General features: G+C 42.8%; 1 protein-coding gene across 4 annotated transcripts; it reads right to left on the reverse strand.

The window, feature by feature from the left end:
• Positions 1-8,919: 8,919 nt before the first annotated feature.
• CHRM1 (cholinergic receptor muscarinic 1) lies at positions 8,920-213,809 on the reverse strand. Of its 4 annotated transcripts, XM_069738778.1 has the most exons (5): positions 213,632-213,783; positions 107,377-107,498; positions 106,753-106,822; positions 11,729-13,370; positions 8,920-9,376 (listed from the first exon to the last, which is right to left on the reverse strand). In XM_069738778.1, exon 4 carries the CDS (start codon positions 13,296-13,298, stop codon positions 11,733-11,735), a length of 1,566 nt encoding a protein of 521 aa, XP_069594879.1. In that variant the 5' UTR covers positions 13,299-13,370; positions 106,753-106,822; positions 107,377-107,498; positions 213,632-213,783; the 3' UTR covers positions 8,920-9,376; positions 11,729-11,732. The 4 variants fall into 4 exon arrangements, with proteins under 4 accessions (XP_069594879.1, XP_069594880.1, XP_069594878.1 ...); XM_069738779.1 differs by lacking the exon at positions 106,753-106,822; XM_069738777.1 differs by lacking the exons at positions 106,753-106,822; positions 107,377-107,498 and having other exon boundaries at positions 213,632-213,809.
• Positions 213,810-240,353: the final 26,544 nt, after the last annotated feature.

Below are 240,353 nucleotides of genomic sequence, written 5' to 3' on the forward strand. Positions count from 1 at the left end.
AACCTCTCCACCATGGCCAAGAGCAAAGAGTTGTCTGAGGACACCAGGGACAAAATTGTAGACCTGCGCAAGGCTGAGATGGGTTACGGGACAATAAGCAAGCAGCTTGGTGAGAAGGCAACAACTGTTGGCACACTTATTAGAAAATGGACGAAACACAAGATGACTGTCAATCTTCCTCGGTCTGAGGCTCCATGCAAGATCTCGCCTCGTAGGGAAACGGAGGATTCTGAGAAAGGTCAGGAATCGGCACAGAACTACATGGGAGGACCTGGTCAATGACCCGAAGAGAGCTGGGTCCACAGTCTCAAACATTACCGTTAGTAACACACTATGCTGTCAGGGATTAAAATCCTGCAGGGGACCAAGGTTCCCCTCCTCACTCTAGCACATGTCCATGCCTGTTTGAAGTTCACCAATGGTCATGTGGAGAGGAGGCATGGGAAAAGGTCATGTGGTCAGATGAGACCAAAATAGAACTTTTTGGTATCAACTCCACTTGCTATGTTTGGAGGAAGAAGAAGGATGAGTACAACCCCAAGAACACCATCCCAACTGTAAAGCATGGTGGGGGAAACATCATGCTTTATGGGTGCCTTCTGCAAAGGGGACAGGACAACTGCACCGTATTGAAGGGAGGATGGATGGGGGCATGTAAATTTTTGTTAACAACCTCCTTTCCACAGTGAGAGCATTGAAGATGGGTTGTGGCTTGGTCTTCTAGCATGATAATGAACCAAAGCACACAGCCAGGGCAACTAATGAGTGGCTCCGTAAGAATAATTTCAGAATCCTGGAATGCCAGTGCACTCCAGTGTATTTGGCAGTCCCATGGAGAATGAATGGAGTTGTGGCAGTTCCATTCTCTAGGGAACTGCCGGACATATCCTAGAACTGTTCTCCAGTATCTATGGCAGTCCCATGAAGAATGAATGGAGCGGTGGCAGCTCTATTCTCTATGAGACTGTTGAATATATCCTAGTACTGCTCTTCAGTATTTTTGGCAGTCCCATGGAAAATGAATGGAATGGTGACAGTTCCCTTCTCTATGGGACTGCCGGATATATCCTAATGCTGCACTCCAGTATCTTTGGCAGTCCCATGGAGAATGAATGGAGCGGTGGCGGTTCTCAATTATTCTTCATATTTCATTGCATGGGGTCATTTTCAAAATATGGTGGTGAAGGTGAACGCACCTTTTAAGGAGCAGCGTACCAATTTGGATGTTATTAAGGTAATTCCATTTTAATGATGACCTTAGGAAGCTTACGTTCTGCACATGTTTTAGCTGCTTTTTATCATCCAATTTTGTGCAGATTTGGAGGATTATCTCTGTGGCAGGGTAATGTCGCTGTCAGTTTAATAAGCATGCGTGTATATTTAGTTAGCTATGGTGCAGCTCTCCGTCCTGTGTACATTGCCTTTTATACCTCATCTTATACTAACATCAAAGGGATCTAAAGCAAAATAGTAATTCTACTTGTCTGACAAGTACTTTAGTCCCTCTCATTCCAGCACTGATCCTTTGTTTTTGGACTCCTCGGCAACTACAGGGCCGTGATGAGAGAAGCCATTAGGGTGAATTATCCCTCGTAACGTGACTGTGTGCGCCCTTGTGGTGTTGGCTAATAGGTTTCACTACATGTTTATCGAGAAGCATTTACTTAAGTTGTTCTTTACATATTTGACGTTCAGCACAGTAATGAAGTAATCCGGAGTTTATTAGGTCTTTTGTGTGTCACAACAAACAATGCAAAATATTTACAGAACCCGATGCAATACTTCGAGCTGCTTACTCCCTTCAGGCCGCCATTACCCCCACCCTTTTTTTTTTTTTTTGCACTTTTGTTTTCTGTCCACGTCTTTCAAGAGATAGAACTTTTTTAAAAAATTTTTCCATCCATTTTGCTTTTTCAGAGATATAGTTGTAGTTTTGAATAACACCATTCATTTTATCATTTAAAGGATTGCCTAGGATTATATTAACTTCTTTTTTTTACTATGGGCCTAAAAACTAACAGAGGCAACTACTGCCTGTTCTACCCGGCTCAGAGCAGTCACCGACATCTTCTGCTGACAGTTCAGCTGCTCCACATCAACCGAGCAGCAATTCTTCCTGGTTGCTCTCTCGATGGGGCGTTACTGCGGACATAATTCTGATTGACAGTTGTCTCCCCGCAGGTAGGCAACAGGGAGCCGGATGTCAATCAGCATGACATCAACAGAGAATAGCGGAAGAGAAGCTACTGCTCTGTCGATGTGACATCAGTGGAAGCTGCCCAATCGCCAGCAGGAACAGTCTGCGATCTCTTTGTGCCGGAACAAATCGGCACCTGGCACAAAATAGTCCTAGATAGCACCTATAATATTCTGAAAAAAAGCAGGGAAACATTTCCAAGTGGGGTGGATCAAAATCGTAATTTCGCAATAGTTTTTTTTTTATTCTATTTGTATAGCGTTCAATGTATGGTAAAAATGACCTGTTAACACCATTCTTCAGGCCATTTTACTATTTTACTGGTTTAAAAAAGTTTTGCAACAAATTAACTTTTTTGTCCCCATTTTCCGAAATCTGTAAGTTTTTTACTTTTCCATTGTTGGAGCTGTGCTAGGACTAGAGATGATCGAACCTGAACTGTAATGTCATAGTGTCCGATGCTGAACCCCAAACACGAACTTCTCCTGAAAGTGCGTTGTACAATTCCGGAGTCTAAAAAGGGGGGAAAGAGAAGGAGAGAGAGAGTTTCTAGCTCCAAAATTTGGGTCCCCATTGATTTCAATGGGGTTCAGGTTCAAGGTCGGGTATAGTTCTGGCCCTGGAACCGGACTTTGAGCTAAAGTTCAGTCGAGTATCAAAGCCCAAACTTCCACGGGCCCACTCATCTCTAGTTAGGACTTGTATTTGGATGCTAAGCTGTAGTTTTTATTGGGATACATATCACATTTTGTTTGCTGTACATTTTTTGGGGAGGTGCTGTGACTGATAAATGTTAATTCTGGCACTTACAGCAAAAAAATTTTTTTACTGCAGTTAATTCATTTTTTATTTTGATAGATAAAAGTCATATAGCTGCCGTGATCCATAATAACCTTATTCTTTCATTTCTTTATTTTTAGGTATGCGAAAAGGAAGGTGATTTAAATGTTTAAACTTTAAAACAAGTGATAAAATACAGAACATTCGCAAAGCAAAGTCATTTTTACATTGCTGTGCATATGTGCATTCTTTTTGATTTTTTTTTAGCGCTTTTTCCAGGTGGATTTTACTGTTTGTATCAAAGACATAGTAATGGTTTGAAAGATATCTACCATATTTTTCAGACTATAAGACACACTTTTTTCCTCACAAAATGTGGAGGAAAATGGGGGGTGCGTCTTATAGTCTGGATGTATGGGCTCTGGCTGTGGTGGGGAGGTGGGGGAGCGATATCAGGGGAGCAGTGGGTCACAGAGGCAGAAGCTGGCGGCTCTGACTAACTCCTGTGCCCACTGCTAAAGATAAATTAATATGCACTTTATCGGCACATGTGACCGCCGGCAGCAGCAGGCGGCTGACATTGCGCGCTACTGACGAGGAATGGATACTCACCGCAATCTCCAATGAACAGTCCTGGTGAGTATTCCGGCAGCTGCGATGATGTCCCTGCCATGCGCTGCTTACAAGCATTAATCGGCTGCTGGCACCGGAGCAGGATGCTGCGACTGCGAGGGAGCGGAGGAAGGTAAGTATAATGGGTTTTTTTGTTTGTTTTTCTGATGGGGGCATGTATACCAGGAATGGGATGAGGCCAATCAACCATACCAGGAACAGGATAAGGCCAATCAACCATACCAGAAACAGGATGGGGCCAATCAATGATACCAGGAACGGGATGGAGCCAATCAATCATACCAGGAATGGGATGGAGCCAATCAATTATACCAGGAACGGGATGGAGCCAATTAATCATACCAGGAAGGAGATGGGGCCAATAAATCATACCAGGAACGGGATGAGGCCAATCAACCATACCAGGAACGGGGTGGAGCCAATCAATCATACCAGGAACGGGATGGGGCCAATCGCCCATACCAGGAACAGGATGAGGCCAATCAATCATACCAGGAATAGGATAAGGCCAATCAACCATACCAGGAACGGGATGGAGCCAATCAATCATATCAGAATAAGAATGGAACCATGCATACCAGGACTGAGATGGGGCCAATTATACCAGAATAAGGATGGCGATGAGGGCCATGCATACCAGGACTGGGATGGGGCCAATTATACCAGAATAAGGATGGCGATGAGGGCCATGCATACCAGGACTGGGATGGGGCCAATTGTACCAGAATAAGGATGGCGATGAGGGCCATGCATACCAGGACTGGGATGGGGCCAATTATACCAGAATAAGGATGGCGATGAGGGCCATGCATACCAGGACTGGGATGGGGCCAATTATACCAGAATAAGGATGGCGATGAGGGCCATGCATACCAGGACTGAGATGGGGCCAATTATACCAGAATAAGGATGGTGATGAGGGCCATGCATACCAGGACTGGGATGGGGCCAATTATACCAGAATAAGGATGGCGATGAGGGCCATGCATACCAGGACTGGGATGGGGCCAATTATACCAGAATAAAGATGGCGATGAGGGCCATGCATACCAGGACTGGGATGGGGCCAATTATACCAGAATAAGGATGGCGATGAGGGCCATGCATACCAGGACTGAGATGGAGCCAATTATACCAGAATAAGGATGGCGATGAGGGCCATGCATACCAGGACTGAGATGGGGCCAATTATACCAGAATAAGGATGGCGATGAGGGCCATGCATACCAGGACTGGGATGGGGCCAATTATACCAGAATAAGGATGGCGATGAGGGCCATGCATACCAGGACTGGGATGGGGCCAATTATACCAGAATAAGGATGGCGATGAGGGCCATGCATACCAGGACTGAGATGGAGCCAATTATACCAGAATAAGGATGGCGATGAGGGCCATGCATACCAGGACTGGGATGGGGCCAATTATACCAGAATAAGGATGGCGATGAGGGCCATGCATACCAGGACTGAGATGGAGCCAATTATACCAGAATAAGGATGGCGATGAGGGCCATGCATACCAGGACTGAGATGGAGCCAATTATACCAGAATAAGGATGGCGATGAGGGCCATGCATACCAGGACTGGGATGGGGCCAATTATACCAGAATAAGGATGGCGATGAGGGCCATGCATACCAGGACTGGGATGGGGCCAATTATACCAGAATAAGGATGGCGATGAGGGTCATGCATACCAGGATAGGGATGAGAGGACCATATTTACCAGGATAGGTGATCTTAAGTACAGAATTTACCACATTTTTTGCTTCAGTTTTTTTCCCCTAATTTCCTCCTCTAAAACCTAGGTGCGTCTTATGGTCCGGTGCATCTTATAGTATGAAAAATACGGGTATGTGTCTTTATCAATACAATAGAAAGGAAATGTATGACCTGAATCAGTCTTCTTTCTCACAGCAATAAAAGAAAATGAGCAGTAATTTCTATCTGACTGCAAAAGATGAAAAACTGTGTATAGCATCATTCTCACTGTTATACTAAATCGCAGCTTGTAACATAGTAACATAGTTAGTAAGGCCGAAAATAGACATTTGTCCATCCAGTTCAGCCTATATTCCATCATAATAAATACCCAGATCTACGTCCTTCTACAGAACCTAATAATTGTATGATACAATATTGTTCTACTCCAGGAAGACATCCAGGCCTCTCTTGAACCCCTCGACTGAGTTCGCCATCACCACCTCCTCAGGCAAGCAATTCCAGATTCTCACTGCCCTAACAGTAAAGAATCCTCTTCTATGTTGGTGGAAAAACCTTCTCTCCTCCAGACGCAAAGAATGCCCCCTTGTGCCCGTCACCTTCCTTGGTATAAACAGATCCTCAGCGAGATATTTGTATTGTCCCCTTATATACTTATACATGGTTATTAGATCGCCCCTCAGTCGTCTTTTTTCTAGACTAAATAATCCTAATTTCGCTAATCTATCTGGGTATTGTAGTTCTCCCATCCCCTTTATTAATTTTGTTGCCCTCCTTTGTACTCTCTCTAGTTCCATTATATCCTTCCTGAGCACCGGTGCCCAAAACTGGACACAGTACTCCATGTGCGGTCTAACTAGGGATTTGTACAGAGGCAGTATAATGCTCTCATCATGTGTATCCAGACCTCTTTTAATGCACCCCATGATCCTGTTTGCCTTGGCAGCTGCTGCCTGGCACTGGCTGCTCCAGGTAAGTTTATCATTAACTAGGATCCCCAAGTCCTTCTCCCTGTCAGATTTACCCAGTGGTTTCCCGTTCAGTGTGTAATGGTGATATTGATTCCCTCTTCCCATGTGTATAACCTTACATTTATCATTGTTAAACCTCATCTGCCACCTTTCAGCCCAAGTTTCCAATTTATCCAGATCCATCTGTAGCAGAATACTATCTTCTCTTGTATTAACTGCTTTACATAGTTTTGTATCATCTGCAAATATCGATATTTTACTGTGTAAACCTTCTACCAGATCATTAATGAATATGTTGAAGAGAACAGGTCCCAATACCGACCCCTGCGGTACCCCACTGGTCACAGCGACCCAGTTAGAGACTATACCATTTATAACCACCCTCTGCTTTCTATCACTAAGCCAGTTACTAACCCATTTACACACAATTTCCCCCAGACCAAGCATTCTCATTTTGTGTACCAACCTCTTGTGCGGCACGGTATCAAACGCTTTGGAAAAATCGAGATATACCACGTCCAATGACTCACCGTGGTCCAGTCTATAGCTTACCTCTTCATAAAAACTGATTAGATTGGTTTGACAGGAGCGATTTCTCATAAACCCATGCTGATATGGAGTTAAACAGTTATTCTCATTGAGATAATCCAGAATAACATCCCTCCCTTGTGTTTTTGTGCTTTTTCATGCATATTTTATCTCTAGTAACATTATAAATTACAGATGGCAACGAAAACGAAAACTTGCAACAGATGCTGATTTTTTTTTACCCAAATCCAATATATTTATATTTTTTTTGCAGTCAAACTGATCATTTGAGCAATATATAGACATCTTTAATGTTATTATTAGAATGGTTTCCCTGTAAAAAAAAATGTATTTTTTATAATATTTCCTTTGCATTTTAAGGGCTTGTTCAGAACTTTGATTTTTCCACGTATGAGAAAAACAGACCGATTATTCTGATCAGAGTTTAGAGTTGGATCCAAGTGTCATCTGTTTTTCTCGTACATATGAAATAATAAAAAAAAAAGTTTCTCCAACTTTCTCCTTTCTGACAGTCGGTGAAAATCGCACCGATTTTTTTCACGGACCCATATACTTGCATTGCCGATTTTGATTTTAAAAAATCAGCAATTTTCTGTAAAAATCCACGAACATGTGAATGGTCCCATAGTCTCACAGGTAAGTGTGCCATCCGTGAAAATCATGGATAACACTCATATGCAAAACTTGGATGTGTGAATGAGCCCTTAATGGAAGCTTCCAGTTAGTGGTGTTGATAGGAGAGTTGGCTACTGGTTACCAATTGCATGATTGCTTTTTGCACCCATAGAAGGTTCTGGGGTTTATTGGCCAATTTACCACCGCTTTATGCTATTCCTATGTACAGGGGCGGACTGGGCCGGGTGGCAGGAATGCATGTGCCCCCCGGGCCGGTGCCTGAGCAGCTATGTAGTATAGGCTATGTAGTAATAAATCCTGCACAAATCTGATCTGGGCAATCAGGGCTGTGCATCCTCGCAGCCACATAGACACATACAACTTGCTTCCAATTATAACCACATTGTAGACATTTCCACCATGTCTGATAATCTGTTTCAACAAAACACATGTAAATGCATCAGATTTTCCATCTGATTCTTTTTTTGTTTTCGTGAAATCACACTCACGTGCTGCAGAAAAAATCCACAACATAATTCAACCAGGAGGAAGCACTCATGTACGAATCTAACGCCACACTCAGACGTCCATTTTTCTAGCCCGTGCTGGTTTCCCTTTTTTGGCACCTATTATAGTCTATGTGATGGTTCACTATCTGTGTTTTTTTGTGGGACGAGTGGTCTAAAAATGATCGTTTTTGAGTCGAGTCACGGATCAAAATGACCCATACAGGTCTGCGGGTTAGTGATATTTACGGACCGCACCTAGATGGTAAATTTGATTCATTTAAATCACAGGAGTCATAATAGAAATGGTAAAAAGTGTCCATATTATGGCTAGCTGAACGAGACCTCACCCTGCAAGGAGTGGCAAAAGTTGTCACGGCATATGAAAGGTTTGGTAGCAAAACACAGAACTGAGAAGGGGTTGTCCGGTTATAATTAGGGATCAGCGGACCCGTGGAAGTTCGGGTTAGACCAAACTTTAATCCAAAGATTGGTTTGGGTACCAGAACTCTACCTGAACTTTAACCAGAACCCTATAGAAGTCAACGGGGACTCGGACTTTGGTCTCGCTCTCTGCTTCGATGGAGATCTGACCGCTAAGCCCAGCAGCGATCAGTATAATTTTTATCCCTGTTAGAAAAACGGAACGACAGGTCAGACACCCAACCACCACTTCATTCTTTCTCTATGGGGCTTCCAGAAGAAGCAGAGCACAGCGCTTGGCGGTCCCATAAGGAAAGAGGATGCACACTGCTGCGCTATTCAAACAGGAAAAAAGTGCCCCATTCTGCCGATTCCTGTGGGTCCCAACAGATGGACCCCCGCTAGTCATGAAGTTATCACCAATCATATGGAGAAATGATCACTTGGTTTCGCCGGACAACCCCTTTAGGTCACCATGAAGAACTGCAGACAGAAGAAGCGGCTGAGTCCATATCTTTTTTGTAATATCCATTTTTTATTTACTTGAGATTAGAATAAATACACGACCCCCTGCCCTTAAAACTCTGTTTGTAAACAATAGAAAACCTTACCATGTTCTTTGGCCTGTCTTTTTGTTTGGTTTGGCGCAGCAGGGATATCCCGTATGAAAAATGGAATATTATCCCCGAAACGGTAAGACTGGCCTTCCCTAAATCCCCCTCCTTCCCTTAGTTCAAAATAACATGTACAAGACGTGTTAAAGCCCAAGACAGGCAGACTTCATCTACGAAAAGTTCCAATGGATCAGTCATCCATGCCTCGTTGAAGGCTTTCCTCCATTGCATTTTTCCTTCTCTGTCCCTATTTTCATCACAGGGATAGCGTGATCTTTGTAGTCCCTCTTAGCCACACATGCAGGGGACTCCATGTCATCTGAGGTCCTTTAAGCAGAACTTGTGTCTGACAATAATTTGTGTCCTAAGGGGATAAAAAACAAACAAATAATTAGGACAAACAGTATAAAAGGACATATTGGTTTACCTTCTAGCTCCACAATATTCTACGAAGCTGCATAAGGTGACCTAAAGGTAACACTATGACAACGGGCTGGTGGACAAGATTGTTTTTCTTGTATGGGTGCGATCCATGGTTTTCACGGACAGCACTCATGCCTATGATATTCTATGGAGCTGTATACATGTCCGATATTTTCCTAGGACCGAGTGGTCTGCAGATAAAAAATGGAGACATGTTTTATTTTGATCTGAGTGTCGGATCAAAAACAGCAATGCAACTCTATGGATCCATGAAAAACATCGGACCGCACTTGGATGACATCTGAGTGTTGTCCAATTTTCATGGACTGACAGAAGTTGAAGATACTCTACCAGTACCCAGGGAAAATGGACACGGGTACAGTCACAACAGGATTGGATTTTATTGGCAAAATGACCATATAAAACAGTGGACACTGGGGAAGGTTCGAGATCTCTCTCCCCCAATGTAAAGCTGTGCTGCACAAACATCCTGCTGTGCAACTATTGGGCGAAGCTTCTCTGCACAGACTTCCTGCTCTGCAGCTATTGGCTGAACCTGTACTGCACATACTTCTTGCTCTGCACCTATTGGCTGAACCTGTACTGCACATACTTCTTGCTCTGCACCTATTGGCTGAACCTGTACTGCACATACTTCTTGCTCTGCACCTATTGGCTGAACCTGTACGAAATATACTTCTTGCTCTGCAGCTATTGGTGGAAGCTGTATTGCACAGATTTCCTGCTCTGCAGCTATTGGCTGAAGCTGTACTGCACCGATTTCCTGCTCTGCAGCTATTGGCTGAAGCTGTACTGCACAGATTTCCTGCTCTGTGGCTATTGGCTGAAGCTGAATTGCACAGATTTCCTGCTCTGTAGCTATTGGCTGAACCTGCACTGCATAGACTTCTTGCTCTGCAGCTATTGGCTAAAGCTGTACTGCATAGATTTCCTGCTCTGTGGCTATTGGCTGAAGCTGAATTGCACAGATTTTCTGCTCTGTAGCTATTGGCTGAACCTGCACTGCATACACTTCTTGCTCTGTGGCTATTGGCTAAAGCTGTACTGCACAGATTTCCTGCTCTGCAGCTATTGGCCGAAGCTGTACTTCACAGATTTCCTGCTCTGCAGCTATTGGCTGAAGCTGTACTGCACAGATTTCCTGCTTTGTGGCTATTGGCAGAAGCTGTACTGCACAGATTCCCTGCTCTGTGGCTATTGGCTGAAGCTGTACTGCACAAATTTCCTGCTCTGTGGCTATTGGCTGAAACTGTACTGCACAGATTTCCTGCTCTGTGGCTATTGGCTGAAGCTCTGCTGCACAGATTTCCTGCTCTGTATTGGCTGAAGCTGCATTGCACAGACTTTTTGTTCTGCGTTGCCCCAGCATGCACACTGCACATCCTGATAATACCAAAAGCGCTCTACTCTATGTAAGCTGCTGCTGTCTTCTGCAATTGGGTCAAAAATTTAGAGAAAACTACCTGGAGAAGAAAAGAGAGTTCTTAATACTAATGGGATGCAATAATCAGAAAATGACCTGTTGTTTAAATCAAGTATTTGCTTTAGATGTATTCTTTAAAAAAATGGCAATATTTTTGTCATGATCATTATTACAAAACAAAATAATCAATCTTGCTATCTTCACATGGGCCACTGGTTCATTTTAAGCTCATACTTCCTGTCCTTTCAGGAAGAGTTTTCAGCAGTTTCCTTATCATCAGAGGCAGGATTACAATGACACTTCTATGCACGGCTGATAACACAGGATCCACAATAGGCTTATCACAGCTGACCCTGCTCCTTCCTTCACAACCCTTTCACGTGCTCATTAGAAACTTCAATACAAGAAAAACGGTCGGGGTTTGACCACTGTGGCTATGTACACGTGTTGTTTCCTGAAGCAATCTGAAATTAAAATCTAAAAAAAGCCCCTGTGGCCAGTAAGAAAACTGCAAGATTTCTATTTTTTATTTTTACTACGGATTGTGATTTGTAAAAAAAAATGCCATTTTTTAAAAAGATCTAATGCAAAAATCTGATTTAAACAATAGGTCCTTTTCTGATGATAGCATCCCTTTAAAATAGTATGTGAAAATCTAATTTTTCTGGTTTTCAAAGAATACTTAGCGACAATTAATGGACAATTTGCATCATCATCTGAGCTCATTGTAGGAAACATAAAAATTAAGTGCACAGTAGTGTTGAGCGAATGTGCTCGGATGAGGTGTTATGCGAGCACGTTCGCTCAACACTAGTACACGGCTTTTTGTTATTGCATTTTTCCACCCACCCATTCACTGTGATGGAGTTCTGAAGAAAGCTGCTGTGTGCCTATGTGTCCTCCATTTCCGCTTGTCCCATCGACAGAGTAGAAGCATTTTGAAAGTGCGCCTGAATGAGTGGTTGCAGAGAGCATAGCACATGGGGTTGACAGTACTGTTCACATAGCATAACCAGTAACCCAGCTCCCACAACTTTGTTGGAATACAGCCCTTACAGAATGTGGACACTAGCACCATGATATTATAAGGAGTCCAAGTCAAAATAAAAGCAAGCAAAATAGCACTTAATGTCCTTGCGGCTTTTTTTTCCTTGATGAGTGAATTACTTTTCCTCTTTCCGTGACGGGCTTTTTCCACTTTAGCTTTAATAACTGTTGACGGCAGAGCTGTAGTCTGGGATCGGGATGATTTTCTAGTTATCTCCCGCTTTCCCCCGTTGGCTTCATTTTCTAAATCTCCCCGATTAAGGGTGTCGTTTGACCCGCGAGAACCTGTGGGGGTAGCAACGACCGTGCTCACCATTGGTAGTCGTATGACAGCGGAGCAGATGCTCTTCATCTCGTAGGGCGGATCTTCTCCATCGGAAGAAGAGGAGAGTGAGTCTGCCGAAGCGGCGTCTTCCATGGTGTTCCAGCTCCCATTACTTCGATGTTGAGGATAGCTTCTGAGTGATGGACTGGCGGCAAGTTTACCCGGAAAACAGCATGCTCTCTTGATTCTTGGCACTGTTATTTGCGATCTGGACAATCTTTCCGATTCTCCCATCCCACTGCTACTACCACTTCTTACGCTCCCCAAGGGACGAACAATGTTTTCTGTTTCCGAACCTTGCAAACCCGCCAGTTCTCTGCTTCTATTCTCTGTTTCTCTGTAAATCCTCCAGTACAGGATAATCATAATTGTTACTGGCAAGTAAAAGGCAGCAATGGCGGTGCCAAATGTGATAATAGGCTGTGACAAGAACTGGATGTAGCATGCGTCGGGTTCTACTGTTCTTTCACCAACGATGTACTGCCAGCACAATATAGCAGGTGCCCATAAAACAAACGATATAATCCATGCCAACCCAATCATAATGGCGGCTCTTTTTGGTGTTCTCTTAGCCCTGTACGTCAATGGTCGAGTAATTGAAAAATAGCGGTCAAAGCTTATAATCAACAGGTTCATTACAGAAGCGTTACTGGTGACATAATCTAGTGCCAACCACACGTCACAGGAGATACTGCCAAGTGCCCAACGACCCATTATAATATAGGTTGTGTACAAGTTCATGGAGACGGCGCCAATGACGACATCGGCGCATGCTAAACTGAGAATGAAGTAGTTGTTGACAGTCTTTAGGTCGCTGTTGACTTTGAAGGCCAAGAGTACCAAGATATTTCCAACGGTGGTAATAAGAGAAAGAATTCCTGTGGTCAAGGCAATAAGCACCACCTCCCACATAGCGTGTCCTCCAAAGGGGTCTCTGTACGGATACTCTGTAGCATTGGGGGCCCACGGGTCGATAGTAGAATTATTCATGGTTGGAAGCCAGTTGGTCATCGGTTCTTTCCAAGCATTATGATGGAGGGCTAGCATGACATTTTTGAGAGAAGCAGGGGTACGGACCCCCTTTAGCCAAAGCTTGTTAATCCTTTTATCCACTGTAACCTGCAAGTAAGACAAATATAAGAATTAATGTCAGAAAGTAAATAATTGCTCAAATAAACTTTTTGCAATAGTCCAGTAGAAGACTCCAGGTAACAGGTGGATGAGAGAGTACAGTACAGAAAGCCGCAGCATTTTGCTACCTCCGCTTGTTGCACCTGACACCGCCCAGAGGTTTTGTGGTGTCTCCAGTGTCTTCTGCTGTCATATGTCTCCCTTTTTTCTACTCCTTAATTTATTTTCTTATTCTTTCACTCCTAGTTCCCCGCCTGCCACCGCTGCTACGTGTGCCTCTAATCTGTAACTAAACAAAGCCGGATTTATGAATTCTGTCGTTGGGAGGAAGACGTTCTGTGACTGAAGGAGGGATCCCCCTTCTCTCGTGTTACTTAACGTAAGGGAGGGAGAAGTGGTTGGACGGGTTTGAAGTAAAATGATTAAATGAAGGAGGAAGTGAAAGAAAGTGAGAGAGAGAGAAATTACTCTAAGGAAAGCATTTTAGAATAAACCATATGTTACCAAAGCACCCGGTCGCCTTCCGTCGCACCTCCTCTTAGGTCACAGTCATTATTCCTATGTCTACGTGTTCCTCCATCTATCCTTCCTTGACACTCGCTCTATAAAATCCTTTTAAATTTTAGTTTACTTACTGTTAATTTGACCTAGTCGTCCTGATATCCTGCTCCACTTTTTGGCTTATGTCGTGTTTACCCTGTAGATAGCTATTTAAGTCTCATTATATTGGCATCATTATTGCACATTTTTTATACAGCATCGTAGCCGGTGGTGGAAGGGTTTGGGCATATGGCATCTTTTCAATCAGACTCAGCCCCGAATTCGCCCGAAGTAGCACCGCATAAGTACCCCCAAAAATGGCCATAATGCACAGCAATGTAGAAACGACATTGCTGTGCAGATGTTCCATCTTATGTCACTTCTTTTAACCATTTGGAAGCCCTTAAGTAGTTAAAAGAAGTGACATGCTCAATCTACGGGCGGCTTCCATTAGGAAGCCGCCCGCGCTCTCTATTTAATAAAATAGAGCCAAAAATGCTGCAAGAACAACAGCAAAGCCGCCTCTGGAAAATGAGTGACAGCACTTTCCTGCAGTGGCTTTGCCTGATAAAATTCGGCAGCTGTTCTGGCATCTAGATGACTTTGTGTGCACATGTGCTAAGACTCATTTGTATCCTAGTTTCCATTTATAATGGAAGGCACAAAGCTGTGCTGAATCCATCACATGCTTGACACCACTGGCACCTGATAAACGCTATGGACAGCGAGGTGTCTGTCATATGTGAGGCAAACAGCCAATATGCACACTGCCTCTTCGGAAAGAAAGACGACTTGAACACTATAGCATCACCTGTTGGAAACAGCGATCCTACAAATCACTATCAACCCTTTATCGAGCCTTGCAATATGACATTGGCTTTTTTTTTCCTAATCAGAATCTCAATTTGCAGACGTGTTTTGGGGTATTGCCCCTCATCAGTGCAAAGTCTGAGATCTGATTTTGTTAGGTGAGAGGCACTGGACAGAGGTCTTGGAAAAATCATATATAAATAATACATAAAAACATTACAATAAAAAAAAAAATACACGTGAAATCACAATATATAACTTGATAAGTCAGCTGAGTGAGCTTTGCCACAATTTCTGCACTAAATCAGATCACCATCTTCCAAGTGCCAGTGTAGAAGGTGCGTGCCAAGTGATTAGAAATTTGGTTCAAAGCATGTCAGTTAAGAGCAAGCCAAAAAAAATTAAAAAATTACCCAGGATTAGGTGTAAATGTCACAGATACTCACATGAATAGAAGGCAATTTTTCCAATAGTTAGTTAAGACCTGTTCCATTTATCACACAAAAAGCATGCAATGTATAAAGGAAAGTTACACATCATGGCACAATGATATCACATCTTCTTTCTACATTGAAAACCCCAGATCGTGCTCTCCTCCCAAGTGGATAAAAATGTGACGGTGCCACAGAAAAAGTGCCCTAAGTAGTGGTCTACTGCAGCCCACTCTCAGAGAAGGGCCCACAATAAACCTTTCCCCATCCCTCTGAACCGGTAAGCCACAGCGAGGATCATGGATCGGTTGCTTGCCCTTGACTGCCAGCCACACTTCCATCATTCTCTGTGATGGCCACGCGAATGGCACTAGGAGCTCAGTCTAAAGTGGCTCTGAGCCAAAGGGTGTAAGATGACCATAGACTCTCCCATTACACCAGTCAGAAGGGAACCCATAGGGGAACCGCACCCCGAAATGTCCTAATGACAAACACACATGTAAGGGTAGCACGCAATAAGAAACAAGTACAATAATTAGTGAAGGTCTTCACAGACCTTCAACCGGAAAATGTAAAAAATCCCCCATCCTAGCCAGAAGGCCCAAATTAAGAGTATGTGCTTAAAAAGTGTGAAAGAAGTGCGTGCAAATGTACTGTGAAACTTAGTTTGGACTCCCACACCCAGTGATTTCAAGCACCCCAGGGTCACCACTCCTGGAGCACTCTGCATCTTGGGCTTTCAAACTTTCAAAAGGGACCTAATGGCTTCGACACCTTGGGAATGGGACCAAGTTGCTGTAGAGATCTATAGGTTATGCAATGCTCGCTGGTAAAAATGGATGCACTGGAAACCCTGTTCTCGTCCTCTTCGAAGAGGCTATTTGAAATTAGGTTGTAACTGTCAAGGGACTGCATGGCAGAGGTTATAGAATGTAGAAATATGCTTGGAATTCTACTTCCACCAATGTTTTAAGATCTCTGTTTGCTGTCAGCAGAGCTTTTAGGATGACAAACATTTCACCGTACCTTAAGGCTGCCCCCAGTCTTTGTTGATATGGCTATAGCAGTGACATTGTGACTACGGGAGACGATCAATGCAGCCAATCACTGAGCGCTGCATCACTACCGAGTTCAGTGATTGGCTTCAGTGGTCATGTTCAGTAGATGTGACATCACGGTGATGGCTATATCACCAAAGACATTGGGCATCAGCAGACGGTATGTGCGACTGACTTTGTTACTTTTACATACAGTGACCCCCTGGTATTAAAAAAAACAAAAAAACAATAAACCTCTTCAGGTCGCTTCTATAAAGATTGAGAATTAAAGATTGGATGTCAACATTAGAAAAAAGTTCATCAGAAAGTGTGCCACTGGGCCTTCTATGGTCTGTGTCTAGTATTGTAGACCTATCACAAGGAAAAAAGGGTCCAGTTTTTTACTCTTATTTTATTCTTGCTGCTCCCCTGATTATTTCCCTTTTTTATTTGTTTTATAATCCATCATACTGTTCCAGAGGTACAGGCCTTTTTATTTGCTCCTAATTTTCATGGTCCTTACTAAGAGGGGCGTGGTTTACGGGATTCTATGTGGGCGTGTCTTTAGGCTGCTCTGCATAATTACCCTGTGAGCCACGCCCCTTTATTAACGCCCAGGAGTAAATAAAAAAAAGCCCATATCTCTGGAACTGTCTGGCGGATTTAAAAAAAAAAAAAAAGCAGACTACTCAGGAGAACAACATAGATCAAATACATGCAAAAACTGCCCACTTTTCACCCGGTGACAGGCCCACTTTACGTGGCCTTCCATTTAATCTATCCGGACACCCGGTGATAGGCCCACTTTACGTGGCCTTCCATTTAATCTATCCGGACACCCGGTGACAGGCCCACTTTACGTGGCCTTCCATTTAATCTATCCGGACACCCGGTGACAGGCCCACTTTACGTGGCCTTCCATTTAATTTATCCGGACACCCGGTGATAGGCCCACTTTACGTGGCCTCATATTTAATCTATCTGGACTGAGTCACTTTTCACTGACCCTACAGGCAATAGAGAAGGATTATCCAGATTTATTTGACATGTGAAAAAGCAATGCAATATCTGGTTGCAGGAAAACAAGGACAATTTGTCAAAGCAGAAGAAAACATATACCAAACTAAACTTTTATAGATAATAGAAGCACTTTAAAGAAAAAATAAAAATGTGTATTTCCTATTGTCATTAGTACACAACATTTTTGCGCTTACTGGGTTACGCCAGCAGAAACCACAGAAAGAAGAAAACCTCCCTGCTGGAGGCAATGAATGGCGCAGCATGAATGGCACAGCATGAATGGCGCAGCATGAATGGCACAGCATGAATGGCGCAGCATGAATGGCACAGCATGAATGGCGCAGCATGAAGGGCACAGCACGGCTCGCTACTTGCCAACTGCAGACCAAGAATAACAAGCCGTTCACTGACCGCAGTTTGCTTTAAGTTATGGTAATAAAAACTCTTCCATGGTTCTTCCATACTTCCCAAATATGTCTGTATTGTTCACAGCAGCGCAGCTGCATGGTGGCGCCGGAGTCCTGCCCTATACTTTCCGCATCGGGCGACATTGCAGGACTCCTGCCAACCATGCAGAATATTTCCTGTGCAGGCAAAGGCATAGAGAAGACATACTTTATAGGGACGAGGTGGCAACTGCAGCAATTATTCATTTCTGACAAGGGCAGGCCATCTGTTCCTATACACAACAAGCCTCGCTCCCTTCGTCAGCACCTTGACGGAGAAAAACAAAACTCCTCCTCCTCCTCAGGTACGTTACGGCGACACCTCTGTTATAGTTTCCAAAGGTGTGCGGCGTGGAAAGGGTTAAGGAGTGCACCGCAGAGTTTCTTGTGAATTCTCCACTCCCCGTCCTCCCCTTTCAAGTCTGTGGGTAAACAGGCGATCTTGGGGCAAACAGCGATACGAGAGCGGTGTACACAGGACAGGCACGCAACCACCCTGTAACTACAACACTGCCGTCTAGAAAGCATTGCGTCACGTCACCCCTATTTAGCCGAATAATTAACCCACAATACGCCAAACCACAACCGCTATACCTGCATCACAAGCCCACCACACCCCCCCAAAAAAAACGAAAAATTAAATCAACTGCTTAACCCCTTCCCTTCTGCATGCATGCCAGACTTTACTGACCAAAGCAAAAAAATTTATATTTCATTTTCAAAAGAGGTTATAAATTTGTGGAAACTGCCTGTGTCCCAATATATTTTTTTTCTTTTATTGCTCTTCTTGCAAACCAAAAATGAGTAAAAGATTCAATTTAATATGTAATCGTTGTTAAATAAATAAATATTTTTGCTTTTTTTATGCCTCTAGATTTATTCCGGTATTCTGATTACCTGGAGACCAAATATGGAAGGACTGTCATATGATGAAAGGTTAGAAAAGATGGTGTTGCTTAGCTTAGAAATAAGATGTCTCAGGAGAGGTCTCGTTTATATGCATAAATGCCCCCCCGCCCCGGGCAATACAAATAAATACCCCCCTGGTCAGTACAAAGGACTGGCACATGTCTAGTTCCTTCCAAATGCCACACTATGCAGTGGGGGGCACTCATTATGGGTGGAAGAATGGCGATTCCAGCAGCTAAATAGGGAAGGGTTCTTTACAGTTAGAGCAGTCAGACTGTGGAATGCCGACCACAGGAGATAGTAATGGCCAACACTATAACAGCTTTTAAATAAGGGCTGGATGATTTCCTCAATACACATAACATTGCGGGTTATAGGTAATTTAGTGACAAAAATGAACAATTTGTACAATTTGTGAGGAAAGGTTGAACTCGATGGACCTAGGTCTTTTTTCAACCTATGCAACTATGTACGGTAAATATGTCAGTGGGTGTTATTTTTTTTGTAAGACTAATTAATGTATGATCTAAAAAACATTGAGGTATTTTACATAAAAAAAATCTACTTAGCAAAATTAGATATAGTTTGACATCGTTTTGTAGACCAAAAATGAATGTAGAAGAACTCTACGCCCTAATGTATTTCTGCTTTGCTTTTTTTCACTTAATTATAACATAAAATGTTAATAAATGAAAAGAAGCTATAACATTTTTGTTTCATTTTCTTTGTGTTTTTTTTGAAGGTAACTATTCTATCTTAACCCTTGCCCTAACCGTAACCCTAACCATAACCCTAGCTATAGACCTAGCCCTAGCCATAGCAATAGAACTAGCCATAACCCGAGCCATAACCACAGACCAAACCATATCCCGTGCTGTAACTCTAGCCATAACCCTAGCCATAGCCCTAACCATAATCCTTGCCATACCTCTATCCATAACCCTAACACAGCCCTTGCCATGACCCTAGCCAAAACCTTAACCATAGCCCTATTCATTGCTGTAATCCTAGTCATAAACCTAGTAATAGCCCTAACCCTAGCCATAACCATAGCCCTAGCCATAATCCTAGCCATAACTATAGCCCTAGCCATAACCCTAGCTGTAGCCACAGCCAGAGCCATAACCCTGGCCATAGCCAGAGCCATAACCCTAGCCAAAGCCAGAGCCATAACCCTAGCCATAACTATAGCCCTAGCCAGAACCCTAGCTATAGCCACAGCCAGAGCCATAACCCTAGCCAAAGCCAGAGCCATAACCCTGGCCATTGCCAGAGCCATAACTCTAGTCATAACCAGAGCCATAACTCTAGCTATAGCCACAGCCAGAGCCATAACCCTAGCCAAAGCCAGAGCCATAACTCTAGTCATAACCAGAGCCATAACCCTGGCCATAGCCAGAGCCATAACTCTAGTCATAACCAGAGCCATAACTCTAGCTATAGCCACAGCCAGAGCCATAACCCTAGCCAAAGCAAGAGCCATAACTCTAGTCATAACCAGAGCCATAACCCTGGCCATAGCCAGAGCCATAACTCTAGTCATAACCAGAGCCATAACCCTAGCTATAGCCACAGCCAGAGCCATAACCCTAGCCAAAGCCAGAGCCATAGCTCTAGTCATAACCAGAGCCATAACCCTAGTTATGGCCACAGCCAGAGCCATAACCCTAGCCAAAGCCAGAGCCATAACTCTAGTCATAACCAGAGCCATAACCCTGGCCATAGCCCTAGCACCATTAGAAAAAGCATGTAAAATGTAATATTGATCTATTATATTTTAATGTATATTTATTTTATACACTTACTTACATTTGGGACAACTGTCCCAGGAGGTCCTTGTCTCTCCTCTCACAAATTACAAGTGATAGTTGAGGTGTGGGGCTGTGGGACAGTTTCTTCCACTTAGCCGTGCTCTGAATGCTGTGACAGCTGTCACCTCTGCGATAAAACTAATGATAAGCTTATGACAACCTTCCTCCATTCTCCCGGCAAAATGTTTACAGCTGAGGATAGGAAATTTCATTGCTGCTTGCAGCGCGATCTTATTCTGAAGCATTGGAGCAAAAATTTGGAAATTAAACCCATTAAAGAACGCCATATAAAAAAGGGTATTGGACTCATTAAGGAGATAATCTGTTACAACACCTATCACTTTTATTACGGCATCTCCCTTTAAGGGTAGACGTTAATGGCTGTAGATTGAGTGTGATCAGAGTGGGAGCATAGTGAGATCCAATTCTCTTGAATGAGTAGAGGATGGAGAAAAAAAAATTCTCATCTTCTCCATTGTGTCAGTGCACGGAAATCAAGCTGCACTTAGATGCCATCCGAGTACAGTCTAATGGTTTCCATGCACTCATTGATTTGTATGGCTGAATGCGATCTGAATATCTCTGTGTTAGGAAAAAATCAGACATGTACACGGCCTCGTAGAATAACATTGATGAGAATGCAATCTGATGTTTTGTCAGATCGCACTCGGACAGCAGATATGCTCATCTGCACCTGCCTTAAAAGGATTAAGAAAAAAACCATGGCTGCTTACTTCCAGAAAAAAGTGTCACACCTATCCATGGGTTGTATGTGGTGCTGTTTTGGGGGAAGAAAGCGGCGTTTTTTTTTCCTGATCTTGGTCAACCCTTTTAAAGGGAATCTGTCAGCAGGTTTTTGCTACCTCATCTGAGAGCAGCATGATGTAGGAAACGAGACCCTGATTCCAATGATGTATCACTTAGTTTACTGGGTGCAGTAATTGGTACACAGAGTTTTTAAATATAGCATGAGAAAACTAATCCCGTCCACACCAGGCTCTGTATGTACATAGTCTATTGACAGTGAGCTGCTTATCAAAGGAGGGGAGGAGTTGGATCAGCTGCTTATTGGAGGGGGAGGAGTAGGACCAGCTGCTTATCAGAGCAGGGGGAGGAGTTGGACCAGTTGCTTTTCAGGGGAGGGTGAGGAGTTGGACCAGCTGGTTATCAGAGGAAGGGGAGGAGTTGGATCACCTGCTTATCAGAGGAGGGGGAGGAGTTGGACCAGCTGCTTATCAGAGGAGGGGGAGGAGTTGGACCAGCTGGTTATCAGAGGAGGGGGAGGAGTTGGACCAGTTGCTTTTAAGAGGAGGGGGAGGAGTTGGACCAGCTGGTTATCAGAGGAAGGGGAGGAGTTGGACCAGCTGGTTATCAGAGGAAGGGGAGGAGTTGGATCACCTGCTTATCAGAGGAGGGGGAGGAGTTGGACCAGTTGCTTTTCAGGGGAGGGGGAGGAGTTGGACCAGCTGCTTATCAGAGGAGGGGGAGGAGTCAGACAAGCTGCTTATCAGAGGAGGGGGAGGAGTTGGAGCAACTGCTAATCAGAGGAGGGGGAGGAGTTGGACCAGTTGCTTTTCAGAGAAGGGGGAGGAGTTGAACCAGCTGCTTATCAGAGGAGGGGGAGGAGTCAGACAAGCTGCTTATCAGAGGAGGGGGAGGAGTTGGAGCAACTGCTAATAAGAGGAGGGGGAGGAGTTGGACCATTTGCTTATCAGAGGAGGGGGAGGAGTCGGACTAGTTGCTTATCAGAGGAGGGGGCGGAGTCGGACCAGTTGCTTATCAGAGGAGGGGGAGGAGTCTGACCAGTTGCTTATCAGAGGAGGGGGAGGAGTCAGACCAGTTGCTTACCAGAGGAGGGGGAGGAGTTGGACCAGTTGCTTATCAGAGAAGGAGGAGGACCAGTTGCTTATCAGACGAGGGGAGGAGTCGGACCAGTTGCTTATTGGAGGAGGGTGAGGAGTCTGACCAGTTGCTTATCAGAGGAGGAGGAGGAGTCGGACCAGTTGCTTATCAGAGGAGGTGGAGGAGTCAGAACAGCTGCTTATCAAAGGATGGGGAGGAATTTGACCAGCTGTTTATCAGAAGAAGGGAAGGAGTCAGACCAGCTGCCTGTCAGAGGAGGGGGAGGAGTCGGACCAGCTGTTTATCAGAGGAGGGGAAGGAGTCAGACTAGCTGCTTATCAGAGGAGGGGAAGGAGTCAGACTAGCTGCTTATCAGAGGAGGGGAAGGAGTCAGACTAGCTGCTTATCAGAGGAGGGGGAGGAGTTAGACCAGATGCTTATCAGAGGAGGGGGAGGAGTTGGTCCAGCTGTTTCTCATTGGAGGGGAGGAGTCGGACCAGCTGCTTATCAGAGGAGGAGGAGGAGGACCAGGAGGCATGCACCAGCTAGTCACAGCAGTGATAATATTCTAGTGATAAAACCTTCATTGTAAGTAAACTACAACACACAGCTTGATAAGTGACACTTTGTTAAATTCAGTAATCTAACCTCTATATCATGCTGTCCTTAGATTACATAGCAAAATCCTGCTGACAAATTCCCTTTAAGCAGGGATATCCTAAAACCATATGTGTTAACCACAAACAATCTTCCAAAAAACAGCAGAAAAAAAAAAAAAACGATAGAGAAGATTTATCCATTACGATCAGCACTTCTACACTTTCTATAGCGCAAATGACCTTTACAAAGAATTAAACTGGAAACCATGCCTGGAAATGTTCCAGTATATACAGTAACTACTCGGCCTGAGATGAAGAAAACACGTTTCTGTTTCAGAAAACTATTCCTGCGTGAGCTGTAAAACCTACGAGAGTCCTGGCTGCTTAAATTATTCATCCCTCATCGTCAAAAGAAACAGGGTCAATGTTTTCAAGCCGATTTTTTCGGCCTTGCCTCTTTGTAGCTGCTAAAATCACACAAGGCAGTGATATAGTTAATGAACAACTGCAGCCCAGAATGGGTTAACGCATTTTACTTTATATGTTTTTTTTTTGAAAGATGATCCTTTTTAAAATGCAAGAAAGGATCGATGATCTAACAAAATGTCATTGATCCAGAAACAGAACTTGGATATAAGGTGAAGAAGAGTTAAAAAAGAAGAGTTAAAAAAGAAGAGTTAAAAAACAAAAAAACAAACAAAAACAAACTGTGCAAAAGAAGGGTTAAGTGACGCTCGGTTTCACACAATGACACAATTCTGCCAGAGCGTGTCTTGTTTTACATGACAACCCATGTCAGCTTCAATAAGAAACACAAGGAAAGGGACAGCGCCCGTGTGACCCAACAGTGGGAGGAACGTTCCCAGCTCCTTTCTGCCAGTCACTGCTGACGGAGGCGCTCGCCCAACTCTCCCCCATTGTGTCCCCTGCTACAAAGGACCCGGAATATTCCCCTTTGACGTTTTTTTAATGATGCATGGAGGCCAGTCCGTAAGGCACGCTCCGCCATCAGATGACGGACCTTCACCCTAAGGGTTAATCCATTTCTCTTACCATCTATAAGTTATTAATGAAGATTTCAGTTTGGATCAGCCTTCGCTCAGCTGCGCTGTGTAATAACTTTGTTCTTTTTCAGACGCTCTATGCTAAGCAGCGACTTAACACGCTGATCCGCGCTGCCTGAGATCACTCGGCCATGCAGCAGCTTCCCCGGCATCCTAATGACTGTTTCATAATTCAAGGCCACAATGGTAGAATTCGATTTTTTTTTTTTTGTATACAAAACTTAGGTGTTATTGTTGTACAAAAAAAAATGTTGAAAAATAGGAATATCCTGTAAGATAAATTATTATGTCCAGATTGAAACAATTTATGGGTGCACTGGACGCAAAAGAGGTTTTCCGGGTTTACGCATTTGCATTGTGCAGGATCGTGATGTGTAAACCTGAGAGAGGGGCTGCAAAGAGCATCTCGCTCTGGAGGACCCGGCTTGGCCGTGCATTACACTTGCAGCCCATTTATTTCAACGGATACTGTGCAATACTTTATTTCACCTGCGGGGGCAGTGCAGGGAAACCGAGCATTTAAAAAGTATGTCAGGGACTCTTTCCCTTCTTACCCCCGCCGGTCAGCTGTTTCCGGTGTTGGCAGTGGCTGGAACTTAGTCACGGAGCAGCAAAGCATAGCTCTGTCCATGGAATGGTGACTGTGGTTGGGTACTGATTTGAATAGGGGGCAGATATGCAGCACCCGGTCGTGGCCCCTATACAGTTGATGGAGCTGTGCTGTGCAGTTCTGTAACTGAGTAGATCTGGCCGCCGCCAACATCGTGAACAGCTGATTGACTGGGAATGCCAGGTGTCACACTCACACATATCCCAAGGATAGGCCATCAATGTTAATGTCCTGGACAATCCCTTTAATGCTGCGTGTACCACAGATTACAGCTGGCTGTTCACGGGTTTCTTCTTGTCAATTTAAGAGTGCTCCGCTTCCCAGTCTTCTTGCACCCTTCGACTACAGTAACATATTAGCAAGGCGCGCACTGGGATCGGGAGCTAACAGTGTGCTCCAGCAATCCTGGAAAGCCTCAGAGCAGTGCTTACAAGCTCTATGGGAATGAGCTTGTAAGCACTGCGCATGTTCATTCACTGCTGCTAGACTGACTGAGCTTCTAGGTAAGCAACAATAAGCATTAATATAAAAACATGACTCCATTCTTGAGAAGGAATATTAATAATTGAAACATTGAAAGAGTTGCTTGTTCTCCCATATATAAATATGGGAATAAGCCTATAGAGTCTCAGCAGCAGACACCCCGCAATCAACACCAGGGGACGTTTTTAACATTTAAGGAATTGTCCAAAGTGACCGACCCAATTAAAGATTCCTGCTCGTTTAGGATGCATGCACACTGGGTACGGAAAGTATTCAGACCCTTTTACATTTTTCACTCTGTTTCATTGCAACCATTTGGTAAATTCGAAAAAAAGTCCATTTTTTTCTCATTAATGTACACTCTGCACCCCATCTTGACTGAAAAAAAACAGAAATGTTGAAATGTTTGCAAATATATTAAAAAAGAAAAACTGACATATCACATGGTCATAATATTCAGACCCTCTGCTCCGTATTGAGTAGAAGCACCTTTTGAGCTAGTACAGCCATGAGTCTTCTTGAGAATGATACAAGTTTTTCACACCTGGATTTGGGAATCCTCTGCCATTCTTCCTTGCAGATCCTCTCCAGTTCCGTCAGGTTGGATGGTGAACGTTGGTGGACAGCCATTTTCAGGTCTCTCCAGAGATGTTCAATTGGGTTTAGGTCAGGGCTCTGGCTGGACCAGTCGAGAATGGTCACAGAGTTGTTCTGAAGCCACTGCTTTGTTATTTTAGCTGTGTGCTTAGGGTCATTGTCTTGTTGGAAGGTGAACTTTCAGCCAAGTCTGAGGTCCGGAGCACTCTGGAAGAGGTTTTCATCCAGGATATCTCTGTACTTGGCCGCATTCATGTTTCCTTCAATGACAACCAGTCATCCTGTCCCTGCAGCTGAAAATCACCCCCATAGCATGATGCTGCCACCACCATGTTTCACTGTTGGGATTGTATTGGGCAGGTGATGAGCAGTGCCTGGTTTTATCCACACATACCGCTTAGAATTATCACCAAAAAGGTCTATCTTCATCTCATCAGACCAGAGAATCTTATTTCTCATAGTCTGGGAGTCCTTCATGTGTTTTTTAGAAAACTCTATGCAGGCTTTCATATGTCTTGCACTGAGGAGAGGCTTCCGTTGGGCCACTCTGTCGTAAAGGCCCGACTGGTGGAGGGCTGCAGTGATGGTTGACTTTGTGGAACATTCTCCCATCTCCCTACTGCATCTCTAGAGCTCAGCCACAGTGATCTTGGGGTTCTTCTTTACCTCTCTCACCAAGGCTCTTCTCCCACGATTGCTCAGTTTGGCTGGACAGCCAGGTCTAGGAAGACTTCTGGTGGTCCCAAACTTCTTCCATTTAAGGATTATGGAGGCCACTGTGCTCTTAGGAACCTTGAGTACTGCAGAAATTCTGTTGTATCCTTGGCCAGATCTGTGCCTTGCCATAATTCTGTCTCTGAGCTCCTTGGCCAATTCCTTTGACCTCATGATTCTCATTTGGTCTGACATGCACTGTGAGCTGTGAGGTCTTATATAGACAGGTGTGCGCCGCTTCAAATCAAGTCCTATCAGTTTAATTAAACACAGCTGGCCTCCAATGAAGTAGAACCATCTCAAGGAGGATCACAAGGAAGTGGACAGCATTAAATATGAGTGTCTGAGCAAAGGGTCTGAATACTTATGACCATGTGATATTTCAGTTTTTCTTTTTTAATAAATTTGCAAAAATTTCTACATTTCTGTTTTTTTTCAGTCAAGATGGGGTGCAGAGTGTACATTAATGAGAAAAAATGAACGTTTTTGAATTTACCAAATGGCTGCAATGAAACAAAGAGTGAAAAATGTAAAGGGGTGTGAATACTTTACGTACCCACAGTAGGTTATGAGCCGTGGGCAGATTTCCTGTGAAGTGCTCAACATTATACGGTACTCAGCATTTTATACTCTCCAAGAGAAAATGGACCATAAAAGCATTGTTAATTCATCTGTCACAGCTTTTCCACATAGATTCACATAGGGGCAGATATATCATATGTACAACCTGTGCAGCCCCCTCCACGTTCTCACTATAGGCAAAGGGACCACTGTCTCCATAAAAAAAATAATGTTTTCTGCATCCATTAGAGCAGACGACATGTTCGGCGCTGCACTCAGTGCCACTCAAGTATTGGAAGGCACATCTGTGAAGCCAAGAATGAGGTGGTCTGTGGCCAACACCCGCTGTCATCAAATTATAAACCTCTATTGTGTCTGCCCACAAATACTGAATATATCAGCACAAAATACAGGACTAAAGTTTTACTATAAGAATATTTGGCCCTGCAGATATCAGTTTGGGAGGCAAACCTAGTTTGAGAAATTGTGACTTTCTTTGGTAACCGCCTGTCATCAGGATCAATGCAAGATGGGATGAACCAAAGGTGATGTGCACTTATATATTAGAGATAAATATGATTTCTGGGATTCCCCTTATTGTGTTTTTGTTATGGGTTTGCGAAAGAGAGGAGCTAGAAAACAGCAGTGTTTGATTTCTCCTACTCCTGCACTGATTAGAAGCACTTCTTATTAAATGGCGTAAGTTTCTTTTAGCAGTGCAGGGGTTAATCTGCTCAGTTGAAAGCTCTTGGAAGCTTTCCTGCATAAAGGCTTTCAGCTGTTCAACGTTAGCCACTCCCATCTCCAATATATTTTGGGTCCTGGCTAGCACCCATTGCCAGTGCTAGCTTATGCTACATGGCTGGAGGTTGTTGGTGGTTGTTATTTGAGAAGTCATTTGGTGGATTTATCTGTGACTGTTGCTAGGTTTTGAGTGTGCAATAATTCCCTTTCTTCTCCTACATTGATTTTTTTTCATCCTCTACTTCCCGGTGTTTACCTCTGTTGTTTATGTGTGGATATTTGTATGATTAGTATTTTCCTTTATCCCTATTCATATTATCTTGTTAGTGGGTTTGTATATTATGGTACACTACTACTCCCCTCTTCCCTGGGTGGTGAAATGGTACAGACTGAGGGCGGATTCAGGAGCTAAGGCAAGGTACATGGCCCCTGCGTCTTCACAGTCAGAAGTAATCTGGGGAACAGGACCAGCTAGGGCGCCCCCAGCGTTAAGGATAGGGAAGGAGGCCCTGGGTCATCCAACAACAGAGTCATGACAGATTTACTCTTGTTGTTTTGTGACTTGGAATATATTTTGGCTTTGTACTGTGAATCAAAAATTAATGCATCAATGGACTGCTGTTGTGAATTCTGTGGCAGAGCTTCCTCCTGTGGTCACAAGTGGTACTTCGGCTGATTCTCTCTGGGAGCTACCGTTTGTGGAGGAAACTGGTACTGCTGCTTCTGAGTTTCCTTCCTCAGGTGATCTGGTGAGGTCGTTAGGTGCTTCTCTACTTAACCCCACCTAATGCTTTGATTCATGCTTCCTGTCAATGTTCCAGTGTTGGACTTGTGTTTCTCTGGATCATTCCTGTGGCCTGCTGCTCTGCATAGCTAAGTGCTTCTTTGCTTTTTGTTGCTATTTTTTCTGTCGAGCTTGTCTATTTGTTTTGCTGGAAGCTCTGGGACGCAAAGGGTGTACCTCCGTGCCGTTAGTTCGGTACGGAGGGTCTTTTTGCCCCTTTGCGTGGTTTTCTTTAGGGTTTTGTGTAGACCGCAAAGTTATCTTTCCTATCCTCGTTCTGTCTAGAATATCGGGCCTCACTTTGCTGAATCTATTTCATCCCTACGTTTGTCTTTTCATCTTACTCACAGTCATTATATGTGGGGGGCTGCCTTTTCCTTTGGGGTATTTCTCTGAGGCAAGGCTTATTTTTTCTATCTTCAGGCTAGTTAGTTTCTCAGGCTGTGCCGAGTTGCATAGGGAGCGTTAGGCGCAATCCACGGCTGCCTCTAGTTGTGTTTGGAGAGGATCAGGGATTGCGGTCTGCAGAGTTCCCACGTCTCAGAGCTCGTTCTATTATTTTGGGTTATTGTCAGGTCACTGTATGTGCTCTGACCTCCATGTCCATTGTGATACTGAATTGCCTTTCAGAACAGTACAGGAAGCCAAAAGTACTAATGATTCTCAATAGAGGGAAAAAAGAAGTTCTGAGACCATTTTTTTTTCTTGGCTTTGTGTTTTGTCTTTTTTTCCCCCTAGACATTTTGGGTGGTTCAGTACACAGGTGTAGCGATGGACATTAGAAGTCTGTCTTCATTTGTGGTTCAGCTCTCGGCAAGAGTACAAAAGAATCAAGACACTATTGATCAGAAATCTATGTTAGAACCAAGAATTCCTATTCCTGATTTGTTTTTTGGAGATAGAACTAAGTTTCTGAGTTTCAAAAATAATTGTAAGTTATTTCTGGCCTTGAAACCTCGTTCCTCTGGTGATCCAGTTCAACAGGTTTTGATTATTATTTCTTTTTTGCGCGGCGACCCTCAGGACTGGGCATTTTCTCTTGCGCCAGGAGATCCTGCATTAAGTAATATCAATGCGTTTTTCCTGACGCTCGGATTGCTGTACGATGAGCCTAATTCAGTGGATCAGGCAGAAAAGAATTTGCTGGCTCTTTGTCAGGGTCAGGATGAGATAGAGGTATATTGCCAGAAATTTAGAAAATGGTCAGTGCTCACTCAATGGAATGAATCTGCGCTGGCAGCTATGTTCAGAAAGGGTCTCTCTGAAGCCCTTAAGGATGTCATGGTGGGATTTCCTATGCCTGCTGGTTTGAATGAGTCTATGTCTTTGGCTATTCAGATCGGTCGACGCTTGCGTGAGCATAAATCTGTGCACCATTTGGCGGTATTACCTGAGCTTAAACCTGAGCCTATGCAGTGTGATAGGACTTTGACCAGAGTTGAACGGCAAGAACACAGACGTCTGAATGGGCTGTGTTTCTACTGTGGTGATTCCACTCATGCTATCTCTGATTGTCCTAAGCGCACTAAGCGGTTCGCTAGGTCTGCCACCATTGGTACGGTACAGTCAAAATTTCTTCTGTCCGTTACCTTGATCTGCTCTTTGTCATCTTATTCTGTCATGGCGTTTGTGGATTCAGGCGCTGCTCTGAATTTGATGGACTTGGAATATGCTAAGCGTTGTGGGTTTTTCTTGGAGCCCTTGCAGTGTTCTATTCCATTGAGAGGTATTGATGCTACGCCTTTGGCCAAGAATAAGCCTCAATACTGGACCCAGCTGACCATGTGCATGGCTCCTGCACATCAGGAGGATATTCGCTTTCTGGTGTTGCATAATCTGCATGATGTGGTCGTGTTGGGGTTGCCATGGCTACAAGCCCATAATCCAGTATTGGATTGGAAATCCATGTCGGTGTCCAGCTGGGGTTGTCAGGGGGTACATGGTGATGTTTTATTTCTGTCAATTTCGTCATCCACCCCTTCTGAGGTTCCAGAGTTCTTGTCTGATTACCGGGATGTATTTGATGAGCCCAAGTCCGATGCCCTACCTCCGCATAGGGATTGTGATTGTGCTATCAATTTGATTCCTGGTGGTAAATTCCCAAAAGGTCGACTGTTTAATTTATCCGTGCCTGAGCACACCGCTATGCGCAGTTATGTGAAGGAATCCCTGGAGAAGGGGCATATTCGCCCGTCATCGTCGCGATTAGGAGCAGGGTTCTTTTTTGTAGCCAAAAAGGATGGTTTGCTGAGACCTTGTATAGATTATCGCCTTCTTAATAAGATCACTGTTAAATTTCAGTACCCCTTGCCTTTGTTATCTGATTTGTTTGCTCGGATTAAGGGGGCTAGTTGGTTCACCAAGATTGATCTTCGTGGTGCGTATAATCTGGTGCGAATCAGGTGAGGCGATGAATGGAAAACTGCATTCAATACGCCCGAGGGTCATTTTGAGTATCTAGTGATGCCGTTCGGACTTGCCAATGCTCCATCAGTGTTTCAGTCCTGTATGCATGACATCTTCCGAGAGTACCTGGATAAATTCCTGATTGTGTACTTGGATGACATTTTGATCTTCTCGGATGATTGGGAGTCTCATGTGAAACAGGTCAGAACGGTTTTTCAGGTCCTGCGTGCTAATTCTTTGTTTGTGAAGGGATCAAAGTGTCTCTTTGGTGTGCAGAAGGTTTCATTTTTGGGGTTCATCTTTTCCCCTTCTACTATTGAGATGGATCCTGTTAAGGTCCAAGCCATCCATGATTGGACTCAGCCGACATCTCTGAAAAGTCTGCAAAAGTTCCTGGGCTTTGCTAATTTTTATCGTCGCTTCATCTGCAATTTTTCTAGTATTGCCAAACCATTGACCGATTTGACCAAGAAGGGTGCTGATTTGGTCAATTGGTCTTCTGCTGCTGTGGAAGCTTTTCAAGAGTTGAAGCGTCGTTTTTCTTCTGCCCCTGTGTTGTGTCAACCTGATGTTTCTCTTCCGTTCCAGGTCGAGGTTGATGCTTCTGAGATTGGAGCAGGGGCTGTTTTGTCGCAGAGAGGTTCTGATTGTCCAGTGATGAAACCATGCGCTTTTTTTTCCAGGAAGTTTTCGCCTGCTGAGCGGAATTATGATGTGGGCAACCGAGAGTTGCTGGCCATGAAGTGGGCATTCGAGGAGTGGCGTCATTGGCTTGAAGGAGCTAAGCATCGCGTGGTGGTATTGACTGATCATAAGAACCTGACTTATCTCGAGTCTGCTAAGCGTTTGAATCCTAGACAGGCTCGTTGGTCGCTGTTTTTCGCCCGTTTTGACTTTGTGATTTCGTACCTTCCGGGCTCTAAAAATGTGAAGGCGGATGCTCTGTCTAGGAGTTTTGTGCCCGACTCTCCGGGTTTATCTGAGCCGGCGGGTATTCTCAAGGAAGGAGTAATTGTGTCTGCCATCTCCCCTGATTTGCGGCGGGTGCTGCAAAAATTTCAGGCTAATAAACCTGATCATTGTCCAGCGGAGAAACTGTTTGTCCCGGAGAGGTGGACAAATAAAGTGATCTCTGAGGTTCATTGTTCGGTGTTGGCTGGTCATCCTGGAATCTTTGGTACCAGAGAGTTAGTGGCTAGATCCTTTTGGTGGCCATCTCTGTTGCGGGATGTGCGTTCTTTTGTGCAGTCCTGTGGGATTTGTGCTCGGGCTAAGCCCTGCTGTTCTCGTGCCAGTGGGTTGCTTTTGCCCTTGCCGGTCCCGAAGAGACCTTGGACACATATCTCTATGGATTTTATTTCAGATCTTCCCGTCTCTCAAAAGATGTCAGTCATTTGGGTGGTCTGTGATCGCTTTTCCAAGATGGTCCATCTGGTACCCTTGTCCAAGTTGCCTTCCTCCTCTGATTTGGTGCCATTGTTCTTTCAGCATGTGGTTCGTTTGCATGGCATTCCAGAGAATATCGTTTCTGACAGAGGTTCCCAGTTTGTTTCGAGGTTTTGGCGAGCCTTTTGTGGTAGGATGGGCATTGACTTGTCTTTTTCCTCGGCTTTTCATCCTCAGACTAATGGCCAGACCGAACGAACCAATCAGACCTTGGAAACCTATCTGAGATGCTTTGTTTCTGCTGATCAGGATGACTGGGTGTCCTTTTTGCCTTTGGCTGAGTTCGCCCTTAATAATCGGGCCAGCTCCGCTACCTTGGTTTCGCCATTTTTCTGCAATTCTGGGTTCCATCCTCGTTTCTCTTCAGGACAGGTTGAGTCTTCGGACTGTCCTGGTGTGGATACTGTGGTGGACAGGTTGCAGCAGATTTGGACTCATGTAGTGGACAATTTGACCTTGTCCCAGGAGAAGGCTCAACGTTTCGCTAATCGCAGACGCCGTGTGGGTCCCCGACTTCGTGTTGGGGATCTGGTTTGGTTATCTTCTCATCATATTCCTATGAAGGTTTCCTCTCCGAAGTTTAAACCTCGTTTTATTGGTCCTTATAGGATTTCTGAGGTTATTAATCCTGTGTCTTTTCGTATGACCCTCCCAGATTCTTTTTTCATACATAACGTCTTCCATAGGTCATTGTTGCGGAGATACGTGGCACCTATGGTTCCATCTGTGGAGCCTCCTGCCCCGGTTTTGGTGGAGGGGGAATTGGAGTATATTGTGGAGAAGATTTTGGATTCTCGTGTTTCAAGACGGAAACTCCAGTATCTGGTTAAATGGAAGGGTTATGCTCAGGAGGATAATTCCTGGGTTTTTGCCTCTGATGTCCATGCTCCCGATCTTGTTCGTGCCTTTCATGTGGCTCATCCTGGTCGGCCTGGGGGCTCTGGTGAGGGTTCGGTGACCCCTCCTCAAGGGGGGGGGTACTGTTGTGAATTCTGTGGCAGAGCTTCCTCCTGTGGTCACAAGTGGTACTTCGGCTGATTCTCTCTGGGAGCTACCGTTTGTGGAGGAAACTGGTACTGCTGCTTCTGAGTTTCCTTCCTCAGGTGATCTGGTGAGGTCGTTAGGTGCTTCTCTACTTAACCCCACCTAATGCTTTGATTCATGCTTCCTGTCAATGTTCCAGTGTTGGACTTGTGTTTCTCTGGATCATTCCTGTGGCCTGCTGCTCTGCATAGCTAAGTGCTTCTTTGCTTTTTGTTGCTATTTTTTCTGTCCAGCTTGTCTATTTGTTTTGCTGGAAGCTCTGGGACGCAAAGGGTGTACCTCCGTGCCGTTAGTTCGGTACGGAGGGTCTTTTTGCCCCTTTGCGTGGTTTTCTTTAGGGTTTTGTGTAGACCGCAAAGTTATCTTTCCTATCCTCGTTCTGTCTAGAATATCGGGCCTCACTTTGCTGAATCTATTTCATCCCTAAGTTTGTCTTTTCATCTTACTCACAGTCATTATATGTGGGGGGCTGCCTTTTCCTTTGGGGTATTTCTCTGAGGCAAGGTAGGCTTATTTTTTCTATCTTCAGGCTAGTTAGTTTCTCAGGCTGTGCCGAGTTGCATAGGGAGCGTTAGGCGCAATCCACGGCTGCCTCTAGTTGTGTTTGGAGAGGATCAGGGATTGCGGTCTGCAGAGTTCCCACGTCTCAGAGCTCGTTCTATTATTTTGGGTTATTGTCACTGTATGTGCTCTGACCTCCATGTCCATTGTGATACTGAATTGCCTTTCATAACAGACTGCTTCTGGTGGACCTATGCGGAGTCTCATCCAACCACAAAACATTGTTCAAATTGCCTATTAGGTTTTCCAGGTGATCTTTAGTAAACTGCTAAGGCGCAGAAATGTTCTTTATGGAGAGCAGTGGCTTTCTCCTTGCAATCCTACCATGTACAAGATTGTTGTTCAGTGTTCTCCTGATGGTGGACTTATGAACATTAACATTAACTAATGTGAGAGAGGCCTTTAGTTGCTTAGACATTATCTTTGGTTCCTTTATTACCTTTTGGACTATTATTTGCCATGCTTTTGGAGTGATCTGTGTTGGTTGACCATTTCTGAAGAAGTTAATAATGGTCTTGAATTCCCCCATTTGTAGACAATCTGTCTGACTGTGAATTGATTGAGTCAAAACTCTTTAGAGATAGTTTTGTAAACTTTTCCAACTGAATAGCATCATCAACTCTTCATCTGAAGTCCTCAAAAATGTCACTTATTTGTGCTATGATGCACTTCCATAAACGTGTTGTGAAGATCAGACTTTAATAGATCCCTGTTAAAACAGGTTGCCCACTCATGCCAGATTATTGTCCCATTGATTGAAACACCAGACTCTATTTTCACTTATACGTTTTCTGATAATCCTAAAGGTTCACACAGAGGTGGACACTTTCAGCTTGGGGCCCCTGTGCAAGAAATGTGTTTGGGCCCCCCTACTTTTATGGCAACCAAGCTACATATATATATATATATATACAGTGGGGCAAAAAAGTATTTAGTCAGTCAGCAATAGTGCAAGTTCCACCACTTAAAAAGATGAGAGGTGTCTGTAATTTACATCATAGGTAGACCTCAACTATGGGAGACAAACTGAGAAAAAAAAAATCCAGAAAATCACATTGTCTGTTTTTTTATCATTTTTTTTTTGCATATTATGGTGGAAAATAAGTATTTGGTCAGAAACAAACAATCAAGATTTCTGGCTCTCACAGACCTGTAACTTCTTCTTTAAGAGTCTCCTCTTTCCTCCACTCATTACCTGTAGTAATGGCACCGGTTTAAACTTGTTATCAGTATAAAAAGACACCTGTGCACACCCTCAAACAGTCTGACTCCAAACTCCACTATGGTAAAGACCAAAGAGCTGTCAAAGGACACCAGAAACAAAATTGTAGCCCTGCACCAGGCTGGGAAGACTGAATCTGCAATAGCCAACCAGCTTGGAGTGAAGAAATCAACAGTGGGAGCAATAATTAAAAAATGGAAGACATACAGGACCACTGATAATCTCCCTCGATCTGGGGCTCCACGCAAAATCCCACCCCGTGGGGTCAGAATGATCACAAGAACGGTGAGCAAAAATCCCAGAACCACGCGGGGGGACCTAGTTAATGAACTGCAGAGAGCTGGGACCAATGTAACAAGGCCTACCATAAGTAACACACTACGCCACCATGGACTCAGATCCTGCAGTGCCAGAGGTGTCCCACTGCTTAAGCCAGTACATGTCCGGGCCCGTCTGAAGTTTGCTAGAAAGCATTTGGATGATCCAGAGGAGTTTTGGGAGAATGTCCTATGGTCTGATGAAACCAAACTGGAACTGTTTGGTAGAAACACAACTTGTCGTGTTTGGAGGAAAAAGAATACTGAGTTGCATCCATCAAACACCATACCTACTGTAAAGCATGGTGGTGGAAACATCATGCTTTGGCGCTGTTTCTCTGCAAAGGGGCCAGGACAACTGATCCAGGTACATGAAAGAATGAATGGGGCCATGTATCGTGAGATTTTGAGTGCAAACCTCCTTCCATCAGCAAGGGCATTGAAGATGAAACATGGCTGGGTCTTTCAACATGACAATGATCCAAAGCACACCGCCAGGGCAACGAAGGAGTGGCTTCATAAGAAGCATTTCAAGGTCCTGGAGTGGCCTAGCCAGTCTCCAGATCTCAACCCTATAGAAAACCTTTGGAGGGAGTTGAAAGTCCGTGTTGCCAAGCGAAAAGCCAAAAACATCACTGCTCTAGAGGAGATCTGCATGGAGGAATGGGCCAACATACCAACAACAGTGTGTGGCAACCTTGTGAAGACTTACAGAAAACGTTTGACCTCTGTCATTGCCAACAAAGGATATATTACAAAGTATTGAGATGAAATTTTGTTTCTGACCAAATACTTATTTTCCACCATAATATGCAAATAAAATGTTAAAAAAACAGACAATGTGATTTTCTGGATTTTTTTTTCTCAGTTTGTCTCCCATAGTTGAGGTCTACCTATGATGTAAATTACAGGCCTCTCTCATCTTTTTAAGTGGTGGAACTTGCACTATTGCTGACTGACTAAATACTTTTTTGCCCCACTGTATATATATAAATATATATATTTATACAGTATATACATATATATATATTATATAGTCTTAATCTCCTCTCATTATGTATATTGCCATCCCTTATTACACAGTGCCCTCTCTTGTTATGTACAGCACCGTCCCTTACATATCGGATTCTCTTGATGTTTTTTGTTATATATAGCACCAAGTTCTTTATTACATACCGTCCTGTCTTGTTATATATAAACTGAAATGATGGCTGATGGAGCATGGAAAAGCTTCTTTTCTCATGGAGGAGGCTGATGGACTGGTCTTCTGGTCAGATGCTCCATAAGCAGTTATTTTATATCTAACACGAGAAGACTCTGTAATAAAGAGACTCCGATATGTAAGGGACGGTGTTATATGTAACAAAACATAATACTGTGCAGTAGTGGGACAGCACTGTGCATAACAACAGAGGATGTTACGTAATAAGGTGCCGCCTCATACATAACTAGAGTTGGTGATACGTAATAAGGGACGGCCCTTACAGTAATAATATCCCCCATACTGGGCCCATTCCTGCTATAGTGTTCCATATCCTGGTATAATGTGCCTCATCTTAGTATAATGTGCCCCATCCTTGTCCATTTCCTGGGGTAATGTCCCCTGTTCTGTTCTCTGATATAAAAAACCATGAAACTACTCACTTTCCCCCACGCTCCCACTCCACGCAAAGTCCTCTTCTACAGCTGGCGCAGCAGCCAGCAGCTGATTTCAGCAACCTCACCATGGCGCATGACATCAATGCCATGCGCCCCGAATCACGGGCACGCCAACGTTAGCTCCTGGTCTCTGATTGGTCGGTGGTGTGTATTGCAACGCAGGGAGACAGTGGATCCCTCGTAAAGCAATACATTATATCCCCTTCACCGCCAATATGTCCGCCCCTGGGTTCACATACTTTTGTTACACGCAGACATGTGATATTGATCATTTTCCTCATCACTAAAAATTACAAACTCTCATATTTTATATTATATTTGATTTGGTTCTTTATCTACTTTTTTTGGATTTGTGCAAAAATCTGATGTAGTTTTATGTAAAATTATGCAGAAAAAAAGTAAAGTTCGGAAATTTTCATAAATAACCAAGCCCTCGTAGTTGGAATGATTGACATGCAATTAATTAAAATACCTCTTAATATATTCTTATAGGCTTGCAATCAAATCGATGCTTGCTTTCAATGACTGCAGAGTTCTGCTAGAAACTTGCGCCATTTTCACTTTATTTTAGCCCAGGCTCAGATGGGTGTATTGCTATTTTTTTTTTCTTAATGATGAATTTCATTGAAAAATCACAACTACAAGGCCACGGTCCCATGTTCAGTATTTGGTCAGTATTTTACATCAGTATTTGTAAGTCGAAGCCAGGAGTGGGTGATAAATGCAGAAGTGGTGCATATGTTTCTATTATACTTTTCCTCTGATTGTTCCACTCCTGGTTTTGGCTCTTAAATACTGATGGAAAATACTGACCAAATACTGAACGTGTGCACGTGATCTGATGGCCTTAATGTGGTCATGTCATTCAATGAGGCAGTACACGTGTCCAATTTGGCACTTGTCCGTTCGTCTCTATGGGTCCGTGGAAAACATCAGACTGCACTCAGATGACATTCGAATACGAAAACAGACTAACTGCATGTAGAAGATGGAGAAACTTTTTATTTTTTTTCTCCACATCCGAGAAAATTGGATCACACTCTGATCAAACTCTGATCAAACTCTAATCACATTCTGATCAAATTCTGATCACACTCTGATCACACTCCGATCACACTCCGATCACACTCCGATCACACTTCTGATCACACTTCTGATCACATTCCGATCACACTCCGATCACACTATGATCAAACTCTGATCACGTTCCGATCACACTCTGATCACACTCTGATCACACTCTGATCACACTCTGATCACACTCTGATCACATTCCGATCACACTCCAATCACACTTCTGATCACACTTCTGATCACATTCCGATCACACTCCGATCACACTATGATCAAACTCTGATCACGTTCCGATCACACTCTGATCACGCTCTGATCACATTCCGATCACACTCTGATCACACTCTGATCACACTCTGATCACACTCTGATCACATTCCGATCACATTCCGATCACACTCCGATCACACTCCGATCACACTCCGATCACACTCCGATCACACTCTGATCACATTCTGATCACACTCTGATCACATTCCGATCACACTCTGATCACACTCTGATCAAACTCTCATTAGAGTCAGACCATAGTGTGATCAGTATCGGACAGATTTTCTCGGATGAGAGAAAATCGGTCCTGTGACCCTACCCTTAGCCATTTGATATAATTGTGATCACAACTTGAAACACTTATGAACAATATTTCTGTTTAGTGACAAGCCCCCACTGTGGGGTTACCGTATATGAAGAGGCACAAGTTTAAAGTAAAGTTATGACCATCGGAAGAAAAATCTGACACAAGCATGCCTAAAGCATTCCAAAAATGTTGATTGCCAAAATTGTCAATTAAACAAAACTGAAATATCTTGGCTGCCGTAGATGCCTTCTCGGAGCGAGAAAACAAAGGAAATATAAATACTTTGTCTGCTGCATAATTCCAAATACGGAGTGCCCGGCAAGGACATAATAACTTGTGCCATATAAACATTGTCACATACGTAGCATTACAGTGTTACATAGGCTGCATCTAGTCACTTCCGAATATGTGTGCACAAAGGGCCTCCCGACTACACAACCGGGCAGGACTGGGAGCTCAGAAGTCAGAAGTCAGAAGAAATGTGACGGCGTCCATAGTACAAGTGATGTGTATCCTGAGTTCCCTCTATGTAACAAGGCAAATAAAGTTATAATACAGAGCTAATTTTTTTTCTTCTTGTTCCATGCTGCCATTCCCGTTGGCAGCGTGACTGACAGCACTGTTGGCTGCCACTGGATGTTACTGTCAGTATGGCTGGAAGTCGGCATAGTCATGTATTGTTGTTACTTGATACAATGTGACTACAATGACTGAATGACGACAACTGAAGATCAATATTTACAGTAAGAATTTGACAAATGTTTGCCCTTTTATTTTTTTTTGCAATGTATGTTCCAAATGTACCCGCTGGGCCTTTGTCACCTGAGTATCCATTTGACATTTCAAGGGCCATTATACATTTGGATACTTTTTCATTTTATTTTTGCAACAATAATGACTATGCTTTAGGAAAGTTTCATACATTTGACATTCACGTTCAGGCCGCAAAGTCCCCTGACCCAAATTCAACAGTCTGAGGACTCGTGCACATGACAATAGTTTTGATCCGAGTTCTCTCCGACAAAAGCACTCGGACCAATGTTATTAAATGAGACTGTGCACAGGTCTGATTTCCTCAGATTGCGTGGTCCTAAGGAAAAAAATCACAGCACGCTCGATTTGCCTCCGATAATCGGATCACACTTGGCTGTTCAAGTCTATGGGTCCATGAAAAAAAAATCAGACCGCACTCTGAGCACGGTTCGATTTTCACGGACTGTCATAATGGAAAAGATGGGGAAACTTTTTTTTTTAATTCTCCTCATCCCCCCAAAAAATGGATCCCACTCCGATCAGAGACTGACAGATGTGGAGAATATGGTTGCTTGACCCTAACTATAGGCATTAGTGATGAACGAACGTGCTCTGATAAGGTGTGATCCCTCCATGCTCGGGTGCTAACCGAGTGTCATCATCGTGCTCAAAAAATATGTTTGAGCATGTGTTGTGGCTGTTGAACAGCTGTGAGACATGCAGCCGCAGGGACACCGACATATTTTTGGAGCTTGCTGAAGACACTTGGTTAGCGCCCGAGCATGGAGGGATAACACCTTATTAGAGCACGTTCGCACATCACCAATAGGCATATGTGAGGCTTCTGACTTCAGGTCAGGAGACCCGCGCCCAGTCCGGCAATATGTCCGCATTTCACATACATGTTCTTTCTATGTTCTTCACAGATTGAACATGTACCTATTATGTAATCTATAGGTGCATTCATTTGTCCATTTTTGTTTTGTGGACCAATTTTCAGCTTAAACAAACCCCATAGAGATATGTTTATTTTTTGGTTCAATTTTTGGATCAAAATGGCATGGGCCTTACAAAAAGCATCTAAGGATCTTCAATTCTTGGACAAAATTTTTTTGGGGTTACAGAAACAAACCCACAGATGCCACACTAATGGTAAAAATGGACACAGACCAAAAATGGATGAAAAACAGTATGTTTTTCTTATACTCACAAACAAAAGATATCGGAACAAAGCCTTAGGCTTCGTTTAGATGTCCAATTTTTGCGTATGAATGCTATCCATGTTTTTCACTGATAGCAACAAAAACCAAAGAGAACAAGGATCCCTAAAATATAACTTTTATTCCATAAAGTTAAAACCATTATTCCAAATTTAAAGACATTAATACACATAGGTTACCAGGGAAGGTAAGCAATTTATATGTAGACTATCGGACCCTGTCAATCCCCTAATACTGGTCCCTGCCTGACTATGGAGGTTGGCACTCTATGTTTCAGCAGTAGGCGCCCACACTCGGCGGCGGCTTGCCCTGCTAACCCTAATCAATCCTTATGGTTATAAAAAATGTGGGAGTGACAGGGGTTCATCAGGGGATGCTGACCATCCAGATAGTAGACCCTCCTACTATCTGGATCGTCAGCATCCCCTGATGAACCCCTGTCACTCCCACGGGGGGAAAACGCGTGGGTATTGCTAGGGATGATTTCCCCATATGAGGCCTCACTGATGGCTCTGCTGAACGGTGTCCCTTGCGCTAAGGATGGTGCAGCTTGGCTCAGATGAGTATAGCGCTTTTTTCACTGCTTATGTGGAACCAAATAATTTTTTATGGGTCAGTGTGCAGTCCTATTATGGAAAGCGATATGAAAGGACACCGATACCTAAATAAGTATATGCAGGAAGCCTGATTGTTGGCCTCGTGGGTTTTGTTTTTTATTCTCCGCTTTGATTATCGCCTATTTTGTTGATGAGTCACTGGACCGTGATGGCTGAAAAAAGGACATACCATCAATAATAGATATATGTCTGTGATGGGTATGATTGACATATAAACTATCTGAAGCAGAGTTTTCTCATCTAAATATCTTGGACAAATGAGACATTTTTACATTATTTTGCCCAGATGGCATGTATTTACATATATTTGGACCCTATTAGGGATCTCTAAGGGCAAAAGAACAGATTTTTTTTGTTTTGTTGGTTTTTCTAATTTTTTCAATTTTTTTTCTTCAATTTTGCTTGTTTTTTTTATTTATTTCTATTTTTCTGGGCAATGGGTGTATTGGGGACCCATTGTTCTCTTTGGTTTTTGTTGGTGTCTAGGATCCCGAGTAAAAATTTCCCTTGGTTTGTTGTTTTGTTGTTTTTTTCACTGATAGCACTCATACCTATGATATGACATGAGGCCATTCGCATGTGTGATTTTTTCCTCAGATCGAGTGGTCCGCGATAAATATCGGAGACATGTCCAATTTTGATCTGAGGGTCGAATCAAAATCGACAATGCAAGTCTATGGGTTCGTGAAAAAATTGGACCACACTCCGATGACATGGTAGTTGGGTCCAGTTTTCACGTACTCTCAGAATTGAGATGGTGGAGAATCTGCTTTTTTTAAATTTTTCCATGTACGAGAAAATCAGATAACACTTGTACCAGAGTCTGGTCAGAATAATCGACCCGATTTTCTTGTACGTGAACAAAAATTGGACATCTGAAGGAACCCTTGTTTTTTATTTTTCAAGGAAATCTTTCTCCCGTTTCCCCTGCAGTCGGGGGAAATTCTCTCTCTGCTTCTTAAGAATCCAAATACATTGTTAGGCCAGTCTCACATTTCCAGATAATTCCAGTACCGAAAAAAATCGGTACCGGAGTTATCTGTGTCCGTGTGTCTGTGAGCTCACGTAGGCCATCCGTGTGGCACACGTGCGGCACACTTGTGCCGCCCGTGTGCCGACTGGGTACCGCACGGAGCGTGCAGGAGACAGCGCTAGAGATAAGCGCTGTCCCCTGCATCTGGTGCTGAAGCCGCCATTCATATCTTCTCTCCAGCAGCGTTCGTTGGAAAGAAGATATGAAAAATCCTTTTTTTTTTTTCGTGTTTTAAATAAAGATCCCCATAGGGGTGGAGCCGCATATTCATGACTGTAATGGGCGGCACCACGTGACCGCTCATACAGGAGAAGCTGCGGTAAGGACAGGACGCTGCGAGGGAGCCGGGTGAGTATTTTATTAGCAGCGGGCGGGCGCACAGGGGGTGGGAGGGGGTGGGGACAGGGATCTTTATTTAAAACACGAAAAAACAAAAAAAAAGGATTTTTCATATCTTCTTTCCAGTGAACGCTGCTGGAGATAAGATATGAATGGCGGCTTCAGCACCACGTGGGGGGGACAGCGCTTACTGTAGCGCTGTCTCCTGCACGGCACACGGACAGCATGCGGTACGTGTTTTACATGGACCCATTGACTTTAATGGGTCCGTGTAATCCGTGCGCTCCCACGAACACGTCTCCATGTTTTGCACACGGACACACGGTCAGTGAAAACACGCTGGCATGTGCAGAGACACATTGCTTTCAATGTGTCTACGTGAGTCAGTGTCTCCGGTACGTGAGGAAACTGTCACCTCACGTACCGGAGCCACTGACGTGTGAAACCGGCCTCACTGATCCTCAGGAGGCAACAAGAATAATTAATGAAGCATGGACAAGTGGAAGCTTTGAGAAAATTACTACTGACTGCAGAAAGGAGGACGAGCAGGAACAATCAAATTGTTACGCAAGTAAAATAGGTTCTCAGTACCCGTCCCTTTCGTGGCATCTCCGATCTGTAATATATTCTTATACAAAAAAATCTGCATATATAAAAAAAAAGGGAAAGGATCATTCCAATGCAGATATTTCTGCAATCGTTGCTAGGTTTTCAAGGTCCCTTGACGAGAAATCAGATTATAAAAGATGAAATGAGCAATTGGGTAATATTTCATTATTTTTTAATGTTCCGATAAATACACATCATTTATGATTTTGGGAAAAATGTATCTTTGAGTGATAAAAGATGAACATAATGATGAAAACAACTAGTAACACTTAAAGGCCCCAATGCATCAGTTACTGATTTTTTTTCTTAAGTAATTTTTTTGTCTTGTCTTTCTTTTTATCCTGACAGATTTTGCACTAAATCTATCAAAATGGGAGCACCATGTTTGAGTAATTGGTGCAAAGAATTTAAATGCTTATTTTTTGGCTCAGTAGGCTATGTGCACACGTAGGAAAAGAGGTGCAGAATTTTCTGCACAAAATCCGCATCTCCTGACAGAATCCGCAGCCGCGGATTTTGTGCGGCTTTTATGCGGAATTGATGCGGATTTTGTGTGGATTTTCTGCGGTTTTTACCGCTGCGGTATTTTAACATGGAGGGGTGCAGAAACGCTGCAGATCCGCACAAAAGAAGTGACATGCACTTCTCTGAAATCCGCCGCAATTCCGCACTGATTTTTACGCACCATCTGCACAGCCTTTTTTTTCCCCATCGAATAACATTATACTGTACATCACAGTGCGGATTTGCAGCGTTTCTGCGCGGAAAAATTAGCTGCGGATCCGCAGCAAATCCGCATCGTGTGCACATAGCCTTAGGCTGCCGTCACACTAGCAGTATTTGGTCAGTATTTTCCATCAGTATTTGTAAGCCAAAACCAGAAGCTGGTGATAAATACAGCAGTGGTGCATATGTTTCTATTATAATTTTCCTCTATTTGTTCCACTCCTGGTTTTGGATTACAAATACTGATGTAAAATACTGACCAAATACTGCTAGTGTGATGGCAGCCTTAGAGTAAAACAGTTGCATAATTCTTTCAATAAACTGCAACCATACAAAAAAAATATTATGTACTCTCCTAGTGTATTGGAGTGCAATATTTGCAACATTTCGAAAAGTTGCAAATGATAAATTAGGCCAAAATATTTGGATTAGCAAAACCATGCCCATAGCACCAAAAAAAAAAAAAAAAAAACAGACAAAAGTACAGTTAATTAAAGTTAACTTTGGGTGCAGCGTGGGTGCAAATGTGGGAGGCATTATACATCGTAGGGGCTATTATACAATGTGGGTGCAAATGTGGGGGCCATTATGCAGCGTGGACATACATGTGGGAGCCATTATACATTGTGGGTGCAAATGTGGGGGCCATTATACAGTGTGAGGGCCATTATACAGCGTGGACATACATGTGGGAGCCATTATACACTGTGGGTGCAAATGTGGGGGTCATTATACAGTGTGAGGGCCATTATACAGACTGGACATAAATGTGTAAGCCATTATATATTGTGGGTGCAAATGTGGAGGCCATTATACAGCGTGAGGGCCATTATACAGCGTGTTATACAGCGTGAGGGCCATTATACAGCATGGACATAAATGTGAAAGCCATTATACATTGTGGGTGCAAATGTGGGGGACATTATACATTGTGGGTGCAAATTTGGGGCCTTTATCAACTGTTGGAGCTAATGTGAGGGCCAATATACAGTGTGTGAACTAATGTAGTGGCCATTATACAGCGTGGGGATTGATGGGTCCATCATACAGTGTGGGAGACATTATACAGTATGGGAGGTAATGTGATGGCCATTATACAGTTTGGTGTCCACTGTGGGGGCCATCTTATAGTGTGGGGGCCCTCATAAAGTATAGGGACAAATACGGGGTCCATCATACAATGTGGGGCCTACTGTAGGGACCATTATACAGTGTTAGTCATTATACTGTGTTTTGGCGGCGCTATGAGGACATCATACTGTGTATAAGGGAGCAGTGGGCCCATTATACGTAGCATAGGGCAGCTGTGGGCCCAGCATACTGTTTATAGGGAGCTGTGTGGACATTACACTGTGTATAGCAGAGCTGTACATGAGGGACTCAGGAGACATTATTACATTTTAAGTGGGTGCTTAAGAAGTATTATTGTTATGGGGCACTCGGAGTAGGTGCACATGGGGCATTACTACTTTTTAGGGGCAAAATGTGGACAATATTTTCTAGGGCACTCGCACAGGGCATTAATATTTTCTAGGGGATCAACTTTAACATCTAGAGGGCACAAACGGATAATTTACTTTACAAGGGGCACAATGGTGGGTATTTCTATGTGGGGCAGTTAAAGGAGCACTGTTTATGTGACACACAGCAAGTGCATTAATAGGGACACAAACACGGCAGCAGCGGCTCAGCATTGGGGTATCAGTAGGGTGAGGGGCTTGCTCAGGTCCGGAATAGATGGAGACTGTGTTGGAAATGTCATATATGTCTCTGTTGTAATCTCTGCAGACGAACTGCGGCTAGAAGAAGTTGCCATGTTGGTCTGGGGCAGATGTAAAAGTCGAGAAAAGTGAACGATTCCATCTCAGAAAGAACGTCACCTGTAAGTCGCCATCTATAACTTTGCTGTAATCTCCTGTATGTTCTGCAGGACTGGTATCTACCACTATATATATGGTCACTATCTGGCGGTAATATCAGTGTTGGTCTTGTAGTATAGAGATTTATTTTCAGTTAGGGTATGTGTCCACGTTCAGGATTGCATCAGGATTTGGTCAGGATTTTCCATCAGTTTTTGTAAGCCAAAACCAGGAGTGGGTGATAAATACAGAAGTGGTGCATATGTTTCTATTATACTTTTCCTCTGATTGTTCCACTCCTGGTTTTGACTTACAAATACTGATGAAAAATCCTGACCAAATCCTGATGCAATCCTGAACGTGGACACATACCCTTACACCTTGGTTATCGGTTGAAGCCACAATTAGAGTGCAACACCGTAGTTGTAATCAAGGTTACCAGGTTAGAGGCCCACTCAGGTTTTTCGTCACCCAGAGCTAAACCCCTAGCTATGCCTCTGGTGAAGGTCACCATGTGTGCCATAGGCCTTAACCATGCCTCATCTCATCCATTTACAGTTTTTACCCATTGTAAGTTCTTCTATCGGCTGCCGGTCAACTTGTCTCCTCCACGATCATTCATACATCATCAGATAGACAACCATACAACATCTACTCTGTCCAAGACATTCATCCATAACATGCATGTATTACACTGCTTTCTGCACTTCTCCTCTGCCTCCTCCAGCCATTGACCTCTAGAACTCAAGTCTCATTATGCAACTGACCAGCTACAACCATGTCGTCTCTTCCATCACCATCCAAACTCTTAAGCCATGTCAACACATTCAGTGTTTGGTGAATTTTTTACCTCAGTATTTGTAAGCCAAAACTAGGAGTGAGTAAAAAAACACAGAAGTGGTGCATATGTTTCTATTATTCTTTTCCTCTGATTGTTCCACTCCTGGTTTTGGCTTACAAATTCTGAGGTAAAAACTGCCCAAATTATCAAAGTGTGCACATGGCCACCACCACTGTGTTTCGCCACGGTGTAAGACACCATAGGAAATAATAATGGTACAAAAACATCCATGATCACATAAATTATTTGATATGCCTCCTTTGCTGCGATTTTCTAAAAATCTGGAAAAATTACTGTGTTCTCAGAAAAACACTGTAAAAAAATGCATCGAAAATGCACAATGTGTGAACAGGGCGTAATAGCCGTAAAAGAACGATTACGGTACTTATATCTATGTGCCCGAATTCTTAAACTGGGACATAAATGGAGACGGGATCTGTTTATAAACAGGATTTATGGTGCCATAAATGAAGGGTAAAATAGAAATGTAATGAGGTCGTGCTTGTCCTGTGAGTTATCATTGCCATGAATGTCACTAAAGCGTCTGGACTGTGTCAGTGCAGGGTGATAATGAATGTACGGGGCATAAAGAAGATGCTCCAGGACATTTTCCCCCCCAAAAAAACAGCACCATGGGCAGCGTCTGGTACGGCAGCTCATCCAGGGGGACGAAGTGTTAGATATTAGCTTCCAACTGCTCCTAAATAAATGACATTAGTGTCAGACTGCAAATTCAGCTGTTACTTGCTGCTTCCAATATTGCACTTTTTTACTGTTTTATCCAATGGGGACAAAGCAAAAAAACACCAAAGTTGAATATAAAGGAACTTTTGCATGTCATAAAACTACCGGAGTGACCATTAACCCCTTAACCCAAGTGTGATTTTCCTTTTTTTCTCCTTTTCTTTTTTCCTCTCCTTTTCCAAGAACCATACCTTTTTTTACATTTTTCTGTCCATTTAGCCGTAAGAGGTTTTTTGGGGGGGAACGAGTTGTACTTTTGAACGAAAACATTCATTTTATCACGTGATGAACAGTAAAGAGGTAAAAAAAATTCCAAGTGTGTTAAAATTGCCAAAAAATTGCAACTCCACAATTGTTTTTTGACTTTTTATTTACCATGTTCACTATACGGTAAAACTAAACAGGCAATATCATTTTCCAGGTAAGTACGAGTATGCAGATACCAAACATGTATAATAGTTTTTTTATTTAAGTGATGACATTTTTTTTTTTGAAGTTTGTAAGAAAATGAATGTTTTTGCTTTTGTCACCATTTTAACAGATCTGTAACGTTTTCATTTTTCGGGTTCTGGACTTATTTTTTGCACCTTGCGCAGACATTTTTACTGATACCATTTTGGGATAAATACAATGTTTTGACCGCCTCTTATTGCAATATATTTCAATGTTGCGGCAGACAAAAAAACAAAGCAATTCTGGAGTTTTTAATTTTTTTCGTTACGCTTTTTACAGATCGGATTAATTTACTTTATAATTTGATAGTTTGGACTTTTTTTATTAATTTTTATTGGGGCGAAAGAGAGGTGAGTTGAACTTTTGTGTTTTTTTTTTTTCATTTAAAAAAAAAAAACTTTTTTCACTTTTAACTGTATTCAATAGTCCCGATAGGGGACTTGAAGCTGTGATTGTCTGAAGCACTGCTATGGATAGTGAAAATCATGATCTCCTATGAACGGGCTTGTGTTCACAGGAGTATCGTTATGACAGGCATGGGGGTCATCAGCTCCCATTAAAACCCTTCGGCACCCTGCCGCTACATCCCGGGCGCGCCGATGGGAGAGTGGAATGACGTGCCTGGGATTGACAGCAGCATTTGGTAACTCCGTTCCACCCGCGGCTGTTAAAGGCACATGATGGCTGATTAAATTAGTACGGGGAAAGATGCAGGCTGGGCGTGAGACCCCGCATCAAAGTCAGGGACCTCATTTTTGATGTACATGTATGTCAAAAGTCATAAAGGGATTAACGCAATGTCCTCCCTACATGAGATGTGCGCATTGAATGTATGACGCCGCCTCTTCGTAGGTGGTGGCTTTTTTGTACAACCAACACCAGAGTCAAACTACTGTGTTCTAAGCCAGCTCCCCTCACAGCATGTGAACGTCTTATATGTCATTGACAATCATGTCAGCAGCATATAGGAGTTTGGAAAGGGAAGACCTGTCTCTTATGACAACCATAGGCCCCATTCGCAACCTGGTTATAGGGTGCCAATGGCATTGTTATGACCAGCAGGGGTGGGGTGGCCTGCTGAGGGCTCTTCTCCTCCATGTCTGCCATGTTTGTACATCTATGAAGTCCAGAACGTGAGCTCATAAGAAATTGTGATTTTACAATATACTGCAATATTACAAGATTTCAATGTATTGTACAAATGACCAAGTGATCACAGTTTTGCGTTCCCTAGGGGCACCAAAAATAATAATAATAAAAAAAATATATATACATATATTTTTAAAACAGATAAATAATATATAGAAGTTGATATCTTAAACTGATACCAAATAACTTATTTTTATATTTTTTTTAAGTGTCATAACAAATGCAATATTGCAATATTTATCCTATACTTCGAACACCAAACAAAATAGAAAAAAAAAATCAAAATTGCTGTTTTTTTGTGTGGTAACTTTGCCTCCCAAAAAGAGTTCAGAAAGTTGTATGGATTCCAAACAAAATGGTACCAATGATAACAACAGAGCGTACCATAGAAAACTTGCCCTGATACAACTCTATGGATCAAAATATAAAAAAACTTACAGCTTTTGGAAAGCGAGGAAGAATAATCGAAAGTGAAGAAGGGCCCACCGGGACTCTGTTCGTACAAGGCCTGCAGAAACCTGGAGCCGCCACTGACAGAGGTCACAAACTTTTCACATTATTTTCTAATAGTAGGAACTGTGGAAATTTCTACGTCTCTGATCTTGACAGCTACACTGTTTAGTTTTTTTTTTCGTGTCTGTCTCCAAATAGTTGCAGGCAAGACAAGAGGTCAGTTTGCAGAAAAATGGTTAACATTTATAGCAAGTCAGATATTCTTTTAAGATTGCTACAAACTTAATTAGACTTCCTATAGGTCTCCGCCAACCATAATTCTCATTTATATGTCCTCGTAGACCGGCCAATCTGGCAGTAATGTTAGATATTGTGCCTCTCCATGCTAATACACAGTAGAAGGTGCCAGGCTCGTTGTCGCTGTGCCCAATTTTAAAGCAATATTTCCTGGGAAGTGCCAAGCTAGAAGTTTCCGTGCCTGCTTGAATAGGTGTTTATCCCTAGAGGCGCCTTACTATGTTTTTTTTAAGCCACAGAGTACAACTGTGGGCGATTGAGTCCCCTGCGTTATTACATAATACTTGTGTTTGTTTTATGTAAAACATGGAACATGGGGTTACTTTTATTTCTCACAATGGGAACATTAAATTGTTTTTTATGCTTTTTTTAATTTATTGACAGTGGCATTTAAAGAGGTTGTCCAGGCTTGGGGTTTAAGTCTGCAGTCACTCTGTGTGTCTGCAGACTAGGGAACATAGTGAACAGTGCACGCTGTCAGGATCCTCCAGTGCACGACCGGTGTAATGCAGGTGACCGGTTGCAATGTGCAGATAGACATGAGGCAGGAGCCACCAACAAACTATTTCCCTCGCTATGGCGGGAGCTTGTAGTAGTTAAGAAACAAGGTAATTACAAGTAGATTATGCAATGCAGGACGTTTAATAAGTTTTAAAGTACAATTAGAATGGCAGAAAAAGTCTCTCAGGGATTATACTAGTGTTCCTCTGATGGAAGTGATACACCAGTCCCGGTGGGAGCTAGCACGTTTGCTCCTCCTGAGCCCCAGCCCTAGTGGGGGTCACTGGGTTTTCCCGCTAGGCCATAAGTCCTCCTGACAAAGTCTACTAATTCAGTTTTTTTCACTTCAACTGACCTCCACCCTATCTGCTGTCCTAGCCCAGGCCAACACCTGTACCATACATCAGTCGTGTCTTCCTTCTACCATCGCAGGTGTCCTCTTCCGTGCAGAGTTTCATCAGGGGTCTTCGGTGCTTGACCAGTGATGACTGTCTCCCAGATCTTGGGAGAAGAGGGCTGGTTTCTGGATCTTGACTGGCGTTGTCAGGGTTCGGTATCTTGACCGCAGCAGGTCTGGGATTCGGGACTCTGAGTCTTGACCGGCGTAGATCAGGTCTTTGGGTCCTGACCAGCGTAGTTGGGGCTCTGGATCTGATTTGGTGTCATCTGGATCTCGTTTGCAAGCAACCAGCACCCTGTTGGCACAGGCTTCCTGCTGTCACTCTGGCTGCATCTTCTCCTGTACACGTCTGCACCTGTCTCGGTGAAAAAACCCGTTCCGGTTTGGAGCGCAGACCCTTTATATCCAGGAACTCTGTTATCAGTTGCATCTAACTGGGTACTGCATCTGAACTCATTCCCCCTGCAACTCTTCCTGATCCTGTTAGTCCCGCATGGTTTGCTCGAACAGCAGGTGACAGCCTTCTCGGACCAATGATGCAAAGCATCAGGATTTCTCAAGAGTATTGTCACCTCCTCTTAAGCAAGCATGAGGGTCCGACTAGACATGAATTGAGCGAGGCCGAACATGTCTAATCGGAATGTGTCTGGAAGTAGGCACATTGCATACGTGTGGTCTAATGACTGCCTTCTCCTGGATCCGACACTGGAGAATCCCGACAACGCGCATTGTGCATGCTGTGAGGACTCCCAACTCTACAGTCATTCTACGGACCCCCAAGCCTGGACAACCTCTTTAAGTTCAGCTTCATGAATGTCCTTATCTACTGAGGCTAATTGTGTGTGAAGGGCTATACCAACCGAAAACAATTTAACTCCAATCCACTAAAGAATTGTGAAGATCATTTGAGGGGGCGACCACAGATCTTGAATATGGCCTAAAGCATTGAATAGCAGCATTATATTCTATTATATACAGTGGGGCAAAAAAGTATTTAGTCTGTCAGCAATAGTGCAAGTTCCACCACTTAAAAAGATGAGAGGCGTCTGTAATTTACATCATAGGTAGACCTCAACTATGGGAGACAAACTGAGAAAAAAAAATCCAGAAAATCACATTGTCTGTTTTTTTAACATTTTATTTGCATATTATGGTGGAAAATAAGTATTTGGTCAGAAGCAAAATTTCATCTCAATACTTTGTAATATATCCTTTGTTGGCAATGACAGAGGTCAAACGTTTTCTGTAAGTCTTCACAAGGTTGCCACACACTGTTGTTGGTATGTTGGCCCATTCCTCCATGCAGATCTCCTCTAGAGCAGTGATGTTTTTGGCTTTTCGCTTGGCAACACGGACTTTCAACTCCCTCCAAAGGTTTTCTATAGGGTTGAGATCTGGAGACTGGCTAGGCCACTCCAGGACCTTGAAATGCTTCTTACGAAGCCACTCCTTCGTTGCCCTGGCAGTGTGCTTTGGATCATTGTCATGTTGAAAGACCCAGCCACGTTTCATCTTCAATGCCCTTGCTGATGGAAGGAGGTTTGCACTCAAAATCTCACGATACATGGCCCCATTCATTCTTTCATGTACCCGGATCAGTCGTCCTGGCCCCTTTGCAGAGAAACAGCCCCAAAGCATGATGTTTCCACCACCATGCTTTACAGTAGGTATGGTGTTTGATGGATGCAACTCAGTATTCTTTTTCCTCCAAACACGACAAGTTGTGTTTCTACCAAACAGTTCCAGTTTGGTTTCATCAGACCATAGGACATTCTCCCAAAACTCCTCTGGATCATCCAAATGCTCTCTAGCAAACTTCAGACGGGCCCGGACATGTACTGGCTTAAGCAGTGGGACACGTCTGGCACTGCAGGATCTGAGTCCATGGTGGCGTAGTTTGTTACTTATGGTAGGCCTTGTTACATTGGTCCCAGCTCTCTGCAGTTCATTCACTAGGTCCCCCCGCCTGGTTCTGGGATTTTTGCTCACCGTTCTTGTGATCATTCTGACCCCACGGGGTGGGATTTTGCGTGGAGCCCCAGATCGAGGGAGATTATCAGTGGTCTTGTATGTCTTCCATTTTCTAATTATTGCTCCCACTGTTGATTTCTTCCCTCCAAGCTGGTTGGCTATTGCAGATTCAGTCTTCCCAGCCTGGTGCAGGGCTACAATTTTGTTTCTGGTGTCCTTTGACAGCTCTTTGGTCTTCACCATAGTGGAGTTTGGAGTTAGACTGTTTGAGGGTGTGCACAGGTGTCTTTTTATACTGATAACAAGTTTAAACAGGTGCCATTACTACAGGTAATGAGTGGAGGAAAGAGGAGACTCTTAAAGAAGAAGTTACAGGTCTGTGAGAGCCAGAAATCTTGATTGTTTGTTTCTGACCAAATACTTATTTTCCACCATAATATGCAAAAAAAATGTTAAAAAAACAGACAATGTGATTTTCTGGATTTTTTTTTCTCAGTTTGTCTCCCATAGTTGAGGTCTACCTATGATGTAAATTACAGACGCCTCTCATCTTTTTAAGTGGTGGAACTTGCACTATTGCTGACTGACTAAATACTTTTTTGCCCCACTGTATATATATATATATATATATATATATATATATATATAATGTATATATACAATTTGTTCTCGAAAAAGTTTCAATGATGAAAAAACGGTTTATTATATGTTTGTATATGTTTAGATATTTTATATATTTGCAATTGTTCTAAAACTTTTACTGAAATATGTTTTCCACATTCTCTCAACTTCAGAAATTCTCCGGCACATTGCGTGCTTTAGCTTGTTAGCCTTGGTTATTCTCCATTTTGCTTTCAATCCGTTAGACCTTTTATGAGTCATACCTTCGGCGCTGCATAATATTTTTTACTTATGCATTCATTGCGGACAAGATTTAGTGCATTCAATGTCAGGTATGTGTGTATACCGCCACACACAATGGCTCCGGATGCTGACAGGCATTCAGTGTCACATCACGTCAATGCTGCTAATACATTAAATATGCAGCATTTATGTAACACTTTTTAAAAGTAAACTTTTAATCAAATGGTGGCTGTCAATGGTATAGAGGTAGTAGGGCTGGCAGAGATCGGAGGGTGTTGTTACCTGCTGTGCAATTGCGGCACCATTAGTGGTCCTGTTTGCACTGATTGGTACAGTACAGGGAGCACTATGGCTGTAAATATTTTAGGGCATTGTTTCATCTATTTTTTTTGGCCCTGTTATGAAGGCACCCTAGCTCCTACTAGCATCTATGCACTGTGGCTGTTCTCGTTACAGGAATACGTGGCTGGCAAACGACCAATAGAATTGCTTCCTCACAGCCGTGATCAGTTTAGTGCTGGTAGACTTGTATCTGAAGCGCCATTCATTCTAAGACCACATTCAGACTTCGGTTTTCTTGTACGTATTCCATCAGGATTTTTCACAGACAGAACATAAACCCATTACGCCATGTTGCTTGCTTCTGGGTGTCTGCCTCTTGTGGTCGCATATGCGGCGCCCCAGGGTCCTGGTCGTCGCAGTAATGTTGCTTTCCTCCCGGGGAGAGTGATATTACTAATGGCGTATAGCACGCAATAAAACTGGGATAGTGAATTTAGGAGTTCGCATATTGCGACACATTTAAGACGACAGGATTTTGTGCAGCTTTGTAGACATGTTGGACACGTTCCTAATTCCCCTTTCTTTGCCGCATTAGCGCCACCCCATCACAGAAGTATAGCTCTCGCTCCAACCGTGGTGAAGTGGTGACCTCTTTCGGAGACATACAAGGAACATCATGGAGTGGTGGAAACGGCAAGTACACGAAAGTAGAGCCCATAACCCTACAAGAGGAGGAGGCGCTGACTAAATCCTACAAGTACATGTTTCAGAAGTTGACGGACATCCGAGACGGTAAGTATTAATGTGTAAGATGTAATAGATGAATAGTCGGCATCTTATTTGACCAGCTTGGGAGTAATCTGGCTGTGGGCGTGATGGCCGCAGACCACGATGAGTCCCAACTGTTCAAGTAACATGCATGTTATTCTAATATGGAGACATGAGCACTGTCACGTGTCTGGCAGTTACTTATATCCAGGGAAAACCAGATCTGCTGCTTGGCATTCCTATTAGATTGTTGTTGGGTTGTGATGCAGTCACTGTCTACTTAATGAAGCCCGCAGGGGTTTTGTGCCGCTCCACTCTACAGAGCCGCGGGGGTTTTGTGCCGCACCGTTCTACAGAGCCGCAGGGGTTTTGTGCCGCTCCACTCTACAGAGCCGCAGGGGTTTTGTGCCGCTCCGCTCTATGGAGCCGCAGGGGTTTTGTGCCGCTCCACTCTACAGAGCCGCAGGGGTTTTGTGCTGCTCCACTCTATGGAGCCGCAGGGGTTTTGTGCCGCTCCACTCTATGGAGCCGCAGGGGTTTTGTGCCGCACCGCTCTATGGAGCCGCAGGGGTTTTGTGCTGCTCCTCTCTACAGAGCCGCAGGGGTTTTGTGCTGCACCGCTCTACAGAGCCGCAGGGGTTTCGTGCCACACCACTCTATGGAACTGCAGGGGTTTTGCGTCTCTCTGCTCTACAGAGCCGCAGGGGTTTTGTGCCGCACCACTCTATGGAGCCGCAGGGGTTTTGCGTCGCTCCGCTCTACGGAGCTGCAGGGGTTTCGTGCCGCACCGCTCTATGGAGCTGCAGGGGTTTTGTGCCGCTCCGCTCTACAGAGCCGCAGGGGTTTTCTGCCGCACCACTCTATGGAACTGCAGGGGTTTTGCGTCGCTCCGCTCTACGGAGCCGCAGGGGTTTGGCGCTGCTCCGCTCTACGGAGCCGCAGTGGTTTTGCGTTGCTCCACTCTACAGAGCCGCAAGTCCCCTGCGGCAGGCTCAACAGTAAGTCCCCTGCAGCAGGCACACATCAGGACGCTCTCCATCCCCCAGCATAGGGAGGATCGATTGAGCTGGAGGTGAATCCCTCCTCAGTGAGTACTACTCTTCCTCACGCTGCCGGTGTGGGAAGGTGTGGTCCGGGTCCCTGAGGAGAGGTACCGCTGGCTAGATGCCAGCGGCGATCATTAGGTGCGGCTTCGCGGCCGCTGGTACAATCCGCCGGCCCCACAAATTTAGTCTTCGGCTTCTTCAGCCGGACTGGGCCGCAGTTCAAAAATCCCACCCAACGCCGGAGCCCCGCCCACTACTCAGGCGCTTCTCGCTCTGAACGAGAATAGCCCTGCAAATCTCGGGCGCCATTTTGGGACTCCACTGCTGTAGGGAAATACAGCCGAAAACGCTACTTCCCTTTCTTCCTCCCTGGGGACGCCAGCACAGGACCGTGGGTAAGCTGCTCCACTCCATAGTGAAAAGCTTAACCCCTTCTCTGCCCCCATAGCCCTGCTATTGCAGTTTATTGGAGAATAGACATACACTATGTCTCAATCTAAGGAGGCTAAAAGGGGCAATAAAAAGCACACTGTGTTTTTTACTTCATGTGCCACTTGCAATTCTGCGTTGCCACGTGCCCACAATACCCCTTTGTGCCAGAACTGTGACCAGGCCTGTGCGCAGCCGCATTCTGACGCCACCTCCAATGTCTCCACCGACCCCGCCGAGCCTAACCCTCCTGAGTGGATCGCGTCCTTGTCACGATCAATGGAATCCTTGGTCAAGGCATTGGACTCTTTCTGGGGATCCTCCCTAAGCCAGAACTCCCCTCCGTCGACTGCGACGGAATCTGGTGCAGGTGTGGGGCCGTCCAACCACAGGGGGCGTACCATGCTACGGGAATCTCGGGGTGCCAGAAAAAGGACCCTTCCCTCGTCTCCCGTACACGCTCGAGCTTCAGCATCTGCGAGCTCATCTTCTCTCTCCCCCTCCCCCCGAGGGTTGCAGCGTACATGACTCGGAATACGAGTCGGAGGATTCTTTAACCCAAGACTCCTCTATCGGTCAGGAGACACTTGACTCCCTTATTGAGGCAGTCAACAAAACACTAATGGTGGATGAGGAATCTGTATCCACTCAGGAACACGTTGTGTCTTTTAAAAAGACTAAACGCGTTCAAAAGATATTTGCTAATCACCATGAGTTTCAGGACATTGTCCAAAGACACAGGGAACACCCGGAGAAGCGATTTACGGCTCAAAAGGCCACGGAAGCTAAAAATCCTTTCTCCAAGGACCTAATGAAGGAGTGGCTTCTCTCTCCTTCTGTGGATCCTGCCATATCGCGACTCGCATACAAAACAGTCTTATCCCTGTCCAACTGTTCATCAGTCAAAAATCCTTCTGACCGTCAAATTGATTATCTAGCTCGCTCAGTCTTTGAGGCCTCAGGTGCAGCTCTCCTTCCATCTTTTGCCGCTACCTGGGTGGCTAAGGCAATGGTTGCCTGGGCAGAGGTGTTAACCTCTACCGTCCACGACAGTAATCTTGCCCCAGAGGCGGCCAGAATAGCTAACCAGTTAGCTCAGGCCGGAGACTTCGTAGTTAACGCTTCCATAGATGCGGCTAATTGCGCAGCGCAAGCGGCTGCAAACGCAATCTCCATCAGGAGGGCCTTATGGCTCTCTGATTGGCGAGCAGATTCTGCTTCTAAAAAGTCGTTGAATTCTTTACCTTACCAAGCTGGCCGTTTATTTTGGGGGAAACTAGACCAAATCATTTCTGACGCTACAGGAGGGAAGAGTAAATTTCTCCCCCAGCAAAAACCTGTACGCCCTTTTCGGAATCAACAACAGTTTCGATTCCGGTCCTTTCATAACAACTCCAGTTGATCATCCACTTCCCCTGGTTCGGGACGGCGGGGAGACAGAAATCCCCAGGTCTCATACAGACCAAACCGTTCCTGGAAACCCAGACCAAGACCTTCTGGCCCTAAGGCATCCGCATCCCTTAAACCTTCTACACAATGACTCGTGGACACCGACAAAGTAGGCGGACATCTTCTTTCATTCCGTCAAAATTGGCTCTCGGTCGTTCACGACGAAAGTGTGAGAGAGCTCGTGTCTTCCGGATACAAAACCGAGTTTTCTTCCATCCCCTCCGTGCTTCTTCCAGTCTTCTCCCCCCAAATCAAAGGCGTCACATCTTTTTCAGGCCATACAGGCGCTTCAAAGGAACGGTGTCATCGTTCCGGTCCCTCGAGACCAAAGGTTCAAGGGGTTTTACTCCAACCTATTCGTGGTCCCAAAGAAGGACGAGACTCTACGGCCCATACTGGACCTCAAACTGCTGAACAAGTTCGTACGGGTCCGACACTTACTTTTGCATATAACAAAAAAACTCAGATGTCACAGATGCCAGATAGTGGAAATAACAGCAAAAATAGATAAAAATCTAATCCGACACTGTGATGAAAAAAGTGCCAAAAAAACCCCGTGACATGTGAAAGAGGTCGTACTTGTGAAAGTATGAAGTAGTCAGACTAAAGAAGCATTGGAAATGGATGCAATCCCTCTAAAGATGTGACAAAGGATTGAGTACCAGTGCTGGAATTCCTATTCATACAGTCATGTACAAGTTAAGTGGAATCTATGTTTTTGCAACTCCATAATGTAAAGCAGCATAATGTAAAGAAAGAGACCCTAATTCGAGCGATGCATCACTTACTGGGATACTTGCTTCAGTTTCAGTAAAGCAGCATAATGTAAAGAAAGAGACCCTGATACCAGCGATGCATCACTTACTGGGATACTTGCTTCAGTTTCAGTAAAGCAGCATAATGTAAAGAAAGAGACCCTGATTCCAGCGATGCATCACTTACTGGGATACTTGCTTCAGCTTCAGTAAAGCAGCATAATGTAAAGAAAGAGACCCTGATTCCAGCGATGCATCACTTACTGGGATACTTGCTTCAGTTTTGATAAAATCTCTGTTTGCTGCAGTTCAGGCAGTTCTCTGCATGTGGAGCTCTGTATAACCCCCACCCACACCACTGATTGGCAGCTTTATGTGTACACTGTACATAGGCAGAAAGCTGCTAATCAGTGGTGGAGGCGTTGTTATTCAGGGATCAGCATTCAGAGGACTGCTAGATCTGCACCAATGAAAACTGTGAAAACAAGCAGCCCAGGCACTACATGGCAGCAGGTTTACTAGTCCTTTAGAGAAAATCTCCTGATTCTAAAACTTTTTATCAAAACTACAGCAAGCAGCCTAGTAAGTGACGCATTGCTGGATTCACGGTCTATGTCTCTGCATTATGCTTTTCTCAGGTTAGCTGGCAAAAACGTGGTAACAGATTCCCTTTTTTATGAAGGTGTAACAGTGATAAGAGCCATCCGACTGATACTAACCTTCCCGCTCTGCCCATATGGCCGAAGTCACATTAGAGTATCACATCCAATGTGAGCACTCCCTGCGCATGCGCGCTGAAGCTGGTTTTAGTTCCCAGCTTCACTCACGCACGGGGAGCCGCTCATCATGGCGCATGCGCAGAATGCCGATGAAAAATGCGCAAGCGCAGGTCAACAACATGCTGCGCAAGCGGCTCCCACAATACACACTGCGCAAGCTCAGAAAACAGTAAATACCACGCAAGTGCGGGATATACTGTGACATAGGGGCAACCCTGAGAGCAATTCAAATTGTGTGGGCAGGGACAAGCCTGACTGAACGCTATGGAGCACACCCCTATGACTAAATGAGAAGGTAAGATATAATTACTGTATATAAAATGTTTTTTTTAGAATGATTACAGTGGTGATTTTAATGGGAAAATGTATTAGTGATGTAGTGATGCATATTGCATCACTAACAACACACTGGGGACACTTCACAAGCTACAATGGACTTGATAGGTTCCCTTCAAATAGTGTTTGAATCCCAAATCCCTCAACCTCACCGACCTTTCTTCTACATTTATACCTTTATTTTTAGCATGTTCTCGTGGATCACAGCCACCCCTGATGACCTTGGAAGCCGTCCTGCAGGTAGCATGTCTTCTTGTTCCCAAATACCGTAAGTGACATGTATGCACTTGCCCATCAATACTAAGTAAGCGGAGGCAGTATCGTGCACCGGGCAATGTTCTGCTGGGAAACCTTGAGTTCTGATATTCATATGGGTGAAATTCTCCTGGTGAACTGCGGTGAACTCACCTCTGCACCGTGAGACACTTTTCCTCACTGTGCTAGCGGTGATCTCACCGCAGTTCATTGGATCACCTGGGAACACAGCCTCAGTAACCTTGATGAAGTCACCGCTGTTCACTGATACTGCGCTCGCAGCAGCTCATTCATCAATGGTTCTCAGCCTGGACAGTCGCATCTTGGCACCATCCAGGCTGAAAACTATTTAACCCCAGACATGGATCACGGCATGGGACAGAATGACGGACAGGTGAGGGATATGGTTGTTTTTGTTTTATTACAGGAGACAAGGGATTCAATGGAATGAGCATTAGATGAGTATAATTGTATTTTTTATATTTAAATAAAAAAGGAAACCTGTGTTTTGTTTTATTTCAAATAAAAGACTTTATTCTGGCTTTGTCTTTATTTACCATATAACTATAGGATTAGTAATGGATAGGTGTCTTATAGACGCCTCTCCATTACTAAACTGTGGGATTGATGTCATCAGACATTACAAGGGTGACATCAACCCCACAAATATGAACCCCACTTGCCACCGCTACAGGGCAAGTGGGAAGAGTCGGGCAAAGCGCCAGAATTGGTGCATCTAATAGCTGCACATTTTATGAGTGGCTGCGGGCAGCAATTTTTAGGCTGGGGAGGGCCAATATCCCGCAGTTGTCTGCTTTAGCAAAGCTGGTTGTCAAAAAATGGGGAGGAACCCCGCAACTTTTTTTTATTATTTATTTAGATAATTAAAAAAAACAGCATGTGAACCCCTCTATTCTTGATAACAAGCTTTGATAAAGCAGACAGGTGAGGGTTGCAGCCCGAAGCTGTCAGTTTTGCCTGGGTGGTTATAAAAAATACAGAGGAACCCGAGGCATTTTTTTTATTTTTATTTATTTAAAGCGCAGGCACCAGCTGATGAATACTCCCATCAGCCGATGCCTGCTCTCGCTGTTATTAGCGACAGCAGGCGTAGGCTGATAGGAGCAGTAGTTCTATCAGCCGCCTCCATTCGCAGCTGCGGGCTCACGCTGTAATTTCACACCGTGGGAACCGAGGCTGTCTAACCGATGGTAATGATTTTACTGCAATGCCCTGCACATGGGGTAAAAAACATATAGCTAATCAGAAGAACTATACTACATTTCTAATAGGAGGTATTTGCTATTATTATGATTATTATTACACCTAATACATATTGGGATAGGATCTTGGAGATGGGAATACCCTTTCAATATTTTTCTGGTTTCAGAAAACCCTTCTGCTGTTTAAAAAAGCAATCAGCGCTTTACTCACTGTCCCCAGGTCCAGCTCTGAGTTACTGCCGCTGTTCTCGGTATCCATTATTGTCTTTAGGACTCGCATCACATCGACAGCGCTGCAACCAATTAGTGAGCTCAGCAGCTCTAACTGCGTTGATGGGACAAGCTGCTCAGAGCTACTGCACTCTTTAATAATAATAATAATGATAATAACAATTTTATTTATATAGCGCCAACATATTCCGCAGCACTTTACATTACAGAAGACACTTGTACAGACAATAAAAGACATTGCAGCTGTGAGGCAGTGACAGGTGTTATATGACAGGGTCGCTATGTGTCCCCCAGGATGCTCATAGAAGCATACTGAGACCGCTGGAGTGAATTACAGTCACAAGCATAGCTGTGATTGCAGTGCAAAATAAAAGTAAGTTTGGTCTTGGGCAAGCTATTGGCTCTAGGCAGATTTAAGAAAACCCAGCTTGGGTATTTATTTTTGGAGCAAACTACAGAATGGAAGCGTGGCAGTTCGCTCCATCCAGGCCGGTCTTGCAAGTGGCCCATGGCCACAGATTTCATTTTAAAAAAACCTGCAGCAAGGGGTTGGGTGTGTCAGTCTTATTTTGCAAACTTGCAGAGCTGGAGGCTCTGCAAAACTCAGCCTGTGTAAGCTAACACGGAGCCAAGCAGAGCCAAAAGACCTGGCACCCCTCAGTGTGACACAGTGGTGCAGTCGGCAACTGTCTCGGATTAGGACTGTTTTGATGTCCGTTTGCGATCCGGAGGATTCCGTGTGCTGTTTCTTTTGTGAGTTTTTTTGGTCATTAAAAGACATTTGCTTTGAACTTTCCTGTGGTCCCTGCATTGCACAAGTGCCGTTTATTTCACACAACGTCCAAAGGACGCCTTTATATCTTCTCTATGGAATTGTTACTGAAGAAGGCCAGGCATTGAGGCCAAAACGTTTATCTTGATGACTTCAATAAAATCACAAAAAAACCTCATTTAAGTTGAGTGCCTAAGTTTATCTTTCTCATTAGCAGAACGGAGGGCACGGGTAGGGCGGTAGACTGAGACCAGAGAGGAGATGTAGGGTGGTGCTGAGCCATGGAGTGCTTTGTGGATGAGAGTGATAAGTTTATATTGAACTCTGGAGTGGATGGGTAACCAGTGTAATGACTGGCACAAGGTAGAGGCATCGGTGTAACGATTGGTGAGGAATATGATCCTGGCTGCAGCATTCAGGACAGATTGGAGCCGGGAGAGTTTGGTAAGAGGGAGGCCGATTAGTAGAGAGTTAAGGTACCGTTACACTAAATGACTTACCAACGATCACGACCAGCGATACGACCTGGCTGTGATCGTTGGTAAGTCGTTGTGTGGTCGCTGGGGAGCTGTCACACAGAGAGCTCTCTCCAGCGACCAACGATCAGGGGAACGACTTCGGCATCATTAAAAATGTCTTCAACGATGCCGAAGTCCCCGGGTAACCAGGGTAAATATCAGGTTACTAAGCGCAGGGCCGCGCTTAGAAACCCGATATTTACCCTGGTTACCATTGTAAAAGTTTAAAAAAAAACAGTACATACTCACATTCCGATGTCTGTCACATCCCCCGCCGTCAGCTTCCCGCACTGACTGTCACCGCTGTGATCTGCTTTACGGCCGGCGCTGACAGTCAGTGCGGGAAGCTGACGCCGGGGGACGTGACAGACATCGGAGTGTGAGTATGTACTGGTTGTTTTTTTTTAACTTTTACAATGGTAACCAGGGTAAATATTGGGTTACTAAGCGCAGCCCTGCGCTTAGTAACCCGATATTTACCCTGGTTACCAGTGAACACATCGCTGGATCGGCGTCACACACGCCGATTCAGCGGTGACAGCGGATGATCAGCGACCAAAAAAAGTCCTGATCATTCCCAGCGACCAACGATCTCCCAGCAGGGGCCTGATCGTTGGTCGCTGTCACGCATAACGATTTAGTTAACGATATCGTTGCTACGTCACAAAAAGCAACGATATCATTAACGAAATCGTTATGTGTGAAGGTACCTTTACAATAGTCCAGATGAAAGTGAATAAGAGAAACAGTAAGAGTTTTTGCAGAGTCGAAAGTAAGAAAAGGGCAAATTCTAGAAATGTTTTTGAGGTGCAGATAACAAGAGCGAGCCAGTGATCGGATGTGGGGGGGGAATGAAAGCTCAGAATCAAGTATGACCCCAAGACAGCGGGGATGTTGCTTGGGAGTAATGGTGGAACCGCACACGGAGATGGCAATGTCAGGCAAAGGTAGGTTAGTAGAGGGAGAGAACACGAGGAGTTCAGTTTTTGACAGGTTCAGTTTCAGATGGAGGGAGGACATGATGTTAGAGACAGCAGTAAGACAATCACTGGTGTTTTGTAATAATGCAGGCGTGAGATCAGGAGAAGAAGTGTATAATTGGGTGTCATCAGCATAGAGATGGTACTGGAACCCAAATCTACTGATTGTTTGTCCAATAGGGTCCGTGTATAAGGAGAAGTCAATGTGACATCAGCACTTCAGTCAATAACAGATACTGGGAGCAGTGATGGAGACTCAGTGCTGAACCTGGGGGACAATAAAAGAACAGTTTTTTTTTATTTTTCTTTTAATACAAAGTGCAACCAAAGAAGAGGATTTTTCTGAAAACCCCCTTTAATTCCTTGTAGACTTTGATATTTATGTATCAGAAGAACTTGACTTACTTTTGAGTCACGAGTAAACTTAGCTTTTTAGTAATTGGTAGGAGTTCTATGGAGTAAATGGTGGGATGATGGGTGTAAACATGCACATAGAGGAACAAAGGATGAAGTAATAGAAAGCTCAGCAAGCCTCCTAGACCCTCCCGTCAGCCGCACTGTTTATGTACTGGGCTTTGTGAGCGGTGACGTCCTTATAAAGCCAGCGCTGGCAGAATCTGTTTTATGAGTCTGCATCGTTTAGAATAGGAGGAAAACATCATGGGTACCAGCCAAAATACCACCGGGTACTGGTAACACAGGGAACCCACCTCTTTAACTATTTAATATTTATCCATATTCAAAACCAACCCCCCAAAATTGAGGTTTCCTTGATATAGAGGAGACATTGAGGCAGTCAATGATCGTAGCTTATTGACAGTGTCACATCCATAACATACCAATCTCCATCATTTCCGCAAGCTTTTAATAAAGGAGCAGTGCGCATCATGCTCCACCGCCACTCCCTTCAAAACCGCGCACGTACCCCAAAATAGAAGCCAAAAAAAACCCTGCAGCTCGCCAAGTCCAAAACAAGTCCTCACACGGCTCCATCAATGGAAAAATAAAAAATGATGGGTCTCAAAAATGTCAACGCAATCCAAATTTTTTTTTACAAATCTTTGAATTTTTTTACACTGTTTAAATTATATAAAAACAAACAAACTATATAACTTTTTATGGTTGCAAATTAATTGTTTACAATCAAATTATCAAATACTTTTTACCGCCCCAATGAGCGCCATAAAAACAAAACCCCAAAAGCAACGGCGGAATTGCGCTTTTTTTTTTCACCATGTCACCGCACTTGGATTTTTTTTTCCTGTTCTCCTCTACATTACATGGTAAAATGAATGGTGTCAGTCTGAGCTACAACTAGTCCCGGAATAAAACAAGCCCTCATATGGGAAAAAAATATAAACATTTTTGGCTCTTGGAAGTAGGAGAGTAAAAAAACAAATGTGCAAAAAAAATAAATTAAAAAAATGAGGGGTTAACCCTGCAGGATCACAAACGAGCTGTCGAATCGCAGATTTTAGCTTCTGAGTGGAGTTAAGTTTTATACAGGAGTTGGGTAGTGGATGACGTACGATGACCGCAGCCACATGACATTTTGTAAAATATAATCCCATTTTCTTTCTTTTGTATAAATATGTCGGCATGTTTGTTTATGGCTCTACGTGTTTAATTAGGAGGAAGCGCCGTCTCGCTTATGTCATAAATCAGAATATTTTTATTCAGATTTACAGAATTATTTTATTTCTTTAAAACTCTATAAATTGTTTATTTTTCCAAGGTGTAAAACTACAGTTCAGTTTATTCCTCCCTCGTTTATCCCATTAACCAGCTCCAGACTCTTCTATAAAAGTTTTGCAGTAGTGGAAGAAGAATATTTTGTATACATAGTACAGTAAAGATAGGTTACAATGTGTGCATATGACGTCTTTTTCCGGAGGGTTCGTGTCGATAAGGCTACTTTCAGATTAGCGTCGTTTGGGATACGTCGCAATGCGTCGTTTTGGCGAAAAAACGCATCCTGGAAAGTTGGCTGCAGGATGCATTTTTTCCCCATAGACTAACATTAGCGACGCATTGTGGCGCATTGCCACACGTCGCAACCGTCGGGCGACGGTTGCGTCGTGTTGTGGCGGACCGTCACAACGTTTTTTTTTAGCAACGTGTCCACCAGTTCCGACCGCGCATGCGCGGCCGGAACTCCGCCCCCACCTCCCCACAACTCACAATGGGGCAGCGGATGCGCTGGAAAATTGCATCTGCTGCCCCCGTTGTGCGGCGCTTCCACAGTATGCGTCGGTATGTTGGCCTGAAGCACTGCGACGAGCCGAGTACGACGCTAGTGTGAAAGTAGCCTAGCCCTCCCGAAAAAGCACCCAAAAAACTGTTAAATTAATGAATTTTTGCATTTCCATGTAAAAACGACCCATTCATGTGTTCAGTCTTTTGAGTGTCTTTTAATCACTTCTGATTTCCAAAGTTGCCAATCGGTAAAAAGAACTAAGCTGCCCGTTCTTCTGGCATGTTCCGCTCTGAAGATGTTTTATAATTTACGACACAAGTCAATGAGAAAGCTCAAAAGACACCAGGGTCGTCTATTTGAGGATTTTCAAAAACATGTTTGCTTGAAAAACGGATTCTTCATTGTTAAATGGAATTTATTAACAAAAAACACAGTAAAAGAAAGATACTAATAAACCTCACCGGTGGTCAAAAACAATGAAAAAGTGCTGAGGAAATGACCAAAAAAAAGCTTTAAAACAAAAAGAAGACGGTAACAAATAAAATCCCATGTTCTTAAAAAGGGTTAGGGATGAGCTGACCTGTGGAAGTTCAGGTTCAGGTACCCACTCGAACTATAGTCCAAAGTTTGGATCGGGTACAATAATTGTACCTGAACTTCAACAAGAACCCGAATCCTATTGAAAACAATGGGGCCTGAACTTTGAACTGGAATGAATCTCTCTCTTTCTCTGTTTTCCTAATTTGTTGCCCAGCACCATTCACAACGGGGCTCTACAGAATCCAGTTCTCAGGATCACTGGGGGTCCCAGTCGTTGAACTCCCAGTAATCAGAAATCTATTCCCCCATCCAATAATTCGAGGATTAATTATTATCTTGATAATAACCCTTTTTAAGTATACAGAAATGTTGTGGTGTGATGTATTATTCAGAGCTTAGGTGTCATTAAACTAACACGCTGTAAATAGGTTCAGGAGACCGGTGTTATATTTCTAGCATAAAGATATGTGATCGATAGGAACCAAACCACCGGGACCTCCACTGTGCACAAGAATTAAAGGGCATCTGTGCCTCATGAGGAGGTCCCTGTCAGTAAGCAGTGCCCTTCAAACACATGCAGAAATAGTGTTTGGAAAAGAAAAACACTGATTTTTTTTCTTAAAGGGAACTGTTATGATCCGGTGACCTAGGAGCTGCATGAGAACTTTCACTGGAGAAAGTGGCCACTGTACTGACCGCAATCCTGAACTTAACACCGCAACTAGAAGTAGCCGTGGAGTGTACCTAACACACCTAGACACCTCGCCACAGCCGGAGAACTAAATACCCCTAAAGATGGAAATTGGAATACTATCTTGCCTCAGAGAAAATCCCCAAAGGATAGACAGCCCCCCACAAATATTGTCGGTGAGTCGTAGAGGAAAAAACATACACAGGCAGAAAAACAGGATTAGCACAGGAGGCCACTCTAGCTAGATAGGACAGGATAGGACAGAGTTCTGTGCGGTCAGTATTAAAACCCTTCAAAACATCCACAGCAGAATATACAAAAACTTCCTACATATTACTAAAAGATGTAGGAGCGTAAATCTGCAACTCCAGTGAATCCTACAATCAGAGCAGGAATAAAACTGAAACAAGCACACAGCAGTGTGCCACAGATACAAAAACCAAACGCTTATCTTTGCTGAAATTGGCAGCGAGCAGGAGAAGCCAGAATATGATCCAACACTTCACAAGGAACATTGACTACTGGCAAGGGCTAAAGGATCCTGCCCACTTAAATATCCCAGTCAGAATTGTAATCATCCGATACACCTGGCCAGGTCTGTGACTCAGAGACAACTGCATTCCCACCTACAACCACTGGAGGGAACCCAAGAGCAGAATTCACAACAGGGAACCTGGACTAACTCCCCTATCAACCTGAATACATCTGTTTAGCTTCTAGAGCTACAAGTCAATGCACAGCTTTATTTCCCAGAAAGATCGACTTTTGAACTGATATACAGTTGAGGTTGGATGTGCATTGGGGCGTGATGACGCACTTCCATTGCCTCAACCTCCTGCTTCATTCTCAACCCTCTTCTTGATGATGAACGCTTAGGAAGGTTGATGCTCTGTACCTGAACTCTCACGTATGCTCTATCCCGCTTTGTTATCGCGCCTGCGCAGTAGATTCCTCACTTAGTATTCGAGATAACAAAGCGGAGCTTGCACAGCGTTTCAGGAACCTAGCGACCATGCAACATGGCTAACTGTCCATCATGTAGAGGATGGAGGAGCTAGGCAGAGAATGGAGCAAGGGGTTGTGTCAATGGAAGTGCATTGCCACGCCCCAGTGCAACTTTCCACGTCATTTACATATTGTTTACAACTACTATTTCTCTTCAGTAGGGAATCGTTTTGAGGAAATAAAGGCACGCACCGACTTGTACTTTAATAAGCTGCACAAACATGTGTTTGGTTTGGAAGGTTGTTGTGTTGACAGATTTTTTTTTTAAAAGGTTTCCTGATGTCTTTTACTTTTGCATTCGCAATCCTGAGCTGCAGCTCAATGAATAACACCTGCAACGGATAGTCTACGGTAGAAAGGCTGTTCTCCTAGATCCATACCGGCACATAGATTCGAGCAGGAACTGGCCGCCTCTTGTGGTGCTTCTTGATTAATAGACCTATAAGGGCTCACTCAGACATTGGTATTTACCGTGTAAGAGAAAAATTGACTGATTTTTTTGGATCAGAGTGTCAATTATTCTAAAAAAAACAACAGAGTTTATCCACCTTTTCCATTCTGACAATCCGCGAAAATCAGACCACACTAGGATTTCATCGAACTGCTGTCCATTTTTTTCAAGGACTCGTAGACTTGCATTGACGATTTTGATCCGATGTCTTGGCAACTTTTCACTCGGTCCATGGAAATGTAACGGACACCTGTGACGGTCCTATCACAGATACAAGTGATATCCTTGAAGAGCACAGATTTCACTTCTACGAGAAGTAAAAGTCATGTCTAAATGATCCCTAAAATGTTCAGCTATGGCTTTGAAGACTGTTACCTTTTAAGACTGTAACTACAAAGCTTGTTTGCCTCTCCGTGAGAAAAGAGATTAAATAACGGCAAGATTCCAGCGAGGCATACTCTGTTCGAGTCCCTGCGGCTGCATGTCTCGCGGCTGTTCGACAGCCACAACACATGCAGGGATTGCCCAATAAACAGGAAATCCCTCCATGTGTTGCTGCTGTCTAACAGCCGCGAGACATGCAGCCACAAGGACTTGAACATATTATCCGAGCATGCTCGCTCATCACTAATAATCTCCAATCTACAGAGTCAGTATTTATGGAGGTTGACAAAGCGGGAAAATAACCAAAGCATCTCTTGGCTTCCCCTTCCTTAGGGTTCAAATGCTCAATATTCATCATGGAACCAAGAAGATCCCAAAAAATTGCAAATGTCAACTGTGCTTGTATTATTGTAAAAGCCAGCCAGAGCGATAAGCAAAAAGGATTGATACTCTGGCTTGAGATACTTTTTTTTTCTTAGTTTGCTGATTTTTCAATTTCATTCGCTAAAAGGGAATCTTGATCAATGCACCTATTTGATTAAATCAAGAAAAAGCGCTTGTGGTTCAATATGATTTACACTTTTTAATTATAAACATTATCCACTTGTCTCCATTGTATTAAAAACCGAACACAACCACAATCCACACGATACAAAACCACTGACAGCTACTGGGAGACTGGGTCTTCTCATGAACAGCCGTCAGTACAGGGTAAGGATCATCCGTGAATGCAGCGACCCCTTTATTTCACTTAGATTAAAAAATTAAAAAATAAAGAAAAAATTAATGATTGTTCTTCTCCTTCTGTTTGTTTAATGCTCACATAAATCTCGCATGTGTTTACACTGAATCTAGTGCTTGTTTTAATTTACTTGAAAAATGATGTAATGCTCCAAGTACTAAATCCAAGTAAAGGGGCTTGACTCAGATTTAGAATATTTCTGAAAGTTTTGAACAGTGCAGTATGGCTGCTGATACCCCTACTGATCTTAAGTAAGGGGTTGCTTGATCCCTGCTTTGCTAGAAAAGTGACAGCTCGTGCATGGGTGGTGCCACCTTTAAAGGGTTGCTTTTAGAGATGATCAAATAGATTCAAGTCGGTTATTATGAAATTTCCAGGTCTCGGGAACTTCAAACAATTTGCAATTGGATGCGCTGGAATCAACCCCTCATCCTTTTATACATTGCAGAAGATTGCAACCGTCACAGAAGGCTGATATGAGCTCGGTACAACCTCGTGGGCTTCTCCATAATGTCTTACAGCTATCACATCATATGTTAATGCACAGCCAACCAGAAGTGACTATCATAGCCTGTATAAAAGCCAAGGCAGGGAAGGCTGCAGCCACTTTACCACCGTGATTTTAAGATGCTGAGAGCACATCAGAGCTCACAACTCAGGAATAAATAGAGGGAGAGAAAGTTCTAAAACATTGGAAATTACTCTAGACCAGGGGTCCCCAACTCCAGTCCTCAAGGCCCACCAACATGTCATGTTTTCAGGATTTCCTTAGTCTTGCCCAGGTAATAATTGCATCACCTGTGCAATGCAAAGGAAATCCTGAAAACATGACCTGTTGGTGGGCCTTGAGGACTGGAGTTGGGGACCCCCACTCTAGACAATAATAAATTGTACAACTGCAGCAGTGAAGAAGATGCGTGCAGTAGTCTGTGAATAAAAATAGAGATTCATTTGATAGGAGAGAGTTAAGAGAACAACAGACTCAGTGTGATTGGTCGGTGATATAATGTAGTTAGCATCTGTCCTGCTGCACTTAAATTACAATTACACCTTTTGTTTCCTTAATGCTTAAAGCACTAGAAAGCAGTAGCAAGACAGCACAATAGTTTTCATTAAAAAAAATTGAAATCAGCGCCAGGCAGTATGTTTGCTTGTCACAAGCAACTGTGCTGAGATTTTGCATTTATGATGCAATTATTTTTGTGAAGGGGGAATAATTGTTTTTTTTAAAATACAAAGGTAAGTTCCTCAAAATCCAGATAGTTAACTGGGACTTTCTATTTCACAAAGTGTGCGTGCTACAGGCTATTTTTTATTTTTTTGCACATCTGTTTTACTTGTCAAATTTTACAGTCATACATACCACACCAATACAGCGCCCTGTTGCGACCTTAGGGTGTTATACACATCTTTTCAGAGCAATTTGGAAATATTTACTGAACCTGACGAATTAGAATTTTCTACAGATGTGATAATCTCTAGTTGTCTTGCTTTCAATTTTTCAGGAGCTTCTCACCTTTCTGCATTATCATGTTTATACATATGAAAGTGGTAGTATGGTGGTGTAGATGCTTAATGCCCAATAATTATACAACGAGCCAGTCATGAATTGCGCTGTGGGCGTTTTAATGCACCCTAGTGATGAGCGAGCATGCTCGGATAAAGTGTTATGCGAGCATGTTGGGTGTTAACAGAGTATCTTTGGCATGCTCTAATACTATGTTCGAGTTCCCGCGGCTGCATATGCGATTGATATTACAACTACAAGACATCAATTTCGTGAATCCTCGTATTTTCCAGGCATTTTCCCCCAAAAGCATTAGTGATACAAGGGTGTACTTTATTAGACAAGCCCCTTTAAAACCTTGCTAGCATATGATGGGTCAATAAAGAAGGATGATCATGTTCTCCTGGGAGAAAATCTGCAGCCAAAAGGTCCAAATAAATGAAAAGACCCGGTATCGGGTAGAGATGAGCGAATTTTTGGAAATTCAAATTAGCCTATTCGATTCTGTACTAACAACAAGTACAGCGAAGCCTCCAACTACCTTGAAAAGATGTGTAAGAGTCTGAGGTCTCCTGGTGTAAAGTGGGAATTTGGCCAACATCTACTTCCGAGCCCTTAAACTCCTTACATAGGGGTCCCTTGGTGTGTGCGTGTGATTACGGACGCTATCAGATTACATTCCGGCACAATTTGTGTGGCACGGACCCCTGTAACTTCCTAATGAAGAAACAAGATGGCTTTGCAAAAATAAAGTCTAGTTTATTGATATTAGAACTTATATACGAAGAATAGCAGGAACCATGCTTGACGTCTTCTTCTGCACAACATTGAGGTGCATTCTTAGTGGTTCTGCACGGTGGCACAACACTTGTGAGAAACGTTACAGGTGCATAAAAGGTTACACTGGAGGTCTCCATCTTCCCAGTATGGGGGGCATGTCAGTGTGTTACTCTGTGCCACTGTCCCCTGGCTGCAGTCTTGTGAACAATGTAAGGGAGCTACCACCTAACTGACGTGCCCCAGCCTGGGTGACCCCGTATTCTTTCATGCTGATCTCCAGGTCCGGCTAACACTGCGACCTTCTTTAACTCTTCCAGATTTTTAGGTGCCCCAACTTGCTTGCTATGAGGAAACTGCAGCCACTCTAGGATTGTATTTGAATAACTTGATCCCTTGCCGACCTGTTGCTTCCACACACAGACACCCAGTGATGGTAATTTTATTCTGAGTGTGGCCTTGCTTATCTCCAGCTCACTACCAGCTAACTATAAACCAGGAACTCACACACTAGTCCCCATTATTCCTCCCCAACTATGGGCCGGCCCTACAGTTAGCCCTGTCGCCCCTAACTAACAGGAACTGCAGCCTCCAGGAGGATAAAACAATAAAACTACAATTTGCACATAATACAACAACAAGGGTCTTCAAAGAGGATGTCAGCTATCTTCTCCACCTTTACTAGGACTGTAATAGACACTTTTTAAGGTCTTTAATGCAAACAGAGCCTGCATTATGTCTAGCTGACCTCAACATATATTTCTATGGGTAAACAGATCGTAGCTGTTTGTCATAGCTGTCCTGTCACACACATTATCTATTATGTTTACAACATTCCATATAATGTTTTTTTAATATTTATTATTTAGTGTTTTAAAGCTTTCAATATCTATCTCTATTCCTAAGCTATGCTGTCCTCTCACTATCCTGAATCACCTGAAAATGGCTGCTGCATTCCCTGCTTCTGCTTTTATACAGGCTAAGATAGTCTCTCATGATTGTTTTTGCTATCTCATGTAATGTAATAGCTACAAGGCATTATGGGCAAACCTGCATGGCCCACCTGAAGTCGTTTGAGCCTTTTCTGGCTCCTACAATATTCTCCATTGGGTAAAACAGAGGGGGGCATTTTTTGGTGATGATTTTCATGAATTTCCTAAAATTTTACATAATTTTGATTCACGTTGAATTGATTCACTCATGTCTAGCATCGAATCCTCACAGTGGATAACGTTATAGTATTAAGCGATGGATAACATGGTGTTACACAATGACAGCAATAGACCGCTTCTTAGAGATGTTTCAAAATCAGTAAGAACAGGATTAGGGATACAAAGATACAAAGACAGATCTACCAGTTCCTGCACATCCGCACCAGAACGTACCGCACAAATGCCAAGTAAACACATTACACCGAGCAGAAAGTGCAAACAGAAATAAGCTCCGAATAAGCCCAGGAAGCCTCGGAGTCTCAGACAAGTCCTTCAGTAGTGAGCCGTATGTATTAAGTGCTGGCTTTATTACCTGATCATGTATTTGTCATTGCAATTAATGGAAATTAGATACAACCTTTTTTTATAGTTCACTTGTTATTTGTACGGTGGGATCTTAATAACTGGAGAATGCGTTCTGTGTGGTCTCAATTGTTATCATGACCATTCTCCTACCTTAAGTGAAGAGTGAAATGGCACCAAGCACCCGACCAAGATAATGAAATGGCTTTTATTAATGCATTACAGGTTGCCAGAAGTTAATATTGTTCATGCAAGATTAGCCAGGACAGGAAGCCCCGTTCAAGGTTTGGCCCACAGAACTTTCCACTTGAGCGATAATTTTGCACAATTTCATTGTGTGCAGCTCTGGCTTGGGTACATTTGGTGCAATACACATTTTTTTATTGTAATTAGTATTTACAAACCATGCCTGCACATTATATATATATATATATATATATATATATATATATATATATATATACACAGTGCAGACCAAAAGTTTGGACACACCTTCTCATTTAAAGATTTTTCCCTATTTTCATGACTATGAAAATTGTACATTCACACTGAAGGCATCAAAACTATGAATTAACACATGTGGAATTATATACTTAAGAAAAAAGTGTGAAACAACTGAAATTAAGTCTTATATTCTAGGTTCTTCAAAGTAGCCACCTTTTGCTTTGATGACTGCTTTGCACACTCTTGGCATTCTCTTGATGAGCTTCAATAGGTAGTCACCGGGAATTGTCTTCCAACAATCTTGAAGGAGTTCCCAGAGATGCTTAGCACTTGTTGGCCCTTTTGCCTTCACTCTGCGGTCCAGCTCACCCCAAACCATCTCGATTGGGTTCAGGTCTGGTGGCAGTGGAGGCCAGGTCATCTGGTGTAGCACCCCATCACTCTCCTTCTTGGTCAAATAGCCCTTACACAGCCTGGAGGTGTGTTTGGGGTCACTGTCCTGTTGTAAAATAAATGATGGTCCAACAAAACGCAAACTGGATGGAATAGCATGCCGCTGCAAGATGCTGTGGTAGCCATGCTGGTTCAGTATGCCTTCAATTTTGAATAAATCCCCAACAGTGTCACCAGCAAAGCCCCCCCACACCATCACACCTCCTCCTCCATGCTTCACGGTGGGAACCAGGCATGTAGAGTCCATCCATTCACCTTTTCTGCGTCGCACAGAGACACGGTGGTTGGAACCAAAGATCTCAAATTTGGACTCATCAGACCAAAGCACAGATTTCCACTGGTCTAATGTCAATTCCTTGTGTTCTTTAGCCCAAACAAGTCTCTTCTGCTTGTTGCTTGTCCTTAGCAGTGGTTTCCTAGCAGCTATTTTACCATGAAGACCTGCTGCACAAAGTCTCCTCTAACAGTTGTTGTAGAGATGTGTCTGCTGCTAGGACTCAGTGTGGCATTGACCTGGTTTCTAATCTGAGCTGCTGCTAACCTGCGATTTCTGAGGCTGGTAACTCGGATAAACTTATCCTCAGAAACAGAGGTGACTCTTGGTCTTCCTTTCCTGGGGTGGTCCTCATGTGAGCCAATTTCTTTGTAGCGCTTGATGGTTTTTGCCACTGCACTTGGGGACACTTTCAACAATTTCCCAGTTTTTCGGACTGACTGACCTTCATTTCTTAAAGTAATGATGCATTGATGGCCACTCGTTTTTGTTTACTTAGCTGTTTTTTTCTTGCCATAATACAAATTCTAACAGTCTATTCAGTAGGACTATCAGCTGTGTGTCCACTAGACTTCTGCACAACAGAACTGATGGTCCCAACCCCATTTATAAGGCAAGAAATCCCACTTATTAAACCTGACAGGGCACACCTGTGAAGTGAAAACCATTCCCGGTGACTACCTCTTGAAGCTCATCAAGAGAATGCCAAGAGTGTGCAAAGCAGTCATCAAAGCAAAAGGTGGCTACTTTGAAGAACTTAGAATATAAGACATAATTTTCAGTTGTTTCACACTTTTTTGTTAAGTATATAATTCCACATGTGTTAATTCATAGTTTGATGCCTTCAGTGTGAATGTAGAATTTTCATAGTCATGAAAATACAGAAAAATCTTTAAATGAGAAGGTGTGTCCAAACTTTTGGTCTGTACTGAATATATATAGATACAGTATATATAGATATATATATATATCTATATATATACTAGATGGTGGCTCGATTCTAACGCATCGGGTATTCTAGAATATGTATTTATGTATGTACAGTATATAAAGCAGCCACATAGTATATAGCACAGGCCACGTAGTATATGGGAGCCATGTAGTATATAGCAGACAAATACTACGTGGCCTGTGCTATATACTATGTGGCTGCTATATACATATTGTAGAATACCCGATGCGTTAATACAGGCCACGCAATATATAACAGTGGCCACGCAGTATATAACACAGCCACGTACTATATAACACAACCCACGCAGTATATAGCAGCCACGCAGTATATAACACAGGCAACGTAGTATATAACACAGGCCACGCAGTATATAACACTGGCCATGTAATATATAGCACAGCCCACGCAGTATATAGCAGCCACGTAGAATATAACACTGCCCACGCAGTATATAGCAGCCACGTAGTATATAACACTGCCCACACAGTATATAACAGTGGCCACGTAATATATAGCACAGCCCACGCAGTATATCACACAGCCCACATAGTATATAACACTGCCTATGTATTATATAGCAGCCACGCGGTATCTAACACAGCCCACGTAGTATGCAGCAGTGTGGGCACATATCCCTGTTAAAAAAAATACCGTAATTAAAATAAAAAATAGTTATATACTCACCCCCTGGGATCCACCGAAGCTCCGGCGATATGCGCGCAGCTGCCGCCATCTTCTGCTCCCAGGATGCATTGCGAAATTACCCAGATGACTTAGTGGTCTCGCGAGATCGCTAAGTCTTCTGGGTAATTTCGCAATGCATCGCCGGGAACGGAAGATGGCGGCCAGCGCGAGCGGCTCGGTGGACTACGGAGGGTGAGAATAGCAGGTTTTTTGTTTTTTTATTATTTTTAACATTAGATTTTTTTTACTATTGATGCCGCATAGGCAGCATCAATAGTAACAAGTTGGGGACACACAGGGTTAATAGCAGCGGTTACGGAGTGCGTTACCCGCGACCCGTTACCGCTGGCATTAACCCTGTGTGAGCGGTGGCCGGAGGGGAGTATGCGGGCGCCGGGCACTGACTGCGGGGAGTAAGGAGTGGCCATTTTCTTCCGGACTGTGCCCGTCGCTGATTGGTTGTGGCTGTTTTGCCGCGACCAATCAGCGACTTGGATTTCCATGACAGACAGAGGCCGCGACCAATGAATATCCGCGACAGAAAGAAGGAGAGACGGAAGGACAGACAGAAAGACGGAAGTGACCCTTAGACAATTATATAGTAGATATATAAGACGGATGACGTAATTAAGTGAGTGATAACATGGCTTCCTTTATATGGAATTAGAAGAGGGTTTTTTGCCTGTAGGAAGATTACGAAGCCGCCGGCAGAAATGAAGAATATGACTGAACACTTCACAAGCCGCCTTCTACATATAATGCATTGTGTGTGGCACGGAAATGTTGAAATATTTCTGTAAATAACTCTTTGCTCGTGTGGAAATATAGAAAAAATACAAGTTTCTTTTTAATCATATCCAAAATAGTCCAGACTTGTTGGGTTGTCCTGGGCTCATTCACTGCCACAAGTCTGTAGTAACAGGAGCTATATAAGGAAGTATTCCCAACCTCCTCCCAGCGATATCTTGGCATCGTAACTTTTCAGAGGAGGCTACAGCATCACTACAGGACGTGCTTCTCCACTCCGGAGATACAATTGCTTTTACAGCATGTAAATGACTGACATCTTAGCTGTGCAATTTCCAATGCCCTGTACTACCCTGCTTCACTTTTTGGCAGTCTGTAACTGAATAATAAGCCTCCCTCTACAGACTGATGTCAGAGGATGGAAGGCATCATAAGAGATCTGAAATCTACGTAGATGCTGAAATTTCAATCCTTCTTTGCTGACATTTTTTTGGCATCCCTAAAAAATCCCAACACAGTCAGATTTGATCATTTTCCAAAATGCTACTAACCTGCAGTTATTGGGTTAATCTGCAGATTGGTAACATTCTACAGCTGCCTTAAATTGAACTTTAAAGGGGTTGCCCGCTTCTCAATCTGTATCTTTCCCCCTTTAGAATGACAATACTTATGCTCACCTCCGGTGCTGGTGCCGTTCCGGCAGTGTTGGCACTGGTTTTTCCCGTGGACCACGTAACAGTGTGACGTCACGCAATCCCTGTGGCCGATCGGCAGCTGCTTCACTCTCCCAACCTTTGAATAAATTGCTTACATCCGGATGAAGTGAGCGCTGCCGTTCTCTTTCTTACAACCGATGTATGTGATTAGTCCGAAGGATGGAAGAGAGAAGCCAGCGCTGATTGGCTGATAGAATGGTGCCGACACTGTTGGGACGGCCTCAGCATCGGAGGTGAGTATAAATGCTATTATTTTACAAGGGTGAAACAAAAGGATTGTGAAGTGGTTGTCTGAGCAGTGGACAACCCCTTTAGTCCTCCGGGCAGCTTCCAGCTTTCAGTCATAGAGGCGTGGCTTGAGCCACTGCTCAGTACATAGTGTAACCAAGCACCCACACCGACTGACAGCCCGCTCTGCACCAATATTCTGCAGAGACGGCTGTCAGTCAATAATGTGCCAGGGCGTGCTTATAGCTTTAGATTAATAATAACTTGCAGATTAACCTAATATCTGCAGGTTCCTAGCATTTGAGAACATGGAATGTTTTTCCTCAATAGTGTCACCTAAACTCACTATACACATTAAAATAAAGAAGATCAAAACTAACCATAACAAAGATGGAATTTAAAAGGGTTGTCTGATACTTGGATAACCATTTTAAAGTAATCTGTCACTAAGATCAATCCTTCTAAGCCATCTATATGGGCATGTAGGTCATAGGAAGCTGAAAAAAATGATACCTTGATATCTGGGATTCTATGTCTTATTCCAGAGAAATCCACATTTTTTTAAATATGTAAATGAGCTGTTAAGATCCATGGGCCAGACATAGATCTCCCTGGGAATCCGCCTCCAGAGCTTATTTTTTAATGAAAGGGGGTTTACCAAAACATTTGCAGCTGCAGTTCTCTCATAGTGCTTTATCTTCCAGCTCACATGCAGGCAGTGTCGGTGAAGAGCAGTACAGCAGAGCTAACAGCACTGTGAGAAGGCAAAAACAAATGTGCTTGTCGTGTTTGAAAGGAGACAGGGTTCAACTCTGCTGTACTCTGCTGTATAGCTCTGCCACAGAGGTGACAGCACTATGAAATGAGAACTGCTGCTGCAAATGTTTGTAATGAGTCAAAGTTCACTTCTGCTGTGCTGTGTTAATACTGATCTCACTGCAGATCTGTGTGTCATTTTCAGAGCAAATTGTCAGTCATTACATGTCTCACACTGGTAACTCTCCCTTTCATTTAAAATATTCTCTGGAGGCAGATTCTCAGGGAGATCTATGTCCGGCCCATAGATCTTAGCAGTTCATTTACATATTAAGAATAATGTGAATTTCTCTGGAATAAGACGTCAGATCACAGGCATCAATGTATCATTTTAATCAACTTCCTATGACCTGCATGCCCATATAAATGGCTTAGGAGGGTTGATCTTACTGACAGATTGATTTTAAATGAGGTAGTCCCACTTGTAAAACAAATACACTCAATCCAGCAGTGTCGGTGTCAATTGACTTTGTTATGCCCCATGAGCACTGCAGCCAATCAGTGGCTGCTATTGGTCTGTTGTGCTCTTTCTACTTCCACTAAGGTTTATCTGAAAAGATAGTGGACGACCCCTTTAACGATGACTGATTGTTATAGCTGAACGGTGAGATGCCATCATCACCTGGAAAGAAGTTGGCCACTTTTGAATTTTTTGTTTTTATGGTCAGATGAAAGATCTTTCTTTGAAAGAACGTTCCCAGAAATAACTTTGCAGAAACTCAAAGTGTCAAAATTCACAGAGACTTATTTTTTTTGTGTTTGACCTTTGCAGGATTACACAATAGTGTAAGCACAACGACAATCCCATCTAAATCTTATGTCCCTTGTATATGATGAGAAGTGCTTCCAGGAGCAGTGTCACTCTCGTCTATGGGGTACGTAGACTGTAACTCAGGTATATACAGTATTCCGCCAGCACATGAATAACAGGGGCACACTGTGTGTACTGAGCCTGAGTCCTGCACTTTGTTGCGTTAGACCCAGTCGCCGAGATAGCAATCTTATAAACTCATCTTGTTACAGAGCTTCCGGATAATAATTGGGAGATTGTTTTCAGCAGACGGAGAATGCAGAGAGGGAAACGCAAAAACGCAACTGTGCAAACCAGTCATATAAATCACTGCCAGGGAGATGAGATGGCACTATGAAAGTGGCAGGCGAGTCATACCACTCATCTGTACTGAGCCACCACTCACCAGTTCATTAGTATCATGTGTGCCGGTATACAAAAAGCTCACTTTAATTAAGGAAAGGTGCATTTGAAGATATTGTTTGCTTGCTTATATCTTGATAGAGCCACGGAGATTTATCTATGAATCTTCTCAATCTGGATGTTACATACAGTACAGACCAAAACTTTGGACACACCTTCTCATTTAAAGATTTTTCTGTGTATTCATGACTATGAAAATTCTACATTCACAATGAAGGCATCAACACTATGAATTAACACATGTGGAATTATATACTTAACAAAAAAGTGTGAAACAACTGAAATGATGTCTTATATTCTAGGTTCTTCAAAGTAGCCACCTTTTGCTTTGATGACTGCTTTGCACACTCTTGGCATTCTCTTGAGGAGCTTCAAGAGGTAGTCACCGGGAATGGTTTTCACTTCACAGGTGTGCCCTGTCAGGTTTAATAAGTGGGATTTCTTGCCTTATAAATGGTGTTGGGACCATCAGTTGTGTTGTGCAGAAGTCTGGTGGATACACAGCTGATAGTCCTACTGAGTAGACTTTTAGAATTTGTATTATGGCAAGAAAAAAGCAGCTAAGTAAAGAAAAACGAGTGGCCATCATTACTTTAACCCCTTCATGACCCAGCCTATTTTGACCTTAAAGACCTTGCCGTTTTTTGCAATTCTGACCAGTGTCCCTTTATGAGGTAATAACTCAGGAACGCTTCAACGGATCCTAGCGGTTCTGAGATTGTTTTTTCGTGACATATTGGGCTTCATGTTAGTGGTAAATTTAGGTCAATAAATTCTGCGTTTATTTGTGATAAAAACGGAAATTTGGCGAAAATTTTGAAAATTTCGCAATTTTCACATTTTTAATTTTTATTCTGTTAAACCAGAGAGATATGTGACACAAAATAGTTAATAAATAACATTTCCCACATGTTTACTTTACATCAGCACAATTTTGGAAACAAAATTTTTTTTTGTTAGGAAGTTATAAGGGTTAAAATTTGACCAGCGATTTGTCATTTTTACAACGAAATTTACAAAACCATTTTTTTTAGGGACCACCTCACATTTGAAGTCAGTTTGAGGGGTCTATATTGCTGAAAATACCCAAAAGTGACACCATTCCAAAAACGGCACCCCTCAAGGTACTCAAAACCACATTCAAGAAGTTTATTAACCCTTCAGGTGCTTCACAGCAGCAGAAGCAACATGGAAGGAAAAAATGAACATTTAACTTTTTAGTCACAAAAATTATCTTTTAGCAACAATTTTTTTATTTTCCCAATGGTAAAAGGAGAAACTGAACCACGAAAGTTGTTGTGCAATTTGTCCTGAGTACGCTGATACCTCATATGTGGGGGTAAACCACTGTTTGGGCGCACGGCAGGGCTTGGAAGGGAAGGACCGCCATTTGACTTTTTGAATCAAAAATTGGCTCCACTCTTTAGCGGACACCATGTCACGTTTGGAGAGCCCCCGTGTGCCTAAAAATTGGAGCTCCCCCACAAGTGACCCCATTTTGGAAACTAGACGCCCCAAGGAACTTATCTAGATGCATAGTGAGCACTTTGAACTCCCAGGTGCTTCACAAATTGATCCGTAAAAATGAAAAAGTACTTTTTTTTCACAAAAAAATTCTTTTAGCCTCAATTTTTTCATTTTCACATGGGCAACAGGATAAAATGGATCCTAAAATGTGTTGGGCAATTTCTCCTGAGTACACCAATACCTCACATGTGGGGGTAAACCACTGTTTGGGCACATGGTAAGGCTCGGAAGGGAAGGAGCGCCATTTGACTTTTTGAATGAAAAATTATTTCCATCGTTAGCAGACACCATGTCGCGTTTGGAGAGCTCCTGTGTGCCTAAACATTGGCGCTCCCCCACAAGTGACCCCATTTTGGAAACTAGACCCCCCAAGGAACTTATTTAGATGCCTAGTGAGCACTTTAAACCCTCAGGTGCTTCACAAATTGATCTGTAAAAATGAAAAAGTACTTTTTTTTCACAAAAAAATTCTTTTCGCCTCAATTTTTTCATTTTCACATGGGCAGTAGGATAAAATGGATCATAAAATTTGTTGGGCAATTTCTCCCGAGTACGCCGATACCTCATATGTGGGGGTAAACTACTGTTTGGGCACACGGCAGGGCTCGGAAGGGAAGGCGTGCCATTTGACTTTTTGAATGGAAAATTAGCTCCAATTGTTAGCGGACACCATGTCGCGTTTGGAGAGCCCCTGTGTGCCTATGCATTGGAGCTCCCCCACAAGTGACCCCATTTTGGAAACTAGACCCCCCAAGGAACTTATCTAGATGCATATTGAGCACTTTAAACCCCCAGGTGCTTTACAGAAGTTTATAACGCAGAGCCATGAAAATAAAAAATAATTTTTCTTTCCTCAAAAATGATTTTTTAGCCTGGAATTTCCTATTTTGCCAAGGATAATAGGAGAAATTGGACCACAAATATTGTTGTCCAGTTTGTCCTGAGTACGCTGATACCCCATATGTGGGGGTAAACCACTGTTTGGGCGCACGGCAGGGCTCGGAAGGGATGGCACGCCATTTGGCTTTTTAAATGGAAAATTAGCTCCAATCATTAGCGGACACCATGTCACGTTTGGAGAGCCCCTGTGTGCCTAAACATTGGAGATACCCCAGAAATGACCCCATTTTGGAAACTAGACCCCCAAAGGAACTAATCTAGATGTGTGGTGAGGACTTTGAACCCCCAAGTGCTTCACAGAAGTTTATAACGCAGAGCCATGAAAATAAAAAAAAAAAATTATTTTCTCAAAAATGATCTTTTAGCCTGCAATTTTTTATTTTACAAAGGGTAACAGGAGAAATTTGACCCCAAAAGTTGTTGTCCAGTTTCTCCTGAGTACAATGATACCCCATATGTGGGGTTAAACCACTGTTTGGGCACATGCCGGGGCTCGGAAGTGAAGTAGTGACATTTTGAAATGCAGACTTTGATGGAATGCTCTGTGGGCGTCACGTTGCGTTTGCAGAGCCCCTGATGTGGCTTAACAGTAGAAACCCCCCACAAGTGACCCCATTTTCGAAACTAGACCCCGAAAGGAACTTATCTAGATGTGTGGTGAGCACTTTGAACCCCCAAGTGCTTCATAGAAGTTTATAATGCAGAGCCGTGAAAATAATAAATACGTTTTCTTTCCTCAAAAATAATTATTTAGCCCAGAATTTTTTATTTTCCCAAGGGTAACAGGAGAAATTGGATCCCAAAAGTTGTTGTCCAGTTTCTCCTGAGTACGCTGATACCCCATATGTGGGGGTAAACCACTGTTTGGGCACATGCCGAGGCTCGGAAGTGAAGTAGTGACGCTTTGAAATGCAGACTTTGATGGAATGCTCTGTGGGCGTCACGTTGCGTTTGCAGAGCCCCTGATGTGGCTTAACAGTAGAAACCCCCCACAAGTGACCCCATTTTGGAAACTAGACCCCGAAAGGAACTTATCTAGATGTGTGGTGAGCACTTTGAACCCCCAAGTGCTTCATAGAAGTTTATAATGCAGAGCCGTGAAAATAATAAATACGTTTTCTTTCCTCAAAAATAATTATTTAGCCCAGAATTTTTTAATTTTCCCAAGGGTAACAGGAGAAATTTGACCCCAATATTTGTTGTCCAGTTTCTCCTGAGTACGGTGATACCCCATATGTGGGGGTAAACTACTGTTTGGGCACATGCCGGGGCTCGGAATTGAAGTAGTGACGTTTTGAAATGCAGACTTTGATGGAATGCTCTGCGGGCGTCACGTTGCGTTTGCAGAGCCCCTGATGTGCCTAAACAGTAGAAACCCCCCACAAGTGACCCCATTTTAGAAACTAGACCCCCCCAAGGAACTTATCTAGATATGTGGTGAGCACTTTGAACCCCCAAGTGCTTCACAGACGTTTACAACGCAGAGCCGTGAAAATAAAAGATCATTTTTCTTTCCTCAAAAATGATGTTTTAGCAAGCATTTTTTTTAGATTCACAAGGGTAACAGGAGAAATTGGACCCCAGTAATTGTTGCGCAGTTTATCCTGAGTACACTGATACCCCATATTTGGGGGTAAACCACTGTTTGGGCACACGTCAGGGCTCGGAAGTGAGGGAGCACCATTTGACTTTTTGAATACGAGATTGGCTGGAATCAATGGTGGCGCCATGTTGCGTTTGGAGACCCCTGATGTGCCTAAACAGTGGTAACCCCTCAATTCTACCTCCAACACTAACCCCCCCACACCCCTAACCCTAATCCCAACTGTAGCCATAACCCTAATCACAACCCTAACCACAACCAACCCTAACCCTAAGGCTATGTGCCCACGTTGCGGATTCGTGTGAGATATTTCCGCACCATTTTTGAAAAATCCGCGGGTAAAAGGCACTGCGTTTTACCTGCGGATTTTCCGCGGATTTCCAGTGTTTTTTGTGCGGATTTCACCTGCGGATTCCTATTGAGGAACAGGTGTAAAAAGCCGCGGAATCCGCACAAAGAATTGACATGCTGCGGAAAATACAACGCAGCGTTTCCGCGCGGTATTTTCTGCACCATGGGCACAGCGGATTTGGTTTTTCATATGTTTACATGGTACTGTAAACCTGATGGAATACTGCTGCGAATCCGCAGCGGCCAATCCGCAGCCAAATCCGCACCGTGTGAACATAGCCTAATTCTAAAGGTATGTGCACACGCTGCGGAAAACGCTGCAGATCCGCAGCAGTTTCCCATGAGTTTACAGTTCAATGTAAACATATGGGAAACAAAAATCGCTGTACACATGCTGCGGAAAAACTGCACGGAAACGCAGCGGTTTACATTCCGCAGCATGTCACTTCTTTGTGCGGATTCCGCAGCGGTTTTACAACTGCTCAAATAGAAAATCGCAATTGTAAAACCGCAGTGAAATGCGCAGAAAAAAACGCGGTAAATCCGCCATAAATCCGCAGCGGTTTAGCACTGCGGATTTATCAAATCCGCAGCGGAAAAATCCGCAGAGGACCAGAATACGTGTGCACATACCGAAACCCTAACCCTAGCCCTAACCCTACCCCTAACCCTAGCCCTACCCCTAACCCTAGCCCTAACCCTAGCCCTAACCCTAGCCCTAACCCTAGCCCTACCCCTAACCCTACCCCTAACCCTACCCCTAGCCCTAACCCTACCCCTAACCCTAACCCTACCCCTAACCCTATTCTAACATTAGTGGAAAAAAAAAATTTCTTTATTTTTTTATTGTCCCTACCTATGGGGGTGACAAAGGGGGGGGGGGTCATGTATTATTTTTTTTATTTTGATCACTGAGATATAATCTATCTCAGTGATCAAAATGCACTTTGGAACGAATCTGCCGGCCGGCAGATTCGGCGGGCGCACTGCGCATGCGCCCGCCATTTTGGAAGATGGCGGCGCCCAGGGAGAAGACGGACAGGACCCCGGCTGGATCGGTAAGTATGATGGGGTGGGAGGACCACGGGGGGGGGATCGGAGCACGGGGGGGGGGGGATCGGAGCACGGGGGGGGGAATCGGAGCGCGGCAGGCGTGGAACGGAGCACGGGGGGCGTGGAACGGAGCACGGGGGGGCTGGAACGGAGCATGGGGGGGGTGGAACGGAGCACGGGGGGGTGGATCTGAATGCAGGGGGGGTGATTGGAGCACGGGGGGGTGATTGGAGCACGGGGGGAGCGGACAAGAGCACGGGGGGGACCGGAGCACTGGATGGAGGGGAGCCGGAGCAGTGTACCGGCCAGATCGGGGGGCTGGGGGGGCGATCGGTGGGGTGGGGTGGGGGCACACTAGTATTTCCAGCCATGGCAGATGATATTTCAGCATCGGCCATGGCTGGATTGTAATATTTCACCCGTTATAATGGGTGAAATATTACAAATCGCTCTGATTGGCAGTTTCACTTTCAACAGCCAATCAGAGCGATCGTAGCCACGAGGGGGTGAAGCCACCCCCCCTGGGCTAAACTACCACTCCCCCTGTCCCTGCAGATCGGGTGAAATGGGAGTTAACCCTTTCACCCGATCTGCAGGGACGCGATCTTTCTGTGACACAGCATATGCGTCACAGGTCGGATTGGCACCGACTTTCATGACGCATACGCTGTGTCACAGGTCGGGAAGGGGTTAAGAAATGAAGATCAGTCAGTCCAAAAAATTGGGCAAACTTTGAAAGTGTCCCGAAGTGCAGTGGCAAAAACCATCAAGCTCTACAAAGAAACTGGCTCACATTAGGACCGCCCCAGGAAAGGAAGACCAAGAGTCACCTCTGTTTCTGAGGATACGTTTATCCGAGTCACAAGCCTCAGAAATCGAAGGGTTAACAGCAGCTCAGATTAGAGACCAGGTCAATGCCACACAGAGTTCTAGCAGCAGACACATCTCTACAACAACTGTTAAGAGGAGACTTTGTGCAGCAGGCCTTCATGGTAAAATAGCTGCTTGGAAACCAGTGCTAAGGACAGGCAACAAGCAGAAGAGACTTGTTTGGGCTAAAGAACATAAGGAATGGACATGAGACCAGTGGAAATCTGTGCTTTGGTCTCATGAGTCCAAATTTGAGATATTTGGTTCCAACCACCGTGTCTTTGTGCAACGCAGAAAAGGTGAACGGATGGACTCTACATGCCTGGTTCCCACCGTGAAGCATGGAGGAGGAGGTGTGATGGTGTGGGGGTGCTTTGCTGGTCACACTGTTGGGGATTTATTCGAAATTGAAGGCATACTGAACCAGCATGGCTACCACAGCATCTTGTAGCGGCATGCTATTCCATCCGGTTTGCGTTTAGTTGGACCATCAACAGGACAATGACCCCAAACACACCTCCAGGCTGTGTAAGGGCTATTTGACCAAGAGGGAGAGTGATGGGGTGCTACGCCAGATGACCTGGCCTCCATAGTCATCAGACCTGAACTCAATCGAGATGGTTTGGGGTGAGCTGGACCGCAGAGTGAAGGCAAAAGGGCCAACAAGTGCCAAGCATCTCAAGATTGTTGGAAGACCATTCCCGGTGACTACCTCTTGAAGCTCATCAAGAGAATGCCAAGTGTGTGCAAAGCAGTCATCAGAGCAAAAGGTGGCTACTTTGAAGAACCTAGAATATAAGACATATTTTCAGTTGTTTCACACTTTTTTGTTAAGTATATAATTCCACATTTGTTAATTCATAGTTTTGATGCCTTCAGTGTGAATGAACAATTTTCATAGTCATGAATATACAGAAAAATCTTTAAATGAGAAGGTGTGTCCAAACTTTTGGTCAGTACTGTATGTAAATAAATGCTCCTCTGATATTGTTTATTGACCCATTAAAGGGGTGGTTGAAAACTAACATAGACATTTAGGATTATATTTCTTGGGCTGGGCTATACTCCCTACTCTACTGAGCATGGGGTCAGCTGTCAATTACAACATATGCTCAGTAGGATCTTGTCACTATCCAATATTCCTATTACTGCACAGTGACAGTGCGCTCCCTCACTGGCAATGATGAGAAATGACAAGCCAGCAAGAGAGCGCACTGTCATTGCGCATTGTAAGGAGAAAACCTGGCAAGCAGAGACCAACATTGCCCCCCAAACTGATGTTACTTCCTGGGGTGGAGCTGGTCTCTGCTTTTCCTGCTCACGAGGCTATTTCCTCATCAAACAGATTGTTGGTAAAAAACCCCAAAGCAGTTAAACAAGAGAGGGAACAATAGCGACTTTTTAATTAAAGTGTAATATAATAGAGAATAGATTATTACAGTAAATAGATGATTAGGATTAAATCAATGTAAGTTTTGAACCACCTCTTTATAATTATTGTTACAATATACTGGTACATAATAAGCTGGAAATAGAATTTTCAGATCCAAACACTTATGTAAAGCATGTCATAATGTACAATTTTTAAGATTTTTTTTCCTGAAGGTCCCTTGTCAAATAGTCCTTTTTTCCCACAAATGTTTTATAAATCAAAAGTACAAGTGACTTCAAAGAACTATGCAATGTATCAGAGAAAAGGAGTTGTTCTCCACTTTTGAGCCATTTCTTCTTTTTGGCCTTTTATCTTGAACTCATTATTCTCTCTGCTAAAATCCATCTTTGTCATGAGAAAAGGGAGTTCCAGATCACTTAGGGATCACATTACAGCTGCCTATTAAAATCTATGGAAACAGGAGGGTATAGGAGGAGAGAGTAGCAGAGTGAAACTCAGAGGTAGAGCTCGTGCATAGCTTAAGGCTATGTTCACACGTTGTGTTTTTGTAGCATTTTTTTGTTGCTGCGTTTTTTAATGCAAATTTTATGCTGCGTTTTACAGTACCAGCAAAGTCTATGAGATTTCAGAAATCTCATGTACACACATTGGGTTTTATTTTCCAGATTGATTTTGAAAATTGCAGCGTTTTTGAAAACTGCAACATGTAATTTATTTCAGTGTATTTGCAGCGTGTTTTTCACCCATAAGAAACAATGAATAAGTGCAAAAATGCAGCAAAAAACACAGGTATCAGGTATTGCTGCGTTTTTGGTGACAAAACCTGATGAAGTTGAATCAGATTATTTTTTATGCACCTTTAAGCATTTACAAGAGACAAATGTACTCTGGCAAAAACGCAGTAAACAAAACGCATTAAAAACGCTTCAAAAACTAAGCAAAAAACTAAGCAAAATCTGCTTTTTGTGAGCAGTTTAAACACAACTTAAATTTGTCCAAAAAAACAAAGAAAAAAAAAACTGCTGCAAAAACGCAACATGTGAACATAGCCTAAATCAGTTTTATACAGTGTTTTAATCTGCAGGTCGAGGATAAAACAGGGAACACATATACAAGTTACTGGTAATATCTCCAACCTGATCTATGGATTCATTTCTGTGGAAGTGGAAGGGGCATAGAAATCCCTGGTCATGCTCTGTGGCCATTCCCACATGGCTGATTCTATTGAAGTTGTGTGAAAAACAACTAGAGGTGCTGTACCTGGACAGGAGCAATCAATAAAGTTGGGAGAGACTTAGAGTTTGTTCACACATTTAGTATTTGTAGCATTTTTTCTGAGTTTTTTGTGCGCAAAAACCGTGCAACATTTTACAGCATAATGAATATGATTTCTAAATTGTCATCCATATGCCACATTTTTTCCCCTTGACTTTTTAAAATCTGCAGCCTATCAATTCTTCCACCATTTTTTTTTTTCAATTTTTTAAGTTGTTAAATCTTATAGTCTGGTGTAAAATATTTCTTTACACTGACTACGAATAGTTTCATTGTTCTTGGGTTGAATGAAGACACAAATCCATCCAGTTTAACCAACAACCAAGGTTGTAACTACAATAGGTGCGGAGACTGGTGGGTCCGGGAGACTAGAGGGGCCTAAAAGGTCCTTTTGCAATAATTGGAGGCCATGTTGGAGATTTTGCATTGCGGCACGTGAGCATCAAGTTATGATTCTTGTTGATCCAAAGGATAGTAAAAACCCCAAGAGGCAGATGCTAGTTGCACCATATAAGGGGAAAAATTCCTTCCTTGACTCCACATACAAAAATCGGGCTAGATCCCTGGATTTACAAAATTTAGTTCCAATATTCTGTAATATTATACTTATCAAAAAATTAATCCAAGCCTCCTTGAAATATTTTAGTGAATAGACCATTACAATATGTTGTAGTAGCAATTTTCATAGTCTCACTGCTCATACAGTAAAGAATCCAAAATCTCACTGCTCTTACAGAAAATAATCCAAAATCTCCCCACTCTTACAGAAGAGAATCCAAAATCTCACTGCTCTTACAGAAAAGAATCCAATATCTAACTGCTCTTAAGGAAAAAAAATCCAAAATCTCACTACTCTTACAGAAAAGAACCCAAAATCTCACTATTCTTACAGAAAAGAACCCAAAATATCACTACTCTTACAGAAAATAAGCCAAAATCTCACTACTCTTATAGAAAATAATCCATAATATTACCACTTACAAGAAAAGAATCACAGTCATGATGATTAAACATTCTTTCTTCTACATGTAGAGGATGCCCCTTAATTACATTTCATATACGCAGCCTAAGGTTTAGACGAGAATCATTTAGGTCATATATATAAAGAGCTTCTAATAAATGGAAAAACTTGATTGTAGATACCATGTTGTCTGAAATGTTGAGGGATATTTGTGTGAATGGGAGCCCGAGCTGCAGTACTGGAGAAAGGCCGCTACACAGTGTACGGAGTTGTGGTGTTTAGGGATGAGAGGACCTGTGGAAGTCTGGGTTCTGGTACCTGACACAATCTTTATTCCAAAGTTTGGTTTGGGTACCTGAACTTGAATCAAACCCGATTGAAAACAATGGGGAGCCAAACTTTTGAGCTGGAAAATTCTTTATCTGCAACGGAATTCGCTTGGAACTCTGAACTTTGCAATGGACTTCCGGGAGAAGTCCGTGTTGGGCGTTTAGCACTGGACACTAACTGACAGGTACGAATCCCGAACTTTTAAGTTTGGGTTCGCTCATCTCTAGTGGTGTTCTGGCTTTGGTGTTGGTATTTTCTGATTGGTGGGGGGTTTGATCCTTGATCTGACATTGATGACTTATCCAAGGTCATCAATATCTCAATCCCGGACAACCTTCTTAAAGGCCGCGTCCTAGATTCTTCGCAGAAAAAAGTTGAAAATTTTGAATGAAACGCCATTCTTAGGTTTCCTTTACAGTGATTTTTCTCATACGCCATAAAAACGCCCAATTTTCATCAGTTTTTTTAATCAGAATTTGATCAATGTGTCAGTCTTTACCATCAAAGTTGGGTCACAGTTTCATCAGTTCAGATGGAAAAAAAAAAAACAAAAGTTTCACCAGTTCAGATGAAAAAAAACCCCCAAACAACTGATGGAGTTTTCTCAAAATTTTAACAGTCCGTTAAACACAAACATCTCATAGATGACACCCAAATGGTCTCCAGTCTGCCAGTCTGTGAAAATCGGACTGAACTCGAATAGTATCTGGGTGCAGTCTGATTTTTTCATGGACCCATTGCATTGCCAATTTTGATCCAACACTGAGATGAAAATTGGACATGTCTCCTTTTGTTGAACTTGGTCCAAGGAATAAAATTGGATACGTGAACAGCCCCGTAGACTATCATACGTACGAGATCTATCCGTGGAAATCTCAAATAGCACTCGTACAAGAATATCTGTTGCCTGAATGAGCCGTAAAGCCTCGTTCAGTATTTGGTGAATTTTTTACAACAGTATCTGTAAGCCAAAACCAGAAGAACAATCAGAGGAAAAGTATAATAGAAACCCGTCACCACTTCTATATTTATCATCCACTCCTGGTTTTGGCTTACAAATACTGATGGAAAATACTGACCAAATATTCAACGTGTGAACGTGGCCTTATAGGCGTGAAAACCACAGATAGCGCTTGTACGAGAAAAAGTGACGTCTGAACGATCTCAATTATGTTGGTATGAAAAGTTTCTCAGAGATGGAGGACAAACCTTCCTTTATAGAGTCATTACTCATTCTTTGTCTTTCTCCACCATCTTTTCTCCAATTCTTCGAAACATCCCCAGGTAAGATAAACATTCCCATATACCCAGATACATCTCTTTGAAGGGTTATCAGGTTGTCTATGTCCTGAAGTGTCACTTCTAACCCTCTCAGGTTCTATTCCGAGCCGGGTGCCACTTTTAAGCTTGTGAGAATTGGACAGGGACCAGAGGAAACAAACCACGTCACCCAATCTTACGGCTTAGGACTGTGGAACGTGTGAAGAGCACAGGTCTACTTTGTGCAGGATATTATGGCTCAGGCTCTCGCTTTAGAGGGTCCACTCCTCGAAGGAATAGCCCTATTCTACCAGAAGTTTTTAATGTCACGCTGTTACTGAAACACATTCAAGTATATTTACAAGATCTCTAAGAAGATATTCTGCACAAGATTTAGCCGATACAGCTTCAAGTAAACCAGACATTTTATTTTATTTTTTTTTGCTCCGCTAATCTTGATTTAATAAAGATCTTTCCACTACGGGACTTGTTTTGTTCATATTACAGAAGAGAGTAAATCTTTTCTCAACTTCACTGTTTAAATGTGCAGACAGGGGAAAGAGGGGAAGATTTTAGAAAATAAACATTGTAAAATTGCTGGAATTTCTTGCCTGTCCCTGTTCCCGCAGAATTACAATACACTAAACAGTAAATTTAAAAAAATATATAAGAAACTGAGCGCTGCTCTGCGTCCTGGGACTATCAGAAATCCGGCGTAGCTGAAAATTACTGACAGTGATAAAACCCTTTACTGACCGACAGTTATTCTGAAACGCACGAAAAGTCTAAATACTTCATAGGACACTGATCAGTATGCACCGAAGAGCCTTGGGGGGGTTAACAATTATTATTTTTTTTTTCTGGTCAACTTATTGCAAAATTATGGACTACCCGGAATTTTTAATGACATATTGGAAAACCAAAATATGAATAGGAAGAATTTACTGTGCACTGTAAAATGATGGTACATATATACAGTGGGGAAAAAAGTATTTAGTCAGCCACCAATTGTGCAAGTTCTCCCACTTAAAAAGATGAGAGAGGCCTGTAATTGACATCATAGGTAGATCGCAACTATGAGAGTCAAAATGAGAAAACAAATCCAGAAAATCACATTGTCTGATTTGGCAAGATTTATTTTGCAAAATATGGTGGAAAATAAGTATTTGGTCATTAATAAAAGTTCATCTCAATATTTTGTTATATATCCTTTGATGGCAATGACAGAGGTCAAGCGTTTTTTGTATGTCTTCACAAGGTTGGCATACACTGTTGGTGGTATGTTGGCCCATTCCTCCATGCAGATCTCCTGTAGAGCAGTGATGTTTTGGGCCTGTTGCTGGGCAACGTGGACTTCCGACTCCCTCGAAAGGTTTTCTATGGGGTTTAGATCTGGAGACTGGCTAGGCCACTCCAGGACCTTCACATGCTTCTTACGAAGCCACTCCTTCGTTGCCCTGGCGGTTTGCTTGGGATCATTATCATGCTGAAAGACGCATCCACGTTTCATCTTCAATGCCCTTGCTGATGAAAGGAGGTTTGCACTCAAAATCTCACAATACATGGCCCCATTCATTCTTTCATGTAGATGGGTCAGTCATCCTGATCCCTTTGCAGAGAAACAGCCCCAAAGCATGATGTTGCCACTCCCGTGCTTCACAGTAGGTATGGTGTTCTTTGGATGCAACTCAGCATTCTGTCTTCTCCAAACACAACGAGTTTTGTTTCTACCAAACAGTTCTACTTTGGTTTCATCAGACCATATGACATTCTCCCAATACTCTTCTGGATAATCCAAATGCTCTCTAGCAAACTTCAGACAGACTCGGACACATCTGGCACTGCAGGCTCTGAGTCCCTGGCGGTGTAGTGTGGTACTGATGATAGCCTTTGTTACGGTGGTCCCAACTCTATGCAGCTCATTCACTAGGTCCCCCCTGTGTGGTTCTGAGATTTTTGCTCACCGTTCTTGTGATCATTTTGACCCCACGGGGTGAGATCTTGCGTGGAGCCCCAGATCGAGGGAGATTATCAGTGGTCTTGTATGTCTTCCATTTTCTTATTATTGCTTCCACAGTTGATTTCATCACACTAAGCTGCTTGCCTATTGCAGATTCAGTATTCCAGCCTGGTGCAGGGCTACAATTTTGTTTCTGGTGTCCTTCGACAGCTCTTTGGTCTTCACCATAGTGGAGTTTGCAGTGTGACTGTTTGAGGTTGTGAACAGGTGTCTTTTTATACTGATAACATGGTCAAACTGGTGCCATTACTTCAGGTAATGAGTGGAGGACAGAGGAGCCTCTTAAAGATGAAGTTACAGGTCTGTGAGAGACAGAAATCTTGCATGTTTTTAGGTGACCAAATACTTATTTTCCACCATAATTTGCAAAATAAATCTTGCAAATTTAGACAAGGTGATTTTCTGGATTTGTTTTCTCATTTTGACTCTCATAGTTATGGTCAAACGGGTGCCATTACTTCAGGTAATGAGTGGAGGACAGAGGAGCCTCTTAAAGAAGAAGTTACAGGACTGTGAGAGCCAGAAAACTTGCATGTTTTTAGGTCACCAAATACTTATTTTCCACCATAATTTGCAAAATAAGTCTTGCCAAATCCGACAAGGTGATTTTCTGGATTTGCTTTCTGATTTTGACTCTCATAGTTGCGATCTACCTATGATGTCAATTACAGGCCTCTCTCATCTTTTTAAGTGGGAGAACTTGCACAATCGGTGGCTGACTAAATACTTTTTTTTCCCTACTGTATGTCTAGGATTTTTAAGTACCATTTTTATTTTGACTGTATCAATTTTTATTTTTTATTTTGTAGGACCGATATTGACTTTTAGGATTGCTACCTCCAATGGTGGCTCATATCCTCTTCTGAACAGGCTATTTGGATATTTTTTTGTAATACAGACGGTAGAAAAAAAAAAAGAAAAACTCCAACTTTTTATGAACTATCCAGGTATTTCGGATGGCTGGCGTGAGTATCAACATTTGGGTTAAAGTTTTATCCATATAGAGGCAATGGCACTGATTTACTAATCCTGTCTTCATTTCAGAAAGCTTAGAATTAGATTTGTGGCGGACTTATCACACCGGTTCATGCTGTATTATCAATTCGATGTGTCTTCTTTGGGCTCATTCACGCAACTGATTTTCTCTGATGAGTGCTGGCCGTCATTTTTAAGGAGAGCACTCATACCTATGATATTCTATGGGGCTGCGCAGATGTCTGATTTTTTTCCTCGGATCGGTTAAAATTGGAGACATGTTTGATTTTGATCTGAGTGTCAGATAAAAGTTAACTATGCAAGTCTATGGGTCAGTGAAAAAAGAAAAATCAGACCGCACTCAGATGACGTAATGGAGACGGTGGAGAAACTTTTTTTTCCTATCCACGTCCGATAAAAACTGATAAGACTCTAATCAAAATCTGATCAGAATAATCGGATGCAGAGATTATATGTATAAATTTTCTAACACCTCTGGCTTGGTTTATGTTAGACCTGCTTTTTTGTGCAAAAAAAAAAAAACGTTTCCCCTGAAGCTACGTCCTGTCCCTTTGTCACCCGAAGCCCAAAAAGTGTATAAAACACTTCATTAATTTGGCGCACGGCATGAACACATGAAGCCTGGTGCACTTGGAAGAGAAAATGTATCTGATCCGTAACTACAGCATCCCAGAGCCTTGAAATGAATCTATCACCATTTTTTTTGCCACGTAATCTAAGAGCAGCGTGATGTAGAGACCGAAACCCTGATCCCAGTGATGTGTCACTTACTGGGCTGCTTAGTGTAGTTTTGATAAAATCACTGTTCTTTTCAATAGGAAATTATCACTATTCAACTAATAAACCTGCTGCGATGTAGTCCTCTGTGTAACCCTGCCCACCACTGATTGGCAGCATTCTGCCTATGCACAGTATACACAGAAAGCTGCCAATCAGTGGTGTGGGCGGGGTTATACAGAGCTCAGAATTCAGAGAACTGCTAGATCTGCATCAGATAAAAATAGGGATTTTATTAAAACTGCAACAAGCAGCACAGTAAGTGACACATCACTGGAATCAGGGACTCTAACCCTAAATCATGCTGCTGCCAGATGGGGTGGAAAAAACCTGCTGACAGATTCCCTTTATGGTACATCATTAAATGATTACATCCTGGATGATTCCTGATTATGCTCATGAACCCTGAAGGTCGACATCGATGTGCTGGAAAGGATTATGATAAATTGAACATGGATTGTATCCGAACATGTAACTATAAATTGGCAGAATTATAGGGCGGCTATAGCGATAATTTAATAAACGTTTATTATCACGCAGATTCCCCATTTCTATGATTACAGTTTGCTAAAAATACAGAAAGCAGTGAGTGTAAAAATTATGCAACGGAACAGAACATCGGAATGGCGGCAAATAGCGTCTTATTGTTATGCTTCATTTAACCAACTTCCATAAATAGCCAAACCAGAAAAACTGCAAATTACTACATGATTTATACGGACTAAGACTTAAAAAGCAGAACTCCAGGCTCGTTAGCCTCAGTGTGTGTATGGAAATGACCGTGTAATCTTCATCTGCTCACTGGTGGTTTATTTACTGGAAGTTTATAAATCTTTCAATCTTTGCCGTGATGGAAGTCATCTCTCCATATCCTGGTGGGCTCGTGCTGGTCTTGTGTTTATATATATACAACCTATGCACCCAGAGCTGCAGTGTAAAGCATGAGGGTCAAACAGAGCAGCAGAGGGAACCTCTGATGAGATAGGAGGTGTGTTTTAGGCTTTTTTGACCTTTTAGTCTCTCTATATCAGCTCGCAATCCCGGCAAGAAGAAACAGTACCATAAGACTTAAAGAGAACATGTCAGTAATTTTTTGCCATGTAATCTGAGAGCAATATGCTGTAGGTGCTGAGACCCTGATTCCACAAATATGTCACTTACTTGCTTATGTTTTGCTGTTCCAATACAATCAGTGTTTTATAAGCAGGAGATTATCACTACGGGACTAAATGCCACGTTCCTCCTAATCCAACCCCGCCCCCTTCACTGATTGGTAGCTACACACAAAGCTGCCAATCAGTGGCATGGGTGGGATTATACAGAGCACTGCTAGATCTGCAACATAGAAAACTATGATTGCATCAAAATGACAGCATCACTGGAAGCAGGGTCTCAGCCCCTACATCCTGGTGCTCTCATATTACATAGCAAAAACCTGCTGACAGATTCCTTAATGAAGCCATGCTGTGGGGTTTTTATATTGAATAGCGGGGATCATGTCATTCTGTTCATCTGTTCTCTTTTTCAGAGCTACATGCTGGGATTTTAAAGTAATTTTTGAAAGTTGCCGCCACTTTTTATTCTACCTTGATAATGCGAATCGATTGGAAATTCCATGTAAATTTAGCATCTGTTTCAGAATTTAACCATTTGCTCCAGAAAAGTCTTGAATGAATTTCAATACATCTGTTCCATACATTGCAGACTGCATTTTATCCTAGTGGCTTCACAAAGGCAGAAGAGCATCAAGAACTTGTTTATTCCTTACACAATTTTGGAGCTTGAAATGATGGAAACTCAAGTTCATTCATTGTTTGAACGTGACTTTAAAACAGTACTGGTGACAACTTGGTGATTTATAATAGCCCCCCATACAGGACCTCATGTACAATGAGAGAAAGTTGGCGAATCAGTCAATTTCGGTAGGACCGCCTGACCATCTGGTATGGGGTCTCTTGCCTCTGCCCCAATAGGTGATGCTTTTGGAGAGAATTGCACAGGAGCGTTTGTGCAGCTGGCAGGATGGCACATGGTGAGCGGTGACGTGGCACACTCAGTAATCCTGGGAGCAGCAGGACGGATGAAGTGGAAGTCAGCAGGGAATGAGGTAAGTTAGAGCATGGGTGTGCACAGAAGGTGGAGTACACCAAATTAAACATGAAAGTCGGTGCCAATCCGACCCATGACGCCTATGTGGCGTCATAGAAAGATCGCGTCCCTGCAGATCCGGTGAAAGGGTTAACTCCCATTTCACCCGATCTGCAGGGACAGGGGGAGTGGTAGTTTAGCCCAGGGGGGGTGGCTTCACCCCCTCGTGGCTACGATCGCTCTGATTGGCTGTTGAAAGTGAAACTGCCAATCAGAGCGATTTGTAATATTTCACCTATTATAACTGGTGAAATATTACAATCCAGCCATGGCCGATGCTGAAATATCATCGGCCATGGCTGGAAATACTAATGTGCCCCCACCCCACCCCACCGATCGCCCCCCCAGCCCCCCGATCTGGCCGGTACACTGCTCCGGCTCCCCTCCGTCCAGTGCTCCGCTCCCCCCCGTGCTCTTGTCCGCTCCCCCCGTGCTCCAATCACCCCCCCGTGCTCCAATCACCCCCCCTGCACTCTGATCCACCCCCCGATGCTCCGTTCCACCCCCCCGTGCTCTATTCCAGCCCCCCGTGCTCCGTTCCACGCCCCCCGTGCTCCGTTCCACCCCTCCCGCGCTCCGATTCCCCTCCTGTGCTCCGATCCCCCCCCCCGTGGTCCCCTCCCACCCCATCATACTTACCAATCCAGCCGGGGTCCCGTCCGTCTTCTCCCTGGGCGCCGCCATCTTCCAAAATGGCGGGCGCATGCGCAGTGCGCCCGCCGAATCTGCCGGCCGGCAGATTCGTTCCAAAGTGCATTTTGATCACTGAGATATAATCTATCTCAGTGATCAAAATAAAAAAAAATAATAAATGACCCCCCCCCCCCCTTTGTCACCCCCATAGGTAGGGACAATAAAAAAATAAAGAAATTTTTTTTTTCCACTAATGTTAGAATAGGGTTAGGGTTAGGGTTAGGGGTAGGGTTAGGGCGGCACGGTGGCGCAGTGGTTAGCACTACAGCCTTGCAGCGCTGGAGTCCTGGGTTCAAGCCCCACTAAGGACAACATCTGCAAAGAGTTTGTATGTTCTCTCCGTGTTTGCGTGGGTTTCCTCCGGGCTCTCCGGTTTCCTCCCACATTCCAAAGACATACTGATAGGGAATTTAGATTGTGAGCCCCATTGGGGACAGTGATGATGATGTGTGCAAAATGTAAAGCGCTGCGGAATATGTTAGCGCTATATAAAAATATAGATTATTATTATTATTAAGGGGTAGGGTTAGGGGTAGGGTTAGGGGTAGGGTTAGGGGCAGGGTTAGGGGTAGGGTTAAGGTTAGGGGTAGGGGTAGGGTTAGGGGAAGGGTTAGGGCTAGGGTTAGGGTTAGGGTTTCGGTATGTGCACACGTATTCTGGTTCTCTGCGGATTTTTCCGCTGCGGATTTGATAAATCCGCAGTGCTAAACCGCTGCGGATTTATGGCAGATTTACCGCGTTTTTTTCTGCGCATTTCACTGCGGTTTTACAACTGCGATTTTCTATTGGAGCAGTTGTAAAACCGCTGCGGAATCCGCACAAAGAAGTGACATGCTGCGGAATGTAAACCGCTGCGTTTCCGTGCAGTTTTTCCGCAGCATGTGTACAGCGATTTTTGTTTCCCATATGTTTACATTGAACTGTAAACTCATGGGAAACTGCTGCGGATCCGCAGCGTTTTCCGCAGCGTGTGCACATACCTTTAGAATTAGGCCATGTGCACACGGTGCGGATTTGGCTGCGGATTGGCCGCTGCGGATTCGCAGCAGTATTCCATCAGGTTTACAGTACCATGTAAACATATGAAAAACCAAATCCGCTGTGCCCATGGTGCGGAAAATACCGAGCGGAAACGCTGCGTTGTATTTTCCGCAGCATGTCAATTCTTTGTGCGGATTCCGCAGCGTTTTACACCTGTTCCTCAATAGGAATCCGCAGGTGAAATCTGCACAAAAAACACTGGAAATCCGCGGAAAATCCGCAGGTAAAACGCAGTGCCTTTTACCCGCGGATTTTTCAAAAATGGTGCGGAAATATCTCACACGAATCCGCAACGTGGGCACATAGCCTTAGGGTTAGGGTTGGAATTAGGGTTGTGGTTAGGGTTGTGATTAGGGTTATGGCTACAGTTGGGATTAGGGTTAGGGGTGTGGGGGGGGTTAGTGTTGGAGTTAGAATTGAGGGGTTACCACTGTTTAGGCACATCAGGGGTCTCCAAACGCAACATGGCGCCACCATTGATTCCAGCCAATCTCGTATTCAAAAAGTCAAATGGTGCTCCCTCACTTCCGAGCCCTGACGTGTGCCCAAACAGTGGTTTACCCCCACATATGGGGTACCAGCATACTCAGGACAAACTGCGCAACAATTACTGGGGTCCAATTTCTCCTGTTACGCTTGTGAATCTAAAAAAATGCTTGCTAAAACATAATTTTTGAGGAAAGAAAAATGATTTTTTATTTTCACGGCTCTGCGTTGTAAACGTCTGTGAAGCACTTGGGGGTTCAAAGTGCTCACCACATATCTAGATAAGTTCCTTGGGGGGTCTAGTTTCTAAAATGGGGTCACTTGTGGGGGTTTCTACTGTTTAGGCACACCAGGGGCTCTGCAAACGCAACGTGACACCCGCAGACCATTCCATCAAAGTCTGCATTTCAAAAGTCACTACTTCCCTTCTGAGCCCCGACGTGTGCCCAAACAGTGGTTTACCCCCACTCATGGGGTATCAGCGTACTCAGGAGAAACTGGACAACAACTTTTGGGGTCCAATTTCTCCTGTAACCCTTGGGAAAATAAAAAATTCTGGGCTAAATAATTATTTTTGAGGAAAGAAAACGTATTTATTATTTTCACGGCTCTGCATTATAAACTTCTATGAAGCGCTTGGGGGTTCAAAGTGCTCACCACACATCTAGATAAGTTCCTTTCGGGGTCTAGTTTCCAAAATAGGGTCACTTGTGGGGGGTGTCTACTGTTAAGCCACATCAGGGGCTCTGCAAACGCAACGTGACGCCCACAGAGCATTCCATCAAAATCTGCATTTCAAAACGTCACTACTTCACTTCCGAGCCTCGGCATGTGCCCAAACAGTGGTTTACCCCCACAGATGGGGTATCAGCGTACTCAGGAGAAACTGGACAACAACTTTTGGGGTCCAATTTCTTCTGTAACCCTTGGGAAAATAAAAAATTCTGGGCTAAATAATTATTTTTGAGGAAAGAAAACGTATTTATTATTTTCACGGCTCTGCATTATAAACTTCTATGAAGCACTTGGGGGTTCAAAGTGCTCACCACACATCTAGATAAGTTCCTTTGGGGGTCTAGTTTCCAAAATGGTGTCACTTGTGGGGGGTTTCTACTGTTAAGCCACATCAGGGGCTCTGCAAACGCAACGTGACGCCCACAGAGCATTCCATCAAAGTCTGCATTTCAAAACGTCACTACTTCACTTCCGAGCCCCGGCATGTGCCCAAACAGTGATTTACCCCCACATATGGGGTATCAGCGTACTCAGGAGAAACTGGACAACAACTTTTGGGGTCAAATTTCTCCTGTTACCCTTGGGAAAATAAAAAATTGCAGGCTAAAAGATAATTTTTGAGAAAATAATTTTTTTTTTTTATTTTCATGGCTCTGCGTTATAAACTTCTGTGAAGCACTTGGGGGTTCAAAGTCCTCACCACACATCTAGATTAGTTCCTTTGGGGGTCTAGTTTCCAAAATGGTGTCATTTCTGGGGGATCTCCAATGTTTAGGCACACAGGGGCTCTCCAAACGTGACATGGTGTCCGCTAATGATTGGAGCTAATTTTCCATTTAAAAAGCCAAATGGCGTGCCATCCCTTCCGAGCCCTGCCGTGCGCCCAAACAGTGGTTTACCCCCACATATGGGGTATCAGCGTACTCAGGACAAACTGGACAATAATATTTGCGGTCCAATTTCTCCTATTATCCTTGGCAAAATAGGAAATTCCAGGCTAAAAAATCATTTTTGAGGAAAGAAAAATTATTTTTTATTTTCATGGCTCTGCGTTATAAACTTCTGTGAAGCACCTGGGGGTTTAAAGTGCTCACTAGGCATCTAAATAAGTTCCTTGGGGGGTCTAGTTTCCAAAATGGGGTCACTTGTGGGGGAGCGCCAATGTTTAGGCACACAGGAGCTATCCAAACGCGACATGGTGTCCGCTAACGATGGAAATAATTTTTCATTCAAAAAGTCAAATGGCGCTCCTTCCCTTCCGAGCCTTACCATGTGCCCAAACAGTGGTTTACCCCCACATGTGAGGTATTGGTGTACTCAGGAGAAATTGCCCAACACATTTTAGGATCCATTTTATCCTGTTGCCCATGTGAAAATGAAAAAATTGAGGCTAAAAAATTTTTTTGTGAAAAAAAAGTACTTTTTCATTTTTACGGATCAATTTGTGAAGCACCTGGGGGTTCAAAGTGCTCACTATGCATCTAGATAAGTTCCTTAGGGCGTCTAGTTTCCAAAATGGGGTCACTTGTGGGGGAGCTCCAATTTTTAGGCACACGGGGGCTCTCCAAACGGGACATGGTGTCCGCTAAAGAGTGGAGCCAATTTTTGATTCAAAAAGTCAAATGGCGCTCCTTCCCTTCCAAGCCCTGCCGTGCGCCCAAACAGTGGTTTACCCCCACATATGAGGTATCAGCGTACTCAGGACAAATTGGACAACAACTTTCGTGGTTCAGTTTCTCCTTTTACCATTGGGAAAATAAAAAAAATTGTTGCTAAAAGATAATTTTTGTGACTAAAAAGTTAAATGTTCATTTTTTCCTTCCATGTTGCTTCTGCTGCTGTGAAGCACCTGAAGGGTTAATAAACTTCCTGAATGTGGTTTTGAGTACCTTGAGGGGTGCAGTTTTTAGAATGGTGTCACTTTTGGGTATTTTCAGCCATATAGACCCCTCAAACTGACTTCAAATGTGAGGTGGTCCCTAAAAAAAATGGTTTTGTAAATTTCGTTGTAAAAATGACAAATCGCTGGTCAAATTTTAACCCTTATAACTTCCTAACAAAAAAAAATTTTGTTTCCAAAATTGTGCTGATGTAAAGTAAACATGTGGGAAATGTTATTTATTAACTATTTTGTGTCACATATCTCTCTGGTTTAACAGAATAAAAATTCAAAATGTGAAAATTGCGAAATTTTCAAAATTTTCGCCAAATTTCCGTTTTTATCACAAATAAACGCAGAATTTATTGACCTAAATTTACCACTAACATGAAGCCCAATATGTCACGAAAAAACAATCTCAGAACCGCTAGGATCCGTTGAAGCGTTCCTGAGTTATTACCTCATAAAGGGACACTGGTCAGAATTGCAAAAAACGGCAAGGTCTTTAAGGTCAAAATAGGCTGGGTCATGAAGGGGTTAAAAAAATATAAAAAAAATTAAAAATATAAAAGTTCAAATCACCCCCCTTTCCCCCATTCAAAATAAAACAATAAAAATAAAATCAAACCTACACATATTTGGTATCGCCGCATTCAGAATCGCCCGATCTATCAATAAAAAAAAGATTAACCTGAACGCTAAATGGTGTAGTGAGAAAAAAGTAAAAACGCACAAATTACGTTTTTTCGGTTACGGACGATCAAAAGATCGTATCTGCACCAAAATGGTATCATTAAAAATGTCAGCTTGGAGAGCAAAAAATAAGCCCTCACCCAACCCCAGATCACGAAAAATGGAGATGCTACGCGTATTGGAAATGGCACAATTTTTATTTATTTTTTTAACAAAGTTTGGAAAAAATTTTTCACCACTTAGATAAAAAAAGAACCTAGACATGTTTGGTGTCTATGAACTCGTAATGACCTGGAGAATCATAATGGCAGGTCAGTTTTAGCATTTAGGAAACCTAGTAAAAAAGCCACTCAAAAAACAGGTGTAGGATTGCACTTTTTTTGCAATTTCACCGCACTTGGAATTTTTTTCCTGCTTTCTAGTACACGACATGGTAAAACCAATGGTGTCATTCAAAAGTAAAACTCGTTGGGAGAGAAAATCAAAAACGCAAAACCGAAAAAAGCTCAGGGGGTGAATGTGTTAAAAACAGACTTGCTGAATGCTTCTAAGCTCTGTGTAGAAATAGGAAGTCTCTTTTCCCTACATGATTCATCATAAGAACTACAATTCTACATCATTGCAAAGTCCCTGACAGGGGGAGGAGTGAGGCAGCTGGGTCAGGAGTTGAAGAGACGGAGGAGCTGGGCTGCCAGGAACTTTGCAGTGATCTAGAATTGTAGTTCTAATGACGACTCACTCAGGGAAAAAAGATTTCCTGTTTCTACATAGAGCGTAGAAGGATTCAGCCAGTCTGCTTTTAACCATGTGATGTCATAGACCTAATGGAAAAGAGAAGAATTAACTGAAGGTATAAGGTCAAAATGAGCAATTGTAAGTACACAGTGCTATATAATATGATGACTGCAATATATTAAGAGGAAGAAAACTTTGATGGGAGGAGGAGGAGCGCTTCTTTAAATTGGCCATAAACATGACAAAGCTGTTGCTCGAAAATTTGTTTGATAGACAATTGCCAGTATCTGAAACATGGTGCGTGAATCAGCCATCAGGTTCCCTTTAACATAATGATATAGCAAAAATAATGATATAGTAAAATGCAATGTAAAAGTATTAGTGTAAACCTGTCAGGAACAGAGGTAGATACATTTCAGGAGTACTCGGGGCAAATGGATGCGGGTCAAAAAATAGAATTTGTCTATCGAGTAGAAGCACAGTTGTAAGAATTCATGGATAATGCTAGCATTTCTCAACCTCAGAAGCACGATATAAAGTGCATCCAAACGTTATAAAGCGTATTCAATTGTTATGTTATAAAGTGTATCCAAATTTTATAAAGTGCATCCAATTGCTGGGTTATAAATTGTATCTGAAAGTTATAAAGTATATCCAAATGTTACGTTATAAAGTGTATCTAATTGCTGTTATAAAGTGTATCTTAAAGTTATAACGTGTATCCTATTCTTATGTTATAAAGTGTATCCAAATATTTTAACATGAATCCACTTGAGCTGCCGGATCTGGGCTAGCTGTTATGTAAGTCTCTGTTATACAGCGCTGTATATGTTTGGACATGTTTTCGTTTACAGTAAAAAAGTAGGTGCCACCAGAATTGTGCCACGTGCCATTAGAAATACTTCCCTTCGTGCTCAAATATTTGCCAGGATATACAGGTGCTTCTCACAAAACTAGAATATCATCAAAAAAGTTCATTTATTTCAGTTCTTCAATACAAAAAGTGGAACTCCTATATTATATATAGTCATTACAAACAGTGATGTATTTCAAGTGTTTATTTCTGTTAATGTTGATGATTATGTCTTACAGCCAATGAAAACCCAAAAGTCATTATCTCAGGAAATTAGAATACTTTATAACACCAGCTTGAAAAATAATTTTAAAATCCGAAATGTTGGCCTACTGAAATGTATGTTCAGTAATTGCATTCAATATATGGTCGGGGCTCCTTTTGCATCAATTACTGCATCAATGTGGTGTGGCATGGAGGTGATCAGCCTGTGGCACTGCTGAGGGGTTATGGAAGCCCAGGTTGCTTTGATAGCAGCCTTCAGCTCATGTGCATTGTTGGGTCTGGTGTCTGACTATACTCCATAGATTCTCTATGGGGTTAAGGTCAGGCGAGTTTGCTGCCAATCAAGCACAGTGATTCTATTGTTTGTAAACCAGGTATTGGTACTTTTGGCAGTGTGGACAGAGGCCAAGTCCTGCTGGAGAATGAAGTTTCCATCTCCAAAAAGCTTGTCGGCAGAGGGAAGCATGAAGTGCTCTAAAATTTCCTGGTAGACGGCTGCGCTGACTTTGGTCTTGATAAAACACCGTGGACCTACACCAGCAGATGACATGGACCCCAAACCATCACTGATTGTGGAAACTTCACACTAGACCTCAGCAGTTTGGATTGTGGCCTCTCCACTCTTCCTCCAGACTCTTGGACCTGGATTTCCAAATGACATGCAAAATTTACTTTCCTTGTGGAGTGTGTCAATCGCTGCCTTCTAGACATCTTTCAAGTCAGCAGTCTTCCCCATGATTGTGGAGCTACTGAAACAGACTAAGGGACCTTTTTAAATGCTTAGGAAGCCTTTGCAGGTGTTTTTGGTTAATTATTCTAATTTACTGAGATAATGACGTTTGGGTTGTCATTGGCTGTAAGCCATAATCGTCAACATTAACAGAAATAAACACTTGAAATAGATCACTCTGTTTGCAATGACTCTATATAATATATGAGTTTCACTTTTTGTATTGAAGAACTGAAATACTGTAAATTAACTTGTTGATGATATTCTAATTTTGTGAGAAGCACCTGTATGCAATAAAGATATTGGTGCATTTTTCAAGTGCTTTTTAAAAAGGATTGTCCATGTTTTTCACTAGAAACAGTACCCCAGCTGCCCATAGGTTATACAGTATGTGCTATTGCAGCTGCACTGGACAGAAGTGGTGCGTTTCCAGAAACAAATAGCCATTGTTTCTGATCCTGGAAACCTCTTTAATGTTAGTGCTTTTTTTAAAGAGGTAAGTTTTCCCCCTTTATTCTTTTTCTTAATACCGCCCTCCACCAATATAGACAATTGCTTACACTGTGGTCATCTGCCTATTAAGGTACTGATATTAAAGGGTTACTTGAGCCCTGGAAAATGCAGCATGACACATGCATTACAGACCCTCCATATTCTAGTATACTAGTATACAGTCTGTGACATGCATATTCATATAAGGCACATACATATATGTATATAAAATATCCACATGCCAATACGTCACACACACATATCCACTTTACACAGGCACATGCATAGCACACACAAACATAAAAGCATATATCAAATACATATGCAAACTCGGCTTTGGGAAAATGGCCGCCGCAATCTCTTCTGCGCACGCGCGGCATCCCGCGGCCATTTTCCTGAAGCCCCGTGCAGCAGAGCACTACATCTGCGCACGCGTGGCCCCAGGAAGATGGCCGCCCCCACCGATGAAAGGGATGACAGCGCAGATCGCGCGCTGTGTCTTCACGTGCCCACAGTGGATTCATCACTGCGACATGCGCACACCACTACGCCACCAACGAAAAGCTGGGGAAGAAAAAAGCACTGTGAACACGCCCACCCGACCTGACCAGCCTGATTGACAGGCGAAAACGGCGACTTTGGTAATGTATTTCTCAGCATAGGTGGGGAATCAGGGTACACTACATACACTATAATAACGCACAGCACAGGCCCTATTTAACAGTATTTATATCTCAATCTCAAAAAACGGGGTGACAGGTTCCCTTTAAGACAAAGAATACCATTTATATCTTTAGGCAGAGAAATCTGTTAAGAAGCAGAATGCTATTTAGATCTTTAGGCAGAGAAAACTGTTAAGACAAACAATACCATTTTACCATTTAGATCTTTAGGCAGAAAAAACTATTAAGAAGCAGACTACCATTTCAATCTTTATGCAGAGGAAACTATTAAGAAGCAGAATGCTATTTAAATTTTTAGGCAATGAAGACTGTTAAGAAGCAGAGTATCATTTAGATCTTTAGGCAGAGAAAAAAATCACTTACAAACAACGATTCAGTTATGGCTCACTATTAGAGTTTCTGCCTTCCATATTAGAGGTCCTGTGTTTGAGTGCTGGGAAAAAATAGCTAAAAAATAGCTGAAAAGGAGCTAAATATACAAAGGCATCATCAGTTCAAGAACCACGTCAAGGAATTTATGTAAAACACAGACTGGATTATCCGGGTGACTACATGCTTTGATACATATGACATCTCAAGATTTTTTTTTTTAAGTCTCATATAATCTCATGTCTTTGCTCTCCATAGAGGAAGACAGGTCTGCGCCTCTCTGTCAGGTCTGATAGCATTTGACACAAGGTAATAAAATCCTTCTAGACATTCAATCATTTTGATGGGGAGTCTTAAACAATATTAATACAAAATTAGGTCTGCTGATAAAAATCATGCAGTGGATATTTTTTATTTATTTACAGCACATCTCTGAAAAGCATAAATCTGTTTTATGTAATGCCATACTATACAGTATATCTGAAATTTCCGCTGTAGTAAATTATGGGAATTTCAAGTGTAAAAGTTTCAATCTCTCCCACCTGTATTTACTATAATTCTAAATATTATATAAGAAATAATTTTAAAAAAAATAAGAACAAAATATTTATGTGTTACCTTTTTCTCCCTCTCACTTGAGGGATACCAGAAAGATGTTACAAGATGACAATTGAAAACCAGTTTAAACCCAGCAGGGAAGAAGCGTTCTTATGGGATTCCTGGAGAATAGCTCGCTTGATCTGGGTGGATTACAAGTGGAATAAACTGATTTAGGTGCATGCTACAATCTTACTAAAGTTCTTTATAATTAAAACTCAGACATAGATGTAACTTTTTTTGCAACTAGCTTAATTCTTCCCTGTCTGTGGGATAAGAGGAATATATGGTATCACTACTATGTACCGTGAGACCAGCTTAATGAAGAAGTATATATTGGTAGAATTTGCAAAAAGCAAATGGCTTCTGCACATTTTAATGGTTTCAAGATTTTCTTCTGGATTACCCAAAGGTATCTCCATGCCATTAATGATGGCAGAACTGTAATATTTTGCAATACTTAGTCCTCAGCATGGAGAAAGCTGGCTCTTTCATTTTTTTCATATTAATACTTCTTTGTAAAGTGGGTCAACTGTTCCAAGAAGTTAGCCATTCCTGTGATCAGCTGATTGCCGGACGGCTTCTCTACCCCCTGCAGATAACAGCTGATCACCGGAACTCCAGCTGATCGTACGTTTCCTATCACTGCTGGGGGGAAATGTACTTCTGATCAAATGAATGGTCAGTCAATGTCCATGCAATGCATGGATGGGCCGGGTCCTCCAGGAACATATTCCCCAATGACGTCCATAATGAATTATAAGGTAAGTTGGCAATGTTATCTTTATGAGGGATGGTTCCAAGTCCAAAGTAATTTTGTAACACTGTTGCCAGCTCGCCTGCATGGTTTCCCCCTCCCCCTCCATGCAGGGACGCTGGCATACTTATTGCTCCTTCCCCACAGCACGGTCCCCTTCTGCTGGCATGTTTGGTACACGCTGCAATTAATGGAAGTGCACCTAGTGTTCGCTTCCCCCTTCTTAAAGGGGCTGCATCCATATACAGTTAGGGCCAGAAATATTTGGACAGTGACACAATTTTCGCGAGTTGGGCTCTGCATGCCACCACATTGGATTTGAAATGAAACCTCTACAACAGAATTCAAGTGCAGATTGTAACGTTTAATTTGAAGGGTTGAACAAAAATATCTGATAGAAAATGTAGGAATTGTACACATTTCTTTACAAACACTCCACATTTTAGGAGGTCAAAAGTAATTGGACAAATAAACATAACCCAAACAAAATATTTTTATTTTCAATATTTTGTTGCAAATCCTTTGGAGGCAATCACTGCCTTAAGTCTGGAACCCATGGACATCACCAAACGCTGGGTTTCCTCCTTCTTAATGCTTTGCCAGGCCTTTACAGCCGCAGCCTTCAGGTCTTGCTTGTTTGTGGGTCTTTCCGTCTTAAGTCTGGATTTGAGCAAGTGAAATGCATGCTCAATTGGGTTTAGATCTGGAGATTGACTTGGCCATTGCAGAATGTTCCACTTTTTGGCACTCATGAACTCCTGGGTAGCTTTGGCTGTATGCTTGGGGTCATTGTCCATCTGTACTATGAAGCGCCGTCCAATCAACTTTGCAGCATTTGGCTGAATCTGGGCTGAAAGTATATCCCAGTACACTTCAGAATTCATCCGGCTACTCTTGTCTGCTCTTATGTCATCAATAAACACAAGTGACCCAGTGCCATTGAAAGCCATGCATGCCCATGCCATCACGTTGCCTCCACCATGTTTTACAGAGGATGTGGGGTGCCTTGGATCATGTGCCGTTCCCTTTCTTCTCCAAACTTTTTTCTTCCCATCATTCTGGTACAGGTTGATCTTTGTCTCATCTGTCCATAGAATACTTTTCCAGAACTGAGCTGGCTTCTTGAGGTGTTTTTCTGCAAATTTAACTCTGGCCTGTCTATTTTTGTTATTGATGAATGGTTTGCATCTAGATGTGAACCCTTTGTATTTACTGTCATGGAGTCTTCTCTTTACTGTTGACTTAGAGACAGATACACCTACTTCACTGAGAGTGTTCTGGACTTCAGTTGATGTTGTGAACGGGTTCTTCTTCACCAAATTAAGCATGCGGCGATCATCCACCACTGTTGTCATCCGTGGACGCCCAGGCCTTTTTGAGTTCCCAAGCTCACCAGTCAATTCCTTTTTTCTCAGAATGTACCCAACTGTTGATTTTGCTACTCCAAGCATGTCTGCTATCTTTCTGATGGATTTTTTCTTTTTTTTCAGCCTCAGGATGTTCTGCTTCACCTCAATTGAGAGTTCCTTTGACCGCATGTTGTCTGCTCACAGCAACAGCTTCCAAATGCAAAACCACACACCTGGAATCCACCCCTGACCTTTTAACTACTTCATTGATTACAGGTTAACGAGGGAGACGCCTTCAGAGTTAATTGCAGCCCTTAGAGTCCATTGTCCAATTACTTTTGGTCCCTTGAAAAAGAGGACGCTATGCATTACAGAGCTATGATTCCTAAACCCTTTCTCCGATTTGGATGTGGAAACTATCATATTGCAGCTGGGAGTGTGCACTTTTAGCCTATATTATATATATAATTGTATTTCTGAACATGTTTTTGTAAACAGCTAAAATAACAAAACTTGTGTCACTGTCCAAATATTTCTGGCCCTAACTGTAGCATATGCCTTCAGCCTGTTGCTGTGAGGCATTTAGTATAATTAGTTCACCTCCAAGATGGCTCCCAGTCAATTGCGAAGTGTCAACCTGTATAAAAGACTCCCTATCCCTTGGGGAGTCGCCGAAGCAATAGCATTCATTTGTATGTAGTCTCCCCTACTAGTGAGTTGTTAGGTCCTCTGGTACTGGTTTGGCCACGTTCCGAACCTGATTGTTGTCAGTGCCCTGAACCCGAATCACTGGTCTCGGTGTGGCCAGGTCCTGAACATGAATTCCTGGTCCTGGTGAGGCCAGTCTCGTTCCCGATCTCTCCTGGTCATGGTGTGACCAGTGTCCTGAACATTGTCCCCTGGCCTGGTCCAGCCAGTCCTGTTCATGAACTTCTCTGGTCCCGATGTGGCCATCTCCTGAATGTTGCCCCCAGGTCCTGGTGTGGCCAGCCCTGTTCTCATAGTACCCTGGTCCCGATGCAGCCAGTATCTGAACATTGTCCCTATTTGAGTCTCCGTGTCAGTACCATTCTGCAGTGATCCTGACCTGAACCTATTAGTCTGAACGGAGCCCTATTCAGTGTAAGTGTACCTGACCCCTGGGGTCACCAGCTGCAGTACTGAGCTCTGTCTAGGAGTGGTACCTGGTGGCTACCTGCTGCACAAGCCTGACCTCACCACTAGGGGCTCCAGTGAAAACCAGGTAACTGCTAAGCCACACCCCTTCCTTGGCAGGCTCGGTCCTGTGGCACAGTGGGTCCACTAATCCACGTGCACCACCTGTGGGTGTTACAAATTTTCATTCTAAATATTTTCAAATATACTTGAATTAAAAATTCCCTATCTTTCCCTATCTACACTATGGGTTTTTTCTACTTCCAGCCTCTTTCGCATCAGTGACGCTTGACTCAGGAGCTGGGCTAGTCCCTGCATGACGTGCACTGTGCAATGTGCACAATGACAGTGCGCTCTCTATTGCTGGCTCAGATAAGCAGTAATGAGCCGGCAACAGAGCGCGTTCTCAGAATACCCAGCATTCAGAGGCCAGTGATGTCACTTGTGGGGGGTGGTGCTGGTCTCTGCACGCTGGGTATTCTGACAATGCTCCCTGTAGCTGTTGCCAACTCGTTATTGCTGATTTGCGTCTGCAACAGAGAGTGCACTGTCATTGTGCACATCACACAGTGCACTGCATTCAGGGACTAGCCCAGCCCCTGAGACGAGCGTCACTGATGAAACATTGTCTCAGGGTAGGGGCAGAGGCTACAGTAGCTCCTGCCTCCTCATGATGCTTCATTTCAGTATCCCAGCATGCAATGGGATTTTCAAATGAAGCGCCATCAAAAAGGAAGTGAAAAAAAATAGAAAAGCAGTTAGTGTAGTAAGGGAAGGATATGGAATTTGTAATTCAAGCATATTAGAAAATAGTTTATATTATGGCATTACAAGATAAGGATTTTGAATGAAAATAACTTTGGACTTAGGACCACCCCTTTAATATTCCAATATTAAATTTGTTTTCTGTATTTAGAGTTCAGTCACTCCGATCACCTATTTTACCGCTTCTCAGTCAACAAGCCTAAACAATGAATCAGATCCTGGAGAAAGACTTTCGTATGTTTTCAAACCAAGACAAGGCTAGAGCTGTTCCCGTGATGGCACATATGTGCCTTTGACATTATGGCTGCATACTAAAACATTCATCTGGATATGAGATGGGGATGAGGATGTGGAACATATGAGATGAGGATGTGGAACATATGAAATTCCTTTGATCGTACCAGTGTCTCTGGTGCATCTTTTAAGTAAGCGAAAACGTATGCATTTTCAGAATCTGAAGAGCCCTCTGTATACTCACAGGGGAGATTAGAAATTTTAAGGAATATGTAATAATGTGATGCAGAAGAAAATAGAAATCATGCTGGCAAAATATGGGAGAACAACTACAATCATAAATAAACCACAGTATTATTATTTGTTATAAATATATATAAATTATATGCAATTGTGCTAGCCAGTGAAGGGGATTGGGAAGTTTTGACCAGCCGCATACTACTCTTAAAGAAGCCCTCCTCCTCTTATCAAAATTTATCTTCTTATTATATTGCAATCATCATATTCTATAGCACTGTGTACTTACAATTGCTAATTTTGCCTTTCTACCCAGATAATTCTTCTCTTTTCCATTAGGTCTATAACATCATCTGATTAAAGGGGTTGCCTGGTCTAAATTGATAAGATTACTGTGTGCTGCGAGGATTTGCCGACTTCTGTTAGGTATGTGTGCGTTATGTATACTCCAGGCCAGAGCCTGTCTAGTGGGCACAGCAGTCGAGTGGACATGGCCTCGCTCAATAAAAGTGCATGAAGCATGGCCCCGCTCATCAGATGAGCTCTGACCGGGAGTATGCACAACACATACATTGCTGCTGTTCCCAGCTCAGAAACCGGTGTATTCTCGCAGATCACAGTGCGCACACTGGGGGTATTCGTAAGTCTGCAGTCACATGGAGTGATGGCAGACTTATCAATTTAGACCAGAAAATCCCTTTAAAAACCGGTTAGTTAAATCCTTCTACACTTTATATAGAAAAAGGAACTCATCCTTCCCTGCATGAGTCATCACTGAAAAAATCCCTGGCAAGTGGGGAGGAGGGAGCAACAGGGTCAGGAGTTGAAGCGGGGGATGACTCATGCAGGGAAAAGAGACTTCCTGTTTTTACATAGAGCAGAGAAAAGAGAAGAATTGTCTGAGTAGAAAGGAAAAATGAGCAATTGTAAGTACATGGTGCTGTATAATATGATGACTGTAATATATTAAGAGGATAAAAATGTTGACAGGAGGAGGAGGAGGAGCGCTGCTTCAACTAGCTGTTGCAAGAGAAATGGAATATTACACTGTGTATGTTCAAATAAATGGACATTCGAGAGATCAGCAAATTTTGGGACGTTCTTTCTTATCAGCACCTCTCTACCTAAAAGTGAAAGGTCCTGAGTGTGGGACTACCTCTTCGCCCTGATGTATTTTCAGGCTGTGTTCTGTCTGTGTGTGTAATGGACAGCATACAGGCGGCATACAGACAAATGTTAGCTTACATTCACATGGGATACTTTACACATGGATCTCAGGTCTGCATGGAAAAAAAATTGCACTATGTGCTAGCCTGGTCTGCGTTATGATCCAGACTAGTGAATGTAAATACTAGGCAGCTCTTGCACCCATCCATAATGTGGAAGACCAGCAAATTTGAAGCCAGGACTAGACCTCAAAGTTCAGCCTAGAGGTGTTACTATACATTCAGCACCAGTTGGCAAACTGTTCTGGTTTGTTTGGCCAACAGCTGCTCCTCCTGACTCCCCCATACACATGAATGCTCGGTTCAGCTGAGCATGCATATGTTTTCATTGGAATGAAAGGCATAAGGTTGATGCCAGATACCTCAGGCAATAGTTTATCTCCTAGAAGGACAGAAGGATCAGATGTTGAAATTCAACTCGTCCCCATCCAAGAGTCTAGAGAACCCAATACAAAAAAGATAGATGCCCTTGACGTCCGGTCTTGCTAAAAACCGTTGAGTTCCTTCGACTTTGCTCCAAGACATATGGCCACCTTTTCATTTGTGAAATAACCCCTTTTTAACGATAGGGGATGCAAACATAGTTGTCAGGTGCCTGAGGAGACCCAAAGGTCTGAACTTTAGATAGACATGAGTATTATGAATAGCAAACAACATATTTATATGATCTTAAAATATTCACAGCAATTAATAAAAATGTGGTTGTTACAAAGAGCAGGTGTCACGATGATACTATAACAGAGAGGGGCCAGAAGACCATGGTGTCTGGTTTCACAAACTCCTGTACTGCTTAGAAGTACTTCACCATCTTATTAATCAGTGCAGACTTTTTCCTTGCAGGCAGTACAAGGGTTAATCTGTTCAGTGGTAGCTCCTGGAGTTTTCCTACTTGGATTGTCTCAGTTGTTGTTTGTTGGCCATTCCCCTCTACTATACCTGCTCGCCTCTGGTACTTAGGAATTGCCAGTGCTAGTTCTTACTACCTGGTTTTGGAGTTGGAGGTGTAGTTCGTGGTTGGAGTTAGTGAGTGCTTGGATATTGTTCAGGAGATTGTTGCTTGGAGTAGGGTAGGGGACTTATCAGGGTAGATATAGGAGAATAGCAAGGCATGAAAACCTGGTGTTTCCACCTTTAGGAATAATCTGAGGGACAGAGATAGACTAGGGTGCCCCTAGTTCTAAGGACTTGGTTAGCGCCAAAAGTCCCTACAGCATAGGACCAGCAGGTCATATCAATTTTACGTAGGTCTAATGTGATGATTACAAAATTATGCATTTTTAGTGATTTTATCCCATATATTCCCATTCATGCCATCAGTACTTCTTCTTAGCCACTAATAAGGCCTCATTCAGGTGCCCATATTTCACATACAAGTACCATTCATGTTTTTAATGGGATTTCCATTAAAGTTTGTAGGGCTGCTTGCATACAAGGATTTTTTTGTGGACGAGTACCTGGAAAAAAAAATGCAGACATGTCCGATTTTGATCCCAGTCGTGGATCAAACTCAATCATTCAAGTCTATGGGTTAATAAAAAGTTTGGACACCTTCCTAGTTGCTTCCTTGTACTGTCGATTTTTCTCTGTGAGGAGAAGCTAAGAGAAATCTGCATCAGTTTTTTGTTACATACAAGAAAAACTGATGAAACTTCAATGGTAGAAACTGACTCTCTGCCCAAACACGGATGGGAATCTGATGGACCACACTTGGGTCCGTTTTGGAAAACTGGCCCATTTTATTGCATACAAGAAAAATCACTGATGTCTGAATGAGGCCTTGCAGATATTTTAGCAATGAAGGCGCTAGAGACGATAAAATGAACACACGTTGTTATATTTATGAAATGTCTTTTATACAGCTCAACGGCAAGAGAAGATTTTTATACTTTGACGTTGTGGTTACGATTTCTAACAATGATGTGCTGATTTTCCATCCAATTTTGGCAGAAGGTTTGGCGCTCCGCTAATTACAGATAAATGTTGACGTATCTTCTGTGCCTTGAGGATGTATCTAAAAAGAGGAAAAACTCATCTACTGAACCTGCCAATTATTTTTAATTGTGTTGTTATGCAAATGAAGACATGATTTTCATCTCTAGCGTTCACAAATTATTTTTCCTGTTTGAGGAATGGTTCTTGCCGTCTTTGACAATGTGATGAAATTTTACCCTCTACTCAAAAGAAAACCCTCTCCTGTCTTCATTTTATGAACAAGACACAATCTGGTGATTGAGGGAGTGAAGTATGTCAGTGCAAAACAACTGTTCAAGCCAAGTACGGGTGCATGGTCCACCCTCGGCGTGGTCGGCAGATCAGTTCACCTGCCCACTCACATGTTTTCCATCAATCTACATCCTCATCTGGCTCTATAAATCCAGAGCTGTCATTCAAGGAAGATGGACAAGATCGATGGCAAACAAGAAGGTGGGAAGGAAAACTGAACTGCTGACCACGCCATGGGTGGCCCGAGCGCCTGTGCTTGATTTGAACAGTCGTTTTTCGCTGATAGACTCTCTTTAACGTAACTAGTCAAATATTCTTTACAGTGGATAGGAAGCAATGCAACTCAATGACAATGGCTAACTTATTAAAGGGAACCTGTCAGCAGGTAATCCTGAAGTTCCTAAAAAAAAAAAAATCAGTTTGAAAATAGCTGCTATTGCGCAGGCGCCGGCGGCAAATCTTGGAGGAGGAATTTTTTTTTCCTCTAGTCAAATGGCGCCACCGGCGTCTATGCAGTAGCAGCTATTGGCAATCGCCAATAGCTGCTACTGCGCAGGAACTTCCGGCGCCATTTTCAAAGATTTTTTTTAGGAACTTCAGAATTACATCAAACAAATGTGTATATAATTCATTACATTCATTATGCAAACTAGGGGGCAGGTGACTAAGGGATGAGGAACCTGTCAGAAGCCATACTGGTGAATACCTAATCAGAGCACCACATGAAGACCCCTCACTGGCCGGGCCCAAAGCACAAGCATATCATTAACTCAAAACTGAAAATAAAGATTAAAGAACAACCACAAGACGGATTTCATCCCCCCCAGGCATCATTGTAATCAGTATAACGGCGCCAACCTGACACTGTGTGTAGGTTACTGTGCACAATCCTGCTGACAGGTTCCCTTTAAGCTACTATTAATTCCTTGGGATGGTTAATGAATATATTAGGAAAAAAAACAATATATCTTTGGAGACCCCATAGTGTATATTACACAACAGTATATTAGAAATGATCAAAAAGATTTGCAGGACTCTCATCCAGTGGCCACATTAGTAGTCTTTGGCTGCAAGATCGGAGCACCGCAAACCTTTTCCTACCTGCCAGGATCCCTAGCGCCTCTTCTTATTAGTGAGCCCGGTGCAGGTCATGCATGATGATGTTGTGCCAGGTCTACTCATCAGAAGAGGTGCCGGGGATTCTGGCAGAGGTAGAAGGCCATGGACAACTGACATGGCTGGTGGACCAGGGTCCTGAAAATCTTTTTGATAATCTATATAGGTATAAATTGCAAAGTTAAGATGTAATCAAAATAGTGTCCACCAACATATCAATCTATAAGAGGGGCCTCAGAAAGCCTGAAGCAAATACCTCATAATAGTAAATAGGTTTTCATGAAACGTATGACATCAAAAAGGATAAAAATGTATCCAAAGAAATAATTAATAAAAAAACAAAAACACACTCCCCTTGAGAAAGCACATCTGCGAAACGCGTGTCGGGGCGTTCAGTGGCATCACAGACAGAGGCTTACAGCAACATGGGTGAGATCAATTGATGAATTACTGTTCCATTTAGTGTTTTTTATTTCTCTCTCTGACCTGGTGGAACTTTACTAGTCCAGCCTGAATTTTGGTCTGTTCCACTGCATGTATGGACTTGATTCTCTATTTTTTCTATACTTCATACATGTCTCGTGGTACACACGGTTCATGCTATCTTTATATTTTTATGTTGATATTTCTAATAAAGATTTATGTTTTTTTATTTATTATTTCCTTGTGAAGTGGTGTCTTTTGGATAATTTTTTATCCTTTTTTGATGTCAAAAGTTAAGATGTAGTAACAAATGACCAAATTAATATGAAAAAGAACAGCCTGGACTGTAGAATTGCAGCCTAAGACTCGGGTGACACAAGCGTATATTCTCTCATAAGACAGAATCGGGTCAATCATGCAAATCACACTTTGATCAAATTCTTTTCAGAGTTTGATCAGAGTGTGATCAGAGTGTGATACGATTCTCTTGGATGAGGAAAATATTATCTTCTTCTCCATTCTGTAATTCCGTGGAAATCTGACTGCACTCAGATTATATTCGAGTGCAGTCTGAGGGTTTCAATTCACTTTTGTGGCTGATCTGAATATCAGGTCAAACTCAGGCATGCAGCAATTTTTTTCCTTGGACAGATGTTGAAGAAAAAAAATCAGACGTGTGCATAGACCCATAGACTAACATTTATCGAATGCTATCAGATGTTTTGTCGAATCTCACTTGGATCGAAAATAGGCCAAATTTTGACATAATTTTACCCAATTTGAGTAAACATGGCATTAGGCATTTTTTTATTTCAATAACATTAAAATTGGCACGTAGAAAAGGAAACAATATTGGTGCAAAGAAAGACCTTTCTAAGTAGCTTCAAGTTAAGATGCAACTACGGTGAGAAAATCTTAGAACACCGACCTGGGCTAAATAAGACTAAAGTCACCATGTAGCAGCAATGTAAGAAAGTACAGGGTGGGCTATTTATAAAGCTGCATTAAAAAATGGCCGACTTCAAAATGGCCGCCATGGTCACCACCCATCTTGAAAAGTTTTCCCCCTCCCATATACTAATGTGCCACAAACAGGAAGTTGATATCACCAACCATTCCCCTATTATTTAGGTGTATCCATATACGTGGCCCACCCAGGTCTATCCATATAAATGGCCCACCCTGTAGACTACTTCTTTGGACAAGTCTCCATTGCTCGAGTAGAACATTGGAGAAAAAAATGACAATGTGACGTCAAAGACTTAAGTTGTGCCTACGGTGAAAAATTGGATCTATTTGTGCTTGGAAATAAATATTGAATCTATACAGATACACTTATTTATAAATGTTCGTATACACATATAGTCCGTGATGCGTGGGGCATGAGTCACCGCGAGGTACAGTGGGCGAGGGTGACAGTGGCGAATGTTGGAAGCAGCAGGAGTAGTTAGCATCGCTTGCTGTTGATGTGCATAGTGAGCTAATTTAGCCTTGGGGTCAAAACTATTGTAGAAATCCTGTGTTCAGCGCTGTGTAAAATTGTGTGCACTGTGATAACAATAATAAATAAGTACGCATAATGCAGCGGCTTTCTAATTGGTCGGAGCTGTTCTACATTATTAGCAGATTGTTAACGCAACTAAGCTCTCTACGGTTTAAATAATGCACGGCTCCGCACAGATCCCTCCGAAAAGCCCAGGAAACCAAAGCATTAAAATTCATTCCAAAAATACAGCACTAACCCATGTATAATTTCATGCAAATATCACTTCTTTAGCCGAGTGTACATTGCACGAAATGTCCCACAAAACGGAATTCTAAGCTTCTTCTTCTATCCTGATCTTTGAGCACCTACAGATTAATGAAAGAAAAAGCTCCTTCTACAAGTCCTATTCAACATTCCCTGTCTTTTCCATCCTCGCGCCTATATTTTATATTTTTCCTTCTCATTCACATACTAATCTCTGATTGAAGCTCGGCTATGTATTTGTCTTCTTCTTGGTTCCAAACATAACAGCGTTTCTTGCCGGTTCTAGATAAAGAACTGCATTGTTTGACAATATAGAACACAATCGTCGTTGTCGTCAGACCCGTAGATAGAGCAATGTGATAAAGGGTTTTCATTCTGCATTATTCAGCCCATGTTTTGATTCCCTATTGCGAGACGTAGATAATATTTCGACATCTATATTTCAGCGTACTCGTCTTGTCGTTTGCGGATTTGCATGTTAAAGTCATCTGCACAAGTCGTAGAACCTTTCTCCTAAAAAACGATTCTGGGCACAAGAACTGATGCCTTTTTGGAAACAGAAACACCAGTGTAGAATGTGTGCCCTAAATCATGGGAGCATGAGAATCGGCGTGTGTCTTATTTCCATCTTTGCATGTATTTATCTCCACTCGAGCTTGGAAAAAGCTGCTGTGTTAACAGAGAAAAGATGCAAAAAAAACGTTAAAGGGACTCTGTCACCTGAATTTGGCGGGACTGGTTTTGGGTCATATGGGCGGAGTTTTCGGGTGTTTGATTCACCCTTTCCTTACCCGCTGGCTGCATGCTGGCTGCAATATTTGATTGAAGTTCATTCTCCGTCCTCCATAGTACACGCCTGCGCAAAGCAATCTTGCCTTGTGCAGGTGTGTACTACGGAGGACATAGAATGAACTTCAGTCCAATATTGCAGCCAGCATGCAGCCAGCAGGTAAGGAAAGAGTGAATCAAACACCTGAAAACTCCGCCCATATGACCCAAAACCAGTCCCGCCAAATTCAGGTGACAGGTTCCCTTTAAGGCATGGGGTCTTTTTTTCAAGCACTATTTACACTTGATATTGTCTTGGTATTTACCCCATCTTTTGATATGGTAGAATTTAGCTGCAGATTGTTGAAAAAAAAAACAGGAGATGTCGTGTGCCAAAATGTGCATCAGATATGTATTTTAGCCACTTCTTGGAGTTGATACTGTCTAGTTATGGGTAAGAATAGTTGCAAAATGCTCCAAGTCAATTAAGGATGTATATTTTGATATACAGCAGCTATACAGTCATAGCTGGAGTAGACTTCTGATTTCAGAGCACCTAAGACCTAACAATGCACCAAAATCATTAAGAGGCATACACTACTGTTACACACCTGTCCCAGATCTGGGCTTTGTTTCCTTTACCCTGGTCCACTAAACTCTGTTGTGCTCCATGTCAGACTTTGCAGATGGCCCAGTGTTATCTCATGGGATAATCTGCCTAAGTTTATATAAGACTCACCAAGATCACATATGTTTCCTGAAATTAAGACTTTTAGCTTGTCTGTGCACAGTTCCCTGTCTGCGGTCTCCAGGATGTTACCTGGTTGGAGGATAAGATGAAGGACTTCAACTTGAGACATCACCGATGAATCAGTGTATTGCCCGTACACTTACATTATACACTGCATACTATATACACAGTTCCTGTGTATATTGCCCTGGTGATCACTGTATTACCTGTACACTGATACTATATACAGAGCTCCTGTGTATAATGTCACTGGTGATCACTGTATTACCTGTACACTATATACAATATACAGAGCTCCTGTGTATAATGTCACTGGTGCTCACTGTATTACCTGTACACTGACACTATATACAGAGCTCCTGTGTAGAATGTCATTGGTGATCACTGTATTACCTGTAACTGACACTATATACAGAGCTCCTGTGTACAATGTCACTGGTGCTCACTGTATTACCTGTACACTGACACTATATACAGAGCTCCTGTGTAGAATGTCATTGGTGATCACTGTATTACCTGTACACTGATACTATCTACAGAGCTCCTGTGTATAATGTCACTGGTGATCACTGTATTACCTGTACACTATATACAATATACAGAGCTCCTGTGTATAATGACACTGGTGCTCACTGTATTACCTGTACACTGACACTATATACAGAGCTCCTGTGTAGAATGTCATTGGTGATCACTGTATTACCTGTAACTGACACTATATACAGAGCTCCTGTGTACAATGTCACTGGTGCTCACTGTATTACCTGTACACTGACACTATATACAGAGCTCCTGTGTAGAATGTCATTGGTGATCACTGTATTACCTGTACACTGATACTATCTACAGAGCTCCTGTGTATAATGTCACTGGTGATCACTGTATTACCTGTACACTATATACAATATACAGAGCTCCTGTGTATAATGACACTGGTGATCACTGTTTTACCTGTACACTATAAACCTTATACAGAGCTCCTGTGTATAATGTCACCCATGATCCCTGTATTACCTGTACACTATACACTGTATTCAGAGTGCCTGTGTATAATGGCACTTATGGTAATACTAGATTGTGGCCCGATTCTAACGCATCGGGTATTCTAGAATATGCATGTCCCCATAGTATATGGACAATGATGATTCCAGAATTCGCGGCAGACTGTGCCCGTAGCTGATTGGTCGAGGCAACCTTTATGACATCATCGTCGCCATGGCAACCATTATGACATCATCGTCACTGTGCCCGTCGCTGATTGGTCGAGGCCTGGCGGCCTCGACCAATCAGAGACGCTGGATTTCTACGTCGATGCTGTGCCCGTCGCTGATTGGCCTCGACCAATCGGAGAGGCGGGATTTCCAGGACAGACAGACAGACAGACAGACAGAAAGACAGACAGACAGACAGACAGACGGAAAAACCCTTAGACAATTATATATATAGATTAGTATTGTGGGTTTTTTTAATTAATGATCAGTATTGTAGTATTTGGTCACAATGTGGTGGTAATATGTCATCTAGTCATGGTGTGGCGGTATTTGTTCCTTGTATGTGGTATTATTTGATCACTATGTGGTGGTAATATGGGGTCCAGTCATGGTGTGGCAGTATTTGTTCCCTGAATGTAGTATTATTCGGTCACTATATGGTGGTAATAAGTAGTTTGGCTATGGTGTGGCGGTATTTGTTCCTTGTATGTGGTATTATTGGTCATTTAAAAACATGTATGCAACACATTCCCTTGAAGAAAAATTAATAAAAATATATTCCTAAAAAGAGCATTGGATATTTTAAAAAATGTTTAATAGGTTAGAATAGAGTAGGGTCCTGCCAAAAAAGTCTACCGTGTCATTTTGGCAGGCTTAAAAAAATCTTTTGGCCAAAGCAAAAGCTGCTGGCTGAGTATGTGATATGGTGCTTAATGGGAACTGTTAACATGTGATTGGTGAGGACATGGTGCAGAAGTGGAGTTTTTCCAAGAGTGGAGGTGGAGGTGGAGCTGGGGTGGAGACTGAGCGGAGTCTCAAGGGGGCCCGAAAAGTTTGCCAGTATGGGACCCTGAAATTCCTAGTGGCAGCCCTGCCCATGATGGTTCCAAAGGCAGGACCAACACTAATCGTAAAATGAAGGTGCATCCTAGGAATATTCTGCAAGATGGGAATACTCATTTAATCACCTATTAAACTGTTATCTGTCTCGTTTTGATGTAACATATAAGTGATGATGCTTACCGTAAAATTAGGGAGAAAGTAAAAGGTCCACCTATACATAACAATCTGAAGCACAGAGTAGTTTGGACTTAAAAGGGAAGGACCACCCTTGTCTGTAAAAGTCAATTGAATTATTCACATACTTGGCTTAAACTACAGACACCGTACAGAAGCTGGTTCGCTGGCCAAACAGTGTGTCATCGTGATTGAATGTGAGCTGATCAAGTGATGTTCACAATCCATCAAGCCCTGTTCTCTTCAGTCAGGTCAACTGTGCTACGTGCATTTGGCTTTTCTAGGGAAATATTACAGAAAATCACAAGAACTGACTTTATATCACAGATTTAAATTATTTTTTTTCAAGAAGTAGTCCTCCTTAAAGGAGTTTTCTAAGCTGAAAAGTGAAAATCTGCATTCATTCTTTGTGACTGCAGACTAAAGAATCATGACAGTGTGCAATGTACAATTTTTCGATTTCCCTGCTTTTGAGGTGGATCATGATAGTGTTCGTATTACGCACTTATGAATCAGCAGTCTGCAGTCACAAAGACTTTTCAGCCTGGAAAAATCCTTTTAAAAACCTGTCACTAAAGGATACAACCATCGAAAAGAAAGTCTTATTGATGTTTTTGGTGACACCCAACGTGAAGGCCTACCCACGAAAAGTAATGAATCTATTAACTAAAATTACACAGATTAGGTTTAATATAAAATTTACGATAGAATAAGAGGCTTCAACAGGATATGCCATAAATGTCTAATCTCAGACATTTATGGCATATCCTGTTGAAGCCTCTTATTCTCAAATTTTCTGGCATATATTTTTGTAAATGTGTTGCACCGCAATTGCCAGTGCTCATTTTTATCTAGCCCCAGTCTTGTAGAAAAGAGATGGAGTCCGCTGCACTAAAGATCAAAAACGTGCAAAATTTTGGCGAAAATTCTCATTGTGCCAAATTTTACTATATTTTGACAACAAAAAAACTTCAGTTAAGGAAATTATAATTTTTTCCCAAAACTGTGAACTTCAGGGGGTAAGTTATTAACAGGGAAGTGTGTGAAATCACTGTTTTGAGAGTTTTTCTATGCTAATGGGCTTTGCACCAAATTTGCCAACATGTCACATGGCGTATGCTGATTTTGGCTCAAAATGAAAGAAACATAACAGCTTGTAAGCAGAATAGAAGAATCAGCAGACCTTCAGACAGAAGAGAAGACAGATTTATTACAGCTAGAGAAAAAAAAAAAGTCAGCCTTCAACAGGTGCATCTCACAAAATTATAATATCAACACAAAGTTGATTTATTCAATTTTTTTCAATACAAAAAGTGAAACTCATATATTATATAGAGTCATTACAAACAGAGTGATCTATTTCACGTGTTTATTTCTGTTAATGTTGATGATTATTGCTAACAGCCAATGAAAACCCAAAAGTCATTATCTCAGTAAATTAGAATTCTTTATAACACCAGCTTGAAAAATGATTGTAAAATCTGAACTGTTGGCCTACTGAAATGTATGTTCAGTAACTGCACTCAGTACTTGGTCAGGGCTCCTCTTGCATCAATTACTGCATCAATGCTGGGTGGCATGGAGGTGATCAGCCTGTGGCACTGCTGAGGGGTTATGGAAGCCCAGGTTGCTTTGATAGCAGCCTTCAGCTCGTCTGCATTGTTGGGTCTGGTGTCTCTCATCTTCCTCTTGACAATACTCCATAGATTCTCAATGGGGTTAGGGTCGGGCGAGTTTGCTGCCAATCAAGCACAGGGATAGTGATACTGTTGCTTATAAACCAGGTATTGGTACTTTTGGTAATGTGGACAGGCACCAAGTCCTGCTGGAGCATGACATTTCCATCTCATAAAAGCTTGTCGGCAGAGGGAAGCATGAAGTGCTCTAAAATTTCCTGGTAGACGGCTGCGCTGACTTTGGTGTTGATAAAACACAGTGGACCTACACCAGCAGATGACATGGACCCCAAACCATCACTGATTGTGGAGACTTCACACTAGACCTCAGCAGCTTGGATTGTGCCTCTCCACTCTTCCTCCAGACTCTGGGACCTTGATTTCCAAAGTCTAGTGTGAAGTATTTGAAGTAGTGTGAAGGTTTTCATTGGCATAATCATCAGCATTAACAGAAATAAACACTTGAAACAGATCACTCTGTTTGTAATGACTCTATATAATACATGACTTCCACTTTTTATACTGAATAACTGAAATAAATTAACTTTTTGATGATATTCTAATTTTGTGAGAAGCACCTGTAAACGACCTATCCTAACCATAGGTCATCAATGCTAAAGTAGTGGACAACTACAATTGTAAAAATTGGGGAAAAATTAAATAAAAGTGCAAAGAATATCCTTAAACCATCTGATGATAAAAACTCTGATAAGATCTCTGCTAAAAATCTTTACGGTGGCATAAACAAAATTGATATTTTGAAGGCAAGAGGCAATTATTAATTTAGAAACCTCAATACCTGTCTTATATGTGATTTTTTTATTTTGTGATGTCAACCTTCCACTATCCACTTTCACCTTAAAAAAAGCTAAATTGTCACTTTAGGAGAAAACTAGATGAAAATGGCTCAAAAGAATATTATATATGGTGCACACAAGATAAAACAAACATAAAAGGCACAAATTACTCCCAAAAATTTGGAGTAATAAGTGTAATAACTGGACCCCCTTATTTGCAAAAAAAAGACAGGAGAAGTTTATGACCCTAAAAGAAAAATGGCTCATAACAAACAATTACAGCATAGTTTTTTATTTGTATTTTTCTTATTTATTTTTAAAAAGTTGCGCTGTGATTTGTTACTTTAGGCCAAAAAAGTTTTTCTTTCGAAAAGTTTTCATACATCTGCCCGAGTAGTTTGGGACTTTGTGACCATTTGAAATCATCAACGTTTCCATTTTTTCATTTTGGAAATTGAGAGTATACAAAACAACAGTCGAAAAAAAGGAAAGTAAAGCACATTTATTATTTTGCAATGTTTTGGGTTTTGCAACAAGACAATGATTCTGGGAAATCTTCCACCAGATAGCACAAAGAGAAAATCTCTTTTACTGGCAAAGTCAGATTCAGACCGGGGCACTATCCAGATGAAATGCTGAGGCAGGTTGTCTATGCTAAAACCCTTAAACATGTCACAAAAGAATTCCTCCCATTCAGAGTAAATGGCAAACAGAACAAATGTTTATGGGAATTTTTTTTTTCCATTTTGCCAGAGGGGCAACAACCGAAAAATTTTAATTCTGGAAATTTAGTTTTGGCAGATTTGTTTTTTTTTATTACTGTAATTGGAAGAGTCTTAAAAAAAATTTTAAGCAATATTTGAGAAGGTTTTTCAAGTGGATCCACTTCAAAAATCATCCTCAAGGAATTGGGTGAAAATTTCTTTTAAAAGGATCAGCTTCATAAAATACTTCAAAAGTGCTAGGAAGGCATCTAATTAATTTAGATGGGAAATACACATAGGAAGAGTTTTTTTAGTGGTTTTTTTTTTTAAGTTTTTTGGAAAACACCAGGAGGATAAAATTTGAATGTCACAAGAAGTGAAACTTGATCTAATCTGCTTAAAACTGGGCACTAATCAAAAGGCTGTAAACAATGTTTAAGTTCAATTTTGTTACCAAAACCTTTCAAGGACATAATTGAGGGAAACAAAAACTCCTTCAAAGTATAAGTGTTTTTGGAAGGAGTTTCTCATTAACAAATTCATCATTTTTGAAAGCCTAAAAAAATAAGTCATGTGATGTTACACTAGCTTAACACTCCTGATGTTCTAATATTAGTGTTTGTTTAAAAAAAACACATAATAACTCTGTGTGAACATAACCTTAGCGTAGTTTCACAAACGGTGTTTGTCTTTGTGAAAAAGTCATTGCAGATTTTGAGGCAGTTTCTGAGCCAAAGCCAAAATTAAATTCAAGAAAAATGTGAAACTCAATGGTTGGACTTATAATTCTCATTCCTCCTGGATTTACTCCAAGCTTTGGCTCAAAAACTGCATTAAAAACGACAGTGGTCTTTGGACCTTTTTTTTCAACAACTCTGTGTGTGTGAAGGTATTACCAAAAGAGGGTTGAAGTTCAAATTTTGACTCAATTTAATTTTGTGCTTTACCCATTAAAGATAAGTGATAAATGTATGATTGCTGGGGAACTCATCACTGTGACCCCAACTAGTCCCATGATTGCTGGGGAACTCATCACTGTGACCCTAACTAGTCCCATGATTGCTGGGGAACGCATCACTGTGACCCTAACTAGTCCCATGATTGCTGGGGAACTCATCACTGTGACCCTAACTAGTCCCATGATTGCTGGGGAACTCATCACTGTGACCCCAACTAGTCCCATGATTGCTGGGGAACTCATCACTGTGACCCTAACTAGTCCCATGATTGCTGGGGAACTCATCACTGTGACCCCAACTAGTCCCATGATTGCTGGGGAACTCATCACTGTGATCCCAACTAGTCTCATGATTGCTGGGGAACTCATCACTCTGACCCCAACTAGTCCCATGATTGCTGGGGAACTCATCACTCTGACCCCAACTAGTCCCATGATTTCTGGGGAACTCATCACTCTGACCCCAACTAGTCCCATGATTGCTGGGGAACTCATCACTGTGACCCTAACTAGTCCCATGATTGCTGGGGAACTCATCACTGTGACCCCAATTAGTCCCATGATTGCTGGGGAACTCATCACTGTGACCCCAACTAGTCCCATGATTGCTGGGGAACTCATCACTCTGACCCCAACTAGTCCCATGATTGCTGGGGAACTCATCACTGTGACCCCAACTAGCCCCATGATTGCTGGGGAACTCATCACTGTGACCCCAACTTGTCCCAAGAACCAGGAATCATGGTATGATCGAGAATACTTAGCGTTTGAAACGCGTAGGCTAATAGAGGTTCACCCTTTTTCTTTTCGGATGTTCAGTGTCTATTATGTACATTTTTATCTACAAACATTGAAAAGATTAAAATGTTTACTGGATTCTGGACTGCACATGTTTACTTCAACATTTCTATTTGATTTCCCGGCAAGGTCAACAGGTGTCCTTGCACATAGTGGAACCCTGGAGGATACGTTTGAATGAAAATATATGATGTGAGTTGGACTGTTCAACCACGCTTACAAATTATCCATGGATAAATAAAAACTGGAAAGACAATAAACGCAGTAGGGTCTTATCCTTGTTAAAAAGGAAGAAAAAAAAGCAGAATGTGTTCACCTTGTATAAGCCACAACCCCTATGTCATCTGAAGAAGTTGGTTGCTGCACATCCACAACAGTCCGTGCTGCCAATGGTCCAGAAAGCAGTATGAGATCGAAAAAGTTTTACATGCTGTTTTTATTCGTCAACACGTTTTGAAGTAAACATTGTGGTTTGTCTTGATGGAAAAGTATGTTTAGCTCGAAACGCGTTGATGAATGAAATCCGCACCTAAAACTTTTTCTGTCTCTTACTGCTTTCTATATCCATTGGTAGCACGGACTTATATCCACCCACTTCCAGCCTCCCAAGTTACAAATTGTCCATAACATAGGTCATCAATACGAGATGGGTGGGAGTTCGCTTCGGCAGCGGAAGGATATTTCTGAAGGCCACCTAGAATATGTACTGTATTATACAGTTATGACTCTGAGAGCTCCGATCGATCGTTTCCTTTTGCGCTTGTTTATTTGCTTAGTTTTGTGTGTTTTGCCGCTTTTGTTGTTTGCACCAGATGATTCTTTATTTTATTTTCAACATTTTTGAAGTCTCTGTTTTTTCTTCCCCCCATTATGTGGTTGGAGTTGAATGATTCCCGATATTTTCGCCTGATTCACCCATTCAATCACTTTTCAAAAAGTCTCAAAATTCGGCATAAGTCTGCACCAGTCACTCCCTGGTGTAGTTTTATGCATGCTTTTCAAAATTCATATCTTTAGTGGCATTTTGAAAAAGTTGCTACTTTCTTGCCAAATGTTTTAATAGTATTGTATTTAGGATTGGACCCCTACTCAGGCACCACCCCTACACGGAGTGACACATACCACGTGTTATTTCTGCTCAAAAAGTCGCAAAAACGGTCAATGACAGAAAAAAAGCCCTTTTTGACTTTGCACCAAACTCATGAACCGCTTGCGCCATTTTGAAGAATTTGGTGCAAATAACATCAGCGAACACCATGACTGACCCTTTATAAGCCGGTGCAACTCTGACTCTGGAAGATGGGACCTGTCAATCCAATGGCGACCATGTTACGTTACATCTCTCCTGCCATTTTAAGAATATAATGCCCTGTGAGAAAAATATGGGGTCCAGATTCATGGAGATGGACTGACTGCCAAAGGGAGTTATCTTTGTGTGACCACCCATTCAAACCAGATCTGTCAACATTCACTCTGTTATGGATTTTCAAAATAAGTACACCAGTCTCATCAGGTCTTAAAGATTTAATAATTTGCGGAGTTTGCGTTATGAAATCCGGCGACAGATCTGGCAACAGAATAGAATTGTTATCTTGACGGGAGAGGTCAAACCAAGACCTTGCACTGTATTTACTGGTGATTTTTCCTTACTGTAGATAAAATGCTCTTCGACAAACCAGTTTGATGTGTTTACAGAAGGGTGCAAGGACATGTGTGCTCTTCTTAAGCAGAAAATGAATGGCTAGCTCTTTACATTATCCATTACATTTCATTTACTGTACAGATTATACACTTTACTTACAGCGGATTGATTTTCCAGATAAGATGTACAAAGAAAAATGACACTGAAAAATTCACAAGGCTCTGGCTACATGTTAAAATTTCACTTTCTTGTTATTTTAAGGTGACTTTATGAATGTGACGCAATAACAGTGCAGACTTGTCATTTTGTTCTGAAAATGTTTCCTTTAAAATTTACTGATTATTTACATATATTGTTGATATAGGCTTGAGAAACAGGTCAGAAATGGTGCGTGCATCATCATCAACTCCCAGCTCGAAGGTGGCATGGTGTAAGGACATAGACACAGGGTAGTTGACGTGAAAGAACTTTACATGGTAAGAGGTGGGCACGAGTAGTCATTACAGCACAACTTTAGGGTAGACAGTACTGTGCAGGCACAAATCTTAGTGGTTTCACATCACAACTGAGGCACTCCACTTGGTGGTTGCATGATACCAGGAAGAGTCTGTAAACTTGATGGTTACACTGCTAAGAAGTACCTAGCTTGACAGTTATGGAGAAATCTCTCATAATTCCAACATCATGAAACACTAGTTATGGAGAAATCTCTCATAACTCCAACATCATGAAATACTAACCAATCACAAATTATTGGCCCAGGCCGATGTCTGTGGATTTCGGTCCAATCACAGATCGCTATGCACGGATTGGCCAAGATCTACCGACTGAAGCATGACAACTTATTATATTTTTATGAGGTTGCCATGGTCAGATCAGGAGACCCGTGGCCAGACCATGCATTGTGGTCCGTGATCGGACTGAAATAAACAGATGTATGCATGAGCCCTTAGCCCAGCCACTCTGGGATCCTAGACCACTATCAACGATAAGGAGGATCTGTGGATAATCTGCCCTGCTGGTATACCAATATAATATACCCATGTCCAGACAAGATGTATTAGCCATTTTTCTTTTTTCAGTCGATACGTTTCCAAGTACTACAGACTTCTTCAACAGGACAAAAAACCCCACTATGCATAGCCTTATTGGCAAAGGACACTACTTTTTTCTGGAGGCAGGATCTCTCAGTTGCTCTGGTCTCCTAGTATAATTATCACCAAATAAATAATAAAGAAAAACAGCTCACATAAAAAATACTACAATGAAAAAATGAAGTTTTTTAGTTAAGCATTAAAAAATGAATACAAGGTAGAACTAAATAACATCTGGATAACCGTTCAGGTATGTCCTAGACCCCTTTATGGGAAAAAGATGTGAAGTAGTAAAGATATTGATTCTATTGTGCCCTATAAAGCCCTACAAATGTTATCTTTGGTCCCGGCAATGTTTGATCCCTGTAGTAAGGGTCCCTGGTTCCATTCTCCTTCATTGGAAGTCTACATGTGGTTTTCCTGAAGAAGAAGTAGATTTGTACTTCGAAACGCGTCAAAATAAACCAATCATTTTATTACACTTTTTTAAAATCCTGTCGACAGTTTGGAGACTATCCACAAACCCCTTCTAACCTATTAATGGAAGTCTTCAAGCAGAGGCTGGACAGACATCTGTCTGAGATGGTTTATGGAATCCTGCATTGAGCAGGGGGGTTGGACACGATGACCCTGGAGGTCCCTTCCAACATTCTAGGATTCTAAGATCAAACACTCGCAGAGACTGGAGAACACTCTGCCACCAACGTGACCTGATTATCTAAGCATCTACTATATAATTGTCTAAGGGTCACTTCCGGCGCCTTTCCCGCTCCTCGCAACTCTCCGGTGACCGCTCCATGCAAGCGGCAGGTTCCGGTGGCAAGGATGGTATGCGACAAGGACCTGCCATGACGTCACGGTCATGTGACCGCGACGTCATCACAGGTCCTGCACCCATACTAACCCTGGGACCAGAAGCTGCCGCATGCACCGCACACAGGGCCAGGACTTCAACGGAGGGTGAGTATATGTTTATTTTAATTCTGTATACTACATGGCTCTGTGCTGTATACTCCGCTGCTGTGCAATATACTACGTGGCTGGGCAATATACTACATGGCTGGGCAATATACTACGTAGCTGGGCAATATACTACGTGGCTGGGCAATATACTACGTAGCTGGGCAATATATTACGTGGCTGGGCAATATACTACGTAGCTGGGCAATATACTACGTGGCTGGGCAATATACTATGTGGCTGGGCAATATACTACGTGGCTGGGCAATATACTACGTGACTGGGCAATATACTACGTGGCTGGGCAATATACTACATGGCTGGGCAATATACTACGTGGCTGGGCAATATACTACGTGACTGGGTAATATACTACGTAGCTGTGCAATATACTACGTAGCTGGGCAATATACTTCGTGGCTGGGCAATATACTACGTGACTGGGCAATATACTACGTAGCTGTGCAATATACTACGTAGCTGGGCAATATACTATGTGGCTGGGCAATATACTTCGTGGCTGGGCAATATACTACGTAGCTGGGCAATATACTACGTGGCTGGGCAATATACTACGTGGCTGGGCAATATACTACGTGACTGGGCAATATACTACGTAGCTGTGCAATATACTACGTAGCTGGGCAATATACTACGTGGCTGGGCAATATACTTCGTGGCTGGGCAATATACTACGTAGCTGGGCAATATACTACGTGGCTGGGCAATATACTACGTGGCTGGGCAATATACTACGTGGCTGGGCAATATACTACATGACTGGGCAATATAGTACGTGACTGGGCAATATACTACGTGGTAAGGCAATATACTACGTGGCTGGGCAATATACTACGTGGCTGGGCAATATACTACGTGGCTGGGCAATATACTACGTGGCTGGGCAATATACTACATGACTGGGCAATATAGTACGTGACTGGGCAATATACTACGTGGTTGGGCAATATACTACGTGGCTGGGCAATATACTACGTGACTGGGCAATATACTACGTGACTGGGCAATATACTACGTGACTGGGCAATATACTACGTGACTGGGCAATATACTACGTGACTGGGCAATATACTACGTGACTGGGCAATATACTACGTGGTTGGGCAATATACTACGTAGCTGTGCAATATACTACGTGGCTGGGCAATATACTACGTGGCTGGGCAATATACTATGTGGCTTTGTGCTATATACTACGTGGACATGCATATTCTAGAATACCCGATGCGTTAGAATCGGGCCACCATCTAGTCATATATAAAACACTATATCACCAAAGGTATAAATGCTTATTGATAGAATATTAAAAATAAAATCCACCTATCTCTCAATGTTAAAATTAACCTACCCTTAAAATTATAGAATGTTTATGTCTTTGTCGATGGGCAAACTTGCAAAATCAGCAAGGGATCAAATACGTATTTCCCCCAGTGTGTGTGTATATATATATATATTTATATATAATTTTTTTTACATAAATGGTTTAGACAGTAGGTCATTTTTCCCCCACTTTGTGTGTATATATATTTATTTATATATAATTTTTTTTACATAAATGGTTTAGACAGTAGGTCATTTTTGGATGACACATTCCCTTATTGCAAGTTCATGTCTTAATCTCCATTATTTGTTGTACATGAAGCCTGCTTGTCTAGGCTTGGCTGGATCTGCAGCTACAGTGGTCTTCTGCACGCTCGCTTCCCATTAGTAACAGTGTAAGGATCATCTATAGACCCTTTAAAAATGAAAATGCCACTTTACATGTGTTCATGCTTAAACAGGAGTTGGTTTAATGACTAATATTTGCACAAGAAGAAATGTTTCCTCTTCCTAGCAGCTAGTACAAATTACAACTGCTGGAACAATTCACCATATTACTACGCAACCGAAGTTAACAAAGGGCTTTGTAGTTACATAAGACATTAAATGACCTTAAATTGCGCTCAGCCTTTGTGGCATAGTGAGCGATGACATGGAGTATAAAAAAAAAAGAGTGTCTAAGGACTTGCAGCAGGAAGGGGTTAAGATCTTCTGTGCGTCTGATTGCCAAAGCTCCAAAGGCCCCGGGGAACTGAGAATAAACAGAAGCCGCTGTTCTCATTTATCAGCGAATATATACATATATATATACACAGAGAGGAATATCAGCCCTCGTCTCATTGGGCACACTGCCTGCCAAAAAAGAAAAAGTGAGAGAGAGCACGGGCGCCAGGGGTACTACACCCAAGGGGTAACAACAGGGGTATGACACCGCACCACAGTGCCTCTAAAAATCCAACTTGGCACTACAAGAAAGACGTAATAAATGGTCAGTGACCGGCTGTCGGTGCCCCGCCATAGGATACGTATTACTACATCGCTGCTACTATTTTTCACGGTCATTTACAGACCCTACAAATTCAGTCTCTGGAGTCATGCCATATCCTACACCCTTGGCCTCGCACTTCCGCCCCGTCTTCTGGGACCCTCTCAGCTACTGTTTTGCAGTCGAAAGGGGACAGCCTGTTTTTCGGAGATGTTAACCATTTCGTCTCACATTTTACACTTCTCGGTTTAGCGAAGAAATACTCCATTTACTATTTTGCACTGGCAGAATTAACAATGCAATTCTATCGTTTTTTTTTTAGGTATAAATGCATTAGATAGAATGTTGCTAAAGAAACCGTGATCGTTTCCATTTCTGTCGGTAAGAGGGGTCATGGTCTACCAGGTGCACTGAGTGCAAATTACTTGAAACAGTTTTCTGGCAATTTTTCTGTGTTGTTTCGCAGTGTGTGCTTTACACAAGAGGCTGCCAGCATTGTAATCACGCCCAGTAGATCTCGCTGAACTTCAAAGGGTTGTAAATGATAACAAAAATACGGCTGCTTCTTCCAAATACAGCCCCACGACTGTTCATAGGATGCCTGTGATATTGCAGCTCAATATTATTCACTTTCATACAGTTAAAGGGGTCATCCAGGTTTTAGTTCAAATATGCAGTATGTGACTGCAGACTTGTGAATCTTCACAGTGCGCACCTTGTGCACTGTCAGCATTCACTGGCACCTGGAGTCAGTGGTTATGTGATTGCAACAGAGGTGTAGCTAGGGGTTCAGCTCAGGGGGGGGCGAAACATCTGAGTGGGCCCCTAACAGGCGGACATATCATTAGTGCAAACTATGCGGCAGCACATGGGCCCAAGACACTGGAGGGTGGCACTGGTGCCGAGCCTCACTGACTTACAGCCCCATAGCAGCCACCTGGGCTGGGGGCCCCTGGGGGAGCGGATGCCCTGATCTGCTGGCCCTGATAGCTCAAGTGTTAGCCGCAGTTTGCGGCTAACACTACCCGCTATTACAGTGAAATTAATATTCACCCCTCTCCACGCCCATGGGGCACGGGGAAGAGTGAATTTTTATTTCTCTTTAGCACCGGGGACAGGCTTTAGCCCCAGCACCCGGCTTCTGCCTCCTGCCACCCACTGCTGCTCCGCTGGCACCGAGGGCCTCTAAAGCAGCTGTGTGGTGTGCTGCTATTAACAACATGCCACTTGCTGGGGGCCCCTGGAGCAGAGGGGACCCTAAGCAGCTGCTGGCCCTATATGCCAGCAGATGTCAGTGCCTGTGCCCACTGGAGAATCCTCCGGTGAGCCAGTCCGACTCTGATTATATCCCATCCTGGGCTTTTTCCAGTAATAGTGTCCCTGTTCTGCTGCTCTTTATCAACAAATGAAAAAAAAAAGAAAGTTCCCCGGCTTCCATGACGTGTGCCATCATTTTCTATATCCAGTTCAGAAGCCAACTGCTGACTTCTATGTGCAAGTGAGGGCAGTGGATGGCATATGCTACCAGTGACTTGAACACCAACATCAGCTGCTGGCGTCTGATTGGCTGGCAGCATGTATTGCAGTGCATGGACCCGGCGGATCTCTACGTTGCAATACATTTCAGCTAAATGTGCATTATCAGACAAAGAAGCTCGTGTCGGTGGGCCCCTCACCCTCACAGACCCTGTTGCAGTCGCAATTACGCACCTGCTTAGAGAACTAGCCACCACCTAGGCTGTCAAAGCAGTTGTGAATCTCGCGTTGGATTGGTGTGTGCGGGGGCAGAGGTGTGTCAGCACTGGTTGGTATTGTGGTTTTTTCCATGCACTAATTATTGATCCTTTTCATTGTGGTACCTCACGATTTTCATGATCAGTTTTTGAACACTTGGTGCTTCACAGATGAGCTTACTTTGATTTAAGGTACCGTCACATTTAGCGACGCTGCAGCGATCTAGACAACGATCCCGATCGCTGCAGCGTCGCTGTGTGGTCGCTGGAGAGCTGTCACACAGACCGCTCTCCAGCGACCAACTATGCGAAGTCCCCTGGTAACCAGGGTAAACATCGGGTTACTAAGCGCAGGGCCGCGCTTAGTAACCCGATGTTTACCCTGGTTACCAGCGTAAACGTAAAAAAAAAACAAACACTACATACTTACATTCCGGTGTCTGTCCCCCGGCGCTGTGCTTTCCTGCACTGACTGTGAGCGCCAGCCGGAAAGCACAGCGGTGACGTCACCGCTGTGCTCTGCTTTCCGGCCGGCGCTTACACAGTGCAGAGAAGCACAGCGCCGGGGGACAGACACCGGAATGTAAGTATGTAGTGTTTGGTTTTTTTTATGTTTACGCTGGTAACCAGGGTAGACATCGGGTTACTAAGCGCGGCCCTGCGCTTAGTAACCCGATGTTTACCCTGGTTACCAGTGAAGACATCGCTGAATCGGCGTCACACACGCCGATTCAGCGATGTCTGCGGGAGATCCAGCGACGAAATAAAGTTCTGGACTTTCTGCTCCGACCAACGATGTCACAGCAGGATCTAGATCGCTGCTGCGTGTCAAACTCAACGATATCGCTATCCAGGACGCTGCAACGTCACAGATCGCTAGCGATATCGTTCAGTGTGAAGGTACCTTTAGAAATTATCATTCACTAACATATATTTGATCATGAAATATTTATTTATTATCATGCACGAACATATATTGGATCATGGAATATTTATGAGTATAAGCATTTTGGTTTTTATTGATTATGTAATTATTTTCATTCATTGCAATACTATTTACATATATTGTATACATACCGTAGATTACCACTATTTATTTGATATTTTATTTATTATATTTTTTTACTTGTTACCAATCAGTTTGACATGCCCTGCCCTGCACATATAATGTAATTTAATAACATATTTTTATGCTTTTTTAACACTATTTTAATTTTATTTTTATTACATGAACACCTGAGCCTTACACTATAGCTGGTCCGAATAACTAAAGCAATTGTTACCATCCACCTCTCGTGTCTCCCCTTTTCCCCATAGTTTGTAAGCTTGCGAGCAGGGCCCTCATTCCTCCTGGTATCTGTTTTGAACTGTATTTCTGTTATGCTGTAATGTCTATTGTCTGTACAAGTCCCCTCTATAATTTGTAAAGCGCTGCGGAATATGTTGGCGCTATATAAATAAAAATTATTATTATTATTATTATTATTTGTAATTGTTTTAATAAAAGTCTCAAGTTTTTAATGTGAATTTTTGTGATATGTCCTTTGTGTCTAAATAAAATATTTATTCTAATATACATTTGTTTTTGATTAATATTTTGGGGGGGATTATAATTGTCTGGGTTCACCTCCACCGAGCCGGGGTGTAATGGCTGCCAATGGTCACGGTTACCTCGCCAGCCGTAGGGTCATCCTCAACAAAATAAAAAGGGTGCAGGTTTAGAAGGGATGCAGGGTCCGCCTGTCTCAATAAGCAATCTCCAGACCTCAGGTGTAACAGGGAAAAAACCTGAGCAGTTAATGATGATGATTACAGCTCTCCATGAGTGCACTGAGCTAACAGCCACTCATGGTGTGATGACCCCGGCTCTTTTCTGGCACTATGTAGCAGTACCTCACTCCTGCTGCATATAGCACTGTGCATGCACAAAAACATCTCCTCTCAGCCTGGATGATGGCATCCACTGCACCTCAGGCTTACAAGAAAGTATTGGTATACCTTGGCGATTGGTGGAGCAGCTTAACATACTTTTTTTTGCAAAAAAACGTATTAACTAAATACCCTGTATTTTTTCATTTTTTGACTAGCACTTGCTTATTTACTGTGACTTTTTTTACAACAGAGTATTTTTTACCTCTCTGTGCGCTTTTGTGTTTTCAAGTTCTTTGGTGGTGTGAACAGGTTCCTACAGATTTGTTCGCTATGCAGGTGGCCCATGTGTTTTTGGTTTTACAAGAAAGTACCCCCGCTCTCTTCCCACCACTGGCAACTAAGGATCGTATGAAGACATCTCTCCTCTGATCCCTAACTAACGTCTAACAGTTGGGCACTTCTTGAACCGTGCAGGACACTATGTCCCATGCAACTGCGCAGATTTCGCTGGAGTCTCAAAGTGTCCATAGGAACGGCACTGGCCTCCTTGATCTCCAGCACCTTTCAATCCCAGGGTTGCTGCTCCAGAGCTCGGTAGTTCTCCTGACTGAGCTGCTACCCTCCAGACTTCACAATTGCCCTTACACTAATTACACGTGTGTACAAAAATGGCTGAAGACCTGGCTTCTCACACTATCAGAGGTAACAGATATTTGTGACGCCTGTGTAACGGGGTCTACCAAGCTGGGGTACCTCTTTCAGTACCACCCTGTGTTTCAGGAGGTCCACTCTGCTTTGGTGGGAGTCTGAATGAAGGACGCTGGCTGGAATTGCTTGGTTACATGGGCGCATATAAAAGATCACTGCTTCTCCACGTATTTCAAGTCTGACAACACTTTACTCACAGGACACAGAATATATCACACAGATACACAGGGCAGGCCAATAGAAAAGCAGCAGGCCAGACATACATTACAATAGCCGCAGGTGGCCGGAGCCTGCTGATATTTACTGTGGTAATTACAAAGGTGGGGGGAGGACAAAAGGGGAATATCGTGTCCCCTCTGCCCAGGGGCGCAGCCTGTGGGCTGATGCATTAAGGACATGCATCTCACATGGAACCTATTATACATACACATAACTGCATGAACGCAAGGAATACACAACAGGCAAAATAACTGTAACCATATGAACATAATGGCAACAAAATAATCAAAAAAATAATTAACAAAAGCCTGTAAATCTGGACATTACGGAAAGAACACCCATGCTAAAAAAGCAAGAAAGACCACTGAAAAAATGGTGCACAAAATCCATATAATGAAAAGGTATACATTTTATTAAATACATGACAAAAATGACAAGGAAAACAGACAATGGTGGGTAAAACGACCTACAACCACAATGGAACGCATGGAGACCTGAAACAACTCCTCATGTACATCAATAAAACATATTAAGCGGCGTTAATGACACCCTACATACCAAGTTAGTGTACGATGGCAGTATCCACTGAGGCATACAGGTGCAGTAGTGCTTACATGAATATACATACACAAAGTGTGAATGCAGCACCACCCATATAGGAAACATACTCAAGATGTAGCTGAGGAGGAGAGACGGCTCCAGACCACCCCGACGCGCGTTTCGGAGTATCCTTCTTCAGGAGCCGTGCCATGACATGGAGGAGCTTGTTTAAATAGCTGCCGTGCTGTAAATCAAGCCAATCAATGGCTTGCTACACTAACGATACGCACAGCGCCGGAAAGCACAGGTCCATGCAATCCAGTGCGAGACGGCGTACCGGAAGTGAGGCGGGACAGACATGCGCAGAAGCGGAAGTGCCAGTGCGGCCATCTTGGAATAGGGCAAAGTGGATGGAATACACATCGCACGGCACACTAGGGACACCACGGATGTCACAGGTACCACATGAATTGTATCAGTGATAACAAAATCAACTTATCCCATACTGGAGCAAAAATATGTAAAGTGACATCAACACCTATACAGCCAGCAAAACCATTATAAACATGTACCCACATAAAAATATACAGCGCAAAAACCATACATATAGATACCATGCCACAGCATAATGGTGTTACATAGAAAACAACCATGTGTATGTATACACAGGCTACACAGGGATACAAAGCATATATACCAAATATATACACACCAGAAAGCATATACAGGAAACCAGTATATAATAACGAAAAAATGCAAAATAAAAAATAAAAAGGAAAAAAAAAAAGCGAAATAAATCAATAGGAGTTAAAAAAACTGTATACAGGAATTCGACATCCGCTGAAACCATTAGAGAGTCACCCTCTAAATACAGTCCATCGACCCTGCGCAGTAAGTCCCCTGTATCCCTGAGGAAGGAGGGGAGGCCCAAGACCAAGGGTTGGAGGTAATAATCGATCCATTTATTAACATGTTCCAAGAAATTCCCCCTGCCAGAAATTATAGGTCTGCACAACATATTCTGGGTGCTGAGTGGTTCTGTAACACGTAACAGCCTGACTTTGCAGGGCGTCAGACTATGAGCAGTAAACTACAGAACGTAAAGGCGCTTTGAAATTTGACTTATTCATGATGATGAAAATAAGTCTTTATGGCAGATTTTTTATGAGTAGATTGACACATGCAAGAGAAGTCTAATCATATGACAAGCTGATTGGTTTATTGTCACCTCTTCCAATGAAAATGATGATTTGGGCTCATTCATCATCTCATCACTTTATTAACCTTCCCTTTCCCTGGTTTTCTCTTGAGGCAGAAAGAAAGTTGGGTGTTGTGTCAAACCATGAAAATCATGATAGTCAGTCTACCATTCAAGTCAGTTTAGAACATGACAGTCTACCACCCGTGCTGGAGAACGAATAAGGTCTTGGTCTTCCATTTTTGTCGTATGGGTTGTATTCATGTTATTTTTTTGGATAGAAGACGTACTCATTATGGTCTATGAGACTATTTCCAAGATTGTGGTTTTTTTAAACATAATGTCTTAAAAAAAAAATATTAAAAAAACAATAACGAAAAAAACAATGACGAGTGAGTCTATGGGTCTGCAAAAACTCCGACAACACACTGATGACTTCCTAGTTGCTTCCAAGTGCTATTTTCTAGGATAAGAATGAGGAATCTGCATCAGTTTTTTTTTTTTGTTTTTTTTTAAATGGGTAATATAGCTCTGCAATAATCGAATGTGAAAAAATGTGCAAAATATGTATCTGTATAAAAGGAAATAGCCTGTTCACTTTTAAAGCAGTCATGAATATTAAAAATGTCAACAAATTCGGCCAAGATGTTGGATGATCGTTGCAATTATTTTTCAATATGACTTGTATTAGTTTTTTTTCCAATGATATCACCTTTGCACACTACGACTCGTTTGGACTAATAAAATTCGCTGCTGCTTGGACGATCATGAGACTGTATAGATGTGAATGCAAGGAATCAATGAAAAAATAGTGACTTATTATACGGCTCCATATATTCCACACAGCAGAGAAAGCAACAAATGTCGGGAGGTTTATCGAATCGCTGAACACAATACATCTACGCTATGGTAGCCCCCCGATGAGAAAGTGGTCACAAAGCGTTCACTACTAATCAGAATGAATTCATGCTTAGAAGTGTGTGAGAGCCGTACATGAAAACTTCAAGGACTGTAAATAATTAGATACATGTCCGATTAGAACAAAAGATACCGGCCAATCTCCAGCTTGTGCGCCATTACGGTATATATCATGGCTGCATCTATGTACAATATAACATCAATTATTCACCCTGTAAGGAGATATCAAACATGGATGGAATGTAATTAATGAGAGATATTATTAAATATCACTACTGCCCACTAAGGCTTCGTTCCCACAATGAGTACTTGGTGAGTTTTTCATGCTGGGTATTTTTGAAAAAATGCAAGTGACCTATTTTACTTAATGGGTGTAAAAATGGCCCTGAAAATCTTTAACATCAAAAACTTACCACACCCTCATCAAGGGAACGTAGCCTTAGGCATAGGAGCCGAGGTGTGACTGCAATCTCCGGCTCCCACACCTATAGTTTACAAAGAACATCTACATCCATTAACCATAGCATTAAAGACAACTCCTCACTGTGGGAAACTTCCGTTTTTGCACTTTTGTCTTTTTCCTACTGTTTTTTCAAAAGCCATAATTTTTGTTTAATTTTGTTCCTCCAATATGTTTCTTTCTGGAACGAGTCGCCATTTTGAATGACATAGCTTTACTATAAAATGTACAGAAAACAAGAAAGAAAAAGTTAAAAGCTGTTTTTTCTTTACTTTCTTTTATGTCAATCGTTTACTCAGTTCACTATGAATACAATGATGCCAAACGTGCTATATATATATATATATATTCATTCATATATACAGTATATATAATATATATATATATATATATATATATATATATCTATCTATCTATCTATCTATCTATCTATCTATCTATATATATATATATATATATATTATACTTGTATATTTATTTTTTTCACGTGATGGAAAAAATATTCTGAACTCCAAGAGAAAATTGTGGTTTCCCTGACAATTTCCTGATACCGGTAACCTTTTTTTTTCCATCAATGATGAAGCTGTCTTAGACTTGTATTTTTATGTGCCAAATTGTAGATTTTCTTACAACCATCATGGAGTATTTCTAATCTTTTGATTTATTGGGTTTTTTGAAGAGCGCGCGGCAGCTAGAAAAAAATAGCAATTTAAGTGGTTTTATTTTTTAGGTCTTTGCACAGCAGTTTTCCAATGGGTTAAATAGTTTTATATGTTATTTTTATTTTATTCATTTATTAAGTTATTTAGCTTTTAGCGCTCACACACATAATTTCACACACATGAGTTTTGGATCCATTGCTTTGGCGAAAAATATGGAATCTGGATAGCAATCTACAGCAGGGAAAAAAATTTTTAGTCGGACACCAATTGTGCAAGTTCTCCCACTTAAAAGATGAGAGAGGCCTGTAATTGACATCATAGATAGACCACAACTATGACAGTGAAAATGAGAAAACAAATCCAGAAAATCACCTTGTCTGATTTGGCAGGATTTATTTAGCAACTTATGGTGGAAAATAAGTATTTGGCCATTAACAAAAGTTAACCTCAATATTTTGTTATATATCCTTTGTTGGCAATGACAACCAATGTTTGAACATTTTCTGTAAGTATTCACAAGGTTGCCACACACTGTTGTTGGTATGTTGGCCCATTCCTCTATGCAGATCTCCTCTAGAGCAGTGATGTTTTGGGCCTGTCACTGGGCAACATGGACTTTCAAATCCCTACAAAGGTTTTCTATGGGGTTGAGATCTGGAGACTGGCTAGGCCACTCCAGGACCTTGTGGTGAGCTTGGGATCATTATGCTGAAAGGCCCATCCACGTTTCATCTTCACTGCCCTTGCTAATGGAAGGAGGTTTGCACTCAAACTCTCACGATACATGGCCCCATTCATTCTTTCATGTACATGGAGCAGTCATCCTGGTCTCTTTGCAAATAAACAGCCCCAAAGCATGATGTTGCCACCCTTATGCTTCACAGTAGGCATGGTATTCTTTGGATGCAACTCAGCATTCAGTTTCCTCCAAACACGACAACTTTTATTTCTACCAAACAGTTCTACTTTAGGTTCATCAGGCCATATGACATTCTCCAAATACTCTTCTGGATAATCCAAATGCTCTCTAGCAAACTTCAGATGGGCCCAAACATGTACTGGCTTAAGCAGGGGGACACGTCTGGCACTGCAGGATCTGAGTCCCTGGTGACGTAGTGTGTTACTGATGGTAGCCTTTGTTACAGTGGTCCCAGCTCTATGCAGTTCATTCACTAGGTCCCCGTGTGGTTCTGGGATTTTTGCTCACTGTTCTTGTGATCATTTTGACAACATGGGGTGAGATCTTGCATGGAGCCCCAGATCGAGGAAGATTAACAGTGGTCTTTTTATGTCTTCCATTTTCTTATTGTTTCTCCCACATTTGATTTCACCACACTAAGCTGCTTGCCTATTGCAGATTTGGTCTTCCCAGCCTGGTGCAAGGCTACAATTTTGTTTCTGGTGTCCTTCAACAGCTCTTTGGTCTTCACCATAGTGGAGTTTGGAGTGTGACTGTTTGAGGTTGTGGGCAGGTGTCTTTTATACTGATCACAAGTTCAAACAGGTGCCATTACTACAGGTAACAAGTGGAGGACAGAGGAGCCTCTTAAAGAAGAAGTTACAGGTCTGTGAGAACCAGAAATCTTGCATGTTTTTAGGTGACCAAATACTTATTTTCCACCATAATTTGCAAGATAAATCTTGATAATTAGGCAAGGTGAATTTCTGGATTTGTTTTCTCATTTTGACTCTCATAGTTGTGATCTACCTATGATGTCAGTTACAGGCCTCTCTCATCTTTTTAAGTGGGAGAACTTGCACAATTGGTGGCTGACTAGATACTTTTTTCCCCACTGTATGTATAATTTGCATTGGTGCCATCTTGTTAGCCACCCTTTTCTTAGACACAAATATAATTAAAGCGGTTCTCTTATGAGTGACCACATGATGATATTTTCTGATGCAAAGGCTAATTTTATGGTTGCAATAAATAAAAGCTGATTGCGCAATATCATGGAGTCCCATACTTGTTAAAATGGTTGTCCGGTCTTAAGGTAGTACATGCTGTGAGGATTCTCCAGTGTCGGGAGAAGACAGTCATGTGACAGCAAGTATGTGACATGGATACATTAGAATTTGAACTGTTGCCTTGTTACGTCCTCGAACCTTCTTGCACCTTGAATAAAAACTTTCACTTCAGCAAAATTGACTTGTCCTGACGTGTGCAGTGATTCGTTTCCTTCATGGATACATGTAGTCACATGCCAACAAAATGTGCCCATCGTCTAGTCAGAATGTGTCCGGAAGTATGCAAATCACATACTTGCAGTCACATGACCGCTCTCTCCTGGCACCAGCACTAGAGAATCCACATAGAGTGACTCTAAACTAATACTCTAAGGCCGGACAACCCCTTTTTCTTTTACAAAATGTTTACCTTGATATTTTATAATTGTGGAGCACAAAACCAACTTTCTCTGCCCCAGAATCTACTACCGGACCCCAGGGCTCCATCTGATGTCATGCACGAGAAATGTCCTGAAAGTGATGCCTCGTGGAAGGCTTTGGTGGCACTCAGGAGACTTGCCACTATTTACGGAATTGCATGTGATGATCTCACGTTATCCTTATTGTAATGTTATTCTAAGTTCAGAAAATGAAAGAAACATCAAGTAAGTAATATTTTTATTTTTATTTTGCAGATACTAGTAAGAGAGATCTTTTTTATATTTTGTGAAAATCAATGAAAGTAGCAATAACTGGGGAGCGCTAGGAAAGCGGTGAATGAGGTAAATTAACTCAATGAACGATCCAATGGAGCTCCAGCCCTGAGCCTCCAATGGAGGATGGTATCTGGGACAATGTAGAAAATGGTCAAAGGAGTGCAAAGAACACAAGGACAAGGTTGTGATTTCTTAAGCCCACAACGCGTTTCGACGGTAAACCGTCTTCATCAAATTGCCACCTGATGAAGATTGTTTACCGTCGAAACACGTTGTGGGCTCAAGAAATCACTACCTTGTCCTTGTGTTCTTTGTGCTCATTTGACCGTTTTCTATATTGTCCCTTTTTAATATTTTGGCCCAGGTTTCAACCATTGATAGATCTGGCATCTCCACGACTTTGAGGAACCAGTAGAAAAGCCGGAGAAGCCCTGTACTAAACCCCGCAGGTCACAGGAGTCCTAATGATGGATTGTCGGCTTTGGAAGGTGGGGAACCAACTTGCTGTGTGTACATGTAATAAGTTTGTTTCCTAGAGATCCGTGAGCCCTTGTAAATGATAAATCGCCCCGGCTGATTGTCGCTGCTCATTCCCGATCTATTGACTTCTTATCTGTGTGAGAGAAGCAATTATGGTCAAAACAATTACTGGCCGCAGTTATGACCGGGTGGTTTGGAAACTGCTCTGGCTGGGGACAGTCCCCTTGCTGTCGCTGAGTGACACTCAGGGACTCTTTGTCCCAGGGATAACAGAGTGACAGACAAGGGAAGAATTAATGGCCTGGTATTTGCTGAGGGTAAACAGCTGAGTTTGCTCACAAAATCCCCTCCTACCTCCTCTCTACACCCATTAACCACTATAATTCCAGCCTGTTATGCAATGTGTTGGAGGACTTGAGGCAATTACGGGTTAAACAATGTTTTCTTAAGGTACCTTCACACATAACGATATCGTTAACGATATCGTTGCTTTTTGTGACGTAGCAACGATATCGTTAAGGAAATCGTTCTTCTGGATTATCTGTTCTTCTGTTATTCTGGATTATCTCAATGAGAATAACTGTTTAACTCCATATCAGCATGGGTTTATGAGAAATCGCTCCTGTCAAACCAATCTAATCAGTTTTTATGAAGAGGTAAGCTATAGGCTGGACCACGGTGAGTCATTGGACGTGGTATATCTCGATTTTTCCAAAGCGTTTGATACCGTGCCGCACAAGAGGTTGGTACACAAAATGAGAATGCTTGGTCTGGGGGAAAATGTGTGTAAATGGGTTAGTAACTGGCTTAGTGATAGAAAGCAGAGGGTAGTTATAAATGGTATAGTCTCTAACTGGGTCGCTGTGACCAGTGGGGTACCGCAGGGGTCAGTATTGGGACCTGTTCTCTTCAACATATTCATTAATGATCTGGTAGAAGGTTTACACAGTAAAATATCGATATTTGCAGATGATACAAAACTATGTAAAGCAGTTAATACAAGAGAAGATAGTATTCTGCTACAGATGGATCTGGATAAGTTGGAAACTTGGGCTGAAAGGTGGCAGATGAGGTTTAACAATGATAAATGTAAGGTTATACACATGGGAAGAGGGAATCAATATCACCATTACACACTGAACGGGAAACCACTGGGTAAATCTGACAGGGAGAAGGACTTGGGGATCCTAGTTAATGATAAACTTACCTGGAGCAGCCAGTGCCAGGCAGCAGCTGCCAAGGCAAACAGGATCATGGGGTGCATTAAAAGAGGTCTGGATACACATGATGAGAGCATTATACTGCCTCTGTACAAATCCCTAGTTAGACCGCACATGGAGTACTGTGTCCAGTTTTGGGCACCGGTGCTCAGGAAGGATATAATGGAACTAGAGAGAGTACAAAGGAGGGCAACAAAATTAATAAAGGGGATGGGAGAACTACAATACCCAGATAGATTAGCGAAATTAGGATTATTTAGTCTAGAAAAAAGACGAATGAGGGGCGATCTAATAACCATGTATAAGTATATAAGGGGACAATACAAATATCTCGCTGAGGATCTGTTTATACCAAGGAAGGTGACGGGCACAAGGGGGCATTCTTTGCGTCTGGAGGAGAGAAGGTTTTTCCACCAACATAGAAGAGGATTCTTTACTGTTAGGGCAGTGAGAATCTGGAATTGCTTGCCTGAGGAGGTGGTGATGGCGAACTCAGTCGAGGGGTTCAAGAGAGGCCTGGATGTCTTCCTGGAGCAGAACAATATTGTATCATACAATTATTAGGTTCTGTAGAAGGACGTAGATCTGGGTATTTATTATGATGGAATATAGGCTGAACTGGATGGACAAATGTCTTTTTTCGGCCTTACTAACTATGTTACTATGTTACTATGTTACTATGTTCTGTGTGACAGCGACCAACGATCAGGCCCCTGCTGTGAGATCGCTGGTCGGGGAAGAAAGTCCAGAACTTTATTTCGTCGCTGGATCTCCCGCAGACATCGCTGGATCGGCGTGTGTGACACCGATCCAGCGATGTCTTCACTGGTAACCAGGGTAAACATCGGGTTACTAAGCGCAGGGCCGCGCTTAGTAACCCGATGTTTACCCTGGTTACCAGCGTAAAAGTAAAAAAAACAAACACTACATACTTACCTACCGCTGTCTGTCCCCGGCGCTCTGCTTCTCTGCACTCCTCCTGCTCTGGCTGTGAGCGTCAGTCAGCCGGAAAGCAGAGCGGTGACGTCACCGCTCTGCTTTCCGGCCGCTGTGCTTAGTAACCCGATGTTTACACTGGTTACCGGGGACCTCGGGATCGTTGGTCGCTGGAGAGCTGTCTGTGTGACAGCTCTCCAGCGACCAAACAGCGACGCTGCAGCGATCGACATCGTTGTCGGTATCACTGCAGCGTCGCTGAGTGTGAAGGTACCTTTATTGTTTCTGCTTTATCCCCTCTGTAAACACATAACACATATTAAAAGGAATCAGTCACCAGGCTATTGCTTCCCCATCTGAAAGCAGCATAATGTAGAGGCGGAGACCCCCATTCCAGTGATGTGTCACTTACTGAACTGCATGCTGCAGTCTTGATAAAATCTACAGTGTTCTGAATGCTGAGTTCTGTGTAACCCCGCCCACACCACTGATTGGTAGATATCTGTGCACAGGTAGAACACTGCCAATCAGGGGTGGGGGCGGGGTTGGCAGTAGGTTTATTAGCACTCTAGTGATAACCTCCTGTTGATAAAACTGTGATTTTTTTTCAAAACTACAAGCAGCCTTGTAAGTGACACATCACTGGAATCAAGGTCTCTGTCTCTACATTCTGTTGTATTCTGATTAAGTAGCAAAACCTCAGATACAGATTCCCTTTAACAATCTTTTATATCAAAAGGCATATAGGTTGATATTTTTCTTGCTTTTCTTACTATCGAGTTTGAGGATAAGGCTTCTTTCACACTTGCGTCGGTACGGGGCAGTCGCAATGCGTCGGCCCGACGTACCGACATACATTCTGAAAATTGTGCACAACGTGGGCAGCGGATGCAGTTTTTTAACGCATCCGCTGTCCATTCTGTGTCCTGGAGAGGAGGGGGCGGAGTTCCGGCCGCACATGCGCGGTAGGAAATGGCGGATCCGACGTACGAAAAAACATTACATTGAACGTTTTTTCGTGCCGACGGTCTGCCAAAACACGACGCATCCAGTGTACGACGGACGCGACGGATTGCCATCCTTCACAATCTGTTGCTAATTACAAGTCTATGGGAAAATGCATTCTCAAAAAGTGATGGATTGTGACGGAAGCTAAAAAACGCAAGTGTGAAAGTAGCCTAAGGATTTTTATCTAGAGCATTTATGGTTGAAAAGTTGTTAACAAAAGGAATTAGGTTCCAAAACTGGAACATGAAGTTCACCAGATGGTGACAGTGGTAAAAGTGAGAACTGCATGAATATTACTCACACTGAAAGAGAGAGCTCATCGAAAATCCGTTCATGACATCTAAAAAAAACACCAGGAAAAACAAGGGTCCCTAAAATATAACTTTTAATGGAAAAGAGTTAAAAACATGTTCCAAATTGTAGATAAGAAATTAAAAGGGGGTACTCATCAGGGAAAAATTATTATTAAATGTGTCCTAGTAGACCCTAGTAGATCATTACTTTGAGACACGCCTGGCAGTAGAGGTTGGCACCCTAAGTTTCTGCGGTTGGCACCCTCACTCCTCGATGACTCACCCTGATGTCCCTAGTAAACCCTAAATTGGAAGAAATTGTCCCAAATACAAACTGTTACCCATAAAAAAGCAAAAATCTCACAAAACATGGTGAAAACAATGTGATCACAAATTTTTTAAAAAAACAACTATATTTCTATATCAAATATCAACATTATTCTTAAAAAGGCTATGGTAATAAATATTAAGCTTGATATTATGTATACAAATGAGTAGTAGCATCAGGCTACTTAGCAGATCAATGTTTTCTAATGAACAAAAATATGGGTAAACAGGAATCAATAGTCATATGTTATCAAATGCTCATCTCATTGTCCCATTAGAGTTCATACATGGGAGCCCCATAAAAGCCCCAGTCAGGTACCAACCATAATAGAATTATAAGGGTGCTTTAAATGTAATAAGATAGATGGTTAAGAAAAACTGTGAGTATATATGATACAGTAATCATGTAGTCATCTGGCTGCTGAAGTTAAGCTAAATAGCAGGGATTCCCATGCAGGTTCCAGCCTTAGTCAGGCATCAAAACCATGTAGCAACATCCTATTTCAATTCCCGACGCGTTTCTCCCTCAGAGGATTCCTAGGGGTTCATCAGGGGATTTGACGGCCACCTCAAAAATAAGATAAGCTATTTTTTTGTGATTGCATTTTTTTTCACCATTTTTTGCTAGGTTTTTGCTTTTTTATGGGTAACAGGGTGTATTCGGGACAATTTCTTCCAATTTAGGGTTTACTAGGGACATCAGGGTTAGTCGTCGAGGAGTGAGGGTGCCAACCGCAGAAACTTAGGGTGCCAACCTCCACTGCCAGGCAGGTCTCAGATTAGTGATCTACTAGGGTCTACTAGGACACATTTAATAATAATTTTTCCCAATGAGTACCTCCTTTTCATTTTTTCATTTTTCTTGTCTACAATTTGGAACATGTTTTTAACTTTTTTTTTTCCATTAAAAGTTATATTTTAGAGATCCTTGTTTTTCTTGGTGTTTTTTCTTGTCTAGGATTCTACATTATTATTCTTGACATCTACCAAATAACCAAAATATTAGACCAGTGGTCTAATATTTTGTTGTCTTTGCCCTTGTGCCTCTAAAACAGTTCTGCACCATCCAGGTGTGGACTTCGGAATACCTCTGAAGGTGTCCTGTGGTATCTGACGTCGCCATAGTACTATACAGTTGTGTGGAGTGGCCTTCATGGACTGGACTTATTTTTCCAGCACCTCCCACGATTGGATTGAGATCTGGGGACTCTTTGACATATTCCTCAAAGATTTTTTGCAGTGTGCTAGAGTGTGAAATCATACTAAAAGAGGCCATTACTTTTAGGAAAAGCTTAGATAGGTGGAACATGTCAAAGGAGCATCCACATTAATGCCCAAATCCAAGATTCCTGAGTAGAACTTTGTCCAGAGCATCCTATTTTCCCATGGTGAATTCTAGTGGCCGTCTTTCCCAGTTAAGAGACACCCAACCATTCACATGATGTAAACAAGAATATGATGTATCAGACCAGACCACCATCTTCCATTGCTCCACGTCAAGTTTGGTGGCTCCTCTGCCAATTGCAGGTGCTTTCAGCATTGGACAAGGGCTGTATAGGACCAGTGACCGTCCTCTGACTAGATAGCTGCAATACCCGGTGAGTTCTGACACTTTTCAATCATTACCTTGTTCACAAATTTACAATAGAGTAATTTTTTTGGGAGGGGATTAGTCTTCTCTCCCTGGGCACATAAATGACCCTTGAGCCTAATATTGTGTAGCCCATGACCATGTCGTCGGTTCACCAGCTGTCATCCCTTTTGGTAGGTTCTAGCAACATCCCACAAGATCTGCCGCTTTGACTCAGTCAAATGCTCACAATGCTGTTTCCGTAATGAATGGGAGTTACAGAAACAGCACAGTCTGTCCTGACGTTTCATGGTCCTGACCACCTGTGTCCGCCACAGATTGACTCAGATGAAAATATTTTTTTAAAGTGGACATATCACTTTACATTAATATGTAATTTTTTTCTACCTGCTGTCAATGCTGCTGTCCTCCTTAATCTGGCGATGTTCATTTTTCGTTCCTGAGTATCCTTTTTTCTGATATGTGTCCCCCGTCTTCCATGTAAATGCATCTACTTTTTTTTTAGCCAACCGAGCGTGGTCCTCAAGAAGACGACCACAGAGAAGAGTTCAGGACCACTCGCAGTTGTCTAAAAAAAAAAAGCTAAAATATGCAGACAGGGAAGATGGGGCCATATCTCAGGAATGGAGAGGGGCAGGAACTAAAGAAAAACAATGTCAGATTTAGGAAAACAGGTATTATGCCAGATAAAATAATTACATATTTATGGTAAGTCTCTTTAAGAAAAATAAAATGCCCCTCCAATGGTGTCCATATTCTTTAAGAAACAATAAGGATGTCGGATACATTCAGATGAAGACTTAGTAATCATGTTAGTGTTATAAGCAATTATCACCACAATCGCTCATTACCACTCATAGTGCATGAAAATTGATTTATGGGCATGCGTAAGATCTATGATACACCAATTATTCAACCTATTAAAACTACAGTGAGGTTAAGTGAATAACATTGATTATCTTGTGACAATGGTATCTGTCATGGGGTTGGATATGATAGACAGAAAATGAACAGGTAGTTCTTGAGTTGATATATTGGAAGCCTAAAAAAGTATGGGAAAGAGTAAGAATCTGATACAAATTGTGATGGCTAGTCAACTGTGTCATGGTATCTTCAAAATGGCATGTCTTTTGGGTTTTCCCAGTATGTAATGGTTAGTTCCAACCAAAAGTGTTAAAAGAAGGACAAGCAGACGTGCAGCGACATGGTTGATGGCACCCAAGGGTCTTTGATGGGTATGGGGAATGAAAACTAGTCCATCTAGTACGAATCTACAGAAGAGGTACTGTAGAAAAAATTGCTCAAAATGTTACTGCTGTCTATAATAGACACAACTTGTGTTTTATGGTACAGCGTAGTTGTATGGTACACAATATTAAGCAGGAGACTTTAAAAGGGTATTCACAATTTGTCTCCTGAGCAGCAAACAACTCTACATTCTACTTGCATCCTGGTTGCTTGCGGGGCAGCACTCCTCCTTGAGTGACAGCACTGGTCAGAAGTGATCTGTCAATGTTCTGAGCCTACACTGTTATCACTAGATTTACATATAGAGATAACAGAGCATTAGGGCAAGCACATGGATCAGGAAAGTGAGAGCTGTGAATATGAGAACTGCTCTGGAAACTGCCAATGCTGGGTGTCGCCAGGTGTTTGGACTGTCCTTATGTGAGTCTGAGAAGAGTACTATCAGGAATTGAGAGGGAGAGTGAGGGAATTGAGCATTTAACTGCTGTATAGAAACCAAGCTGTCTGGGATGTTAGGAGTTAACTCCTCTCCCGGAATGTAGCTAGTATGCATAGTGGGCCAGGAACAAAGCTGTACACTAGGTAAGATAAATCTCTCACAGTAGGAGAATGACAGCAGATAGAAAAAGCAAGTGAATTGAAAACCTACTTATTTTCACGCTGTCTAACTAACTAATGTCATTTAATATAATGAGAATACCCCTTTAATATCATGGCTGATCGTGTCCAAACAGATGTGCGACTTTAACCAAGCAAATAATAGTTTTTTTATTGCATACTGTACTATGTGGCAGCTGGAAACCCCAATAAATAATTTATTTTCTGTTCTTGTCTGTAAGGGGCGATGTCTCTGATGCAATATAATAGATGGACCCCTGATATAAAGCACCGTGTAGTCAGTCTGTACAGTGAATTCAGTATTATTGGGCTTTTTCCACTGTCTTCTATTTCTGGAAACATGGAAGCAAGGAAAAGTTTCTACATAAGAATTGTAAAGGACAGAAATGATTCCACCTCAGATATAAAGGGCCTCAATGTTCTGCAGAGGGGAATGTTTGGTGGAGATATACAGCGAGCTGAGACTGTGCAGGACAGAAGGGAATGCTGGGCATGAAGGAGAAAACTATGACAGTACGAGATGCAGGGATCATATAACAGAGGTCCAACATTTACATATACTAGTAATAGGAAGGCATGTCAAGTGTAACATGTATGGCAAGTATACATGTAATGGGAGTAGCAAAAATGGATCAATAAGGACACGAAGATCCATAATTACTAAAATAAAGAGTGATTATAAAGTTAATGTGACGGCATTAGAGCTCAGTATGCAGAGCACCAAGACTACTCATCATCACAATTAAAAAAAAAAAACCAAGCTGTGAAAATTATATACAAACAATGGAAATTGTGGCCAATTTTCAATCAATGTGAATCAATTCTTTACTTATATAGTGGGATACAAATAATAATAATAACATAAGTCTGGGGCAAAAAAATCACCGCAAAATCAAAAGGCCAATGTAATTTTTTGTGGTAAGAAAAAAACCCTGGATTTTCCAACCCAGTCATACTATTTTTTTATTCTCAGGTTTCCGCAGTTTGCAATCTTTGCTCTATGACAGAACTAGTACCAGTAATTTCTAACGTAACATTACCAAAACTTCTAACATGTCTCTATGGGAAATATGGTGGCTCAGTGGAGAGCACTGTTGCTTTGCTGGAATTCTGGACCCCAGAAAAAAATGACGTCCCCCTATAAATTCAAACCAGCAAAGGGTAAACAGACAGCTGTAGGTTGATATTAATAGCCTGGGAAGGGGCCAGACATATTGCTCCCCCAGGCTACCAACATCAACCCTCAGCCGCCCCAGAAATGATGCATCCATAAGATGTGACAAATCTGGCACCTGTGGTGGTGGCAAGTGCAGTAATAGTGTTGGGATTGATGTCAGCTTTGTATTGTCGGGTGACATTAAGCCCAGGGTGGGGGAAAAATACAGAAGTGGTGACCTGTTTCTATTATACTTTTCCTCTGATTCTTCCACCCCTGGTTTTGGCTTACAAATACTGATATAAAATACTCACCAAATACTGAACGTGTGAAGGTGGTCTTACAGTGTTTAAAGTTAGATCATGGTGCATGGGGACATGGTGCAAGTAAATCAGCAGCAGAGATGAGTATCATGATTTTTCTTTTTTTTTTCCTTTTTTTTTTGTTTTTCTTTAAAATCTGAACTTGCAGATCTTATTGCAGACCCAAGTGTAATATGCAATAAAATCCACAATAAAAATGGGCTTTCTTTCAGATTTTGACTTCTCCATTGAACTCAATGGAAAAGTTCTACAATAAAACCACATTTTTTTCTCCAATAGATTCAAACATAGAAATTTCTTGCACTGTAATGTTGAGATTATCATCATCTTTGCTGCTACTGTAAAAATGCTACAGAGTTTCTACTCAAAAATCCAGGTGGAAAATTGGCAGCAAATCCAGTAGATGAGGACCAGCCCTTTTAAATCTTAGTTTTAAATGAAATTACCTTTTTGCTAGAAAAAATCATGTGCATTAAAGGGATTTCAATTGCATCACAAATCGAATCTCAAAGGATACAATATGTGAGCAAAAAATTAAAGGTTTTAAAAAATACTATTATACTATTACTAAGGTTAAATTCACACCTCTGCTGTTCTGCTCTTTGTGCTCTTCATTTTTAAACAAACATTGCATGGACCCATAGGGTTTCATTGATCTATTCATACATCTGTGAAAAAAACCAATATGGATTCTTGTGTCTGATTCTTGAGACTCAGAGCAGGTCCTATTCTGGTCAATTTCACTGATCAGAGTTGGCTATTAAAGTCCATGGGGATCTGGTAAAAACGGATGAAAAACAGAAGACATTACAAACAGAGTGATCTATTTCAAGTGTTTATTTCTGTTAATGTTGATGATTATGGCTTACAGCCAATGAAAACCCAAAAGTCATTGTCTCAGTAAATTAGAATAATTTATAACACCAGCTTGAAAAATGATTGTAAAATCCGAAATGTTGTTATACTGAAATGTACAGTAAATGCACTCTCAATACTTGGTCGGGGCTCCTTGTGCATCAATTACTGCATCAATGCGGCGTGGCATGGAGGCGATCGGCCTGTGGCAATGCTGAGGTGTTATGGAAGCCCAGGTTGCTTTGATAGCAGCCTTCAGCTCGTCTGCGTTGTTGGGTCTGGTGTCTGACAATACTCCATAGATTCTCTATCGGGTTAGGGTCAGGTGAGTTTGCTGCCAATCAAGCACAGTGATACTGTTGTTTGTAAACCAGGTATTGGTACTTTTGGCAGTGTGGACAGGTGCCAAGTCCTGCTGGAGAATTACATTTCCATCTCCAAAAAGGTTGTCGGCAGAGGGAAGCATGAAGTGCTCTAAAATTTCCTGGTAGATGGCTGCGCTGACTTTGGTCTTGATAAAACAGAGTGGACCTACAACAGCAGATGACATGGACCCCAAACCATCACTGATTGTGGAAACTTCACACTAGACCTCAGCAGCTTGGATTGTGGCCTCTCCACTCTTCTTCCAGACTCTGGGACCTTGATTTCCAAATGAAATGCAAAATTTACTTTTATCTGAAAACAACACCTTGGACCACTGGGAAACAGCCCAGTTCTTTTTCTCCTTGGCCCAGGTAAGACACTTCTGGCGTTGTCTATTGGTCATGAGTAGCTTGACACAAGGATTGTGACACTTGCAGCACATGTTCTGGATACCTATGTTTGTGATGGATCTTGAAGCAATGACTCCAGCAGCAGTCCACTCCTTGTGAATCTACACCAATTTTTTGAATGGCCTTTTCTTAACAATCCTTTCAAGGCTGCGGTTATCCCGGTTGCTTGTTCACCTTTCTCTACCTCACTTTTTCCTTCCACTCAACTTTCCATTAATATTCTCTGATACAGCACTCTGTGAACAGCCTGCTTCTTTAGCAATTACCTTTTGTGGCTTACCCTCCTTGTGGAGTGTGTCAATGACTGCCTTCTGGACATCTATCAAGTCAGCAGTCTTCCCCATGATTGTGGAGCTACTGAAACAGACTACGGGACCTTTTTTAAACGCTTAGGAAGCCTTTGCAGGTGTTTTTTGTTAATTTTTCTAATTTACTGAGATAATGACTTTGGGGTTTTCATTGGCTGTAAGCCATAATCATCAACATTAACAGAAATAAACACATGAAATAGGTCACTCTGTTTGTAATGACTCTATATAATATATGAGTTTCACTTTTTGCATTGAAAAACTGAAATGAATTAACTTTTTGATGATATTCTAATTTTGTGAGAAGCACCTGTAAATGACCTATTCTAAGCATCAATGGTCATCAATGCTAAAGTAGTGGACAACCTTTTTAATACTGTTGTTGAAAATGAATGTAAAGTTTTGCTCAATCGATTTAGGTATTTGTTTTTGCTTTTTCTTTCATCTGCTGTGTGTGACATAATAGAGAAATTGATTTATTTTAGGAAATAATGTAATTTGATGAAATATAGTAAATAAAAAAAGTAAATACATAAAAAAAAAGTTAAATGGTGGTTACCCAGAGAAAATCAAGCGATTAACAAGCAAACTGAACCTGCAGAATGCAACAGAGGAGTGCAATAAAAGGAGAGGGGCTTTGATGGTTTTGCAATCTTTAATTTTCATGACAGATGGAGCTAAAACATAGCAATAAGTCTCTACCTACTTTATTATCATACTCTTCATTACTGTTCTCTTTCCAGCTATTACATTCTACTAGATTAATTCTCAACGTAATTTAAAAAAAAGAACCTTATGTATTATATTGGTCCCTAGCATATATTTAATCTCTTTTATTACACCCATTAAAACGTACCCCTACGAACACTTTTATATTAAATGGTGGCCTTGAAGTTGACAATAACATCTATTTCTTTCTCTGTATTGCTCATTATTCTTTCTCTGACTTAGATCCTTAGCTAATTTCATGAGCTGGGTAATGATTTCCACCTAATGGGTCTAAACATGTTGTTGTGCAGCTAATTAAAAGTTTCAGGAAATAAGGACTACGCTTCTTGATGTCGAAAGTGGCATGGTTTACATCCATTTACATCTTCAAAATATTTGGGGATTGTAATAGGGGATTGGCATGAGATATCCCATAATTTGAGATTCAAGTGTTATAATATGGCTCCAACGTCAAAATTACATTTTGTAAACCTCCATGTTTGTGCTCACTCCCTCTTCCACCAGGAGGTGACACGCCGTCATTTTGAGTGACGCTGGGTGACATTGCAGCAATTTTGGTTCATATTCAAGATTCAAAGAAGCTTTATTGGCAGGACCAAATACACATCAGTTTTGCCAAAGCAAGTGTATAGAGGCAATAGGGATAGGGACTGTGGGGATGTTGGGTAGGAGCTGTGGGGGGAGGTGGATGGGGCAGATCCAGGTTGGGGGCTATAGTCCATGGCATAGGGGAGGTGGATGGGGCAGGTTCAGGTTGGGGGCTATAGTCCATGGCATAGGGGAGGTGGATGGGGCAGATGCAGGGTGGGGGCTATAGTTCATGGCATAGGGGAGGTGGATGGGGCAGATCCATTGTGGGGGCTATAGTCCATGGCATCATAGTTCTCTTTCTCGCAGTCTATGACATTCGCTCACATACCGCGCTGCTATCTCCACTGCTCTCTCTTCTTCTCCCAGCAGGATATATGTTTTCTCTTCCTCCTTCATGGTGATGAAGTCTGGGAAGAGATGTGAGAGTCTCCTGAAGTGAGTGTCCCTCACTGCTGAGTATTTGGAGCAGTGTAGCAGGAAGTGGGTTTCGTCCTCTATGGCCTCCTGATCACAGTCTTGGCACAGTCTTTCCTCCCTGGGCTTGTAGCTCTGCCTGTGTCGGCCACATTCGATGGCCAGACTGTGGGCGCTGAGTCTATATCGGCTCAGGATCTGGCGGTCTCTGGGGTCCGGGAGTTTCTCCAGATATGGGGCCAGTCTGTAGTCTCTCTGTAGGCTCCGGTACATGGTCAGTTTCTGTGAGCTGATGATATCATTCTTCCAGTCACTGACATACCTCTCCTGGCCTTCATCTGCCATCTTCCTAATTCCGGCTTTTGTCAGGTTGTTGTGATTGGTGTTCTGCTCCGGTTGGGTTTGGCTGGGCTGTTCCGGGGGTTCTGGTTTTTCTGTTTCACCTTCATGTATCAGGGCTTTATGGTGATGGGAGCTTGGATTGCTCCTATGCAGGTGAGCCCGGAATGACAGCGCCCTCTTTAGAACTGTTAGGTGTAGAGGGAATCTGCCCAGCTCGGCCCGACAAGCACTGTTGGAGGTGCTCCGATGGACCTGGAGTCTTAGTATAGTGTTGCCAATGCAGCAATAGGGTGACATTGCAGCAATTTTGGTTTATATTCTGACTATAGTGTTGCCTACCATACAGAGAACGTGGGGGTTAACCCTCCTCCTCTTGGTCGGGGCTCACATCATTTATACCCTTGGATTCTTACCTCTAATTATCAGTTATACATTCTTTTAGGCCCCATTCACATGTCAGTGTCTCCCGGACATGTGGTGACTGCAGGGCTGGACTGGCCATCTGGCAATTCTGGCAAATGCCAGAAGGGCCTGTCTGGTCATGGGTTGGCTTGTCTGCTACGTTGTTAACAGAATCGGTGTTTTCAAGATACCCATACTGTTAAGAGATGTGATGGAGCACAAAGTTGCTGATTCCGTCACTTACCCCAGCATTCCACAGGTATCATTAGAAATATTGGTCTTGTAGTAAATCTTCCTTTCCTCCATCCAGGGTAATATTAGTAATATATCCCACCTGGTTCATGGGGACGGGGACAACATGGGCCTGTGTGATTTTAAATGCCAGGACTGAATTTCAGCCCCAGTCTGCACCTGGGTGACTGTTTTCACACGTACCGAAGACACTTACACACGTACACCCATTCAAGTGAATGGGTCTATGCACGTCAGTGTGTTTTCATGGACCGCTTGTCGGTGGGCTAAAACACTCTGACATGTTCGTCTTTTACCAGCAACACAGGCCGCAAAATGTCCCACACTGACGACACACGGATGAGAATCTGTTCTGCCCTGTTCACGCTGATCTCCGGCGCCAGGTGCTGAAGGCAGCTCTCATCATTGCCCCCTGCTCGTGCTGAGATCATCGCGATCAAGGGACAATATTGAGAGTTGTATTCAGCCCCGATGTCTACATTGAGTGTAAAATGAAGAATAAAATTAAAAAAAACACATTATACTCACCCTAACACCTCACTTAATCCTCTGAACCCATTGCCAGACAGGAGCACCAGGGAATGGTGCAGTCTTTGTCACTGAGAGAAGTCAAGGTCCAGAAATTTCAGGTTGCTTGTAGGTAAAAAAAAATTCAAACTCAGAAAAACAAACAAAAACTATATACACAGCACATTTCGGCTGTTTGCAACCATCTTCAGGTGTCAAGCAACCTGAAATTTCTGCACCTTGATTTCTCTTCATAGCAAAGACAGCACCATTCCCTGGACTTTTTGTCTGGTCTGGCATCTACTTTGTGGGATACTCCTGTTCCAGGGTCCAATATTTCCTCCCCAGGTCGACAGCAGTCTCTTGCAAATACCTCCATACTTCAAGCGGGAGTTGTGCCTCTGTTTGCACAACTGCATCAGGTGAGCAATTTCCTATAGATACTCACCTTTTATATCTTACTATGCTTAGATAGCCCACATGTTTTCCTTTAGTAGCTATAACGCTGTTCCCCTGAAGCCCTTGTCCCCTGTAAAAAATAAAAATAAAAAAACAACAATATCCCTCACCTGTCCGAAGTTGAAAGAATCCAGAGTGTCCCATGCCGCAATCCATCTGTGAGATATTTGCTCATCAGCATGAGTGGTGGACTGAAGCGACCGCGCATGCTGAAGAGCAGGGGAGAATGACTCACTGTAGCGAGAGCAGGCCCATGAACTGTGCTGACCTCAGTGAGATCATCGCAATTCAGTAAACTGTGCTGATACATGTGATACTGATGAGACACATGGGCAGCACATGGTTGCTACATGTATGAAACACACGGACATCTCCGGTACAGGTTTTTCCAGTACCGGAAATATCAGGACCTGTGAAGGAGGCCTTACTCTGGTTCACACCTGTTGCTTTGCCACTACCCAACTAATCTGATTCCTGCTTCTGATCTAGGCTCATGTTTAGACTTTGACTCTGCCAAACGATTCTGTTCCTGACTAGTGATGAGCGAGTATGCTCGTTGCTCGGGTCTCCCCAAGCATGCTCAGGTGATCTCCGAGTATTTGGATGTGCTCGGTGATTTAGTTTTGTCCCGTAGCTGCATGATTTACGGCTGCTAGACAGGCTGAATACATGTGAGGAATGCCTGTTTATTAGGGAATTCCCACATGTATTCAGGCTGTCCAACAGCCGTAAATCATGCAGCTGAGGCAAGGAAAACAAAATCTCCGAGCACTAACAAATACTCGGAGATCACCTGAGCATGCTCTGGGAGACTCGAGCAACAATGCTATTCTCTCATCACTATTCCTGACCTCTTATTATTGACTCGACATTCTGACCAACCACTGCCATCCCATTCCACCAGCCAGCAGCTACTCTGTGTCCCCAACTCAGGGGCCATTGTATAAGTCCAGATCCCTGTAAAGGGGTTAAAGGGTGAAACCCAAGGGCCTTCTAGACAGAGTAGCTAGCACAAAGCTTGTCCATGGAAGCCTTTTTAAAAGCTGCCAACAGAACTACACATAAACAGTATATGACCTTTTAGTTTTTTAGTTTGAAATCTTTTTTGTCAATCAAAATCCCAGAATAACTTTAGTCTGCAAGTAAAAAAATCAGGATCAGAAGAACCTCAGGTGGGTCTAGCTTACAACATAATATTTGTGCCCCAAACGTCCAGCAGAAGACAAGCCCATTTGGAACTGAGTTTGGAGGTGATCACTTGTCATTAAAGTCTCTTTCTCATGAGTTGATTCACAAATTACATATTGGACCTCATTGGTAATAAATCCTGTGTGTTCAATGATAACAATAAAGAATTTGATAAAATTAAAAGTGGACGACAACTTTTAATTCTGATGGATCCAAGGAATTCTGATGGACCCATCCAGCTAAACTTACTTATGTATAAGACTGCTAACCCTAACCTGCATATATTCTTACATTTATATGTGTAGGAATAAATGAGTAATCTATCATCTAGTCATATTTATTAGACATATAATATAACATAATTTATTGCACGGCATGACAGGTATTTAGATGGATAAGGTCCATAATGATGGACTTTTCCCTCTATCTTCAGCACCCTGGATTTGAGAACACACCTCATACTTACCACTCTGTAGTTTAATTGAGTTGACTGGATTAGTGTTATAAAGTTTTCTCATGCATACAGTATTACGTGCCATGCTACAGGGGCGCTGTTCCCCGGAAGCACTGCTTCTAGGGAACAATGAAGTGCCTCAAGAAGGCACCATATGGTAGCGCCTCAGTGACAATTAGAACGGGGTCTGTTCTTCTTTGCAGAAAAAAAACCGAGAACTTCTCAAGGATATGTGCACACAACATTTTTTAAACTCAGGCAAGATAAGTTTTTTAACCCATTTTTTTCACAGTTTGTGGTGGCTACCAAATGGAAAACACCAGAAAAATGGTCATGTCACTTCTTTCAACAGCTTCACATCTTTTGAAACCTAAAGCTGTTAAAATAGACTTAAAAGCCTAAACATATGAAGAGCAAGTTGTTTTGACATAGAATTGCATGTGTCCATTCCATTGTTTTTAGGGCACGGTTTCAGACGGTTACAGGGAAGATCTGCCTGAAATAGTCATTGTGTGCACATACCCTTAGTGGAAGTAAAAGTAGCCATTATTGTTGTGAGAAACTAAAGAAGCAATTGATGATGTTATCCCAGTCATAACCTTTTTTAAATATTTTTTAGTGGCTGTAACCTTAAAATAAACCTTTCACCAAATTTTTCATGTTCAACTGGAAACACCATGTGATTGTGGCTTGTAATTTTGAAGTCCAAATGAGTGTTATCAGATAGTTTTCACTGGGGGCGTGTTCTTCTGTCTCCTCTATGACACTGACCAATCATAAGCAGGCAGCAACATAGAAGTGCAGAATGGCCTGTGATGATGCCATCAGGGTCACATAAACTGAGTCTACAGGTTCTGCCAGCCAGAATGTGCAGCCTAAATAAGCACTGAAGATACTTTTTAGCAGCACAGATGCGTGGATCTATTTACTCCAATTAATACTTCCAGAAATTTTGTTCTGTGTAATATACCTTCTGCACCTCTACGTTGCTGCCTACTTATGATTAGTTAGTATCATAAAGGAGCAGAAGTACACGACCCCAGTAAAAGCTACCTGATAGCACTCATTTGGACTGAACTAAAATGAACTCATTAGGTGCCAAATATTTGATTGCTAATATCTCTGCAATTAAAAAAACAATCTTTTTATTCTGCTTTGCAGCCGCTATTGAGTTGTGCCAAGTTCAATGTCAAAATTTTGGTGAAAGGTATTTTTTAAGCTATTTCTGAATTTTCAGTGCTCTATTAATCCAACCCTTATTGCTATTTTGGATGGATGGAAGGAGATCATTTTCACATTTCCCTAATCATCTATCATTCTTTGTAGTCCAAAGGTGTGCTCCGGCCAAAGAACCAACTTTTATATTTAAAGTAAATAACGAGCTACACAAGTTATGTTACAGTCATAGTAAATACTGACACCTGTGCTATGCCAGTCCACATATACAATAAAGATTTACAGGGCAACATGGATGAGTAATATCAAATATCTACAGCAAGCCAAGTACACCGGAATACTTTTGGCCTTAGACTTCATGACCAAACTTGCAGCTACCCGAGATAAATTGCCTAATTATAGGCCAAAGTGACACAGTGAATTAAACAGGTATTAAAGCAACATTCACCCTACAGTTCATTTTCCAAAATTTCAAAGTGATATGTTGTCATTGGACTCAGTATGGAATTAGCTTTGAGTTCCATCCGGCTTCTCACCAGCCAGTTTGGCAGAACTAATTCAGATTGCGTCTGTTTGATCCCTTAGATGCCACTGTCAGTAATGACCATAATATCCAAGTGGTCAGACAGACAGATGGGAGCTCATCTATCACCCCATGGCCTCCCAGCTGATCATCATAATTGCGGTGTTTGGGTTGACATTGCATTTCTGCCATTTTTGTACACATATGACACTCTACCATAGGGTTAATGCCGAGACACACCGTGTCCTCAGGATTGAGAAATATGCTTTGTAGCCATTTCCAACCTAGCCAACAGATAAGCCTTGTGTAATGGCTTTCCACCATAGTTATATAATGATGCCCTCATAGGATATTTGGAAGCCGGTTTTCAGATTATCATATGTGATTTAGATGTAGGTTAAAGGGAAATCCAGATAGAATTATTTTCTGATACATGGTAGATACACGTTAGACGATAACATTGGTGAAATCTGTGTTGTGTCACTACCATTGATTTCTCGAGTGAGTAGACTCTATAAGACAAGAAAATCCAGTTGTCAAAATACGGAAATTTGTGTTAGTGGAAATCTAATGCAAATTGGTTCTCTCGCAGAACAAAAGTAACTAGCTCACAAATAGCACCCAGGAGAGGTCAATGTCCGACCTTTTCGACAGTCCTTGCAACATGAAAAAATGTCAAGACAAAAACTCATGCATAGAAAGCTGTATCAGGGTACTTGTCCCTCATCCATTTAGAGCAGAGTCTAGTTGGCAGAGTGCATTAACATTAATGGCTTATCCTCAGGATAAGCCATCAATTTCTGATCGGTGGGGTTGTGACACCCGACACAGAAAAATTATGTTGAGCTTTCTAACAAGTCTTTTACCTTTCACTAAAGCTGGAATCACATCTACACTGCTCAGTTCTGCAGTATAATTTCCTCCATGCTGTTGCTGTTTTCATTTACCGTATTTTTCGCTTTGTAAGACGCTCCGGATTATAAGACGCACCCCAAATTTTGAGGAGAAAAATAGGAAAAAACTATTTTTTAATAAATTGGTGGGGCGTCTTATAATCCATGCGTCTTATTACTTACCAGGGGTTGTGGTTGTGGTGGATCAGGGTCCCAGGCTCGTTGCCGGAGGCAGGAGTGGAGCATTGCTGCAGGCTGGGATGAGGGGGTCTGCAGGGGGCTCCTGTGCTGCAGGGGGGCTCCTGTGCTGCAGCCTGGGATGAGGGGTCTGCAGGGGGCTCCTTTGCTGCAGGCTGGGATGAGGGGTCTGCAGGGGGCTCCTGTGCTGTAGGGCTGTCTCCGGTGCTGCGGGGGGCTCTGGCGACATTTTGTGAAAGACCAGAGCCCCCCGGCAGTTCTTCCATGCGTTCCAGTATGACTAATTCCGGGAAAATGGCCGCCGGAATCTCGAGAGATGAGATCTCAGCGCTGAAATCTCATCTCCCGAGATTCCGGCGGCCATTTTCCCGGAGTCAGTCATACTGGAACTAACTCCGGGAAAATGGCCGCCGGAATCTCGAGAGATGAGATCTCAGCGCTGAAATCTCATCTCCCGAGATTCCGGCGGCCATTTTCCCGGAATTAGTCATACTGGAACGCATGGAAGAACTGCCGGGGGGCTCTGGTCTTTCACAAAATGTCGCCAGAGCCCCCCGCAGCACCGGAGCCTTCAGCATCACCCGGGGCAGCAGCGGACAACCCCGGCAGTGGCGGCGGACGACAGCGGCGGCAGGCGGTAGCGGCGGCGGACACCCCCTCCTCCCAGCCTGTAATGGTAAGCGGTATATCCGCTTTGTTAGACGCACCCACATTTCCCCCCCAAATTTGGGGGAAATAAAGTGCGTCTTACAAAGCGGAAAATACGGTATATGCTAAATAAATGAATGAAGAAGAGGAATCCATCTCTATGTGCTGTGTTGTGTATGGGACTGATCGTAGCCGCTATTCTCTATCCACTAGCTTAGAGTCAACTGTAAATTAAGACATGAAGAGAGGACAACTGGTGAAAATGCTGGCTACGAGTCATACAAGTGCCAGAAATAGTGTTATTCCTCATCTACAAATATAGAAATATTTATACAAATATAGGACAACTTGTTCTGAAAGTTACTTGAAAGTACGTTTGAGAAGAACCAATACTTCCCCTACACTGGAAACCTGATACATTACTTACAGTATTTTTATGGTCCTTCCTTCGTTTAGAATAATAAATCAGTTTTTGAGTAATAGATGCAAGATGTTTTTATAGAAAAATATATCAATAAAGATGCACTGTAGTAACGCTCATCAATGCTCTTATAACTTATGAGAAATTGATGGGGCTACAGTAGAAGGTCAGTGCTGGTTAACAAAAAAGTTGTTTTTTTCTGATACGTATCAATTTGCATGGAATGAAGTGGTGCATTGTAAACAGATCAATCAATTTCTATATCCTTAGTAGCTCCATTTAATTTGGTTATGCTGGTACAAGACTTTAATAATAAATGTTTGGTTCATGCCCAGGATGGTGATGTGATTCATGCTGATGGGTTCTGAATTGACAAAACAAACACAAAAAAAAAGCCTTTACCTCACTGGAAAGAGTTCATAGAGGTACAACGAAATTAATAAACGGGATGGAAGATTTTCTAGAAGGAAAAGCGAAGTTTATTTATGCAGGAGGGGGGAAGGAGTCTTCAGGGGAATAGGATAACATTCTATATAAATATTGTCAGGTTCAATACAAAGGATATTTCAGAACTCTGTCATTACCGCAGATGCCCATAAGACAGAAGGTCAATTCTTGAGGTTAAAGGGAAGGAGATGTCACCTGCAACAAATGAAAGCTTTTGACAGCTAAAGAGCGGAATTTAATATCAAGGGAGGTTTTAGTGGACAACAAGCCAGATTGTGTTGAAAAGCTTAATGAGATAACGGGATCTGAAGGACTTCGTAAATTAAAAGAGTAGAAAGTTCATCCAGGGAACGTTCTGAAGATTGAAGCACTTTCCTATATTAAGGCAAAAATCTAAAATCCTCAATTGACTTTTGTTTCTCCTGGATCAGCAACAAGTGGATGTGTGAAAGGTTGATAGCCTTATAATTCATCTCAACATCACTGCTGGCAATGAAACACAATATTCTCCACTCTCTCTGGTGCTCAAGTCTTAGCCACTTTACTTCATTAACTGTGTAGTTTACAAGAAAGCAGCAGAGTTGGAAGACAAGCGGATATCATACACTGAAACATGCTAAATATGGGTGGAACGTGGTGGAATTCTATGGAAGCCATCATAAGGGGATTTATTCAAAGTGAGAACGTGCATAATTCATGGTATCGTCTTGGAGAAAGTACAAGCCGGTGGAGGATTGACCTGGAAATGTCTCATACAGAAAGGAATATGCTATAAAGTGTGAGAGATTACTAGTAGAGGATACGGTCATCAGAAACATGCCAACTACAATAAGAAAGACTCGCGTTAAAGAGGACCTGTTACCGGGAGGAAAGTGGACAGTTTTTACTCTTATTTTATTCCCACTACACTCTTGGGTATTCTGTTTTTTTGTGTTATAAAAATCCACCTTATGGTTGAAGAGATATGGGCCTTTTTATTTAGTGCTATTTTTTTCTGGTCTTTGCAAGGGGGTGTGGCTCAGAGGATCCTCTGGGGCGTGTCTTCAGGCTGCTCTGCATAATTACCCTGTGAGCCACACCCCATAAGTAAAGACCATCAAAATTAACACTGAATAAAAAGACCCTTATCTATGGAGCAGTATGGCGGATTTTAAAAAATAAAATAAACAGTATTTTTAGGGGAGCAGTAGGACTAAAATAATAACAGAAACTGGGCATTTTTGATCAGGTGAGATGTCTTCTTTAAGCATTAAATTATAATTACATTTTCTTTTTTTCCCAAATAAACTGGTTCAACACATTTTGTAATGAGATTTACTTGAATTTTCCTCCTCTGCCAGTGACCAGCAATGCAATAGATTATTGTAATGCAGCTGACAGTGGCAGTTTTGGAAGTTCTGGCAGCAAATGATGTAATTAAAGGAAGGCTCTTTCAAGAGAAGGAAAGCCACTCTTTGAAGAAACAGTACCTCCATAACCGCTATCAAAGGTCCCATATCCAGCCAATTAGTACTCTGCACTGATGAGGGGCAAGAACCCAGAAACAGTTGACTATAGACGGGTGTCCCCGTTAGTACATGTTGTGGTAGAGATAGTAAAATGAAAATTATGGTGTTCTGTATAAATGGTATCCTGGGAAAATATAAATTAAGTCTAGTGTGTAAAAAAAAATTAATTGAATGGGATAAAAATATTCCTAGGTACAGGTGAGGTATAACTCTTTTCACAAAGTAGATACTATTATATTTGTCTTTGCAATACAGAAAATAGCATATGTTAATTACATTTTTTTCTTAGGTGTATGTAAATTGTATATATTTCTTAGACCACTTTCACATTCCACTTGGAAGATTGGAATATCAGATAGCAACATAAGTAAAAGACGTGAAAGCATTCTCCATTAGACACCTTACGCCTCACCATTGTGCAAAAATCTGATCCTTTTTATGGTCAAGGATAGATGTTTGGGAGACAGAATGTCGGAAAAATGATATGAATTGGCCCTAATATTCTAAATTCAATTTTTGAAATCATCAATCTTTAATAGAAATGAAGAAAACAAGGTATTTAGTAGCAGTATTTTTTATGGTTCGCATAGCTGTATTTCAGTGTCATCACCTCCACCGTTGGTCATAGCCACCATTTTCTTTAGGTGTACCAAAAACAAAGACGCCCAAGTAGAAAATTCTGATCATTTGGTGAGCACTGAAAAATGTGGGTATTTGGACATTTTCATTCATCATGCTGGCGGCAATTATATTTTTGTTAACATAGCTGTCAAAAACGGTTCTTAAAAGCTATCTGAGCATTTTGCAATCATTAAAAGGGCCTTCTCAAGTTTGTAAGTGGTCCCCTATCCATGTGATAGAAGATAAGTTCCCAATCGCGTAGGTCCAATAACTGGGACCCCCACTAATCCCAAGAACCAAAGCTCTGAAGAGGCCTGTGTAAATGAAGAGGAAGCCAATCATGGCCAATCTGTCAGGGGTTTACTGCAACAAAAGACTGCGATGTCTGATTTCTCGTACTCATGCCATGATTAAAAACACTTCACCTTCATATTAAACAGTACAGCTTTCTTTTAGCAATGCAGGAGTTAATCTGTTCAGTTGACAGCTTCTTGAAGCTTTCCAGCATTGATGGTCTCATCTGTTAAGTGTTGGCCACACCCCTCTCCTATCATACTGGCATCTGGCAAGCAGGCATTGCCAGAGTTAGCTTCATGCTGCATGGTACAGGAGCTGGAGGAGTTTTGTTGTATGAGGAGGCATTTGATGGATTTATCTAAAAACTGTTGCTTGGTTTTGGTTTTACGCAAATCCTCTTTTTCTCCTACTTTGATTTTTCCTTTTCTTCATTCCTCGATGTTTCCCTCTGTTAATGTCACATCTCTGTTGTTGAATATCCTGGGGCCAAGGGCTCCTTCCGTCCTTAGTGCTAGATGGCACCCTAGCTATCCCTGCTCCCTGGATTACTTCTAATGGTGAAGATGCCGGGGCAATGTACCTTGCTGAGCTCCTGAATCCGTCCAAAGTCTGTTCTATTTGCCTACTCAGGGAAGAGGGGAGTAGTAATGTATGGAAATACACCAAATGGACTAACAACAGAATGTGTACTGGGATAAAGGAAAATGCTAGTCATACAAATATGCTTTCACAAACAACAGAGGGAAACACGGAGGAGTGAAGGTAGGGAAGAAGAGGATTTGCATGCAACCAAATCCAAGCAACAGCCTTTAGACAATTTCACCAAACGCCTCTTCAAGCAACAAAACTCCTCCAGCTCCTGAACCATGCAGCTAACTCTGCCATGCGTGCTTGCCAGATTCTAGTATACATAGGAGATGGGAGTGGCCAACACTGAACAGCTGCGAGAGCATCAACGCAGGTAAGCTTCCGGGAGCTTTCAACTGAACAGATTAATCCCTGCACTACTAGAAGAAACCTGCAATGTTTAATATTAAGGTGAAGTGCTTTTAATCAGTGTAGAAGTTGGAGAAATAAAACACTGCGGTCTTCTGGCTCCTCTATGTCGCAGTAAACCCGTGACAGATTCATTCTTATGGAAGTGTCAAAGACCAGCCGAGCGCAGGAATCTATGACGGTCCCAATAAAAATGAATGAAGCTGCAGTGCATTATTCAATTTCTCATGGGTGAAGGATAACGTCTAAACTTGAGAATACCCCTTTATCCATAATATCTGGTACTAAAAATGAATTATTCATTGTAACCAGGTGGAAAAGCAACAAATACTTTGTTAGGACTGGTGGAACGCACCGAGTAAAAAGTAAGATGTTATTAGGTGCGTTCGCAGTCCGGGGTCCACCATGCAGGTGAGAACCTGCTGCTAGCAAATGGCAGCGCTATATGGCGGTAGAAGCGAACCCTGTTAAGTCACAGGGCCGCGGTACCGCACAAAAGAGCGCAAGCAAGGAGTCACCGAACTCAGTCCCAAGACTCGGGATTTGAGTCGTCTAGACCAGGGGTCCCCAACTCCAGTCCTCAAGGCCCACCAACATGTCATGTTTTCAGGATTTCCTTAGTCTTGCCCTGGTTATAATTGCATCACCTGTGCAATGCAAAGGAAATCCTGAAAACATGGCCTGTTGGTGGGCCTTGAGGACTGGAGTTGGGGACCCCTGGTCTAGACTACTTGCGCTCTGCACCGCTACTGGGTGTAAGAGGTAAACTGAAATAATAATTTAGAGCACGAGAGTGCGAGCTCTGCCGTACTGGCGGACGCCACTAACCACCCAGACTTGGGCTAAAGAAGCGCTCTAATGGCGTGTGGCGCCGTACTGGCGGTCACAGCAGTAGGCGCTGTTTCGTGTGTTAACGCTGTGAGCTCAGCCGGGCGCTAGATAGCAGCCATACACCTTACGCGAACAGTCATACACAAGGGATGGGTTTTTTAAGGAACGACCTGCACTCATCAACACACACGATTAGAAATGTACACTAACGCATGGCTCTGCGGTCATGCGAAACTTATGTAGCTGCAGCATGTACAGGACCTTCCCAGAAGGACCAATGGGAGGCTGCCACAGAAGTTGAGCACCTTCAGGACCTTCCTGGAGGACCAGTGGGATCTGCTGCAGTATATGAGCATGTGACCCTCGATCTCCAACGGGAGATCTTGCCCTGGGCATGCTCAGAAGGGGAAAAGCAGGACTTAGTCCCAAAAGCGTCTGCTCGCCGCTGCCCAGCACTGGCTTCAGTGACAGAAGCTGGAAAAGCAGCAGTGACTCTATGCACAGAGTGAGATTGAGCAAGACTCTGGGACCGACATCTCCGCTGAGCAGGCTCCACTGCGGAAGGAGAAGAAAGGGAGACCGCAGCGGAGATGACCCGAGATTCCCACTGTGCAGAGGCAGGAACTCGACCCCTAACATACTTCAGTCCTGTTTGGCAAAACCCAACATCATAGTCATAATGTTTTATTGGCATTCCCTGTAGCAGTTCCACTCTTTTCTTACATTATTTTTTTCATAGGTGTCCTACAGATATTTCCTTTGGTAGAGCTTTGGACAGGCTTCCATGTAAGTAGCTGCAGAGCTAAAACAAACATAGTATGTCACGAGTAGTATCTGGTCTATATATGCTGAAGTTCACATTAAAAATACGTTTCTATTCCCATAAACTCTTAATTTGCTGACAGCTTCATTACCCCATGACATGTTTTAGTGAGAGAATTAAACTTTGAGAACACTTTTACATAGATTAGATCACAGCCGTCTGCACCCAAATGGCGCAGAACAATCCTAGATATTGCACGCCCTGAAAATATTCCTTCTTTTAAACTCAAATGAAAGGTAAATTACAATGGCCGCAGTATAAAAATGCAAGTTATACTAAACATTTGGTAAATAAAATAATTCTCTGGATATCGTAGAGCCTGGAGGAAACAAAAGCAAATACGGGGAGAACATACAAACTCTTTACAGATGTTCTTCGTGAGATTTGAACCCCGGGCTCCTGCGCTGCAAAGCAACAGTGATAACCAATAATCTGACTTTTGCAGGGATAATCTTGTAATTTCGACTGCAGATCCAGCCCAAATGTAAATCTTCACTATGAATACACTACATGATTTAAAAAGCTTTTACAGGTTATTCTCATTTTCATTGATGGATATTGGGAAATGATGCTTGTAAAAACAAGCACTTTTAAAATTTACTGTGCTTATTAAAATTTTCAGCCATTTTTGAGATTAACGTTTTCCCTTTTGTTTACTTCTTTTGTTTATTTCTCGTTGCTTAGGAGTCCGACCACCTGTGCTGTCTAGCTTGTAAGCTCTGTGCTGAAGCTGGCTGGCATTAGAAGGTAATTGCAAACTCCAGTGATCCTGGTCAGCATCAAAAAAATGCTTACTATCTCAATAGAATGGCTTGTAAGCACTGCCCATGTTCTGCTGCCTACCAGAGGTGGTCGGTCTCTACGACAACAAACTAGTAATTTTTGAAAGACGGGAGTAATTGATACCTATTGACAGCTAACTGAAAGGGTGAAAAATAACAAACTTTCAGGGCTACGTAGGTCTTCAATAAACATGGTATAACACAACCATGTGTAACAATTTTGTACTCCTTGACTGATGAGGAAACCTTTGAAAGCATGTTGTCTTATCTTTGCAGTTAGCCATTAAAAAGTATGAATTAGTGATTACTATCAATTTATATTTTTATAGTTATTTTTGTAAAATAATAATTAATTCTATGAATGTCTCACTCTGGTAAACGCCCCCCTATTATTTATAATAATCTCTGGAGGCAGATTCTTAGGGAGATCTATGTCCGGCCCATAGATCTTAACAGCTCATTTACATATTAAGAAATATGTGGATTTCTCTGTAATAAGATTTTGGATTGCAGATAACAAGGTATAATTTTTTTCAGCTTCCTATGACCTACATGCCCATATAGACGGCTTAGGAGAGTTTATCCTACTGACAGGTTCCCTATAGATTACAAGTACAGACCTTGGATATGAAGGGCTGTAATTATAGTTATACACTCATCATCCTGACCATATGAACATTGTGCCTATATAGGGTGGACCCTAATGTGCAATTGTTGAGCTTCCGCACTCCCTGAACAATACTCTCTCAGCACATATTTTTAGACATCTTCGACCATTTAGGTATACAGCAAAGGACAAAAAAGTTAAATAAATGAGTGTGTAAGACCCTAGAACAAGCCGTAGAGGACAAGAGAGTAATTCATACATAGACCTATAGACTAGTAGACAAAGAGCAGGACAGGTCTGTGGATATTGAGCATAAATAAGGAAACACGCACAGAATGATAAGAATGTGAGTAGACGCCAAAGAGTAAAATGTGATCCCGACCCAGTGCTAGCAAAAAGCTCCAGACTCTTATAGGTAAATCATTTTTTTCTAATTTGTAGGATGTATCCGGAAATCAGGATTTCAAAACTTTGATACTGATTCTACACATCATGGTGGAGTCATATAATGAAAGATATATTGTCCTTCCAATAATTTCTACATTTTCCAGTTCTACAGAACTGGAAAGTATTTTTTGGAAAAACGAAGAACTGGAAACATTAAAAAAAACATAACTTTAACCCTGTTGTTGTCTTCGGTCTGGGGAGACCGATTTTGAACTTTGGTATTTTTGGGGGTGTTCAAGATGCTGTTCTGAAACTTGTGGTTGATTGACTTAAATGAGGATGGGTCGGTCGGCCACGAGTTTCAGAGCCGCATCTTGAATATTTTAAAGAATATTGAAGTTCAAGGTCGGTCGTTTTTGACCGAATACAACAGCAGGGTTAAAGGGTACCTGTGATTAGATTCATTGGCGACTCTATGTTCAGCACCTGTTCACACTGAGTCTATGTTTGGATGTGCAGGTCAGGTTTTTGAAATGTATTCTCTAGCCTTCTGATCGTGCACTCCGCCTCCTAGCTTCAGGTGTTTTAATTACAGCAGGTCCAATACCCCTCCACAGAGAGAGAGAATTTTAGTCTAAGAAGAGGTTTCACATGTACCCATTCAGATGGAGACGTTTATTCTCAGCGAGGTAGGCAAGTGTAGGACCTGGTATAAGAGAGATGCCGTAAAGGGGCTACCAGGTACACATAAAATTGGCCATTTTTATGCGCTAAAAGCTCTCATTTTTCATATTTCTAGTGCAGTAATGCAGTTCAAATTTCGTGTTTTCAAGTTTGCATGTTTTAGCGCTGCAGTGTGCTGCCTTATTTACTTAACTTGAAATGTGATTAGATTCATGTTACCCGAGCCACAGGCAGCATTAATCAGACGCTGGCTATGAAATTGCAGACAAGGAAATATAATTTGAAGAGCCAGATGGGGAGTATAAGGAGAGACCTGACGAGTCCTTTGAAGGCCTTGTTCGGTTCCTCACCACCCCACTAGAGGTGATTTACAGCTCTCTGGCTACATACAAACATGAGAGAGACCTGTCAATCACCTGGAGCAAGGCCGAATCACCGGAGAAGCCGAAAAGGGACTGCACAGGACTCATCAGGTCTCTCCCTATGGTCTCCAGTCGGCTCTCCACCCTTTTTTCCTTCTGAAATGTAGCAATGTTTCAAAGAAAGACATTCCTGTCGATAATCACACAAACATGCTTCCCGGGGTTTCAGCAACATGAAGGTTCACTTTAACTCTCAATATACAGATATATAAAAGTATACTCACATATATATATATATACTAACTTTCCTAGAATAAAGACTTTTTTTTTAACTCCTGGTGATCCGTACCTTAAAAAGTAGTAGGAGCCCTCTATGATTTGTATCAATACGTTTATTAAATTCAACCAATCTTAAGAGAGTAATTTATGACGTAGAGCCCAACACAGGCACCACATTGTTTTTCCCAAACCCAATCTTGTCCTGTGTAGCTTGAACGCTGAATGTGAGACCGTTCTTCACTACTATTTTTAAGTTTTATCCCGAGGAAGAAGTTGGTTAACTTCCAAAAGCGTAGATCCAACAACTGCAAACCCCCCCCCCCCCCAAAAAAAAAAAAATGCTTTTTATTCATCTCTAATATCTCCCGAGTCCATTTGTGGGATTTTACCAGCAAGGCAGAACAAAAACTGCCTTATTTCCATACAGCTAATCTTCTGGCCCGATGACCCGTGGTTTGCAGCACGTGGTATATGCCTAAGCAAGCACCCCTCTTTTATACTAACAATATGATTGGATAAAACCCTATTTGCTCTTCTTTGCTCCTCAGTCTTTTTCCCAATCACTATTTTTTAACACAATTTGTACAGTAAATTCAGAGTTCTTTGGCTTTGTATTGCTAAGCTGTGACATCCTCTTACTAAACAGATTCACTTCAAATGGTTGCTGCATTGCATTCCCTGCCTCAACTTTTATACAGGCTCCGTTATATTATGCAATATGATAGCTGCAAGGCGTTATTGGAGAGCTCACTCTGCCTCCCGAAATCACAAGAGTCTTCTCTGGCTGATGCAATCTTCTTTGTTGTGTGAAATACAGGTGGGGATTATCATTGTTGATTTGTCCTAATCGAAACAGAAATTGTTGGAATCCGCCCGGGTCTGGAGAATTTAATAAAAATTTAAAATTGAATTTGATTCACACCAAATTGATCCGCTCATCTCGAATCAGAAGTTTGGGGGTGAAGGTGATGAGACCAACATCAATAACTAAAACAAAGAAGCGTGTGCAGTCCTTTATTGTCTATAATTGTCTCTCCTCTGCTTTTCTTGGTAGCTGAAGGCAGGCTTATAGAAGTGTACAAGTCTAAAGGTACCTTCACACTGAGCAACTTTAGAACGAGAACGATAGCGATCCGTGACGTTGCAGTGTCCTGGATAGCGATATCGTTGTGTTTGACACACAGCAGCGATCTGGATCCCGCTGTGCCATCGCTGGTCGTAGTTAGAAGTCCAGAACTTTATTTCGTCGCTGGATCACCCGCTGACATCGCTGAATCGGCGTGTGTGACGCCGATCCAGCGATGTGTTCACTTGTAACCAGGGTAAACATCGGGTTACTAAGCGCAGGGCCGCGCTTAGTAACCCGATATTTACCCTGGTTACCATTGTAAATGTAAAAAAACCAAAACACTACATACTTACATTCCATGGTCTGTCGCGTCCCCCGCCGTCAGCTTCCCTGCACTGTGTCAGCGCCGGCCGGCCGTAAAGCAGAGCACAGCGGTGACGTCACCGCTCTGCTTTACGGCCGGCGCTTACACAGTGCAGGGAAGCTGACGGCGGGGGACGCGACAGACACCGGAATGTAAGTATGTAGTGTTTTGGTTTTTTTACATTTACAATGGTAACCAGGGTAAACATCGGGTTACTAAGCGCGGCCCTGCTCTTAGTAACCCGATGTTTACCCTGGTTACCCGGGGACTTCGGCATCGTTGGTCGCTGGAGAGCTGTCTGTGTGACAGCTCTCCAGCGACCACACAACGACTAAACAGCGACGCTGCAGCGATCGGCATCGTTGTCTATATCGCTGCAGCGTCGCTTAATGTGACGGTACCTTAACGACGAGAGCTGATACAATGCTCACCTGAATCCCCTCTGTCTTACTGATTGGTGAGCTTTTCCCACTTGTATCCCCAACAATCAAAATGTATTACATCATTATGATATTTCAAATATTTTATATATGAGAAATTACTCTTAAAGGATTTTTTTGCGCCATTTTTTATTATTTCCATGTAAGTATAATATAAAATGAAACAACTTTCCTAATAGTCTTGATTAGCCATTTCTTACCATTTATTTCTTCAGCTCCTGGTCAGATCCATCTGTCTCTAGGTTCAGTTCACTACTGGAGCCTCTCCATCTTATTCATGAAGGTCTCCATTCTAATAAGTCAGAATTGGATATTTAAAAATAGGGTTTTTTTTCAACCAAAAATTACCTTTAACTGGGGGGAGGGGCAGCACGGTGGCGCAGTGGTTAGCATTGCAGCCTTGCAGCGTTGGAGTCCTGGGTTCTAATCCCACCCAGGACAACATCTGCAAGGAGTTTGTATGTTCTCCCCGTGTTTGCGTGGGTTTCCTCCGGGTTCTCCGGTTTCCTCCCACATTCCAAAAGACATACTGATAGGGGATAGATTGTGAGCCCCATCGGGGACAGCGATGATAATATGTGCAAACTGTAAAGTGCTGCAGAATATGTTAGCGCTCGCTATACAAAAATAAAGATTATTATTAATATTTTTTTTTTAACATACATAGCTGTTTTCCTTGCTTTTTAGCAAAACTTTCCTGGAATTTAAAGTTAAAATCCCTGGAATAAATCACTCTTTTACTTATGACATGGTTAACACACATCTGCACAGTATAGGTGACAAGACCCATATACAATTACACGGAATAAATACCCTTGCTGTCTAGAAATCTGGAAAGTAATGCATATTTGTACTGAGTATCTAGACGTCCTAAAAAAAGAACGCAAAAGAGCGTTAATAATTCCAAGTGTTACAGAGTAGTTATAAAGATTAGTTATAGCTCAGTTATTACAAAACATGTGCAGCCATCTGCGTATTTAAGGCTACGTTCAGACTAGCGTTGCGCGCCGCTGCGTCGGCGACGCAACGCACGACGCACACAAAAACGCGGCAAAACGCACGCAAAAACGCTGCGTTTTGCGACGCGTGCGTCGTTTTTTGCCGAAAATCGGACGCAAGAAAAATGCAACTTGCTGCGTTTTCTTGGTCCGACGCTAGCGGCAAAAAAGACGCAAGCGTTGCAAAACGCAACACACAAAAACGCATGCGTCCCCCATGTTAAACATAGGGGTGCATGACGCGTGCGTCGCCGCTGCGTCGCCCGACGCTAAGGCGACGCACACTAGCAGAACGCTAGTGTGAACGTAGCCATAGGTGTATAGATTAGACATACATCGCTATGGGCTGTGTAAAAAAAAGAAGTGTTACAATATAATTTTGTCACATACCGTAGATACATAGCCCAACATGTCCATCGAGACACTAAGCAGCTTTGAAACCCTGTAAGCCCAATAATAAGTTTAGACACAGTGATCTTTCTGGTGTAGAACTGTCAAATTTCCTCGCAGAAGCAACAGCTGTCTCTTGTGTAAACCTGACCGTATACTTCAGATCCTGTAGCTGTGGCCTAAACGCTCATTGGGCCGACAACTGTCCTTCAGGCGATTCCCCGATCCATCTGCATCAAGTGCTTCCTGTTATCCCATTACAGAGCTCTCAAAAAGAGGATGTTCTCCAAAACCAAAAGAGAATAGGGAAAACTTAGCTTTTAATCATATAGGAGAAAAAAACGACAGAATGTGCACATATTAAAAAGCCATAATACTTACGGATTTTGGGTGGGAAAAAACCTTGAGGCTTCTCCTAACCGAAATGCGTAAGCATACTCGGTTTTCTTCATACGCGCGAATTCGGACAATTTTTTTTTTTTATCCCGTATGATTAAAAATTAAGAATTAGATCAGTGCATACTCCGAGCACCACACCCAGACCACAGACTGCCCAACCTATAGGGTTCATGGGATACTTCCCTCTAACACAGGAATGGTGAGCTGAATTGACACTTTTTCTATTATTTGTATATTCTGTTATGTAACCCATTTCTAATTTGGGTTTGCCCAAGATGTCAAAAGGACCACTTTTATAAAGCATTCTTGCATTGGTGCTTTGTGCAAACTTTAGTTTGGATATTATGCAGCACTACTGAGCAGTGTAGCTGTAAATCCAGCTCTAGGCTTATATAAACACTAACTAAAAAGTAACAGCAGAATTTCTTTGTGTGTATCTGTGCACTACTCTTCTGAGAGCTTCTCACCCTGCCACTCCATCTCCTTCCACACCCCTCTTTCTCCATAAACATAAAACAGGCAGCTGTCATTTGACATCTCAGGTTTGGTCAAAATAAAAAATGTTAGGCCAGTAACGATGTTACTTCTGATGTGTGAACAGGATAGATTTTAGCTGTTGCTTAGAGTGAATAATGAGTTCAGGAGACAGAGGAAAGAGAATAAGTGGCTCATAAGGGAAGGAAAGCATTTTTATTTGATAAGATTTATTACAAAACCTATTATATTGGCATGTGCTATTGATTTATGCAGAGTTTCTTGAAATGACAGTGATTATTTAAAGGGTCATTAAACTTTCAGGAAGTTTTTACATATTTGTCAGGCCTGCAAAATGCTGGGGGTTCGGATACTGGTTGATCAATAGATCCCCGAACAATGCTCAGCACAGAAGATAAGAGTGCCAGAGCGCAGATTCAATAAACAGCATTTTTACTTTCTATTGAATCTATATCCCTCTTTAGTTGCACCCTCAGACAGTATCACGCTGTTGCAATGCAAGTAGAAGCTAGCTCCGCTAGATGGCGATAGAGTGGAGAGAGGTCATGCACACAGATAAAGCAGACCTGCCGTGCAGCAGCGAAGCTACCACCAGGTGGCAGCAGACAAGTGAAGCAAGCTGGGAAAAAATCCAAGACTATAAAGCAGTACCAAAGGAATAAGCAAACTCAGGGTCAGAGACAAGCCAGGGGATCAGTAACGGTCAGGAGCCGATATGCCAAAGACAAGAGACAAAAGCAGGTCAGGGTCAAAGCTAAGTTCAAGTACCAAGAAGTACAGACACAAAGGGGACACAGAGAGACAGAACAGGGATCAAGGTATAACACAGACACGGGTCGAGTCAGGAATAACAGCAGAACAAGTCAGGGTGTAACAGAATCAGCTACCCACACCATAAGCAGAACTATAACTGACACCGCCTGCAGGATGCAGTGAAGAGAAATACCCAGCCTGAAGCCAAAGCGAGGCAGAGAAAAGTTAACCCTTGACATGTTCAGATCGGGAAGGAAAGACAGAATACAAAACCCGGTCTGGATCATGACAGACAGAAGCTTTGTGCTCCTGTCACCTGAGTGGCGCACAGTTTGGGGATTTAACGAGTGATTGGTGGGGGTCTCAGAAACCGTCCTCCCACCGATTTTCAAGCAATTAATGTGCCTGCCAAATATGAAGTAAACTTCCTGAAAGTTTAGCAAGTCTTTAACCCCTATCTGACCTCGGACGGGATAGTACGTCCGAGGTCAGATCCCCTGCTTTGATGCAGGGCTCCGCGGTGAGCCCGCATCAAAGCCGGGACATGTCAGCTGTTTTGAACAGCTGACATGTGCCCGCAATAGGTGCGGGCAGAATCGCGATCTGCCCGCACCTATTAACTAGTTAAATGCCGCTGTCAATCGCAGACAGCGGCATTTAACTACCGCATCCGGCTGGGCGGCCGGAAATGACGTCATCGCCGACCCCCGTCACATGATCGGGGGTCGGCGATGCGTCTCCATTGTAACCATAGAGGTCCTTGAGACCTCTATGGTTACTGATGACCGGTGGCTGTGAGCGCCACCCTGTGGTCAGCGCTCACAGCACACCTCCATTTCTGCTACATAGCAGCGATCAGCAGATCGCTGCTATGTAGCAGAGCCGATCGCGTTGTGCCTGTTTCTAGCCTCCCATGGAGGCTATTGAAGCATGGCAAAAGTTAAAAAAAAAAGTTAAAAAAAATGTGAAAAAAATAAAAAAAATATAAAAGTTTAAAAAAAAACCCCTTTCGCCCCAATCAAAATAAATCAATAAAAAAAATCAAATCTACACATATTTGGTATCGCCACGCTCAGAATCGCCCGATCTATCAATTAAAAAAAAGCATTAACCTGATCGCTAAACGGCGTAGCGAGAAAAAAATTCAAAACGCCAGAATTACGTTTTTTAGGTCGCCGCGACATTGCATTAAAATGCAATAACGGGCGATCAAAAGAACGCATCTGCACCAAAATGCTATCATTAAAAACGTCATCTCGGCACGCAAAAAATAAGCCCTCAACCGACCCCAGATCACGAAAAATGGAGACGCTACGAGTATCGGAAAATGGCGCAATTTTTTTTTTTTTTTTTAGCAAAGTTTGGAATTTTTTTTCACCACTTAGATAAAAAATAACCTAGTCATGTTTGGTGTCTATGAACTCGTACTGACCTGGAGAATCATAATGTCAAGTCAGTTTTAGCATTTAGTGAACCTAGCAAAAAAGCCAAACAAAAAACAAGTGTGGGATTGCACTTTTTTTGCAATTTCACCGCACTTGGAATTTTTTTCCCGTTTTCTAGTACACGACATGCTAAAACCAATGATGTCGTTCAAAAGTACAACTCGTCCCGCAAAAAATAAGCCCTCACATGGCCAAATTCACGGAAAAATAAAAAAGTTATGGCTCTGGGAAGGAGGGGAGTGAAAAACGAACACGGAAAAACGAAAAATCCCAAGGTCATGAAAGGGTTAAGTTCCATAAGTTTTGTTATGACAAAAATGCCAATGAGTACATTCTGGAAAACAAATTTAGACCCACAAGAACAGATCTCAGGGTTGAGGACGCGACTGTAAATAACAGCATCCGTGTCTGTAGCTCTCAGGACAAACTGAGTACAGAGAGATCAATGTCCTGAGATCCACATAACACGGACATGGGGATATAAACAAACTCAGTCATGTCCTTAACCCAAGTCCCTCATGGGGACAGAATTTTGAATGCATGTATTAAAGTCATAAGCTACTCCAGGTGTTCTGCTGTAAAAGCGCATTTCTCCTCCAGGATATCTATTTTTTTCCAGTGTAACACAAACATTTTAATTCAGAATTATTAAAAAATGGTTGTGTTTGTTAGACGTCCAACATGTGCAGGTAAGTTTTCCTATCCCTTCAAGGCAGACATTCCTTACAGAACAGTATCGGGATGAATGATGTGACCTTACTGCTCACCACATGTCCTACTTTACAGAAGTGACATCATTACTCTCCAAACATCCCTGATTACATTACCACTTACCACATAAAATGAGGCAGGCAAAAAGATAAACGCAACCAAACTACGCGCAACACCACCAATTAAATGAATCACACCGTCCACAAGACAAGTGAAACAGTCTGCGAGACCGGCAATGTAAACGGTAGTAAATAAGCTGCGGGTTATATGTGCCGGATGTCGAGGAATTTATATCATGTTGTCATTATCAATACTTCACTGGCTTATATCAGCTGATGATCTCTACCTGGTGTTTTTTATCTTTATTACATATAGGGTTTTAAAAAACAAAAGCTACGATTGGCAGGTAAGTAAATTTGGAGTACATTGTTAAAGGGGCTTTCTATCATTATGATATTCACCACCTATCCGACTGCCATTGGAGCAGAGAATAGCTGTTTATGGGGGCACAAAAACTAGAAGAAATCTCAATTCAGCTCACCACCTAAGTGTTAGAGAGAAATATCACACGGAGTATACACTGATCCATGTGTGGTGCACGGAGTATGCACTGATCCTGGTGTGGTGCATGGAGTATGCGCTGATCTGGGTGTGCTGCACGGAGTATGCACTGATCCGGGTGTGCTGCACGGAGTATGCACTGATCCGGGTGTGGTGCATGGAGTATGCACTGATCCTGGTGTGGTGCACGGAGTATAAACTGATCCATGTGTGGTGCACAGAGTATGCACTGGTCTGGGTGTGGTGCATGGAGTATGCGCTGATCCGGGTGTGCTGCATGGAGAATGCACTGATACGGGTGTGGTGCACGGAGTATGTGCTGATACGGCTGTGGTGCACGGAGTATACACTGATCCTGGTGTGGTGCACGGAGTATACACTGATCCATGTGTGGTGCACGGAGTATGCACTGATCCTGGTGTGGTGCATGGAGTATGCGCTGATCTGGGTGTGCTGCACGGAGTATGCACTGATCCGGGTGTGCTGCACGGAGTATGCACTGATCCAGGTGTGGTGCACGGAGTATGCACTGATCCTGGTGTGGTGCACGGAGTATAAACTGATCCAGGTGTGGTGCACAGAGTATGCACTGGTCTGGGTGTGGTGCATGGAGTATGCGCTGATCCGGGTGTGCTGCATGGAGAATGCACTGATACGGGTGTGGTGCACGGAGTATGTGCTGATACGGCTGTGGTGCACGGAGTATACACTGATCCTGGTGTGGTGCACGGAGTATACACTGATCCTGGTGTGGTGCACGGAGTATGTGCTGATCCATGTGTGGCGCATGGAGTATGCACTGGTCTGGGTGTAGTGCACGGAGTATGCACTGGTCTGGGTGTGGCGCATGGAGTATGCACTGGTCTGGGTGTGGTGCATGGAGTATGCACTGGTCTGGGTGTGGTGCACGGAGAATGCACTGGTCTGGGTGTGATGCACAGAATATGCGCTAATCTGGGTGTGGTGATTGGAGTATGCACTGGTCTGGGTGCGGTGTATGGAGTATGCACTGGTCTGGGTGTGGGGCAGGGAGTATGCACTAGTCTTGGTGTGGTGCATGGAGTATGCACTGGTCTGAGTGTGGTGCATGGAGTATGCACTGATAAAATGTGGTGCACGAAGTATGCACTGATCCTGGTGTGGTGTATGGAGTATGCACTGGTCTGGGTGCGGTGCACGGAGTATGCACTGGTCTGGGTGCGGTGCACGGAGTATGCACTGATCCTGGTTTGGTGCATGGAGTATGCACTGGTCTGGGTGCGGTGCACAGAGTATGCACTGTGTTATGGACCTGGTGGTTAGGAGCACCCGGAACGACCTGATGGTTAAACTCACACAGGACAAGCTCTGGGAAGTGGGAGCTCTGCTGACCGCAACCCCTAATCCTATCACACACTAGAAATAGCCATGGAGCGTACCTAACACGACCTAGACGCCTCTTCACAGCCTAAGAGCTAACTAGCCCTAAAGATAGAAAATAAAGCCTACCTTGCCTCAGAGAAATTCCCCAAAGGAAAAGGCAGCCCCCCACATATATGGACTGTGAGTAAAGATGAAAGTCACAAACACAGAAATGAAACAGGTTTTAGCAAAGGGAGGCCAGACTTACTAAACAGACTGAGGATAGGAAAGGTATCTTTGCGGTCAGCACAAAACCCTACAAAAAGACCACGCAGAGTGTGCAAAAAGTCCTCCGCACCGACTCACGGTGCGGAGGTGCCACTCTGCATCCCAGAGCTTCCAGCTAGCAGGGCAAGATCATGATAGCCAGCTGGACAAGGAAACAAAGAACAAATAAATAACTAGCAGGGACTTAGCTTCTGCTGGAGTAGACAGGTCACCAGAAAGATCCAAGAGTGAACTGAACCAGTACAAGAACATTGACAGCTGGCATGGAGTAACGATCTGAGTGGAGTTAAATAGAACAGCCAGCCAAAGAATAAACTACGTCACCTGTGGAAGGAACCTCAGAAGCAGCAGCTCCACTCACAGCCACCAGAGGGAGTCCATGGACAGAACTCGCCGAAGTACCATTCATGACCACAGGAGGGAGTTCGATAACAGAATTCACAACAGCACTGATCCTGGTGTGGTGCACGGAGTATGCACTGATCCTGGTGTGGTGTATGGAGTGTGCACTGGTCTGGGTGTAGGGCAGGGAGTATGCACTGATCCTGGTGTGGTGCACGGAGAATGCACTGATCCTGGTGTGGTGCACGGAGAATGCACTGATCCTGGTGTGGTGCACGGAGAATGCACTGATCTGGGTGTGGTGTGCTGAGTGTGCACTGATCCTGGTGTGGTGCACGGAGAATGCACTGATCCTGGTGTGGTGCACGGAGAATGCACTGATCCTGGTGTGGTGCACGGAGAATGCACTGATCTGGGTGTGGTGTGCTGAGTGTGCACTGATCCTGGTGTGGTGCACGGAGAATACACTGATCCTGGTGTGGTGCACGGAGAATGCACTGATCCTGGTGTGGTGCACGCACTGGTCTAGCATCCAGCTCAAATAGCTCTCAATAGTCCAATAGGGGATGTTCTCCAGCACCAAAAGAAAGTAGTTAAAGCTTAGCCTATAATCATATAGGATAACAAAATCTAGAGTAGCTATTAAAATATCAAAAAGGAAAAAATGAAAACCAAAAAAAACATATTAGGCCTACGTGTTTCGGGCACTAAGACTCTTAATCATAATCAAGAGGCGTAGGCCTATTGTGTTTGTTTTTATTTTTTCCCTTTTGATATTTTAATAGTTGCCAATAAATAATGTCTTCCTGCCATCTACCTTATCATGTTATAATGCAGTTTGATCTGTGGACAGCACTGTGAACAGGAGGAGAAGCTGAGCAGAATGATATATAGGTTTGTTGGAAAAGATTCAGTATTACTTGTATTTTATGAAGTGATATCCCTTTTGTTTGTATGAATAGAAGTCCAGTGGGCGGTGCTACTAATGATTGACAGCTATCTCTGCATGCCTTCTGTAACGCCTGTGGGTTGTGGACCCACCGTGCTATGTCTGGGCTCACCCTGGAGGGGCGTAACTAAGCAGCTACCTGGGATTCACTGGAGCCTCTCATGGTGAGGTCAGGATTGTGTGGCAGGTAGCTGCCAGGTACCACTCCAGGGCAGTGTCTGAAACAGTAGCAGCTGACCCCAAGGGTCGGAGATGCTGGTCAGGATGGTATGTCTCAGACAGGAAAGGATGGCCACTGGTATGGGTTCAGACTGCAAAGCTTATAGATAGCAGACAGGCCGGCCATTGGGACAGGTTCAGACTGCAAGGAATTTGGATAGCAGACAGGCAGGTCACTGGTACAGGTTCAGACTGTGCGGTTTCTGGATAGAAAACATGATGGCCACTGGTACTGGTTCAGACTGCGAGGATTCTGGATAATAAACAAGACAGCCATTGGGACATGTTAAGACTGTGAGGATTCTGGAGAGCAGACAGGCCGGCCACTAGCACGGGTTCAGACTGTGCGGATTCTGGATAGAAGACATGAGGGCCACTGGTACTGGTTCAGACTGCAGCTTCTGGAAAGCAGACATGTCGGCTACTGGTACAGGTTCAGACTGTGCCGCTTCAGGAGAGAAGGCAGGGTGGCCAATGGTACTGGAACAGACTGTGTGGCTACTGGTTAGCAGACAGGTCAGGAATGCAAGTATACAGGTTAGACAAAGCAGGTTCAGGATTCAGACAAAGTAGACAAGGGGGCATAACAGCAGGCAGGCAAGTATTAGCTAACTTTGTATAAAAGCTGCTCAGGCACCTCCCAACAGATGAAGGTGCCTTAAGTAGTAAGTGTCTCCCAGCTATTGGCTGGGTACACTTTAGAAGAGTGTCTGCTGTCTCTTAAGAGACAGAGTTAGAGTGTGCGTGCTCTCTAAGTTCACTGCCAGAGATCTACCAGATGTGCACAGACCCTGGAAAGCAAGCGTGGAGTCAGGGGATGCGGATAGGTGGCCGGAGTGGTGAGTAAGCTGGTGGAGGGAGTGGAGGCACACAAGGATGTCAGTGCTACACACTCATACAGGGGAGACTGTCAATCACTGAATAGGACCGCCTACTGGACTTTTATATATGCAAACATGCATAATGTTTGCATGTTTCCTTAACATGCTAATGTTCTTCCCACTGTGTCTGGGGTCACCTAGGAGATCATGAATAGCACCAATCTCCTTTTTCTATATGGTACATGTGGGCGCATTGCTAGGACTCCATTCTCGCCTGCGTGCGCTAATATAACTTATTGTTCCATTGTGTTATACATAGAACGTATGATGTAATATAGAGCCAGCATTGGATGTTACCATTTATATTCCGAATACATAGGTGGCGTGCATGTTTAAAACCAGCAGGAAACATGCATTTCCAAGTAATTTCCCTCCTTGTTCCCTCTGCTATTCCTGCACTCATCCCCTTGGGATGCTACATAGGAAAACATGACCTTGTGTGTACACACAGATAGCACTATCGCGAGGGGGCTATTATGTTATTTTTCCGGATCTCCTCCTAGAGTGAGGTCATCTAGTAGAAACCTAACACCTTAGGTGCCGTGTATAAGGTGGAAAAGTTCCAAATCTCCCCCCAAAAAATATATTCTTACCAATCTGAGGTTATTTTAATCATTGAATCATTTTTTATTATTATCGCAAAATCCTCCATTGAACTGCAAGCTATAATGGTTGATAAATTCTATGGGAAATGTGATCATCGCTGAGCATCTGTTATGGTGCTCGGGGACTGATGGGGACCACGTAGACGTGAATTGGAAGAAGTGAGCAGTTGAGCATAAGCACAACTTCATTAGATGTCAGCCAGATCATTTATTAAGAGCAGCGATGCCTAATAGAGTTATCCCAAATGCATAGAAGTATTAATGAGGTGCAGTATGGAAGCACATTGGGGCAATATAATTGCACCACTCTTTTTTGTGTATTTGCATTGAATAGAACAACGTTTGGACTGTTGCACAATAGAGGTGATAACATTTTTTGCAAGACCTCAGCGGTTATGTTGGTAGTCCATTGTACCAAAGTTCTATGAATTGCCTCTTGCCTGCCAGCATCCTTGACACTTCTATGAATCAGATGATAGAGATTACGACAGGTAGGAGGCTGTTTACAGGCATCTGGTCCGGAGGCTACAGACTATTCACTAGAGTCCTGCGACCATCTTGACGCCATCACTTTGTCTGAAAATTGGGCAACTTACTTACTAAAAGCACTTGTCCGGCCTTAGGCTACAAGTATGCAGTCACTCTATGTGACTGCAGACTTGTGACTCCTTACACTACTCGCACTGCTTACTGTGAGGATTCTCTGGCGCCTGAAGAGTGACTACAAGTATGTGATTGGCATAGATGTGGTCACGTGAAGACTAGACGTGCGTGTATTGATTGAGGCCGGACACAACTAGTCAGAATGTGCCCGTAACCATGCAAATCACATACTTGCAGTTACATGATCACCCGGCGTCGACACTGGGGAAGCCTCACAGCGTGCAGTGTGCACAATGTGAGGATTCACAAGTCTGCAGTCATAAGAGTGATAAGGAGTAGTGGACCAAAAACACTCAAATTCCTCAAAAATATTACATCTTAAAAGGCAACAGTTCAATGGTACAGTAGATATGCTCCACTTTTTCAACATATTAAAGAATTGGTCACACTGGCTTCTGTTCTCCTCCTTAGCCGAATGTACAGTGTCCAATAGGCTTGAGCGAAATGGATCGAACAAATTCAAAAGTCGCCGACTTTTGGCAAAGTTGGGTTTCATGAAACCCGACCCGATCCTAGTGTGGGGTCGGCCATACGGTCGGTGATCTTCGCGCCAAAGTCGCGTTTCGTATGACACATTTGGCGCCATTTTTTCAGCCAATGAAGGAGCGTTGGCAGAGTGATGACATAGGACTTAGGGGCGTGCACGCCTATCGCCATCTTCTCGCTTGTGCGCTGTAGCGATTTGCAATGTGTAACACCAGCTTTTCTGTTCAGGGACAGAGAGAGAGACAGAGCGAGAGAGAGAGAGAGATATTTCCCATTGACTTTGCATTGGGTTTCGTGTTTCGGTCGATCCCCGACTTTTCGCGATAATCGGCCGATTTCACTCGACTCGACTTTTGACTCGTCCAAGGTTGCAAGTTATGTGAAATGTGGACCATACGTGGCCCACAAATTTTGGTTGTATGAACCCAACCTTCTAGATATTTAATGTAACAGCTGAGCTCTTGTTTTGCCTCTCTCCATACAAATTGCATAACCACAGACAACGACAGGACCCCCATTCTGGTGTTCGGGGGTTAGTCCCAGTGGTGCGGCCCCTAGTTATTAGTCACTTTTCAAGTATCAAATCAACAGGCGATAGATAAATAAATAACTAATGGAAGTAAACCACTTTAATTCCACGACCAACACAAATTCAGTATGTAAAACTTAGTGGTTTTTAAGAACGGAGTTTAATAAGGACATCAATGAGTCAACACAATGCAATTAAGGTAATCTGCACTTCACAGGCGCTGCGCTGAAATATCAAAGCGCCTTTTGCCCTGCTATCTAATAAAACTTCTGCCCCGAAGAACTATACATTACAGTGTAGCAACAGTTAAAGCTTTGTCTCCGCAGATAAATATAAACATGCGCCGCTTTGTTGTCATGAACAATAACACTAATTATGCTCCTATTAATAACAATATCAAGAAGGGAACATTTATTGTCTATTGTTAGAATTGGAAACATTGCCATGCACATTCTTGGCTCCGGCGCTGCGTAATATATGTGGAGACAGACGGATACATAATACAATCTAATATACGTATAATAAATATTTTCATTTCGATATCACCAAAGAGAGCACAAAGCATTTCACAATCGAGAACAATAAATAGAAAAGAATATTAGGAGATACAGCATCGGCCAAAAATGATTAACATTCAGGGAAGGAGAGAGAAGCTCTTTCAGGCATGTGTGCGTTAAAATACGGCTCGCATGCGGATGCGAGGTCTTATTTTTAATGGTTTGTTCTGTTTTTAGTTCTCGATCATATTCTTTTTTTTAATTGTCGGAATTGTGTTTTGAGTTGTACATTTTCCATACTTTTCTTTTTATCTCCAACATATACTATAAAGTTCTGATAAATGCTGCTTCCACTGCTGGTACCTGCATTGGTCTTGAGTATGGTACCCTGTCCGCAGAGTTCCCAAACGTCCAAAAAATTCCTGGACAGTCTGCAAAAACAGGGCACTTTTTTTGCCCTGTCTGTAAAAAAAAAATTAGAGGCGTCAAGAATTTTTTTTAAAGTTGAAGAAACTTATACTGATTATTTTAACTGTAATTATTATCATTTTACAGGTTACAGTGAATGCAGCTGTTGTCTTCATATCAGAATTATGGTCTGGACAAAAACATCTCTTATAACTTTAGTGATTTATTATGCTTTTGCAATGTGTCTGTAAAAAATATTGTCTGCCTGTGATTTTAAAGAGTTAACTCTAGTTAAGTCCAAGTGGGAGTTATCAGATAGCTTTCACTGGAGGCGGGCACTTCTTCTTCTTCCTGTATGAGCTACTATCTGATAACACCCACTTGGGCTTAACTAAAGTTAACTCATTAGGTGCCAAACAGTTTCATTCCTAATATTTCCGCAACGGAGCTGAAATTAGAAAAATAAATAAATGTTTCATTTTGCTCTGCAGCCACTAATTATATTGTTTATCCATTTCAACATGAAACATTTGGTGAAAGTTCTAACCATACTTAAAAGGGCTTTTGATATCAAATCCTATCTACGGGGTATGTCATTATTTAATATCAGATTAGTGAGTTCCAACATCCGGCACCCCACCGATGACCTGTTATCAACTCCCGGTTGTAAACGTTGAATTGAGCTGGACTGCTCTGCGGCACAAAGCGGTGCAACTCCGTTTCATGTTTACATCCACCTGCTGTAGCTGGTAGTGGCTGATCGAAGGGGATGTCGGTGTTGAACCCCCCAGAGATCTGATACTGATGACCTATCTTAAGGCTAGGATCACACGACCGTACTTTCTCTTATCTGGTTCGATTATGCAACTCGCATTCTGATCAGAGTTTGATCAGAGAGTGATCAGAGTTTCTTCTGTTTTTCTCAGATGTGGAGAAGATGGGAAAAAAAATTCTCTATCTTCTCCATTTTATCAGTCTGTGAAAATTGCATCCAATTATTCTGACGGATCCATTGACCTGCATTGCCGAGTGCAATCTGATTTACGAACGCAAATTGTTGCACGCTGCAATTTTTTCCACGAACCGATTCGGTCCAAGGAACTAATCGGACATGTGCATGGCCCTGTAGAAAAACATTGGTCCGAGTGCCGTCCGGTGTTTTCTCAGATAGGTCACTAATGTCATATGCCCATGGAACCCATTTATAGTATACTGATCTACAATGAAAACTTCAAACTCATCACGTAAACATGGACGACCACATTAAACCATCAATTAGGAAATTCCCAAATTTTGAGAAATATTTATTTACCCGAATGATGCAAATTAAGGCATCTCTCTTTCCTGTAGAATGTATCAATGTCTGCAAAGTGGAGTGAGGTCTATTTCATGTTCTTTATCTCATGAATTCCATGAATGATAGGTCATCACATAGAGATAACTGTATTGACCACCCACTTGTAAAAAGTAACTTCATTAAACCCTTCTCACTCATTGGGACACAACTTCTTCAAATGCTTGACGACCAAAATTACCTTGTCTGATGATGCCTTGTACTAGATTGAATTATTCTAATCTAATTTATGAGTCATACATAAAGCCATAATTATGTAACCTCGCAGAACATGATCACGTGAGGAGTACGCCCTGTACATGTATATCATTAAGCCGACAGGCAACTAGGGTTCAAATGAATATTTTATTCCAAGAGTAAACAGCAGTCAACGTGTGAAATATCCAAGGACTAGGAGGACAACCCTTAGTTCTCTGCACTGGAGGCAGTACAGGATCTTCTACCTCCCCTCGTAAGGAGAAGTCTGTAACGGAATCTTACCGCCTTCGAGCTTGTGCATGTTCAAGGATCAAACATTTCATCCGCTCTTCTCCCACATACTAGTGTCACCTTAGACATGAAATTTGTGCCCTCTGGAACCCCTGCTACATACGTGAGATGTTTTGATTGACGCCCACATGCATCACATATTGAGACTGGATACATTTTCCTCTCCAGAGCCCATAAATCATGCAGGAGTAGACGTGATTTGCAAACCATTTTGCCTTCAATTTTTTTTCCTTTCCAGTGCATAAAAATTACGTTTGATACTACTTTATGGAAAAAAAGTTGTTTATTGTATATTTTTTTGGAAATACCACAAATCTTGACTAGTTTATAAAAAGAGTATATAAGGCTACGTTCACATTAGCGTTGTGCGGTGCTGCGTCGGCAACGCAACGCACAACGCATGCAAAAACGCATGCAAAACGCAGCTTTTTGTGATGCATGCGTTCATTTTTGCATGATTTTTGGCGCAGAAAAAACTGCATCATGCAGCGTTTTCTGTTGCGCCAAAATAACGCATGCGTCACAAAATACAAGACAACGCATGTCCATGCGCCCCCCATGTTAAATATAGGGGCGCATGATGCATGCGTCGCCGCGGCTGCGCCCGACGCAGCCCCGCACAACGCTAATGTGAACTTAGCCTAAATTGTGCTGTCGTAACATGTATATGTCTAGGAATGGAGGAAAAAAAAGTTTTCTAACCCTGGATCACAAAAAAAAATTTCACACATGTACAGTATATCTACTATATAATTGTCTAAGGGTCACTTCCGTCTTTCTGTCTGTCTGTCCTTACGTCTGTCACGGATATTCATTGGTCGCGGCCTCAGTCTGTCATGGAATCCAAGTCGCTGATTGGTCTCGCCAGCTGCCTGTCATGGCTGCCGCGACCAATCAGCGACGGCCACAGTCCGATTAGTCCCTCCCTACTCCCCTGCAGTCAGTGCCCGGCGCCCGCTCCATACTCCCCGCAGTCACTGCTCACACAGGGCTAATGTCAGTGGTTACGGACCGCATTATGCTGCGCGGGTAACGCACTCCGTTACCGCCGCTATTAACCCTGTGTGGCCAAGTTTTTATTATTGATGCTGCCTATGCAGCGTCAATAGTAAAAGGATCTAATGTCACAAATAATAAAAAAATAAAAAATCATTATATGCTCACCTTCTGCCGCCTTTCCCGCTCCTCGCGACGCTCCGGTGAACGCTCCATGCAGGTTCCGGTGGCAAGGATGGTATGCGACAAGGACCTGCCATAACGTCACGGTCATGTGACCGCGACCTCATCACAGGTCCTGCGCACCTGCACGAGAAGGACCTGCCATGACGCCACGGTCATGTGACCGCGACTTCATCAAGGGTCCTGCGCTACCAACCCTGGGACCGGAAGCTGCCGCGTGCACCGCACACAGGCGACATGACTACAAGGGGCCTTCGGAAGGTGAGTATATGTTTATTTTTTATTTTTTAACCTGTGACATACGTGGCTGGGCAATATACTACGAGACTGGGCAATATACTACGTGGCTGGGCAATATACTACGTGACTGGGCAATATACTACGTGGCTGGGCAATATACTAGGTGGCTGGGCAATATACTACGTGGCTGGGCAATATACTACATGGCTGGGCAATATACTACGTGGCTGGGCAATATACTACGTGGCTGGGCAATATACTAGGTGGCTGGGCAATATACTAGGTGGCTGGGCAATATACTACGTGGCTGGGCAATATACTAGGTGGCTGGGCAATATACTACGTGGCTGGGCAATATACTACGTGGCTGGGCAATATTCTATGTGACTAGGCAATATACTACGTGGCTGGGCAATATACTACGTGGCTGGGCAATATACTATGTGACTAGGCAATATACTAGGTCGCTGTGCAATATACTACGTAACTGGGCAATATACTACGTGACTGGGCAATATACTTTGTGGCTGGACAATATACTATGTGGCTGGACAATATACTACATGGCTATGCAATATACTACGCGGCTGGGCAATATACTACGTGGGCTGTGCAATATACTACGAGGACATGCATATTCTAGAATACCCGATGCATTAGAATCGGGCCACCATCTAGTATATATATATATATATATATATATATATACATATATATATATATGCACACATGTACAATGTATATATATAATATATATATACATGCATATATTGTTGCAGGTGTCTGCTGCCTCCCCCGCACTCTCTTGACTAGTTTCCTTACTATATAATTACACATGATCTCAGGCTCTGTGTGCCTGTTTGCGGGGGAAGTTGATTACCATTTTGCAAGGACCAGTCTCAGAAAGGACATGGTAGGCTTGTTGTCACCCTTCCCCAAATTTCCCCTATAATCCTTTTAAAGCTTGGATACTGAAGGAGTTAAGTGCTCTGTTCACACTTCAAATACTTCTAATTTCCCCCTGTAACCAATGCAGCCAAGCAGAATTCCATTTTCATAAAACATTATGTATAGGAGGGGAGGTCTGGTCCATCTGTATATCCCTGCAATATAAACGTATCCCTCAGGAAGTCATTGGCGACAATCTCTGAAGTATTCTGACCTCGTTAAGGGCTGATCCCATAAGTGCTTCCAGCACGTAATTTAATGTGCCGTGTTTCTGTTTGGGATTGAGGATTATTTTTTTTACATAAAACAGAATGGTGGAAAATCCTATAGTATAAATAGGATATACAGATTAATCTCCATTCTACAAACAGAGAAAGGCACTCCTGGGAAATATCACTACCTCTCCATTTCTTTGCACTTCTGTCTTTGTTATAAAGGAACAATATTTTACATGTTCTTAAATTTTTACTTTTTTTTTTGGCTTTGGGAACACAACCAAATACAAATCTTTTTATTTTTTGTGTTAAAATAAAGCAAAAAAGAACAAATTTTCACTAGTCACTAAAAAAAAAATCCAAATAACCTATTGTTTTAAATGTAGCCTCCCACTCACACCAGATCTCCTGCTTTTACACTGAGGAGAGGCAAAGACCCCAAAACACATGTCTGCAAATGGAGTTTCTGGTTTTGGATTCTTATCCTAAGTCATGTGACAAGGCTCGTTAAAGGGTCGATATTGACTTTTAGGATTTCTACATCCAATAGGTGGTGCTAAAGTTTGACTTGGCACTCTCCATAAGGAGAAATGTTCCTCCTTAGAGCCCTAAAAATATCCATAATTTTATATCATATCTCCCTATGTAAGTGTTTGTTAGTTTAAGGTAGTGGTTAAAGGGGTTGTCTCTCACTTTAAAGGCCCCTTCACATTAAGCAACGCTGCAGCGATACCGACAACGATCCGGATCGCTGCAGCGTCGCTGTTTGGTCGCTGGAGAGCTGTCACACAGACCGCTCTCCAGCGACCAATGATGCCGGTAACCAGGGTAAACATCGGGTAACTAAGCGCAGGGCCGCGCTTAGTAACCCGATGTTTACCCTGGTTACCATCCTAAAAGTAAAAAAAACAAACAGTACATACTTACCTAACGCTGTCTGTCCTCCAGCGCTGTGCTCTGCACTCCTCCTGCACTGACTGTGAGCACAGCGGCTGGAAAGCAGAGCGGTGACGTCACCGCTCTGCTTTCCGGCTGACCGACGCTCACAGCCAGTACAGGAGGAGTGCAGAGCACAGCGCTGGAGGACAGACAGCGTTAGGTAAGTATGTAGTGTTTGTTTTTTTTACTTTTAGGATGGTAACCAGGGTAAACATCGGGTTACTAAGCGCGGCCCTGCGCTTAGTTACCCGATGTTTACCCTGGTTACCAGTGAAGACATCGCTGGATCGGTGTCACACACGCCGATCCAGCGATGTCCACGGGAGATCCAGCGACAAAATAAAGTTCTGGACTTTCTTCAGCGACCAACGATCTCCCAGCAGGGGCCTGATCGTTGGTCGCTGTCACACATAACGATTTTATTAACGATATCGTTGCTACGTCACAAAAAGCAACGATATCGTTAACAATATCGTTATGTGTGAAGGTACCTTAACACTCATGGCCTATCCTTGTGATAGGGCTATCCAAATGATGGTCTATCCAATGTCTGATCGGTAAGGGTGCAGCACCCATCAACCCCACCTTTCAGAGGTTCCCAGTATCAACGGCAGCTGGAACTGCTCAGTTATGGAGCTGCACAGCACCGTGGGGTACTACATATCTAACCCTTACTGATTTGAATAGGAGTGGATACACGGTACCTAGGGGCAGTCACTAGAAAGTTGATGGACCTGTGCAGCTCCTTAAAGGAGCATATCCACCCACCACCAGGAATAGCTGACCAGTGGGGGTGCCGAGTGTCACACCCTTCAGAGATTGATGACTTATCCTAAGGATAGACCATCAAAGATAAAGTCTTGGAAACCCCTTTAATGTCTTGAGGCCTACCAAAATCTTATCAGGTATGGTAATTTTCATGAGAACTCACTGAAACAAAGAACTGCTGAGGGGTGTGACTAAGCTGGGTGAATGCGGGGGATGTCTTTACATGCTATGCAGCTATGTATTCGGCTATTTGCTATTATGTAAGAAAATTTACGTATGGTACGACTATATCCAAGAAGGGTATAAAAACACGTCTGTGAATTTTCTTGGTCATCACTGGCCATAAAATGAGTCATAGAAACTTTTATATTGGAGTTAGAACTGCTCGAACATGCGCCAATGAAATTAATAGGGGTTGTAGGGGTTTTAAAGTAAAGACTTGCATTACTTATTGTGGGCTACAATGTGGGCTGTGAAGGATAAAAGAAAACAGGGGCAAATCTATAAACTTTAATGTACCCTAGGTGGCCAATTTGCCTTCAAAATTGCTGACAAAGGATGCAACTTCCAAGTGGCGTAGTAGGGGTTGCCAGCATCCGGTGCAAGGCAAGTATTGTGCCCCCTAACCCAGTAATAATTTCCCCTAAAATCTCACAATGCTCCATCAAAGGCACTTTTAAAAGGTATTGTCTTCTTTGTGCCCACTTAGACTAATAATAATAAAGAAAAATAAACCCGCTCACCCGTAATGCATTAGTTGATCTTCGGGAGCACGGACCAAACGTATAAAGTCCAAAAGAAGAAAATGGTCCAGCTCCACCGAATCCGTGAAGATAAAATTTCTTTATTCACAAACTTGTAACATAGAGGGTACAAACTTCAGCACAAACCATGTGGGTGAGAATCTCAACGCGTTTCTGGAGACTGTCATGATTAAGGGAGCTTAGTCTCTAGAAACGCGTTGAGATTCACACCCACATGGTTTGTGCTGACGTTTGTATCCTCTATGTTACAAGTTTGTGAATAAAGAAATTTGCACCAAGTCGCATTATTGTTCTGTTGACCCGTACTTTGCTGCATTCAAAGGCATTGTTGGGCAGCACGGTGGCTCAGTGGTTAGCATTGCAGCACTGGGGTCCTGGGTTCAAATCCCTCCAAGGACAACATCTGCAAGGAGTTTGTATGTTCTTCCCCTGTTTGTGTGGGTTTCCCCCGGTTTCCTCCCACATTCTAAAGACATCCTGATAGGGAGTTTAGATTGTGAGCCCCAATGGGGACAGTGATGATAATGCAGAATATGATAGCGCTATATCAGCAGAGCATAATAATAAAAATAAGTATCCAGCTCATCCAGCTTTTTGCAAAGAATGTGGAAGTGTTGCCTAGGAGACCGACCACTACTGACAGCATCGGTGGCCGGTAATCTAGACAACGAGCAGAAAACAAAATCCCTTCATTCTTAAGAAAGGAGAGGAACTTCAATAAGAGGTAGATTGCAAAATTGCTTGTTTTTTACAAGCAACTTTGCAATTTTAGCCACTTAAGAAAATGAGACAAGTCCTTTAAAGTCTTGGAAAATTCATTTAGTTATTTATGTATGTAGTAAGGGACGGTGGAGAACATGTTCTGAGACATTCGCTGCTAAACAATGGCAATTTTTACTGCAATCAACGGTTTCTGAAGAAAAGCAAGTGAAGGCTCAGCTCCATGTCTGCCGAAGCTTCCAGCAAAAGATAAAATGACAGAACGCACCACATGCCGGCAGCTTCCAGACACTTATGTGTTCCACTGATGCCCCCTGAGGTATGCGCTGACCTATTAATGACAGCAGCGCTGTATGCCCAATGGACAGGTATAGGCATTTATGAGGCATAAATAAACAGGAGAAATTAGCGATGGCTACCGTATATTTCCCCAATACTCATTGCATGTCCACTTCCCATGGATGCCTGTTAGTAACTGTTCACACACTATAAATAAAAAAGGTACTAGATGCATCCATTATATAAAAATCTAATAGAAACCTACGTCATGTTGGAGATTATTTTGCTGAAATGCAGGACTGTTCCTACAATTAATGGAGCTTTTGGGAAAATAAATTCCTCCTTTGAACGCATGGTAGTTTACTGACTGGTTAGAAAATAAAATGAATATTCCCATGTTATTTGACAGATATACATCTGTATATATACATCTTATTCTTTTCTGTCACCGAACCTAAAAATCGATTTGTCTTGTATGTGCAGTGTCCTTATCATGTCTGCATTTTATAAAATGAAAGACTGAAACTTGAAGAGGTATTCTCATCTCCAAGATCCTATCCCAATATGTAGTAGGTGTAATAATAATAATAATAATAATAATAATAATAATACAGTATTACCAAATACCTCTAATTAGAAATGTAGCATAGTTCTTCTGTTCCGCTTTCTCTTTCCTCATATGTAGGCATTGCAGGACCTTAGGTATCCATGGTTACGACCACTAATATAGTGACAGTTAGCTAGTTGCTAGTGGTCGTAGTCACAATCTTTCACACAAGAAAATCGCTGATGAAACACTGATGGCCTAATCTGACACACTGACCAAACACTGCTGAAACTCAGTTCCAAAACACTGATCAAAATCAGACTTTTTTTGCATACCAGAAAAGTCACTGACGTCCAAATGAGGGTTAAACCAATAAAGTATCTCTCCATGTTGTCACTTTTAGGGCTCATGCTGATGTCTGATTTTTGTATATGAGTGCTATCCCTTATTTTCACTGCAGGACCTTAGGTATCCATGGTTATGTCCACTAGAAACCTTCTGACTAGCTAACTGTCACTATATCAGTGGTCGTAACCATGGATACATAAGGTCCTGCAATGCCCTGCACATGAAGAAAAAGACATAGAGAATCAGAAAAACTATACTACATTTCTTACTGGAGGAATTTGCTATTATTATTATTACACCTACTAAATATTGGGATAGGATATCGGAGGTGGAAATGCCACTTTAAGAAAGTCATAAAATTCTATATCTGTTTGAAACGATATTGTATCACAAATTCTTATAACAAAAGGAGGTGTCTTCTTTTCAATAGCACACCATTTTAATGATGACTGATGGTGATTACATCAGACACTAAATAATAAATATTCTTCATTGCTATGAATTAGAATTTAGGAATAACCATAAGCTACACAGATAGGCCCATTTACATTTTGAACCCAGACGAGGCAAGACAACATATATTTCGCCTTGTGAAGATTCCCAGTTTTTTTCCTCTGGAGTTTTTGCTTCTTGACGAAGGTGACATTAACTCTTTGGAAAGAGAACCAACAAACATATGTTACCCAATTAGGGGAAACGATTGGAAAACTAATGATTTTTGAGCAACCAAACTTCTGCCTACTATGGACTGGAGATTACACCAAAGGTTTCAGCCATTCTAAAGTCGGCCATATAGATGAGATAGATAACGATCAAGACAGGTCTCGCTTCCAAATCCCTAAAAAACTCTCACACTTGGGTCAGAAGGGTCAATAGTAAGCTTTAAGGGTAAGGACAGACTCTGGAGTTAATGAATTCCACCTACGCATGAAGGGTCCAAAGAGTTAATTTCTCCGGTGGACCAAAGTGCTCCAATCTCACGCTAGAGATTAAAACTACTCAAAACATCCTTTGATATTCTCTCCTCCGTCACTAAAAACAAAATATTGGACTTCCAGAGTACAAAATAAATTCCACTATTTTTAGCTATGAGAGCCACTTCCAGTAATGAAATCATAGAATCATAGAATGTTAGAGATGGAAGGGACCTGTCACTGGTTTACCGCAAAAGTAAGAAAGGAGCCAGTGTGAACTAAGGCTCCCCTAGAATTAGGGACAAGGAAGGAGCCCCTGGTCCCGGGACACCTGACAACAGAGTCGTGACAGGACCTCAAGGGTCATCGTGTCCAACCTCCTGCTCAATGCAGGATTCACTAAACCATCTCAGACAGATGTCTGTCCAGCCTCTGTTTGAAGACTTCCATTGAAGGAGAACTCACCACCTCTCGTGGCCGCCTGTTCCACTCATTGATCACCCTCATTGTAAAAAAAAATGTTTCTAATATCTAGTCTGTATCTTCTCCCTTTCAGTTTCATTCCATTGCTTCTCGTGCTTCCACGTGACAGTAATGACAGTAAGGAGGCCTCAATTGGAAGACTTAAAATATTATTTAATTGGTAAAATTGCAAAATGCCTGTAAAAACAAGCAACTTTTTAATTTAAGTATTACTAAAATTCCTCTGTCCTCCAGATATCATGCAATAATGCTGCTGGCCTGAACTGTCAATCAAGCAGGAGTACCGCCCCCAGGAAATCAAGGAAAGGCCGGAAGGGGTTCTAAGTCTGGAAGTCAAATAGTGTGAAAGTAACCACAACGATCCAAGGCTTATAGTCAGAACCAAAATGTGTGCACCAGGGGGTATATACACGCTATTATATAAACCATTGAATGTAGGGTGATTCATCTATTCATTTTTGTCTGTATCACTAGGCAAATATTTTGGTGTAGATAGCCTTCTGTTAATACAAAGGCTTCTACATTTGTCAGGCACTTATAGTTCAGGCTTATGTTAACACTGCGTCGTGGCAGGGTGGGTGCATGCCCCTACATTCTTAGGCACTGGCAGGATCGTGTGTACTTTAGCACAAATAGGGTCAAGTATGTTCAGTATCGTACGTTGTTTATGGAATCAAATCCCAGCATTGACACCTTGTAACCAAGCCAGCACAACTCTGCTCGGCAGCGCGACAATCTGCACTAATCCTTCGCCCATTTGTCACAACACACACACAGGCTGCGCCTCTTGCAAATGCTACAAGACTCTTTTAAGATGTATGACAACACCGTGAGCGCACATTGCACAGGGATGGTTGGGCATAATCTGGTGCAAAAAATTTTCAGGATAGAAACTGTCATTCCAAATCCCATTTGTGCATGTCAAATTCTTGCAATACCTTTTTCCCTTGTACTGTACTGTAAAGTCTTTTCCTGCTCTGGTGTATACTCTTGTGTCATTTCTTTGCACTGTGTCACACAATATAGCAATTACATAATAATCATGCACGTAATTCTGAATGTAGCAGCCAGGCTGATCTTCCTATCCGACCTCTACAGTGATGCCTCTACCCTGTGCCAGTCACTGCCTGCTTACCAAATACCTACCTGCCTAGGGTTAGGGTTAAGTTAACCCTAACCTTAACCCTTAGGATTTAACGTAAACTTCTCACTTAAAAAGCTCCCCACAGTGCTACACCAAACAATGTCTCCTTCCTCGCTAGTGTCTACCACCTTACCAGTGCTATTAACAATCTGCACCTTCCCATCCCATCTCTAAGACTTTTCTCATGCTGCACCAGTTCTCTGGATTGCGTTACCCTGGACAATCAAATTTATTTCCAACTTTTTAAGTGTTTAAACACATTTTTCCTTGACAGGCACATCACATTCTTTAATCAATTTATCAGTTTTCATCCCTTTCTATATTAATATATTATTTCTCAAAATCTAATCTCTTAATTTAAGAGTATCCCCTACACTCATGGGCAGTTTGTATCTGTTCGTACGCAGTTGCTGGCTGGTGACTGGCGTATAAAGTTTTGTATATGCTATACTACATTGTTTTATAAAAAAGAAGGCTGGACCATTATATAAAATTAGCACCTCCATATGTCCTTGTTGATCGTAAGCTATATATAATATTTAGTTTGATGCCAGGTAGAGGGGCCTCTGGTGAAATGGTGTGTCTGGCATTTTATGGGGCTCTCACACTATATGAGTGACATCGTAGGGACACACTGTATACGGGACCACTGACACATGCATTTTATGGGGCTCTCACACTATATGAGTGACATCGTAGGGACACACTGTATAGGGGACCACTGACGATGGTGTGTCTGGCATTTTATGGGGCTCTCACACTATATGAGTGACATCTGTTATGAACAGGTGATTCAGAACCACAATGGACCTAGTGGTTAAGAGCACACAAGTGACCTGTTTAGTTACTAAATAGGACGAGCTCTGAGACGTGGGAACTCTGCTGACCGCAATTCCTGATCCTATCATACCACACTAAAGGTAGCCGTGGAGCGCTCCTGACCAGAACCTAGGCGCCTCGTCACAGCCTGAGAAACTAGCTAGCCCTGAAGATAGAAAAATAAGCCTACCTTGCCTCAGAGAAATTCCCCAAAGGAAAAGGCATCCCCCCACATATAATGACTGTGAGTAAGATGAAAATACAAACACAGAGATGAAATAGATTTTAGCAAAGTGAGGCCCGACTTACTGAATAGACCGAGGATAGGAAAGATAGCTTTGCGGTCAGCACAAAAACATACAAACAACCACGCAGAGGGGACAAAAAGACCCTCTGCACCGACTAACGGTACGGAGGTGCTCCCTCTGTGTCTCAGAGCTTCCAGCAAGCAAGAAAAACCAATATAGCAAGCTGGACAGAAAATATAGGAAACAAAAGTAACACAAGCAAAACTTAGCTCATGCAAGGCAGACAGGCCACAGGAACGATCCAGGAGATAGCAAGGCCAATACTGGAACATTGACTGGAGGCCAGGAACAAAGAACTAGGTGGAGTTAAGTAGAGCAGCACCTAACGACTTAACCTCGTCACCTGAGGAAGGAAACTCAGAAGCCGCAGCCCCACTCACATCCACCAGAGGAAGCTCATAGACAGAACCAGCCGAAGTACCACTCATGACCACAGGAGGGAGCTTGACCACAGAATTCACAACAGACATCGTAGGGACACACTATATAGGGCACCACTGACGACGGTGTGTCTGGCATTTTATGGGACTCTCACACTATATGAGTGACATTGTAGGGACACACTGTATAGGGGACCACAGACGATGGTGTGTCTGGCATTTTATGGGGCTCTCACACTATATGAGTGACATTGTAGGGACACACTGTATAGGGGACCACAGACGATGGTGTGTCTGGCATTTTATGGGGCTCTCACACTATATGAGTGACATCGTATGGGACACACTGTATAGGGGACCACTGACGACGGTGTGTCTGGCATTTTATGGGGCTCTCACACTATATGAGTGACGTCATATGGGACACACTGTATAGGGGACCACTGACGATGGTGTGTCTGACATTTTATGGGGCTCTCACACTATATGAGTGACGTCATATGGGACACACTGTATAGGGGACCACTGACGATGGTGTGTCTGGCATTTTATGGGGCTCTCACACTATATGAGTGACATCGTAGGGACACACTGTATAGGGGACCACTGACGACGGTGTGTCTGGCATTTTATGGGGCTCTCACACTATATGAGTGACATCGTAGGGACACACTGTATAGGGGACCACTGACGACGGTGTGTCTGGCATTTTATGGGGCTCTCACACTATATGAGTGACGTCATATGGGACACACTGTATAGGGGACCACTGACGATGGTGTGTCTGGCATTTTATGGGGCTCTCACACTATATGAGTGACGTCGTATGGGACACACTGTATAGGGGACCACTGACGATGGTGTGTCTGGCATTTTATGGGGCTCTCACACTATATGAGTGACATCGTAGGGACACACTGTATAGGGGACCACTGACGACGGTGTGTCTGGCATTTTATGGGGCTCTCACACTATATGAGTGACGTCATATGGGACACACTGTATAGGGGACCACTGACGATGGTGTGTCTGGCATTTTATGGGGCTCTCACACTATATGAGTGACGTCGTATGGGACACACTGTATAGGGGACCACTGACGATGGTGTGTCTGGCATTTTATGGGGCTCTCACACTATATGAGTGACGTCGTATGGGACAAACTGTATAGGGGACCACTGACGACGGTGTGTCTGGCATTTTATGGGGTTCTCACACAATATGAGTGACGTGGTATGGGACACACTGTATACAGGACCACTGACGACGGTGTGTCTAGCATTTTATGGGGCTCTCACACTATATGAGTGACGTCGTATGGGACACACTGTATAGAGGACCACTGACGATGGTGTGTCTGGCATTTATGGGGCTCTCACACTATATGAGTGACATCGTAGGGACACACTGTATAGGGGACCACTGACAACGGTGTGTCTGGCATTTTTTGGGGCTCTCACACTATATGTGTGACATCGCATGGGACACACTGTATAGGGGACCACTGACAATGGTGTGTCTGGCATTTTATGGGGCTCTCACACTATGTGAGTGACATCGTAGGGACACACTGTATAGGGGACCACTGACGATGGTGTGTCTTGCATTTTATGGGGCTCTCACACTATATGAGTGACATCGTATGGGACACACTGTATAGGGGACCACTGACGATGGTGTGTCTGGCATTTTATGGGGCTCTCACACTATATGAGTGACATCGTAGGGACACACTGTATAGGGGACCACTGATGATGGTGTGTCTGGCATTTTATGGGGCTCTCACACTATATGAGTGACGTCGTATGGGACACACTGTATAGGGGACCACTGACGATGGTGTGTCTGGCATTTTATGGGGCTCTCACACTATATGAGTGACATCGTATGGGACACACTGTATAGGGGACCACTGACGATGGTGTGTCTGGCATTTTATGGGGCTCTCACACTATATGAGTGACATCGTATGGGACACACTGTATAGGGGACCACAGACGATGGTGTGTCTGGCATTTTATGGGGCTCTCACACTATATGAGTGACATCGTATGGGACACACTGTATAGGGGACCACTGACAATAGTATGTCTGGCATTTTATGGGGCTCTCACACTATATGAGTGACGTCGAATGAGACACACTGTATAGGGGACCACTGACGATGGTGTGTCTTGCATTTTATGGGGCTCTCACACTATATGAGTGACATCATAGGGACACACTGTATAGGGGACCACTGACGACGGTGTGTCTGGCATTTTATGGGGCTCTCACACTATATGAGTGACGTCGTATGGGACACACTGTATAGGGGACCACTGATGATGGTGTGTCTGGCATTTTATGGGGCTCTCACACTATATGAGTGACATCGTATGGGACACACTGTATAGGGGACCACTGACGATGGTGTGTCTGGCATTTTATGGGGCTCTCACACTATATGAGTGACGTCGTATGGGACACACTGTATAGGGGACCACTGACGACGGTGTGTCTGGCATTTTATGGGGCTCTCACACTATATGAGTGACATCGTAGGGACACACTGTATAGGGGACCACTGATGATGGTGTGTCTGGCATTTTATGGGGCTCTCACACTATATGAGTGACATCGTATGGGACACACTGTATAGGGGACCACTGACGATGGTGTGTCTGGCATTTTATGGGGCTCTCACACTATATGAGTGACATCGTATGGGACACACTGTATAGGGGACCACTGACAATAGTATGTCTGGCATTTTATGGGGCTCTCACACTATATGAGTGACGTCGAATGAGACACACTGTATAGGGGACCACTGACGATGGTGTGTCTTGCATTTTATGGGGCTCTCACACTATATGAGTGACATCATAGGGACACACTGTATAGGGGACCACTGACGACAGCAGTGTATGAAGGGCTCATTGGGAGCTACTCTGTGTCTGGCAGTGTACATGGGAATCCATTCTCATGATGTGCCACTTTTGTGGCAGAAGCTGAGTTGTCTGTCATACTTCACAAAGAATAATGTAAATTATTCAGAATACTATATAAAAGTTTGAAGAGATTATATTTTCAACTGCCAGAGGGAGAAGGAGACCTATTCTGCTCAGTAATGTCACCAAGGGGGACATGAGGAAGAAAAAAAGAAAAGATGAAAAAGATATTTTTATATGCTAAATTAGTTTAAAATAGCTATTATCAACATTTCTGGACTTTTGGCTTGATAATTATTTATTGGATAATCTCTGAAAAGAAACTGGAACCATGGGGGAAAAAACTATAGGGAAATGATTAAGACTGATTTATTATGAAGTGCACTGGAGTGAGATGTGTCTAAATTATTAAGATGCAAATGCCTCTTAAAGGGGTTGTCCAGGCCAAATCAATAAGTCTGCAGTCAATCTGTGTTACTGAAGACTTATGAATACCTCCAGTGCTGGATTTTGGCCCGGGACCGGAGGGTATGTATGTATTATACATACTCCCGGCCAGGGCCTGTTCAGTGGGCGTTGCCTCGCTCCATACATTTGTCACGTCAACTGCGCGGCTGCGTCACTAGGTGGGGTGAAGACGCGCTCAATACAAGTGTTGTTAACCCTGCTGTTGTCTTCGGTCTGGGGAGACCGATTTTGAACTTTGGTATTTTTTGGGGTGTTCAAGATGCGGTTCTGAAACTTGTGGTTGATTGACTTAAATGAGGATGGGTCGGTCGGCCACGGGTTTCGGAGCCGCATCTTGAATATTTTAAAGAATATTGAAGTTCAAGGTCGGTCGTTTTTGACCGAAGACAACAGCAGGGTTAAATAAAGCCCCCTAAAAAGACAAGAGCGCACTCCTTAAGTCTGGAGAAAAAAAAGTTCAATCTCCAGAGGAGACGAGGCATCTTTACTATGAGAACTATTACGCTGTGGAATAGTCTACCTTAGGAGGTGGTCACAGTGGGAACTGTGAATGGTTACAATAAGGCGCTTTTCGAAGAAAGTAACATAACTAATTTCCAACATGTAAATGTATAAAGTTCTATTCTTAATGTTTGACCCAGATGATTGACGTTCAGGATCAGGATGGAAAGATTTGCTCTTTTGGGCCGGATCATGCATTGTGATTCTATACACGCTCATTTCTTTTATTGTTTTCCATCCCTTGGTTGAACTTGTCTGATATTTGTCTTTTTTTTTTTCAAGCTATGTAACATTAGTGAAAAACAAGCTTCCCTTTATACTGCGTAGCAGAAGATATGATATCATTTAAATAGCCCAGTTATTCTTTTCTTCTTTTATTTCACAAATCTTTTTTTTTTGGCTACTGGAGTAACAAATTGGCCATGGTCCAACTCAACGTATTCCCGTAATCGATTTGTTCCGTTGCTTCTGAAAATACCAGGACAATGTGTAATCTGGGGGCATCACATAATTAATTAAAAAGTGACAAAAAAAATGATACTGCCGCGATGCCAACGAGCGCCACGTGACCAATCAGCGCTCATTATATCCACGCACTCATTAATCACTGCCAACTTCTACCAGAAACTCACGACTATGGAAATCTTGTGCACGATAGTCGGGAATGAAGAGATGAATAATTACAACGAAGCAAAAAAAAATAATAAATACATAAAAAAGATAAACAGGGGCAAATTGATGTATTATGTATTTTTAACAGTCGTTGGCATAAATCCACTGAAAAATATGAAATTTAGGACAAACTCAAAAAATGCAATAAAGACACTTAGGAGACGATGATGCTTCGCTGGTGCTGACCTGCGGAGTTCAGATTTGTGCCAACTTGTCCCAAAGAGAAAGAATAGAGTGTTGGTGCATATTTGGTCACCGCTCTATTCCGATGCAGAATTTCAGGGACCGATCGGATCCCAGTGATCCACAAATTTTTTTCAACCCCTTCCCAACACGGCCAATTTCCATTTTTGCATTTTCATTTTTTCCTCCCCTTCTTCCCAGAGCCATAACTTTGTATTCTTTTGACCACAGAGACGTATGAGGGCTTGTTTTTTTCTGTACTTTTGAATGACGCCAACATAGTGTACTAGAATATGGGGGAAAAAAAAACATTCCAAATGGGGTGAAATTGCAAAACACCCCCCCGCCCCCCTCAATTGTGACATTGTTTTTAGGGGAATTGTTTTGACGGCGTACATTGTGTGGTACATGTATGGCAGATGTCCGTAAGGGGTTGGACTTCTACAAAGCACAAGCCAACACTCATTAATGCCCATTGGGCCTCTGCGGTTAGGATATATTCTGCATTTTTAGGATTTAGCCCTTTTCAGGCATCAGGCGTAACAGTACGCCAATGTCGGACACCCTCACTTTGATGTGGGCTTCGACGGTGAGCCCACATCTTTTTCGGCACATGTCAGCTGTTTTAAACAGCTGACATGTGCTGCTAACAGCCGCGGGTGGAATCGCGATCCACCCGCGGCTGTTAACCCGATAAATGCCCCTGTCAAGCTCTGACAGCGGCATTTAACATGGGCTTCCAGCAAGCGCAGTGGAATTCGCTGATTGGTTTTGCATGGCAACCAGAGGTCTCCAGCAGAGACCTATCGGGTTACAGCAGTTTCTAGTCTCCCATGGAGTCTATTGAAGCATGCCAAAGGTAAAAAAAAAAAAAAAGTTTTTAAAAATATAAAAAAATATATAAAAGTTCAGATCATCCCTCTTTTGCCCCACTCAAAATAAAACAGTAAAAAAAAATCAAATATACACATATTTGGTATCACTGCGTTCAGAATCGCCCAATGTATCAATATGAAAAAAGAATTATCTCGATCGCTAAACCACATAACGAGAAAAAAAGTAAAAACGCCAGAATTACGTTTTTTTGGTCGCCACAACATTTCTTTAATTGCATTAGTTTGATGTGACTTTACATGGGGGCGCTAGTGGGCACAAGGCTAGATCTTCTCACTGATGCCAATGCTGGCCTGATAATCACACATTAATATACTTTATAGTTTTTCATATCAACTCTTCAAAAAAGCGATAGAAAAGTTGGGTTTTTGGCCATCTGGTGCCAGTCTGAACTCTACAGGTCGGTACCGGTAAAGCATCGTGGTCACGTAGAGGAGCTGCTCTGCTGAATATTTATGTTTGGGTAAAAGATAAGTTTTTTCCGTGTATTTATGCCCAGATCTGATGTAAATGAAGGAATCCAGTTATGAATCTGTGGGCTTCTGATAGAAGTTGGCAGTGATTAATGGGTGCATGGATATAATGAGCTGATTGGTATCAAAGCAGTATCGCTTTTTTGGTCACTTTCTAATTAATTGGTGACACAGGATAGGCGACGATAATGTTACATTTTGGAAATACCCAAAATATGAAGTCTATCCTGTAGATGTTAGTATTACCTGTGCTCTTTCTTTCTCTTATAGGGGATATGCCACCAGGTTTTTTTGCCACCTAGCCTGATGTAGGTTCAGAGACACTGATTCCAGCGATGTGTCACTTACTGAGCTGCTTGCTGTAGTTTTGATAAAAATCACTGTTTTATCAACAGGAGATTATCACTAGCGGACGAGTAAACCTGCTGCCAGGTAGTTCAGCCACTTCTCCCCACCACTTATTGGAAGGTTTCTGCCTATGCACAGTGTACACAGAAAGCTGCCAATCAGCGATATGTACAGGTGTTATCCAGATCTCAGCATTCAGAGAACTGCTAGATCTACAGCAAACAGAGATTTTATCAAAACTGAAGCAAGCAGCCCAGTAAGTGATGCATCGCTGGAATCAGGGTCTCTTTATATTATTTTGCTGCCCTTAGATGGGGTTGCAAAAACACAGACAGATTCCACTTAACTTGCACATGACTATGCCTGGGAGCATTGCTTATTTTAGGGAAGAACTCCTCTTTGATATTGAATCGGATGGAACATGACATTATTTTTTTAAGCCAAATTCTACAGTTTACATATTAAAGAACACCGTATGGCTCATATAAAGCAGAACTCTCTTGATGTGTAAATTTATTTAAAGGTAATCTATCAGCAGGTTTTTGCTATGTAATCTGACAGCAGCATGAGGTAGGGACAGAGACCCTGATTCTAGCGATGAATCACTTAGCTTACTGAGTGCAGCGGTTCTGGCAGAATCAGTTGCTCCTGCTGCAGATCTAGCAGTGATAACACGTTCAGAGTACGGTCAGTATTTTATTTCAGTAGTTGTAAGCGGAATCCGAAAGCTGCAGGCGTGTGATCAAGTATGTGATTTATGCAAATGAGGTCATGTGCCAACTAGATGAGTGCGGCTTAGCTCAATGCAAGCGTATTGAGAGCGGCCGGCCATGTCTAGCCGGGTGGAAGTGTGCAAATCGGTCACAAGACCACCACCTCTCGGCATCGGGAGTGCGCACTGTGCTCACTGTGAGGATTCACAAGTCTGCAGTCACATAGACTGACTGCAGACTTGGACCCCAAGGCTGGATATCCCCTTTTACTTAGAGTTCTGAGTTGAGGTTTAAATTAATGTAGGGGTCTGACCAGGGGGACTTAGATACATTTTCTGGCTTGGTCCATCTTATTAATTTAGAGGTCAGAATGAATTTAGAGGTCTTACATTAATTTTATGGTCTCGTCATAGGGTTTGGTGAATTAAGGAATCTTACCTGGGATCAAACATACTTTTGGGGTCTTGATCTTGGCTCTTAAATTAATTTTGGGGTCATATCTGGGATCTTATTATTTAGGGGTCTAGGATGTGAATTCATTTAGAGGTCTTAAATTAATTTTGAGTCTGGACTGTGGTCTGAATAATTTAGGGGTCATATTAGGTTTTTTTTATCTGGGGTCTTATTAATTTAGGGGTCTGGTTTAAAGTTCAAATTCAAGTTGTAGTCTGGTTTTAGACCTTAACTTAATTTTGGGGTCTGCTTTGTGGTTCGATTACGGTAACTTAGGGGTCTTAAATACATTTTGGGGTCTGGTCTAGGATTTGATTTATTTCGAGGTCTGACCTGGGATCAAAATAACTTTGAGGTCTTGGTCTTGGCTCCTAATTTAATTTTTGGGTCAGATTTGTCATCTCATTAATTTGGGGGTCTGGTTTGAAGTTTAAATTCAAATGTTGGGGGTCTGTTCTGTGGTTTGATTCATTTAGGGGTCTGATCGTGGGTTTAAATTAATTAAAGGGAACCTGTCACCCCGTTTTTTGAGATTGAGATATAAATACTGTTAAATAGGGCCTGTGCTGTGCGTTACTATAGTGTATGTAGTGTACCCTGATTCCCCATGTATGCCGAGAAATACATTACCAAAGTCGCCGTTTTCGCCTGTCAATCAGGCTGGTCTGGTCAGGTGGGCGTGTTCACAGCGTTCTTTTCTTCCCCAGCTTTCCGTTGGTGGCGTAGTGGTGTGCGCATGTCCAAGGTCCGGATTCCCTGTGCCCACGTGAAGACACAGCGCGCGATCTGCGCTGTCATTCCTTTCATCGGTGCGGGCGGCCATCTTCCTGGGGCCGCGCGTGCGCAGATGTAGTGCTCTGCTGCACGGGGCTTCAGGAAAATGGCCGCGGGATGCCGCGCGTGCGCAGAAGAGATCGCGGCGGCCATTTTCCCAAAGCCGAGTTTGCATCTCGGCTTTGGGAAAATGGCCGCCGCGATCTCTTCTGCGCACGCGCGGCATCCCGCGGCCATTTTCCTGAAGCCCCGTGCAGCAGAGCACTACATCTGCGCACGCGCGGCCCCAGGAAGATGGCCGCCCGCACCGATGAAAGGAATGACAGCGCAGATCGCGCGCTGTGTCTTCACGTGGGCACAGGGAATCCGGACCTTGGACATGCGCACACCACTACGCCACCAACGGAAACCTGGGGAAGAAAAGAACGCTGTGAACACGCCCACCTGACCAGACCAGCCTGATTGACAGGCGAAAACGGCGACTTTGGTAATGTATTTCTCGGCATACATGGGGAATCAGGGTACACTACATACACTATAGTAACGCACAGCACAGGCCCTATTTAACAGTATTTATATCTCAATCTCAAAAAACGGGGTGACAGGTTCCCTTTAATTGGGTCTTAAATCACTTTTTGTGGTCCGGTCTATGGTCTGATTAATTTAGTGGTCTGAACTGGGGTTTGCATTAACTTGGGGGTTTTAATCATTTCAAGTTCTGGATTTGGATCTTAAATTAATTTCGGGTTTTCATTTTGCTTAGAATAATTTACTGGTATGATATTTGTTAGATTTCTAGCATATATTTTTTTTCTATCCACACTTTATACGTCATCACATTTCAAGATGGTAATAAAAGAGTCTGAAAAATTCCTGTTTGGATTTCCTAAACTCCAGCATGGGAAAGTTGTGTTACTCTACAGACATCCTGACCGGGGAGCGATCCCATAGCGGTGCCATTATCAGGCGCGGGGCTTGAATAACACCTTATTACTACCCACATTAATAACGTGCTCTGTTTATGTATCACATCGTTGTAAATGAGATTCTATCTTTCCACAGCATCTTTACGGCTCCCACGTGTGAATAATCCCATCTTTTTCAGCCAGACTCAGGGGGACGTATTTTTATCTGCATCTAGGGACCCTCTGCTTGCGATTGCTGTCATTGCTCTTGCTTTTAATAATTTGCTTCTATGTAGGGGGAGTATTTTTTTTTTGTATCTATAAATGGAGGTTCCTGAGCAGGTGGAGGAAAAAGAAAGCAAAAAAAAAATATTCCAATTGCAAACTGGACAAAAATGTGCCCTCCGAACTGCACCTGCTCTGACCCCACAGCACCTACATTATCCTCTTGCTGTCTCCCCTACTTCCTTCCCTACACACCCATGAGCGGTTTGATATTATGCATGTCCCCTACTACTCATGATCTTGCATTCCATGCCATAATTGTGTACAGATTCACTCCTATTGCTGCGCTCCTTTTTTTTTTTTAACATTCCGGCGCTCCGAACGTTCCAATCGGAGCTCTAAATACTCAACTTTCCAAGCAATGCTCGTTACTCACCCGTCATTACCCGCATCTGTCATATTTAAGATGGAACCCTAGACTATTCGGTAGACAAAGTCAAAACAGAATCATTGTCTGCATCGTCTCATCCAATTACCCCCATCCATTATTGTAGCAGCTAAGAGTAGTAACGCTTCCATTTTTTTAAAAAAATTTCGCCAATATCTGCCGTCTAAAAAAAAAAGTTCTCCATTTCAAACTCTCCGAAATTTCTTTGACACCTTTAAAGAGCGTGTCTACATGGGTCAATATTTGTTTTTCAAAGATGTATGTGTGCACAAGTTTATTACTGTGGTACCGGGTAATATAAACACCCCGACCAACAAAGCAAAATAGAAACCGCGTCCCTCCCTGAAAGGCTGGTAAGACGCGACTGTAGCAGCGCTGGGTTTTGTTAGACACAGCAGAGCTCCCATTGTCACATGCGCTTAATGAGTTAACCCCCTGATTTGTCCGGGTTGCCACCATCGCTGTGCGTTACCAAACGGCACAACATCAAAATTCAGCTTTGCCAATCTGGCTGATTGCATTCTCCGTTCAGCACTTTTATACAGCCCCAAGCCAAATCATTAAATTGGTGCCCTTTGCCCATCACTCACCTCTCCCAATCATTGATTTCACGCCTATATTACAGATTTGTTCACACCCCAATAATCATGTACTGTGTGAAGCTATCGCTGCCCTCTCACCACCTACCAGGCACAGCTGTGCTGCGGCAGCTTCACGTTCCCCTCCAGCACCCTCTTCTAGTTGACTTCAGAAACTGTAACCCATGAAAGGATCTGGGAGTAGAATGACGGATCATCTCTGATATTCTTGTGTCCATCACCTTCGCTTGTATTAGATGGAATGGGCAGACAGGTGAACGGGCAGCCATCACAGCTCACCTGCACACATGCCCACTACGCCGTGCCATCAATCAAGACTTCTCAATTCTAGATGAACTCTGCCAGGTTTCTCAGGGCAAAACCATGTTACGTATTACACTACGTTGTACCTAGGCTTTACTTTTCTGGGGGCAAGGATTCAGTTTGTTGCCTTAACCCTGTATCTACATGCCAAGGAAGAATTGCAGTTGGTGTCCCTGCTGGCATCCTTTGGGTACGTGCCCCACCAACCCAAAATCTATGGCAAGGATTTGCTTTCCTGGGGGCTAGGGTTCACTTTGTTGCTTTAACCCTGTATATACATGCCAAGGAAGAGTTGTTGTTCGTGTCCCTGATGGCATCCTTTGGGCACATGCCTCACCAACCCCAGAGCTGTACCTAGGCTTTACTTTTCTGGGGGCTAGAATTCAGTTTGTTGCCTTAACCCTGTATGTACATGCCAAGGAAGAATTGCAGTTGGTGTCCCTGATGGCATCCTTTGGGCACGTGCCCCACCAACCCAAAATCTATAACAAGGATTTGCTTTCCTGGCGGCTAGGGTTCACTTTGTTGCCTTAACCCTGTGTCTACATGCCAAGAAAGAGTTGTTGTTGGTGTCCCTAATGGCATCCTTTGGGCACATGCCTCACCAACCCCAGAGCTGTACCTAGGCTTTCCTTTTCTGGGGGCTAGAATTCAGTTTGTTGCCTTAACCCTGTATCTACATGCCAAGGAATAGTTGTTGTTGGTGTCCCTGATGGCATCCTTTGGGCACATGCCCCAGCAACCCAAAATCTATAGCAAGGATTTGCTTTCCTGGCAGCTAGGGTTCACTTTGTTGCCTTAACCCTGTATCTACATGCCAAGGAAGAGTTGTTGTTGGTGTCCCTGATGGCATCCTTTGGGCACATGCCTCACCAACCCCAGAGCTGTACCTAAGCTTTCCTTTTCTGGGGGCTAGGATTCAGTTTGTTGCCTTAACCCTGTATCTACATGCCAAGGAAGAGTTGTTGACGTCCCTGTTGGCATCCTTTGGGCAAATGCCCCACCGACCCCAGAGCTGTTGATAGGTTTTCTTTCCCAAGGGGCAAAAAATCAGTTTGCGTCCCTAACTCTGTGTCTACATACCATGAAAGAATTGCAATTGGTGCCCCAGCTGGCACCCCATTGTGCACATGCCCCGCCATCCTCCAATCTACAGTACACCCTTACACAATGCTCAGCCAATTTCCCCCATTCCGGTATCTAAATACCACTTGACAGCTCCTCCAAGCAGATGCCCCATTAGTCCCACCTTAGCTAAACCGCTGATTATGGGGGGCATCGGTCAACAACATGATTGCTTTTCTGGACTCAAAAAATTGATGCTTTTGTTGGTGCCGTAAGTGGCGTCGCCCGGCACAACAAGGCACAAAGTGTAAAACTTACCCAATAACTTTTATGTGCAACCACTTCTTCAGCATTACAAGAACTATACAACTATATATCTTTCCAGTGCCAAAAAAAAGTCTATGTTCCTATACATGTTCCATGTCACTAGTATCAATCCTGGCACAGTAGTGATGGCGCCGATCTATAGAGAAGCGGATCCGCTCTATAACTTTACATGTAGAACATACAATCAGACCGAGCATGATCTAATATGATGACCGTCACCGCCTCTCCTCTATGTCATATTATTTTAACACCTTGCAGGGGATATCGGAAGATAAAAAAAAAATATTACAGCACAAAAAATTTCACAGCTACCGCCTCTGCCTTACATTTCTAAACTGGCAAAAAAATAATAATAAAAAGATTGATTTTTTTTTTAGGTGTATGAGAAAAAGTCACAGGAAACACAAAGACAACACAGTTATCCTGAAGATAAAGGTTACAGGGCTCTCACCTTCTGCAATATGGAGGCAGAGTTCTCCGGAGTTATAATCCCATTGCTGCTTGTATTCCAATGGTGCCTGCTGAGTGCATGGCCCTGCGTCTACGGCCGTCTGCTCGGGGCTCCTGGATATATAGGACCGTGCTGTGCGCTGCTGCTGCTGCTGCATGCCCTATATACAGTCACAGCCACTTTCCAAGACTCGCACACGAGCCCGAAGACTTATTCGACCTCTAGTGGAGAGTAGTGAAACTGCAGGCATCAAGTCCCACTCATACCGGTGCTGTTCCCTGGTGATGACAGATAGGCGCATTATTATTATTATTATTTATTGTTATAGCGCCATTTATTCCATGGCGCTTTACATGTGAGGAGGGGTATACATAATAAAAAAAAGTACAATAATCTTAAACAATACAAGTCACAACTGGTACAGGAGGAGAGAGGACCCTGCCCGCGAGGGCTCACAATCTACAAACGGGCCTAGAACCTATGGGGCCCAAAAAGTCTCTCTGGCCTATATGAAAAGACTAATGCTATTAAAGACTTGCAATAATTGGGGATCCCATTGGAGCCCATGAGCTTCATGTTACCTGTAGCAATATGTTATATGATGATTTGGCCTCTAGGGGTCACGGGAAGCGACAAACAGAACATTACCTCCCTGGATATGGCCATGTTACAGAAGCATGTGCCCCGCAATAATTTACTATGACTATAATTTGCTTTAATGAGAATTACAACATTATGAAATCAATATGTACATATACTTTTATTTCATTCATTTCTAAGGCCACATACATTTTCCAATAGTTTTGCACACAGACAACACTGGAGCTGGAATATAAGTGCTAGGTATGAGCGCTGCTAATTTGGCGCAGCTGGAAGATCCATTCCATACCTATGAAGGGGTGTTAGCAGAAAAAAAGAAAAAAATCCAGCATCCATAGCAAAAATAGATAAGTGTGTTAAAACATGTCTTGATTTGCGACCATTAAAAAAAAACAGAGATTAAAAATTCATATGGGAGACATACAGGGGTGGTGAAAGATGGACACAGGTCTACGTGTTTCAAGGTTAGTCAGGCGGTCATGTGACTGCCAGTATGAGATTTGCATACTCCCGGCCACATTCTGACTAGCAGCGCACGTCTAGTCGGCACGTGACTGCACATTCTATGACCACTGCTGCCATCCACGACTGGTCACTGCAGAATGGAACACACAGACATATCTGACATCACTTTATCATCTCATTTTTCCTCCTCTATAACCAGTGTCGAGACAGTAATAATTATCCCTCTGGACCCTGCACAGGAACAATACCCCGCTATTGTGCCCCATACAATAACAATGACCCCGACACACCATTTCTAAAAGTGTCCATATCATTTCATCTTTTTCAGCCGTATATGCCTAGTTTGGGCAGGCAGCGAATAAAATGCGAATATGACCGAAAATGATGGCCGAGAGCACACGGTGATTCTGTCTGCATCATTATGGCCGGTGGCCACGTGAATCCCGTTTTGCGGGCGACTGGCTATAAAGCCTGACGGAGCCACGAACGCAGAGCCAAATGTGACGTGGACAAAGCCTTAGACAGGGGTGTCAAACTGCATTCCTCGAGGGCTGCAAACAGGTCATGTTTTCAGGATTTCCTTGTATTGCACAGGTGATAATTTAATCACCTACACAAATAATGAGTTGGTGATTAAATTATCACCTGTGCAGTACAAGGAAATCCTGAAAACATGACCTGTTTGCAGCCCTCCAGGAATGCAGTTTGACACCCCTGCCTTAGACTTTCAGTCAGGGCAGGTTCACACGAAGGTATGTAACATTTTCCAGAGACAATTTTTTCTTTAACCCCTTAACCCCTGAAGCTTTTATTGGTTTTGCTTTTTCATTCCCCTTCTTCCCAAAGCCATAACTTTTTTATTTTTCCGTCAATATGTCCATGTGAGGGCTTGTTTTTTTGCAGGACGAGTTGTACTTTTGAACGACATCATTGATTTTACCATGTCATGTACTAGAAAACGAGAAAAAATATTCCAAATGCGGTAAAATTGCAAAAAAAGTGCAGTCCCACAATTGTTTTTTGTTTGTCTTTTTACTAGGTTCAGCCAATGCTAAAACTGACCTGCCATTATGATTCTCCAGGTCATTACGAGTTCGTAGACACCAAACATGTCTAGGTTATTTTTATCTAAGTGGTGAAAAAAAATTCCAAACTTTGTTACAAAAAAAAAATTGTGCCATTTTCCGATACCCGTAGCGTCTCCATTTTTCGTGATCTTGGGATGGGTGAGGGCTTATTTTTTTGCGTGCCGAGCTGACATTTTTAGTGATACCATTTTGGTGCAGATACGTTCTTTTGATCGCCCGTTATTGCATTTATTTGCAGGAGACCTCTGGTTGTCATGCTAACACACCGGTGACTCGCGATCACGTGATGGGGGTCACCGATGTGCGTATTTCTGGCGCGATTGCTGAAAGTGCTTGTTAAATGCTGCTGTCAGCATTTGACAGAGGTATTTAAGGGGTTAGTAGCAGTGGGTGGATCGCGATTCCACCCGCGTCTATTCCACCCGCGGCTATTCCAGCCATATGTGAGCCGTTCAAAACAGCTGATATGTGCTGGGAAAGATGTGGGCTCACCGCCGAAGCCCACATCAAAGGGGGGAGTCGAACATCGGCGTACTATTACGCTCGATGTCGGTAAGGGGTTAAAGGGGTATTCCCATCTCCAAGATCCTATCCCAATACGTAGTAGGTATAATAATAATAATAATAGAAAATACCTCTAATTAGAAATGTAGTATAGTTTGTCTGATTCTCTATGTCTCTTTCCTCATGCGCAGGCATTGCAGGACCTTATGTATCCATGGTTACGACCACTGATATAGTGACAATTAGTCAGAAGGTTGCTAGTGGACGTAACCATGGATATCTAAGGTCCTGCAATGCCTGCAGTGAAAATCAGGGATAAAAAACGCAAAAATCGGTTGTCAGCATGAGCCCTAGAAGTGACAACATGGAGAGATACTTTATTGGTTTAAGCCTCATTTGGACGTCAGTGATTTTTCTGGTATGCAAAAACAAAAATATGATTTTGATCGGTGTTTTGGATCTGAGTTTCAGCAGTGTTGGGTCAGTGTTTCAGATTGGGCGATCAGTGATTTTCTTGTGTGAAAGATAAATGATAAGCTTCTCCTATTCACTGCAATGTTAAAAGTGGACGGCACACGGATCGCATACAAAAGTGTAGGCTACAAAGCAAGCATGTATTGAGCAATCAAGGGGGGGTCTCAGAACCAAGACCGCCACTAATCAGCAGGCAATTAAACTGCTTACCAAATGTGGGAAGAAATAAATAAAATCAAAATGTAGTTACTCTTTGTATGATCCTAATGATGTGCAGGTAAAACAGCAGCTTGTTGGCATCAGGTGAAATCTGCAGCCTGCCCTTCATTTTGCAAACCTTGGCGATTGATATTTCCTATCAGAGTATAAATCATTGGGGACTATTTTTCCATAGTAATTTTTTTCTGCTTTCTGAGCACTTAGCCTTTATTGGATACGGTTTAACATTTCCATTTATCACACTCATGTAATCATGTCATGTATTTGATGAAAAATTCACATTGAGATATATTGCATATATCATTTCATTTTTAGCAGATGATCAAATACATTTACTAGGACTTTCATGGTTATAATTGATTTGTGTATGGGGTACGGCAAAAAGTAATTATGTTATTAACATCGCCTTTGTATATGTCCAGGAAAACAAAAAATTGTTCTGTGCTCAAAACTGTATCATTCTCGGAACGTAAAGATAACAAAATAATGAGGTGTAATAGGAAAGTCCTCAAACATTCAGAATTCTTCCATTGTTTCAGTACTTTTTTCCCGTGCGCCTCATTTTTCCAGGTAAAAGAATGCTCCAATTTTATGATTGTAAGAAGATGGACCGGGCCGGTGATGCCTCTCTCGTGTTGGTTCCAGAACCATCGGGGCTGTCCAGGGCCGTATTTAGAGTTTCTGCTGCCCTAGGCACTTTTAGTGCTGCCTCCCCCTTTGGTGAGTATGACACTATCAGCAGTGACTTTGGCAAGAATCGCTGATGTGAAAATCGCCTTTTGCAGCAGATCGGGCAGTTTTTCTGCATCTGCCGTGTAACAGATCACTTACGGCAACACTGCATTCGGCCTCATTCATTCCCTATGGGATTTGCGGCACTTGCTGTGATCTGGCAAATGCGGTACCATACCTCCCAACTTTTGAAGAAGGGAAAGAGGCATATAGTTTGCGGCGCGCGTGGTGCGCCGCCGCAAATTTAAGGCCACGCCTCTGACCACACCCATTTCACAACTAGTCACACCCATATCCATGTCCCAACCACACCCATTTAGCACTGCTGATCACACTGTTTTATATACAATAATTATAAGCAAACAAAAATATGGCCACACATTGCACCATACTGTATAATGGCCATTGGCCACACATGATACTCAATACTGTATAACGGCCACACGTGATGCTCCATACTGTATAATGTCCACACACAGTTCTCCATACTGTATAATGATCCCACATAATGCTCAATACTGTATAATGGCCACACAGTGCTCCATACTGTATAATGGCCACACATGATGCTCCATACTGTATAATGACCCCACATGATGCTCCATACTGTATAATGCCCCCTCCCATCTTGTATGCATGGCTCATATCCCTCCTCCTGCATGCATGGCTCATCTCCCTCCCATCCCATATACATGGCTCATATTCCCCCCCTCCTGTATGCATGGCTCATATCCCCCCGTGTATGCATGGCTCATCTCCCTCCCATCCCATATGCATGGCTCATATGCCCCACCTCCTGTATGCATGGCTCATCTCCCTCCCATCCCAGGGATCTCGATGTCGGTCGGGAGGTGACCCAGGACTTAAATAAATAAAAAACAAACAAAAAAATCTTGCTCAGGTGCCGCCTCCCGCATCGTCCCGCCCTAGGCATGTGCCCTCAAGTGTCTAGTGGCAAATATGGCCCTGGGGCTGCCACCGTTGTTGCCGGGGGGGGAAGCTTTCTGACCTGGACAGACCTTTGCACTCGACTGTAGGGGGCGTGTCAGGCATAAAAGGTGCGGTACACGGGAAAGCGGGACACTTGGCGGGAAGACAGAGCACGCAGCAGTAGAAGGTTGACTCACTCTCCATGTGTCTACGCGATAGTCCAGGCCCATGCTGCAGCTCCTCAGCCGTTGCGCACACAGACTGTGAGTGACGTAGATTTGTGTGCCCTCTCACCCCTGCGACTGAGAGTCTGACCCGCATCGTTTCGCTAACTGCCGTGAGTACGCGGCCTAAACCTGACCAGGCGAATCATCTAGAGCCGGGTAGCTTTATCCCCGTCACCGCCACTGGACTGAGACACTTTCCAGCGGTGTTAGAGACTGCTTCACCCCACGTGCGTCGTTCCGGTAACCCAGAACCTCGCCTCGGGGAGCCAGGATACGCCACTTCCGTCAAGAGATAGTGCATCAAATTCCTTCATGAACAGGCCTGAGACTTCACGCGTTATCTACAGCGCCACAGTGAGATTTCAGACTTCCACAGCCCGGAAACCATCAGACTGATAAGTTTACGTGTTTCATAACCGTTTGTTCTCACCCTGACACTAATCCCAGTTTTACTCCCCTTTTTACCCTTTCTCTCCCTGCGAGGAGTATCCCTTGTAATAAACCCTTTAACTCTTGTTCTGCCTCCTGCTCGTCACTGCATCCCGCGTTCCTGCTATTCTACACGAGCACGTTCGCTCATCACTAGTGCCTATTGCGTCTTGCGTTCTCATTGAATAAGGATTATTCACACATCAGTATTTGGTCAGTATTTTGCATCAATGTTGGTATGCCAAAACCAGGAGTGGAACTTACAGAAAAAAACTGTGATTGAAAGATTAACACCGGTTCTGGGTTTTGTAGACACTCCTGGTTTTAGCATAAAAATACTGATCAAAAATACTGATGTGTGAATAAAGCCTAAGTAGGACATTCCTAACCACACTACATATCTGTGAAATCCATGCAGTAAGGTCCCTGTGCTTCTGCTCTGTGGATTAAACGGAAAGGTTACCAAAGTAAGGCCTACTAATATTAAAATTTTAGGACAGCAGAAAGTACACATTAAGGTAAAAAAAAATAATTCCTTTAGTGCAAAAAGACAACTGACTTGTAAATAAGGTCCTATGATTTCTGCAGCTGCAGAATATCAGCTTTAAAGTTCATCTCTGTGTGCGCGTAACAGAAAAAAAATCAATTTGACCACTGCAGGCGCATAGACAGTGTTAGGGTATGTGCACACGATGTCTTTACAGCCCCCGTCAGGGTCGGACACAGTTGAGATCCCCTGTGCAAGCACCAGCTCCAAATGAAAAGATCAGATCACTCCCTTCAGGGACTGCAGCATTGTAAGCAGTGAGGCAGATAAGAAAGTAGTTACCGTACTAGTGATGAGCGAGAATGCTGGGATAAGGTGTTATCTGAGCATGCTCGTGTGCTAATAGAGTGTCTTCGGCGTGCTCGAATACTATGCTTAGCTGCATGTCTTGCGGCTGTTCGACAGCCACAACAGATGCAGAATTTCCTGTTTGCTAGACAATCCCTGCATGCGTTGCAGCTGTCGAACAGCCGCAAGACATGCAGCCAAACATAGTATTCGAGCACGCCGAAGACACTCTGTTAGCACCCGAGCATGCTCAGGTTCCACCTTATCCCAGCATGTTTGCTCATCACTAGTAGTTACCTAATTAACCTCCTTCCACCATGACAGGTATTCCTTTTTGCATTTTCACTTTTTCCTACTTTTCTTTCTTGAGCCATAAGAGTTTTACTTTTCAAAATTGCCAAAAGAAGGGCTTTGTTTGGGGATGAAATTTAGTATTTATTTTACAATATATTATAGTGAAATACAGCAAAAAAATCTATGTTCAGTGAATTGGTGAAAAAATTAAATTCTCCACCATTGTTTTTTGAGTTTGATTTTTACCACATTCAGTCTGCTGTAAAAGTGATCTACGGATGCAACATGAATGATTATTCAGCTTGGTATGGTTAAGTTGATGCCACTCTTGTGTAGCTTGAATATATTTTAGGGGTTAAAAATGTCAGAATCTTGTAATCACAAACTTTTTATTGGTATCGTTTTAAGGTACAATTTTGAATCACCTTTTATTGCATTTTTTACGGGAAGTGTGGTGACTAGTGATGATCGAACACTAAAATGTTTGAGTGCTTGGTACTCGAATCGAGCAGGTCAGAAGCTCGAACGTTCTCGACTCGAATACCGAGTATAATGGAAGTCAATGGGAAATTCAAGCATTTTTCCTGAAGACCCTAACAGGAGGGCTGGGTAGGTGGGAAAATATCGGGATGCCGCGGTGTGCGCAGATGGAGATCGCGGCGGCCATTTTCCTGAAGCCGAGTTCATTCAAATTATTTCACAAATAAACACAGATAATATCAAATAAATTGTACCACTGTCATGAAGTACAATATGTCACAAGAAAACAATGTCAGAATCATCAGGATCCGTTGAAGCGTTCCAGAGTTATAACCTCATAAAGGGACAGTGGTCAGAATTGTAAAAATTGGCCTGGTCATTAACGTGCAAACCACCCTTGGGGGTAAAGGGGTTAAAGGGTTATTTTCAGAATCACAATGTTGTCCTATAACAATGTACATAGATAGTTATTAATTTGTGCCAATATAACTCATTGTTAAATCTGCTCCATTTTGCAATTATGAACCCTCCCCCTAAGGATGCCAATCATGGCACTATCTATCCTCCAGTTGCTGTTGAATCTGTCCTGCTGTAGTTCCACTGTTTTTGGCCGTACATGCAGTCTCTCAGCTGGTTTTCTCCACAGCTCTGCTATGCCTCTATTACTCACATAGAGTGAATTCATGTTTAGAATACACTCTATTCTTCTGTGCATTGTATGGTCCTGGACAATAGTGTGTCAGTCTGATTTTATCTTCTGTCATCTGCATTAACATAGCTGAATGTATGTTTTTACATCATTGATCTGTTAGCTGGTTTCCAGAAGAAATCAACAGTCTTGTACTGTTCTTTGCTTTGCCTGCGCAGTGGAGCACTGCATAGCTGACACTGCTGGTAGATCAGTGATGTGAAACTGCAAAGGCTACTTTGCTGATGCATACAGCAGAAGATAATTCTCTGTCACATGCATCACCAGAATGTCATTTTCAGTTCTACATCACTCATTTATCTGCAGAAGTAGTAAAAAACAGCTCGGCCCTGCTTATATCAGCTCTGTTGTGCTTACTTATTATAAGCTCCATTCTGCAGGCACAGTTAAGTAGAGTACAGGATTGTTGATTTGTGGTGGAAACCAGCTTACAAAGAAATGATATAAAAACATGCAACTATGTTGATGTAGATGGCATAAGATAAAATAGGTGAGGCAGAGTTGTGTACACAGGGACGCCATCAGGGCATTGCTACCCTTACTGGTGTGTAGGGTCCAGTGAGCAGAAGCAAAGAGGAGGGGCCCAGACCCAGTTCATCCCCCCTCTTTTGCTTCTGTTCACCGGGCCCCAGGGGCAGAGGTGGGTTGCCACGCTCATCTCGACAGCAAAGGGAGCTTTCCTGGAGCTCCATGGCTGTCAACGGAATGGCAGTGCATGCAGCTAGGAGCTCCCTCTGCCTTGTCTGTGACGGCACCTTATTCAATGACATAATCACGCTGGCATATACTTGTGCTGGACACCGAGAGTGGAGCTGCAGGGGATCATATGAGAGGTAAGTATAAAAAAGTCTTTAAAAAAAATAAATTAAATAAAATGAATTAATGGGTGTGGGGGGAGCAAATGATGATGAATTGAGACTGGAGAGTGGGGTACAGCAAATGATTATAAATTGAAATGGGGATGGTGTACAGCAAATGACTAAGAATTGAGACTGGGGGGATGGGTACAGCAAATGATTATGAATTGAGACTGGGGAAGAGGTACCACAAATCATTATGAACTGAGACTGGGGGATGGGGTGCAGCAAATCATTATGAATTGAGACTGGTAGATGGGATACAGCAAACAATTATTAATTGAAATTGGGGGATGGGGTAGAGCAAATAATTATGAATTGAGACTGGGGGATGGGGTACAGCAAAGGTTGCTGAATTGAGATTGGGGATGAGGTACAGAAAATGATTAAGAATTAAGACTTCGGGATGTGGTACAGCAAATGATTATGAATTGAGACTGGGGGTGGAGTACAGCAAATAATGCTGTATTGAGACTGGGGATGAGGAACAGCAAATGGTTATGAATTGAGACTGGAGAATGGGGTAGAGAAAATGATGATAAATTGAGACTTTTTTCTTACCTAAATAAATGTACTATTAAGAGGTCTTGGCCGGATGAGAAGATGATGAGATATATGTTGCCTTGACCAAGTTCCACTTTGTGAAGAAGCTCAATGCTTTCATCTACTGAAGAAATTAAATTTCAAACGTCACCAAAAATGAATTACTGTAAACTTTTCAATTTCACCCCCCAATCGTTGAGATACCATGTTCTATATGTCCAAGATTTTGGGTCATTGTATGTCCCTTCTTTCTGTAGATATCCAAATGGGTCCATTGGTTTTAAATACTTTGATTGCATTGGATGTAGTCACAATGATGACAGCGCCCACCCGGTGGCGTCACTCTGCAGTTCACAAACTGGTATTATTCCAGTGACGCTTGATTGAAGCTAATGATACGTTTTATGGGGAAACCCTACAGCATTTATATGATATTGGCTTCCTGTAGTGTTTAGGTGATCGGCATACATTTCCTACAGGCTTGCAGGGTGGTTTGAGATAAATCAAAGAATATCAAGATATCAGAACAAGAAGATTAGTATTTTCTTACATATTTCTGCCAGCAATCATTCTTCAGTTTGATAAAAAATGAATGCATGTCAAGATGTCTCTTGGGGCTTTCTCAGGAGCTGTTCAGGCTTTCAGTATACGATGTGCTCTATCAATCGTGTAATCGTTGTATGTGAGGAAAGCAGTGTTTTGAACAATTGATGTAGAAATTGGTGAAATTCTTCTGATGATATTTTAATAATATTACGTCTGGATGGATCTTCAAGATCTATAGCTTTTTCTCGTAACTATCCTACCTCTTTTTGAATGGAGACATCAGCGTCCACTAATTTAGAGTAGGCGGATGAGTATTCCTTTATTCTAGATTTCGATATGATGAGTAGTACATATGCCAAATTTGCTTTGAGGTTTCTGACCCATCTTTTGAATATGTAAAGATTTATATTTTTGAAAAGATGTTTGCATTTTTCTCAAAGGGATTTTTCACCATGCCAATATTCATAGCCAATCCGTATTCATTTCACTTGTGAGCAGAACTGCAGTACCCAGGAGCGACTACTACACTGTGTACAGAGTTGTGGATTTCTGTTCCGCAAAGTGTCTACATTCAGCTACTGCCGGAGCTAGAAGCAGCCGATTGGTGCCGGAGGCAGGTGTCCCCCTCCCCCCTCAATCTGATATTGTTCTATCATTAGGATAGGTTGTCAATATTGGCATAGTAGAAAACCCCTTTAAGTTATCCGTGATCAGAAGCTTTGTGAAGGGGTGGATGTTTCTTCTTCTTTCACAGTTTGGTAAAGTCAGAGAAAAAAATGAATTTCCAGTCATTCGTTTTTTTATTACCTAGGCTTGTATAGAATCATATAGTTTAAAATAATTTAAAATAAACCCTTGTATATATCATTTTCCTAGGCTTGTATAGGTTAAAAATAACAAACTCAACTTTGCTCATCCACCACTTTCTCCAGAGATGCCTCTCTGCTGATGCTCTGTTCTTCGTTGATGTGCTGCAATGATGACATCACCTTAACAGCATCTGCAACCACTGCAGTCAATCACTGGTCTCAGAGGGGATGCCAAGATCGTCAGCATAAGACTAATGATTTCAGTGGTAAACTACAGCAGTCATGGGTGGCGAAGCCATGACATCACTACTGCAGCATGTCAACGAGGACCTGGTCCAGCGGTGGAGAGGACCTGCTTGAGAAGCAGTGGGTTGACTATATGTTGAGCATGCTTTATATGTAGCACACAAGGGAATTAACAAAACAAAGGAATAATGCCACCTATATGATAATATAATTGTGAATTCCTAGTAATTGTTGCACCCAGATTCAGAAGTTCTGGAAAGATGTTGCAAAAAGCCATTGTTTAGCGTTTCAGTTTTCTTTTAATATTTAAGCTGCAATGAGTGTAGCTCTGACTTGACATCAGAATTGTATCGCTTGATACCTTTTTGATATTCGTTTAGGATTTAAGAAAAAAATTTGCATGAAAAGCCAAGGGAGTATTATTTTGCATGTGCAGTGATTGTATAAGATGCCTCAGATGAAGATATTTATAGAAATCCTATTTAGGGATTCCAAACTCATCCATAATGCTGGAGAAAAGAAATGGATTATGATCCTCACTAATAGCTCCTAGATTAACAATTCCTTGAGTGATCTAGTCTTTGAGGTCAATATTGGATATTAGTGTCAGTAATGCACTAAATGGATTTTGGGGTAGTGCAGTAGAAATAGAAGACAGGTTGGAGACTGAATGTTCCAAAGTGTCCTGCCACTATTTCTGTTGACTAATTTGTGGTGACACCACGCTCTCATTGCAAGTGAAGTGGGGCAACAGTTCTAGTTTTGTGTCCTCTGTGACTTGTAGTTCCATCCAAACTGGGAGATATAGGACTAGCTGCAGTGTCGTTTTGGTTTGGCTCCAAGCTATTTAAGCTCCTGAAATTATGATGTCCACTGCCAGTTATGATCTGACTTGATTCTGTGTAATTTGTGCTTAGCTATTCTCCCAGTGGACATTCCTGTTTTATTTCCTAGGCTTGATTTTTGACTTTCCTCCTTCTTTACAATTTAATCCCTACACTAATTTCCTGGTTCTGACCAGCCTCTCCGACTATTGTCTTGCCTCTGGTTTGCTTCTCCGGATAGTAGCTCTTTTGTGGAAGCAATCCAGTGGACTCCGTTTTAAAACCAGATCCCTGTAGGGAGTCTGTCCCCCCTTTTTTTCGATTTGAGATAAAAATATGGATCAATTGTGCATGAGCTCTGCATTACAGCAGTACCTTTCATATCCCCCAATTCCCCACCTTTGCTGAGAAAATAACTTTGTAATATCTCCATTTTTCTATATAAATTACCTCGGTCTGGTCCGATGGGCGGGACCTATTCGCCGTTTCTCCCCACCTCCTGCCTTGCTCTACGCATTAATGTTTCTTCTTTCCTACGTTGGCGTTGTTTTCTTGCGCCTGCGCATTGAAATGGCCTTTAGCGCCTGCGCAGTATGCTTTACCCAACTGTGGTCAAAACATACTGTAAAATCACTATTGCGCATGCGCCCACATTTTTCATTACATTCTATGCCCCCTTGCATGGGGTAATGTAAAATGGCGCATGCGCAATAATGATTTTTATGCTTTGCCCACTCTTGGGCAAAACATACAGCACACGCGTGAAAGGCCACTTCAATGCGCAGGCGCAGGAAAACAACGCCGAGGCAGGAAAGAAGAAAAATTAATACGTAGAGCAAGGCAGGAGGTGGGGAGAAATGGCAAATAGGCCCCACCCATCGTACCGGACTGAGGTAATTTACATAGGAAAATGGAGAGATTACAAAGGCATTTTCTCAGCAAAGGTGTGGAATCGGAGGATATGAAAGGTACTGCTGCAATGTAGAGCTCATGCACAATTGATCCATATTTTTATCTCAAATCGAAAAAAAGGGGTGACAGATTCCCTTTAAAGCATGAAGGCTCTGGTTCTTCTGCAATCTGCCAGACAAAGTAGCCTTTTTGAGTCTATGGTTTCAGATAGACGTAATATTATAGAGGTGTAGACATTTGGGATTTTATTAATGAGGGACCATACCGAAACAACATTCTCCCCGAAGCTGCAAGCCATGGCGCGGCATCGGAGGAGCGCAGGAACACTGAAAACAATGGACAGGGACACTGGATCTAGCCAGCTTCAGAGCATTGCTTGTTAGCTGTATAGAAAATAGTTGGTAACCAAACACAGGAAGTCAATAGGAGAATAACTAAGGGCAAATCAAGTCACTGGACAAGGTCTTCAAATCGAAAAACATTTCACTGGCGACATAGACACAGCTCGTACATAGTTTGATCTTTTCTGTGGTAACATACGGATGCAAAACCTTAATGATAAAGAAAGAAGACACAAGAAGAATCGACGACAATGAAATGTGTGGCTGGACTGGGCTACAGTCCTCAGCTGTCTGCTTTACCTTGGTTGGCAATCAAAAATGGGGGCGACCCCATGCCGTTTTTTTAAATTATTAATTTGAATAATTTTAAATAACAGCGTGGGAGACCCTCTATTTTTGATAGCCAGCCAAGATAAAGCTGACAGCTGAGGACTGTAGCCCCCAGCTGTCTGCTTATCTGCTCTTCTTATCAGAAATAAGGGGGACCCCATGTCTTTTTTATTATTATTACTAGATGGTGGCCCGATTCTAACGCATCGGGCATTCTAGAATATGTATGTATGTATGTATATAGCAGCCACATAGTACATAGCACAGGCCACGTAGTATATAGGAGCCATGTAGTATATAGCAGACAAATACGACATGGCCTGTGCTATATACTATGTGGCTGCTATATACAAACATATTGTAGAATACCCGATACGTTAAAACAGGCCACGCAATATATAACAGTGGCCACGCAGTATATAACACAGCCCAAACAGTATATAACACAGCCCACGTACTATATAACACAGCCCACGCAGTATATAGCAGCCACGCAGTATATAACACAGGCGATGTAGTATATAACACAGGCCACGCAGTATATAACACTGGCCACGTAATATATAACACAGGCCACGCAGTATATAACACTAGCCAGGTAGTATATAGCAGCCACGCGGTATATTACACAGCCCACGCAGTATATAACACAGCCCACGCAGTATATAGCAGCCACGCAGTATATAACACAGGCGATGTAGTATATAACACAGGCCACGCAGTATATAACACTGGCCACGTAATATATAGCACAGCACACGCAGTATATAACACTGGCCAGGTAGTATATAGCAGCCACGCGGTATATTACACAGCCCACGCAGTATATAACACTGGCCACGTAATATATAACACAGCCCACGCAGTATATAACACTGGCCACGTAATATATAACACAGCCCATGCAGTATATAACCCTGGCCACGTAATATATAGCACAGCACATGCAGTGTATAACACTGGCCAGGTAGTATATAGCAGCCACGCGGTAAATTTCAAAGCCCACGCAGTATATAACACTGGCCATGTAATATATAACACAGCCCACGCAGTATATAACACTGGCCACATAATATATAACACAGCCCACGCAGTATATAGCAGCCACGTAGTATATAACACTGCCCACACAGTATATAACACTGGCCACGTAATATATAGCACAGCCCACGCAGTACATAACACAGCCCACATAGCATCTAACACTGGCCAGGTAGTATATAGTAGCCACGCGGTATATTACAGAGCCCACGTAATATATAGCAGTGTGGGCACCATATCCCTGTTAAAAAAAAATAATTAAAATAAAAAAAATAGTTATATATACTCACCTGCCGGGATCCAATCCAGCGAAGCTCTGGCGCAGGTGATGAGCGTGCGGCTGCCGCCATCTTCCGTTCCCAGGATGCATTGCGAAATTACCCAGATGACTTAGCGGAGGGTGAGTATAGCAGGTTTTCTGTTTTTTTATTATTTTAACATTACATCTTTTTACTCTTGATGCTGCATAGGCAGCAGCAATAGTAAAAAGTTGGGGACACACAGGGTTAATAGCAGCAGTAACGGAGTGCGTTACCCGCGGCATAACGCGGTCTGTTACCGCTGGTATTAACCCTGTGTGAGCGGTGACTGGAGGGGAGTATGCGGGCGCCGGGCACTGACTGCGGGGAGTATGGAGCGGGCGCCGGGCACTGACTGCGGGGAGTAGGGAGGGACTAATCGGACTGTGCCCGTCGCTGATTGGTCGCGGCAGCCATGACAGGCAGCTGGCGAGACCAATCAGCGACGCGGGATTTCCGTTACGGAAGTTGCAGACAGAAAGACGAAAGTACCCCTTAGACAATTATATATATAGATTATTATTATTATGATTATTTTTCTCACATGGAGCGCCGGCCAATCACAGACATGACAGTACTTGGCAGAGCTATGATGGTGTTTTGAAGTGCCCACACCGGAAAAGCTTGCAGCCTTTCAACAAGCTTTATTAGTCTGCAGAACCCGAACAGTAAACCGGATGTACAGTAAGACGTACGTGCTGGGGGTTCAGCACCGAACACTAGAACCCGAACTTTACAGTTTGAGTTCACTCATCCCTACTATCAAGGCTTTCACAAGATAAAGGTTCCTACAGATTGTTCATCCATCAAGTCCCCATAGCTCAAGATTGAGCCGAAGGCCAGTAAATGTGCTCCTTATCTAGGAGACAGGCAACCACTGATAGAGTGCCCAGGTGGTCAGAAACTTAAGGTACCGTCACACTTAGCGACGCTGCAGCGATACCGACAACGATGTCGATTGCTGCAGCGTCACTGTTTGGTCGCTGGAGAGCTGTCACACAGACAGCTCTCCAGCGACCAACGATCCCGAAGTTCCCAGGTAACCATCGGGTTACTAAGTGCGGCCCTGCGCTTAGTAACCCGATGTTTACCCTGGTTACCGTTGTAAATGTAAAAAAACAAACACTACATACTTACATTCCCGGTGTCTGGTCAGGTCCCTCGCCTTCAGCTTCCCGCACTGACTGAGCGCCGGCCGTAAAGTACAGCGGTGACGTCACCACTGTGTTGTACTTTACGGACGGCCGGCGCTCACCAGTCAGTGCGGGAAGCTGAAGGCGAGGAACATGACCAGACACCGGGAATGTAAGTATGTAGTGTTTGTTTTTTTACATTTACAATGGTAACCAGGGTAAACATCGGGTTACTAAGCGCGGCCCTGCGCTTAGTAACCCAATGTTTACCCTGGTTACCAGTGACGACATAGCTGAATCGGCGTCACACACGCCGATTCAGCGATGTCAGCGGGAGATCCAGCGACGAAATAAAGTCCTGGACTTTCCCCAGCGACCAACATAGTAACATAGTTAGTAAGGCCGAAAAAAGACATTTGTCCATTCAGTTCAGCCTATATTCCATCATAATAAATACCCAGATCTACGTCCTTCTACAGAACCTAATAATTGTATGATACAATATTGTTCTGCTCCAGGAAGACATCCAGGCCTCTCTTGAACCCCTCGACTGAGTTCGCCATCACCACCTCCTCAGGCAAGCAATTCCAGATTCTCACTGCCCTAACAGTAAAGAATCCTCTTCTATGTTGGTGGAAAAACCTTCTCTCCTCCAGACGCAAAGAATGCCCCCTTGTGCCCGTCACCTTCCTTGGTATAAACAGATCCTCAGCGAGATATTTGTATTGTCCCCTTATATACTTATACATGGTTATTAGATCGCCCCTCAGTCGTCTTTTTTCTAGACTAAATAATCCTAATTTCGCTAATCTATCTCGGTATTGTAGTTCTCCCATCCCCTTTATTAATTTTGTTGCCCTCCTTTGTACTCTCTCTAGTTCCATTATATCCTTCCTGAGCACCGGTGCCCAAAACTGGATACAGTACTCCATGTGCGGTCTAACTAGGGATTTGTACAGAGGCAGTATAATGCTCTCATCATGTGTATCCAGACCTCTTTTAATGCACCCCATGATCCTGTTTGCCTTGGCAGCTGCTGCCTGGCACTGGCTGCTCCAGGTAAGTTTATCATTAACTAGGATCCCCAAGTCCTTCTCCCTGTCAGATTTACCTAGTGGTTTCCCATTCAGTGTGTAATGGTGACATTGATTCCTTCTTCCCATGTGTATAACCTTACATTTATCATTGTTAAACCTCATCTGCCACCTTTCAGCTCAAGTTTCCAACTTATCCAGATCCATCTGTAGCAGAATACTATCTTCTCTTGTATTAACTGCTTTACATAGTTTTGTATCATCTGCAAATATCGATATTTTACTGTGTAAACCTTCTACCAGATCATTAATGAATATGTTGAAGAGAACAGGTCCCAATACTGACCCCTGCGGTACCCCACTGGTCACAGCGACCCAGTTAGAGACTATACCATTTATAACCACCCTCTGCTTTCTATCACTAAGCCAGTTACTAACCCATTTACACACATTTTCCCCCAGACCAAGCATTCTCATTTTGTGTACCAACCTCTTGTGCGGCACGGTATCAAACGCTTTGGAAAAATCGAGATATACCACGTCCAATGACTCACCGTGGTCCAGTCTATAGCTTACCTCTTCATAAAAACTGATTAGATTGGTTTGACAGGAGCGATTTCTCATAAACCCATGCTGATATGGAGTTAAACAGTTATTCTCATTGAGATAATCCAGAATAACATCCCTCAGAAACCCTTCAAATATTTTACCAACAATAGAGGTTAGACTTACTGGCCTATAATTTCCAGGTTCACTTTTAGAGCCCTTTTTGAATATTGGCACCACATTTGCTATGCGCCAGTCCTGCGGAACAGACCCTGTCGCTATAGAGTCACTAAAAATAAGAAATAATGGTTTATCTATTACATTACTTAGTTCTCTTAGTACTCGTGGGTGTATGCCATCCGGACCCGGAGATTTATCTATTTTAATCTTATTTAGCCGGTTTCGCACCTCTTCTTGGGTTAGATTGGTGACCCTTAATATAGGGTTTTCATTGTTTCTTGGGATTTCACCTAGCATTTCATTTTCCACCGTGAATACCGTGGAGAAGAAGTTGTTTAATATGTTAGCTTTTTCCTCGTCATCTACAACCATTCTTTCCTCACTATTTTTTAAGGGGCCTACATTTTCAGTTTTTATTCTTTTACTATTGATATAGTTGAAGAACAGTTTGGGATTAGTTTTACTCTCCTTAGCAATGTGCTTCTCTGTTTCCTTTTTGGCAGCTTTAATTAGTTTTTTAGATAAAGTATTTTTCTCCCTATAGTTTTTTAGAGCTTCAATGGTGCCATCCTGCTTTAGTAGTGCAAATGCTTTCTTTTTACTGTTAATTGCCTGTCTTACTTCTTTGTTTAGCCACATTGGGTTTTTCCTATTTCTAGTCCTTTTATTCCCACAAGGTATAAACCGCTTACACTGCCTATTTAGGATGTTCTTAAACATTTCCCATTTATTATCTGTATTCTCATTTCTGAGGATATTGTCCCAGTCTACCAGATTAAGGGCATCTCTAAGCTGTTCAAACTTTGCCTTCCTAAAGTTCAATGTTTTTGTGTCTCCCAGCAGGGGCCTGATCGTTGGTCGCTGTCACACAGAACGATTTAGTTAACGATATCGTTGCTACGTCACAAAAAGCAACGATATCGTTAACGATATTGTTCAGTGTGACGGTACCTTTAGGCAACAATTAGTAAACAATAGAATTTAAAAAAACAACAACTACTCTTGAGAACAAATGGGATTTTTAATAAGAGGTAAATTGCAAATTTGCTTCTTTTAACAATAACCATATATGATTTTGAGAAAACTGCTTTTATTCAGTGTTTTCCAGACTACTCAGAGAGGATGGATTTCAAGACACCAGAATATTCCCTAACCGGCAGATAACGCGGGGACATTGGTTGTACGTACCATGTAATAATCTGGGCCTGCTTATAATCACAATGTTAGAAATGGTGTCAGTACTTATGCAATATCTTGTAAATTAAATGTTAGGTTCAGTTCAACTCTATGCTTAGCGACACTGTGGTGTATTTGCTTTATTTACCTGCCATTACTCAGTAGCCCTGGGAGTCACAAGTCATTGTGTTAATGCATGCCTGGGGATTAGCTACATAATATATATATTTTTTCTGTAATATTGTTTGTTTATTGCATAAGAGAACGCAAGGCATTGAAAACAATAACACAACCGCACATGAAATACAGGATAAAGCAGAATCCATCAGTCGCAGGAACGGCTGAACGTATTGTAAATCTCCATAAAGCTCCGCAGGTGTGTAAGACAGGCTATGCCATTTTTCCATGAGGAAATGGATTAAAGATGTAAAAAAAACCACGAAGCTTTGTAATGCTCTGCATGTGAACTAGAATGGCTATGTAGTCTGGAAGAGGAGGAGGAAGAGAGCTTGTGTAATGCTCTGCAGCAAGGCTCTGTAATGCTGCTGAATGAGGGTGATCAGAGGCCATGCAAGACTCTGCAGGTAAAGAGGAAAAGCTGTGTAATGCTCTCAGTAGGGTTAAGAAGAAGGCTGTAATGCTCTGCATGTGATCTGGAATGGTTATGGAACGATCGCCAGGGCCGCGGGGTACTCGGTAGCGGGTCTGGTACTTAAGGGGATGTGTCAAGGCAGCGACCCTGTCCGTGACCCTGGGCGCCCATGTAAAAGGGATATTGATTAAAGTTTATGTTCATGACGCCACATGTGGTATTCGGTCAGTGGAGACCGACGCTGCTTTAAGGGGTCCTCTGGGGTGGTGTTATGGCAGCTAGATGGTATACCTTCCCACAGGTGAAGTAGGTCCCCAAGGCTTCCAGTGAATAGGTGAAGATGGTGAGGGGTGCAGTGAAGAACGAGGAGACAGGTTTGCAGTCTTTTTACCTGGTTTACTGAAGCGTCAGGCAACCGCAGTCCAGGGCACCGCATCACAGGGCAGGCAGAGTCCGGCCGGCTTGGAAGTGAATCCAGAGTCCCCTTTACCAGGTGGAGATGAAAGCCTTCCTCAAAGCGCAGTGGTGGTGTAGTCTCTTACTGCCTATGGCTTCTGATAAGGTCCTCACAGTTCCTCTTTGTCCTCCATATAGGTTAGGACACAAACCAGTATGACAGGTGACTCAAGCCTTTTTACAGGGTCTCTATCACGACCCAGGCCCTATATGTCACTGTGCCTCCTGAGTGTAAAGGCGGACAGGTAACTTAAAGTTCAGCTGTCCTGCCGGTTTCAGCTATGCCTCTTAGAGTTTGACACTGCCTCGGGCTTCCGGCTATCGGAGTCTGCGTTAGCCAGGGAGGTAGCCAAATCACTGCTCTGCTCCCCTGGTGTTACTCTCCTGTGCCCTTTCTCTCCTGCACACTTTCCACAAGCTGTCCTTTCATTCTCTGGTTCCCTTCTCTAGGAGCTGTAGCGACTCCAGCTAAACGGCCCCTTCAGTCTTTCTGACACTCACTGTCTGACTGCACTCTCCTCTGTCCTCTGACTTCTAACTTCCCCACCAGCCAGAAAATATTAGGGAAGTTCCCCTTAATCCGGGTTCAGAGCTCCCCCTTCTGGCCTGGAGTATGAACATGTTGTGCGTATGTGGTTACCTGATAAAAGAGATCTTTCATCGCTTCCAAGCATGACATCACTCTCCATGAGGAAAGCAATGCCACTGTGACGACCAGGACCCTGGGGCGTCACAGTTATGTAGTCTGGTGGAGGAGGAGAGCTTGTGTAATGCTCTGAAGCAAGGCTCTGTATTGTGGCTGAATGAGGGTGATCAGAGACCATGCAAGGCTCTGCATGTAAAGAGGAAAAGCTGTGTTAAGGGTTAAGAAGAAGGCTGTAATGCTCTGCGTGTGAGCTGGAATGGTTATGTAGTCTAGAGGAGGATGAGAGCTTGTGTAATGCTCTGCAGCAAGGCTCTGTAAGGCTGCTGAATGAGGGTGAGCAGAGGCCATTCAAGGCTCTGCATGTAAAGAGGAAAAGCTGTGCAATGCTCTCAATAGGGTTAAGGAGAAGGCTGTAATGCTCTGCATATAAAGAGGAAAACGGGGATAATGCCCCAAATCAGGCCAACGAGGGACCTAATTTGGAAACTATGCATATAAAGAGGAAGGCATGTAACGTTCTGCACGTAAAGAGGGAAAGCTATGTAATGCATTGGGTAGGGGCGAGGATAGGCTTCTACAAGTATAAGTACTGTTCTGCATGGCTGAGATGAGCGGTTGTGAGTTGGTTTCACGCTCAGCATTTCCTTTTCCGACTTCTTTTAACACCTTAACAATTAACCAGTCTCCACGGATTCATCATGAATCAGCACTGACGGGTCAAAAGTCTGCACCTCCCGTGTTCTGCTTCTTGATTTTTCAACCTTAACGTAACCTTCCTGATTATTTAACTTTCTCCTGTGTTTTTTTTTAAAGACTTACACACGATTCATTCCAAATTGACATGTTTAAAGTAAAATTTGTCTCCGTCCCGTCAAAAGCATACCTCTCATCACTTCACTAAGGTTCATCAAGAATAGAATATCTAGGAAATGCCTGATTCGTTACCAATTTCATGGAATTTCAATTTTTTTCCTAAGGGCTTTCACGTATCCTTTTTGTTTAAAAGAAAGTGTGCTGTTACTTTTACTGATAGATCACTGTCCTATAAGAATTAATGTGCTTTTTCACATCTATTCTTCTTTTTTTGCTGACTCATTGTTTGCAATAGGAAAACTGATACATGTCTTACTTTGATCCGTGTTGCAGATTACTTTCGCCAATGGAAATAAAAAAGTCATCCATGTTCTGTCTGTGTTTTACTATGGGTTGGAGAAGATGTTTATCTTCATAAAAGAAAAATGGATGCAAAAAGGATTCTAAAAACTGAAGTACAGACCACGAATGGGTTCAACACAATGAAATGATGGTCTATTTTTACATACGAGGGTAAAAAAACAACGCGTGAAACCAACCTAATTCTAGATGATAGACGGCCATTAAATTCCAAACATTGAGATGACTCAAGTTCAGACTGCAGGAGACAAAGAGTATTTGTTCTATGGCAGTGTTTCCCGAAACCCGTCCTCACTGCACTCCAACACATAATGTTTTCACGACTTCCTAAGTATTGCACAGGTGAGAGAATCTGTGGCAATTTCTGATGCCTTAATAATAATTCCATCACCTGTACAACACTACGGAAATCCTGAAAACATGACATGTTGGGAGCTGTGAGGACTGGAGTTTGGGAAACACTGTTCTAGAGGAAAGGACAGCCATCTATCAACAGCTGACGGCGGTGTGTGCATTTCTAAGAAATCTTGATGGCCAGTCCTTCTCCCTGTTGACCAACTTGAAATTAGATACCCAGAACTAACGAAAGAAGGTTGAATCATAATGTAATAATAGAATGATAAACAGATTATTCCTGGGATTCCTTTGCAGATTAGATAACTGATGTAGCACTAAATTCTTCTTCAGGTCTTCTTCAGTTTCTCCAATTTTTCAAAGTATCCTCTCCACAGTTGACCACAGACACAAGTGTAGAGTCAAGGATGGTCTATTTCCTGGGTTCGGCTTGTGTTTGCAACCCTTGTCTCTGTTTTTTTATTGGACCTTTAGAGATAAACCAAAAATTAGTGGCCAAAACCCTCATTGCCAACCAGGTAACAAGTGTGTGACAGCAGCCAAACATAAAAAAGATATAAATCTGGTGTCTGTGTAATCTCACTACAAAACATAAAGTTTTTTTTCAGCTCACCCTTGATTAGCTCTCGATGGACTTGAGGAGAGGCACGGAGAAGCACCACCACCCTTTCTTGAACTAGTCCAATATGTCCTAGCAGCATTCTGTTTTAAATATGGAACACAAATAAAGTTTTTCTTTGATTTTATTGGATGAAGCTGGATTTCCTTTTTCTTCACAAGTAATCTCACTACCCAAAAGAATAAAGTTGTCTAATCACTTGTATCACGCCAGGAATGATGTAAAAAATAAATAAAACCAATTCTTCACACGCTGTTGATTTTTTCATACTGCCTCCCAAAGATCGCAGTAAGGCTCGGTACACATTTATCCTATGCTCTACACTGAACGCTTACATCGGGGTTGTCAGGTAAATCTCTGAAATACATGATTCAGATGGAACCCCTGAAGGAGGATTCCCTATAATGAGGCAGATGAAGTCAATGTGGACGCTATCTGATCAGTGATCTAGCGGTGTCTGTCTTTTTAGGCTGTGGTAGATCAGTTCACTCTGCTGCTCATCGAGGTAGACACAGAAATGCTGACTCTTTAAAATTTTCACTGGTTTATTTAGATACAGCATAAATCAGTGCAGCAACAGCAACATAAATCAGGGTAAGAAACAGAAATACGGCCTTTCTGGCCTATCGGGAAACAAACTATAGCACAATCTATGTTGCTGTGGGGATCCACCCACTCAGGAAACAAGCACAGAAAAAAAAGGTTCAACTGTCCTTAGCTTCACACACAGGTCTGAAGCTCACATCTCCAGACACACCCAACACTGACTGACTCTGAAGGATGACTATTTACCTCCTAAACCACACCCTGGGGTGAAGACATTGTGAACAGTCTCACATCTGCTTTTCAGCTGTTCCCTAAACCTAGCCCTTAATATGACCGATTAACGCCTCTCAGCACTTAGTGTGCTGAAGCATTTTTCTAGGTTCATATTACTGAAGCTAATAATCTCAGTGATACATATCTCTCCTCCAGTACTTTGCCACTGACTTTGTTACATATCCCCCCTCTCTGCCCAAACCCAGGGTTTTGGAAACTTCAGTCACCATATAGGAAAGTCTCTACAGGGCATCTGGGCTACAATTTTGATGCTACAAAATTTCAGGCTACAATGCCTGAGTGACTAGATGGTTTTTAGGGCTTCAAGACTTCAACTTTCATGTGAAGCACAGACCTGGTAAACTTCAAGTCCTGAAGCCCTAGAAACCATTTAGTCACTCAAGCATTCTTCCCCTTCCTTTTCCTTATCCATCTTAGGGGCGCATGATCTGACACTAGCCTGAACTACTGGCCTAACAGGTAGTACCTCAGATTGTCGATTGCCCATTTGATGGCCAAGCATTCTTTTTCTGTAATAGGAAACTCTGCTCCTGTGAGAGAAACTATGCTATTTAAATACAGGACTGGGTGTTCCTCTCCATTTACTTTTTTGGACAACACAGCCCCCAAGCCGACCTCTGAGGTGTTCGTCTATACCATGAATTCCTTACTGAAGTGAGGTGCAATAAAAATTGACTGCTTACACAGGGCGATCTTCAGCTCCTGGAATGCCATCTCTGCTTCAGGACACCATTTGGCCATTGAAGGCTTTGTGCCCTTAAGAAGGTTGGTCAGGGCTGTGGCTATCATTGCAAAATTCAGGCTAAATCACCTATAGTATCCCACAATTCCCAGAATTGCCCAAACCTGTTTCTTGGAGACAGGTTGCAGCCAGTTTTGGATTGCCTCCATCTTATTCACTTGTGGCTTTATTTAACCTCTTCCGACGACGTAGCCCAAGTATTTTGTCTCCTCTTTGCCCATGGTACAACCGCCTTCCTCAGCACATCCAGTATGTTCTGGACCTTCGGCAAATGACTTCGCCAATCCGGGCTGAATATCACAGTATCGACGAGGTAAGCTGCGGTGTACTTTTCATGAGGGGCTAGAATCTGGTCAATGGCCCTTTGGAAGGTATCTGGGGCTCTTTGTGGCCCGAAAGGCATTCTGGTATACTGGAAGCACCCATCAGCTGCACAAAAAGCCATCTTCTCCTTGGCACTTTGGGAGAGGAGGATTTGCCAGTATCCTTTTGTTAGGTCCAGGGTGGTGATGTATCAGGCTGGCCCTAGCCTCTCAATGACTACAGAAATACCACTCTCCATCTGGCCTAGGCATGAGGACAATGGGGCAGGACTAGCGGCTCTTTGACTCCTAGATGACACCTATGTTAAACATTCTCCTTACCTTCGGCACCTGCGCAGTAGCATCTATAGGATTGCTGATAGATGCTACTGAGCTGGCGCGGCCTGCGCTATTTTGAGAATGTTTTTTTCAGAATATATGTATATCACTAAATAAAATAATTTAATGCATATTATAGATGTGATCATGCTGCAGCGAAGGTGGCGGTGCCGCCTGCCTGTTGAATGTGATTCTTTTTTTCAATACATATTATATTTAGTATGTAAAATAGGGGGCAGGGCACTGAGGGATCAGTGACCTGTCGTAAGCCATCAGGATGAATACCTAAGCAGAGCACCACATAAAGACCCCCCCACCCCACAGGCCTGACCCGGAGCACAAGAATCTCATTAACTGAAAACTGCAAAAAAAGATTAAGCAACAACCATAAGATGGATTTTATCAACTAAGATATCATTTTAATCAGTATAACGGCACCAGCCTGACAGTGTCTGTAGGTTACTCAGCACAATCCTGCTGAGAGGTTCCTTTTAAGCATGGACTTCAGGGTCTTGTTGAACCTCTCCACCAGGCCGTTCGTCTGCTGATGGTACACTGACATCCTGAGTTGTATAATTTGGAGAGCCTTACACAACTCTCTCATTACCTTGGACATGAACGGCGTTTCTTAGTCTATCAGGATCTCTTTTGGCAGGCCCATCCGTGAGAAAATATGAACTAGCTCACAGGCTATGCTCCTGGTGGAGGATTTTCTCAGTGGTACCGCCTCTGAGTACCATGCTGCATAGTCTATGACCACCTGGATATACTGATGCCTTCTGGCAGACTTAACTAGGGGCCCAACAAGGTCCATGGCATTCCGGTCAAATTGGAAGTCTATAACAGGTAATGGCATTAGGGGACTACGTAAGTGGGAGATGGGTCAGTTAGCTGACAGGTAGCACAAGATAGACAATAATTAACAATTTCTCAGCTACACCCGGGCCAGTAGAACATTTGAATTACCAGCTCTTGGGTTTTGTCTATGCCCAGATGCCCACCCAAGACATGAGAATGGGCCAGGTCTAATACCATACGCCTATAGGGTCCCGATACCGACAGCTGCTTTAATACTTCCCCTTTCAGTTTAATGACCCGATATAGCAAATTCTCATTTACTGTAAAATATGGAAACCTAGTGTCTGCCCCCTGCTCTTGGGCAACTCCATTTATCACAGTAACATTGTCCCATGCCCCTTTCAATGTAAAGCCCTCCATTTGTGCAGTCCCACAATTCCCCCCAGAAACCCCCAACTCAGGAATTTCAGCCTCATGGGTCATCATCTCGTCCTTGTCGCCAGCAAGGACGCACAGGGGCTACTCGTCCACCCCAACTGTGATGGGGATTCTTTAGGGCATATAAGAAAAAAGAAAAAGTGTGGACCTCCATTTAGTTAAACATATATAACAGGGTGCCACACCTTGCCTGGGAGGGCAATGTATATTGAGAAGAAAAAGACCGCACACCTGATGCAATGTACTAACAATGATAATCTAAGACATAAAGCTTTATTGGGAAACTCAGACATACAAAACCAAAAACATTAAGAAATGTAAAACATGTATACAACATGGTAATCATCCAACACCCCTGGAGGATGTATGTACAGCAGCAAGCTGGCGGAGCTCCACAGGTATGTAATAGACCAGTTAAACATCAATTGACAATTTAACAATAAAATGCAGCAAGGTCACAAAACGATATATAATGATAATTCATATGTATAAATATTATAATATGCATATGAATTATCATTATATATCATTTTGTGACCTTTGGGACTAAAAGAACATTTACGTGGGAAAAATTTATATTTTCTCATTTTCACAGATCAAAATTGTAAAATTATGTGAAG

This window comes from Ranitomeya imitator, chromosome 9, assembly GCF_032444005.1.
Source record: "Ranitomeya imitator isolate aRanImi1 chromosome 9, aRanImi1.pri, whole genome shotgun sequence".
In the NCBI taxonomy this organism is placed as follows: domain Eukaryota; kingdom Metazoa; phylum Chordata; class Amphibia; order Anura; family Dendrobatidae; genus Ranitomeya; species Ranitomeya imitator.

Excerpts from the sequence above, each read along its gene's own strand:
- CHRM1 (XM_069738777.1), bottom strand. The coding sequence starts at position 13,298 with ATGCTAGCCCTCCATCATAATGCTTGGAAAGAACCGATGACCAACTGG.